This window comes from Electrophorus electricus, chromosome 5, assembly GCF_041902795.1.
Source record: "Electrophorus electricus isolate QZ-2024a chromosome 5, ASM4190279v1, whole genome shotgun sequence".
NCBI classification, from domain to species: Eukaryota; Metazoa; Chordata; class Actinopteri; order Gymnotiformes; family Gymnotidae; genus Electrophorus; species Electrophorus electricus.
In genome coordinates this window covers 26187364-26433063 of record NC_137501.1, presented here as the reverse complement: position 1 = coordinate 26433063, position 245700 = coordinate 26187364, and the positions used below count along the sequence as shown (strand labels likewise).

Below are 245700 nucleotides of genomic sequence, written 5' to 3'. Positions count from 1 at the left end.
TGGACTAAAGCTGAGCCTGTCTTCATGGGCTTCCCTGCATCTGTGTTTTTGAAACTTTTTGGCAGTGCTTTGTGTGACTAATATCCTGCCTTTTTATCCCTCACTCATGTCTTGCTCAGGTATCAACATGTCACACAACTAAATTAGTGATCTATTATTTTCTTAGTTTGTACAAGAAGTACAAATATGTAGCTACCTAAGATTTATAATGTGTATTGTTTCTTATTTTGTTAACATTAAAATGTAAAACCAGGTTAAAACATTTAAATGTAAAAACAGGTTTGACACTGCTTTGGATCTAGTGAAAATCCTAGAAGCTGTCAACACCATCACCTGAGCAGACTGCATTTAACACAGAGAGAGACAGATACGATGTACCAGACAACAACCAAAGGTATTCAGATCTTAAGGGAATCCTTTTACTTAGTGTTCAATTATGCACTTCATAGATGTCATGAGGGACAGCCTCGCAAGAAAGGAGGCCTGGTGCATGGCATGCAGTGGTGCCTATCATGTGAACACAGAGACAGAAACAAGGTAGCAGACAACAACCAAAGGTGTTCAACTGCTGTCAGGTCTTTCTCAGTAAACTGCAGAGATTGAAGTACAGGGCAAGCACTTGAACATGCACATGTTCTTACCTGGATACAGACACTTTGCCTGAAAGACAGTTGCCTCACAGGTTTGTTCCAAAATGACTTCCCTTATCCCTTATTCCCTTATGCAACAGGAATCAAAAAAGGTGTGAGCAAGTACACCCTCCACTGACAAGCTCCTGTTGTTTAAGTGTAAATGGATTCTGTGACTTGAACAAGTCTGCTCCTTCTCTCATCCAATATAGAAACTGCTCAACGAACTACAATAAGTGAACAAGGTGTAATGAACTTGCTGTGAGAATGATCTCAGTAACTCAAAAAGGATAGGCTCAGAAGTGTTGATTTTTTTTTAAAGTAGGAAGGATTTTGATATTTCAACCTTGCCAGGAGAACTAGCTAGCCTAACCTGGGATAACAGCCCATGCACAGCATCACAGCTGAGGGAAACGGATGTGAAATGTCAGTTTAATCGGAAAGGCTCAAGGCCACAGGGTCCTGTCCCTTGACTTAGGTTGATCTAGAGATATTTCAAGAAACTTCTCAAGCACAATTTAGTGGCAAAGAACAATATTTTCACTTGAACAGGGACCTCAGATTAAAAGTCTGATGCTCTACTGACTGAGTTATTGAGGATAGAAGCAATATCAGAAACATTACAAGTGCAATGTACATGTATGCAAAGAAAATTGAGTTCATGTGTACCGCATTAAGATGTCAATCTGCCTGTGGAACATAACACCTCTTAAGAGGCTCAATTTTTGCTCTCAAGCTGCGATGGTTTTGTCATGTTGTCTACGAGAACAGGCTTTGGTCGGTGGAGTGAGTCTTTGATAACTAAGATTGTAACTAAGATTGAAACTGCTCACCACACTACAACGAGTACACAAGGTGTAATGAACTTGCTATGAGAATGATCTCAGTAAGTAACTCAAAAATGATAGGCTCATCATGATGCATTAGCTAACAGTTGGCACTCATACACAAGTGTGAATGTTCAACTTTCATTCAAGCATCTCAAGGTCACAGTCTGTAGTGTGTACAAAAGGAATCTAAAGGAAAGGTGTGAGCAAGTACATCCTCCACTGATAAGAGATATAACTTTAGACTCCAATTGTAACATTAGAAAAAAGATGTACAGTTCTAACAATTTATTTAAGATGCCACACCTTAAACATTTAAAGTTATTGTTATTTACAATAAATTTATTATAATGCAAAATAATTTAAAAATGTTATTACAATGACCTCATGATCTATTACACAATTATTTTACAAGGGACAGACTGAATGACTAAATTTAAAATTAAGAAAAGCATAAACAAATTTAAAACAACACAGAAACTTTACATATAGAATAAAAAAAGTTAATAACAACAATCACAATAATAATAATAATCACAACAACAATAATATAGATATTTATAGAACAAGAATAATAGTAATAATACAAACAAGGATGACAATAACAATCACAATAATAATAATAAAGTCAGTGTCTTCGGCTTTTCTTCTTAGGCTGTTCAGGCATGGGTTCTCCACTCATGTCCACTTCAAAGTGCAGCACAAAGCTGTTGAAAACTGGAGTAGAGAAGCTCTCAGTCACGTGGAACTGTCCATCAGGCTTCACTTCCTCTCGCAGAGTTGGACAGTAGAGCGCCTCCCACAGGCGCTGCTTGATCCTGCGGCCCAGTTCCAGGCTGTAGGGCTTGGCCTGGCCGGAGGGACTCCTGAGTATAGGATCTACCACAGAGTTGTAAATTTTCTGGTAGTCCTGCTCTCTGTGACCGTGGATCACCAGGAGGTCGTCCTTGCTTAGCTGCCCGCTGAAGCAGCCAGACAAGCCTCTTAGAGACAGGCTCAGGGCCGACCTTCATCTGAGGAGTTTTCAGGGACTTGGAGGTGCAGCTGTAAGTGTGGTCCAGTCTGGAGCTAAGCACCTGTACTGAGAACTCTGTGGAAACAAGTTGTCAGGTTCTGGTCCGCACCCAACCAGGAACGCGCACACAGACACGTACACACATATCCGCACAAATCACCTACCACGACCACTGCTCGGTTCACAATCACACACTTATCAACCATCACGATCACCTGCTTCTAATGAACTCTCTCCCTATTTAAACCCCTCACGTACCATCCTCCAGTGTTTCCCATTTAGCATACTGTGGACTAAAGCTGAGCCTGTCTTCATGGGCTTCCCTGCATCTGTGTTTTTGAAACTTTTTGGCAGTGCTTTGTGTGACTAATATCCTGCCTTTTTATCCCTCACTCATGTCTTGCTCAGGTGTCAATATGTCACACAACTAAATTAGTGTTCTATTATTTTCTTAGTGTAGCTACCTAAGAGTTATAATGTGTATTGTTTCTTATTTTGATAACATTAAAATGTAAAACCAGGTTAAAACATTTAAATGTAAAAACAGGTTTGACACTGCTTTGGATCTAGTGAAAATCCTAGAAGCTGTCAACACCATCACCTGAGCAGACTGCATTTAACACAGAGAGAGACAGAGACGATGTACCAGACAACAAGCAAAGGTATTCAGATCTTAAGGGAATCCTTTTACTTAGTGTTCAATTATGCACTCCATAGATGTCATGAGGTACAGCCTGATGATCTACTGACTGAGCTATTCAGGATAAAAGCAAAGTTTCCTAGCTACTTCAGGAAGGATTCAGGACACGAAAAATATGTCTCAAGTTTTGATATGGTATCTGTGTGCCTGTCTTCTCAAGCGACACAAAGGCCCAAATGGTCTGGTTTGGTCATCCTCCCCAATCCAGGACATCGTAACTGACATGACATGTTAAGAGCTTTCCAACAGTGAACTCCTTCAGTGAACGGGGAATGATGACACATTTATCAGCTAACTCCTTTGGCAGTGTAGTGTTTAAGCATGCTAAGTATCATGTGAGATCCAGTCAATTTGCATATAATGAATGTTCTTCCTCTCCTCTTAAGCTCTGATGGCAACATCCTATTACAAAGGCACACTTTATCTGGTGGTCTGCCTGATCAGGACAAGTGGGAGATGCTAAAACATTTCTAAAATATCACATTGGCAGCAGGCTGTTGTGTTACATCCAGCCATATATATATATATATATATAAATGTGTGTGTGTGTGTGTGTGTGTGTGTGTGTGTGTGTGTGTGTGTGTGTGTGTGTGTGTCTGTATGTATAATGGAATGCCATCCCCACCCTTTTGAAATTCTGAAGTTATCATGCCAACACCACCTAACCTGTTCATTCAAGCATCTCAAGGTCACAGTCTGTAGTGTGTACAAAAGGAATCTAAAGGAAAGGTGTGAGCAAGTACATCCTCCACTGATAAGAGATATAACTTTAGACTCCAATTGTAACATTAGAAAAAAGATGTACAGATGGACAGCAGAGTCCCTTGCAGTCTTTAAATGCAGACTGAAGACCCATCTATTTGTGGAATATTTAAATGACCACTGATCCTGCACTTATGTCGAGTAAAGTATGCCGAGTAACTCTAGTACTTATTGAAGGGTATTGTTTACATTTACATTTAAATTTACGGCATTTAGCAGACGCTCTTATCCAGAGAGACTTACAAAAGTGCTTTGTCATTTACTCATAGATTAGTTTTTATTGCACTTTTCATTGTCTGTGGGTGCGCTTATATGTTTTGCACTTCTAGGCATCGGCATTGATCCCTGTATTTCAACGGCATTCTAAGTTAATGGTATCTGGAACTTTGTCCTACTGTACTGTCTAGAATACATTCTATGAGTAAATGACAAAGCACGTTTGTATGTCACTCTGGAAAAGACTGTCTGCCAAATACTGTAAATATAAATAATTATCCATCTATATGAATAATATATTTTTATCTTATAACACTTTATTCAATGAAGTAAAGGATTTTTCAGCAAAAGTGGAAGGTTTGTCAGCCAAAAGCAAAAAGTTGAATATGTTCCTAGATTTAGCTCCTTAGTTCAGTCTTTCATGAGTGAATCCTGGTGTGTTAGAATTGGAAATACACTCAACTGTATTGTGCCAGGGCTCACTATATGTATTGTTTAACACCAAAATATAAACACTATATATTTAAAAAAAATCCCGCACTCGCCATTTAGGCAGACTTTTTCCATTAAGCTTGTGTCCTCTCCCAGAGACCTGGGTACTTGAGGCTTTTGCGTAGGATCTTAGCTGTTCCCAGGACTGCACTGGAATGAGATGCTGGAGCCACTCTCCCAGTTTGGAGATCACAGCCCCTAGTGTAGATCATTTCAATAAATGATTGTCTCGTTTGTCTGCTATGCGCTACCATAGCTGAAAGTGTTCTGTGCCTAAACCAATCAGAGTGCAGTTATAAGAGTCCAGTTATAAGAGGAATTGCTAAGATGAGAATGGTTATACTTACTCATTTCTCAAGACTGTTAATTAAATTAAGTCAACGGTTCATTTTGAGTCTGCATTGGTCATTTGACGCAATGAACAAGACCCTACACTTAGTGCTCCAATTACCACAAGAACCTTCACCTAACACATCTTTTCTTAGCTCTACTTTCAGGCCTTGGTACTGCTCAAGTATTTTTCCTGTTCCTTGTTCCTGATACTGCTTAATAAATAAATATTTTATATATATATACACAGAAAGCAAACTTATTCAAACATGCAATACATTCTTAGTTTCCTTCTATCCACAGTTTCTCTTCTCAGTATCTACATGTCTTATCTGTCCTTACAAATGTGAAGCGAGAACATCTGTTACATGAAGGTTTGTGTAGATGTCCATCACTGCCTTGCTGAAGTGGTGCTCCCTATGTCTATGTCTTTCTCTTTTTTGTCTTAGAGGTTTATACATTTGCGGTTGATCAGTGTGGCTTTTCTCTGTTCTGTAGGCTGCAACAGAATAGAAAGCACAGAGTCAGGCAACAGTAAGTTATCTTTTGATGAAAATTTGTATAATGAACTAGGATAGTTCTGCTTAGGACAGAACAAGTTCTAGGCCCAATATGATTTGCAGGTGCAATGAACCATGTTTTTATTATTTTAAATTTTTAAGGCAAAAGTAATTTACTTCTGACTGCAGTGAGATGCTTGCTAGTTTATGTGTTGAGAGGTCTGTGCTTTTTTGTCCTCAGTAAACAATCCATTCACCTATTTATTGAACGACTGACATACATATGTGCATTTTTGACTTTGACACACAGCTGCCAAACTAAATCTAATTAAAACTTCTTAAGTGTTATTTCTTTAATGGACATTAACAGTATTAGTAGTAGAGTATTTATTATTATTATTATTATTATTATTATTATTATTATTATTATTATTATTATTATTATTATTATTATAGCTGAGATAGGCCTTGGCAAATTTTCCTGACATTGAGCTAGGGTAGACTGTGGCAAATACTTCTGTTCTTGGTGCATTTTTTCCTGTTACATGTTACTAGTGTATATGCGTGGAGGAAGGCCAAGAAGTTAAAGAGGATTACGTCTCCACATGTGTTGTGGTTGCTGGCGGTACTGGTCAGCGCAGGGGACGTGTGTCAATGCCGGACACACTCCTGTCCAGCGATCTACCAATGCAAAACAGATTCAGCTGCAACAGAGTTCCAGAGTTTTAACAAGAATTTTGAATTATTGACAACTCGCATATAAGAACAAACTGAAAGATTTAGTGTCATGCTTTTATGTTTCCAGGAGATTAACTCACCTGCCTTTCAGAGACGTGCAGAGCGGAACTTTCAAAAAGCTTATCAACGTGACGAGAATGTGAGGTTTGGGTTCATATATAGTGTTACAGTAACAATGTGAAATATGGATATTGAGGTTAGCACCACTTAAGATTGTATATGTGTGAAACATCCTCGTCGCCGTAAATGTTGTGTTTCTACATAAATAAGTATTTCATGCAGTTACATTTACTTGATTTATTAGCAACCTGTGTCCACTGTCTATTTTTATTTTAATTTCCTCCATGTTGTTTATAATAGGCCTACAGTAAGAACTACTTTTAAAGGTGATCGCCATTTCTCCCACTGTACACTGCTGAAGCATACAAGTTTTTATTCAGTGAGAGATATGTCATTTATGGGGATTAGGTACAGCGTGTTTTGTTCAGGACATTTGCGGCGATACATGTGCTAAATGGGATTGTAAAATAACTAGCTAGCTAGCCAGTATTTAGACAGAGCCTGAATTGTGCTACATGGGGATTTTTATCCAATGTTTTAAGGCTGCGTTATGTACAGCCTAGCATAAATAAATACGCAAGAATGCAGAGCACGAACAGTTCACGCTTTCATTCTGTATCACATATCTACCCGTGATAAAACTGTGGTAACCGAAAAACTTGCTTTTCACTTGGTTTTCGTTGCTTGCAATCACTAGACAATTACTAGCAACTACATTTGCTAATCATTTTTCTCTTTAAAGTTGGTGTAAATGTAAAACTATTGCAGACGTGACGTGTGATGTCATAATGCAGCCGCATCAATTATGCGATTATGATGTAGTCAAAGAACAGATTTTTCAAATGAGCAATTTCTGTGAACCATTTTTAGTCAACAGATCACATTTATGTTTTACCCAAACGATCTCTTCTGTTATCAAGTAGGGACAGTTACAGATGTAAGGATTTGTTCCAGGACACCGTAATTTATGCAGGTCTAATTCCATCTTTTATTCACGTACTAGGCCAAACTCTATAGGCTAATATTTATAAAATCGAGATAACCATAGAAACGTTTTCATCTGTGCTTGATACTTTCACGGAAAAACGGAACTGCTGCTTGTCAAGCTTGTTTCATCAGGTTTTATATCATCGCCATGACGTGTTTGAATTGATCCCAGGCATATGCAGTCCTCATCAAAATTTATTCATATTCTAGGCTGTGAGTAAGGTAGCTAGCTATGTTCTCTCTCTGGTCACAGTTGGCAAATAAATTATGCATATAGATTGTGTGGAAAACACTTTAGCACGTGTTCTCCAAAGAAGTGTCTTAATATGAGCTATCTAGCTAGTTCTAATGTCAACATGTTAGCGATATTGCAGTAGTGTGAATTTGATGATACGTGATGATGGGTGACAGCGAATAAAAATCCAAACATTTTTTTTTCGTTCGGGTCTTTTTAACTGTCATAACCGACACATATTTATCTAACAAAAAAATCAGGTTCCACTAAATGTGTGGAAGAACTGCTGTGTATATTTTTGTTTCCAGTGGCCTGAGTACCTAAAATATGTGTCACTATTTTAGGAAGAAGGAAAGCAAGGCTGCTTACAAACATGACATTAATAAATTATATTTGGGATATTTTCATTTATGATTTTCCCCTTTTTGTTGTTTGTTTGCTTTTTTACTTTTTTTTTTTTTTGTAGGAACTGTGATATATATTTTGTGATTTGAATGTACATTATAGCTTTGGGGCTCCCACAGACACTTGTCTATATAAACATATTAGGGGAGATTTTTTTCATTGGTTTGTAAATGTTTGTGAAGGAATACACATAGTTCTCATGTTTGAGCCACTTTAAAGATATTTTTTGACTTGTATCAGAAAGGGATACAAGCTTTTATTCATATCAACATTTTTCTTGCAGAGTCATTTCAAAGAAGATGCAACAGAATAGTTTTGCTTTCCTATTCTGTACTTTGTTTATTGACAAGTAATTCCACCCTGTTATTCATCAACTTAGGTACCATGATTTACTGGGGTAGGTCAAATTAAAAGATAATTGCTTGCTTGTATTATGTAAGGAAGGTTTTTTATGTCATAGTTGTCACTTATTATGATTGGGACAATATATCTTTTACGTGAGGATGGATTTTATATGGATCTGTATGCCATGCATAGGACCCTTTTGCTTTATTTAGTTCACTAAATACAAGCAGTTCATTTTTGTTTTAAATGTTGATGTTCCACCTGCTCCATCAGACCCTCTGCTTTGGCACTATGTCCATCTGGTGTACAACAGTAAGCACAGTCTATAACAATGTATGTCTTAACCACTTGTAATCTACTAACCATTAACTTTCTCAACATTTTTATGACAATGTTAGTCTTTATGGTTTCCATCACTAGGTGCTTAACTGAAATCAGCTCCAGTGTTTCATGTTGATGTCTTTGATTTTTCATACATAGTCATGTATATATTTGTGACATGCTACATTTGTTATTGTTGTCACTTGAACAAGGAAAATCATACTCAAAACAGATATATAAGTGGACAGTCAAGGTGAAATAAGTAACATTCTCCTAATGTTATATTTTTAAAAATATTAAAGGTCTTAAGTATGTCAGTGTTTTAGTTAGTCTTTTGGCCAATGTTTTTTTAAAAAGAAGGAGATACCAGAACAAAATAGAAAAGCAAATAATAGAGGAAGATGGCATGGGATGGAGGGATGATAAAAAACAGGGGTAGTAACGGATAATTTATTCTATTCTCTCAGCTATTCTCTTTAACTAATTCTGAAGTCTGCATTTTTATTTTCTATTTGAATGTTAACTTTACGACTAGCTGATTGGGGATTTAGGAACGACACTAGTGTTGATTTTGATTCTAGCCACAGTTCTAGTAATATGCAGAGTTACAACTCTGCATGCAAAGTCACTGAACTTTTGACTGTTAATTCTGTAGTAAGCATAATGCAAAAAATGCAACAACATATTGCTGTGATTGAAAAAATTACATGTCCTAAATGCATGCGTCCTAAATACATTGACATTGTTATTTTTAATTAATTTCTAACATTCAGAGGTATTCGGGGTGCTTCTATTAGACCCAGAATCAGCTAGGTCCCCACTCTCTAATTACTCAATGAAACTCAATGGTCTCCCAATCACATCTTCTCTAACAGTTAAAGATCTTGGAGTTATGGATCCCAGTCTCTCGTTCGAAGCTCACGTAAATAAATAATGTTTTTAGGACCGTCTTTCTCCACCTTAGAAACATTTCAAAGATTAGGAACATGCTCTCTTCACATGATGCAGAAAAGATAGTCCATGCATTTATTATTTCAATATTGGACTACTGTAATCCCTTACTATCTGGCTGTGCTATTAAGTGCCTAAACAGCTAGCTAGAAAAAAATCTGTACAGGCCGGCATTTTATTAGCTACTTCCCATCTTAGGGTGTTATTTCATCTAAATGCCACTGACAAATATATGCAAATGTGTACATCTAATAATAAATTGTCTAGTCTAACTTGGAGCTTGTGTTAGACAGTGATAATTGTCATCTTGATAAGTGATTACAAGATATCACTTATGTAGTTTTGATGAGAGGAGGCTAAGCAGGATGCGGGGACAAGTCGCAGGAAACAGAATGATACGTTTATTTGCGTAAAAAAAAAAAGCAGAGAATGTAGCACTCAGGCAAACGTAAGGTTAAACACTGACAACATTCCCAATTAAACAAGAAACTTATATACACGCACAATAACAATACAAAACGAGGAGCAGGTGTGCAACATGGGGAGGGCGTGGCCATACAGATGAACACACACACACACACACACACACACAGGTGTGGGAGGAGGGGCCATACCTTGACAGTAGTTGTGTTTTAGATACTCCAGGATATGAATCAAATGTGATAAAAATGTGATGAAAATTCATTCTTACCATTAATGTCCTGGTCATATCTAACGCCAGATTATAAACTTTGATAACACTGGAATTTGCTCTCTCTATATATATATACATGTATATATATATGACTTGCTTGCACTCACATCCTGCTTCCTTTTCACCATGTCGTTAGAAAGGACGATGCTAAAGGACACCTTGTATTTGTCACGGAACGCCAAATTTGGACATAGGGAAGATCTGATAGTAAATATTCTGGCAGGGACAGGCCATGACGGCTTAGGAAAGTTTATAATGAAGGTTAATTACACAATTCCATAAAATATAGATTCAGTTAAAATGATCAAACTTTTAAGTCATTCACTTTTATTTTTATGTAGTTAACCCTTTCTTACCGACTTAGTACAATGACAGGAGTTCATCAGAAACGCTCTCAGTGGCATTTCTGCTTGAATTGGCTTGACTGAGAAATGGTTGGCTAGAAAATTCCTGCCATGAGATCACTTTGGACACAGGGAAGATCTGATAGTAAATATTATGACAGGGTGAGGTCATGACTGCTTAGAAAAGTTTATAATGAAGGTCATGAAAGGTCAGTTTTGACTAATTGAAAAAAACGCCATTTAAACTCTCTCTCATCAATGTAACTACCAGGAGACAAAGTTGTGGATGCAAGCGTAGAGTTCATATAGCAAGATCACTATCCAAAGCCAGAAAACAAGAGTCCAAAATCATCCAAGTCATGATTATGCATAATCCCACTGAGGCTGTATGAAAATCTAAATAAATAATTCCATAATCATTCCATAATCTGTGCAACAGCAACACAAGAGAAAATAACAGGACAAAACAACCATTATAAACATGTCACAAATGAATATTATCAAAAACAATTCTTAAGAAGCAACTTGTTAACTCCATAAAATTGTTTCAAAGTTATTAATGACCGAAATTAAAACGTGACCCCGGAGAACAGAATAATTTCAGGTGATCGTGTTTTCTGTGGGTCGGTTTCAGTGTGAATCCACATTAGAATGGGAAAGTCAAGTGGTCTGTTCGAGTGTCGTTGCTGTCTGAGGCAAACAGAACGGAAAAGCTCCAGTGGGCAGAAGAGCAGAAAACTAAACAGTGGAACATCATCTTGTCAGATTAACCCAAAATTCTGTTGCACTATGATGACGGGAGGGTAAGAATTTGGCACAAGCAGCATGAATTAACGAGTCCTTCCTGTCAGGTGTCAACAGTTCAAGCTGGTAGAGGTGGCATAAAGGAGTGAGGAATGTTTTCATGGCACACCCTGGGTCCTCTGAAATCAGTAGATGTTTGAACAGTAGGGCTTACCTATGTATTGTCACCAAGTGCATCCCTTCATGGCAGCTGCTTAAACTCTGGCAGAAGGACACTTTAAGCAAGACAAAAAACCCTGCCGCAAGGGTTGTATAATCACGGATTTGTTCCAGTATCAAGGCAGCAAATTTTCAATGTTTCCCTGGCCTTCACAGTCCCCAGATATTAATCCTATAGAACATCCCTGGGTAAAGGTATAACAGGCAGTTTAGAACATGTCAGTCCCTCCATGTAAGTTGAGAGATGCTATCCTATCAAGATTGGACCAAGATTCCTGCAGAGTATTTTCAGCACATAGTGGAAACTATGCCAGAAAGAATTGCTGCAGTTCTGGAGGCCAAAGTAGGTCCAACATACTATTAAATGGGTGTACTTAAGCCAGATACACTGTGTCCTATAATAGCATCTGATTCTAATTAGACTTGACTTGTACTGCATTATAATACTCGTGATTGTATGTCTCTTCATATATTCTATTCTCTATTTTAGTCTGCTATAATACTATAATTTAGAAATGTAGAAGGTGTCTCTTGATGTTTGACACCTGCACCAAGAGAAATTCATGGTGCATGTGATACTTGTATATCAAAATAACGATACTAATTCTGAAACAGTATTCCCTTTTGTTTTGTTTTCTCTGACGGCATAAACCCTGTTATGCAGATTAATTAATAACTTTTGTAAACTGAAAGAATTAAGTCCATGTCGTCGCCGGCTTGATTTAATTGATATATATAGAATAATGAATTTTATAATGTGAATCAGATTATAAAAAGTGGCTGTACAAAATTGTTTGACGTTCCACAACGTATTAGCCACTAGGTGGCAGTAGCAAATTGACCGCAGCCACATTTTAGCGCTCCAATACAGCAGGCGGCAGTCTAATTAATTTCCCTCAGCTTTTCAACACGTAAAGCAGGGTATCCTCACATGGGTCAATATCTGTTACGCTCTGATCTTAAATCTTTCTCTTTAAACTACAAAGCTTTTCGTATAATTGTGACAAAGGGCTTAATTCCACTCATTTCTTTCGGTTAACTCTCTGACTGCTATCTGTATGAAGTCGTGACATTTTTTTTATTAGATAGCTTACCAGCTAATTTACTCAGGAGCGTAACGTCTTGACAGATATTATTTCACTTTAGTTAACTTCTCTGGGTTCGGCTGAAAAAAATAGACGGAATGTAATGAGGGATTTCCGCCGCGGTTAAAAATGAAGAAACGAAGTGGAGGCTACATAGATCAACGCCTCAGACAGAGAGTCGAACAGGTCAGCTGAAGCTTGTTCACACCTACTCCGGGAATAAGATGTGTAAATAAGGTTAAACTTATTTTATCCAGGTTAAAAGGTTAACACTTTATTTTACGAGACGCCGTGTTTTTCACAGCCAAATCAGCTCTCTAACGAGCACACATGAGGACAATTGTATGTACTAACTGTTGTAACTTTAGTACCTGAAGTCCAGGCGCAGCCAGTATGTGGATGTTGCTGGAATGGCCGCAGAGTTGCAGCAGCAGTACAGGTGGGCTGTGATCCTTTCCCCCATCCGAGTGAGTTTGCCCTATTACATGGGGTCGAGTTATGATGTGAATGTTTAATTACACAGGATGGATTATGGGCGACGGAACCGAACCGCCTTCAGGATTCAAGTAGAGAAAGGTGAAACTTCTCCAGCCTTTGAGTTAATCACAGGACTATTGCGTAGCAATTGGGGATAACAGAACAACTTTTTTTTTTTGGTGGGGTGCCCTTTAACAAAGTAGTCACAATTCAAATTTCCCATATTCCATTGTTTACAAGGCATTATACATGTGGTTTACCTATAGTGCACGGAGTAATATGCAGCGAGTCTGGTCTGTCTGCTTTGGAAGAAAAACATTTGGCCAAAAGAGCAAGACACAGCCAGGAGGATGATTGGTAAGAGCAGATCATAATATGCACCTTAAAGCTGTGCTCTACACCTAGGTTCCGTTCCATGACTACATATATAAATTTACAACTGACATTGCTAGTTGTGTCTGGCCATTTACAGTGCACTCTTGCTAAATGCAGCACTTGAAACTGATTTTCCATTGCGTAGTTATTATGTTCAAGAGATGTTTGTTCCCGGTCAGGGTGACACACTTTAGTGAGGGCAGCAGTATCCTAGAGAACACCACAGACAGTGACGGAGACATCTCAGAGCCCGAGGTGAGAGGTTGAGTTTTTTGTTACTCTCTCTACGACATATTGTTCATGCCACGTACTATTGTCCAGTTCAGCCCAATTTAATTTACTGCCTTGTATTATCATATATAAATTGCTGAACATCTTATCACTCAGTTTCAAACGTCCCCTCATCTGTTTTAAGCCATTTCGGTTATTCAGAAGTACTGCTAAATGGAGATTAAGCAGAATTCTTTCTAACTGGAGCACAGATAACCAGGTGGAACCGAGCCAAATAAAGCAAAGCACGGGACTTTTCCCAGCCTGCTGAGTAACACCGGCATGGATGATCTTTGTCCTCCTCGACAGAACTCCAATCACATGAACAACTCCTTGATGTCCCTGTACCGCAAGGGGAACCCGGAGGATGAGACTCCATCCAGGGAGGGGTCAACAAGCAGACCCCATCCAGCCTCACAGATGGGCTCTGCGATGGCCGAGCACGCAGAAGCCGGCTCCGCCCGTCGTCGGCCCGCTACCGCGGTGTCTGCGGGCGGCTGGTTCATCGACAAGGCTGGAAGCAGAGATGAGGAAAGCATCCTCATTGATTTGTGCGAGGAGGAGTCGGGCCGGCCTGCGATAAATGTGGCTTTGGATCGTGCCTCTCCTGTGGGTCACCAAACTGCACCGTACCAAAATCGCAGTGATGAGCTAAACACACAATACCAGAATGTAATTTTTGAATGGGTATTTATAGGGGTCATTACAGAGAGGCACTAATGAAAATAACTGGTTTAACATTGAGGAGAGCGGTTTGTAAAATTAGCATTTGTAAATGAAACTTTACTGTTTTCAGTAAACTAATTTATACTGTAGTCAGTATAATGGTGTCTGCTGTGGATGCTGCGTTTATGTTTCAAGTTCAAGAGATTTTATTGTCATTTCAGCTATTTACAAGTACACAACAAAAGCGAGACAATGTTCCTCCAGGACCATGGTGCAACATAAAAACAACAGTGCAACAGACATGCTACACAAGTGCAAACAGTCCAATATAGTGCAAAATGTCATTAAATAAACAATAATAAATACAGGACAGGACAAAAACAAAATGAGTAGACAGTCCAATTTAGTACAGTACATAGTACTGGGCATATGTAAAGCGAGTTGTGCATAGCAATCAGTGACATGCTACCCTGAACATAGCAGTCACTGGTAGCAGCCAGAACAGTTCAGAGTACAGTGCTGGTTTAGTACAGTACTCTAGCAGCAAGTAGGATAATGTGCAAGACTGCAACAGGAGTGCATAGTTTATTTGTGTGAGGTTTGACTTCAGCACTAGTCCGATGCAAAACAATTATTTGCATGATGCTTTTATCCAAAGTGTCTTAGAACTATGACTGAATACAAATCATGTAATTGAGAGTTAAGAACCTTGCTCAGGGGCCCAACATTGGCAGCTTAGCAGTGGAGGGGCTTGAACCAGTAACCTTCCAATTACTAGTCATGTACTTGAACCTCTGAGTTACCACATTTATGCTGTTATAGAATGATAAACCAAAGAAGAGTGTGAAGAAAGGAAAAAGTAAAGCGAAACGAGAAGTCAGAAATGTTGATGTGGACATTGAGGCAAGCATAATGGCAAAAAAAGGTGGGTGACTGCTTATATGTGATATACATATTAAGGCCGTTTCTCTAGTTATCAGAAAGTGAATCGTGAACAAGTGGCTTGGGTGTGATGCACAATTGCTTGCATTCTTTTAAGCACGGACCAAGGGACCTGACCTTCAGCACTCTACAGTGAAGTTCGATGACATTGGTGGGAACGAAGAAACTCTGACGGTATGATATGAGCGACTGTGTGCTCTCACACGACCACGCGAATGCATTACAGTGCACGCTAGTCGGTGTCATGGCGGTAAATCCAGATGGCGTGCGTCTCTGTTTTTTAGGAGCTGTGTAAACTGCTGATCCATATGCGCCACCCGGAAGTGTACCAGCAGCTGGGGGTGGTGCCCCCACGCGGGTTCCTCCTCCATGGGCCGCCAGGCTGTGGGAAGACCCTTCTTGCCCAGGCGGTTGCTGGGGTGAGGGGGCTTTGGTGTTTTGCCCAAGCGGATTAATAGTGTGGATTAGGATTAAAGGAACACTTCTGCCAAGTATGCTAATGTGACAATGCATTTGGTCAGTGTTCCTGAAAAAAGTTCTTTGGCTTGCAAAGGAACCTCTATTTGTTGTCTAGTAATACTGATGCCATCTGTATTCCACTACAGGAATACATATGATCATTTTAAGTGTTTGGACTAGTTTGCCGCCACTGTTTTGTGATCAGAGGGGTGAATTCTGGGTTATTGTAGGAAATGGAGTTACCCATGTTAAAGGTCTCTGCTCCTGAGCTGGTGTCAGGCGTCTCGGGGGAGTCTGAACAGAAGCTACGTGAGCTGTTTGAGCATGCCGTGGTAAGAGCGCTTCCAAGGAAGAGACACGTGACTGAGCTCAAAAGAATGTACCTATAAATCTCTGGTATATAATTGGAACATATGTTTGTTTTTCTGTGCCACGGTCCCACCGCAGAGCAATGCTCCCTGCATCCTATTCATCGACGAGATTGATGCCATCACCCCGAAGAGGGAGGTAGCGTCCAAGGACATGGAGAGAAGGATCGTCGCTCAGCTGCTCACCTGCATGGATGGTGAGTGGCTTTCTAAGATACCTCCTTACTGAAAGAAATAGTTGGCTCATGGGTTGCTCCCTGACTCGCGTGTGTTCTCTCTTGCTCTCTTCCCTTGGCGCTCACTTGCTCTCGCTCTAGACCTGAATTCCTTATCCGTGCCAGCACAGGTCTTGGTTATCGGGGCCACCAACCGGCCAGACTCTCTCGATCCGGCTCTGCGAAGGGCGGGCCGCTTCGACCGAGAGATCTGCCTGGGAATCCCTGATGAAGACACGCGCCTAACGTGAGTGCCTCTCCCACACCAGCATCTACACTGCCCACTGGTTACCTCTCAAGTAGTTCAAGTTCAAGTTTGGTTTATTCGTCATATACATAGTCATACACAGTATAACTCGCAGTGAAATGGTGGAGAGTGCTCTGTCCAAACTGAGGAAAAGAAAACGGGTGCATAGAGAAAGAATATATATATTTATCTTGCATATATATATATTTTATGTATGTACGAAATATATTAACAATGTATGTACAATATATGTATATTATGATTATATACACAATGTATATGGTTGGGTATATATGTACACAATCTACAGAATGTACAGATCCATTTTGTATAATAACCTATCTACAGTTGTTGTGTAACAAGGTAATTGAGTATAAATCTATATATACAGATGTACAGATATACAGTTATGTTACATGGTGGTGGTGGTCCCCACAGTTTATCAGTTTCCCTGATTCAGGGCCCGAATGGCCTGTGGGAAGATGTAATTGGTGGGCTGTCATCTAACATGGAACAAAGTTATCAGAACTTGAACATATGTGGAATTCAGGTGGATTGTTTGTTGCTTTGTTGCTGTCGGAATTTGTCCTTGTTACAGTAATCTCATAAATGGATAATTCAGTAAATCCTTCAGTTTTCTCTTTTCTGTTCTCTTGGCCACATTATGAGCTTGGTTATATTGATGACCTTTTGCCCAGTTCAGTGGGGGAGGTTTTCCGTTGCGCGAAAGTACAGTGCTTTCAGGAAAACCAGACCCGTATCTTTTCCTAGAATCCTTCATTCATCTCCAACTTTGCCCTATATTGCGCTCGCTCTCTCTCTCTCTCTCTCTCCAGGATTCTTAAAACTCTTTGCCGGAAGCTCAAGCTGCCGGCGGACTTCGACTTCCGCAGGCTGGCACGGCTCACTCCTGGTTACGTGGGGGCGGACCTGATGGCCCTGTGCCGTGAGGCGGCCATGAGTGCTGTCAACCGGGTGCTGCGGCTGGCGGCCGGTGCCTGCCCCTCCACCCGTCCTCCTGTGCCTGAGACCGAACAAGGGGCTAAGGAGGAATCGAACCAGGCTGCGGACTGCCAGGACACGGGCATCGCTAGTGATGCACAGGAGGGATCGAGTGCGCCAGCTTCTGAGGTCATGGCAACAGAAGTAAGTGCACTTGTGTCAGTGCATTAAAAGGCAACTGGATCCTGTGATGCGTTGTATTATAGGAAGGCCTCTGAAATGGGGGGGGGGGGGGGATCTCCAGTTATTACCTGGAAACGGTAGTGTTCTTAAATTGTCATACAATAGGATAGTATCCTATCAGACACAATTCAAATGCAGGTTTCATGTAACTTGTGTGTGGATTGTATCCTCGTGATGTATGTTATGTGGGAATGACGGCTGCTTGGAAAATTGAGTTTATTTGATGTTTTTCATTTTCCTGTAGACAAATCTGCTTATGTTCTGCTTTGTAATGGACTCTGGATGGTCTATTGGGAGGAGTTTTATCAAATGTGGCTTAGAGTATAACTTCTGGCTAAAGTGTCTCAGACCAACTACTAAAATAAATTACATTTTAAATGTCTTGGGTGCATTTTTATATGAATAATCCCTATACAGATAATAATTCTTATAGTCAAGATGTATAAAATTAGGTCAGTTTTTTGCCCAAATGATTTTGATTTGATTTCACAAATGATATTTTTCTAGAGGAAAACAAATGGAGAAAATTAAATGGTTCATTGTAATTACTGGTAGATTTCAGTTGAATTGTTCACTTTATCGAACAGATCAAAGCAAACGTGCTGGCTTCAGTATTCCCCTCCGTATTCCCCCCCCTCGCTGATGCGATTGTTCCTCTCACCTGCAGGGGGAGCTGCCGCAGCTGCTGGCTCTGCTGAAGAACAGCGAGTCGCTGAGCGAGGAGCAGCTGGCCAGCCTCTGCATCATCATGGACGACTTCAGGGCCTCGCTGACCAGCGTCCAGCCATCGGCCAAGCGTGAGGGTTTCGCCACGGTGCCCGACGTCACCTGGGATGACGTAGGTGCTCTGCAGGATATTCGTGAGGAGCTCACAATGGCCATCCTGGTAGGATTTCCATACTGTTGGCCCTGTTGCATCCTGGGCGTTGACATGGTTCTAAAACAAACAAATAATTAAAACTGAAAGATTATAAGTCAATACATGATTGGCTAGTAACTGATATTGCTGCAATATAATGATCTGTGTGTGTGTGCGTGCACGCTTGTGCATGCGGTGTACTCAGGCCCCTGTCCGTAACCCGGAGCAGTTCAGGGCTCTGGGGCTTAGCGCGCCTGCTGGGGTACTGCTTGCTGGGCCTCCAGGCTGTGGGAAGACCCTGCTGGCTAAGGTATACCTCCATTCATTAGCATCTTCTCTGCTCTCTCTAGTCCTGTCAACATCTCTGTGTATTTAAATAGATTTTCATTGCTGATTTTTTTTATTTATTTATTTTTTAATTTTTACAAAAAATTTTTCCCCCAGTCGGTTGAAGCCAATAAGTGTATATTAGTTATGCTAATGAGGATTTGTTTTTTAATATGCGGTAGTGTGGAGTTGTGTGAATGGTTTCGCAGCATTCATATGTTTACTAAGATTCTGTGCTATTACAGGCAGTTGCGAATGAGTCTGGCTTAAACTTTATATCAGTCAAGGGCCCGGAGTTACTGAACATGGTGAGTAACTTCCCTGCCACATGCTACTTTTGTTTCATGCTGAGATTAGGGGAAGAAATGGCATTAATGGTCTCAGATCTATGGCATCTGACCTGGAAAAAAGTTTATCTCAATAGAACTTTAGAAGCATGGTTGAAGGATGAAGGTAGTATATTTCCACAAATAAATACATTTATGCCTCCAAGATGCCGCCTAAGGCAGCAAGCCTGCAGTAAGACGAGCCTTATCCTACTTTGTTGTTGGTGTGTGGAGCGCCCTGGCGATTCGGTTACCACACTGTGAGGAATATTTCAGTATCCTGCTTTAAGGGCAGATCACAGTACACACCAATTCATCCAATGTCAGCACTAGTGCCTTTGCAAAGCGCTTCAAACTCTTGGCAATGCATCTGGACCTGTTTACCTTTTGATTGTGCATCACCGTATTACGGTGGGTATGCAGTGTGGTTTCCTAGCAGGCCTTTATTGAAACGAGCAGCCTGAGGGGACTGATCGTCTGCGATTGCTGTCAAGCCGGATTTTCAAAATAAACCGCTGTTCCGCAGTACGTCGGTGAGAGCGAGCGGGCCGTCCGCCAGGTCTTCCAGAGAGGACGCAACTCAGCCCCGTGTGTCATCTTCTTTGACGAGATCGACGCACTTTGCCCACGACGTTCTGGCCATGAGGTGACAATTCAGAATCGCAACATCCTCTGGCAGCCATTAAAACAAAAGGGAGTGTTCAATACATGAGTCAGAAAGTGGGTGTGGGATAAAAGATTCTACTGTCCCCAAACACATCCCCCAATATACAGGTTAGATCTGCAGTGTGGAAGATTTAGAGGAAGATGCCTAATGAGACCAATTCTCATTTAAGTTAGATCCTGGATGGTTATATTGTGTGATGCGATGCGATGCATCGGGTGGTTTTGGTTGTGAAAAGTGACTTGGGTAGACAGATTGCACTTGACAGCAGTTACACTTCTTCTATAACCATGATCAAATATAAATGTGTCTTGGGTATATTGACACCTGCAGTTTTTTGTGGATAATACTTGCTGTTGTAAAGCTGATACTGAAGCTGCAAGACATGAGCACATGTGAACCAGATCAAAAGAGCTGGCAGTGACGTCATGATCGGTATCAGAAGGTGGTCTGTTCAAATGCTTGTTGCTGCATTCATCCATGCCAATAGTAACAAATATTTGAATTCCTGGAATAATTTATCTTGCACTAAACTTTAGCGTATAACTAAAGGTCTGTCTCCATTTTAAATAACTACATCGAGTATTACAAAAACAAGTGTAAAGGGAGTGTTAAAATATTAAACAAATACAAGGGATCAGATTGCCAACATGCAAAGTCGGTGCTTCATCCACTTGCCTTTGAAATAAAGCTGTCATTCAAGTGCTCCAGTCTTGCAGATGCAGTTTAGTTCACAACATTATCCATCCCACTGCATCCAGTTAACATGGGTGTTCAAGCAGCCTGCACTGGAGTTGGACACCTGTGAATGTGGGAGAACTTTCCTTTACTACATATTAGTTTAAGCAAGGTTTGGTTTTGTGTAATGATATTGAATAATCGCAATGTTCCTGTCGTGAAGATAGCTTTAGGATTATCTTTTTATTTTTATTTTAAAGGAATAAAAACATTTGGAGAGCATAGCTGACCCACAATGCTAGTCTTGTAATAAATCGAACCTCCAGTGCCAATTCCTTTCTTAGTGTGGGCTTAGGCTGTGCAGTGATAACTCAGTAGGTCAGGGTTTAAGATCTCAGCTAAAATGCTTTAGTTAGTAAACATGTAACCCCATGCACTGTTGTGTTCTGGTCAGTCCGGGTCCAGCGTCCGGGTTGTCAACCAGCTGCTTACGGAGATGGACGGCCTGGAGGCCAGGCGCCAGGTCTTCATCATGGCCGCCACGAATCGGCCAGGTAAGAAATTTAGGAGCATGTTTTAATGACGTTGCATTTCTCTTGTTCTCATGGGTGACTAAAAGCCCATTTGATTGCACGCAGACATTATCGACCCTGCTGTACTCAGGCCAGGCCGCCTGGACAAGACCCTGTATGTGGGCTTGCCTCCATCAGTGGACAGACATGCCATCCTGCTCACAATCACCAAGGTGAATGTTTCATTTAACAAGACCCTTGGAAATACAGAAACGTGGTGGTATTTGACTGATGTTGATTGCAAGGTGAGCAAATGGTCAATGAATTGTGGAATTGCCACAGGGAGGTACCAAACCTCATCTGGAATCTGACGTCAGTTTGGAGGAAATTGCCAGTGATGAACGCTGTGACTATTTTACGTGAGTATTTTGATACCTAATTGCTCTACTTCTATGAGCATGCTTGACCGAATCATGGTAAATTGATGCATTGCTATAAATAAAACTTTCTATATTGGGTTGAAACCATGTAAGGTACAACTTTTATTTGTCATCTTAAGAGATATTGGTGGCATTTTAAAATTTTTATTTATTTTTTTTAAAGCACTAAAGTTTTATTGCTAAAGATGACCGCATTTATGGTTTTGTGGTTATTTACTGATTTAACATTCCTGTTTGAGCAGTGGACCTCAGTATACTTGCACACAAAGGTATATAAACATGATATGTGTGTGTAGTGGGGCTGACCTGTCTGCACTGGTAAGAGAGGCCTCCGTTAATGCTTTAAGAGCCCACCTCTGTGCTCGAACTTCTCTTGCAAATCCAGGTAACGCTAACTTTTTTTTTTTTTTTTGTAATATTTTATGCCATACAAATGTCAGATTATGACGAGGGTAACTGTGGTTAACTTTTGATTTTTTTTAATCTCTAACATAGAGCACACCTTCTCCTGTGGCCCTGCTGAAGAGTTAAGGGTTAGCAAGCAGAACTTTGAAGAAGCATTTAAAAAGGTCCGGCCATCTGTGTCTAAAAAGGTGAGAGCCATTCACATGATTGAGGAATTTAAACAGTATAATGGAAAAAAGTTCACTTTGAAGTAGCTGATTTTGAGGCACGTGGATAAATATATTGAAGGATGCTTAATGATATCTATTGTCCTGCTTAAGAAAAAAAAACAAAAAAACATCTGTTTAGAAGTGTCATCACTGACTAGTCCAAAAGAACTAGAAGAACTTTGAAACAGGTCTCAGATTTGTGGGGAGGTTTAGAGTGGAGGCAGGTCGTGCATTTTTGTTACGTGCACAAGTTTATATTTGCTTAGCTGTGCTCCCATACCATCATGAGAACTCATCCCTAAAGCCAAAGGTTCCTGTGAGAGAGAACCAGCCATCAAAGGTGCACCCTTGGACCTGTTTTGCAAAACCTGATGCTTGTTAAATGTTCCGTGATCCAGTCTGTCTAGTCCTGGGGAGCTTGGGTTGCTAGGAGTTTCCCCTCAGTCATAGTTGCCACACTGATTTAGGTCCTAGAGGAGTTATCTCCAGAGGTTAATATGTCTAACAGCTTTTTGTATTCGTTGCTTTATCAAGGCGTAGTCTCGTCCGCTCGGGCTATTCTCTTAAACCGCTGCTTTGTTTCTATTTTTATTGTTCTCTCTGCTTTTTATCTCCACGGCGAGCTAAGGTGATGTTCTTAGGAATCGTGTTTTGTTCCCGAGTCTCTGTTGGAAAAGTAGAGCCACTAAGCCTGGCCCTCTGGTGCGTCAGATGACGGAGAAGAGCTGGCCATTCTTTCATTTGTTTTTAGTAGCCTTCAGGGCAGTCGAACATAAAGGTGAAGAGCTGACATTCTTTGTATTTTGCTTTGTTCCATGCAGGACCAGCTAATGTATGAGAAACTGCGGGAATCGCTCACCAGATAGACATTAAACTCACTGCTTGCAGCAAGACCTTGGATACCAACTTTTCTCAATTATTTGTACTTTAATGCAACAAGTGATGTAATATATTGACCTCAGGGCATGAGGCCATGTTGAAATAACAAATGGGGGTGAAGTGCCTTTTGTAGTTCCTGATACTTTTAATAAATACCTTTTGAATGTTACATCTTTCTTCTGCTGCACATACAAGATCCTGGAATCATCACAGCCAATTAGACTGTAGACTGAATAGTCTACCACCATTAGTTCAGTTTTATCCAAACCAATATTACTTCCCTTTAAATCATTTGATGGCACGAATGACATTTAGTGTAGTTGGAAGTGGTTTAATAAAATGCATAAAGACAGAACAGGAATGGAACTGTTTAAATATAGCCAAAACATTAATCCAACAGCCAAATATTAGGATGCTTAAAAGGACTGAAGGTCTAATACTGATAAAGGAAAGGTTCCACAACCTATTCACACTCCAGGGATGGTGAATTTACATACAGTTTACTTTTTGGGTCAATTAGCCTTTTGTCAGATGCATTTCAGATATTACCTTAATCTGATGTTTTGAAGGGTTACTAGAGGTAAATCAGGATTAGTTTTGGTCATTTTGCAAATGGTAAGGACACAAAGTTCCAGTGCTTAGGAATTTATACACATCGTATCAAGAGACAAAATTTCAGAACCCGAGCCATTATCAACAATAGTTACACAGAACAGGAGGGTAATTTGGCATTTAAGTTTTCTTTTTGGAACAGGAGCTGGAAGCTTGGACATAGCATATGGTAACTTAATAAACCATATTTGTTTACAAACTGAAGATCTACAGGGGATATTAATACAAAACATCAGTTTCTCTTGTTCTAGACACCATCTTAAATGCAGACCACCTGACATTCAATGCTACTTTTGGTCAAAACTAAACAATTGTATTTGCTACAGCAGAACAGGATTATGCTACTGATCTTAATGTTAAGGTGCTTAAAACTGCATCCAGTCAGCAAATTATTTTGTAGCACAATATGCTACAATATTTAATATGCTGCCACCAAACAGTCATATCCACTGGCTGTGCAACAATGGCTTCTTGTAATCATTAAAGCCTAAACATGTCTGAATCCACATGCCATGTTGGTATAGAATTAAAACTCCCACAAATTCAACATGCAATAAATGTTATATCCAGGCAATAGCAAATGTATAATCTAATTTATTGGTAGAATTAAGTTTTAAATAAGCAAGAGTTTTAAACCAGGGAACAAGCTAGCATGACATGAGCAGTAACATTTGTCCAATCACTTTACTCATGACAAACTAAGGAGGATGAACAAAAGTAGGAATGCCTCTTGTCTATTTTCAAGTGAACATCTTAAATGGGTTTCTAGACATGGATAAAACCGGTCCAAACTTTACCAGACTGTACTACCAATTAATTGTGAATCACCTAGTAGACTCTATTTAGCCTCATCTTAGGCTTAATCTGAATCTAACAAACTGGCCCAAAGTGTTATGGTGCAACCCCCTCCCTGCCTTTCCACACAAGCACAGACTTGTCTTAACTTACAGGCTGCTCTCCCAGGCATGCCTACACATTTACTAATTAACTGTGTTGATATTGAAGCAAAATGGTGGCCCAAAATGTGTTGCCTAAAATAACAGAGTAACACTATTCAACAAGAACGATGAACTTGAAGTGTACAGCCCTCCTGTGCATACATACCATGTGTTAGACCAAACAAAAAAAAACAAAACAAAAGCACCCTAAAATACACATATCTACTGCTGAGCACTTGTATGTGGAACATAACACTTGCTGGGTAGAAGTCAGTCAGATAGTTCAGGATGGATGAGTCAAGTTAGAGCAGCTATATACAAGCTATATTAAACAGGTGTTTCAGGGCTAGGTGCTTATCCATGTAGCAATTCTATAGAATTATATGGGCTTTTTCCATTTAAGAAAACTTGAAAATTATTTAGGTGAATAGACCATACAAAAAAGGTGCCCGTTTCAAAATTCAGAATTAAAATGTCCATTAAAATACTGAAATACCTTAGAAAATTTTCTAAAAATTCAAAAAGGTAAATGGAATTGTGGATTATATTACTGATGCCAAGGATTCAACCGGCAAATGTATAAGGACTAGTAATTTCATTTTCTTTCTGCAAACAATAAATGAATTGGCTCTTGACTAAAATTCTGTCTCTCTCATTCATACGCACACGCACGTGCACGCTTCATTTACACAAGTAGGTGCGCAGCAACACAACTATTCTCAAGCGGTTAACGATGTGGCATCTGGGGGCGTGTAGGGGCCAGTCTCCAGTGTTGGTCGACGTAGCTGTTTGTGATGACAGCAGCTCGGCTCACTCCAGCTTGACATCTCCCTTCAGCTTCCTCTTCACGCGCGAGTAAGGGCTCAGCTCATCGTCCATGATAAAATCATACAAGACCCTCACCCACGACATGTAGCAGGGCAAGTCGTCGTAGTACTCCGCAGCTATCTTTTTCACCTGTTTGTAAATATAAGTGAGTTCAGTATGGAGCTGACTTAAAAACACTTCTTTGACAGGGGCCTTGTCATCGTGACTTGGTTTTCTAAACAGTTTCAATTAATCTGCTCTCTACCTGAGAAAGACATTCCTCCACTGTCACTGCCATAATAGTTCATGTTAAAAGTGAAATGGTTAAGACTGTTTGATTCACTGCTACCTAATCTAAAATACTGTTTAAAAAGACACCCAAGTCTAACGTTTACAGTAAGTCATTACAACATTTCTAATAGAAGGGTTGACTCATTTTTAATTTCAAATGTTGTCCCCAAATTTCCATTATATAATTAAATATACATCCGCCCCAAAGTTATATGTTATGATTATATAAACCCATTCAAGTTTTTTGTTTTCTGAAAGGAAAAATAATTACTTAAAAAAACTAAAACCCCCCCCCCCCCCCCCCACACAACATTTCAAAGCCACCTATTCAGAATGTTTACTGTTTTCCTATGGTGATGGGTTCAGTTTTGGTAAAAATTTAGATGCAAATGTCATATTTGAGGTTATATATAAATTAAAATTAAATGTAGGTTCAGAAGAGGCACTGAATATTAAACAGGGGCAAATGTAATTTTTTACATTTAAACAAAAATCACCCCAACCCACCCTCCTGGCCAAATGTCTTACCAAAGGCAGCCTTCTTCCTGGGATGCTGGGGAAATCATGGTGCTCGTTGTGGTAGCCCACATTGAATGTGAGCAGGTTAAGAGACCCATAGTATGAATAGGTCTCATGGCCCTTCAGGAACATGTAATGCTCAGCTATGAAATGTCCCGAGATGGGATGAAGTCCCATACCTAACATTGAACCTGCCAGCATGTAGACAACAGGCTTCACCCCCCACAACCAATAGAGGAGAGCGTTGAATGTGAACTGGATGACCACGTTGGCCAGCTCCAGCTGGCTGATGGGTTTTGGGTTGATGCAGAGAGGTCGTATGGCATAGAATAATGGCTGCAGTATGATCCAGATGAACTTACGGAAGCGGGTACAGAAGAACCAGCCCTCAAAGTTGGTAGGGATGTCCACGTCCACGCCATCACCACCCAGGTAACGGTGGTGGTCGAGATGGTAGCGCTTAAAAGAGGCAGAGTACGGCAAGCCAACTGGAAGGTTGGCAAAGATGGCGAACCAACGGTTTAATTTGGCATGGTTGTTTCCAAATGCCGTGTTGTGGGAAATCTCATGAATGGCTAGCGTCATTGAGTGATTTAGGCAACTTCCAAACACGTATGTCCAAAACAACAGCCATTTCCATTCCATGTCCTTAACTAGGTAGAAGGCCAGAATCTGGATGGTGACCATCATACAGACAATCCACTTCAGCCTGGGATCTGGTCCCATCAATTCCTTTATCTCTGGATATTTTGCTAACAAGACAAACAGAACATTAGATTAGTCACATTTTTAACTTTAAAATATAGGACACTAGATAACGGTTTAAATTAAAGAAGAAAAATTAAATAAATAAATTCTGAGGACTGAGAACACTTGTTCTCAGCTTACTCTTTTTAAGGCCTTGGGGCTTATTGGTTTCAAATAGTATGTAAATATAAAACAGCCACACAGATTAAACTTATTACATACTTCATACTATTAGTCTTTTGTATTTGCAGATAGCAAAAACACAGGCCAAGCCTCAAGCTGAGGCTTGGCCTGTGTTCAGTTCAGCTATGATCTCAAAAACGAATTTGAGAGAGTGAAAAAAACAAAACAAAAAACCCTGTAGCTGCTATTCAAGAAGCTCTTGACCATACCAGCCTGGACCTTCCTCTGTATACACTGGTAGCAGGAAGATTTTAGTGGTTATTGGCATTTTCCACTGATTCAAGGTCAGTTTGTTTTTCAAATGTTTTTGAATTATAATGCATAGCTGGCCATGTAAAGATACAGACATGACTTCATAGGGGTTATAATTTGAGCAGAAACAAGCCACATAAAACGCAGTACTGATCGGACTAGTAGGGCATTAAATACAAACTGAGTTTTCAGTAAACATGAACATTTATGCAACAAATTGTATACAATACCTCAGAAAGGAAAGCGTGTGGTGTTTGATATTACCCCTATGAAACTGCTTTCACCTTAAAAGTACCAGTGTCAACATATTAGAATGTTAAACATTTGTAAGTGTTGATAGAAATACACTGTAGCCTACATAAACTGTCAAGGAGAAGTAAAACAAGTTCTAGGTCCTTTCTGTATTATATACTCTAATAAAAGGCTTTAAAGAGTAAACAACAGCGCATGTGTAAATTTATGCAGATTTATTGATTTTATCCACCTAAAAGATCAAGTTGGCACCTAGGTTTTAATACATCACTCTACAGATATAAGATATGACTTTACAAAAGACTTTACACTGCAGGCCAGCCACAGAACTATGAAAAGCACACACTGTATAATCTAAGGGCATGTCGCAGCAGAGATTAGTAATTTCCTGTAAATTAGTTGCTTGACATGGGCCAAATTTAAACTGAAAACCCACTATGCATAATGTCGCCACGTGCCCAGGCAAATACACAAGCTTGAGCCACAAGGTATTTTTTTGCATTTTCAATCTATTGGGCCTTATTTTCTTGAAATGCACCAAAATTTTCAAATCACATTCTTGGTGTCTGCAAATTGCTCATCACAAAAGTCATTAAAATGTCTTGCTGAATGACTCAGAAGCAATATTTTGAGTGTGGTGGTGTTTACATTTACAAAATGGATTTACATTTTTTATAGCTGTATAAATTACATCACTGTATAATAGTAACAACTAGTGATTTATCCATTTCTGATTTAATAATACAACAATTCCATATTTAACATTGTGAAAAACTAGGTTCACACCCCTAAGCGTAAATTACCTTAAGTGCACATTATTAAAGCATGACATTTTAGTTCCCAACCAGACAAGTTCTTTTAGGAAATTATGCAATTAATACCATGATACTTGGGATCTGATGATATTGGATTTTGATTAAACCCAACAAAGCATTAAACATTCAGTAGCAATGAGAACATGAAGCACATGCATTTTTCTGGTGCTTGCTACAGCACTCAGTTTAAATAACCCAGATGTCTGTCTCTCTGTTGTTTAAGCTTTGCCCCAACCATGCTGGACTTCAGACCCCCTCCTGAAACTAATATTTTATCGCAAGAATTAATTACTTTCAGTGGAAATTACTAAGCAATCATATTTCGTCTAAAATGTGTGACATGATGTTTCTCTCCTTTGTCAGTCCCCAAAGTAAATACGAGAGCAATAAACATGTCATAAAACGATTACAATTGTCAGTAGACGACCTTTCCATCACATGCAAACGATTAGTCGACTGTTCTTAAATGTGCTGCTTCAAGAATTGCTGAACGGGCAAAGATTTGCCCAGACACGCCACCTTGGCATAATTTAGTGCAAGATAAAGGGGTTTTCATAAATTCACATAAACACAATCGAAACCGAATCATCCAGTGCAAGTTCACAACATAAAACATTGATCGGTCCTAAAGTCCTAAATCTATCGATATAGCTATATTAATCCATCAGAAGGTTATCGTGCAGTAAGCCCTTCTCTCACGCAAAGGTTCTGGGCTTGAGAAACTTTGCCAAATTACTTCCACAGAACGACTGTTGGCAATCAGGTGCATCTAGCCAACTTAGTGCACCGTGTGTTATATTGCACCAACCTTTAGCCTATTTGATAGCTATAATATGACTTTAGTGGAGACATTTATGCAAGACGAGGCAAAAAGTTTAATCAAACTATGAAGACACGCCTATGTGAGTTGCTGATCATGCGAAACGCAAACGTTTGTCGTACCAAAACTACGGCAAACAGTGAAGTTGGGGCTGGATTTTGCTTCTGGGAGCACTGTGTACACGTTACAAAGACCAAGCAAAAAAAAAAACAAACAAAAAAAACAAACTAAACAAATACAAGAGATTTACGAAGCAAGACGAGATTTTATTCAAAATCACTACTCAGAGGGTGGCCATCCAAGGAAGATCCATGCTATCTTGCACTGAACGTGTTCATCTGAAGTTTAAACAGCTGGTCTCCTGATACCTTCCCTCCACGCCCATAAACCGAGTTACACACATCGGCTACTTGCTCTCAAAAACCTCCATATTATCTTTCAACGTTTGCATCACTGCAATATCAGCTTGCCAGAGTGTCACTAGTAGATGTGCCACAGTAAGTCTATACCCTTTGCTCGTTTTATCAGTGTCTCAAGCAAGGAGATATTCAAACCTTTAGTGTGACAAAAAAGGATACGGCACAAAAACGCCTCACAACTCAAGCCAGCTATTCGCCAACATTGGTGGTACACAACTAACAGTAGAAGATTCAATTAACTAACTTAGCTAACTAACTGGGGTGGCTATCTATCCGTCAAGCAGGAAGCTAGCTAGCCAACTAGCCAACAAATTGCTATAGCAGTAACAGCTAAAATAGCCAACATCTGACAAGTCAGAGTAAAATATGTCAGTCTGTGGTGAACGCAATTTACAGGGAGTGGCGCTTCTGCCAACACCAGGACGCGAGTTAGCCTCGCTAGCTAACTAGATAGCCATCTTGCCATAACTGTCATGAAACGTAACGTTTCATTACATCACGCTGTGACTTCAGCTAAACCGAATGAAAACTCGTAACTACTGACGGACACTTTATTGTGCAAGTGGCAACAAAGTTAGCTAGCTATCTTAATAAAATCATAAGCACTATAAGTTATATAACGCTCAATTGTTGAAATTAATTTGCGTATTAGCACTAGCTGGTAAACTAAGATAGCTAGCCATCAACGTTTTCGTACAAGAAAAAGGCCGGCACGTCATCAGCATGCAGTTAAGATAGCTATAGCTAACTAGTAACATTTCGCTGTAAATAACACGGTTTAGCTTTAACTGCATAATGTGACCGTTTTGTAACGGAAATGTCTCAGATTCATTCGGCTAAAAACAATTTGTCCCTCAAGACAGGTCAGGGGAAAAACCGCTCACCCAAAATTTGTTTCCTCCGGTCTGCATGTGGCTGGTCTGTATAAACCCATTCGTAATCCTCTCGGGCAACTCTGTTCCCCATTTTACGCGACTTTGTTCGTAATGGTTTCCTTAACACGACTTTAACCGTTTCTTCGACAGAAGAAGAGAGCTGTGTCGTCTAGTGCAGGCGACTCTGAATAGTTCGGCTCATCTAGCTCGTCAGGTCAGCTAACACCGCCTCACAGTCTTGAGTGAGAACAGTTAACTTGCTGTTCCCCATCAATTTGTCCTGAAAGCCAGCGCTGACGTCGATGCGGGAGGAGCCACGGGCCACGAAACAGGACGCTCTCATATAAGTCAACTTTGTATTTATAACAAGGAACCTGAGATTCACAGAACATCGTATGTGCAAATTTTATGTAGATCTATTTATCTAATCTGTCCAAAAGAGATCAAGTTGGCACCTAGGTTTTTTAATGCATCAACTCTAGCTCCAGATATAAGATATAACTTTACAGAAGATTGTACACAGCAGGGCTGCCGCAGAACTATGAAAATCACACACCGTACAATCTAAGGGAATGTAACAGCAGAGATTAGTAATTTCCTGTAAATTAGTTACTTGACACAGGCGAAATTTAAACACATCTATGTGTAATCTAAAGACTTGCTTGTCGAACATGACAGTGAGCGTTATGTCAAGTGGGCACTACACGACTTTCAAAATCTCTGAAATCTCAAAATCTCATTTATCGCCTGTGACTGTTATTAATGATGTACAAGTGTACACACTACTCGCGTCTTACACTCCTGTGAAACTCAAGACGCTCAAGTCACGAGTAACTTAAGCACGAGTAAAATATGTAAAACAATAATAGTAAAAGTGTTTTTATTCCCTGCTCGCTCCATCAACTGTTCTCCAGTAGGGAGATTCACCCCTACTCACCTTGGATTGGTGTTTTAAATTAAGTGAAATGAATGATGTCTGCTCTGCCTTAATGAGAGATGCACACATGACCCAACCTAACACATCATGGGTAGTGTGAGCAGGAATTACTGGGGGACCAACTACGAATATGGAGAGATAGATATGCACATTGGCAAGTAAGGAATGGTTTTACAAGCCTACTTCTCTGGTTACAGATGTAATGTTGAGAGTGGAAGATGTGATATCAACTTTGCTACCCACAAACAAATAAACAAATCAACAAAACCCCTGCAACTCCTCTCGAACGGTTAAGGACATTCTGAGAGGGAGATGAGAGAACTGAATTAACCTTCACTATTGTTCTCACCATTGATGTAAACAAACACATTTTATCGATTGGAACGTCCTGCAGGAAGGAGTATCATAATGAATGGTGTGATTTATGTTATGTTTGGAGCAGTAATCCTTTTCTTCTTTCCACTTTCCATAAATATCATCAGTTAGCTCGTAGAATATACATGTGAAGAAACAAATAATTGAAATATTCCAATATGAATAACTATTTTTTCACCAGTAATTTCTGCAACATGCTTCTATTTCATGCATGTGTGAAACCTAACACCTGTGCTACACCACAGATGTTAAAAATGATGACAAAGCATTCACTTTGTTATCCCAGTGGTGTGGCTGATGCAATGCAATCAAACCTTTTCAGTTGTACGAAAAGGGTACCAGCCTTATGAAACAAACATACACTTGTCACGGGTGACAATGGGTACAATTTGGACAGTGAGTGAAATGACAAAGGGAAATGAGCAACTCAAGAGTCTAGCTTAGTAATGATCTTAAAAGCATGTCTTCCAAAATAGCTATAAAGCTAGTGGCCTACCACTGTTTTATTTCACTGCAAGTAGCAACCATTTGGGGTGATGCATGTGCACAAGGGTGCCCTGGAGGACCAGGATCTAGCAGTGTGGCGAGTTCCCTGCTTCAGTGCACCTACTAAACCTTTGTAGTAACCAAGGCGCACTTAAGAGGAAAAAAAAAAATCCTCTTAAACTATGTAAATATACAAACCACATGGCTATGCCTTAATGTTGTTTAATATGATTCATTTGTATATTTGTAACAATAATATGTGCAACAAACCATTTTTTTTTTCTATGCCCAATACAGGGCAATTTACAAGATTACTTTTTTCCTATTACATACATGAAATAATCCACAGTCTTGACTCAGTACATAATGTTTACAGTACAGTCTTTTCTAAACTGAGACACAGTCTCGCATTAAGCCACAAGTTTTAACAAATTTGTGTGTGACCTACTTGAAAAGTTCAACGCACATGCGATTCCGAAGCAAGCCCTCAAAAGAAGCTTGGTGATGACTGCTACTGCAGGACTTGGTTTTAGGGTTAAGATCAGCTAAAGGGGACAGGAAATCGGATCCTAACACCAGTGCTACATGAATGAATTCTTAATGGATTCAGGCCGCAGCGTCACAGACATGCCGTGTGTGGGTTAGCCTGAGCCAGGGCCCCCGCGGCAGTTCAGGTTCACCGCCAGCACTACGATGACAGCTTTCAGGAAAGATGGGGAAGCTTGTTGAAAACTGATCCCGAACAAATGCCACATACCATAGAACAGGGTTTCAAAGGGAATCACAGAAATGTCTGCACAAAGGTGGACGTTAGTTGACTTAAAAAGGTAAAGAAAAAAAAACAACAAAAAAAACAAAACAAAAAACAAGTTAATGCATGAACAGGCAAGACTCGTTTTCATTTATCGGTAACCCCATTGTCCTGATTTAAACAACACTTAGCAAAGGGGGGGATCTGTTTGATGAAAGCACAATCAGGCTCTCTTGCCAGGCTTCTCTGGCATCTTATGACAGGAAGATGTGTAGCAACTACGCAGGCACACCCCTGGCTGCCCGACTTCAAATAGTTCTGTCTTCCTTATTCTGAAACACCTTGGTGGTTTCACACGGTGAAAGCAGTATGGGCTAGCATGTCAATCAGGTTTTGCACCATTACCAGTTAAATTTTGAAGAAGAAATTCCAGAGATGCTCTTAGCTGCATTACGTCCTTTGAAAGGCAGCCAGTCATGCGACGTCCATTAACATTTAGGGCAAGCATTTCCCTGTAATGCATTACTGCTTTCACCTGAGGGGGAATGTGATTAGCGTTATACACAGCACTGTACAAGCTGTCTCCAGGCCTCAGGTCACAGTGAATGGGTCACATGACCAAGACTAGGTTCAACCCAGATTTTAAAATTTTTAAAAACATTTTCCCCCTGATGTGTCTTCTTCAATTTGATAAATCTAACACTTGCAATACATCTTGCAAGTGAAAGCAAGATTTTCCTGCATTATCTATTGTGGTGCGAGCATCTGCAACTGTGTAAACGAGGACAAAGGGACCAGTTCAGCACTACCAAGCGAGAAGTGAACGAGCCGAATGTTGCCAGTTCACTCATCACGCAAACTGGCAACACTGGTTCCCTTCACTGCTACCACTGTTTAGCTGAACTGGTCCTTTAAGAGAACTCGACTGACAGAAATAGTGCCTTGTCTGCTTTGGCTAAATGAAAGCAGAAAGATTGGCAAATGCACAAAAAGGTAGCAAGACAGGTGTTCAGTGGTAGAGTTGTTCTTCACAAGCAAAAGTGAAAACTGAACATTAATAATTTACTTCTCTAATAACGAGGCTTTTGACATCTCAGACAACTCTTATTGCACTGACAGTTCTATTTAGCAAGCAATTGTACAACCAGTGGCAGCTACAATGTGGCACTGCAACTTACTGCACAATACACAACCTTCAGCCACCCATGACTGGGTAAATATCACTGGACAAACACTATAATCAGAGTCACAGTGGCAGTAGCTGGGATCATTCTTTCCATTTTAGTTTTGATGTGCTTTCCAAATTCAAAACATTAACATTGAAGTCAAGATCTTTACTGAAGTTGATATTTATGATCATATCATATGACAAAATAAATTGTTCGGCAGGAGACCAAACTTCTTGGCATTCTCCATTTTAAGCACACCATCTATTAGAAATATTCACGAACACATGCTAAACATGATTTAGCCTTAATATGGCCAAAGCTGTTATTGGAGCAACAAGCTACATGTTAATGTTGCAGTCATTATATAATATAAACACACACACACACACACACACACACACACACACAGACACACATGTATGCGTGCTGTGCTCCACCTCTGGCTGTAGGGAAGGGAAGCTCATGCACTTGTACTTGGTTGTACAGTGGGTGTTTAACTACCTTCTCCATTCATGCCATCAGCACGGCCTTCAGGTCCTTTCCTCAAGTTCAACACCTAACGACATCAACGCCAAAGGTGGCTGCTCCCCGAAACCATGTGTCAGGATCCTCGGGGCATCTTAGTGTGACATGAAGGGTAACGTAGTGGTTGCTAAAACCTTTAAAAACGAACAACAGATACCCGTCACTTTCTGTATTGTCCATGTCCTGAGCCATCGTCGAACATGGGTGCAAAGGAGGAAACCAAAACCAAACAGACAAAAAAAAAAAAAAAACTGACTGGAAAAAGCAAAAGTAACCCTCCAAAAGAAAAGGAAATAGGGGAAAAAAAGGAGTAGCCCAGTAAAAAGGGAGGAGAGACAAAGATGTTCCTCTACTTCTTGCTCCGCAGACGCTTGGACTGACGTGGCAGGTCCAGACACTTGCGGGGCCGTTTGAGAGACAGGCTGTTCTCGCCTGCCGAAGCCATCGTCGCTGGACCCGCCGAGCTCCCAGCCGCCGCCGAGGTGGATGCCATCGGCATGGCGGCAGTTGAGGAAGTGGGTGGGGCAGGCTCAGCAGAGGTGGGGCCAGCTCGGGCAGGGGCGGCAGCGGCGCCCACCGCACGGTCCATCAGCTCGCGCAGCTTGTGCTCGAGCTCGGCCAGGCGGGCGTTCTGCTCGCCAATCACTTGCGTCTGCTCCAGAAGCTTCTGCTCCTGGTCCTGCAGCTGCTTCTGCTGTTCCAGCTGCTTCACGCGCACCTCCTGCATCTCACGCCGCAGCGCCGTCATGGACGCGCCATTCACCTTCACTTGCTGCTGCACCTTGGTCATCTCTGAGCGCGACGGCGTGTTCTTGGCTAACAGGGTCATGGTGGTCAGCGATGTCGACGGCCCAGCCACTGTAAGGACGGGGACGAGGGGTTTTCAGAAAAGCAGCAGACTACATGATAATGCTCATGAATACTTAAAAAGTTTGAATATCTCCCACTGTACTACAAATACAGTGCCATGCAGATACAGAGAAAACAGGTGTAGGTCTGTATGCCCTAATGTGCATCATAGGTATAACAGGGGAACACTATATATTTATGATTCATTTGTCATCACAAAGGTGTGCAGGGCTGTAACAATGACCTCTTAAAACAGAACTGAATTTTATGTAAATATTTTCTCTATGATCATAAGAACAAACACACACCTTATGTGAATATTAACAACCAACAGCACCAGCAGTTGTTAACAACCAACAGCAAAGTTTATGGGTCTTACCAGGGGCAGATCCTATGAGACGCCCAGAGAGGTCAGCGCCAGGAAGCTTCTTCTTAAGAATGGGGACAATCTTCTCGTCAAAGTATTCCATTGCCATGGACGAGATGTCTCTGAGCTCCTGCAGGACCTCATGAGCCCGCTGTGGTGCACGGGTAGAGTTTACGTAGCGTAGCACTCTGTATATTTCATCTATCACCTGAGAGAAGTAAACAAAAGTATAGTTAAATTATCAAAAGCTATGGTTATCAAGTAATTTTCTAATTCAAGATCATTTCACACATAACAGAACCCAAAGCCTTTGTCAAATATTCTGAAAAATATAACTGTTTTCTACCACAATATATAGTAAGCTGTTAGCTGTCATATGTAGCGAATACATTATTCAGTGCTGGAATAGACATGCCCTCCAGTGGCCAAGTACATACATGGCAGACAGAGGCTATATTAATCAACCCTGCCCTCCAGTGACCACAAAGTAAACAGCATTTCTTTAACTAGTGCAAACACTGGGCAGACACAAACTACTCACACAAACATTAGATCATTGGTTAATCTTTATATAGAATAACTATAGAAGAAGCATTTTGTGTCAGTTACCCATTTTTACATTTATCGCACTTAGCTGATGTTTTTATCCTGAATATGTTCAAGCAATTGCGGTTTAAAGGGCTCAGCAATTGCTTAGGGGCCCAACAGTGGCAACTTGGTGGTGGGGCTCAAACCAGCAACCTCCTGATTACTAGTGCAATACCTTAACCACTGAGCTATAGCTGCCTTATTTTTGTATTTGCATCATCCTTGGTAGCAGAAATGATTGTTGTCCAAGTCAAAGCTACAAACCCATGTCACACCACATCAAACATTATAAATTATCCAAGACATTCATCAGGTCTTTCCTGTCAGAAAGCAAATGGTAGAAGGTACCTTTCCAGGTATGAAGCAGCAGAGATTGGAGTCCACGTATTTCATGAAGGTCATGTTGAGCAGCGAGAGGCGCGTTTCCACTGCAGCCAGGATGTCTGCGTGTCGGGCCAGAGAGTGGTTCCTCCTCTCTGACTCCCGCCTGACACAACAAAATAGACATGGACACAAATTTAGCTACATGCTTCTTAAATATTTGTGATTACTGTGCAAATCATACAAGTAAACTGTTCGTAAAGCAGAGTAGTGTTTACTTTGTTAATATTCAAAATTACAATCAATCAAACCCATGTTATTGATATATTTCTCTATGTGCACACCAACACACCTTGCATTGCATTAAATATTGAAATATTTTCAAATAAGAAAGGCACTGACTACAGTATATTCCCAATGCTGAACCAGTGTTTAGAAATAGGGTGTTTCATGCAATAGTGTCAGGATTTAGTGTTAATCGCAGTCCATTTGAAATAAACCCGTGTCAGTCAGCTATTAAGAAAGTCACTACGAAACACAGTGATTAATTTATGCTGGCCTCACCAATTTATGTATTGACAACAACCTCTTCTTTAAAAATTCAGCCATGCCTTTTCTAACATGTCAGCCCACTGCTACATTCCCTCTCTCAAATAATTACACACACTGAAATGAGCCAACTCCCCGGAGGCTGGACACAGGAGAGCAGTTCACACCACACGGTGAGGCTGAGCCGCTGATTCGGTTACACATAACTGTGGCACTCTACAACATTAATTAAATCTTTTAGAAGTTTAGAATGACATTCGATACATTTTTAATGCCCCATTAAAAACCAGTACCTTAGTACTGTGAGAAAGATCGTTCTACTTGTGCTCGAGAAACAGATAAGACAATAATTTCAGTTTATAATCTTGCCTGCCAGCTACTGGTGTACACTGCTGGAAAGGTTTTATTAAGTATTACTTGCATTTTAGCAAAACACCTTACCTTGGCAGCTGGGCTTTGACCTGTTTCTGACAGAGGCTGTGATAGCGCTCCACTCTGAGGAAGCCCTGATTGAGCATGCGCTGGCAAATCATGTCCATGCGCTTGCACACCTAGAGAAAAAAATGCACTAAAGTTTGTTGCTGCAATTGACATGCACAGGTAAATATTAAGTGACCATATTAGCATGCAACATTCATGAAAAAGTACTACAGCCCAAGCTCTACAAATGCTCGTTAAACTAAGCAAAAAATGTACATTTCTTGGGAGACACTGGGTTGCGCTAGATACATTAGGATTTTTTTTTTCACATCATTTACTAAGACAGGGTCCAATGCAAACGCCGTATGACTTATCTGATAACAAATAAACCATTTAGAGCCAACTAAACCACATCCCAACTACACGTTGTACGAGACAATGACAAAAAGCTAGCTAGTGACCGTGGTTCTCCATTATTTCTTCTACATTACGGACAACAGCAACGATACTTCCAGTGACTACCGCTCTGATGCAGCATGCACCAAACCACATAGACAGCTAGGCGGCTAGCAAACAGGCTAGTCTCGAAATTCCGTCTGAGGAACTTAAAATGCACGCAGAGATTTCAAATGTTTTTCACAATCTGAACAGTCCACGCGCTCGTGCAAATATATGGACGAAGGCAGATGCTCAGGATCATACGTTACAGCATTTTAAACGGCAAGTTGCAAGCTAGATACCTGGTTACCTAGTGTTTATAGCTAAGACACCGAGGGCTCGCTGCATAAGCAGCACTTAACTGGTGCCAGCAAGCTAGCTAGACAGCTAGCATCACTAAGTTCAAGACGTCTTCAGCGAAGACAAATTACGTTCATATAATTTCAACTCCTTAAAAACGTTTGAGGGAGTTTCAAAATAAAATACTGCATACAGTAAGCCTTGTATTTTTGGCTCCGAGCTAAACCTGGTATCCTAGCCAGCTAGTCCTGCCGCACTTGCTAGGGCTTTGTTTTTGTTCAGCTCTCTCACCAGGCGCAGCAGACTGATTTCATCGTAAGACAAAAAATTGAGAATGGTCTCGATCGCCACAATGGGGAGTCCTAAAAGTGGGTTGTTTTGATGAGGCTGATCCGGCGCTGGAGAGGGCAATCTTGGGGAAACCGATTCAGTATCGACGGCTCCACCAGCTCCCTCAACTCTCTCTACGATAGCCGCCATCTTCTCTAGCTCCGGATTAAAGGAAGTGACGTCCACCAAAAAGAACCGATTCGGCGGAAATGAGAAGGTACGAATGTTTGCAGTCGTGGGACACTTTTGGAACTTTAACTCTAGGTAGCTAAATTTTCATCGTTTTGACACAGCTCGACACATGTTTGAATATGTTAAATTATTTCCTGTTAACATACGTCTGTCTCTAATGTAGTGCAAATACGTTCGTACTTTGCTATCGAAGAAAAGGCTCTGATCGAATATTTGAATGCACCATGCTTACAGATGATTGCGATTTACAAGCAAAGAGACCGAGACTAGCTTTTACTCCGCTAGCCTCTGGACAAGAGATCCTGAGAGTGTGAAGTATTCAGAATCATTGCAGGGCCTACGATAGATTTTAAAATGTTTAAATCTGGGGATGTACCACTAATATACACAATGCCCTTAACACCAAATGTTGCACAGTTATATTACACATCCAAGACACGATTTGCAAAGTTGCACCAGTGGTTGCCATGCGGCTCCCCGGGTGCCGTAAACCAACAGACCACCTGTAGGCCTTATATTAGCACTCTGGTCTGATCTTGTACCACGTGATGGGGGAAAAAAAAAAAATCCAAGGCCACTAAACTTACTGGACATTGGTGTCAGGGAAGCGGTTCAGATCAACTCTCTCACACTGTAGATGCTCATGGGAGAGGTTGAAGCAGTTTCTGGGAGTTCAGTTGGTCCTTTACTGATGATGCAGGCATCACATCAGTGAACATAACACCCAGCCTAGTAGACATGCTTCCTTTGCCACCTCAGAATCTCAGATGTTGTGGTATGCTCTGCCCAGGCAGGTCTATATGGCCTGTATACATGTACAGAGGTCGGAATGCTGTGCCGCACTCCCTAAAGGACCAGCGCTGCCGTCTCACTTGGCTGAGGATTCTGTCATGCACAGCTAGTGGCACACATTCATAACTGGTCGCTAGGTTACAGCAGACAAACACTATGGACACCATCACTGCTAGCTGCAGATTTGCTTCCTGTGTTCTCTGCAGATATGTGGTGTCAGTAGTGTAGGAATCTGCTGTACACTGTTTCGCTCACTGCTTAGTGTCACCAGATTTTTCTGATTCGTGGTCTCTTGTCTCCAGCTGGTCACGGGATGTGCAGGCCTGTTCAGCATTGACATGCAGGCACCAGACCAGACGCTGGATGACAATCTGGTAGGCCTGCAATGCACCTTTGGCTTTGTGGTCCAGTTCAACAGCATGGCTAAGTTCAACAGCATGGCGTGGGAGTCTGTGTGGCACATAAATACTATAGGCTACAACAGGGGCTCCTAGTGTATAAAAAATTAGTTGCACTTGGGACTTTGGCCAGGAGCTTGCTTAGCCTCGGAAGAACACACATTTGGCTGGATCTTGCTGTAATGAACATTTCATGCAACTTTGCGAAGGCTCATTTTGAGTCAGATGCCTGCACTGGCAGGTAATCCAGATACAGTCTTTCAGCAAACACCTGTCCATCAGCCACTCCAAGGTGATAAGAGCTTGTCCAGATCCTTAACATCATGACACTGAACTACCACAGGCATTGCACCAAGACCATATTCTCCTCTGCCTTCTGATGCAAATACCAGCTGCCAGTAGTCAATAGTTGGAGAATCTTTGGGATGTCAAGTGGATCAGGCCTAGATCAGTGGACTAGGTCAGAATTAGTCTAGTTTTTGGAAATCTTTTGATGTTGTTCAAGCTGAAGCATGGTCACCAGCATATTTTGGCTAACTTCTCTGCTCAAACGCTACCATACCTATAATTCAGCAGTTTTTAGCTGTTGCTTGTTTCCGGATCATTTTTTACTGCTATGTCAAAGAAATGCGTGGGGCTCAGGTTGGGTGACTGACACATCCTCTCCAGAGACTTAATTAGAAAACAATCATTTATAAATATGTAGTTATTGCATCTGTTGCTATGTACATTTGTTCTTGGCCTGCAACTCATCATCAGTGGTCAGCTTCTGATCATGGGACCTTTGCTGATTGGATATTTTAGGGTAGCGGATCCCTCTCAAGCCAGCAGTGAGACTGAGATGGGTAAACATGCTTGACCCCAGAGCAACACCCACTCTTAATGCCCCTACTGTATTCAGAATGATAGTCACCCACAGAAGGTCCGGTCAGCTGCAGTCTTCATCACTGGTGATGAGCCCGATACTCAGTCCTTTCTCACCGAGGACTGGCATTTACCACATGGAGTCTTTACACAATGGCCGATCAGTTAAACTAGTTATTTTGTGGTTTTGCGAAAAAATCACTGGATTTATGTTGGGTTCAAGAATTGTGTATCGGTTGACTGGAGGATGGTTGACAAATTGTGCGATGCAACACTGATAGTATACGTATAAAATGCAGCTACAAAATGGGCGTATCAAAGTGTTCAGTGAGTGCCTTCTTGCACAAGTTGATCTCACCGTCCCTGATATTTTGGTTATATCTCTGATTGCTTTATTCTGATTTTGCAGCCACATGATTTACTGCTTTTGTCTCCATTGAAACCTCTGATCTCCTTACCACAGCGACAGACTCCAGGGACAAATGTACATCTAGACTAACTTTTGATAACTCTTGTGCATGAACTAATAATTTAGTGACACACAGCTAATCAGATAGCTGAGCAACAAAGTATCTAATTACGTTTTGTACCTTAAGCTCTCCTGAAGGTACATGAAAATAAATGTCCTCAAAATAAAATTGTCAGTTTGTACATCATTAGTATTACATTTTGAATCTCATATTCTGAAGTGTAAAACCAGAACAAAAACGGTCATTTTTCAGTTACTTGTATAATCTAAAATTGCACATTACTTCCTCCTATATTTATCAGTCAAACAAATAATATGAAATAAACTGGTTTCTCTATTATTTGTATTACTAAGCACAGTACATATTTTTCCTAACCTGTTATCCTTATGAATTACATACAATGGAGTTAATGGCATATTAATCCCACAATACAATACTTTTAGTAGTTCCAGACATGGTCTATGGCTTATGTCATTAATAGGTACCTCGTGGTAGCCAGTTAGCATTTTCACATGTAAAAAAAAATTATATGACAATTAAGATTATGTCTCTTATACTATTTTTTTAAAATGTGTTTCCCATGTATACAACACACTCCAGATAAAAACATGCAAGGAGGTTATTCTTTTCCAAATGGCAGTAAGGCTAGGAGGTTGTTACTCTTACACCATTTTTCCACTTTTTTTTCTCATCTAGGTTATGAACACTCTTTTCAGATGTACTAACTGACTTCTACTTCTACTGAAGATGTTGCAGTACCCTATAGTCTGTACTGTCATTTCCTTTATTATGGATCTTATTTGTTGCCTGCATATTAAACCTATTAAAATGAACAAGACCAGCCTTGTGCTATAAGAACACTATAGACACTTATTTTGTAAAGCTGGCCTAGTGTATTTTCAGATACAAAATTCTAAAGACAAATATATTTTATGTTAGTTATTATTTTATGTTACAATTTTATCAAGGTGATTTGAGCAACTGCTCAATATTACACATTACAATAGTTAGTTAATTAAATAATCAGGTATTTATATTTTAACTGATAATTTATTTTGGTAGGTTACACTTAGAAATTAAGTAAATGTAGATTAGAACTTGGTAATAAATTCATGTTTAAAAAAATAAATGCTACTAGAGACAGTCAATGAAAACTTATTTCCTCCATTTGATATTTTATAAAATATCCAGTGACTAGTTGATACAGAAAGGTTCAATGAGAAAATTGCCTATTTATTATTAAAACTGACTAATCATTCACTGAATATTTAACAATATAGAATATTGTCATTTTTGAGGTGTATTGGTTAATACATAAGCGAATGAAAACGATTATTTTCTTCCCCACTACGTTAGGTGGCAGTCTCCGTTTGCAAACAGGGCGCTAAAAAATATTACGCGTTCGCCATTGTTAGCGCCCTCTAGCGTCAGAAAACACGCACTGCAGATGATTCGCTGATGGACAGGGTCAGGGAAGTACAGTCTGCCTACTGCTAATCCTAGGAGGAGGGCTGTGGACAGCATTTCTCACGGGACATAATTGAGCCACTGACTGAAATTACAGACCCTTCAAATTATGTGCTGGCTTTTCGACGATAAGGTAATTCTTAAACATTTCGCAAAAAAAACCAAAAACCAAAAAACCGTTAGGTTCCTATACCGATGTGCCTGGGACGTAGGGTGGGCGTGAATGTTTGCTTTAGTTTGAGCTGTAGCTGCAAACACGGCCTAGTTAACGCTAGCTAAGCTAGCTATCTGCCTAGCAACGTAGTTTTACTGTCTGTTTGCAAAGTAATGGGCAACAGCATCACATCTCGTACGAATTCAGACTCGTGTCCTTAAAGCGAGTTTGATTTGATCGGTTATATACTCACAACTGATTTAAACAGTTAAAACGAGCGGTTGCGATTATAAACCGGACTTGACTTCTGAGCACATTACTAGCTAGCTACAAATATGGCCTATATCTGGTTCGTTAACTAGCTAGGTATTTATAAACTTTTAAGTAAGTCCCTGTTATCTTGCAGGACTTTGACACTTAACTAGACTTAGTGGTTTCATAGCAAGGTAGTTTTTACTAAGTAATGTGAGTGTTTGTTTTTTTAAGTTACCACTTGGTTAGCCAGGCCTGCAATAACATGCTAGCTGTAGTCAATGGTGTGTTGTGATCCAGTTAGTAAGGGCGGCCATCCTCGTTAACCTAGCCAAAATAGCATTTATCGCCAAACCCACATGCTTGTTTCATAGGTAATAACGGTCATTAACGTCTATAGAATGCTTTAATCTGCTTTGGTAGCTAGCTATATTGATTTTTCTTTAAAACCTTAGCGAGCCTGCTAACGCTAGGTAGCTACCGTGCCTTAAAAAGTAACTAGCTAACTTTACACTTTTAACTCAAACCGACCGACATGTGATGCTGTGAGTTGACAAGATAACAGGAGTAGAGTATGTAAACTCTCTGATCTAATGGCAAACATGTTAATACACGATTTCCATAAACGTTATAACCTCCTACTCAGCTCGCTAGTTAGCATTAACTTTATTGATTATGCTGTGTTTACAAACAAGTTAAAATGAGGTTCCGTGCGGCGTATGCTGCTGCTTCTTTTAATACTACTCAACTTATCATCTGTGAATTATCCTTAATTCTCCAGTCTAAAAGTGATTTAATCCATATGAAGTCAGGAGTGCTTTGATTTGGTGTAATGATTTAATGTTCTGTAACTTGGTTTGGGAGGCTTTTGTTTCAGTTCTTTATCCCTGTATAGATTTGCAACGGTTAAGAAAATCGCTGTAGGAAACCAGAGGGGACTGAGTGAAGCAGATCACCATGTGGAGCAAAGTAGGATATACATACTGTAAACACACCATATGTAGGCCAGTGGCATTGATAGTGTTTCCTGTTGTAGTTTGACAAGTGTCTGTTTACCAGTCTTTTAAAATACACTGTAAATAATTGAGAATCTGACCCAATAAGTTAGTTTTATCTTAACATTTGGGGATTTGCCTGGGGTGTTTTTGAATTCCTCCACAGGTGTGTAACTCAGTCGAATAATGTGCTGCTTCATCATGACTCTGGTTTCTTATTTAGCATGTTTTGGAAGAAACATTTGTCCAGTGTTGCAAGAGTTATGGGTAGTCCAGTAGTAGGGTTCTAAGTAGCGCAGGTAGCTGCCAAATCAATGAGTGTTTAAAAACAAAGAAAAAATTAAAACCTGCAAGTTTCAGCATTGTGATCAATGTAATAAACAGCATAATTGTTGATTTGTATCAGCATTTTCCCTTATAGTGAGTATATACTTTGCCATTTGTGTTGTTTAGGTCCTAACTGACCCAAATTAAGTATGACAGCGTTTGAAGGACCCGTATGTTGCTAATTATCTTACACTGCATGACAAAATGAAGAATCCTATATAGTAGAAAGCTTGATAAGTTGGTCAGGTTATCTGGCAAGACTTTGGCTAATGTAAATTAATTCAATTAAAGCATATTTTCCCACATCTCTTCTTCCAGAGCAACCATAACAGCAGAAGCATTCATGGATATAGTTGGCACTTTTAACCATTTGATTCCCAGTGACCAGTTGGAAGACTCCCTACTCCTTGGACAGAACTTGGAGTGTGAAGCAAGTGATGAGTTTGCGTCTGGTCACAACATACTAGAAGACTCACTCAAGAACATGCTCAGCGACAAGGATCCTATGTTCGGATCTGCTAGCGCCCAGTTTCATCTCTTGGAAAATGATGATGCAAATTATCAGATGCCCAACTCAACAGGTGGGAAGAAACATTTTACTGAGGCACAACAGTTAATATGTGGACTATACATTTCTCATCTAACCACAGTTACAAGTAACAGACTATCACCACCATGATTTGCCTGGTCCCCATGCCTCCACCCCCAACACCAGTTAACACATAATTAGCATTATCACTGTTGGTACACTTCTCCATTAAATTATTGCCCTTTGTTTCATTAGTCATGAATTAAGCCTGGCTTTAACACAGGAAGAAAATAAGCAAAATCTTCTGACTTTCTTGAATTTTTTTTCTGTGTTTTTCAGTTCCTGGCAATGACATGAACACTCCAGGCATTAGCCAGACTTCAGCTCCCGCGGACGCGAGTCAGTCCAGGTTTCCCCGGGGTAGGAGGAAAGGTGCCGCTCCACTGCAGAAGAAACCCACAGGTACATGAGCATGACAGCTTGTGTGTAAGTTTGACTAGCTGTATGGTAACATATAGGCTCTTTGGGAGTGGGGGTTTGGCATAAGCTCAAAACTGGGGTGTGGTGGGTGTATTATCCCCTCTTCCCAGTGTATACCACTGAAGCATCAGAGACTAGACCATGCATCTGGTAAAACTGACTGTATACACCCCAAATTTTGGCTTCAGTGGTGAAGTGTCTTTTCTATTTTCTTTTCTCAGTGGGCAGAGGTAGGGGCAGGGGGAGAGGTGGACACACCAGGTGTCCAGGTCCGTTGAGAGGAGTATCTGCAGAGACACCTGGGAGAACCCTTGGCAGGAGAATTGTGGCAAAGCCTAGTCAAGAGCTACCGTCGAGCAGCAAGTCATTGGCTGACAGTTGTGCAGAGAAAAGGGAGGCCTTGCTCAGCCGTCGCTTTAACGTTCATGAGGTTGACCCTTCGATGAATCCTGTGGTTGTATTGAGACGACTGACCGTCACTGTCGGGGGTTACAAAATCGAACTGTTGCCCGGGCCTTCTCAAACCTCTGGATCATTTAATACAGGAACTCTCCAGGCTCTGAGTTTTCAGAACAATTCAGTGACCACTGACAGCATTAGGTTTGACCAGGCTTTCACTGAGGAGCAAGCACCGGGGGCTATGGGAGAGCTCAATGCCGGCCAGCACGGAGCCAACAACGTGCCTATGGAATTTGGACCGTATGTGAATCCGAACGACGTGCAAGATGCCAACGGTGCATTGTCCCTCAAGGCCAGCACGACAGAGGCAACTGCGGACACCAAAGTCAGTGACCAAAACGCCACCACTAAGGTAGGTCTCTACAAGTCGCAGAACAAAAATGGCCCGGTGGAAAAGCCCGTCACCAAAAAGCTACTGAAACCTAAGCAGCCACTGTCTATAACCAAAAATAAGCGTGCACACCTCACCAGACCGGGCGTTCTGTTGAAAGGGTCCAAACATCTCAAACTGCAAGACAAAAAGGTCTGTAAAGCTACAGCAGAAAATCTCCAACATGTCAAAGGCAAACTGGTTGGTGGGGGCCTGAAGCGACATGCTGCGTTGCTCACACCAAAACCAGCCTCAAAATCACCACAGGTGCAAGTTGGTCATCCTGAGAAATCAAATGCCAACTCTTCCATCGGGCACTCTGCCCCGACCAGCAGAAAGGCGTCTTCCGACTCCAGTCTTGGTGCTAAGGCGGGCTTGAATAAACCTGCTCATGCTCTGAAGAAGCCACAAAATCTGCCTACGGCAGTGCTCAAACCGAATCAATCCGCCAAGGATGGCCCAACACAGGAGGAGCCAGAGAAGGCCAAGATCAAGAAGCCAGAGAAGATCTTGCAGAGGCAGAAGAGCCGGAACTCCAGGAGCGTTTCTCTGGACGAGCCCGAGCTGTTCATCCCTGACAATGCCCCTGTGGCAAAGAAGGGACCTGCAGAGGGGGAGCCCCCACCAGCCCCCGAAAATGAGACCGCATGGGATTCCAGCAAACAATGTGGATTATGCATGAAGCCTCATAGTAATAGGTATGTTATGTTTCAGTTATGGTTTGTAATGAAAATTTTAAAAGGTTATAATGACCACCCCCTCCCCAAGATTCGAAAAGCATTTTGTGGCTATTTTTAAAAAGTCATTTCTTTGAATTTTGCTCCGAAAATTGCACCCTCTAATTCAGTGACCCTTTATTGGGAAGGAGTAAGAACTGCGTATCAGGGCCTTTACCCTTTTAATACTGCTTCCATTTAGTCAACATCAGTGCCATGTACGTTGAATCATTCGCCAGAAGGACACAACAGATTGAATATAACGATGGGTACATTCCAGGTTCATGGTGGGCTGCGGACGCTGTGATGACTGGTTCCATGGTGACTGTGTGGGGCTGGACCTTGCTAAAGTGCAACAGATGGAGAAGGATGACCAAGAGTATGTATGTCTGAAGTGCTGCGCCAATGAAGGCGGGAAAGCGGAGGCGCAGACTACGGCCCACTCAGACAGCAAGTCCCCTGCCCGACCAAAACATGGGGCTGAACCGTCCGTCACGTCAGGTGGAATACGTCCCTTTCGGAAAGTAAGCAAGTCTCTAGTGTCCCTTGACAACCCGTTGCTTGCAGGTTGTCACCCAGAATACTTGTCTGTAAAAGTGATTTGCCAACTGTTTGAAAAGGGCATTGATGGGTGCTGTCTAGCCTCAGTAGAAAAAAATTAAATAAAATTATGGGGACATCCAGTTTGGTCCAACTAGATCTAGCCTGCATCTGTTTTTACTGAATTTTACCAGTTTTGCTCTCCGCTTCTGGTAGCCACCTGTTTTCTTGTATATTTCTAAGTACACATGTACAAACACAAAATCTCCATCACAGATCCATGTGGGTGTTGAAGCATTCATGTGTTCTTGTTCATTAAAGGTCACTTGTTCATTAGAAAATGTTTTTGTATTGACCACATTTGTATGCATGCCACAGGTTTTCACTCTGTTGGTTAGTGCAATATGAGCTTTTATGTGTTGTGGCAGGCAACAGTGTAATTGTTCTCTCAATTTGATCCAGGACTCGGGGGATAGAAGACCATCAGTGGATTCGGTGACGAAAAGTGGTACGAATCTTATTTGGTTTTCATATAATAAAGCCTTATGGGCTCTGAAGTTCATTGAATACTGGCCAATTATGTTTTTCCCAGGCATAAATGTAAAACAAGAGGTCAAAAAGGCAAAAGTGTCTCCTGCAAGCCTGAAGAAACCGTCCACTGGACAAATCAGAAGGAGCGTTCGGGATTCGCTAGAGGAGATTCTTGTGAAACGGTATGGAATGCAAGCGGAACACATTTGCTATTCACTGTTGTAGGATTTTGAAGTGCAAATGGAGGTGGTGGTAGTAGTCCAGACTGCCTATTGAGAGTTGGAGTAAAAACTGACATCAGAGGAAAACGCTTTGATGTACGTGAACTTAACGCAGTGGTTTAGCAAAAAAAAAAAACAAAAAAAAAAAAAAAACTAATTTAACCAATCTTCCAGTTATACCAAGATATGGTTGGTGTGTGAGGCTTCTGTAAATACATGGCAAAATGTTAATGTTGGCCTTATACTTTCATTCACTTCAGATGTAATGTCACACACTTCATGATGTGGGTTATTACACAGTATGACTTGCTGCCCTCTATAAAAATAAGCACCCCCACAATGTTACCATCCTGGAAGCTGTCTTACATAACTGGACAAATTTTCATGGTTTAAAATCAAAACTGAAATATTGGAATTTTAGAAGTTATACAGATGATAACAGTTCCACTTTAAACTGTAGTCTGAATGTACAAATTTATTTTCCAAAACTTTAAATGTAGCTTAAAGATGTCATTCAAAGTAAGAGAAGCTTTGGGCATGCATTTAAGAGGTTTGGATGGAATATACTTGTACTTGCTCGCTACATTAATATTGTAGCTCCAGTCCAAAACACTACATCAAACATGTCTGGATTGATCTATTAATTTTGGGGTAGGTGAAAAATTGTATAAAATCAGATGTTTTTGAAACCCTACAATAAGCAATGACAAATGGCACTTTGGTGAACAGTGATTTGCAAAAGTAGGAGATGTCCATCTGTATAGACACTAACTGCAATATTGCTGATGGTGCAGACAGCTTCGAAACCGTCATTAATGTTGAATGTGCTACTAGGCTATGGGTGAGTCATATCAAATGTTTATGGACCTGCTGCATAGTAGATGAAGAGAAATTGTGATCTTAGTTGCAAATATAGCACTGTTATTGTAATTGGTGAAATGTTTATCTCCTACAAATACTGCTCTGAAATATTAGAACTTTACATTACATTGGTCGGTAGCTTTAATCAAAGTTTAAACATTTTCTGTTAAGGTTGTTTTGGCTACTAAGTACTTGAGGTATATTTCATTGTTGACTCTCATTTCATTAACCACTTGCTTAAAGGCTGAAGGAATCAGACATGAAGGTTTCATCAGAGAAACCAGCTGAGCTGGCAAAGAGGACAGAAAAAGAGCTTTTTGCCCTCTTCCAAGGTGTCGATAGCAAGTACAAGAACAAATACCGAAGCTTAACATTCAATCTCAAAGATACAAAGAATAATGTAAGTATTCTGCAATAATTTATTGGAATAGTAAAGAATAGTTAGAAGGCACTTAAACAGTTTTACCTGCTTGTGTATGAACTAAATATTATTGAAACTTTTTTACCAAACGCTACACAAAAAATAAACAAAAATGCATGAAATCTTTCAGGTGTTATTCAAGCGTGTTCTCAAGGGTGAAATTTCACCTAGAGATTTAGTTCGTATGAGTGCAGAAGAACTAGCCTCCAAAGAACTGGCTGCTTGGAGGCAAAGGGAAAACAGACATGTAAGAAACTCGCTGAAAAGCTCGGTCTCGCACAGATATATGGACCATGGCCTGATATTTCAAAGACATTAAAAGTGAATGTTGCTGTCATGCAGCTCACTAACCATTCTATTTTCAGACAATTGAAATGATAGAGAAAGAACAGAGAGAAGCTGAGAGACGGCCAGTTACCAAAATCACACACAAAGGGGAAATTGAAATTGAGAATGAGGAACCTGCAAAAGCCCCTGAAGCCATAGAGGCCATGGTAAGATGGAAGCCATTTGGTTCTTGTCCTGTGTCAAATAACCCAAGAAAAAGCTTTGCAACTCTAATTAAATTAGACTTGTCTGATCTATCCCCAGTCTGATCCGGTTCCTAAAACTGTTGAGGTATCAGAAGAAAAACCACCAGACTTGAAGGCAGAGAGCCCCAAGAAAGTTAAAGATACTACAAGTTTGCACAAGTCTCATCTCTTTGACCTCCACTGCAAGATATGCACAGGTAACGCATGTCTCCAAAATGAATTTTTACTACCGATCTTGGACCTAACCATAAAACATGTTGATTATATATTTTAATTTGAACTTACTTTTTTTTTTTTTTTTTTAAACCAGGTCGAATGGCTCCACCAGTGGAGGAGGCCACTACTAAAGTTGTGAAAGTTGCAACGACAGTACTTAGGAGGCAGTCCATGGCCACAGAAGGAGACAACCAGCAGACCACACCTATATCTTCACCTGCAGCTTCAGCAGCATTGGTGGATGACTTGTCTCTGAGAGCCATGGAAGAAGGTCTTCTCAACTCCAGCATTTTTCCAGCTTATGAGTCAAGGTAAAACAGAAGAGTGCTCTGGTATAACCAGTTCATCTTATGAATGTACTTGTAACTAAATATGTAAGCTAAAGGTTCTAGCTTTTGTTCCCACCATACATAGGAGTCAAATGACTTAACCAATTAAGTAAATTGTCAACCTCCAAGACTAGTTGAAACAGGAACTGAATTGAATGACTAGGTTTTGTTGATATTTGGGGTTGAAGATTAAAATTATTGCTAGTTGTGCTAATCTTGTTCAAGCAAACTTGTTTTTCACAAAGGAATGTCTATTGAGGTATGATGAAGCATTTATCATTGGCACAGAACACTAGGGTAATCATCTTCCCTGTTAGGAATTTTGCAAATGTAAAATGTGCCATTTTCTTACAGGTCAGAAAGTGCAAGTAATAAAGAAGATACTGTTACATTCCTAGCCAATTTAGAGAGCTTATGGAATGGATATGTAGTCATGCCAGCTGTAGCCCGGTTCCTTACAAAGGCTTACCCAGTCTCTGGAATACTGGATCATCTCACTGAGGCAAGTATCTCTGATTCCTTAAAGGTGTCACTTAGGGATGGGTGTTTCACTTGTTACACTTGAATTTGTAAGCCAGTATTTAAATATCCCCCCCCCCCCCCCAGTGAGTTTCTTACATATCACCACTAAGGATCCCTCCAAAAAGACAAATTGCAACATCCAAAAAAGTATCACTCAAAATATTGCTATATTAAATGGAGATACAGTCTACAACAATCTAGAGTAGGTTGTGTGAAATTTGCACTGAGAGGTGAGTCAATCAAAAATCTTTAAGATAAACGGTTAAATGCATGTTAGTGAGTTTAGAGTTAGTTACCAAACGTGATATTTTGATGAAATGATCACATTTGTTTCATTAAATGGATTGGAGTATAAAACAAGCTTGATGTTTTATCTCCACGTTTCTGCAACGCCATGTGCAAAAGCCCAGCTGTGCTACATGGAGTGGGGCTTCTCAGCCAGTGTAAGGTAACCTTTAGTTGGCAGTGGGGGAAGTCTATTTCTGGGGGTGAAGTCCTGCACAGTTTGGTGACTTTCCTGCTCAAAAACACTGGATATAACTCATCACTTCGTTGCTTGGTCTCTTTAGTGCATTGTAGCACCAAACTGTGCTGTTTTCAGTTTTCCCACCCATTTTAAGGTGGCTGTGTTTTTTTTTGTTTGTTTTTTTTTTCACTAGATTAAAATGTAATGTGCTGGCTCCACACTGCCTTCTGGTAGCACATCGATATTCGTATGTTGCACAGTTCTCTTATGAAAATGTACTTATTCAGAATTAATTTACTATTCAGTTAAAAAATGACTTTAAAAACTTCAAACATTTTAACCCATCCCTAGTATTACTTTGACATTGAATGAAAAGCATTTAATTTTCTACATGGCTGTGTTGCAGGATCTGCCAGATAGCATCCAGGTTGGTGGAAGAATCTCACCCCAAATTGTCTGGGACTACGTAGAGAAAATACGTGCCTCTGGTACAAAGGTGATGATTGATTACTGATTTATTGCTCATGTCAATCCATGTTCCATCCAAGTGTCACCATGTTCTGCATTTTTTTAAAAAGCAATTGTCCCTTTCATTTCTCAGGAAATATGTGTCGTCCGCTTCACCCCTGACACAGAAGAAGATGAAATATCATACACCTTGCTGTATGCCTATTTTAGTAGCCGCAGGCGATACGGGGTTGTTGCCAACAACCGCAAACAAGTTAAAGACATGTATCTCATCCCCCTCAGCACCACTGAAAAAATCCCACACCAGATTGTTCCATTTGATGGTCCAGGTAAGAGTCATTGTTTTTGTAATGGTGTGTCAAACTTCCATGAATACCGATATGTTTTCATCTGCTTTTATAGTAAGCATTAACATTCTGTGGTCATGTAGTATGAGGGACTCTAGGTCAGAAAAGCTTGATAGTCTAGTCCTGGCTTTGTTTGTTACCAAATTAATATTCTTTAATGTAAATTATGGTAAAACATTGCCTACATGGGTGTTTTTATAGAGGGAAGTCTGGCTTGGATTGCACCTATGTTTGTGTTTGGCCTCTATGTTAGTTATGAGTTCAAAAGCAGAAACCCATCTATCCATGGAATATTTAAATGACCACTGACCCTGCTCCTATGTTGACTAACTGATACTAATACCTATTGTGAGGTATTGGTTATTGCACTGATGTTGACTAAAACTCTTTATTACTGTTTTATGTTTTTGCATCAGCATTGATCCCTGTATTTCTACAGTATTCTAGTTCATTGGTATATTGGACTCTAACCTACTCTACTGGCTAGATTGTATTCTATAAGTAAATGACAAAGTACTTTTGTAAGTAAATGCCATAAATGTAAACTAGTTTTTAATATTTTACCTGAAAACAGGGTTGGAGACAAACCGTCCAAACCTTCTCCTGGGACTAATAATTCGCCAGAGACCCAAAAGGGACTTTGGGGTCATCCTATCAAGTGATGTTAGTGAAGCTCCAAGTTTCTTGCCAGAGAACAAACCTCAGGTAGACCCTGCCCAGAAAACTGTGGTGGGTCGAGATGAAGAAAGAAACTTTATCAGCACTCTTGGACGGATACACAAAAAGGACGCCGTGGCCGTAATCAAGTCGACCACTGATGAAACTCTGTTGGAGATGGAGGATGATGAAAATGTCTCCCTGCGTTTCCTCCCTGGCGTACTAACACAGCCCACAGCTGGGAAAAATCCACTTGCAGGTGATGATGGAAAGAGCACAAGCAGCAGTGCAGTCAGTCATTCGTCTACTGCAGACGGTTCCACCTTGGGAAGCGTCACCGCCAGAACGCCCACCGCCCCCAGACTGGATCGTTTCATCATCAAGAAGAAAGAGTCCAAACCTGTCAAAACGGAGCATGAGCCAACCGGCTCAAGTAAAGAAACGGGCTTGCAAGGGAAGGAGAAAGAGAGTGGAGTTGTGTTCTCGCTGAAGAATAAGCCAGGAGACGTCTCAACCGAGATGTTCCTCTCCAGTCTTTCCACCACTCAGCCAAAGACCGAGTCCATCAATGACGAAACAAAAGGTGACGCCAATGCGCACCCCAGTCAAGAAACAAATGTACTTCCTGGAGCTAGTTCAGCTTTATCAGAAGACTCTGCTAATAGCAGCACTAGGGCTGATGCTAAGATTGAAACTATGGCAAGCCCTACCAAGACTCAAAAACCACTTGCATCTGGCATTTTGAAAAAGACCAGTTTATCAGAAGCTGGCGACAGCACGCAGCTGGCATCAGAGACAGATGTACCCCAGCTAAAAGTCAGCCAACCAGCAACTTCACAGCCATTAGCACTGTGTTCACCTGTACCGTCATCACCAGTGACGCCGTCAGCACCTGCAAAGCCACTATCAGAGTTTAAGGCTGTGGAAGATATTCAGACCATCAGCACAATCTCCTATACTGGAAAAAACGAAGGCCAAAAGCAGTCAAGGCCACGTCTTGTAAGCCCCACTCCATTCAATACTGGGGGCCATGGACCTCCACCATCCCCAATTCCTCCATATCATACTGGGGCACCTGACCATGTGTACTCACCTGGACCATTGCCCACCTACGCACCCCAGTCCGGCCCAGGACCTTTTAGACCCCTGGCTCCTCCACCGTTCAGTTACCATCCTGGTCCACCTCCTCCAATGATTTTCCCCCAGCCTGACCCTCAAAATCAATTGCATGCTCCACCTTGGACTCAGCCAGCCCCTTCCCAGGGTTGCTTTCCCCAACCTGTCCCAGAGGTGGTTGCTGGACCTCCGCTGTCCTACACGACACGGAGGTTCCCAGATTCCACTTTGCCGACCCCGCCGCCCTCGAGCAAGGGTGAGAAGGGCCCAGAGCTGAACTACGAGGAGCTGTGGGATAGACAGCCCAAACGGTCGGAGGAACCCTTCAAGAAGGATGAGCGGGACCACTACGGGAGACACCGGCACAAGAGTCGGCACCAAGAGGTGGAGAAGCACCGTGCCCGCAGCCGGAGCTGGACCAAAAGCAGGAGCCGAAGCAAGAGCCGGAGCAAGAGCCACAGCCGGAGCCGGAGCCGGAGCCGGAGCAGGAGCAGGAGCAGGAGCAGGAGCAGGCATAGCCACAAGAGCAGACACTCGCGAGAGGAGAGGCACAGCGAGAGGAGAAAAGAACGGCATCACAGTAGTCATCACAAAGACAAACGCAGATCACGAGATCAGGAGAAACACAGGAGAGACTCAAGGGACAGACACTCGTGATCTCTGTACTTGGCCTGGCTACATTTGTTCAACGCTGTCCAGCCTTTTTTTAATTTTTTTTTTTAATATTTTAGTACATTGTAGAAGAACGTTATTTATAACATTCAAAAGCAGCTTTTTTTTTTTTAAATAATTTTAGGTTTTAGTTGGTTGTTCTGAATTCAGAATGCAAGATCATTTTCCTTGTGTTAAAGAATAAATTGCAACCCAAGGTCATAGACAGAAGCAGGTTTTCCTATATTATTATTGATTACAAGACATTTTGACTTTCAACTACTGTTTTTTAAAAGGACAAAAGTAACAGCGAAATGTATGTCTTGAAAATACTTGTCCTCTGCCTTCTCATCTGTTTTTAAATAGCTTCTTAAATATTTTCTATTTGTGTGAAATGACAGATATGGTCTTTGTACATTTTTGTTTGTCATACATTAGAGAGAAAGTGTGCGGTCTGCACATTTGTTTATGTACAGTTCATAAAATCTTTTTATTGTTGAGAAAAAGATAATAAACTTTGTTAATGAAAGACAGTGGTACAATATTAATTAACTAAGCATGGGGACAAAAAGAATTCTGCACAAATTAATCAGACATGAGTTAAATGAAGAGGATCTGTTTTATTTTTACATGTATAGGTTATGTATTACAAATGTAGGACTATAGAAGGGGAAAAAAAAGAACAGCCAATGAATGTATAAATTTAACATGCCGGTAGCATCCAGAATTGACAAAGCATTTAATTTGTAAAGTCTGCTACAATGATTTGTTTAGTGACAGATCATCTGCAGAACGTTCACTAAAATGACCATTGTGTAAACAATGTCTCAAAATCCTGAGATTTTAAGCACAGCCAATCCAAATGTTAAAGAAAGGCTGGCAAAATTTCCCCTTGCAGTTTCATTTACATAGCTTTATTACAAGAGGTAGGCACTGTATTTAGAATGTAATGTTTTCACAATTTATGAAGGGATCTGACTGGTGTAAGGAGACCTTTTTACTTTCTTTTTTTGTTGATACAAATTTGGTAATGTCCGACACTAAACCGCTTTCAGGACTGCTGGTTGTTGGTTAGTGTTACTCTGCACTAATTCTGATTGTTTAAAATTAAATTGCAAACTCAAGTGACTCTGTCTTCATATGTTTTCATGGTGTTGAGACATCTGTGAGATTATTCTCAAAAGGACCAAGTTAAACAAACATTGCAGTTTCATTTATAATGGGGGTAACCGGATATAAAGATTTGAATGACAAGTCAGTATTGACGGCACAGTAAGTACAGCTGTGTGTTTCTCCCCCAGGACTAGGGGCCCCATGAAGATCACATTTTGCTTTCCCTAGATCTGCCTCCAACTTCAGTGAACCACTTTGCCATGTGTTGGATGTTTGGTGGAGTGGAATGGTTTGAGGGGGATGGGGGTGTTCTTCAGCTTTACTCATGGCCTAGTGTTTTGAAATCTGTCCAAAGTACAGGGAGGTCAGAGCACAGATGTTTAGCAGTTTAGATTTAGAGAGCAAACCTATCAAAGCTTGGCATGCATGGATCAAAAAATAACCGCTATTTCATATGGAAGATACCATTCCTGACTGTTCTAGCCATTATACACACATATAGCCTGAACTAAAGAAGTAAAAGTAATTGAAGAACAAATAAGTAGATTCTACTTTATATTAAAACAAATATCAAGAAAAGGTATTATACTAGCTGGAAAAATGCTTAAGCCCATCTAATGAGCCAGACATTTCTGGCTATCTTCAATAAAATTTATTTCTGATGTTTATCCAATAAATCCATATGTACTAATGCTCTCCTGGATAATCATTAAAGCCCTTATACACTGGAAGAAACGGCAGTGTTCCTGCATCCTGAGCCAGAAGAATATCTTTGATACTTCCTACTAACCCTGCCGTGAAGAGGCCAGATGTCACAGAAGCCACATCTCTGTTCAACTCAAAACCTCCAAAATAATATACACCCCTATGATTAATGGCAATGTAGCACTCAAAAGGGTCAACATCTTCAAAAAGAACTCTTTGGCCATTCACAAAAGCCTGGATGAGTGTGCAGTTGTGGATGATGGATATGTAATTCCACTTCACAGCACAGGGTTGCATTTCGGGAGATGACAGGAAGCGCTATCTTTTCTCCAAGGTTGATAACAATTTTGAGATAGCCACCCTGAAGCCCCACAGCAAGATAATCATCATTCTTGCTCTCCATTGGCTCCATCCACAGAATCAGTCCATCTCCTGAGCTCGCAGAGAGATTGAACGATACTTGTGTGTACATCAGATTTCCCAAGTTGTACTTGGAATCCTGATACTTGAAATAATAGTTCCCAACAAAGCAAGCAATCTTGATGGACACCTGCAGGTCACAATACACCCCATCCCACCCGAGGAAGCATGCACAGGAGTATGTGGCCATTGCAACGTGAGGAATGCAGACCGCACCGTGTTGACACAGGTTGAACGGGCTGGTCGCAGCGGGCGCCTGTCCAGGCTGTGCGGCAAACGCACGTGAAGGACATGAGGCTGACAGGGTGGCACGATCCGCCGTTCCTACACACCTTGTACCCGCATGTTGTGTCGTCCCAGTCGGCCACGTTGGCGCCACCCAGCGCCCCTGCTTCCGTGAGCTCTAGGTCGTGGCCATTGACGACGACTTCGAGAATGCCGCCACGGAAGCCCACCTGTTACTCCAGGAGTAACACCCCGCCGACGTAAATATCCGCAGCTGTGTCAAGAGCGGTCATGCCCCCTGAAGCGTTCTGCATCACCCTCTGGCTGTCCAGAACCAGGTAGCCTTGGTTCCCCTCTCGGCCCGCCTGCACCATGTCCTACCTGTCTGGTCCACTCTGTTCTAAGACTGTAACGAAATTGCATGAATCCACCAGACAGAGCTGATGAAGTCATCTTGAGGTAAGACACACATATCAGAGGCCATTTATTCTATATGTCTAATCATATTAGAGACTTTTGTGTTTGTAACTTAATATAAAATCTTTGCATACTGATGTTCAAAAACAAAATGAACAATATTTTACATTTGTCGTTTCTTCCCTCATCGTCCCATTTTTCTCTTTAAAATAAGTGGTTTTATGGACAGGCACCTTCCATGCAAATGTTTTCCTGGATATTTTCCCTCCAGGGCTGGAGAGTCACAGCGCTGTGCATTTGAATATTTTTTTTCTCTGGCCTATTTCCTGGGTATAACAATGCTGTGTAAGTAATTAAGGAAGTAAACATTTATTTTAATAGAAGCTTCTGAAGCAACAAGGCGCTAAACAATTGACAAAAATAAATAAAATACATTAAAAAACACAATAAAACAAAGCCATACCAAAGACACACATCATAACACAACATTGTCTATTTCCTAGCCTCAATGGCTAAGGCAAACAAGAGTTTTCAGTCTTTTTTGGAACAAATCTTTGGGTTCAGTGAGTCTAGTTTCCAAGGGCAGGCTGTTCTGGAGTGTAGGAGCACGTAAAGGAAAAGTCTCCCTGCAAAAGCAGTCTACCTTCTGCTTAGTCCTTGGGACTGCCCGGATGTCCATCCCCAGAGGACCTCGGAGTCCTAGCGTTTGGGACTAACAAATCCGAGATGCATTTTGGTGCTGCATCATGCAATGCCTGATACATCAGAGCCAAGATTTTAAAATTTAAAAGCAGTGTGGAGTAATATGTTCCCTTTTTCTGGTCCTTGTAAGTATACAAGTCACTGCATTTTGGATTAAGCTCTTTGACTATGGCACATAAATAAATATGCCTATATAGTCAAATAACACAAATGTGCATAATTCTCTCTTTTTTTGGAATTAAGGTTGTTGTCTGACTTTAGCTATGTTTCTCAGTTCGAAGTAATAGGCACATCTATTTTCTCTTCATTCAGATTAAGGAAATTACATCCACGCATACTACAATACTTTCAGTTAGATTTTCTACTGAAATCATTTTGCTCGACAGAGACAAAGATGAGGATCAGCAGCATAAAAATGATAAGATATATTAAAACAACAAATCAAATTGTCCAGAGGAAGCATGTATAATGAAAACAAAACATGGACGACATGAGACATCCCATCCCCAACAGACACTAAAAACTATGATAAATATGATGAACACCATTTTAAGGTTGTCCCCGATATGCCAACCCACTGAATCACCTGATTCAACAAAACACCATGATCACTAGTATCAAAAGCTGCACTGATATCAAGTATGACCGAAATACACACCTCAACAGGATCAGCATTCGTTTGCTCAATTAACATTCTCAGAAGTGCTGTTTCTGTCAAAACCAGAGCGGAAGAGCTGTTTGGAACCACTTTCTGAAGAATTTCTGAGATAAAAGGCAGGTTTAAAACGATCCCGATTGAGGCCACGTTTCTTAAGGGTAGGCTGCGTGACAGTGTAGGACTGGAGTGGGAGAGCCCTACTGTAAATTCGTCAAAAATAAATAAGCAGAATGTAGTGCATTAATTTTTATTTTAAGAGAAGAGAGAAATCGGACACATTAAGAGCTGGATCAGGCGCCATGTGCCATACCGACATGGCCACTCGGCTAGTTGTCTCCCTCTGGTGACAACGTCTGGAACTGCAGCTGAAAATGTGTTCTGTGTCTCATGCAGATTGGGGGACAGGCCGTCCAGGAGGACTGGTTGGCGCTGAAGACGACGTCGATGATGGACAGAACTGCGGGTGGGTGGAGAGGGCTGCATCATTTCAAGTTATTTATCATTAGTGTCTCATTGCTTTCCTGAACAGCGTTACATTTGAAACCAAAAGCACCAAAGTGCATCATTACAAATTCAAGGGACATTTTTTTCACTGGAAGGCAGCTAACAGGGAATGGAGGCTAATGGACTATCAGGACTGCAAATGTCCTTTCAGTCATATTTAGCATAGTTTACCTTTTTATGTAGTAATATTCAATAATAATAATAATAATAATAATAATAATAATAATTGACACAAACAAAAAATAGTATGGAGAATAGTGCTAAAGCTCTTGCAGAACCACCAGTATTTGGTCAGTATTATGATTAATAACAACAATAACAACGACAACAACATTTATTTATATAGCACCTTTCATGCACAACAATGCTGCTCAAAGCACTTTAAACACAGGATAGAGGTTAGCAGCAGTCTAACCTTGTTGGCAGAACAGCCCAGAGGTGCCCAGGGGGCACTGGCAGCTGCAGCTTTCTGGGAGTGGAACACACGTGGCACCGCGGGTGCAGGAGAGAGGAGGGACATGCCCCTCATTGCAGAAAGACACCCTCTCAGAGCAGAGGGTACCTTTCCATCCGGATACGCACTGGCAGCTAGACAGACGGGGGGGGGGGGGGACAGCATGTGGAAGGGGAGAGTGCATTTTATAGGCTTCAGGTGTAACTGACTCGATAGTCCCATATCCCCATGTTATGCAACAGAACCTGAGAGGCAGTGAATCCAATACAAGTCAAACGTACTCAGACTCCCACAAACAAGACATGATACGACCTGCACTCTGTGATGCATCATGGCAAATGGCGCACACACGCAAACAAGCGCACCTTGGCAAAGCTCTGTGGGAACGTGCTTTGATGTGGGGTCAGTGAGGACTTACTAGACAGAGGAGCTCGATTCCACACAGGTGCCTCCGTTCTGGCAGTGCAGCAGCGCGCAGGGGCTGACTCTACACCGGCCACGCTGCGGCCCGTCAGGGGGTGGACCCTCTGGATCCCCCGGAACGCAGAACCTCCCATAGGGGGTGGTCTGGAACTGCACGTCGAAGATGCAACCTTTTTTTTTTTTCACCCCCGTGAATGCACATGTCCGTCCACACACACATGCACAAAGCATTAATATTTGAATTATTATGCATTGATGATATATGCGAAATCAAACACTTTGTGCTGAACTGCTCGCTAGACTAGAAAAAGCATTTTCACCGACGGACCAACCTCCCCACCTCCACTTCAATTTGGAATAGATGCTGAGACAAAAGGCAGGTTAAGCAATGTGTTTCCTTATTTTGAAACGTTATTGTAATAATTGTACTGGCCATAGTTACCTCGATGGTTTTTGTTGTTTACTTGAATGTGAACACATAAATGTGTGTTCTGCATTTAGTTATATATATATATATATATATATATATATATATATATATATATATATATATATATATATATATATATATATATACTTGGCCAAATGTATGTGGAGACTTGACCACAGCAGCTATATGAGCTTGTTGGACAGCCCATTCCATAACCATGTGCATTAATATTCCCTCACCCCCTGACGCTCCGGAGGCAACAGCCTCCGCTCTTCTGAGAAGGCTTTCCAGAACATTGGGGGCGTATATGTCCATTGATGTTGGACGTAATCTGTCTTGTAATCAACAACTCCAATTTGGATCGTAATTTACGATTCCACTTCGTCTTGTAATCTACAATTCTAATTCAGGAAAGGCCCATACTTTGACATCAAATTTGGAAGCATATAATTTGTATACCATTATGTCTCCCCTACCAAACGTCACTATTGGGCGACTCTGGGAGTGGCATGAATACCATCAGACTCCCAGATAGTGATGTGTGATACATCACTCCAGAGAATGTTTCCACTAGAGTCCAGTAGCAGTGTGCTTTACGTTTCTCCAGTGGACAACAGGTGTTGCACGGTGACCTCAGGCTTGTTTGCAGCTGCTCAATCATGAAACTCATTCCATTAAGCTTGTGACACACTGTTCTTGTACTGATGTTTCTTCCAGAGGCAGTTTGGAACCCTTCACTGAGTGAGGCAACAGAGCACAGGCAAATTTTTCACAGTGCCACCCAGTTGCCCCCTCTGTGAGTCTGCATGGTCTACCACTTTGTGTCTGAGCTGCTGTTGTTTCTAGATGCTTCTGTTTCTAGTGCTTAAAAAAGCACTTACAATTGACCAGGGTAGATCCAGCAGGGCAGAATTGTAAAAAACTGACTCCACAAAAGCAGACTATTGACTACCAAGCTCTTCAGTAACACCCGTTCTTCTGCCAGTGTTCATGGAGACTGGCCATGGTAGCAATGGGTGTGGTTAGGCATCTGAACTTATAGCCTATGGTATAATTAGCTATTAGTCATCTTATTTTCTCAAGCTTAATGTGAGGGTCTTTTTATGTCATCGGATGTTATATGAGCTCCCTGTTGCTGAAATGATTTTTAATCATAACTGATAGCCGTGGGGATAATTGTGACATGTAAAATGGACTAATATTTGACACTCCACACAACGGGATAGCTGTCAAGACTGTGCTCCTGGGAGTGAGGCATTTTCCTCAGAAGAACGCTCTGAAGACCACTCAAATTCGGTTCAGTTACCTTCTGAGATTTCCAAGCATGTCAGGCACTGTATTCTTCACACTTGGGTGAAAGATACTGTGATGCAAAAGGTTACACTTGAGTTACACTATGCCTGTCGAGATGACTTACTGTATTTGTGTTCATCGTCAAATATTACGTTAACCCCATTATAAAACTATTACGCCACACAGACCACTAGAACTACATAGGTCAATCTTTTTGGTTAAGCTGCTGACCAAAAAGACTACAATTAACACTACAAAGATTGAATAAAGACTACAATTAACACTACAAAGATTGGGCTATCCATCCATTATCCATACAGTGCATCATATTGTTATATTAATGCCTACTTGGCACAGAAAGGTTCTCCACTACAGAGGTGTATTATGGTGCATGAACTGCCTTGCAGTAATATTGCACTTATATGTTTATATGTTTACTACAGGTCTGTTATTTGATTTGCATTTTTAGTATACGAACAGAACGTAAAGTCAAAAAAAAAAAAAAAAAATTCAGAAGTCCATCTTTCATCATGTGAAATTGGAGCCTGAGCGCTATTCATCAACAGCAAACTTTTTAAACTTTAACTCTGCAACTCTACACTTGTCTTATTGTGATTTTACAACTCTATGACCAAAAGATATTCTAAGCCCAAATTAATTGGAGACAGGAAATATGCTCTCTGGAAGGGAAAAAAAAAAAAGTTCTATTTAGGAAAGTAGTGAATATATGCTCAGGGATCTCAGAAGCTCTTGGTCATTAGTAAGCTTATTAGAAGTGCCTCCAGTCAGAGCCCCTCCCCCGCCTGCTGAATTAGTCATTCCCCTGCTCAGGAAGTGGAGAAAACGCCGGGTTCATTCATGAATATTCATGGATGGATGCCGTCTACACCCTGAGCTCAGCTCTCTCCAGTGACTGTGGCAAACCAGCAAATATATTTTCTGTTGACAAAGAGAGGCAGATGGTTTAAGTGGGTGATTGTTTTAGTGTCAGCTGGGGAGAGACAATAGAATAGGATATGGAGAGAGAGAGAGAGAGAGAGAGAGAGAGAGAGCACACTAGGCTTGGAACCTGAAAGTATTCTTTTTTCCCCTCTCAACTAAGAAAAACACTGACTGTAAAATTTGGTTTATTTACCAGTGATGTGATTTGGTTTATGTGCCACTTTGACAGAGAGGTTTGCTGTAGTTACCGGTACTGTCCACATAAACAGCCTCCTGATCAGACACGTAATGCAGGAGACCCTGATGATCATTTTCACTTCATCTTCCTTACGGATCCTGCTGCGTTCGGCTCACCAGTTGCCGGGTCTAAAGCAGGTAATTGTGTGTGCGAATTCCAACCAGGATGAGGCAAAACGCGCCAAGGCAACAGACGGAGACGCGGTGCAGAGAAATCGCTGTGGCGTCGGGTTTGTTGACACGGCTCCTCTGAGACCACAGCTCACTGGTAACAGCCCATAGAGTACATTAGCCTTGTATTGACCACCAGCAATCGCAATTAAGAGGTGTGGGAGACAGGCGGGTGCAGGCTACCTCGTCTGGAGACAGGGCACTAGTTGTCGAGGAGAACTTGAGATGTCCCTCTTCCGTACCCACCCATGTACCATTAAGCTAGTAGAGCTGAATGCACAGGCTGGCACTGTAGTGAAACATGTAGAAGCAAGCAAATGAAAGCCATTTTACGGGGAGGAACGGTCAGACTTTACACGCAGCAGTGTGTCACAGTAAACAACTAATGATTGCTAGAAATTAGGTTTGATGGTTACGGGTGGGGGGGGGTTATGACAATAAATGATAACAGTAGATATTGCTGCAACAACCTCGCACTGGGGCAAAAAAGACATCACAATCATTACTGGAACAACATGAACAGGCCTCTTATTTATCTAACACGTTGAGCACTATTTATAATAACAGCTAGAAATAACTTTTATTTCATCTGCTTTCAACAGTTCATCCCTGATGTGGTAGAAGTGTCAAAGTCTCCCTAGATGAATATATTAAGAAAGGGGGCTCCAATTAAAGACAGAAAGAGACGCAAAGCCGCTAATGATGCCATGTCATTAGGTTTCCACAACGATTTTATTTAGGTGCCATGAATTGAATTCAGCCCCTTGAGCTGCTATGTGTAACCCCAAATGGAATCCTTCGCCGTGGCGGCAAACAGCATTAAAGGCGGCGTCACGACGTGACACGCGCACATAAGCTAAGCAAACAGATGGCAGGAATTCAATTAGGTAGACAAGGCAGAGGCCACTGAGCTTATTATCTCACCTTAAAAGCCGTCGTCAAACCCGGAGCCAGCGGGCGGAGCCTTGAGGCCACAGCCACCCACGTAGAGCTGGCTGAAGGCGTTCAGGCCCGACAGGCGGCCGGGGCTCACGCCTGTCTTGTTCCTCTGGCTGTCAACGTGAGCAGAGACAGCTAATAGGTTATCAGGTGCTTCAGTGACATTGGATGTCGATATCCATGGTGGCAGGGTGCGTTTGTGTATGTGTGTGCGTGCGTGCATCAGTCTGGCTCACTTGAAACTACCCTGTGCCGGTTTTGAAGACCCAATCCAGCCATGACCCATTTTCATTTGAGGCAAAAGCCCCACTATCCAGACAGTGCTATGTGAGAGGTGTTCCTGGGCTGAGTCATTTGTTGAATCAGTCGTATGGACTTCAAACATTTAAAGCCTGCCGCTGGGCTCAGTTGCACTGGCTTAAAGCAGATGGAGAGCAACTCAAAAAAGGCCTGTCAAGCAGAGATGGCATGGACTCCGGTTCCAGTGCAGTGTTACGGCACAGTACTTCCAATCTGACAGGAACAGGTGGTGATCCTTGAAAACAGGTTCTCTTTGTGTGTGTGTGTGTGTGTGTTTTAAAATTCTATACAGCAAAAGCGAGGACCCCTAAAGAATTTTAAATCTGAATCAATTATTAAAAAGCAAAGCTTCTGGTGCTACACTTGCTGGACTATTTTAATGACAGAGATGATTTGAAACAATAGCATGATTACCAAGGGCTGCATTGCTGTGATCTGGCTCAGTGGGACAGTGGCGTGGTCTGAGGCATGCAGCACGTTGCCGGTTTGAGGCAGATTGTACCTTCAGCCACCCATTCCTGAGGTACCGTCCAAAGTGCACGGTGTGTATTCTGATCCTTTGGTTCAGCTGCTCGCTGATGATGGTAGCAACCCCGGAGCCGAGGTTGTACTTATGGATGATCCGTCCGTTCCTCACCCCCAAGGCAAAGAAGTCATCTCTGTCGGTGCCTATGGACATGCAAGAGATGCGCGCGCAACCACACATACACACACACACACACACTCACACACACACACACACACACACAGTCACTTCTTTCATGAATTCTCACACATCAGAAAGCCCTTTCAAGTCTAAACATTGTGTGCAAGTGACAAATCAAATGTGTCAATTCATCAGACCATGTGAACCATGGCATACTCATCCCTGATCTCTCTCCACCTCTCACTTCTGGGGATTCCACCCCTCCATCCTCTACTGTAGTGTGCCATTCCCCTGACAATTGCTTCATTATTCATACCCCTGTCTTCCTCTCCTGTTCCCTCGATGAATCACCCTAAACTGTAATCCCAGGAGAGGCCTGCCGAACTGCGCAAGATTCACGAGCCCCTCGCGCTCTTACGCGCCTGTCTGTCGTTGATTAAATGGCCCCCGCGAGGTGACATGTCACTCAGCAACCCCCCCCCCCCCCCCCGGGGGGGCAATCATAGGAAATGGAATGATGGTTGCGTGACGGACCCTGTCGCATCCCCACGAATGTGGACCGGCCTAATTAGTGGAAACGGAGGCGCGGGCTTCGTATTGATGCAAGGCTTGCAGTGGACTTTGCCAGGTGTTGGTCTCAGAGAAAGTCATTTTTACGTAAAAGAAAAAAGAAAGAAGATAAAAAAAAAATCTCGATTAGTTTTGAAAGAAAAATCTTCAGTCATGTTGCCCTTTGTCTAAATTTCAGCATGGGATCATGTGGAACAGTCCCCGTGCACATCACATACATGACAGGAAGCGATTTCGAAACGCCCTTTGACGTTACCAAGATATTTCCCTTGGGTCGCTTTAATAACCTCCCCACCCCGGTCCACTCAATGTGGTCTCACTCCCATCTCATCTCACCTTGACCTTTCTGGCCAGAGAAGAGAATAAGTTTGTCCTTCAGTGCGGAAGCGTCACCGGTGAACATCAACTTCAGACAGAACTCGTAGGAGTGGTACATGCTGGGGATGGGATGGGTGCATACACCATGTAGGACATGTACCCGAACTTGTCCCGCCCACTGAATCGCGGACGGGTCAGGGCGATGGCTGTCGAGGTGGAAAACACACTTAAACCACATCAAAACAAACAACAACTCATGTATTTCTGTTGAAGCATCTGGAGTCATCTAGTTACCTAGGATACCGTCTAACAATGATATGCGAGGGATGCAGCATAATATTGAAACAGTATGACTAGAACGTTGACGTTACGGGAAATCTGGTGCAATCTCAAAAATGGCCACTAGATGGCGATATTGATCCACGCAATGTACTTTTAACAGCGCATTTGTCTTTTATCCCATGTCATGGAGGGATGGCTTTTGGTTAAAGATTGCCTTGCTTTTCCCCCCAAATTTGGGCTTTTCACATTTACAGTCGGCTGCATTTTGTTTCATTGAGAAGCATCGCAAGCATTTTTTAAAATCTACAATGGTGGCAGGAGAAGACAGAACTCAGTCTGTTATAATTCTACTGCCTTTTAAAACGCATGCTCGCAGGCACAGTCTTTGCGTTAACGAAAAGCACCGGAGCTTCGGACTATCAGCCCTCGTCTGGCGTTCTTCTCTGAGCTTCTTCGCACAGGCGGGGAGTGTGTGCATCTTCCCAAATAATGAGCATTTTCTCCTGGTCGGCTCAACGCTCCCCTCTGCACCCCTGCACCCCCGGAGTCTCCGGCTAAATACAGTGTGAAGAGCACTCTCTCTCTCACCCCAAACCCACTCCTGCTGTGTCTGTGTGCAGGCGTTGTTTTCCTTCTGAATTATTGACGCTTGTGAAAACTGTGCAGATATAGGATCGTCGCCTTGTGTTTGCACAGTGCCTAATGAAGGAGTGTGACTCTGGTCAGCGGAGGGCGAGGGGGGCCGCGATCTTTAACCCATACACACACCGTCTCTCAACGCGCACGAAGGCGCACACACAGGACGAGAAAAGCAAAAACAAAAACAACAAAAAAACATCCGATCCGGATGAGAATCCTCGACCGTCTCCGCAGATCTTCAGATGTTTATAAAAACATCGCCGGGATGTGGTGGCGCGCCGAGCCGCGCAAGGCCGCAGACACGAAGGTTCCGGCGCCTTTAGAGGTTTGATCTTTCCCCACACGGGGAAACGTGAGTGCGCGGCCCCTTTAAGGGCTGGGAAAGTACTGGTGTCAAAACTGTGGCCTGATTTAAAACAGAAAAATCCAGTCTCCGGGACAGCGTCGGGACCCGCTTCACGCACCGTCAGCAATTAGTATCAAAAGGAAACAGCGTTAAGAGTAGCAAATGTGTGATTTGGAGTCATGAAATACATTAACGGGGAATTAAGATCCCCTATCGAGGTGACGGTTACTGTTTATATGTTAGCGGGTTTTTTATGACTGACCACAATGATGACTCACAAAACCACACAAAAGATTACCTTTTCATGCAGAGCTTTTCTGACCTTTTCCATTTCATACCCGTTTCTCTACATGTTTGTGACCCCTCGTTTAAGAACAGACACATCCAAACAGTAATGAAAGCTTAGATTTAAGTTTTTATTTTTTCAATAAAGGTAAATGCAGCATGGAGTAGTGTTTATTTTTACTCTTCGGAGTATTGTAGAAAGGAATATCCCTTTCTCCTGTGACAATATTTGTTTAGTCTAAACAGATTTTTAGAGCAGCTATTACTCTCCGGGGAATTGATTTTGCCCTGAATTGCGTCACGGTACAGTTTTTTTTTTTAATTTATTGTGGCAATACACAAACTAAAAGGTATCGTTGGTTAAATTCCATGCAATTAAAGCTTTAAAACCGTTCTGCATGCATATAGTCGGAGGTATTTTGCGCAGATAATTATCCGCCGGTTACGGCATCAGTTGGTATGGCGATGAGTTGTAGGCGATGGCGCCGCACTGCACTTGTGTTTCTCCTCACAGGGCTGCCGGGATCAAGTGGGAGTGACTGGGCTTGGCATGCAAGTAGGAGCCCATTACAATTCATAGCGAGGTCTTAAAAAGCGACACATCGCCAGTTTATTCCCCTTTGAAAAAGGTGGTGGTCTCCGCGCCAATCGGTACCTAGCAAGTTTCCCCTGCCGTCGGAAAGGATTCATCATGGGGTCTTATATTTGTTGTTGTTGTTTTGAGTGACTCTGTAGTGTGCTAAAATGCTACATTAGCAGGACTAAGGAAGACACGTGCCGTGTTATATTTTATTTTAATTTTTAATCCCCCTCCCCAGGTTCTCTGCGCACCTGCGATTAGGTTGTGAGTAAAGTGGCGACTTCAGCTGTGCTTGGCTCTAGTTCTTGACAACACCTCCCCTCTCCATCCAACCCGTCAGACACCCCCCGCTGTAAACCCGCTCAACTCAGAAACGTCTTCTTGGAGTACCAGGGGGAGCTTGGGCTAAGACGTAACTGTTCTGTTCCGTGGTAACTTGGCCCATGAGAAATGTAGCCACACAAGTCGATAATGTCACCCTGGCGCTGCTAAATAACTTATGTGTGTATTGAACTATACACCTGATGTTCTGGCGTCAAAACATTTGACGAATACGCCTGATTAGGCTCATTATCTTCACATCTCTTGACCTGCTGGGCATATAATGAAATCTTTTACACAGCTGAATATACACAAGCCAAAATAACGTTGTCGTTCAGCGTCATGGCTTTAATGATAAATCTCGGAAAAAAGCCTGATGCAGTATTTTAAGAGCTCTAACCTCGGCGTGGGTGGGGCGTATGAAGTCATAGAGATCAAACAAACCAGAAGATTGAAATTGTTTCATGATAACTGGCGAAGCTAGCAGGCTAACCCCAAGGCTAACCTTAATGATGCTATCAAAGCGACAGCACTCCAGTATGGATTAGGTAGAATAGCTGACAATTTTCATCGCAAAATGAGAGACGGCTGCACAAACTTAATCATGCAGGCATCACCTTAAGCTGAAGTGATGGTTGGCTGGAATATGGTTACAATTGTCATGCTAACCTGTTTTTCCATTACTGTCCAATCTGACTGTCAGGAAACTGAATGATAAATGCTAATATGACCAATACTGTTTTTGTCATTTTTTTTTCTTTTCAGCAAAAAAGGACTGACAGATTGACGGATACTCTGAGCACTAAAGTTAGCTTTTAGCAGCCCTGAGAAACATTTTACATTACATTTCCATTGTTACAGTGTAATCCTACTATTAGTGTAATATACCAAGTAACAGTGAGCAACGCATTGATAGTCTGTATGTACATGATACAAACAGTATGAGCATGGAGTATTAAACTTACATCTTATTCAGTATACTAAACTGTAATGAATGGTGTAATTAAGCAGGAACATGTAATTTGTCGCTACATAAATTGTTACCTTGCTCTGGTATATAAAGTGCCATCCATCACAGTGAGCAGGGAGCACTATTAATGCAGACCAGAAAATAGTTTAACACACTTTACCTGGCCTCACATAAGTGACTGCTTTGTGAACCAATGGCAAGCCAAGCCAGTCCAGCTCAGAGCCCCGGCACCCAGCAAGGACCACAGCGACGTTGAGCGATCACTCTGGTTTAAACTGATAACACCCAACTTTAAAATATCAACCGCATGCCATTTAGCGTCAGTTTTTTTAACATCATACCACCCAATTTGATTTCGGTGCAGTAAGGGGGTTTTGTCCTTCGTGAATGAGATCCAGCAACTGCGGATCAAGACACGAAGGACGTGCTGTAGAAATAAAAGCATTGCGTCACGTTAGCGTGCGGAGCAGCGTACCCTGGGGCCTTCAATTCTCATCTTAGGAATGTTTTGGCTGTTCTTCAGGGGTCTGCTTGCTACATTTAATACAGAAGCTGACAGAGTGGACCCAGAGAGGTTTGGATTAAAGAAACCATTGGGCAATCAATGCCAGAACCTACTCTTTTAATTGACCGGACGGCAGCTTGTCTGGTGCCAGAACAAAAGGCGGATTCAGAGGGCACAAGGAAGCCCAGGCTGTGAACTGGTGTAATTGCTAACAATTAGCTTGAGTGATAACGCAGTAGGGTAACATTATGAAGAAGACGTTGGCGTAGGGCAGATAACGCAGCAGTACTGACTAAGACTATTACACGGGCTTGCCAGCCAAATCACTCTGGCCGCAGAGCTGGTGGTGTGAACCGATTATGGCTCCTCAAGAGTGAGAACGCTTTGACTGATGCAGCAAACTCCCTGGTGCCCTGTGGCTGTGTGGCGGCTCATAGGGTGAGCTTTAGAATGAAGCCAAGAAGACAAAAAGCCCCAAGTGTGCACAGGGTTTAGAAGACGGATGGGCAAATTCATACAGATGTAATCTCTCATCTTACCCAGTCTCAAGCTGTTCTTTGCACGAGTAAAAACTCAGTGAGGCTGCAGAAGCTGTTCTAGCTACTCACTGTTATATCTATAACGCAAGACTCCATAATGTCAAACTAGCACAATGGCTAAAAACACAAAACCTAACATAATGGATCTATTTCAAAAGATGACTAACCCTAAATTATGACAGCCTTCAGGGCGCTTTCTGTGGGAACGCGCAACTGGCTCCTCGGCAGCCTGACGCCAGTGCCTGGCTCCCTCCGCCCTTAAAATGATCACACGCAGGCATTCACGTGGCGGGAGACCTACCCTCGGCACACAGGAGGCCCAGCATGCCATGCGGGCACAGACATACCACCTCCAACGGGGGACTGGAGACACAGGTGGCGTCGCAGGCGCATGGGTTGTGGTCGCAGGGGGTGGACTGGAGCAGGCCGGTCGAGTGGGGTGGGGTGCACGCGGACGGCCGGCTCTGGGCATCGCTGCGCACATCAGGACCGGGGGAATGGAGGGGAAAGAAACGAAGAGATCATTAGGAATGAAATGTAGGAATGAAATGAAATGTAGTCCTGCTGCATCATTAATTCTGTTCAGTGGAGCTTACGTTGAAAACATGGTGGGGAAAGACAGAGAGAGGCAGGGAGAATACAAATGGAATTTTGGCAACAACCACAGCCCAACACTGTGGTCCTGCTTGACAGTCAGTGGACGAGATCTGGCACATGCTTTTGATGATATCTGCGAACTCTCATTGAATTTGCCACTATACATCTGTCCAAAGATTTACTCTGATGGACTGATTAGGGAATGTGACACAGATCCCACTGATCGACTTAGGCCAGCCAGTGCCGTCTTGTGCCAGGGCGCCGGATAATTTCAACTCTGGGGTCTTGTGTATCCTTTCGCTCAAAGCTGCTTTTGCTCAATCTGGATTTCCCCCAACGGTGAGAAAAGCCATCTGAAATGTTTAAACTAGCAGCGGGGTGGCGAGGAGGAGGAGGAAGAGGCAGAGGAAGGGCCTGACAGACCTTCATCTCTGGGCAACAAGTGGAGGGTGGGCCAGCACGATAAGCAATACACAGACAGGGGACTTCATATGCGATTCAGAAAGAGCGCGCCGCTCTTTCCAAAGTGTAATATCAGTTACAGGAAGCATTCGAGGGATTTCAAATCTATAAATTAATAATGGGCTTTGAGCAGAGTTGCAGCGGCGTGCGTTTTTTTGATGCACCGAAGCTGGAATTCGAGAAATAAAATATTTACATTCTGTCACCAGAATTTAGAACTGCTGAAAGTGACTGCCTTAATATAAAGAAAGGAGAGAGAAAAAAAAAATCACACACATACGTAAATACAAATATACATGCACACACATACTCACGCACATCCCCTGCTCCAGCAGAATGTCTAGTTTAAATGTTATAGTCCTGCGGCACCTGCTTATATGTAAACTCTTACAGCACATCGCAAATGGTGTTTCAACCTCTAAACCTCACAGACCTGAGTTCTGTCCAGGAAAGGACTTGCCAAATGTGATTTGCATGCAAGCACATGCATCAAATTACCACAGTGTATCAAAATACCATTCATGCATGATGATTTACAGTGATTTTGCCATCAACAGCCATAATTTCCCCCTGTCGTTGGCAAGTTGTTGGGTGCCCTGCTTTTGCGCCAGCTTCTGCATGAGAGCTCTTTAGGCTTTTCCTGGAGGGGGACAGCAGGCGGTTTGTCACTGCCGTACATGTACGGGGTGGAAGGGAACACCACAGCAGGCTGTGAGATTAGAGCCCTGCATTATAGGTGACACACAAACACATCCGTTTGGGTGACTGATCGCCCTTCAGCGAGCACTTGGCTGAAACTGACGCGAACACAATTGGGGGTGGGGTGGAGGACAGTTTAGAAGGCCCAGGTGTACGGAATGGGAATGGGGCGGGATTCCTGGAAGATGCGACAGGAATAGAGCGGATCCCTAGTAGATGGTGGGGTGGGAGGGGGCTCAGAATATGATATTGCACTAATGGAAAACCAACTGAGTGCAGCACTCTTTAGATTTAACAAAAGTTACTTAGTACTCTATGACCCCAAATCCCCTGGAAAGAAAAAAGCAATATAGCAGCCTTAGATCAATAACAGTTTGCCACTTTTTGCAATACTGACCACTGTCTTTAGCTTCCTGTTATTGGACAGTCCCACACACTGCTGTGGAGACGTTTTGGTTCATTCCCATGGAACTCTGACATGGGTGTGTTCAAAGTTTTCACTTCATCCATAGATTAGTGAACATTTCTGCAGGTACTTTCCAAATTCCTGATTCCAACTGTCTGCCACGACACCAAAAAGCTATACAATTCAGTGTGAAAGATATCTACGCTGAAACCAGTGATTTTTAACAGTACTGCATACTTTTGAGCTCCAAAACAAGTGTCATTGGGATACACTGCCTGGCCAAAAAAAAAAGGTCGCACACTGTAATATTTCGTTGGACTACCTTTAGTTTTGATTACGGAACACATTCGCTGTGGCATCGTTTCCACAAGCTTCTGCAATGTCACAACATTTATTTCTGTCCAGAGTTGCATTCATTTTTCCCCAAGATCTTGTATTGATGATGGGAGATTTGGACCACTGTGCAAAGTTTTCTCCAGCACATCCCAAAGATTCTCAATGGGGTTCAGGTCTGGACTCTGTGGTAGCCAAGCCATGTGTAAAAATGATGTCTCATGCTCCCTGAACCACTTTTTCACAATTAGAGCCCGATGAATCCTAGCATTGTCATCTTGGAATATGCCTGTGCCATCAGGGAAGAAAAATCCATTGATGGAATAACCTGGTTGTTCAATATATTCAGGTAGTCATCTGACCTCATTCTTTGGGCACATAATCATGCTGAACCTAGACCTGACCAACTGCAGCAACCCCAGATCATAGCACTGCCCCCACAGGCTTGTACGGTAGGCACTAGGCATGATGATCACTTCAGCCGCCTCTGTTCTTACCCTGATGCGCCCATCACTCTGGAATAGGGTAAATCTGGACTCATCAGACCACATGACCTTCTTTATGCAATCTTTACGCTCCCTAGCAAATTGAAGCCGTTTTTGCCGGTTAGCCTCACTGACAAGTAGTTTTCTTAAGGCTACACAGCTGTTTAGTCCCAATCCCTTGAGTTCCCTTTGCATTGTGTGTGTGGAAATGCTCTTAATTTCACTATTAAATGTATCCTTGAGTTCTACTGTTGTTTTTCTATGATTTGATTTCACCACGTTTAAGTGATCGCCGATCACGATCATTCAAGATTTTTTTCTGACCACATTCCTTCCTCGAAGATGATGTTTCCCCACTGTCCTTCCACATTTTATTAATGTGTTGGACAGTTCTTAACCCGATTTTAGTAGTTTCAGCTCCTTCGATGTTTTCTCTGCTTGATGCATGTCAATAATTTGACCCTTCTGAAACAGATTAACATCTTTTCCACGACCTCAGGATGTGTCTTTCGACATGCTTGTTTAACAAATGAGAAGCTACTCACTGCATCAGTTAGGGTTAAATAACTTGTTGCCAGCTGAAACAATCACCCATGCAGTAATTATCCAATGGGAGGCTCTTACCTATTTGCTTAGTTAAATCCAGGTGGTGACCTTTTTTTTGGCCAGGCAGTGTATTAATTAAAGGCATCTAATCAATTGGTGTGATACTGTATTTTATTAATTACAAGTCTATTATGCTTAGGCCACATGTGACCATTTTCATAGCTGATCACCAAATAATGCGCTCCTATTTCCATTTACTTGTCTACTAACTACTGTCTATCAGGTTTTCACATCCACTGTGCCATATACTCATGAAGATACAGACGAAGATGACCTTGATGACTGCAAAGACATCCCTGAGGGAGTAGAGAGATACAGATTAAAATTGCACAAGAAATAAGACAGGCAGTGAGGAGGCAGTGTTTTGCTTCAACATCCAGGCCTCATGCTCAGACCTTTCTTAATCTTTCTGGCAACTTGGAAGCAGTGTCAGAAGTCAGCACTTAATCGGGCCAAATGCTTTTTCAACATGTACTTTTTCCAGGTGAAATAATGGTCTGCCATAACTAATAGCTATACCTCCAGTGGTGGGTGTAGGGGGTGTAGGGGGTGGGGTGGGGAATACTACTTGAGGCTAAATCTGCATGAATAATTCAACCAGGAAAGAGTTTGACATGCTGGATCAAATGAGCGGGGATCTCCTAGAAGAAGGCTGACAAAAAAAAACAACAAAAAAAACTACACGTCTCTAAAGGCAAACCCTTCATCTGTGTTGCACTGGCAAAACCTGCACTGGCTTGTTCTTGGTAGTATTCATATAAATGACCTGTTTGAACATTGGGCCTCAGGCTGTATCCGGAGCACGTGTAGATATCCGAAACATGGCTTTCATTTAAACTCTGTGGTCAGTCTTTATGACATCTCTATAATAACACAATGGGATATTTTAGATATTCTTTGTAAAGTGTCATTCTTATGATGGTATATTTTAATTACCTGTACATAAAACGTACATAGCCATTTTTATGAGCAATTTGTAGTTAAAAGTGACTACATTTGCCAAGCCCATAATACAGCCAGCAGTTTTAACGCCTCAGTATAAAGTAGGAAACTAGGCAGACGTAGACTACATCTAACTACAAATACATATAATTGCTTAACAAAATTGGAGAGAGAAAACATCTTACAGCAAGTACTGCTACATCATTAAGCCTTTGACACAAACTGTGACAAATATATTAGAAAGTGGTTTCTGCACCATACGGCCACAAATATGTGATTTTGGAACGTTTGCAAATGAACATTCTGACATTCCAGCCGGCATATTGGGGGTCGGAATGGCACGGCGCTTCCATGAGTGTCCTTGCTATTATCCATGTAAAGTGTCAAAACCAATTCTCTCCAACAGATCTTTTTTGTAGGTTTGAGCTCTAGTGCTATAAACGGAACTGCCTCCGGACTAAAGAGGCTCGCATCAGTCAAGATGAGCGCAGTGCTACGTGTCGTTCGTTTAGTTTCGCTTTTGCATAATTCTCGGGTGGGGAATTACATAGTGAATGCACTCAGCAAAGCACATTATTATTGTAGTCGGTTTATTCCCCCCGGACTGATGAGCATTTCTCAGTCAGTCTGGTAGCACGAAGCAGCCAAATGGCTCAGAGCGTGGTCACGTCTCGAAACAAAAACTGCATAGGTCGTTTTTCGACACACCGTGTCAGGGGGTACCTCACGAGGCGAGATAATTGGTCAGCACAAATATAGACAAACACATTTGGCAATATTTGCCCAGAGATGTTACTGAAAGAAATTGGACATGGCCTATTAATTCTGCGAATAACTGTTTATATGAACAAGACATTTCCTGCAGAAAGGGAAAAGCTGAAATTGTTCCCATATAAAGGAATTTGACAGAAAAAATACAGCTCAACTCTTTAATTAGCCACAAGAATAGAAACGTACTGTGGCAATTATGCCTCAGTAGCTGAACAGGACGAACACCAGTCATGATGTACAAACTGAGAGGAGGGTACACAGGGTATCAATATGCCTCTAGCCCACTAATTACCACAACTACCTCTCATTAGCAAGTGCTGTAGTCTGCGATAGTCTGCCTGAAAGTCAATGAACGACTGAATGAGTGACTAAAATGAATGAGTTCTTACAGAAGCCAAACACAACTCTAACTTGGCAGAATTATCAAACCATGCCCCTTCACCCCACTTATGACCAAACATGGTGGAAAAAACATTGGTAAAATCTTGTGAAGGAAATGAGCCCACACCGGCAACGCTAAATTCAGCAGCAGTAGGTCCCTGTGCGTCACCACACCGTGGCTGTACAGGAGAACCCGAGGTTGACGAGCGAGGCGGGAAAGCGTGACGCCGCCGTCCTGAATGTCCTGGACGTCCTGGATGTCCTGTCTGGACGGTTGGGGGCTGCAGCTGTAGGGGAGCTGCAGTGTTTCTTCCTTCGTCCTCACTCCTAACTCGGACATGCATCCTGCCACCAGCAGGCGAAATGGGGGCCATCTCCACGGGTGGGCAATGCGGCTGGGAGATGGGGAGGGAAGGATTTAGGGCTCAGGCACCACTATAAACATGTCACAACTCAGTGGTACTGCTGGAAAACCGAGGGATGGGGGGGAGATGAGAAAAAAAAAAGCGCGGGAAAGGAGATAGAGAGATAGAGAGAGAGATTAAAAAAAGAGGGTGGAAAATATTTGAGAACCATCTGTTGCAAAATGCCAGGCCTGCTAGCATCAGCTGTGGGCTAGAAGGGGGAGGATTGGGCGGGGGGGAGTAGGACCCACTCTCTGGCAGCTCAGAGCTGTTTGGGATTACAGTCAGGACAACAGGATGCTAAGGCCCCAGTTGGGGGGAGTTATCTGCTCTCAGAAAGGAGCTGCGTGACTAGATTCCCTGCTTGAAAGGCCTGCGCGAGGAAGGCCGCCGTAACGCAGTGCCAGAGCACCCGCGAGTAATGATGGATGAACGAGCCAGCAGGAACAGGCCTGATGCTACTAGCCGTACACTCTGACCACGGGCGCAGGAAACTCGGCTGCTGTGCCACAGAAGTGAGGGGAGTACAGAGAACCGGGGGAGGCAAATATGATGGGAGCGAGGCGATTGAATTGCAAACGCAAGAAGCTAGATTCACTATCCTTAATTAACCTGTGCTTTTAAAATTCAGTTTAGTCCAGTTTGAAGTCCAGAGCTGTTGCTGATCCAAAACTAAAACCTACTTCATACTTAAAAGAACTTTTGTGCATCAACAAAACCCCGTTAACGCGTTTATCAATAGAGGCCGCTTTCTTTTACAAAAGTAAAGGACATCATAAGTATTCACAACTGAGAACATGCCACAATCAAATGATTGCTAGAGGTTCCCACAGTCACCCATGCATGCTTTTGTTAGCACACATCAGTAATGCAATCAGGCCTGTGATTACAGCTATTTAAAACTCAAGCATCTCCCTGGTAATATCTACCCAGTATTTTGCAATATTTATCAACTCTTTCCACAAATAACAATGAAGCCTATCTAAAATTGTGGCAATGGACACAAAACATAGAAGCAGATGTGCTATACAGAATTAGGACATTTTTGTTAAAAAGCATGGGACTTCACAAGTACTGCATTTATAGTATTTATGCCTAAATTTATGCGAAATTAAAATGACTAGAAATGTCAATGCTGATTTAACATAATTTTGCCAGTGCAAATATTTTTGTGCAGCTAACGCTGACATGTCTGACCTTTCAAGGAAAAAACAGTGTGGATGTTTGTAATTTGTTCAAATTAAAATAGTTTTGGAGGTGGTGTGGCATCTAATGTGTTCCGACATTGACAGTGACATCTGTAACACCGTGTCCTACACCAAGGATAAAAGAACCACAGGGCTCTGACTGAGTCCAAGGCATCGGAAATCCTACAAGTCAACGATAAAACCTGCAAGGAAAAAAAGCCTGCGAGGAAGTGAAAAAGCCTGCCAGGCAAAGAAAGACGCCTTTCGTGTTTGCTTAACATACCCAACAAACACATTCCTGATAGAGCACACAGAAGTTTTCGGCAGCGCACGGTGTAAGGATTATCCCCAGGAATAGCTGGTCCACAGCAGGCTGCACACTTCTGTTAAAGGAGCTGGTGCGTTTCCACTCTGAGCCACCTCAGAGTGAGCCATCTGAGCGAGGGGTGACATCACAGGGGGGCCACGTGCGTTGGAGCGATGATGTCACTTTCGCTTACAGGTGGCGCTGTCTTGCATTACTGACTGCGCTGTTGGCCTTCAAAAGTTGTAGAAGACGAAAAGTGAAGGGGAGGCGAGAGATGCAAAGCGGAGAGTTAAACCAGTTTGGGCTAGCTCCGCTTCCCCTCTAAGCCCAACGGGGGAGCAGCTTTCCCTACAGCTCCTTTAGTTAGGGGCCTATGATGTGTGCCTGCATGTGCCATGGATTATTAATGAAGCATGAAGGTCCTTGTTCTGATGAAACATAAAACTTTCTCAACCCCCCCCAGAGGAAAAGCTGGTACAAGTTCGTCTCAGCCGTGCTGAGCCAGTAGCTACCACTGGGTCTCGAAGCTCAAACCCAGCTGTACCATATGTCAGCCTATGACTGGGGGTCCTCAAGAACATAAGCGGTTATGTTCTGACTGGGTGGGAGAGGTGGCAGGGTCCTGCATGTCCTACGTGGCCGGGCTCCTGTTCCCACTGCTCGGGCGACTGTGGGACTGAGCGGTACGACAGAGCGCAGGGTGTTCAACACAGGGATCTGGCTGGCAGCACCCGCTAGCTTTACATGAGTCTGGGGAGGCATGGCGCCTTCTGAGACAGGTTCAAACGTTGTGTCAGGAAGATCAAATATAGTGGAGTGTTTATTACAGAGCACAAGGAGCTAAAGCTATATAATATAAGGCAAAAGTACCACATTACTCTTCCAAAAAGAAAAAAAAGACAAACAAAAATACTTTCAGAGCATCTTAATGTAAAGGTTCCCGTCCAGTTACTCCGAGGTCACAGCTGGGTGAGGCCAGACAGGGGCGGGGGCAGGCAGAAGCAGGGGCAGGGCAGGAGCAGGGAAGCTTCCTACCTGGTGCAGGTTGTACTGTTGCGGCACGGCTGGCGCCGGCACGCCGGAGTATCGCAGCTGCCGAAGTTCCGGCCTCCGACCGTCTCGCTCACTAGGCAGATCTCTCTGGAATTGACCTTCAGCTCCCGCAAGCATCCCGTCAAACCCGAGATGTTCCCCGCATCCACATGCACCTCGGAGGCAGTCGGCACACTGCCCAGGAAAGTGGGCCTGAACTTGACCTGAGTTTGACAGGTTTGGCCCTCATTACATGCTACACAGCAAGAACTGTGTAAATCTATTACTTGGAACATAAAAACTCACAGCATCACAATTTGTCACCAAATCATGTTAAGGATTGTAGCTCAGTACCATATAGCGTCATTACTCAGGTTTTCCACAAGCCTGTATTTCCATAAACTTTTATAAAGAAAAGGAATCTGTACATTACTAAGTACCTTTTTCTTACCAGAATATAAAACATTTTAGAATAAAACATCCCCCGACAACATATTATAATTTCATGAACAGATGTGACAAAGAATCAAGATCAAAAACATTGTTCATTTAGAGCATTTTTCCTTATGTCTCCATTACTTATTTAGCAGGTTTCATTGTATAAATGGTATTCAGGGCCACCACGCTTTGCTGCCTCCTGCGTCTGCCCGTCACTCTCAAACGTCCTCTGTTCACTCTCTCAGACAATTTATATAGAAGATAATGCTATTATTGTATTAACAATGCACATACAAATACAACTAAAGTACATTTCATGGTAACAATACTTTATACATACAGAACACATGGGCAGGGAGGTTTTAACAGACTGACGCTAATCAAAGTTAAAAGACCAATCCACCCCACTCTCGCTCTCTCTCTCTCTCTCTCTCTCTCTCTCTCTCTCTCTCTATCGCCTGTCTCTTTTTCACTGTTGCTCTCATTTACCTATGCCATTGAGTCAATGTTCTCAACATTAAAACATTGACTTTTCTATTTGGTTTTAGTCATATTCACTCGATTAAAGATTTGATGGTATAAAAGAGGTCTGATGAGCAATTTGCTAGATGGGATTTTTCAAAATCTGTGCCCAAACAGGTGCCTCGAATGTGAACACCTCTCACAGCAGAGTCACGCTTGCCTGTGCACTTTTATGTTTTTTTTTTTTTTGTTTGTTTTTTCCAGAACATGCTTGGAATAACAGGAGACAGATCTCTGCATCTGCTTTTTGCCACAGTACATCCCAACCATTTGTAAACTTCAGCACAAATAAAGTCATTGATGGTTAACAGAAAGCATAGCCGTGACTACCCAGCCTGCCACCACAACCGCTGAACATCTTAAGACACACTTGACTAGTGTGAGTTTTCCTGTTTTCGAAAGAGAGCTTTAGAAGGTTTTTCTAAGGTGTATATGACTGTCCCACTGGCTTGTGCCTGAGCCTAGTGAGAGCATTCACAGGTCAGAGTGGAGGCAACCTTCATAATGTTCCAACTATCACCCAGGATGAGCTTCCTGTGATCACTTGAAGATGGGAAACTGCAAGAACCATTGGATGGGGGGCGATGGGGGGGCGATGGGGGGCTGGGGGGCTGGGGGGCCGGGGGGGGGGTTGGATCTATACTCGGTTGAAAAGCAGTGCTCACGCTAAATGAAAGCAATATACAGTGCAGTATCCATGTTTAACTGACACAGTAGCAAGATACAGCACCTTGACCTGAAGGAAAAGACCCCATCACCATAGCACTGATTGTTTATTCAACTCCCAATTAAAGGACCAAATGAACTTCATGGCATTTTAATAATCCAGAGGAGCCCAGTGAGGTTCTTGGTACAGTGTGAGCTGTTACATTCTGACATGTTACAGTCTGATAGTAAGTGACAAAATGCTACAGAATATTTGTGCCTGCAAAAATATGCCAGTATCTCCATTAAAAACAAAAACAAAAACATAGCCTTCCAGCAGACTTTGGCATATGTGTAAGATATGAGTGTACAACATGCATAATCATTTCACATCATAAAAAAAACATGTCAGTATGCAGTGCATTTGTGGGGCTGTTACTTGCATAACCGTCATGCTGATACTGTACAAAGTGAGTGGTCAGACAACAAATGATACACAACAGCATCTCAGACTGTACCAAGAACTGAGCTCCTCTACATTAGATAAAAATGCAGCCTTGTTCATTTGGTTCTTTAATTGGTGGTTGAATACACAAATATCAGCGTCATGGTGATGGCATCTTTTTTTCTTTTTCTTTTTTTTATGGTCAGCATGCTGACATCATGGAACTTACAAAATGATTGGCGAGTTGTAATTCATAGCTAATAAGGTACAACACTAGAGGCTTTGGTATATCGGGACTCTGAAGTCAGTCTGAACCCAATCCCAAGTGATACTGGACTGTCTTCAGTAGTTTCCCCACCTTAAACATCTTGGTGGTTAAGCATGTTCCTATTAATTCTCTAATATTCTAGTTAAAAGTTTCAGATTGTATCTGGTTTGGCATTTATGCACACCCTGTTAATGTGGATCACCATGGCTAACCAATTCCCCCCCCCAGAGAGCACAATTGAATATTATGCTTGATTTCAATCTAACATCAGTGAGATGCCGACGTCTTTATACAACTTATGCAAGAATCTCCTTGGCATGGAAACATACCAAACCTAGTTCACTTGCTTTCAGTGGTCATATTGGATTTACCACCGACATGGGTTTGGATACAGATTTCTGCCGTCGACTTGCGGTTCCATTAGCTGCAGCTATTTCAATCATGCATAACCCTCTGTTTTCGCTGATGGCCAACTGATACCAGAGAGAGAGAGAGAGAGAGAGAGAGAGAGAGAGAGAGAGAGAGAGAGAGAGAGAGAGAGAGAGAGAGAGAGAGAGAGAGAGAGAGAATATACAGTGAATAAAGAGAAGGAATACATGAGTGAGGGGAGCACCAGAGGCTGAGGGGGGATAGAGAGGGGCTAAAAGGGAGAGCAATCTTATTAGAACACGCAGCATTCACAATAAATCCATTTAAGCATGAAAACGATACAGACATGGCTAGAGGAATGCAGGTCCAGTAAAGGAGCTGGCCAGCCTGTGGACTCTCGCCATTTCAACAACAACAAAGACAACAACAACAACAACAAAAACAACAATCCCACACCCCTCGCCGTGACACCACACCGCCTCCACACTGGACAGAGTCAAAACCATTCTCAGTTCCCCTCCACCTCCCGACCTCCACTACACAGCATGGCTGGAGGCAACTTCATTGATTTATTTACAGTTCAAAAATAAATAAATAAAATGAAATAAATAAATAAATTGCAGTTAGCTGGCCACCATTAAAAAAGTCTCCCACTGGCAAGAGCAGAAAGGCAGCCGTTTGGAGATAAAAACTTGCAATTTGGAGCCAGAAGGTATGGATAGCTCAAGGTGTGATCTGACGATTTAAAAAAAAAAAGCCTGATGAAATGACTGATGAAAAAAACAAACAAAAAAAACACATATCGCTCAACATGCAGATTAAGGGATCACCTCAAAGAAACATTCGCTTTGTTCTTTAATGGATGACCGTTGAAGCAGAATACTTGGGAATCATGCCATCCGAACAAGTCCGCAGATCTGGATGTCACATGTGCAAGCATGTAATGAGCACCATGTGCTGTCCACGGTCCAGAGCTACGCTTGACCAGTGCATTGTAATGTTGTTATTTGATCATGCCAAAAGTTCAGTTTATTAGGTTGAAGGACGCTGATCTCCTGGTTTTGAAGGTAAGAGAAAATATGACTGACTTTGGTATAATAAGGAAAAAAAGTGTTAAATCAAATCATGAATTAATTCTTCAGTGAATCATTTTTGTTTATATTAAAGAAGATAATGTCAAATCAAATAATTTCAGAATGAATTAGGTTTAAATAGACATCCCTTAAAATTAAACAGACAAAATGGATGTCTATTAGAAAAGATTAAAAAAAAAATCATCTGTAATATGATCCCAACACAGAGATTTAGCGCACTGACTACACTTTTTAACAAGTCCTAGTGAGACAACAGAACACCCTTAATCCAACCATAAAAATGCAAATCAGGTTGAGCAGGTATAGCGAGGTGCTAGCAACACCAAGGTCATGGGTTCAATTCCCAGGCAGCACATGCACTCTCATGCTGAGAAATATGTAGGTCGCTCTGGATAAGAGCATCTGCCGAATGCAGAAAATGTAATCCAGACTTCTACCACGCAAAGCTAATCAACAGTATTTTGCTCCCCTATAATTAAGACAGCATGCCGTTAAAAAAGACCTCAAATCTAACACTCATTGGTATGTTTTAGCCACATTACCTAAGACTGCTATTAAATGAATATATTCAACTGTCCTGCTGTGTGCTGACAAAATGCTGCTCTCTCCTGCAGCCAAAAGCAAAAACAAAGTGTTGATGACAATCAGACAACAGCAGACAGTATGATCAACAGTATGATCAACACCTCCCCAGAGACGTAACTGGGTCAGTAGATGAACTGAGTAAATGGCCCTTGGACCAACAAGCCTGAGTGACCGCCTTGGCCAAAATGACCCCACTGCTGGCTCAGAGCTGCCGTCACGTTTCGACAACTGTGGTTCAGTTGCCTTGGCAATATCAAATAGGAAAGGAAAACAATCACTTTCCTTCCAAATTGCTCCGCACACAGCTCCATTCAGGTTTCTCATTGTTTCTCCCTGGGTGTGCTTAAAGATTATGCCAACAGATACAGCCATGTATTATTTACTTATATGTCTCCAGACAGTTTCTTTCTTCGGTTAACGAGGACTGCAACAGAGCAGATGCCTGCCTGAAAAGGCAGTCTTATGATAGTTAAAATGCCAAATACTGTTGAATGTGGTTTCCTCTCATCACATTAAAAAAACAAAAAGAACAAGTGCAAGGTTACAAGACCGAAAAAAAAAAACGAAACCCCCCCCCCCCAAAAAAAACCCCCCACAGGTCTTGGAAGGTTCCAAAGGAGTGTTCGACTTCTCTCACACAATGTTGCAAACATTCTTCACCAGAAACAGGTTGTTTGCTCACCTTTCTTTTGGGGATGGGGGTTGCAGGAGTGGAGTGAGGAATAAAATCACCTCTTTTTAATGACCAGATGTGAGCCCGATTACCCTTATACTAGCTCCAGCCAGCCTTCCGGGATGCCAACCCAAAGCAATCAAAGCCCTAAGACTTTAGGTAGGGCTAATTACAGGGCTGGGAACTTGTGAAACCCACTCCACATACAGATTGTCCAATCAACACTCGGGAAGGAGAGCGAGCTGGAAACGCAAGGTGACAGGCTGCACGGTGCACCTGGATCACTCGGGAGACTAGTGCAGGCACTTCTGCTGACATGATTGTTTATGAAAACTCTAATAAAGATTCCAATGCTTGAATATTAGCACAGCGGTGATCTATAATTAAGTGGTAATTAGCTTAATTGTGGAATGTTAATCACTTTTATGGATAATGTACAGCTGTTTATTTTTAAGAAGCTAGGCACAAGATGGGATGAGGAAAGACATCAGCCTCTCAAGGTTTCAAATTCAATTTTTTTTAATGAAATCTAGGAAGCATAAAAGCATAAAAAGTTGATAAAGGTGGATTATTCCACCCTGGAGCTGCTCTCCATCTACATGTTCGGTTTGGTTCAACGAGCCTGTGGAGACTAGTGAGCTGACAGAGCCGTGAGCCACCCTCCATATCACAAGAGATGCAGCAGTTGTGAACACACTCCCTACTGCCCCTCTGCCTTTTACTACATGCTGTACTTACACACACTCCAAATCTATAGTTACAGAAGAAAGAGTGAGAAAGAGTGACCGTGTGAGAGAGAAAGATAGGGGGCGAGAGGGAGCAAGAGAGCACCTAAATAAAATGCCGCTGAAGATTCACCAGCCCAAAGAATGTACGGTGGCCCTACAGCTACAGCGCTGTCGAAGTCTGAAAATGTCTGACACATAACGCTGTCCAAAAGCCCAGCTGTGGCTGTCATGTGGAGTTACTGTTTCCATATGGACCGTTGGTCCCCCGTTGGCCGACATCACGATCGTGCCGTTAAACACCTTTTTCAATATTTCATCCCTTGAAAATAAACACACAAACAAATAAATATGCAAGTAAATGTGCCTTTTGCTGGGCTGTTCTCAACTGCGACATATTCATGGCTTCATCCGCAATCAGAAGAGACTTTTTGAGTTCAGTGGAATGAACCGGTGCTTAAATTATTCAGCTTTTGGTGTCGTGCACACCCCCCCCAATCCACTTTCACTGCCGATCCATTAGTGTAATAAGCCCCGAGTCAGTGAGTCAGACCCATCCGATCGGCTGAAAACTCCTTCCCCGACATCTTGTCCAAGGCGTTTGAAGCTGCAGTGTCACTGAGGCTTTAGATGTTAGATCTTACATTAGGGAAGCCCGTCTCGTCTCCCATGCCCAGTCCTCAGGGTCCAGGGAGACGACTCGTTCACAGGCACGCGAGCTGTGCTGAGCTCAGTTCAGGTCTGACGCAAGACTATGACAGCGTTGCACGCAGCTGCCTATGCAAGGGCAAACAGGCTCCTGTGCAAGTCAGCGTTCGCCACGGCTGCATGCGACCTGGCAAGCCCAATTAAAGAGCCATGCCGGATCAGAAATCTAATGCAGGGGGCCAACTGCTCAAAACTGTGGAGAGTGTGTGAAGAGCTGGCAACAGATGGCAGTAAAACATTATCCTGTGGAGAGCTTCATAGTAACACACATGGACGGGCGCACGCACGCACACAGACACACGCCTCTGTGGTAGGTGTAAAGGGGAAGAACAAAAAACTCAGACAAACTGAAAATAAGAGAGGGAATTTGTGTTGCATCGTATTCCAGAGTCCTGCAGGACATGTACAATGTCAGCAACACACTCTTCCTCTGATGCTTCTCCTGGAAGACGCTACATTCTGAATACCCATGGATACTGTCGTGGTAAGAACCCGTTCATGTCTCCCTGACTATAAAGGACATCTAAATAGGTCAACCATTTTAGACACATCCACTGAAGTTTTAACCCCCCCAGCTGAATATCGAGAAATTTGGGAAAGACGAAACCCACACCGGTGCATCTATACTAGCTGTTACTGTTATTTAACTGATCATAATGCATTTCTTGGTGCAACCAGTCTCGATCACAGCCCACCTATAACGTGGGTGAATAGAGAGCTTCCTCTGCGAACATCCTGCAGTGTCTGTGTGCGTGTGTGGGCTACATCACACCAAAGTGACAGAACAAGCTGGTTCTATCCCCACACATCACATCCACTGGGATGTGGGGTGGTTATCAGGCCACTCTCTAGCTCACTTCAGTGTGGGCAGCTCGCCAGCTTAACAGCAGTAGTGATCCACTGCTTAATAGGTGCAGGCTTGGTTATATTGGGGGAGTCCAAGCACCTCTCGGGCCCACAAGCCATCCCACATGGGCGAAACCACGCGGATGCCCCAACCACTGCCTGCTCACGTCGCTGCGCTGCCGAGGGCTAGAACGTGGGCGAGGTGCGTTTATGCGGCCATGTTTCTTCTGCTCACAGCTGTGGTATGTAAACGCTACAATAACAAGTACCGTGCCTAGAACAAAAGGCACGGCGCTGTAGTTCTATACGGATTTTAGGTATGACAGTCACAATGCTGTTAACCATGCCGGTAACTCACACAGGCGAGAGACCGCGAGCTAATGGTGAGTCGGTTGGTCTCCCTCGTGTAAAACTGGAGAAAACCCGAGCAACAGCTCAGCGGGAAGGCGACGGGGAGCGGGGGAGTGGATATTTAATCATATCCACCAGGGACTTGAAAGTTCATCTGTAATAAAGGAGAGAAAGCCATGATGTGAAATGCAGTCTCCCATGCTTGTTGACCTTTGCCACAGTGTGAATGAAAATTACTCTCTCTTTCACACACACACACACACACACACACACACACACACACACACACAACAGGCTGGAAGAAAGCAGGTACGCTTCACAACACGCCATTCCCAGCTCACTGTTAACCTGTGCCAGATGTGGCTCTACAGCTGCACACAACGTTCACAACAACAACTGGTAATCCTGCCGGGTGCAGCAAGCCAGTGCCACTTTGTTCTGACTGTCTGTTGCGGACGTCTCCCTCCTTTACAGACATCTCTTTCCTTCACAGATGTCTCTCTCAGCTACCGTAAGAGGTGTGCGCTGCGTAGGATGATGCTCTGTTTGCTCTGCTTACATGTGGCCCAGTCAAGTCTTTGGGTGCTTTTAAAACGTATGCAAAATTTTTCTTATTTATTTCTATTTTGCGTGGGGGGTGTGACTGCAATGACTAATTAAACACTGACATTACTGATGCCAAAAAGTGATCAAGAAGTTGTTGTTTTTTTTTCATAAATGGCACATCATTCAATTAAAAATGCTTAATGCCCTTTAAGCTAAATTACAGCTTTGAGAGTGCTTGACTTGAATGAGTAATTGATGTAATTTATGAAACAGCTACCTAAAAATGACAAGACCGCCAGGCTTTGAAATAATCGGCATGGTGATGAAACCTCATTCCGACAGAGAGATCTACCACACCCATGTTCAAACCTTTGTTATGTTTAACAGGGTTGTGATTGGTGTGACTGTAATTTTTTAGCACCCTTCGGACCCCTGGCTGGGGTGGAGGTCTAGTATATGCTAGTATATGCTTTTCACTGGTGCCAAGTCCAGTTTATTTCTTATTCTATATCTGAGTTACAACTTTGAGATGATTTTTGGCCTCCTGAATTGTGCGTAATATTGTATTGTCCTCAAAAGTATTTTATTCACAATTTTGCATTTTTTCCTTGGCAGGAATTATGCCAAATTATGATTGCTTTTTTTCTGGATCTTATTGTTTTCTTTAATCTTAGTCAGTCCTTGGCTGGCCCCTCATGCATGAAAAAGGAAATACATTGGACTTGGTGTTATCTAATGGTTTAACCATTACTATTAGTGAAATCAGAAATATTTGGTTTCTGGATTATTTTCAATTTTTCCATTTTTATTTACCATGACTATAACGCATTTTAGGGATAAAATTAATAATACATGTAGTATGAAATTACTCCATTAACAGCGGAATACTGGTTTTAGGGAAGTGATTCTGGAAGAGCACCTCGTTTGAGTGTAGAAGAGCTTTTTACCCAGTCTGACTCTATCTGTATCAATATTTTAGGCTCTGTTACTCCATTCCGAAAAAAACAAAACAAAACTGCATTAAATCAGTAAAAGAGCCTTGATTAAACAATACTACCTATGCTCTTAAAAGAACTTGCAGACGAGATGAGAGGAAATGGAAATAAAGATCGGCTTCATGTCGCCCTATGTTTTCTACGAGAGTGTCAGAAAGCTGCGAAAGTTGCCAAGTCCCAGTATATTTCTAACCTTGTCCCTAGTAACTCTTTTAGGCCACGTCTTATTATTAATGTTGTTAATTCAATTATACATCCTAGGGATATTGCTGCTAACACTCCATTTTTTCTTGATAAAATTGATACAATTAGTTCCTCTATATACATTCTGCCCATGACCCTCTGCCCCTCCTATGTGTATGGAAGCGCTTGAGCTTTATGAACCCGTTTCAAATTCAGCATTGGCCAAGGTCATCCCATTTATTTCAAGTGCTTTTTGATGCTGTAGGGACTAACATTCTTTCCTTGATAAATACATTGCTCATCGCTGGCTGTGTTCCGGCTACTTTTAAACATGCTGTAGTACATCGTCTTATTCAAATGAAATCTTTGGACCCCTCAGTTCTTTCTAACTACGGACCGATCTCCAAGTTACCTTTCCTTTCCAAGGTCTTTGAGAAAGCTGTATTTATTCAACTACAAGCATTCAAATCTGAACACAGAATTTATGAAATGTTTCAATTGGGTATAAAACCATTTCACAGCACTGAAACTGCCATTTTAAGAGTTTTTGTTGACTTATTGTTAACTGTTTTTTGGGGGTTTCTGCTCTATTGGTGTTTATTGGATATCATGGCAGCTTTTGATACAGTTGATCATGTGATCCTTCTATCTCATCTTGAGCAATGTGTAGGGATCACGAGCACTGCCCTCAGCTGGTTTAGATCCTACCTGGCTGTTTTATATATATATCTTGGTGGGGCTTCTTCATCCACTGGCCCACTCACTTGTGGAGTTCCCCCAGGATCTATCTTGGGTCCAATTCTTTTTTTCATTTGATATGCTGCAGTTAGGGTCTATTTTAATAAATATAAGATCTAATTTCATTGTTATGCTGACAACACACAAATATATCTTACTTTAAAAACTAAATCTGCCTGCTCATTACAGTGCTGGCTTCAATGCTTGTGTGATATAAAACATGGATGAATCTAAACTCTCTCAGTTTGAAAGAAGACAAAAATGAGATATGTTCGGACAACCTGATATTTTGGACAAGCACACTACATCTCTTGAGCCATTATCTCAATACAATAGATCCTTTGCCATTCTACCAGTGCTGTTTGATAGCTCTTTTAAAGGTTGATGAGTAGATGAGATCTCATATAAAAAATAGTTTCTTTCAGTTAAGAGGTTTAGCCAAGATAAAGGCTTATTTTTCTTTTAATGATTTTGAAAAGGCAATTCACGCTTTTATCTCTTCTCGGACAGATTATTGTAATTCACTATATGTGGGTGAAGATCAGCTGTCTCCGTCATTTGCAACTTGTTCAAAATGCTGCAGCCTGTCTTAACTTGGAGAAGGAAGCATGATTCGATACTTCCTGTCCTGGTGTCCTCTCACTGGCTTTCAGTGAAATTCAGGATAGATTTTAAAATTGTTGGTTTTTAAAGCCCTGAATGGAATGGCACCATCATGCCTTGCAGAGATTTTGCAGGTTCATAATCTGTCGAAAGATCAGGTGTGCCAACCCAGTGCTTTTAGAAATACTCAGGTCTAAGCTCGAGAGCAGAGGTGATCGGGCCTTCGCAGTAGCTCACCAACTCGTATAATTTGCCTTTGCATATCAGGACTGCTCAGTCTTCAATGCTAATAACACATCTCTTTAACTCTGAGCTGATGCACCGATTGTAACCATTTCACTTAGTCTTATATGTTTATTTGCTTCTACTGTTATGATTGTTATACTAGCCCGAACCCTAATTTAATATTAAGCCTTAAGAGAGCTTTCATTTACCATGGTTGTAATAGATGCTATTTAAATAAATTTTGCCTTGCCTTTCATTATCTGCACTGAACTAATACAAACATCGTATTGTAGCGAGATAGTGACACAGCACAGCACTAGTTTATTATCACCACATCTGCTCTCTATGCATGTAATATCCTGTCGTCCAACTCATTCGATCAGAATATACTGCACTATTTCATGAATGAACAGCAAACTGAATAGAGCGACTGCAGTCTTCGGTTTCTTAGTAACGAGCTGTTACACGACTCCCATCATCATTTAAATGTCTGTTTCCAGGGACCATTCAGGGGCTACCGTGGTGGTGACAACACCTGTGGAGTGCTTATTTCATACAAATGCCATTTCTAAAATAGGAAAAACAAAAACTTGAAAAAGCCAAATTTTGCTTTTTGTCAGTGATATGGTAAAGTTTAAAATTTATTTCTGAATAACTGGTTCACATAATCATCCAAGATTGACTAATGCAATAATGAAAAACTAACCAAAAAATAAATAAAATAAAATAAAGAACCCACACTTGGTATGAATTGCACTTGCATATTATTCTTAATATAATTAAGATTCTTAATATACTTTAACATGTTTTCTATGGCACGTCTCCCCGTTACCTAGATGATGTCTCATGAATAACAATTAACTGGCATGAAATCCATGAGAATGTGTCAATGTGCTTTGATGCTTCACAGTTTATGCACAAGCAAGAATTCTCCAGTGTAAGACTGTCAGTCATCAATAAAAAGGAGAATTTCAGAAGACACCATGATAAAAATGAACTATGCAAATGTAACACATTGAATGCTAGGCAATTATTATGTGAGCTTAATGCAAGCGATCTAGACTATAATTTGGACAATCACACTGTCACCTTGCATACAGTAGTGATGATGCAGTCAGTAACGGTCTGCAGACAAAGTATTTGGCGATCTTCATTTCAGTCTCACAGTGCCTGCAATAATTCTAATGATCTCATTTATGACCTCTGACACCTGAAGCACCAGGGGCTGTTGCATTTTGTGGGGTCCAGATAATTATCTACATTAGGGGAATTATCGAATCGCATTACAGTGCTGAGTCTGTCAGCAATGGCTCATTTTTACACTGATATTTCATCTGAGAGCATGGCAAATGCAGGAAGCCAAGATCTCACAATACATTGTTTCTTAATCATTACTGCAACTTCTACAAGATAGACATGACAAGACTATTATACACAACTTAATGAGCCCCCCAGACCAATCATGTTATAATGTGTGCTAATAGCCTCCTGACCAATCTCAGATGCTTCACATTAAGCATTCCGTTCAGTGTTTTGATAAATCACGGCTTTCACATAATCCAATAAATTAATTTTTTTTTTTTTTTCAAAATATTTCATGCCAATCTTAAACCATGTCACACACACACACACACACACACGGGTATGGCAACAGCACACAGATGCTGCGAATGCCTTCACAATGTACGCACACAGAAATTACTTAAATGAGTTCACATCCACAGTGGCAAATACTCTCCCTTGCACTCACCCACCAATTCCCTGCCCCAAGCTGATGCTCACACCCCTGCTCTCCTGCGCTCAGGTCAGGGGTCGAAGGAACGAATCTTAACGATCCCCGTCGCCCTTCAGCCAGCCGCTGCGCCGCCCTGCACTCGATTCCATTGGATCTCAGCTGGACTCGGGGAGGTGACCTCTATGGGCAGAATCAAGTGGCAGAATTATGGATATATGCAGAGTTTATTCCAGCTACCTGAACAGAAGAGGAGATTAGTGGCACTTCGTCACAGTAAATTTGTGTGGACCAGGGTGGCTAATTAGCTGGTGAGACATGTTAAATCCTGGTGGTAAAGCGATGGCATGAAAATGCCTTTAACTCTCAGTGCTGGCTGCTAATTTCTTGATTAAATATTCACAGGGTTCAGTGCCATGGACTGCCCCCCCCTCAACCGTACACATGGTTAGTGGCAGAGAACTCATGAGGCTGTTAAACACTTATGTGACTAAAGAGTCCATAGGATACCTTTTTAAACATGTACGATAGAGCGCCAATTGAGCACTCTGAGAATGGAGGATTTATACAACCTCCCACCCCTTTACTTCCCCCCGCCAGGAACCTGAGCGGTCTGTCCCTACATGGAAGTGGACTAATGGGACTCCATCACAAAACTCTAAGCATAATCATTCTTGGTATTGAAGTACTAACAATTACATCAAAAATAGAGAAGCTAAATGGAAATCAGACAAATGGCTCAGTTTAAGATCATGTTTCTCAGAACAACACTGCAGATTGGGAAGATGCTTCCAACTACACTTAGTGTATTACCACTCAGACAAACAAAACTCGGAGTAATGTGCTGAGTAAGCAGTAGCATCTTAAAAAGATCTGGGTTTCAAAAAAAAAAAGTAAAACTGAGACTTCTGTTCCCCATAAATCGTCTGAATTTCAAGTTGCATGGCCTCTTCTGATGATTTTCTTTGACCCTGGTGTTTTTAAATGTGGCCAATGTAAAAATATATATATTTAAAGTTTCACTGAGGGTGGGGTACACAACACAACTCAGCAGAAATTCATTAAAAGATCATGTCTGCAGGTACTGCGACATTTCATGTGGTGAAACATGTAGTGGAATCAGATGGTGCCAGTTCAAGGTTGAAACACACATGCATTTTTTTCTTGGTGCCATTCCATGATAAGAATCATGTCACACCTTTCTCTCAACAAAGATAAATTAGCATCACAGTACTGTGCATTATGGCACAACGCCACCAAAGAAATTGCATTTATCAGGGCAGCAGGTGCTATATGCACACATGAAGCAAACAAACAAAACAGGGTGCCAATCTCATGTTGTTCTAGCCATCCAAGAAGACATCAGGAAATTTGTGAAAACAAGTGTTTTTTATTTTTATTTTGATTGTATTAATGTACATTTGCATTCATGTTTATTTGTAATAGAATTTGATACATAGTGTTTTAACATGCAAACAAACAGTTTCTGTGCAAATAAATGAGGTACCATTTCACACTGTCCAATATCTTCACAACTCTGACAACTATCTGCTCACTTTTTAAATGTGTTGGATGGCTACATGCATTAGGCATATTGTTAACAACAATGGTAGCATCCTGTTACACTCTGCTATGTCAGCGTTCTCTCTCGCCATCTTTTACACGCACTTTAAAATTCTTTCCAGCTTGCCTCTGTAATACCGGTCACCCCTGCAAGATTCATTTGTATGCATTTACAGACATTTGTTGAAATTGTTGAGCTTTTGTTACAGATTTGTTCAACTGCTGCCCGTTTTGGTCAGTCCGTATTATGATTTCATATACAGAGAAATGCTTCTTTTTTTTTTTTTTTTTTTTTGGTAGCTGGCTTAATGAAACTTTTGCCTACATCACGATCTTGAACTGGCATTATATGTAAAACAGCTGCTGATGAACCTTAGTGTCATGCTTTATAGTTTACTGGAGAGTTCTTAGACAGCGTCTGGCTAAGAGCAGCTCAGGCGTTTTGAGTCATCCATTATGGCTCTGGTGTCCAATTGTATGGATATTTTTGTTCACAAAGAGTAAATCAGCAAGAAGGTAGTGAGAGGAGCTGCTCACCAATCATGGATATACTCACGTCTGGTCGAGACGAAGTCAAGCTGAGAGACGGCAAACATCCAGGAGAGAAATACCCATATGCTCAAGCCACAACAATTTAGCACCTCTGCACAGATCTAATGTAATTAGGCCAATTTTCTAATTTTCTGTTATCAGAGGGAGTGTAAATTTACAATCTAATTTAATAAATTTAGCTAATCAGTTACATCAAAGTGAGTCATTTATTTGACTTTTTAAATGGATCTTGTGAAAACTCCCATGGATACAGTTATTCTCTAAATAAGTGTTCTGTAAGAAGTGATATAGAACTACAGGCAATTTAATGTGCTAATAGTCTCATTCTCATGCAACAGTCTAAAACCCCTTCGTCCATTTAGAAGATAACCGACTTAAAAGATTTCTCTGCAACGTCACATCTTGTGAAAGAAAATTCTTTGCCTTTTCAACTTTTTTTAAACATCTGTGCATTGACTTGGTATGAACCAATTAAAATTAGTATATTGATATACCAAGAGCATAAATCTTTTTTTTCTTAAACATCACTATAGCTTACATGGGCACAGTCTGAACAACCAAATCCAGCCCTTCTCTGTGAATCAGTATTAAAAGGGTGGTTTTCAGAAGAAGGAGATTTTGCATTTGACCTCTGTCTCTTTCAAACCATCCAGCATCCTGGCATAACAAGAAAATATGTGTTTGACCTGTTAACCTACTACCGACAGGGGCTTATGATTTACCCAGGCAATGACCCAGCCGTTATCCCTCCACAAGACCTCAAGACAGTGCAAGACTATATTGCATTTAAAGTTCTTTCTTTCTGACAATATTCCTGACCATGGAATTCTGTGGGTCTAAAATGTCACCATCATTTACAGTAGTCAAATATATTCATTTAGCAAAGCATTGAGAACAATCTACCCCGCCTTAGACGGAGTAAATCAGCTAAAAGTCTGTTGCCAGGCAACCTCTGCTATTTCTGTGTGGAGGGTCACATTAAGGTCATTTAAACATATTAAGCAATATGACCGTGATTATGATAATGAAATAAATTTGTTCTAAGAGAATAAGCCAGAAAAAATGCTAATTGATTATTACTGCCAACCTACTGAAAAATTGTCATAATTAGAAACATTCGCCATGCAAAACTAAACTTTGAAAACGTGGCAACAGGTGCTCCAAACCTTTTTTCCATCCCAATTCTAAACTGTTCATCTTTACTAAAAAAGGAGTGTTTTTTTTTTTTTTTTGTTAATGTCACGTATGAACACATATTTTAAAGCAAATTCAATACCAAAATTAAATTAGGGATGGCGCAACTGAATGAAGGAACTCGGCAAAGATGACAAGATTTTTGGGAGCTTGGCATTGCTCCAATGGCATGTGCACATCAAATGTCTTCAGAGTCCCAAGAAATCCAAGACCAAGGGTTAAATTCACATACATGCATATTCTTGGGCATATGTTAAAGCCACACCAATAAAAGATAGAAATACATTAAAACACAACAAATCACTGGTAAAAAAACAGCTGGGAGAACATCGTAATTTCAGCTGATTCTGCTCAAATGGGTGCTTTCTGTGAACCTCATACCTAGGGAAGTGCACTAAAACTGTTTATGGCTCACTGTGTTGACAAACCGTTGATTGAGGATTACTATGCTTCGCAGGCAGGCAGGAATAATGTCCTTCCAACCAATCATAAAGGCCTAAATATATGTGCATATACCAGTGACAAACAATTTAGAACTGCTATTTCTACCAAACAAACAAGTAAACCTACATGCAACACAGACTGGAATTTCATATGTTAAAATGCATGTCGAGGTAAAATGGATCTGCACGTCTTTAGCTGACTGCTAATGCTTCTGCAATGATCTGATGAGGTTTTGGCCATGGTTCTAAGAACTGACTGAAGGCCACCAGCCCAAATGTTATTCTCTTCCAGTGCACGTGGCTGCGTTCCTCAAGCACAAGCCTGTACGCAAAATCGAGAAGCCCATACACAACACGTCCCCCCGGCACGTTCTGCAACGGGTGTCTGTTAACACTACTAAACTATGAACAGATAGGGAAACCAAACTGCAGCCTTTAGCCGACCCATGCAAGATGACCCTGTGACTTGGGACCTTTCCGGTGACCTGGGGTGTTTCCCCATGACCTGGGGCGATTCCACTTGTCTTTTCCTGTCCGTTCTGAAAAAGAAGCGGTCTGTAGAACACAAGTACAGCGAACCCATTTAGGACCAGGGTGATCTATGCTGCAGGATGCGTTCCTGCCTGGTTGTAGGTGCAGCGCATGGATGATGCTTTCTGCAGGAGAAAGAGCAGCTTAAGTTGCACTAAGCATTCACCTCATCCACAGGAGTAGCTGCTGAGGTCCCCTTAACATTAAGCCATGACACACTATGAGTATCTCAGGTTCAAAATAACCTGAATTTTATGAATTAGGCCAAATCACTGCTTACAACTTGGCCTAATTCATTCACATTAGAAATAGGAACTAACAAACGTGGGTGTTTTGGTGATAAACCTGCCACCTATATGCATGCCAATTCCATTAAAAAAAAGCACCTGATCTTAATAAAACTTGAAAATGGAAATGTAATTTAGTTATTGAAGTGCTTCCTTTCTTTGTTTTAAAGACAATTCAATAGCATGTAGCTAGACTAGCCATTGTGGCCTTTACTTCATGTTCCAGATTACTATTTCAGCATTAATTCAAACACACACCGGAAGGGTGCTTCTGGAAAACAGGACCCATATAGGCTGCATTTCTGATTCCTTGATTTCATGCCCCTACGCTTGCATTTTATGTTAACAAAAGGAGAGAGAGTGAGGCAGGGGTTTCAGGCAGTGCAGTGCTGCTGCAGCCTGTCTGGGGAGGGGCACAGAGACAATCAATGAGATCGTGACAAACGTGCGGCGGAGCCTGTTTACCCGCGACTCGGCCTTGCCTTCCAGGGGGTGGCTTCGCCTCGCCTCGGCGGGCCCCGCCGAAGCGAGGCAGGTCCCTTCCTTTCCAATGGCATGAGAGCACTTCTAAATGAACAGACGCTCGTTCCTGTGGCCTTCCAGAGTGATGCAGGGCCGAGACTCGGGGACCCGCTGTTTTCCCGCCACTGAAACTAATCAGAAATCCAAAGCTATCTCTCTACTTCCTGATCCCTCTGTCCTGGGATACGAAGTCGGAGGGTTTGCTCCCTCGTTGGGACAGCTGGTAGGTTTTAAGCATGTTAGAAATACATTTCTAACATTAACATCTTGTTTATAAATACTTCACAAATGTGATGCATGAAAAACGAACCAACAAAAAACCCCAATGTATTATTTTCTGATGTTCATATCATAAATATTCAGATAATAGGTATTCATATATATTGGATAAAATAATAATTTTAAATAAATAAAAAAAATGCAGCTCACCTCACTGTTATCGGAACCACTGTGTTATATTTAATGTTCTCCCTGGCAAAGGCATTCAAGACGTAGATGGCACTGCAGCCCAATCTGGCAACTGGTCGGCACCTCGGAGGAACACGTGGAGAAACGGATCGCCGGAGTTCTGCTCCCGGGCTGAACGCACAGAGGAAATGTGAAAGGTTAAAGCGTGCCTGACTTACCATCAGCCCACAGGCATGACTTTAAAATGTTCAGTGTGATGCTCCTTGTAGCCAAAACAGCAGCTCAAAACTCAAGGTGTGAAGTGATGTTTGTCCCAACTAGGACCTCAAAACAAATACAAATGATACAAAAACTGCAAACCATGTGGACAAACCTATAGCCACCATTCAAGATTTAGAAAAGCTTATATATCACTTTTTTCTGTCTCCTTTTTAAAATCTTGAATGGTTGCTATATATATATATATATATATATATATATATATATATATATATATATATATATATATATATATATATATATATATATATATATATATATAAACCCTCCTCAAAGGGTTAAAGAACGGGATAACTGAGGATAACTACCAATGAATGAAAGCTAGTAGCCATGAATATTTCTCCCATAATTGTGGTAACAGTGGCTACATGCTTTGTTCCCATGTTTGGAAATGCACTGAATCTTTGACAGCTTTGATTAAAACCAGTCCCCCCTGCTAAAATGAGTGGCCCGAGAATCACTGAGCAGGTCGGTCTCTGTTCGCTTCCAATGGATGTCTAGTGCGGTTCATTTGAAGCATGAGTACAGCACAGGCCAAAAGCACCCAAACAAACCATATACAGCATGTGATGTCACAAGATGCAGAGAAATTCCTGCTACTGTTTTGGCTATTTTCTGTATTTTTCAACTGGCAAAAATGCCACCAGATGTACATAAACCCCAGTTTTTTAAAAGTGTAGTTTTGAAACCTCAGTTGGCATTATGGTCTTGTCGCAAAATTTACATCCTAAAAAATTTACATCCGATCTATGTGTCTGTATCCATATAACGTTTGTTTATATCTTTTAGGTCAATGGTAAATGCGTCAGTATGAACACTAATTGAACCAGGACAAAAATTCAGCAATGTTTCATTTTGTGCTTTGGTCCAGGACCAAGACAATCAACTACAAATATAAAACACACCCTAAATAAACCCTCCCCTCAACCCCAAAGCTGAATGCCTTATCGTACGCAAATACATTTGGAGAAACTGAAAACCAGCAATGTACTTGGAGTGTTTGACAGAAGTTTCTAACTGTAAATACACACATCCATCAAAGTAAAAGGTCAGTGTTTGAGGCCAGTCTGCCTGTGGCATGTGAGAGCGAGCTAAAACCAAGGCTGCAGCAGCTTCAAGGCCAAAAAGCCCTCGGCGCTCAATCGGCCCGGCCTGCATGCGCCTACGCAGCTATGCGAAGGCAGAGCGGTCGTCCACGGCTGACTGCGTGCGCGGCTCTTACAGTTCTGGCATTTTCAGTTACGATAATGCTGCTTGGCGCTGTGGTTGCGCACATGAACTTGCAGGAAGTCCCTGAGCCGGCCTTGCGCCCCCATCTCCCCACTGAAGTTTAAAGCTATGCGAGCATTTTTCGCACGGATGCGATGGAGCCGATACGCCGGGCACCTGCTCGCTAGCTCAATTGTGGCAGCTCTCTGGTTGAGCGGGGATAGGGTTCATAGCGAGGGCATACTAAAGACCCAGCAGAGTCCCGGTTCTTCTATTCTCTTTTGATATCTTGATGTCGTGAGGAAGAGCAGGTAGCTTTCTGGAGTAAGCTGCTGACTATCAACTGGAGAGCTCAAGGGGTTTGACACTGTGCCAGTGCAAAAGATGCTTATGACTCCAGCTCTGAGGTGGGTGCTTTGGTTTTTCTGTTTTTTTTTTTTTTTGGCGGGGGGGGGGGTGACACACATCATTGTCTCTCCAACTAACCGAGCTCTCCCCCGACCTACCGAAGCAGAGACGTCAAACTCGGGACCCTGGAGGGCCACATCACAGCAGATTTATACCGTTCACCTTGGTCTAACCGATCCACATCAATTAAATCAGCCGCTGCTAATTTCCTGCTGAGTGGAGTCAAGTGTAATAAATCGGGGACAGTGCCCAACTCTCTAGTGCTGTGATCTGCAGGACTGTGAACCTTGGGACTCGGTCTTGAAAGATCAGTGCACGAGTCAGGCTGCATCATGAAAACATACCTCCTGTGGAATGACTCATTAGATGTTTTCTCCTCCAATTGTGGCAAGCTAATTATACAGGGCCCACATTGATACTCATCGACCATTACCAAGGGATCCAGTTTGATATTCATTAACCATTAATAAAACATCAAGCAGACATATTTAAAATTTAGGACTATGGTTAGGGATATGCTTTGGTTTACCGAAAAGTGCTCAGAACCGCCCGGGAATCAAATCGGGGGGTAGAGGCTAGATCCTGGCCGAATCCGTTGCCTTCCCCGTAGTGGTGGCACATTCTGGAAACAATTACATGTCCTCGAGGACAGCTGCTCTCTGCGACTCCACTTTTGGTCCTGCCCCATCCGTCCTGCCTCCCCCCTGCGTGCAGGGCGAGGAAATGACGAATGACTCCTCACCGTCCCAGCGGCGCTGTTTCCCTGTGCGGGGCCTAACGGAGCGTTCGTCCTTTTTGTCGATGCTCGTCAACTGCCCCACTCCCCACCCCCCCCATATGCCGCCTCTTAACAGCACCTCCCTCTCTGTGCCCATTGCTTCAGTGCCATGCTTCCCCACCTCCCAGCTGACAGACGCAGCCCTGTGGGAGGCCAGTGCTGAGCTCCGGTGGGGAGGGCGAATGCGAGAGGGGAAGGGGGAGGATGCGGCTTGCTTGCAGTTTTGCCTTGCGTTCTGATTCTGATGCACATCTTAGGTTTGGCTACTGATTAACTCTGCTCTCACGAGTCCCCCCAACCATACTGCTCCCGAAGGCCTAAGGTTAAGAGAGAGAGAGAGAGAGAGAGAGAGAGAGAGAGAGAGAGGGAAGGAAAGGGACACATTCATCCAGAAACAACCCTGTTTTTGTTTTTGTTTTTTTTTAATACAAGTTGGCATAGCTTGTGTGATCCTCATGATCCGTCCTGGCCGGTTGGACAAAACGCATTTGAATGCACACGGTAGGAGAACGTTCTACAGCAAGTTCTACTAAACAACTTGCTCGATAATGGTGCCAATTATTTTTCTCTTACTTCTCTCAGCCACCCAGAGCTGGTCCCTTCAGGTCAAGATTGATAATAGCCTACCATCTGAAAAACTACCCCTCAAAATATCAAGTTACTTTGATATTTATTAATATTAATACCGAGGCGTATACTGACAACAACATTCATTCATTTGTTCATTCATCCAGTTAACTCATTGGATGTAACTGCAAATTTGTGTTTAACTCAAGCGTTTCAGTACAAAATGAAATTCAAATCCAACAATGAAAGCAAAGAGCAAAAGTAAAGGCTAAAGATAGGAAAATAATGACAAGACAAGCAGAGCAAACCCACCCCCCCCCTTGACCCACCCCCAGACCACTAATCTATAAAGAGAATTCATGAGGTTTCTGACAGCCAGTGACACGAGATAAACACTGTCAGATAGCCAATGGCAGGTGAGGTGTGCTCACACAGCTAATCTGACAGGGCGGAGGTAAAAAATGACTTTGCGAACTTGACATCAAGAGCAATCTCACTCTGATAACATGGGTCAAAAAACATCCCATCTGCCATCTATGTCTGCAAAATGTAGATGTAACTCATCTCCTTAAGGAGTTATATCAGAGGGTACCGGGAGCGGTTATTACTGTGGTCGGTGTGTAATGTAATTTATGGCAAAATATCTATTGTGAGCATGTATACAGCACACTACTTAAAGTGATATTCTTCAGAAGAGATGGCGCTGATGTACTTTGGTTGGTAAAGCATGTAACGTTGGCCAGCAGGGCGCGGAGCAGGAAGCATAGACTCCCTTGACGGTGTGGAACATTTATTGACATGAACCCCAAATGACAACGGGGGCATTCACAGAAAAGAACAACAGTGAACGTGAACACACAAATGGGTTTAAAACAACGTGAACATTAACACAGACTACATAAACATCGACGATGGCTAACGCTAACATATAGCGACGCTAACAATGACCAACAATGAGGCACGCACTGACGGGGGGGGGGGGGGTTAAATAGACAGACAAACAATCGACGTTAAACCCCGTGCAGGTGCGTGCCATCACGGAGGGCGTGGCTACATACAAGGGTGAACATTCCCTGCACGCGGCAGGCCGTACAACGTGACTTGGGGGGGGGGGGGGGGAGGTGTCCCGTGACAGAACAGACCTTGGGCCCACTGTTTCATATAAAGAGGACTTCATTTTAAAGCCTATGAAGTCACAGGGGGGAAAACAAAACCTAAAGTAATTTTGTTACAGCTTTCTAGCATGGTAGCACATTTGTTTCTGAGGAAACGTCCTTTCAGATACACCTTTTCAAATGCTTAGTGCAAATTCTTCACCTCCCTCAACAACTATCTAATTAAAATCTAACTAACATCTAATTAAATTGCTTGCTTGACTATGATTGAATAAACACAATTCCAATGTCAAAACATTTGAGATACAGAATAGTAATTACACTAATTATAACTGCTAATCTTGCTATGTGTGCTGTGTCTGAATTTGAGGTAATACATTTATTATTATTATTATTATTATTATTATTATTATTATTATTAGTAGTAGTAGTATTAACATCATCATCATCAACAACAACAATAGAGATTCACAATATTTCATCTTTATCATGATAATGATGTTGCAGTATGGTTTTCTGAGCCTATCCTATATAATCAAGACTTTTCAAATTGCCAAACTGCATGTTTCATAACAAAGAGACACTGAGACCAAATTCAAAGAGCCCATAAACAACAACCAGTGTACAGTAACTGAATAAACTGTACATAGAGTTTGTAAACAGCTGGCGTCCAGTAACTGCATAAACTGCACAGAGAGCCTGTAAGCAATCAATGTATAGTAACTGCATGCACTGCACAGAGTCTGTAAACAACAACCGGTGTGCAGCAACTGCATAGAGAGCCTGTAAAAAACTGAAGCACTGTTGCATAAACTGCAGAGAGAGCCTGTAAACAGCAGCCAGTGTATTATAACTCCCAGGCCTCATGCAGTCCTCTCCCTATACATACCCCCTCTCTCATCTCCTCCTTCTGTTTCCTGGTTCTTACATTTGATCACACTCCTGTGTTGCTGAAATGACTGCCTGGGGTTATACCAGTACCGTTCTTTCTGGCTAAGACAAAACTGATCCTGATTCTCCATGCATGCAAATAAACAGTGTGCATCTGACTCTTCATTGCTGCCTTTCTAACAGTTTTGCATAACCAGCACAGAGAGCCTGTAAACAACCGGCGTAAAGTAACTGTGTAAACTGCTCAGAGAGCCTGTAAACAACTGCCGTAAAGTAACTGCGTAAAGTGCACAGAGAACCTGTAAACAACCGGCATTAAGTAATTGCGTAAACTGCACAGAGAGCCTGTAAACAACTGGCAAAAAGTAACTGCATAAACTGAACAGAGCCTGTAAACAACCGGGGTAAAGTAACTGCGTAAACTGCACAGAGAACCTGTAAACAACTGGCGTAAAGTAACTGTGTAAACTGCACAGTAACAGGCAGCACACTATGCCATCGTTTTATTTTTAATTTTTGTACTAGTTGTTCATCTTTAAAGAGTTTACAACATTAATATTAATTAAACTGTTCTAATTAGTTTAAGACATGAAAATGTCTTCAAACGTTGCAATACTTCTTCCCATGTTGCTCACTGATAAAAATGAGTTTGTACTGCAAGTTATATTAGAATTCCAGAGAGAACCAAATACCACAGTCATGACTTTGTTGCTCTAATATTACAGCATGCACCTTTAAAAACAATGTGCTACTGTTTTGGTTTCCTTCACTTCTTCTATACAGTATTTTCTACTGAAGTGATTACAAATGAATCATACGCATATTAATAATTCATTCATCATTTGACCACACACACACACACACACACACACACACACACACACACACACACACACACAACACACACACAAGCACCTTTAGACATTTATCTCATGTTACAAATAAAGGCAAAACAAACCATTAGGAAATCTCTTCACAATATGGTTTATGCAAGCCAAAGGGCCTCATCTGATGCCTGCACCATAATTGAGAAGCCTCATTTAAAGAGACTTGCCAATTAGCTAACAGGATCTTCCATCAGATTAAATCTAAGCCACATCAGATATCCTTGTTTGGTGTGATTGATTGCACTGAGAGACATTCTGTGGGTCATTAACATGTCCAGAGTGACTTCCTTCCTAATCAGATAAGCTGTAGAAAGTGCATCTGTGTAAATCAGTACAGAGGATAGCTGTCAGATGTACGGCATCATAACTTAGTGGTTGGTTTGTGCGTTCGCGTGAGTGTGCCCGCATACGTTGGAAAAGGCACTGTGCAGTAGGCTGTGTCATTCATGTAAAACGCGTAGCATAATTACTCGCGCAGCTCGTATTTGCAATTTGCCACGGCATCGTTTTTGCATGCCATGAACTAAATCGTGTAATTGTTTTCTCATTTATCACCAATCTTCTCTAACGTTAGTTGCGGCTAATTCTCACCTGCTTTTGATTTCTATGTCTCCTGTCAAGCTACAGGCTGCTTCTGCATAATGTGTGTACCCCATCAGGGTGTTTTTCCAAGGTGCCACTCATGTTATAAGCTAACGGATGGTGCTTGGGGTGGTTGCGGTGCCGGGGTAGGGGGGCATGTTAATTGCTCAGTGCTGTACATGTACCCAGCCCGTTACTGTCTAGCAACGATCCACTATAACAAGTGGAGCGAGAGAGGCCGCCATGCTAGCTATGCTCTTCAACAATGTTTCAGAGGTCTAAGACAGTCTCTCTCTCTATTTTTTTATGCTATCACCACTCAGGTGACCATAGAAACATATAGTTCATTATGAATATGTCAGTGCCGTGAACTAAGAGTTCTGCACAAAATGAATACGCTTAATGAATGTCATATCTGTTGACCTTCTCAGCCTCGCATTTTTAGGATCTCCGAGAGGTTTCTATAGTAAAATTAGATCAGGCTGAAGCCTTAAGAGTTTGTGTGTGTGTATGAGTGTGTGTGTGTGTGTGTGTGTGTGTGTGTGTGTGAGAGAGAGAGAAAGAGAGAAAGAGAGAGAAAGAGAGAGAGAGAGAGAGAGAGAGAGCCGGGAGGGGGGTGGAGGGTTCTGGAAGTAATGCAGCCTGAAATGACAAAGATGATTGTAGATCACTGACACTGACAAATAGTCCCAAAATACTTCACAGATGGAGCTTAAGAACAAAAAACTAATGGTGCAAACTGGCTTTGTTATTGTGACACTCACTGCAAAGTATGGTTCCATGGGCTGGCTCTGTTTTCATCGTTAGGTAAATGTTTACTGCTCCTCTGCCAGACGATATCTGGAAGCTTGCATCCATGGATGTAAGGGGCTGCAGCTTCAGGTAAGAAGTACTGCTGAAGAAAGGGAAATAAATGACTGAGAAAAGCAGGAGAAAGGGAGAGCTCAGACAGGAACCACAAAACAAACGCACATGAGACGTTTACACGTCTCATCATGTCTCATCACAGTCCTAGCTGCTACGGCTGAGTTGGCAAAAAAGCCGTTTTGGAATTTGATGTTGACATCGCGAAAATTAAGTAATGAGTACACAGCTAGCATGCAAGCAAGTGCACATGTAAGCGTGAGCACACACACACACACACAGTATGCAGGCCTGTCCCATTATCCAGGGCGCCTGGTACTGGTGAGCAGGTCACGGGCGGCTGTGGGCCACACCCGGGTGAAGGAGGCAGGGAGAGGTGTCCTCCCTGTGTGGGCGAGGTTCCAATACGGCAGGAAGGACCCGTGAGCTTTTGCACAAAGAAGCAATGAATGACGAGGCTCGGCGAGCCGGGCTGGATGATGTCCCAGGACTGAAGCTGGGCTGCTTCTGCTTAATGGGATGCAAGGAGGCACAACCACCTATAACCCCACCCCCAGCACTGCCCCCCCACAACCCCACCCCCAACAAACCGCAGCACCACCATAACCCTGACCCTGGCAACCCAAGGGGCAGAAATGGGATTTTTTTTTTTTTTTGCAGTCTTTTACTAAAAATCTCACTAAGCCCAAGTTTAAAAGAGCAAAGATAGAAGGACAGAAATATCTGCATAATGCACAAGGTACTGCTTTGCGATGGAGACATCTGAAAATCCTGGCACAACACCTGCTGGGCTGAAGGGCCTTTTTGGGTCACTTAGCTGAGTGGGAAGGTGTTCTTGCGCATAGCCCTCATGACAGTGACATTATTTCTGGTAACAAATTGTTTATCCCCTGAAAATATGACCGTGTATGGGAGGTGTGCACTACTGGTAAAACCCCCTTACACAATGAATAGGGGTGCCGGGAAGCAGCTGAATGAAAATGGCATGATGGATATGATTGGGGGGAGGGGGCTGAAGCAAGACCTCCCTGCTTGTTATGGATGGTGGTTAGACAATGTTCTGACCGCAAACAATCCATCACCTTGCAAATAACGAGATCGAAAGTAGCACGTCCTTTCTAATTTCCCGAGGAGAGAACACGACGCCTCGGTGACCCTTTGCCCTTCAGGACCTCCATCAATATGATACAGCAGATGAGGGTACTCGGTCCCACATACTGTGATTAAGGCACTGATGGCAGCAGCATTGATCAATAAAGCATTAGTCCTGATAATGCATCGTTGCCATTGGATGGCCAAAGTAAACAATTTAAAGTATTTCTACCTTTCTGTAAAAAAAAAAGTGTACATTAGCATTAAATGTATTTTACCATTTCATTAACTGAGTAAAACAATTGTGTCCCAAAGTAAGTTCAAAAGCATTTAATTGATTAATTAAATGCAAAATGGAAACAGAAATAACATTTAATTCCTGCAGTTTCATTCTCTGTATGCTGTGGGGCTTTGCTGGTGTTTTTGTCAAGCCCACAGAGCAGAGAGCCCGCCCAGATTCATTGATCCGGGAGGAAGAATTCTCTGTGCTCCCACTGCAGGGCCAACAATTCGAGATCATGCATTAATCCATCAACAAAAAATGACCATTTAATGCTTTTGTTTAGAACTTCCCCTGGTGTCATTCATAGCAGGCTGAAGTGATGAATGTGTGCTTTTTCAGTTATAAAAGAAAATGGTGTGCAAGTTCTTATTTTTTCAGCAGACTACATCTTGACTGCTGAAGCTAAAATGGCTCTCTGCTCTCTGTTAGGGTAGTAAAAACCATTAGCTTAAATCCAATGTAATCGCATTTTACAGCGAGTGAGCAGCCATTCCAGATTCAGGCCTAGACCTTTCCCACAATACTTTGCAGCACTCGAGTAGCCCCTTCTTTTCTGTGGCCATGGGGGACCACGGTGCAAAAGAGACGTTATAAGAGGTCATGATCAAGACGAGAAAGAGCGAGGATAGATGAAGTCCCACTGTGCTTGCCCCCAATTCAGTTGCTCCTTCCTTCCGCTTGGGGTATTTGCACACTTTGGTGATGTATATATGCATATTGATAGACCTGTCACATACAGTGTGCAAGGCACTGATCTATAATGAAGAGCCTTAGAGAAAGGTCTTTACTATAGGTCAGTCGTGCACGTGCATAAATAGTGCCTAAATGAGTGGTAATTATTTAAATTACTGGGAGGCACATGTTGACCTCATCTAACCATCACACTGTTGGTTGCAAAGATCACTCTTTCAGAGAAAATGCTGTGAACTGTTTTAGCAGAACTTGGAGAACTGTGATGCAACTGGCAAAAATGTTGTGGGTTTGTTTCCTAGTGGTCTTAATGTTTTTAGCATTTTTCTGAAACTAAGTATTTGTCTGCATTTCGCTTCTCTTTTTGCATGTAATAACTATGTAGTTCATTGAAAACGGAAATGTTCTGTATTGGGTGACAGTAGGACGTCAAAAGCTAAATTATATCAGCATCAATAATAATGATGTGCTTCTCTTTTCAATCACATGATTCACAGAGTGAAAATACAGACAGCAGAGGCTACAGTACAATGTTGTTTATAACCCCTAAATGGTGATGGATTACTGACAGAGCCACTGGGGCCAATGCTCAGGTTCCTCTGACTGCCAGGGGTCTCATGGGGCCTCAGACCACAGGGCCCGAGGCCGCTCAAAAACCTTGCAAGCACTTTTGCAGGCGTAAAAAATAGAGCCCTAAATTATGTGGAAATCACTAAATCAATGAAAGTGAGAATTATATGGTTTAAATATATGATTTGGTTTTTTTATGCTTGAATATTAGCTCATTATCTGAATAGAGTGGACATGGAGCAAGTTGTCTATTTTAGTTGTGTATTTAAATGTTTAATAATGGAATCACTGCATCATTTCAAATGTTCCATCATCGACTCTTGGAACACTGTCGGTAACTTTCCCGTAGAATATTTTGGACAACGTGTGATTATGGCATTAGTGTTCCTTTGTGTAGAGCAGCTCTTTGACCTTTTTTGTACATTTTGTGTCATTTTACACAAAATGTGTGTGCGTGTGAGAGATGCTTGTGTCCAGTGGTCTTGCAAAGCCATGATCAGTTCCTGCCCCGAATGCAGAAAAAAAGGGAAACGGTTTTCTGTTTTCTTTTATCTGTAGGATTCTCCTGTAAGATGTGTAAAATGCAGCTCACTCGCGTGGTGCCATGCGTGTCAGAGAAAACACACACGCTAGCATGCAACAGAGCATCCAGAAACTCAGCATGGCAAGATACTAAAAGTCTAATCACGAGTCCAAAATGTGTGTCATTGATTTTCAGATAACTCTTTTTTAGTTTAGCAAACAGAATAACCACTGTTGACTGAAGGTGTAAGCTACATTGCTAAGATATCTGTGCCTGGTTAATTCATGTTCAGGGTCTGGCTGTAAAATCAAATTTTAATTATATGGTATTACCGAACTTAGAAAAGCTTATCATTATAAAAGCACTAATTTGAAAATCAATGCAAAGCTCTTATAGAACCAGCATACCTACATGCTTTAACTGCAGTTGAAGCGTCACTCATGGGACAGATTTTCTTTATTTTTTCCGGAACTTTTAAACCAAGTACAGAGTAAAAGAATGTCTGAGAGCAAGTCAGGCCTGCTGTTAAGCTCTTGATAAATATGTTCTATATTTATTTTTGCAAATATAAATAAGAACACAGTAGGTGTTCCACATTAAAATGGAGGGATAATCCTTGTATTTTTAATTTGATTTAAACTGTGTATAATGCGAAACATTTAATTATTGCCAGACTACAGTTTTTCATTTCCCGATTAATCACTTCACTGAAACAAAACTGTACCAATTAAATGATTATGGAAATGACTGCTTGTTGCAACCTTAGTCAAAAATTTTTAGGAAACGAGAAAGGAAAATGTGAAGGAGTTCTTCAGCAATCCTGTTGCTTCTTTGTTCACAGGTGCTAAGGCCAGCGCTCAAGCAAATGTGTCAGGCTCAATCTACTTTTGCTGAGGCCTCCACATCCTAATAATATTGCTAGTTTTGAGGGAACAGCTGCCAATGCTCCATCAACATAAACCAACATCTGTGGCGCAAATCGTTCAAGCCATCATCATAATTACAAATGGGTTTCACGTGCAAGTTGCTTCTGCAAAACTCTGTTTTCACGTGACGATTTATCACGACAGCAACACCAATAGTGTGCAGTGTGCATTCAGTGATTAGTTAAAAAAGCCCAGTGAATGCACAGATAGCTATTTGCAACACATAGCATAGCATGCAACGATATTGGATTTCCATCATAATGCACTAATGCTACAGAAAAGCATGAATAAAATATTAAATTATAACTATATGTGGATTAGTGCAATCATCTTTCACAGAAATGTTAATGTTTGCCCCTTAAAACAACAATACTAAATGTTCACCTGGTGATGTATTTTTGGTGATGCAGGCAAATATAGTCCACAAGTCCTGTGTGCACATTAAGTGCACATTAAATGATAGTGCTTTGGCTTAGTAGACAAAGTTGGAGCCACTTGCAAATTGACACACTGTGAAGTGTGTGAATGTCCAAGTGTGTACGTGTGGATCAAGTGTACATACAGGGCCAAACCATTGACATGTTTTACAAGGTGTTGGTTAATGGGGAAAAAAATAGCAGTAAACAGAGGACATTAGATGAGACTCCTTAGCTAGGGCTAATTAGCATTAACACACAACACCCCCCCCCCCCCCCCCACTCAAACTGAGGCAGGGCTGTGGGCGTCAGGAACGGGGGGTGGGGGGTGGCTGCCATCGTTCAGCTGGCTTGCATCTAGACCCACAGATCCTTTCAAGAGGGCGTGATTTTCTGTGGCTCAGCAAGGGGGAGGGGGCGGGGGGGCTACACACTCCCAGTGCCGGGGGTGGGGGGTGGCAGAGCGTGAGATAAGCACGGATAAGATCTGTCAGATACACACAGGAGAGGCAAAGTAAACATCATGCTAGGAAGAGGCGCGGCACCTCCGGGCCGGGCGATTAAAGGGCACGATCGGGAATGGGAGCCAGCGGCAGCCCGGCGCTCGGAACCGTGCAAGCACGCTCCCTGATTTGCGCCAGCGTCTCCACCCATCGGCCGCTGGTGGTGAATCGAGTCTCCCTCTACAAAAGCAGGCGTCTTAAAACGCCAAGTCCACGCCATCTAATACCTTAATCGCCATGTCCCAAGTTCGTGGCGTAATTACCCGCTTGCTTGTTCTGGCACCGGCTCCACTGAAGCAAAGACCTCTCGCAAACGGAGGCTAATGGATTTCGCTAATTAGGCCGAGTTTGGCGAAGGGAGCTTTGCGAGGAGGCGCTGGCGAGGGCCCGGGCCCAATTAGACCACCCGTGAGTCGCCCGGAGGATTTCTCCATCGTCGCTGCCCATCCTGCAGCTTGTTAATACGGGTCGTGTTATCCCTGCGATGTGCAAACGCCAACATCTGTGAGGAGGTAGTGGAGGATCGGCGAACGCAACATGTGTGGCGATGCAGCGAAAAGGAATTAAAAATTAAATCAACAAATAATTTAAATAAATAAATAAAAACAGATGCATGGTAATGTGATATTTCCCGTGGGGGATGACAAATGAGGCAGACCCCAAATATAGCACCCCTGCTGCCTTGTACGCTGCCCAGAGAGACAAATAGCATTTCAGTGAATTACTTAATTATCTACAAATTAGCGCTTTGAGAATAAATAGCAGAGGTGCTGGGGAAAGGGCGCGAGAGCACGAGCGGAGAGTAGCCTGCGCGTTATCGAGGGGAAAAGGGAGGCACGGTTTGCCCTCTAGTCCTGTTGATGAAGCACCGACTACATCTCCACATTTGGAGAAATGTAGCGGATGAATACGTTGGTGTAGGTATTGCAGGATGCCACAGAACAGTGCATTAAAGACGGCCGGTGGTCAAATTTTCTGTTCTTCTTTTGCTAAAGGTTTTAAAATGTTTAAAGCATTAGCATTCACTTATGGATATGCAGCAGCAACTAGTCAACCTAGCATATCAGCAGCTTCCCCGGGGTAAATGTAAAACACGTTCACAGATGATGGAAATAAGGATGACTGTAGACACGGACGAACTGCACAGTTGGGAGCCCTTTCACCTACGTGGGCACTGGAGATTCACTGAAATCCAGCCGGGCAGCACCTCTCTGAGGAAAACCGGATTATGTGTTTTACTAATAACCCTGACACACGGCTCAGCTCGTGGTATTAGTCTTAAAGCGAACGACACGTCCTCGCCTCCACGCTTCCCCAAGGAGGCCGAGATCCGACCAAGCTACAGAAAATTCCACAAGGAGCCGAAACGGAGCGGCGTGACGTTGGGCGCGCTGCTGACACGGAACTTTCCGGCGCGCTCTCCGTGTTTCGCGCGCGCCAAATCAGCCGGAAAAACAAATGGAGGCGAGAGAACGAGCGCCGACAGGAATCCCCGCTGTTTGTTTATCCAGGCTCACCGAGTGCACCCGTCCGCTTCCATGCAGGGATCTAATGCTCCATGCCTCACTTCCCACTTTTACGTGTTCAGTGATCGATGCGGCCACTCAAATTCTACGAGCCATCTTGGAATAAACTACGACTAAGGATAAATCCTTATCATAATTACAAAGTATATATGACTGGGAAGGATTTCTAAAATGCAATGTGCAATGTATCGTGATTTAAATCGCAGCCCTAATATGGGACTTGAAATTACACATATTAAGACTAATCTGAACTCAAACATTTACGAAGGGGTATAGCGAGAATTAGTGCCGTCACATATCTAGTCTTAAATGCTTGAATTAACGTGGTCAGATTTTCTTTTTTTTTTTTTTTTTACCCCTCATCTACTCAACCCAAACTGCTCAATCGAAGCAGGTCCGTAAAAAACAAACATGCTCGTCCGTCTTTGTGCATGTGAGTAAAAAGCTTGCTTGCTCTATCGACAGTTCGCCTGGTCTCCCGCGGTATATGCGCGGCCGTAAAGCATAAAACCCTTTAATGCTCCGCGAAGCAAGAGTGTTTGGAAAAAGACATGAAATAATGGGTTCGACTGCGGGAAGGCATATGCTAGCAGAATGAATCAGACATAATGCTTCCGCCCTCTGACAGAAAAGCATGCGTCCCTGCTCCTTAACTGCAGAGTTATTCTGCTTGAAGACCCGGTTGCGTGGAAATGAGCTGCATGTCGTCTTCAATGAGCGTCAGAGATGCAATACAATTTATTGTGCGCGTGCGCACGTGTGTGTGTGCGTGTGTGTAAGAAAATCTCAGACCTGCTCACTGGTCTGTGGTGTATGGCATATGGCACGCTGTTATAGCTGCCCTAATTCAGTCAGCTCACGCTGGTAACATCATTCCCGGCCTGCCCGAGTGACGGCAAGCCTCCTCCTCATACTGGGGGCAGAAACGTGGGCGCACGTGCGACCCGCCACATCCGGCGCGTTAACGGCTTGCGAGGAAAGGGCGGGCTGACGCAAAGCGCCGCCGGGTCCAGATGGCGCGCCAGGCCCGGACGACACGGAGGTTACGCCGTAGGACCCTGCGCTCACTTGCCGTTCTCTGCCACCCGGGGGACCCTCGAGGTGCGGAGTTGGGGTGGGTGCAGGTGGCTACGTCGCGAGGGCTGGGGCAACTATAGAAGGCGGTGTGTTCAGCATCGGCTTACAGATGTAGCCTGACCCATTTCCAGCCACGTGCACCAGCGCCATGATTGTGGCACTAATATTTGTGCTATGTGGCGCTACTGACTGACGGGACGATTAATTATTTGTGACTTAACGTCCGAGCTGAAATGCCATAACGCATCAACGGAAAGCTCTCGGCCAAAGCGCTCCCTCGTGCCCCTCCACGTCCGCTTGCTCGGGGCAGGCTGGCGGATTTTGCACGCAGACGGAGGCTGCGTTAAGCCAAGAGCAGGGCGCGAGTCGGCGAGCTCTTCCGGGAGACGCTGCCTTCTGAGGGGCAGCAGCAATGTCGGTGTGTGGCGCGTGGAAGGTGTCCTGGCCTGCTCCCCCGGCGGAGCACCAAGAACCAGATTCGTCGAACCAAAAGCGCAGCCCACCCGCCAACACACGCGTATGAACAGGTATCTCATTAGAGCCATTTGTTCCTGAATCACTCCACCCGCGACACAATCACACAAAGCCAAAACGCGGCATTTCATTCATATTACTGGTCCATACACAGGGATCCATATATATATAAATTTAGGAAGCAAATTTAGTATTATTCAATTAAATTGAAGGCACTAAAGAACATGTAATTTTAACAGAGTCGAAAAAATTAAACATGTTTACGTTGCTTGCAAACTATTGTGGTGCTCAGGGGATATTATAGCCATGTTCAGGAATATGGGGGGGGGGGGGTACTGTGGAGAAAACGTAAACACATTTCCAGCTATGTATCAAACCGGCCTTAATAATTCATTGACGCAGCCTACTAACAGTACAAAGCCCAAACAAAAATAGAACCCACACACTGGTAGAGGGGATTAGAGATTTTTAATTAATTTGTAACCAGTTACTGTTCATTGCCAGAAGATGTGAACATTCCATCCATGGAAGCGAATGAAGATGGGACTCAGCAAATTAGCTCTGTACCTGGGCATTGGCTTATCGACGTGGACGCAAAACCGGCGAGTCAGCAGGAGAACTGGGGAGGGGCGGAATGAGAGCGCAGTCCGCATTACAGAGGGACGTGTTGGCCGCGAGCACGGGTGAGAAAAGAAAAGCTACCCTCAGGGCCTGGATGCGCAAGCCACGTCGCTTGATAGGGGGGCAACAGTAGTTCGGTGGGTAAGGTGTCGAGCACTCTCGACACGCTCTTGGCTTGCAAATGGTCTTCGGCCTGATTAACGGACGTTGTGACGAGCAAAGTGGTATAAAATATCAATAAATAACGTGGTAAGCGATGTGTGTTTCAAGCTGTTTTTCTGATGACATTCATCAGCCAACTTAGCAAACGCTGTATGTCTAATTCTTAGTGTAATCGAGCAAAGTCAGTATCTCATCATGATACCATGGGGGCTCCGTGATGCGAAGCGTCGAGGTTAGCATTGGCGGCCGATGGACAAAGCCGATTGGCTGATAAATTGAGCCCAGTTATTCTCTCTGGTACAGCAGAGTTTTAATCAGATCTTTGTGTATGAAAAATGCATTCACTGCAAGTCCAGTAATTGCCTGCCAAATCACATCTGTAGTTTCTCTATGTATCCGAGTCACTAAAAGTTCGCATAGTCTGGATGATTTCACAAAAGCCAGCCCTTGCAGAACACTAATATCCAAAGCCCGTGTGACTGCATCATCATTAAAAATGCCATTACAGAACTGCGCTATGTCTGGTCCAATGATTGGTATTGGTAGAGAGACAATTTGCAAAATATCTCCATTTGCAAAAAGTTCTGACATTTTCTAGTGGGCGAGTAGAAGGGGGAGCATGAGACGAAGACTGCAGCGAGGGGGAGAGAGCAGACAGGTGCTTCTCAGATCTCATCTCACTAACCTGGATTTCATTAGCACTTTCCACTGCGAGCGCAGGCATTGTCTTCAAAACTCCTTAACGAATCTCTACACCATCTCGTGGCCCCGCTAGCTTCTCTGAGCGCACCGTGCAGTGGCCGTCTTTTGTGGACTAGCTTTGATGCGCCCTATCTAGAGATCAGGGGATTAAGGTTATGATGTCAAGTTGGATTACCTCGGTGCCAAAGCCTGCATTGGAGCATAAAACCGCCATTGTTCCCATCCCCCTTCGGGTCCACTGACCGTGAAGGGAGTGCGTGGAGAGGGGGGTGGGCCTACCTTTGTCACACAGGCGCCACGTGAAATGGAGCGGGCAGTCGCAGAGGTAAGCAGCGGCGCCGCTGGGCAGAGGGAGCGGCTGGCAGGTGCCGACCCCCCCCCCCCCCCCCCTCCGTCGAGGCAGGGGCCTTTCGGAGCAGGGCGCAAGGGTGGCGGCCACGGGGCCGCCGCCGCCGCGGGTGACCTCAGCTTGGTCGGATGCAGGCGCAGGAGGCGGGGAGACTGCTGGCTGGTGCCGGAGCCAGGGAGACCTGGAAAACGCACGAGACTGTCACGGAAAAATAGTCCCGGAGAAAAGAGAGAGAGGGAGAGAGAGAGAGAGAGAGAGAGAGAGAGAGAGAGAGAGTCAGACTGTGTGAGTGGTGAAACGACACAGCAGAATTCAGAGTTTAATGTAGTGTTTCATCAGAGGAGCTGTGGGTGTATGGGGTAACCCCTCTGTATCCAGCAGTACTGTAATTAACTTCATCCAGCATCTCACACACACACACCCACACACACACATGCCCAATTTGTAAAATTAAAATCATAAACCAAATGCAGCATCAACATCTCAGCAGTCCTGTAACTGAGCGTCGACTGGGACAGAAGCGCATCAGTCTGGAACCGCTCTGGCCGTGAGGAAAAGGTGCATTAACAGCAAGACGAAGAACTCTGTATCGATCGCTGTGGTGATCAAAGCATGAGGACACCAGGGTGTTTCTCGTCCTTGACCACTATGGCAATATATCAGAGCACAGTTAAACCTTATGCACAGCCTACAGCTCCATCGCACACATTCCCTCCCCGACCTGCTCATGCTAGAAAGGCCAGAGTCATCACTCCCTACGAGTGAGCAGATAAATAGCGGAGGTCAAAAGGTTGGTCAACGCTGCCATTCTGCAGAATTTTTTTTAAAAACAAACACCGCTGTGAGCCAGTGAGCAAAAACAAATGGAGGATTGGTCTGGGTGTATTCCAATCGTGTTCTGTCCACCACTGAACGGGCTAAACAACTTATAGTTGAGGAATCGACGCCGCTGGTGGAGCTCCGTTACTGGTGTGGTTCCAGTAGCTACCCTTTGGATCAGTTTGGGCTCGTGTATGCAGAGGTTGAAATGGGAAAAAGCACACTGATAATATTATCAGGTTACAAACGCTGTTTTTATATTTTCATTATCAGTGCTCGAAAATTGGAAAAAAGAAAGAACAGTGAGCTAAGCAGAAGAACCCTACACAGGGTCCATTTCCTTTTCCAGGGTGCCCTTTCACCAAAGCTTTTCAGCCGTTCAATAACCACATCCACATTATTCAATATGAGAGGACACTTACATCTATTCAAGGCTTGATATACCCACCTCAGGCTTCCTGAAAATGTTTGAGGCCGCATAAAGAAAAATAAGTCAACCAAGTGATCTTTTTACCGTTTTCATAAATATTTAGAGATATGAATTGGGCAGAACCGCATTTTTTAAGAAGCACTGGCTTGTCGGAGATAACCTTGGCCCCTGTGCAACATGCACAGAATTAGCAATAACAAAACATACTACTTCAGGACAAGAGCTCGACGAACAATTAAAGATTTACAATGCCTGTCAGAAGTGTTTTCTTTTATTAAATGCTTTTTTCTTCCAAATAACATTTGATTTCCACTGAGAAAAAAAATGTACTGGCAAATGTTTGTTTTTATGGAAAAAGTCTATATAGAGTGCGCAGAAAGACTATGTAGAGCACGCATCAATTTCAAAAGAAACTCTAAAAAGCTATAGTGTAATATTTGTGATTACATGTAATATTTGGGCATATTTATAATATTTGTGAATGTGATTAAACAGTATGTTTAATCACAATTATTTGCACATTTTATTCAATATAAACATGGCTTGTCTCAAATATGTTGATACCGCAAACTCACAAAGAGACTTGCTTCATCGCTTTTTGACGGCCGGCGCATGTGTAAAGCATAACGTCCGGGTGTAATGACGAGATAGTTTCCACTGCTATGGCAGTATGAAGTGCAAACACAGCACTTGTGATACTGCACAAAAGATCTTGCTGTATGGTGTTGGATGAAAACCTCCCTTGTGTCTCTAAAGGATAAGCCCAGTCAGAGTATTTGAAAGGAAAAACAAAAAAAACCCCCAAAAAACTACACATGCTACATTTCAGGTCAAGACATGGTATGTATTGGTCAACTGCTGAACACTACTTTACAAAACAGATCAGACAGAATTACTGCCACATAAACTACAATTAGTAAATGGTAAAGAAATAAAATCTATCAGACTGCATGGCTTAGACTGAACTACCTGTCCACTTACTGTGCGATGCCATTATCTCTATCAAATCAAACACTGCAAGTGTAGCTGAGAAGGGGCCCGAGGACAGTGGCCTCGTTTGACCTAGCACTCTCGGATCAGCCACTCACCAAACAGGACCACAATTGAGGTTGTGACCCAAGTTCATCTGGAAAACAATCCTTCTCTCTTTAGTGAACATTCCCACCGGACTAGTTGGTTCCGAGTTACTGTCACTTTGCCCCTACCCAAGCAGAAGTAATTAGCCACCTGCAAACACTAGCACTTACCTTCTAAACTTATCATTCAACTCTTATGCTAACACTCGCCACCTGGCCATTAGCGTATGGCAAGGATTTGACATCTGTCGACACCAGAGGCGCAAGCATGGGAGACCTCATCCAATTCGTTTCCATAGCACCCGGTTCACTTAAATGGCACCCTGATGGGCATGAGCTGAGAGAAAAAGCATAGAAGAACTGACAGAAAGAAATCCAAATGTCTAAGGAAGAGAGTGCAAGAGTGAGGAAAAGCTAATAAATACATGCAAAATTTTATGAAACAACACTACCAGAATAAAATTTCCTTACCTGCAGTTGAGAACACCGCTCCCAGTAATGGCACTGTAAGCAGGAAATCCTCGGAGCTTATTAATTTCAATTACTTCTATACAGCCTGTGTAGTTGTAGAACGGCTCGGCTCCCTAAGGGAAGAGAAGGGAAGAGAAGAGAAGGTCTGGGGCTGTTTTTCTGGAAAGAAGAAAGCAACGAAACAACTGGCGCCCGTGGGTGGGAATGGAATACCGCACAAAGCAAAACGCTATTTCGCAGTGCAAAAGTCTAAAAGTTAAGCCAAGTCTCACGTGCCTCATGTGGTATGATCACTGAAATGTGCAGAAGTCATGCCCATATTTTTCAATTATTCAGCAACGTGTATGTAGTTTTTAAACATTGGCTCCATGTGCTTTTAAACAGTCCCGCACGAGACACAAAGGATCAAGGCGCTAGACGAAAACCAGATACCACACATCCAGATAGTTGTCACTTTCTGTCGGTAAAAGGTATCTCAATAAGCAAGTCAGAGAGTCATTCAAAACAAATAAAACCACATTTACTTGCTATATGTCTACAGTTCCTGTGAAAGATTAGCACAGCACTTGCAGCAAATGCAGCAGAAATCATTACCACATGTTTAAAGATGTGAAGAGGCCATGACCTAAAATTGCCTTTTCCAAGCAAACAAACAAAAAACACTTATACAGAAACAAGAATAACCTAACCTTATATGGAAGATGAGCGAACGGCAAACCGTCTATGAAGATGTGTCCTGTCTGTCAGACAGCCAGCACCGACGAGTGATTGGTCGGATGACTTCGGTCTCCGGGAGAGTCAGACACAGTCACCTCGGCCTCGCATGGAGCCAGATACTGTCTGTGGGGGGGCCCGGTTATGAACGACAGGGGAGAAGAACATCATTAAGGTGGACATTTATACACCATTACTGCATGCATCATAATTGCACGTTTAAAGCTCTTGCGCCATGCTTATCTCTTTACTCAATGCCGTAATTACACTAAAGCAATGATGTTTAACATAAATACCACCAAAGAAGTTTAACGCCCTCCAATTTATGTTAATAAGATAAATTTTTCCTTGCCTCCGGAATGCACAATTACTCTGAAAACTAAGCCCTGGTAATTCCCATATTATATTTTTTAACCTCCTTTTAAATATTCAGACCAAAAAACTGGTTGTGGGTAATAAATGCAGTGTTTCCATGGATACAGGAGAGAAGGGAGAGCATTAAGAGCAGAGCAGGATACACAATGATTTCATTATTCTCTGTAAAACAAAGCTGGTCAGATTTTAGCAAGGAGTTATGACTTTCAAGTCCTGTTTTTTTTAACCACTGGGCTTCACCCACTCTTCCACGTTTCACAGCCTCAAATGTTGTAAATAAGGAGGAAAATATGCATAAGGGAGAAAAAAAAAGTGACTTCCCTCTATGCCTTAAAATAATTTTTCACAGACAAGCCATGACCTGTGGCTTCAGGGGAGCCATGTAGCACACACACACCAGTGATCATGGACCTGAAAGATTCAAATTCAACTCCATTATTTTTATTGCCCCTGTTCAAGCACAATCGAACTGGGCTGTACAAGTGAAATAAGCTCCAGGTGGGAGGAAAGACCGTCTTGGTGTGCCAGGTGGGCTTGGGGGTTTGGGGGATGTGTTATCCAGGTGGCAGCTCCAGGCTGTGTCAGCACAGGAGTTCAGCGCTATTGACTGCTTTTGTTCTGGGGGAGGAGTTTGCTTGTGAGCCCAGCTGGGAGGGCAGCTGTGGCCCTGTGATGTTTGCCAGACAGCACATGCAACGTTCGGGTGATTCCAAGGGCCCTCCAGAAGTGACCTGGTATGCAGGATGGTCTCGGCTACTTCTAGCAGGGCTTTCCAATTGCTTTTGTAGCAGCTGGCATCCCACACTGTTGTATGGCAGGTCAGGGTGCTTCAGGTGCACCGCTAGCTATGCACAAGATGCTGATGTGGCTGAAAGGTTCTCTAGTTTCTAGTCACTATCATGCCTATTCATTATCTGGATGTAGGTGTTGAGAGACCAAGAAGACCCTCGGCGGTAGAGATACAGAGGAATTCCACCTCATCTCCCTTGATGTGGGTGGGCAGTAGTCTCTGCTTTTATATTTGTAGAGCTATGCGACGAGTTCCTTTGCTTTCCTAGTGCTGAGAACCAGGCTGATGGCAGAATGCACGCGTCGTAGGTACTGCGCCTCTTCTCTGTAGACATACTTGTCATAACGAGAAATCAGCCTCATAATAGTGGCGTCATCTGGAAACTTAGCGATGCCACTGAAGTTACAGGAGATGAGTGAATAGAGGTCCCAGTACTTAGCCTTGTGGTACTCCACTGCAGAATGGGGGTGGAGTGGGTGCCTCACCTGAGAGTCTAGCCTGTTGGTAAGGAAGTTCAAAATCCAGTCTGGATCCAATTGTTTGGGAATAATTACCGAATGCTTATCTGAAACTTAACAAAAAGGCCCAATGAATATATCCTGACACTACAGATATGAAAGTTTACTGTGGTCAGCACTAGAGACAGTAAAACTAAAGCAACTCAATATATCACCTGAGTGTTAATTAATCTGATTTCTAAAAAGACCTCAAAGTGAATAGAAAATAATTCTGGTTTGTATGCATTGTTCTTTGTACTTGGGCATTTCAGTAGATTCAAAAATACTGGACTTCATTTCCCCAACCAACTAATAACACTGCAATATATACCCAAATGTGAAACATTTTGTATGAAATATCCTGTAAATCTGGAAACTGCAATTTTAGCTCTCTTTCTATATATGAGAGGGATTCAAAAATGTAGTGAAGATTGACATTTACCTGACACTTTTAGCCAAAGCTACTTACAATTATGACTGAGTACAACTTGTGTAATTGAGGGTTAAGGGCCTTGTGCAGGGGCCCAACAGTAGCACCTTGGTAGTGGTGGGACTTGAAACAGCAACCTTCTGAATTCAAGTCAAGTACCTTAACCACTGAGCTATCACTGCCCTGTTCAAAAAAATAGGAGGAGGAAAAAGTTCATAATAGAAAAAGTGGCTGTTTAAATCATAACATTCATTTCATGGGGCTCTAAAGTTCTAAGAGTGTAGATATTTTTCTCTGGAGTTTAAAAACTTCATTGCTGCCATAGCAACAACCGGCAATGCGCACAGATGTGTCATTAATGCAATGTCCATTAGTATTAAAATGCCTCACCACTGAAAACAACAAATTCTTATTATGACAGTCCGAAGGAGTTCAACACAATGATTAGCAAACCTTCTCTCATGAAGCTGTTTATATCTCTTGCCAAATGTGTTAAATTTATATGCAACACATCTAGAGCACTTGCAGGTTGTACCACCGGAGTTATTATCTGAATGGTTACTTCTCACCCTTGATGAGCACACACACACACACACACACACACACACACGCACACACACAGAGTGAGAGAAAGAATAGTACTTATAATAGTATCAATAGTATTTATTTTTTTTTAAAAAAGAGCGAAACAAATGGCACCACAGATTTGTTGTTTGAGGGCATCCGTCCCCTTGAGCTCTCTTGCCCCTCATTCTCCGCCTTAAAAGACAACGTGCGTGTCTTGGACACACTGTTCTTGAACTGGATCCTGAGACTGGGAAGATTTCCAAAGCTAATTATGCGCCTCCAAACAACAGGGGACGAAAGATAATTACCTTAGTGCGGATTCTGGGCTAACGATGTGCAGCTCGAGGCTTAAGACCCTCGTCTCGTGATGGAGAAGGGAAAAAAAAAAAAAAAAAAACGATTCAAGAGGGAAGGTTGGGGTAAGGGGACACAGGCCGTTTGGCTCAGCCCGTAAGGCGGCGGAATGCCACGCCTCCTCTCAGCTCGGCGCACGAGGCCACAGGCCCAGCCGCTCCCGGAGTTGGTCCGGAGAGGCGGTTAATTTAGGGGCGCTCTGGCAGAGTGGCCTGGCTCCTCGCCAGAGGGCAGCCAGCCCTGGGAGGGTCCGGGCCCACCATTCCCCACAGAGCTCTATTACACATATAGAGAATTGCTCCTGACGGAGAGATCTATTAAACAGGCCGGCAACACCGAGGCCCGGGCATCAGCGACTCCTGCACCGGATAGGATAAATCTTCAGGGATGGATGTGTAATTCGAACTTTTTTTTTTCCCCTTTGAAAAACCACTGCCTTCCCTCTTTTCACCTCTGCCATGACAGTTGTTTTTCATGTCTTTAAATAAGATAAATGATTTGTGAGGCTGTTTGGATTTGAGGTGACGGTGAAAAATGGACGTGGCAGATTAACACCCTTAAAATGAAGAGCAGGTCGGGAATCAAGGCACTGCAGCCTTAAGTGACTAACGCGGAAGCGACACTGCTATTTTCTCTATACTTTTGAAGGTCTAATCATTATTTTCAAAAAATTTTATGGTCAAACATTTCATGGTCTGTCATGACTATTGAAAAATGGATCTACTGATTTTGTTTTGGAAAATTGGGACATGACATAAATCGTAAAATATCAACAATATATCAACAACATATCAACATATCAACTTTTTTTCATCATTTTGTTTATTATTTGTTCTCTTTTCCCTCTTTTCAAGTTAATTAAGCTAATTAAATAAACACAAACAAACACAAATAAACACAAACAAACACAAATAAACACAAACATATCTTAAAGTTGGGACTTTCCTCAAAGGAAGGCAGCGTTTCGAACTCACATTCACACACAATAAAAAATAAATAAAAATATGCGTGTGATGTGCCCCATGAGTCATCATTCAAAAAAAAATTGTAACACAGTGTTTAAAAATCTTCATTAAGTCCCAGCTAAGTCCTTTTTTAAGCTTCTGCCTTAGAAGTTAACGTTATGCCATAATTGTACCTCAGTAAATGGTCTGAACACGTTCTAAAATCAGCAAATGTAGAATACAGGCTCGGTTAGCAAAACGTGTGGACCTATTGCATCAGGCAATGTTCAAGTCATATTAGAATATCAAAACAGAAACGAACCTGTTTTTGCAACACACGCTGAGGACCTGCTACTATAAATGTATGACCGTCATGTGCGATTGTCATGTTTTGTGCAGGATGATCAAAACAATACTGGCATTACCAATACATTTGTAATACATTGTGCATTAGTAATTACACACCATATACTCATTGTACAGTGCAAATACGATATGTGCTAGACCATACTTTGAATGCTGTCAGGTGAAATCTGTTACCTCACATTCAACAGATACTCATTGCCATCATTGACCCGCATTCTGGTATTAATCCTCTGAATCCCCTTGTCTTGGGTGCAGGAAAACTCATACTGCAAAAGGAAGACCACTGCGTGAACACGGAAATAAACCAAGATATTAATTTGCAGAATAACCTGAGTTATAGTTAAGTAGAATTGAGGGAAGCTACACCGCGGAATAGACAGATTCCCACTGAACTAGTTTTTAAAAACATGTGCACGCATGATGCTGCTCATCCTTCTAATTTTGTCATCCCACAGCATTTGCTAGAGCTTTGCTAGAGACAGCCTTTATGACCTCCCCACAAAAGGTTCCTATATATCTTTACCTGTACGATTCCATTTTGAAGGTAGAGTTTGATGAAAAAGAGAGCTCCGGGCATGGGCCCCTGGTCTGCGTACAGGAGGGTTCCATTCCAGGAGTCAGTCTGAAAGCGCACTGTGATATTGCTCACTGCACTCAGGTCAGTACCCTCAAACTCTAGGAAGGAATCTCCGAAATATCTTCCATAGATGAAACCTAGGAGGAAGCCACACACAGGATGTCTTTATATCTGCGAAAGGATCGGACCGCTTTGTGAGTGATTGCACAAAATATAGACACCTTTTTCTTTCTTATAGAAAAGAAAAAGGGTAGAGGTGTTGCGGTAACAAATTTAAAACTGCAATGATATTAGATACGCTACATATGGCAAGTAAATTGCTATATTTGACAAGACTGAAAACAATGCATTTCGGCATGAAACAAAGTGATCAGTGAGACAGGACATTTGCAAATACTTGCATGGAGTGTTGAAACATGCCCCTATGTTTTTGCCTCATAGCGATAAATGGGCATAATTTGTTAAAGCAATATAACAAACAGAAGCCAAAGATCAATAAGGACCTGTGCACTGTTATCATAAAATCACATCATGCGGCAACAGCAAAGCATGGCATATAGAACATGACTCGTAAAGCTATGATGTAACCAGCTTTCTGCTTATGACTGCGTTGGTGACTTAAATAGACTTTTTTTTTTTTTTAACCACACTCCTTCCGTTCATCTTTCTGTCAGAATATCAGAGAGCCCGGAACGCAAATGGCTTCCATTCTCAAAGACTTCCATCATCATTACGGCTGGTACAGTAGCTTGCGCTTTCACACCCGAGCATGATCAAAGACAAGGCAGTGGAACTGAAAGTGTTCCATTACCTGGCATGACTTAATACTTTTTATAAGCGTTTTTTTCCCACTCTGCTTTAATTAGATGTAGACCAGGTCTTTGGTAGAACTTGTTTCATTCCAATTAGCAAAGGTTACAGAATAAGTTGGTCGCCTCACGCCGGCGGCTTAAATGTTCCTCTCTGAGCCTTCGATGCCCACGTCAGCAGGACGCAGCTGGAGAAATCCGCCTGTTACATTCCAGCGTGAGTAACACGGAGGGCATCCAAATCCCGATGAAGGGAGATTGATTACATATTCGAGGCACGGTTTCAACGCAATCAGTCGCTTGTATTCTCGATCAATCAAAGCGCCAACACACTGTGTTTTAAAGAATGCACGTGGGGCAGTAATGTGTTAGCGTGCTCTTCGCCGAGATCTCTGAGAAAGACTTTCTGCTGCACCAATTTAAGTAAACATTCTGAATAAAAAGCCTTGCGTCCCATCCCCCACACACCCACCATGCAGTAGATTAATATTAATCAATGGAATGTTTGCATAAGTGTGTTAATAACTGCATGTATCTACGTTTTGAAAACCTGAAATATCATAAGCTTATTGCAAATGACACCAAACCCCTGGGAGTCTTGGTTCTGAAAGAGGCTTGGTTAAATGGAAAGTCTTTAATGCAATACAGTTCTAAAATTATAATGCAACGATAAATGGTGATTAACAGTGCCATTATCGGGCAGCGTGTGAGCGTTCACACCACAACACGTGTTCGTTTGCCGCCGGCGACATCTGTATTTGTGCTTAACCTTTGTTAACTGCATTCTTTTCTACATCTGTCACAACAGTCAGCAATTGCTGGGCTGTTTTTCAGGAAGACATCTGACATCATCAAATTGACCGACAAACGCGACTTCATCGACTAGATTAGTGCGGCGGTGGTGGTGAGGGGTCCCTCTGGTTTGATGCACCTCCAATTTGCCTTATTCGCCACTTTCTTCGTCATTTTTTTTCTGGAGGCAACTTTAGGGCCTCTCAAGACAGAAACGCGCTCTGCTGTCCGTGCCTACTTCCTGGTGAGGCGTTTATCAGCACATTAGCGGGTGGACGTCGGGCACGGAGCAGTCGAGTGGCTCACGAGGCGACGCCAGGTTAGCAGTCACCGTGCTACAGAGCGCAGGAGCGGCAGCGGCCCCGGGAACAACCCCCGCTTACAAAAAGTGCCAGGGAATCTTAGGAACAGAGAGGCTGTGATCTCGGGATTATTCAGGGTGAACGCGGGGTGATGGTGATAGTCGGGGGGGGGGGGGGGCAACTCGCTCCCCTGGATTTCCAGCCGATTTCAGCAGCAGCGATGATGGGAAATTGGCCCTCTGGGGCCGAGCCAGTCACTAATTTGAGATCCTTGTTTGGATTGATGTAAGGCTTTGATGCGGTCGCTGGCAGCATGGGTATGCCTCATTAGCGCTTAGTGCCAGCTCCCATTGCCTATACTCCACTTTAGACATGTTGTGTTCAGAGACTCAGGTTAGCTGTTTTTTTTTTGTTTTTGTTTTTTTTTTTTGGGGGGGGGGGGGGGGGGGGGTGAGCGGGGGGTTTGGGGGGGACGACTGTGGTTGAAGTGGCCATCTCTGAACCCTTCCCTGAATAATTTGGAAAAAATGGTCACTGTGGGCCATACCTTCATGTGTGTGTGGGTGTGGGTGTGTGTTTGTGTGTGTGTGAGGGGGGGGGGGGGCTTCAACAGGGGGGGACTGAGCTGCCAAAAGACCTGAAGGGAAAGCCGGGGGCAGGGAGTGTCTGAAAAACAGACACAAACAAAGCAGGAAAAACACAGATGGGAAAAACAAACCTGATACACCGCCCATCATCTGGCTTGCCAGGTTACAATCTATATACGTGGATGTGAGTGCAGAACAAAACAAAATGAGAAACGGCTTGAGAAGTGTAGTTAACTAAGCCATCAGCGACATCCCACGGCAAACGGAACGTTGACATAAAGCTTGAGAGTGCTGAGAATTCTGGAAAATAACATTCAGCATCCTTGTTAAAACAGAAAGAATCAGTATATACTTCCCGGATTAGTAGTATCTGTTAGTATTGCTGCTACCTTTATTTTGATAGCTTGACACTTACTTGAAAACATGCATTCCTGCTAAACCTTGCAGTGCATGTCCTAGTATATTTTCCTTTATATAAACCTACATCCAAAACTACATTTCACTCTTTCGGAGGCTTGAAAGTCTTAAAACAACAGGCCCTAAACTTCAGTATACACATAAACACCAACTAGCCAAAACTGAATTTAAATATAGGCAGGTATTAGACAACTAAAGTGATCTCCCAATGAGAGAAAAGCAGACAAGGGGGTCCTGGAACAAGTGAAGCCCATTATCCTTCCAGAGGTCAAGTGTGGTACACGCTGTAACAACTGACTTCAGAGCAGCAGGAGAAGTCAAACATGGTCTTCAAAGAATTTAAGAGATCTTTGTGGCTATACAGCAAGCACACAGAATTGTTTATTTATTTACTTGCTATTAGTACACTTCAATTACCTCAACGAACTAGCACTCTATCAACTGCTTGGGGTGACCAACTCCAGGGTGCAAAAACACCGACCACAGCACTAAATATTCAAGTCACTGTAAACGCTGTAAAGGTAAACGCGGCAAACACATACCGAGGGACTTGCACTACAGAAGTTTGTTTGCTATACTTGCACCAATGGTACACTGTGACATACATTAGGTCCATTTGACCTACGCATCTTAAACACACGCGCATCCAGTCTGTTAGTAGATTGCTGTTGGACAACACTCGTAGGCCAGAAACAAACAGCATAGGGGAGCCTGAATAAATAACTCCCTGCTTCAAGATGAAGTTTGCGCTGCTTCTGCAAACCACAGCTAATGTTGCGCCATGCACAGAACATCATGGGTCTCTGGTCTCGGCGGTGTTCATCATTCCGAATAATAGATTTTTTTTTCTTTCTCTCTATAAGATGTTACTGCTAATATTACCATTAGTCAGTGTGAGCTATTGTATTCTAATGCTCAATCAATTACCGGTCTTTTTTTTTTTTTTTTAAACGCTTGTCCGACTACGTTTTCTTTCATTTAACCTTCCAATCTCCAGTGAATGTCACACTACATTTTCATCAGACAAGAGCATAAACGAAGTATGAAATGAATGTGATGGGGTGGCATTAGGCATTTCTGTGTGCACACATGCACCCCCCCCCCCCCCAACACACACACACACACACACACACACACACACACACACACTCGCACAAAATCACACACACACACCAAACTGGTAGAGTGAGCAGATTGAGAGTTTGATTGACAATTTACCAGAGGAAGTTTAACTGCCATCATGATGTTCATTTGTAATGAACATAAGCTTCTATACAATTGGGTGGTGCCAATTATTTTCACAGGCAAAACAAAGACTGTTAAACAAAATGATGGCTGATGAGTTTGTCCAAGATACGAAGATATGCGCAGCGTAATATGTTCTGCAATTGTATTGTCATATGAAAGCATGTACGCATACATGCATACATGCGCGTACATACGCAGTCTTCCTCTCTTTGGGGGCTTTCATACATGACTCAGCAACATCTCATCAACAAACAAAAGGTGTGCCATTGCATTCATTTTAACTTTGAAAGTCACATAATTCACAAGACCGAGACAATGAGATACAGGAGAAATTTACAATCCCAACTGCAATTATGCCATTAAAATAAGGGGCCTGTAAAAACAACTGTTGCCTGATTCGTGTGCAGTCACTTAATACTCGCATTAGTTTTGTGTGCCACATTGTTCATTAGTTATAGACATACATCTAAGGTTAGAACAGAGCTTGGTGTGGGTTCGCTGAGAACAGCTCCAGCAATAGACTTGAATGCTGTGCATCTAACATTTTTTAGCGTGACATGTCCCAGTTCTGCTTCATGTTTAACTATACATATTTACATACTTATTATTCTGTTATTAATATGCATTATTCTAATTTAAATATTTGATGCATTGTAAATCCTTTCTGGGACTATTGTGATGCTGGTATTACAATGCCGTCTCACTGAAATGAAACATTAACGGCATTAATGGAACATCTTCATAAAGGCGACAGGCCCGACACACAGCTGGGATGCCACACCAGGGAGGCGGGTGTGCAGCCAAGCTGCAGTTCATGAATACCGCTCATGAATATGCATCTGCTCCGGTGACATTAGTGACACCCCCTTGTTTCATAAGACTAGAGCCGCAGAACACAACGCCTCCGAGCTGTTACAAATGGCGGACAATTAGGAGGCAGGCAGCGCGGAGGTGAACCTTCCGCCAACCTTGTTTATTGTAGGGTGCAGCCTCGTTTTGATCATGAGCACAGGGATAAAAGGAAAAATAGCTAAAATAAATTAATAAGGCAAAGTAAGGAAGCTTAACTGATCAATCCTCTAACAAGCGGCTTTGTGATTTAACATGCGGCGAGCGATGCGCTACCGCGGAAGGGATTTGTGCAGGTGCAGACTGGCCTGGAGGTCCTCTTTGTCCCGCTCCCCAACAAGCTGATTTCAAGGGGCACAGCTTGGGCCTTTTCATCTGCCCAGGCTGCTGGCGACCGCACGGCCCTGCACGACGGCGATGGCTTCAGGAGAGCGCTTTGGCATCACCACTAGTCTCTGCTGAGCTCTCTCCCATCTGGGCCTGACAGATTTCCCTCACCCTCCAACGTGCAGGACTCCAGGCCGTAGTACATCCTGTAAGGGCTGCCACCAACTCGCTCAGAGTTATTTTTCTTAACACAGGCCTTGCAGAGGGGTTTCTCCAGGCTCCAAACGGGCCCCTCCCGTTCGGTGACGGCAGCCACTATTGGCTTCGTGTCTACGGAGCAGGTGGCATGAGCTGAACCGCCGTCTTTCCACCGCTGTGTGAAACGGGCTCGCCCGCACGGAGCAGGCGGAGGACGTGACAGAGGACGTGATGGAGCACGCTTGTGAGACTGTTCTCCGCTGCACCAAGGGCGCTGGACAGCGAGCTAGACAGACCTCGTTAGGTGCTCGGCGAAAGCGTCTGTGCTCCATGCAGTCATCAATTACGGCACCACGGCTGACGAGAGGCCAGGATTAAACACACAGAGAGCAGGCTGATGGGGCGGCTAACGAACCGAAATGAACAGCGGCGTGGCGGTGTGCACGTAGGGCTGGATGGCCCAAAGTCCCATGTCCGCTCGTTAGTGATGGGGACGATATCCCGTTCGGGGCCAGTCTGCGACACGGGTAACACAGGTGGTCGCCACTGGCACAAAGCGGGTGAGTGGTGGTGTGATTCATATTCCAAACCCATAAAAACGTTGGTGTCCTACCCTCAACATCTTTCACTACATTGACCAACCTGAAGAAAAACCTCAACACCAAAGAAAGCAAACAGCGCCCCACACCCTCTCTAATCTGTCAGGCAGATAGCAGGATTTAGAAAGGATTAATTAAGTGTCGTGAGCATTGCATAGGGCTTTTTATTTTTAACCAGTCTGTCACAGATTCTGAAGTGAAAAAGATCACAGATCATGAAAAGAAATAAATCGGTGTCAGCGACACAATATTGAAAACAACAACAAAAGAGGAGAAAAAAGAGAATACAGAAGTTAGTGTTGATATTGTTTTATTTTTTATTACAACTTTAAATGTCTTATTTCAAAAGGTAATGCTAGGTACCAGTAGTGTCAGGCTACACCTAGTGCTGGCAAAGTGCCCTTTGCTACAGGTTAACGTTAGCTAATAATATACAATTAACAAGATAACAGCAGTTAATGTCAGCTTTAACCAGTTCACTTCTATATAAATTCATAGATATTTTATTACGTATATATATGTAATATACATATTATTACATATACATAATATTACATATGATATTTTATTACATATATGTGTGCACGCACGCGTGTATATATATATATATATATATATATATATATATATATATATGTATAAAAAACTTTTAGATTTTATGTCATTCATAAGAACCCCAAGAGTCTGCTGTGTGTCAATCTCATCCAAGAGTCAGAAGACGAGGCGAGGATGAGATACAGAGAGACTATTTTATGGTTATGCTTTTAATCATTAACTATTGTAGGATCTTTTTGATTTGTTTCCAACAGAGTTAACAGGTATTGTGTGTGTGCGCACGTGCGTGCGTGTGTGTGTAAGAGAGAAAGACTGCAAACAGAAATGTGAGCAGATAAGTATATGCATACTTGCATGTGTGTGGCCTTTTTTGTTTTGTTTAAAGTTTGACCTGTTTCATACTCCCCCGTTTCCTTATAATTACAATATAGTCGGTAGTTTGTTTGTAAAGAAAGAGCGTGGGGGGGGGGGGGGGCCACAGTGTGGCGTGTAGCAGGTACAACCAATATGTTTGTCTTTCACACTTTTGATTCAAGCGCTGGATGGGGATGAACCTATTTGTTTGTTTGCTTTCTGCAGTTACTGCACTCTGCTGGTCTTGGATTAGATGCTCACATTGTATGCCAGGACCACGGTTAGCTTTATATGGGAAAGCAATGCTCTTTCTACAGTTCCCAGGGCACTGACACTATTTCAATACCTTTCTATTTTACTTTGATTTCGAAGTGCCAACCTATTCAACCACTTGTAAGGGGGAAGCATTTTGTATGCATGCATGCATGGGAGTATATACGTACGCATTCGGTTATTTATTTATTTGCTATGTTTTTCATGTGCTTCAGTTGCTGCTGGTCTGCTGGTTGAAAGTTCTAGAGCTTGCACACATGCGCACACCACCGCACACATACACAGCATGCCAGAATGGTGCTGAAATACATACTGGAATGGGATGTCAGATGTCATTCCAAGCCCTATTGATTTTTGCTTCTCCTTAAATAACTTGCAAAAATCTTCGATGTGCTTGCAGCAGCATAAGAGCCCATCGGTTCAGCACATGGCTTGCCACAGCAGTGAGTGACATTTTTAACCCACATAAATCAATATGGATATTTTCATATTCCTTTGGAAAGACTCATTCGGATGTTTCAAAAACACTGGGTTCCCCCAGATACACGCTCATTCATTCATTCTCTCATTCATTCATTAATTCATTCATTTATTAATCATATTTTACAGGCATGTCATATGGGAAATGCCTGTACAGTTGACGCACTGCTATCCTGCAGTTTTTGAAATGCCAATTTCTGTTTATGGATTATACGTTTTAGCACAGATAGACTTGACACAGACGAACTATTATGCAAAGAGCATATATAAATAAAGTGGCTTCAGAACCAAATTCAGATCAATCTGCCCGATCTGAATTGGAATCACGTCCTTTCAAGCGTAATGTGACTGACGCATTTACTCGCACATTATTGACTGATTATCCTTTCAGCTCCAACGCACCGCTAGCTTTTTGAGAAAGCGGGTTCGATGCAAACTTTAAACGGAAGCGTGGGCCATGTGCCAAAGCTTTGGGCGGGGGGGGGGGGGGGGGGGGGGATGCAGGGACAAATTAATGAAAACAATTAAAGGATTAAAGTTCTCACGGCAGAGAAGTCGTCCCCGGAAACCCGACGCGCGAATGCGCTGCGTGGGCGAGCAACGCGTGACTGGAGCGACGCCGCTTTCTCTCCAAAGGACCACTTTATGATGGCTTGTGTTGGCGGCGGGGGGAATAATTCCTTTTGCTCGGTGAAGATACAAAGCTCTTGATTCATGGGAGACCTCAGGCACGGGCCGCAACGGTGGGGTGGGCTGGAGACGGGCTGAAACGAGGTAAGCAAAGGGACGGCGACGCGATTATGCCGTCGGGCTTTGAACGCTAAATTGGAACACGCCGCACAACACTGGCTAAAATACAATTACCTTCCCGTTATTGTGCAAGTTGTGAATGCCAACTGTAATTCAGTTGCGGTGGGCAGCTAGAACATGAAGAGGGGCAGAGATGGTCCAATTTAAAATTAAAGGGGTAACGCGCATGACACGTCATGTCTACAAGCCGCTCCATCCCTGACTGTCAATCACCATGCCCACACCAATCAGCCTCGCCTGAATATTAGCCCTACCCACCTATTCCCCCACTGATTATTTCCTGTATAATTTCCTGAGTTTTCCTTTTTGTCATTTCTAAGTATTGTTTGCCTTTTAGTAAAATCCTGATTTCTTTTTGATCGTTTCTTCCTTCGGTTTATGACCCTATCCTGTTCTCATGGTTTTTAGCTTTTGCATATTGTTTTTGGCCCTGTTTGTTCTTCAGGACTCCTTTAGGCCTGGTGCATGGACCCCTCCCTGCCAATGTATTCATTACACATGTAGTTAGGATCAGGGTAAATTTGATTACTACTTTACTAGTCATGCTGGTAGTTGATGTTGTGTTACATGTATAGCATTTGGCAGATGCTGGTTTCCAGAGTGACTCGCAAGGATCAGTATGAGCATATTTACTTGGGAATTAAGCACATGAACTTGGGTGACTCACTACAACAGGTAAGCTACTGGGGAGGACATAGGATTTATGTTAGAAACTACATTTTAAATGTTAGATTCTGTAAGTTTGATGCTATTTGAATCATGCGTGTTGACGGTATATCGCATCTTCACCGCCTTGCTGCGTCCTGGCTCGCTCGCTACAACACCACATGACACCTGCTCATACTTCGCATAAACCACACTTCCTTCGGCTGCCTCGCACCTTCGGTTGCCGGAGGCATGGCCTAACGCCTCTTGCAGCAAGCTTGTACAGCACTCGGTCTCAGTGGCAAGGTCATTCGGACTGGAAGTGTCAGCCAAATGGACAAACGTAAAACGGTCGTTTACTGGGAGTCTCACGAGATGGCGGCGTCCGAGATGGCCTCTAAGGAGGACAGGTGGTGATGTCCTCACCGTGACTCCAATATCTATATAGTGGTATATGTGTGTGTGTGTGTGTGTGTGTGTGTGTGTGTGTGTGTATGAGTGACAGAGAGTGAGTGAATGAGAGAACCTTTGGGTACCTGCTGACCTCTGGGCCTCCAGCACATCATCCACGTGCGATGTGGTGAATTGTGCAGCGGGCGTGGTGGGGTCTGGGGACCCTGGACTGAGGCCGAGGGCGGGTACAGGCGTGGCGGTTTCTGCCCTGTCAGGAAGGAGACGCGAGGACGGGTGAGACACAGGACGCAGGGTCAGACGCTCTCGTTTGTATGAAGACACAGAACGAGGGAAGGAAAGACTGACGTGACACAATGCGAAGAACACAAGGCACTCGTCTAGGTTTTCCAGGACCTTGGAATTCTGCCTTTCAGCTAAACAAGGGTGCAAATTAGGGCTTTGTGTTGGCGGGTGGGCGTGTGAGTCGCGGAGCTCGGTGTGTCAGTGCGGCTGCGTCTGGGACAAAGAAACGCACGCCCGCCTGGTTGCTGGAGGTGGGGAGGACGAAGAACGGGGGAAAAAAAAAACAAAACTATGAACTCGCGTCTGAGAGGCTGACAAAACAGGGCGACTGCAGCGGAGGTGGGGAAGCACGTCTGCCTGCGGCCTGGGTCGTTGGGTGCGCACGGTCCCTGGTCGCACAGCTGCGGCAGGCACTCATTAATGTGTTCCTCACAGTGAAGGCCTGTCCAACCTGCCAGGAACAAGAAATATATGGGGTTTTTTTTAATAAATAAATAAATTTGAAAGAGAGAGAGAGAGAGAGAGAGAGAGAGAGAGAGAGAGAGAGAGAGAGGAAAGAAAACAGAATGGCATGAGGAGACCATGCCAGTCAACTTTTTTCCCTTTTCGCTCACTTTTTCTTGTTTTTTTTTTAAACCAGAGTGAATGTCAGTCACTGCATTGATTTGCTTTAGCTCTTCACGTGTATGTACACCTGTGCACAAAGAAGCTGAGGAGGGTGGAATGCAGTCTGATCATCTCGCAGGGCTGGGTCCGGGCTGCGTCACAGCGCCTAAAACACAGCCTAACTACGGTCCTTCGGCACGGCTGAACGGTCGCCGGGGCGTGGGGCTCACCTGGTCGGCAGTGGCACCGGTAACCGTCGGCAAAGTCGCTGCATATGCCGCCGTGGCGACATGGCTCTGAGCGGCACTCTGTGAAACCCGCCTGGCATCTGGGTACAGCCAAGGAGGGAAATGCATCAGCCGTCCAAAAAAAAAAAAAAACCCACCCAAACAAACAAAAAAACCCATCCCTTTTAAAAAATGAGTGGTTAAGATATGCCGTGCTGTAGCCTTAAGCTTGCCAGAGTACGGGGAACATTTGAAAGAAAAGAACAGGGGAAGAGGAAGGGAAAATAAACCCAATACACCCCACCCCACCCCCCAAAAAATGAAACGTAGACATATGGTCATGTAAGCTTGTGGAAATGGTACCTCGCAGATGGCGCATGAGCTGAAAAACACCTCATTAGTGAAATGTTTGTCAGAGATTGTGAGCGAATGTTAAAATATCTCATGAAATTATTAACATCGGTTTCAATTATCTAACTGTGAGTGGAAAAACACATCGGTGCATCTTGGTTGATGCATTCGCATATGGTGGCCATACTGCTTGCCATCAAGTTGTTTGTGCTTGGTGATGTCAAAATTAGGGACCTCAGATTATTATGGCACTACTGCAGAAATTATGGCATATACTTACTCTGGCACTGCACTGTGAAGAGCTGTGACTCCACAATTACATTAACGACCAACTGACCTCTGTCAGTGCATTTCATTTCAGAATCTGAATTATTGGCCAAGTATGTTAACACACACAATTGTTTGGTTCCAGGAATTTGGTTCCAGCTGTTGAAGACTCTCAAGCAATAGGTACATATACTCAATATACACATGATACAAAAAGACAAATGCACATAAAGTGCGATTGTGGCAGAGCTAACGAACCCATTGAGGAGAAGCGGCACACTCATTTCGTTAGGCAAGGAGATACGTTATTGGCCAGGAAAACAGAGAGCGCAGGTCGACACTCCAGCTGTCGGAGTGTCACTAGTGCACCAGCACGTTTCCCCTCATCCTTGTCTCTGCCATGTCTCACAAGAGGAGACCAAGAGCACCTGTTCCTCCAACAAAGATCTCCAACAAACTGTGAAAGGTTTGTGAAAGCTGGTGTTAAGCAGTTCCTCTCTACTGAAAATAATCAGGTTTGAGCGACTGAACATGCACAAACAAAAAGTACCGAAGTGCTGTACTGGGGTGGAGATCCATGGTGATCCATCTTGAATAAAATCATAGTCAGGCATATATAACAGAAGGTGGCTATATGGGTCTCTGCTAATATATGATAGTAACTTGATAGCTTGGCTACACTGCATAGCTTTTAAAGTTGTAGCAGATTAGAAAAAGGCCATGGTTGTCTCCCTTTCTAACTGACTATTAATGGTGTGTGAATAAATGTCAATCACACACTGAACGACTAGGGATAGCACATCACATCATCTTTGGCACGGACAGCATGGCCTGTATAGAGCCACAGAGGGAGCTGGAGTAGCGTAACACGTATTGGAAGCTGCCCTACATACATATTTAAGGTTCAATGCACCTGCACTTGCAGCTCAGCTTTTCTCCTTATCCGCACGGCTGCGGCCGTTCTTTGAACTCACGCTGTAAAGGCACTCGTGCTACAGCCACAGCTTAATTATCCCTTCCTCCGTTGTAGAGGTCTGCATGAAAACACTGCTGGTTTTCTTTGTCCACTTTCCGTGTTTACTTTTCCGCACTCGGAACAGCTCTCATTCACTGTTGACGGGGGTGGTGACCAATACTAGATTACTGCTAGGTCGAGTCGAAGAAATCAAATGTATATTTGAAACTCGATTGGGAGGCAAAAAAAAAAAACTCGCACACTGCCGTTTTCTCTCCAGATATCCATTCTGACTGACAACAGAATCTGCAGAGTAAAGCTACTGAGCACAGACTCAGTTTACACAGTGTTTAAGTAGTTTATGAGTTACGTAGTGTAACTCTGGCTTAAGGTGACTTAACACCTAAACAGGGCAGATAAACTTCAACCACTGTCGAGTTTAACGTACAACAAGTAAAACAAAACAAAAGCAAAACAAAATCAAACCGCTGCATTTATGACGTGACTGCATTTTTACTCACAGACGATGTTCTTGCTCTATTAACTATTATTTGTCTGCACTTCCCCCCCCAAACAATTCCAATTTCTTTTTGGGTAAAAAGCAGGGAACGTCAGTAAAGCAGTCAATGAGTGTGAGCATCAGTGAAGCAGTGTGTGCGTGTGTGTGTGTGTGTGTGTGTGTGTGTGTGTGTATTTTCAACTTAGCCTGCATGGATCAGTACCTTTAGCAGCTTTCAAACACAGATGCTCAGAAGGGGTCCGGTACTACACAGGCCGTGCCAATTCGGACGTGATGTGCCATACCACAGAGAACAGGAACGCTAGGCAGGCTGCTAACACCGAGGAAATGAAAGACGCTCCTCTGACCTGGCTCCCCCTGCGCTGCGGCGCACCCCTGCTAGGTGCCTTTCTTACAGTCGTGCCTAGAGAAAGGCAGACAGCCAGGGCGAGAGGCATAATGCGAGCTGTTACGCCCCGGGCCATCTCAAATGAAAGTAAACACTACGAGCGATGGGAACATTTGTTTTCCATTTGAGGGAAATCAATCCAATGAGCTCTCATTTGGACAGACAAGGCTTCCCCCCGGTCCGCAGATGTTGGTTGGTCGGAGCATCTGCCGGCCCCGTGACTCTGGGAATGGCAAATAGCATTAGATCTTGGTTAATTCATAGGTCTGGACAATTGGGGTTGGGGGGGGGGGTTGGATTTCCATCCCCTAATGATGATTTATTATGTTTAAAATGAGGGAGTGGCGGGCAAGTTTGGCTAAAAGGAATCGTGGCACACCCCCACAGCGGAGTTTTACTCAAATACACTCAAATGGCCACGCACCACCAGCTGCTTCATAATCATCACTCTGGCAACCCAGCAGAACCTTAATTGGGGGAGCAAGTGATGGTGAGGGGGGAAAAGGGATGAGGATAAACACTTGCACTAGAGGGTCAGAGTAAAAATGAAGCATACAAACCCGTTATTAAATCTGACTGTGGCAAAGGCCAGATGGTTGCAGACAGAGGGGTGGGATGGTAGTGGGTAGGAGGGCAATTTTTTTTGGGGGGGGGGCGGGGCTGCCATGGGCTCACCTGCATGTGAAATTGAAGCCCAGTCCAGCCACACAGGTGCCGGCGTTCAGACAGAGTGTGGAGTTGGCCGGCTCCTGCATGCAGGCGTCGAGGTTGAGCTCGGTAGCCCTCAGTGCACAGGCAGGTGTGCTTCTCCAACAGGCCCACGCAAGATCCGCCGTTCTGACACGGCAGCGACACACACGTGCCGTTCGTTTGCACCTGAGGGCAGACGAAAGGTGGGCGGTAACGCAAGTTCCCTCTTTGCCAGATAACTTAAGCACAGAGTCAGGACTGCCCAATTAGGTGAGAGCTATGGGACAAGCCTCATTTTGGCCTTAACCTTTTAGAAATCTCAAATAATCTCAATTCATCTCAATGTATCTTAAAAGTTACAGGCTACTCACAGTGCGGCTCAGCAACAGCTCACTTGGCATCGCGTGAGCAGAAAACTTTTCCCAAACAATTCCGCATTCATGGCAGCCTGATTAAATTGAACCCCTTAGTTAAATGACTCCCACAGAACAACTGACAATTAATAGGGAGCGTTAAGTGAGCATCCAAGGCTTAGGGAGCGAGTATCCTACAGAACGAGTCATTAAGGGGCAGGAGGCGGCCGCTAATGATTTATATCATCCCGTGTTCCTGGGGCCCCTCACGGTTAGCCTATTGTTTCAACTCAAGGGTGCATTTCAAGGCTGCTGCTAGTTTCAAATCAATGGTGTGTTTTATAATCAATTAGGGCATCAGTATGAGTACTCGCTTTCTAATCAGGCGTCTGTCCACGTCCACGACACTTTAGTCGGCGTATACGTGTTTTATAGGTACATCGATAGGGTCCCAACACGACGGCGCGCCGAACACGGTGTCTCATTCAAGAGTGCGGACGCAGCCGCATTGTGGCGCGTCGTCTGCAAGGTGCGTGTTGACACTGGGTGATGAAGTTTAATTGAATTGCGTGATTATGAAGCGAAAGAGGGCCTTTGAGTGGAAATGCAGAACAGTTCAGCAAAAAGGCAACTATTATTAGCTTCATAACAGGTTTTATACAAAGGTTTTTCCAAAAGAAAATGCAGACGCAACAGCCATTACTGTTAGCTATCTTTTATGTACCAGATCCCAGCTCCTGCAAAATGACATCTCATACAAAGGGGTAAGAGCTGATTTATTTATTTATTTTTACCTCTTTTCAAGAGATTATGACATTCAATTTCCTTTTAAGGAAGTTCAAACAAGCTTGCGCTAAGGTCGACCTTCTTACCATCTCATCTCGTCTCACCGAGACGTCACGTTTCAACGGGTCAGTTAAAATGAATCGTGATTCTCCTCACTCACTCTCCCTCTCTTTCAATGTCAGTGATTTTTATACCCTTAAGCAGACTGAGAGAACCTCATCATAGGCGATCATCTTGATTCTATGAGTTGGACAGTAATTTCTCAACTGTTCCCCTCGAGCAGCTTGAGCAATACTCTGCGTAAAATTTGATCGCGTTGCAAAGGGGACGAGGAAGTCTTTGTGGTGACTTTATATGGATTTCTGTCGGCTGACTGATCTCTGGTAACAGCTGTCAGGAAGCCGGAATCGAATGGAGCCCGGTCCGATTGGTCATGGAGGGCATTTTAGCGACTGCCCTGCATTTATGCTCACCCAATGGTTTGGGCCCAGATATGCGTGATCTCACGAACACAATAGCTTTGATAGCAGACGGGGTTTCAGGAAACAAAACTAGTCAGGCTAGTCGAAGTCTTCCCAAGAACCCCCCATAGACAATTCTCTCTTAGCATGACAGGGAAAAGTAATTGAACAATCTCACACACACACGTTTATATCAGCACGTTATCCAGGGGCTGGAAAACAAACCTTCAGGTGTGGGTACTTACGCCGATGTTGGTCTCGCATCTATGACCCATCCGTTCTCGCACTGGCAGTCAAATGCGCCGATCCCCTCCGTGAAGCTGGCGTGAAGAAAGCACCGTTTAATGCGCCCCAAAAACCGCGAGCTCCGTCTTTATGAACGATTATTAGAGGGGATCGCGCAGGCAAGGCCGCCGGTCAGCAGCGCAACGCTTGCGTATCAGCTGCTCCCAGACCGAGGCGAGATTTCATACACCTGGACTTGCATGAATTTCCAAACCGTTCAATTTAGGGGAATGTTGAAAAAAATAAACATTTCTCGTGTGATTGTAAACAATGTGCATATACACAGAATTAAGCAAGTTAGACACGGCTGAACTAGTGTTCACTTAAATATATATTGTATGGACTAAATATATGCAGGTGTTATAAAATATGATACATATTATATCAATATGTATATGTACAAGATATGTACAATGCAATGTACTGCATTCTGAAATATTAAACATATCAGCCATCTGAAAACATGAACTTATTTCATACCCAGGCCAAGTTAGACACAAACTGACACTGAATTCAATACAAGTGATATTAATATGCATCCAATGCACCAGACACTACACTTACTGGTGCCTGTGGTTTTAATGCTCAACACAGGCAAGAAAGAAAATGGGTTTCATCTAAAACTCAACAGTAATGTGAAACGCCAGACTAGGGTAGTTTCGAGGACAGGGACAGGTGGCATTGGCTCATTTGTGGCATGGCGGAACCGGCTAATTGAGAACAAGCCGGCAGTCCAGGGGCTCCTTAATTGATGCTGACAAGCTCGCGGGGCTCCACCCAGCACTCCTGCGGCAGCCAATTGTAGAGCACTGCCCCTCTGGCATGTGGGGCGCAACTGCTGGATGGGAGTCACACACCTCCCGTGCAGGCAGGGGCTCGAGGTGCATTCGTCCGCGTCGATGGCGCAGTCGGGGCCCGCGAAGCCAGCGGGGCAGAGGCAGCGGTCACCTCGGATGCCTGCCACGCACCGCCCACCGTTTGGACAAGGGGCCGATGCACACTCATCCACATTCATCTCACACAGCAGGCCTAGTGTGGCAGAAGAGGGCCAGCCAATCAATCGATAATTAACCAATTAACCACTCATTCATGCAATCAAGCAGTCAGTCAGTCATTGGATAGACGGTTTTGTTCATTCATTTTCCCCTTATTAGTCTCCTGAATCTGATGTGCGTTTTATTCGCACTGTGGCAGTGAAATGCTCCGACACCTTTGACACGACGGGATGAGCTGGTTCAGAGCACCATCGTGATGGCTTTGCGTGTTCACGCTGAAATTTGTGTCAGCAAAAAGAGCCCCTTATTAATCCACCAAACTGTGCAGAATTTTAAAAATCATACAACAAACTCTCAATTGTTCCATTACTGTGAGAAAAACGCTGCGCATCATGGAATGTTGTGCTGCTGTATCTCATGATACCAAAATGATAAACGGCCGTCCTATCTTGTGACTACCCAAACGCAGCAGGTATACCTCACAAGGCCACACAAGACCCAAACGCTGGCCGGAACTGACATTTTTTTAAAATGCCATCATTCCCCCTCAGAGTTTGCAGCAAAACAATCTGGAATTGAAGAGTGCTAATTCAGCCTTAGTGGAAGAAGGAAGCCCTGTCTGAGGCCAGTGCAAATCAACGTAGTCATCCGTGGTTTGAGGTATACGCTAGCAGCAAATTAAAACAGCCTTTCAATTATTTCTGGCTAACCACAGGATGACTAAGGAAATTTGTCCCGAGGAATGCTAGAGAAGGGGGTAATTGAAGGGTGCCCCCCCGCCCCGGCAACACATATATGTTCCCGTGTACCCGTGTCCTTCCCAGGCTGTGCTTGTCCAGAGAAGATAAACAAAAATAGCTATGAAAATAACACTGACAGAGATTTTATAATTAAAATGTTTCTCCTGATTGCTTGTACACAGGAGCTGTTGATTGCCCCATATTGGTGTGGCAGTTAGTCTGTTAATGCATTTATTTCTGCTAGCTTAGCTACCTATGCGCATAAAGGGAGAGAGACACGTAAATCTTGAAATCAACTCCTGGAAGCAGGTAAATTGATTTTGACGTTTTATTGATATGGCTGTAGTTTTGTTTTTTTGTTTGTTTTTTTCTTTTGTTTTGCTCAGAGCTTGATGAGGTAAACGATTGTCACAAATTACTGGTTTCTTTGTCAGGAAAAACAAACATGTTAAAAAGAGTTCTAGTGGAAGCACAGTGCAACGTCTAAAGGGGACCTCATTCACGCAGATATGACTCAATATTCTTAATAAGATTATACAGAGCCTCCCTAAAATTGACCTTTTTTTTGGGGGGGGACGGAATCTTGATGGAAGCAAGAGGCTTTGGGGGGGGGCAGTTGGGGGGGGGGGGGATTATAAAACAGTTTTGTTTAATACAAATGTTTGCTTTCTTGGGGGATTCACCTGAAAAAAGAAGGAGAAATCATATAATCTCTCCCCAGTCTCGATTACTGCTCTCTGCAGGAACACCCTAAATCCACTCTGCATTATCAGATTCGCTGTCCCATGGATTGTGTGTGTGTGTGTGAGTGAGTGAGTGAATGTCAAGGAGAATAGTGCAGTTATACTGTTAACGGGAAAGAAGCATTTCCTTTGGTTTAAAGTCTTCCAGCAGATGTACCATATAATCCGAATGAACAAAACTACCCCGGCTCTGCTAAAATCAGGTTATTTCAACACATGAAACAGTTAGACTGCCATGGAGGTTACTTCAAATTACAGCGAGAAGAAAGAGACAGGCATTTTGTTGCTGGCTTCAGAAAAAGGAAACCGGTCCATTGCGAGGAAGTCATTCTCTCGTTTGCCGTTTTCTATGGCTTTTCTGACAGATACCGTCTAAGGTGCTGTTTTAGTGTTTAATATAAAAAGATAAAATGATAAGATAACCCAAATCTCATGGTCTCGCCGCACCTATGCGCGGACTCCCAGCTGCAGCTGACGGGAATGAGGGACACTTATACCCGCTCCCCCCTGGCATCATGGATAGCACTATTTACCCCGGAACAAGGAGCCGATCTCCACCACAGTCCAGGCCTGCGGCAGCCCGGGTGACGAGCGGGGACGAGGAGTTTCGCGTCTTTTTTTTTTTTTGTGCTCCCTCTTTGCCTTCTGAAAAGTTGCGGCCCCGCTGTATGTCTTATTAGGGGCGAATATTTCCTGCGAGCTCCGGTCGGGTGAGCCAATCCAAAACATCTCCTCTGGCCCGGCTCTCCGGGGACACGTCTCCCTCAGATGAGCTGAAAGCGCAGGGAAAAGTAATGACTCGTACGCCGTCGAGCAGGGGCCTAATAATAAAAGGGCCTTCTTTGGGAATTGGGCCTCGTGTGTCAGGTTCAGCTCTCTCAGGAGTGTGCATACCTAGGAGATTCTTTTTTCCCCCTTTTTCCTCCTCTACCTCCTCCCGGAAAAGGATAAATTGATGATACGGAGAGCAAGACAAACTAAATTAATCTTCAGCTGAAGCTGACGGGGGTGGAGACTGGCCGATCTTAACTACGGAGAGCGTCGATATCGGTCCGTGGTTAGGGAAATAAATTAATCGATTGATTAAAGGGACGAGTTGAAGAATGGCGATCGGATAAAGGCGTGGACGTGAGGAAAGGGGTTAACTAAACAGTGAGTTTACTCAAGTGTGCACGCGCCTGGGGTTTTTGTGTGTGTGCGTGTGTGTGTGTAAGATGTGGAAGAGGAGCCTAACTGGGGTGGTTTGCCTAACATCTGCCGTTTGTGTGCTCTTACCATTAGGCATCTGTCTGGGAAGTGAGAACACTGTCTACAGAGCAAATGAGCCTCTGCCATTGATTCCGTGTCACTTGGGGGAGGTGGAGAGGATTGTACCGTTGAAACCAGCCGGGCATACGCATTTGAAACTTTGCACTCGTTCACATCAAGATCGCACAAGGCCCCAAAGTGTCCGGCCAAGCAGGAACATCGGAAGCTAGACGTTAGGGAAAAACCAAACAAAACGGCTGCAAGACGCGTTTAGCAGAACCACTTTTGTGCTCAACATGAACCCCCACAATCCATTAGCATTAAACCAACACGACCATACAGTTCGGTCATTTAACAAATGCAAAACATATTAACTTATTTGCCTAGAGCTCCGGGCAATCCTAGCATCATCCCTCCCTAAAAGCCGTGTGTACCAAACTGCATAGATGATCAAAGTACTGCTGTTATCTTTTATGTCCCCCTGCCCCACCCTATATCTTTTTAAATAATAATATTTAGAACCTGGTAGAAGGTTCCGGTTTTCTACACACAGACCGATACATGAACTCGCATGCCCCATGCGATTCAGGGAGACAGAGGTGGGGTGATTCAGAGGTGGACTGGCCAGGAGCGGGCAGATACGCGGGAGCCTTCCCGCGACAGGAGCCAAAGCGAAGACAAACCATTTAGGACTTAAATTGGCCCTGGGACTCCACTGCCCATCTGTCCAACGGAGCTGCGGGAAGCCCCGAGGTGCCTATTAAACCTTGTGAGGAGAAACTCCGACGGAGGAAAGCCAATCTGCGGCCATGATGTCTTCCCGGCGAGTCTGCTCCTCTCTTGTCTGTACCCAGGCAGCGTGTATATGTGTCAAGGGGAGAGAAAGGCCTTTTAACGCGGGCGGTGCTGCCGAGGAGAATAACGGTCTTCTCATGAGACTCCTTTCTCACGGAAAGGCGGGGGTGAGGGTTTTTCCCCCTCCCCCCCATTCCCTCCGCTAAAAAACAAACAGCTCCTGATCGGTGATGTCGCGCTCGGTTTGGGGAGGCAGAGCGCGAGCTACATCTGGCTCCTGTGCGTACTTGTTGACGAGGTCTTGGCAGACACCTCCGTTTCGGCAGGGGTGGGAGGCGCAGTTGTCAATGTCTTCTTCGCAGTGGCACGCAGTAACAGCCTCAAAAGGGGCGTAACGGGGCCGTCAGGACAGTGCTGCTTACCTTTGCCCTGAAAACTCATCAGAACATCATAAACTCCAGTGGATAATATTCTTTAGGAATTAAGACTAGGGCACAGTAGATTGCGATTTAATAGCAAATACCATCAACGGCACCAACAGGAACAAGCGATTAAGCTATGCGGACATCTTCAGGTAAATATTCAATCTGACCCTACGATTCACCACAAGACTTTTTCAAGAAGAAAAAATGAAAAGACCTGAACAAACGTTCAATAATACCTCCCTCCAAATCAAATCTTCTCTATAGATAAAATGTGACAAGAAATAAATATATAAATCTAAAGGGGAAAAAAAGATTGCATCCAGTCCTCACTAGTAAGTGTCGACCCCATCCACACAAAGGCCCTGGTTCTGGCAGGGATTGGAGCGGCACTTGTCGGTGTCGATTTCACAGCGAAGTCCTTCGAACCCTGAAAGATAGATGAGATGGCCACGGATCAGTGAGCCTGGCTCGCCCTCAACGTGGCCGGATCAATGCTAACAAAGGCCCCGCGACGAATACTCTCTTAATGGAAACGGCCCACCGTGGCATTGCTCATCCGCCGGGGCAAGTCTCCCTCAGGGGCCCTCGGGGGATGGGTGGGGGGAAGTGTTGGGGTTGCAGAATGCGGTAGGAGTTGGGGTAAGGGGCGGAGTGGGGGTCGCGGAGATGATGACAGGAAGATCCGGGAGTTAGTTTGGGGTGGGGACGGGGGTGGTCGCAGTTAAACCAAAGCTTCCGGCTGCCGAGGGTGGAGGAGCGAAGGGAGGCGCAGCGGGAAGTACAGATGCGCGGTGCGGGCTCTCCCATGGTGCTGGATCCAGGAGCCAAGCCATGGGGCGGCCCATCACACACCTGGTGTCTTCCTCTTCTCTCCTTGCCTCTTCCGTCCTTTGCTAAACGTGTGGAGGAATTTCTCAAGCTCTCTGCGCCATTAGCTCCTAGTTTAATTAACCCACTATAGAGAACAGGTGCGTGGCAGACAGCACGACAACAATTAAAAGGAGAAGCCTCCTACAGATCTTTTCTCTGTGCAATCTTCACATCTGTTTGACAAACCAAGGTTCACTCGGTGTGGCTCTCTTTGTGTTTGCTCATGGTTATTGTGGACAGGGTTCACATCTGACCCGCTGTGCCCACTGTGAAGCTAAATGCATTAAGCAATAAATATCTAACTGAACAGCACCTCCCTGCCGTCTGCATGACATCTAATAAATTTACTGGTGGTATGCTTGTGATGTGTGACATATTCATACATATTCTATTTCAATATGGGCACATTATTCACTCGGTAAGCATGTTTATCATGCAAAAAGTGCAGGCTTAAGGACAAGGAATGTATTTACTTGGGATCACACAGAAGATTACTGACCTAAGATGTTTGTTACTAGGTGCACCTGAGGTATGAATTTTACACGTTTGAACAAGGAATAAATATTGATCACACATCCAGCTTCTACCTTACAGATAGCAGAAAGGATTTTATAATGTTCTGAATGATAAGCTCATCCAAGCACTTTAAGTGGAAATCAAATCTTGGATCATTTATTTGGACTAAATGGGGCTAACCCACAGCTGCCTTGGTATCTCAATGCAGGGCTCTGCCTGAAACCCATCAATACCTTTCAGTGAAGATCTCTCTGGACTCTCCTCTGGAATGGAATTCATCTGCCACATTTAACTAATTCCCTCAATTGAAAATTGTATTGACCCCAGGCCTGATCCCCTGACTAACCCCAAAGCCCTGAATTTCCTTGGCAGGACAGCCATGTTAAAAGGCCCCACACCGCTGCCTTACCGCATTAAACGAGGCGGAAATGTCTGGCAAATGATGCTGGGCGGAGGAACAACCCGTCCGGGGCCGCCAGCCATGACACGACACAGTCCCGCCCACCCTGGGAAGGTCCGGACCGTCAGCAGTGACGCATCCAATGCCAGGAAATCACAGCAGCGGGGAAAGGCGCAGCTGGGGCAGCAACCCCCCGGCCCGCCAACACCCGGCCCTTCCATTACCGAGTTCCAGCTACCCACCGTGTGCCAACATCTCCCTGGGCTGCGTCCAATAAACGGGGTGCCCGCGAGTAAATGCGGCTCAGTTGGGTGGTGTGTATGGCAGTGCCCAGCCTGTTTGGCCTTGGTTAGCTGCAGTACGTCTCTCACAGGGAGACAGGTGGACACTACAGCTGTGGGCAAGTGAGGTCAACAGTTACAACTGATGAGAAAAGAAAAAATGAGCTTTAAATATTAATTGATTTTTTTTTTAATCTAATGGCTTTACTCTAGCATTGTGGGAAATCATTTAATTTAGGCCCAGTGTGAATTCAGTCTCAATAGTTTTTACTTTTTCAACTCCTAGAATGATTTAATACAGTACGCAGTGCTAATTGAGTGAATACCCACAATTTACACACAAATGGAGCTTGACTCTCCTGCCCAAATGTCAACATTTGTTCCATGCTGAGCTGCTGAACTTTGGGGCTTTATGAGACTATGACGTGTTCGGTTTCACGACCCTCAAGCACCCTGCGCACCCTTCTCTCATACTTTCTAACAAACACAATCTAGCTAAATCACAAATAGTGTGCTTTACGTTCTGATTCCCTGGTTCCATAACAAAAAGGGGCCAGGATCGGTTCTTCAACCACTGCGGGTGCACTGGTACCCTGGACCAGGCTCGGAGGGAGTCTGACCTCATGCAGAGGCAGATTCTATACGCTTCACGCCGAAAGGGTCGTTACCTGGGCCGACAGATTTATCAAGGTGAAGTGCAGTCCTCCCCATTATTAACAATCTTTAAAAATAACCAAGATTTATGCATGCGGTCCTTAAGCAACACCATGCTGGTAATTAGCCTCACCCCATAATCATTAATCTGACTGACAGTACAGGAGGGGAGAGGAAAAGCTAAGCTTTTGTGACGGCCAGAGAATTTGGACTGCAGAGAAGGGGAAAAAAAACCAAAAAACCAAAAAAACAAACCCATACTAGAGGGTGATAAACATGAAATGGAGCATGTATTGTAGGTTATGGCTATCTGTGACAAAGTCCTAAATACGTCTCGCACTTTGAAAAGAAAAACAAAAAACAAAACCAGTGCTCAAAGCTCCTTTTGTATCAGGAGATGCAACACTAAGCAAATATCTGCCAGCCTGGAGGGTTTTGTACAAGACACATGCAATGAGAAATAATATACAGAGCAGTGAGGTATGAGTCACCTGATCAGGAAGTGTAGCATGGCAAATCGATTAATTAAATTCCCTTATACGGATAATCTAGTCCTAGCCTCCGCCTGAGATCCGCGTTCCCTAGCTGGGGATACCCTCCCTTCATGCCTCCTCCTTCCCGGAGGGCTTCTCTCGCTCCCTGTCGATTCCAGTTCTATTTGAAGTCAAGCCTGCATTTCAGAACGGAACGCGGTTGGCGGGGGGGTGGGGGGTGTGTGACTCTGAGCCAGGGCCTCGACAGGCTCAGGATTGATGGAGGCCTCGCCACATGCCGGTCAGAGGCGAGGCCGTCTCGGGTAACCTTGAGCCATTCCGGAGCCGGAGGAGTGTGAAGCTCCCTCTGAAACGGGCCGGACGGCGAAGTTTTTCCACCGAGGACTCTGAGAATTTGTATGTAAAGCGTAGAGGCTGGCGTTACAAATCGAATTTGAAGCGAGGCGTTACCCTTCTCTGACTTGACCTTTACATTTACAAATGAATGAACATCCCAGGCCGCCAAATTGGAACAGTAAATTCAGCTCCATTTAGAAACGTTCACCCCCTGAAAGAGGAAGAGAAGAAAACAACTGCTGTATAATTATGTTCTTTTGGAAGTAATATTTTACATGCACCCACATGCAACAGGGAGAAATTATCCTCCTCATGCCCCAGTTTTACAGTGACACCCGGGTGTCTACAAAAAATGTAATCTTGTACAGAAGACGCACAACAGTTGTACTGTATGGAATGAGAACAAGCCTCCATATAGCAAACCCAGAACTCAAAAATATAGAGCAAACCTAAGTGGAATATGCTTGCCCAAGATCCTTTCAAAACTGTCAAGTTAGCCAATGTGCCAGAATGCTTCTCTTCAGTCCAGCACATTTCTGATAGGAGCAACACATTACCTTCAAAATCATGCCACTTTGTAATCGCAGGGGGAAAAAGGATGGAAAAAAGATGGAAAAAAAAGCAAGCTTGCAGGAAGACCAATGCCTCACACATGCACACCTGAGCGTACCTGTGCTCTGAGAAGCTGTACAATAACACGAGGCGAGAACCAATCAGGTGCCAGAGTCGAGCGTGGATGCACAGGAAGACCACTTTACCTAAATGGTGTGAACGGGATAGTAGCAGTCTGCATCGAGGAGGAGGAAAACAGGAAATAAAAAATAAAAAATTTTTCAAAGGAGAGAAAGAAAATTGCATTTTCCCCCATCACCTCCGAAAGGCCTTGGGGGGGGGGGGGGGGGGGGGGTTCAAATGTGAGGTACGTTACCGGCGATGACAACCTACCCCCCTCCCCCCTGCATGCAAACAGAAGGAATGGGGTACGTTTCACAATGATCGCTTGGCACTTTGGAAAATCTCATCCCCTTATTGGTCCCTGGTGAACCGTTTTGGAAGACGCACTCCACACGGTTCGCAGTAAATAGCTCTCTGCACTGTGCCGAGTGGCAGTTAATGTGTGCCCAGGCTTTGACTTAATTACCATAACGAGCAAAACATTGACAAGCTAAAGATATTTGCATAAGGCATCTCCCAGCACGGAACGGTGACGCTTGGCATGGCTGATGATGGAAGCATTTCAGCCCCTTTAAATACCTGTGGCATGTCCATGAATTAGAAAAGGTTTCTATTATCCAAAAAGAAAATCCTATTGAAATGAAACATTTCTTATTAAAAGAGGAAGAAAGAAAGAACATTCAATTGTTAAGATTACAAACAATAATAGAAAAGGGGGGCTCGGCTCTATCCATATAAGAAACCTGGTGCCCTCAAAAATTTGTAAGCGTGTACCAGAATAATCATATCATTTTACAAATCAACTGGAATTATTCTGATGCTTTAAAGAAAAAAACTTACTGTCCAGAAAACACATTATGTAAAACAATGTATTTCTAATTAAACATAATAAAAAATTATAGCAAAACTTTTGCCTGTATTTCACACAACCATGCAGGAATATTTAGTTGACCAACTGGAGTTAAGCAGTTTCTAAATGTTCTTTAAGGCACAAACCCGAGTTTAAATCCCACTGAAAGTCTGTTGGGAATAATCACTGTCCAAAAACCGACTGTGCTGTAGGTGTTCCTCCTAAATCACATACATGCGATTTGCTCAGAAATGTTTACCCTGGGCTTGCTCCATTTTCTGAAAGCGGGGCATGGGGGGTTAAGGGACGACAGCTCGGCCCCCATGGCTAGATAGATGTTACCCCACCGGGTGCTAAAGTGCCGTCATATCCAATATATAAGTGCATATGCTGCTGAGGAAGCAGGGCTGACGTTAGCATAGCCATCGGTTAATCACGATTAAGTATGCCGTGGAGAGGGCCGAATTTGGCCCTCGCGTGCAAAAAAGCTGCTGGGTTTCACATCCTTCTGCTGTCTCCATACTTTTAAAATGTGTGTGACCAGGGAAATTAGTGATTGGTTTGGTTGATAAAGGGTAACAGTACAGGTGCTAAAAGATATAGGAAGAAAAAAATAAATCATCAGCCTGTGGAGATATGGAAAGACATCTATGCTCACATGGACCTGAAGCTAGTCGATACAAAGACGGAGGTGGTCTGTCACTGGTCAACTGCAGTTTACAATATAGGACAGGATATTGGTCATATCTGTCCAGCACTAACAAAGATCTATAACAAATAAGAGCAACAGATATGATGTAGCATTTCTACAAGAAACACACAATTCTTCAGAGGAGTTGGAAAAGCTTTGTAGGGGATGGATTGGATGTGTGCTTTTCAGTGAGAGTTCTAATACAAGCAAGAGGGTTGTTATATTGATTAGCACACATTTGCAATGGAAATGTCTCAAGCAAATTAAAGATAACTTGGTTAGTTATTATTGAGTGGGATGAAATACAGAGACAATAACTTATTCTGGCTAATATCTATGCACATAATAGGAATAATAATACATTCTTTGTAAATCTTGAAGGGAAGTTACAAGCTACTGGGATCCATGACTGTTTTCTGGGAGGATTTTAGTCTGTTAATGAACTAGGTTCTTGACTATTGTGGTGCTGCAGTGTGTAGGACTTCTAGGGTCTCCTGAACACTGTAGAGGGTCTATGAGAATCTGGGATTAGCAGACATTCAGAGCATCCAGAACCCATCAGGGAGGGACTATACTTTTTTCTTGTCAGTAGACAAGATTTATTCTAGGAAAGATTTTTTTTTTTAATGTCCAAATTGCTTATTCCCTATAAAACATCTCAGAATTTCCGTGCCTGGCTGCTCTTAGCCCTGTTGACTCAACGTGAAAGAAGATGTTCTTGTCGATAAAGTCTTAATTACTCTCTTACAGGAACCAGCAAATATGGAGTGGTTAAAGACAGAGCTAAAAGATTAATTAGAGACATTGGTCCGCCAATATAACACTACATTATACCAGAAGGTCGAATTTAATTTATTCTGGGCAAGACAAACTTATTTCACAGAAGCTATGTGCCAGATACATATGAAAACAGGTCGGCTACGATTCCCACTGTTAGCTCCTTGACTGGTGGTGTCTTTACTGCAATTTTATAATGATCTTTATAACTTGATGTCTTCCTCTACTGATGAGGAAATTCGCACTTTTTAGAGCCATTAGGGTTACCAACAAAAGAGCAAAAAAGACCTGACTTAGACAAAACTAAAGAAGAACTTAGAGGTAATTAACGCCTTTCCTGTATGTAAGGTGCCAGGCCCTGATGGCTTCAATGCTGAATTTTTCAAGAGCTTTGCATTAGAATTAGCCCTATCTCTGTTAGAAGGGTGTACAGGGGCATTAGCTAGGGGTGTACTGCTGTCAATTATGAAGCAGTCACTGTTTAGTCTTGTGCCTAAGGATAAAGACCCTTGTGATGGAAGTTACTGGCAAAATACTTTAATTCAAATGTTAAAAATTTCTGGAGTCCTGCAAAGCTGTTACATCTCAAGTCCACTAACCAGGTGGGGTACATTCATGATTGTAGCTCTTCATATAATACGTATCATCATATAAAGACATTCATGTCTGGTTGATAGCTGAGGTCCAATCCTGCTATTTCTGTGGATATCAAAAAGGCATTTGATAATGATTTAATGAAACTATTTATTCAAAATTCTGAGAGAATGGAGTGGGTAACACCATTGTAAAGTGGATTACATAAGGAGTGCAAACCATGGGCTCTTTTCTAAATACTCTGTACTTAAGAAGTGGTCAAGGTTCCAAAAGGAGGCACACCGATTTCCCAGGTTTCTTTGCAGGAGGTTCAGTGTATAAACCCATGCTTTCTGCAGATGATATTGTTTTTCTCCAACCCTGACAGATCAATATCTTGTCTCCTTAGGATCATTAGTTCTTTTTTCAAGATTTTCAGGTTATAGACTGAACTGGTCCAAATCAGAAGCACTCCCTCCAACAGCTCTTTTCTCTTCTACAGACTCCTAATCAGGAGCATTTCACTGGCACAAGCGAGGTCTAAGAGACCTGGGCATCCTATTACCCCCTCGGGTGAAAGACCTGGTTAATTCTGATCCGCTATTACATATAATCTGATGGTAATAAATGGGCAGTACTTAATTTGTCTATGACTGGGAAGGTTAATGTTATAAAAATGAATTGCATTCCCAAGCTCAATCACCTCATCCATTCTCTTCCACTAGAATATTCCCTTTCGTATTTCAGATGGCTTGACAGGAGGCATTTATTTGGAATGGTAAATGTCCCTGATTACACCTTAGCAAATTACAAAAATCAGCTCATGCAGAAGGTTTGGGACTACCCAAGTTGTTTTACTACTATGCTTTTAATCTAAAGCATCCAGCCTACAGGCAATGTCCTCCTGGGAGGGTCCCTGGTATTGTATTGAGCAATCTCTTCTTGCCCCATTGTCAACTTCGCAAAATCTATCAAACTGACTAGAGAAGCAAAAGCACATCCAATAATTGCTCACCTACAACTAATGTGGACTAAAGATGCCAGGTGTTTAATTTGGATCTGTGTCTTCGAGTATTTGGCTGAATCCAAAGTTATGCATGGATAAATGTGTTTTTGTTGGAAGGACTGAATGGAAAAGGGCAATGTTACACTGGGTGCTCTCTATCATAATCCTATCTTGAAATTCCAAATTCTTTCTACAGATATCTGCATTTTCATCATTTGCTAGTGGAGGTTTTTGAATATGTTACACCAGCTGCCAAAGCTGTTATTAGATAAGGTACTAATGAGCTATGGGAAAGGTCATGAGGCATCTGTATATAATTCCACAATGTTTCAGAGCCTGGGTAATGGGGCCTTATCATTCTCAAGAAAATATGGGAAAGGGATCTGAATCTGACATTGGAGTGTGAGAGTGTTTTAAGAGATTTAAAACAATGTGAAGAGATGAGATGGTATGCCTTGTCCAATTTCTGATTACGAATCTCTTCTACTGGACTCCCTTGAGATTGTTTATACTTGGGTTAAGAGACATGCCAGCCCGCTCGTAGTGCAAGTCTGAACAAGTTTACCTAACACAGGTTTTATGGTCCTGTCACACACGTCCCAGAATTGAGCCATGATGCATTATGGGCCAAGATGTATGATGACCACTGTGAGATTTTAACTCAGCCCCAGATTGTTTGTTTTTGTTGATGGATCAGTTTTAATGAGAGGGGACAAGCATATCAGGCGTTGGGTCCAAACTAGTAACGTGATGGGCAAAAAGGTTCTTGTCAAAGAGCAGAAGCCTAAGGGAGTGCCTTCTGTCCTAGAGTGGGCTGCCAAGATGGCAAGAGTGGCAGAATTTGGCCGTTCTTGAAAAGATGTCAAACAACGGTTTAGATGGATGGATGTCTATATGAGGAAATGGGGTAAATGCTCAACCTTTTTGGAGGTCTCCTGAGATTCTGCCCATGTTCTGTGTGTAGTCCACGTTCTGTATTTATTATCTTAAATTATGCATGGACAAAAATGTACTTGTTTCATATTTCCTTGTCTTTTTGCTGGTCTATTTGTAGAGTTTCATTTTGTTCTAACTAAATGCACTTGACTGAGGGTACAACCAAAACCAATTTTGAGTGTGGTGACGAGTTGTGGAGTTTAAGGTTAAGGGTTTTGTATGTATATTTTTTGCTGCACATTCAACTCAAACGAAAAAGAAACTCCTGGTCTGAAATGAGCTGGAATAGTGTAATTTAATCAGGTTTTGCATAACCCGTGAAGTGCGAGACCTTTTCTTTGGCTTACGAAGCAAGCATACATCATCACGTCATGTTCGGAGAGCAGTACTGAGGGTTGCATAATAACATAACATACGCCGACATTCGCCAAGACGCCACTGCACTGGAGGTTTGAAAAGCGGATCTTGAAATGCTAGCCGTTGCGTTGACCACTGAGGTGGGAGGGGTTGCTGGGGGCAGCTGTGGCAACCCGTGCACAGCCCAGAAGCAGTACTGCTCGCTCTGAGCCAATTTCCCTTTCCTCTCGCCCAGAAAAGGCATTCTAAAGGGATTTATTTATATCCTCATTCATTACATTTCCTTGCTCGTGCGGCCACTGGTTAGGCTGGGGTGTAAATATAGAAGCACTCCTGCAGGGAGGTGCCATCAGCTGCAGGCCACACTCTCGGTCTTGGGCCATCCTCAATCTGCCCTGGGCCCCAGAAACTGCCACAGCTGGTCAAGCCCCGAGCTCAGGCCCAGCTGTTGAGATGCCACCGGCAACGGGCGTGTTTGGAACACACGCATCTTCTGTGCCATTGCATGACAGGCCACTGAGTCAAAGAGCCTGAATTTTCTGCTGGGAGCTTGCGGGTGGCTCTCTGCCCCCAGAAGGCAGCCAGACCTGGGGGTTGGATCCTGCCAGAAAATGAGGTGTTAGGGGTCAGTGCACTGACCACCTCTCACATGATAAGATCCAACACCCCCCTTCCCCCTCAGAACCCCAGAAAGTCAGTCCAAAGGCTGGTGTTTCCTCTACTGTTCTTTTTTTTCAGATCTGGAGTGTGCTGAGCAAGTAGACACCCGCAGCCCTGACTTAATGAAAGCGGTGTGATTCACCGTGTGGTTGAAATGGCAGGGTGTTATCCCTTTCTGCAGAGCGTGTGCAAAAACAGAATTCACAGCCGGGTACAGAAAGGCGGGAAACATAGCTGGAAGTTCACCTCCACGCGGGTCAGGCTCACCTCTCGTCAACTGCGTTACAATGTTTGCAATGCTACAGGATTATAGTGTTAGTCTTGTGGTTATTATACTTGATGATTGGGGCGCGGGGGCGTGTATACTTCCGCATTTTGCATATTACCCCTGTTCTAATGATGTCTGACTCGGCTTGTCAAGAGCTTCATAATTACCTGATGAGCTGAAACACGAGCGCAGGATAAAAGTGGAAATCTGCATTTACAGGGACTGTGCCAAGAACTGCTGCGATATGGAAATCATTCTGCAATTCCGATCCGGTTAACTCTGCCCCCCACAGGTCTTTGTTGCTTGTCAGTCACTAAAACATTTGAGGGTGATGTAGCACTTTAAATCTTTTGTAGGCAAACAGAGCAGAGGAGGCAGTGTGCTCATAACCAGACAACAGATGTCTATGTTAAACTGCATTAGGAAGTACACATATAAGATTAGAAAGTATCACAAAAGGCCTCATTTTCTGGACTGCTATGATCTGTAATACACATATAACTCCTGTAAATGGCCCCAAAAATGTATAAATATTTAACACTTTTGCTTTATACCAGATTAACTGTATTTCGTGGTAACTTGATTACAAGCAGTAAACAACAAAGACTGCACACGGAACACGTTAGTCAGTGCAGTCGGGTACAGTTTAGCTAGAAATGCTTACCTGCCTAGCAATCAGCAGTAATGCATCCATTTAATATTCTCTCAATGATACTATAGCAGGAAAACAACCAAACCCACTTGGAATACTGAACAGGGCTGGTCAAAGCAGTTCACAGTGGGGGGGGGGGGGGGGGGGTTTGTTGGGGTCAGGCGAGGACGCGAGGGTCACCACGCATGAGGGCACCGCCCTTGACCGTGCACACAGACGACACCTGGTGGGGGCCCCACCTCACCTGTGAGGCAGAGGCACACGGCCGTACAGTCGAGCCGTGGGACGCAGGTGGCGTGGTGCAGGCAGGGATCATGAGTAGGGTCACAAAGGTCGTAGGGCAGCTGGCAGTGGGGACCAGCAAAGAAGGGTGGCCAGGTGCAGGAGAGCTCCCTAGGGACAGGTGATTCGACGCAGAGAGCACCATTGGAGCAGGGTGAGGATGTGCGCTCATCGACGTCCCACAGAAAGACCCCATCCAGCCAGGGGGACACGTGCACCTAGGAACACAGTGGGGGATGATGGGAGATCACGCTGAGGACAAGCCTGTTATTTTGCATGTGTCTGCAACACGTTGCTAGGCATAAAGCTTCATAACTGTCTGTGTAGGTTTATTTGAAAACTAAAAAAGAAAAAGAAATCTAAAGCGTGTGGTACTTCATGAACTATTTAAAGCTGGTTGTGTGAGAATCCCCTCTGTACAATTTAAACTATTTAAAGCTGGTTGTTAAAATCCCCTCTGTACGATTTTTGAGCATTTTTTGAGGTCATTGACCACTGATCACACTGATCACCTTATCAGCAACATCACTTCCCACAGCACCAAAACAGCTTCCATCATCTCAAACACACACTTTATTTGTAAAAGGTTCCAGTTTTATTGAATATGCATTTGTTATCTATAGCACTATTTGCTACTGTGATCAGTCATTATCAGTACAAATTTGCTAATACACCATTAGTCTGCAATGGCCTGTAAAAATTTGCAGATGACACTGAATGGGGGAAATGGAATGGAAACACATTGAGGTAATCCTATTTCTCATCCGCAGTTCCGTGAAACTTGAAATGCTGCATTTTGCCTGTTTTTTTTTTTTTTCCCTTAGGGGGTGGGGTGGGGTAAGCAGTTTAAGTGTCCAGCTCAATCAGAACTGAGTCCCTGTCAAAAGCCCTTCACATATGAGGAGGATTTCTAAACAGCTAAGGGGATTAACAGGTTAATTGCACCACTGGACTGTGGAGTATTAAACTCCAGACAGCTGGAAGTAGGACGAGGGGAGGTGAAAGCACTGAGCTAGGATTATATTTACCAAAAAGCAGGCGCGTGTGTGTGTGTGTGTGTGAGTGTGAGAGAGGGAGAGAGAGAGAGAGAAAGAGTGTGAGAGAGAGAAAGAAAGAATACACTAGAGCAATGTGTACTCCACTTGGTGGCAGTGAGCTCACAGCCCTGGCATCAACTTCTAATCTCTTCCCCTCCCCCCCTACGTCTCCCTTCTGTGAGTGTGTGTGTGTGTGTGTGTGTGTGTGTGTGTGTGTGTGTGTGTGTGTGTGTGTGTGTGTGTGTGTGTGTGTGTGTCACAGTTCCAAAACCCTCTCCCTGCTGAGTGTCACTGATTGATTCATTTGTTTTACCTGCCATCTGCCATTCATTATCTTGGCCATTTGCGAATGCTAATCTCAGAGCTCAGGGCTCCTCTAGCAAGACAGCCTCAGAAGGTTGCCAGATCCCCTCCCCCTCCCCCATCCTGTTGGTCAGCGCCAGACCTACATGTAGGCGTTGAGAAAGTCGGTGCAGGTACCACCGTTTTTGCAGGGGTTTGAAGAACACTTGTCCGTCTGGCTCTCACACAGTTCACCCTCCCAGGCCGGCCGGGAGACGCACCGGTAACTCTGAGGAAAAAAAACAAACAAACCAAAAAACCAGGGTCAACAGTGCATCACCTTGGTCAGAAAATGACTCTTTCTTCTTTGTGCCCTTTCTTCACATGGCACCTTCAAAAAAAACAGTGTACAGACGAACAGCCTGAAACAGATGGGTCCAAGTCGGCTGAACTTCAGGCAATGGACTGATCCGCTTGGATGGCAAGATGACATATGGGAGACTGCTACACAGCTGTAGAGCGTAGAGCAAAACAGTTGTGTTTTTTGGAAAATATCAAGCTGCTTCCTGACCCATCATAAAAGGAGAAAGGAAAAGCCTTCAGTTGGCATGGAGGACGCGGTTCTGGAGGTCGACTGTGAGGTGCCAGCACTGTCGTACGGATACATGCCAGACACCTCTGATGTTCAGGCACGGTACACGAGACCCACAACGCGTGGGTCTGAAACAGGACGTGGACCAGATCAAATACCTTCCAGCACCCATAACATGCCTGTTGTCCACTGTTGGCCTTATGTCTATGTTTTTTTTTGCCACACTGGGGAGGGAGGCATGTGGGGGGTGCAGTTTGCTCATTTTGTTTTTTTGAAGCATGGTGGAAAATTTCGAGGGAGCCAGCAGTTTAAAGGCAACCTTCACACTGTATTTAGTTGTAGAACGCAAGAGCTTAACTGGCAAAATGTTTTTTTAGAATGAACTCGCAAGTGTGGTGATAGGTACAGTTGTTGGCTGTGTGTTTTTAAGACACATGTGTAATCAATGGGTCCTCTGCATGCGTAACTCGCTGGGGGGGAATGCACTGTGGGAGGCTTCCCTGTCCGAACATGATCCTAAATCGTTCTTTAATGCCTCTCTCCAGCTAGTATCAGCTCCGGCAGGATATTTTTAAACTCGAAAAGAAACTGCCCCCAGCGCCCCCAAAAAACCTTAAAACAAACAAAAAAAACCTGGGAGTGGCAATATGGGAGTGCCATTTAAAAACTAAACTTTTATTTGAATTTTAAAGCAAAACAAACAAACAAAAAAAAACTTCCACTGTCTAAAGCAAACAGGGAATTTTCCAAATTTGAATTCTGAATAATTCATGTTGGTAGTGAAGGTAGTGAAAGTCTTTCCATGACAACACTTTAGAATGCTGTCATGGAAACCAGTAGACGTATGACTTATATTTTAGGTCGTGCTTATAGGGCGAGATACATGACTTGCTTAACTAGTTTGCTAAATGAATAGAAGACGCACATGGCATTATGCTGCCATCATGCCAGTTACCATAAAGTAAGAAGCGTTACTGTATGACACCCCAGTCTTCATTTGCAGTCGTTTCAAAAAGACACCCATCTCGGGATGTATGGAAGGGACCCTGCATGCTGATTGCACTCACTCACTGATTAACACTCACTCACTGATTAACACACACATACAGCAAGTGGTAAGAAAGCCACTGCAAATAAATCTATGCGGTACACAGTGGCACAGTCTTTAGGGGGGCGACGTGTGGTGAGTCCCTTTAAACATCCGCTGGTTTACAGTTTTCAATAAAAACGCGCTCGTAAAAACCGAGCAGTGGCAAAAGGCATCTGCGGTATATAAACCACCGTCAGACCGGTTAAAACGGTGGTGCCGAGACTGGAAGTTTAAGTAGCAGGGCGAAGAACAGGCACGCAGCTTCCTCCGTCCCATTCTCCTCTACGGCAGCATTGCGATGGCAGGTGTTTTCCCTCCAGCAGTTGTGTGCGGCGGGTTAGCAAGTTCCAGGAGAGAGCAAAACATTCCTGGCGGCAGAGAGGCGCTGGATCCCAGCGAGGAGAACACCGCCGGGCTCAGTGGTGGCCCGTCGAGCTGCCTTCGGGGGCTCGGGGCCCAATTCTGTCTCGCCAGAGAATGCCTCAGGACTTCCACTGTGATGTACAAAACACGGCTGGGGCTCACAATAAAGCCTGCTTTACAGCTCTTAGCTCAAGCAGTTTACCTTTAAAAAATAACTAACAGCAAATTAAAAAATAAGATTAAAAACTGCGGCTGGGCGTCATGGAGACTTTAGTGAGTAGTTCATCACTGCCTCCCTCTGCTCTCTTGCTAGACTTTGTTTAGATGTTTCCTGTGTGGACCCTGAATAGAACTACTTAGTGCTGTTCACAGATTAATCTGAATACTGCTAATGACTACACAGTATTCTACTAATGATTCTCTGTCCATCGTTGTAGACTGCATTAGTCATTTCTTAACTCACTATTCTTTTGAAATATAAAATCACAAAAGGCAACTTCATTCATTCTGTGTTACTAGTGTGCCATTCAATTTCGACCAGAGGAGTGCGGGTTGCCTTCCGAGTGTGGGTTCCTCTCAATATTCCTTCTTCTGGCTCTCCGGCAGGTTTTCCTTGCCTCGGTCACCTTTGGCTTGCTCGTTAGGGGCCTGGGCCCAGATTCTCCGTAAAGCTGATTTCTGTAAAGCCGCTTTTGTGACGACACCTGCTATACAAACAAATTTGAATTTCAAAAAACAAAACCATCACAGCGGAAACATCATTTGTGAGAAAGGAACGTTTCTCCTCAAAGGGATGGAAACTTCATCCCCTGCAGCTATCCCCAATCCCAAACGGCAGCCGAGCATGAGCCAGGACCCCGGGGGGGGGTGGGTGGGTGGCTTGCTTGCTTTCTCCAGTCTGATGAGCTGGCCCCAGGAGTCGGGCCGTTAGCCCCCTCGTCCTGGGTGCCCCGGGTGAGAGGCTGCCGCGGATTCTCTTGCTCGATGCATGGATCCAAAGGTCAATCGCCTCTGCCGACTACACGAGAAGCAACGTGGGATGTGTGCCATTTACTACAATGGCCTTCTTCTGGTTTTTTCCGTTACTTTTTTTTTTAAACATAGCTAGTTCGCATGCAGTCATAATCGCCATGGGGAAGTGAAGTGGAGGTATACTGTTAAAGCGCTCAATTACATGCTGGGCAGCCCATTTCGTGGTCAGTGATTTCATACCTATGGGATTATAACAATCTCTTAAACCACTCATGCAATGATCTGACCATTGAGCATATAGAGTGCTCATAATGTGCTCATGCTACTGCAAATCCATACCACAGGTCATAAAAGTGTCGCATAATGTGCTCGCAGTACATGCGGCCTTATTAAGCACTTTGTTTACGTGCATATTAGATTCAATATTTGTCTTCCTTTCACCAGCGTTCCCAAGTGAAAGTGTGCAGTACTTAGCGTAACACTTTTCAGAACAGACTGCATCAGGATTAAACGGTGCCTAAAGTACAGTGCCTGATGGATTCTTTTAGGAATAATCTATCACAGATTATGTAACCTTTACCTCGACTAGAGCAATAACAATCTGGACCTTCTTAATGAAACGACAACAATTAGATACAAGTCAGAATCTTAGGAATTTGGAGCTGCTATATGCAATTACATCATCAGGTGATTTCGACAATCCTTTTAGAGTAATAAATACTGTGTGTTAAATATAAGCACATTCGGTCTTTACTTGTCAAGTCTACAGGCTACCTAAATCCATAAGAGATGTGGACTAAATGTATACCCAGTAAGCCAGCATTCATCACCCAGCATGGAACTGGAGCAAATTAGCAGACATGCAGCAACTCTCTGATCTTTCCATTTTGAAGAGCTGCCACTAATAGCCAGAGAAACGGACGTCCTCGCTCCAGGAAAGGAAAGCAGCAGAAAAAAGGCAGGGACCAGAGGCCTGCATTATTCAACAGGAATAAATGATCTGCTATTTTCCCCCTACCGTCGGGCACCGGAGAACAAGCGCATGAGTCCTAACGGCTTGTTTATAATTTAGTGGGAGGAGGGTTCGCGCCGCATACAAGGGGGCGATGAGGAGCCGGGAGAGAGCGGAGGGGAAAAGACAAGCGAACAAAGCTGTGGTGGGGTGGAGGGGGGTGAAGTGGGGATGTTGGAGGGGGGGGGGGGGGCGAACAAAAATAGAAAAAGTAGAGAGAGAAAGTGCATCAGGATGGATGGCTGGACTAAAGAGGGAGAGCGAGTCGGAGGAGGAACCTAAAGGAGGTCTGTATCTCTCTCTCTCTCTCGCTCTCTCTCTCTCTCTCTCTCTCTCTCTCTCTCTCTCTCTCTCTCTCTCTCTCTCTATATATATATATATATATATATATATATATATATATATATATATATATATATATATATATATATATTAGTTTAGGCAGGCCCAGGGAGGGTGTCGCGCCGAACAGTGCTTTGGCAAGGGGGTGAGGCGGACGCAGAGCAGCATGGGGCAGTCTGCGTTACAGCCGTGGAGACCGTATGGCCTCGCTCGCTGCCGCTGGGGTGTACGAGCCAAATGTTTTAATTAAGCCACTGGTGTGAGATGCCTGAGGTAACGAAGACGTAATGATCACAGAGGAATGCTGTGGATACGAAGCTGGCTCAGTGTCACTGGAAGCGAATATAAACTAGGCGAGGCCTTAAGGTGGAGTGTGGTAGCAGGGGTTAGGCCTTCTGAGTCATCATCTAGCTTGTCTATCTGACCGCTTTGCCAGCCTAGACCCTAAAAGGGCTCCATATAATATAGTTCATGAGTTTGCCAAGTTTGTGTTGGGTCATATTCGGCTGTTGTTTCCTCTTGCGTTCGGTTGCACTCACCAGACGGAGGTCGACGCAGGTGGAGTTGTTCTCGCACGCGTCGCTGATGCAGTCGTCGGCGTCCTGTTCGCACGTCGCGCCGGCGTAGCCCGGGTTGCGCAGACAGTAGAAGTTGTCCACGACTGGGGTAGAAAAGGGGTGGGGGTGGTTTGGGGGGAGAGCAGTAACAGCCGGCAGAGTAGCTGGACCACCTCTTTATCCCCCACCCTCCACGCGTCTCTCAGGCGAACGGAACGAGTCCAGGCCGAATAAACGCAGAAATGGTCTGCTTCATAAATTGCTCTCGGTACACCACCACCTACGTGGCCACTCAAGAAGGAATGACTCTCAAGATACCCTGTGTGTGTGTGTGTGTGTGTGTGTGTGTGTGTGTGTGTGTGTGTGTGTGTCCATACTTTCACATAATCACGCTGGCCAAGGTGCTATGCATGAGCCACTACAGGAGTCACCAGCTGCGACTTAGGGAAAAGTGGCACAGCCCTTTATTAAAATTTTTCGCCCGTGAATCAGGACAGCACTGCGGAAATCACAACTTTCTAACTGCAAAATGGACTTCCAGGCACTGCAGGGCACTGCATGCTTTTGTGGTCTTCTGAGGATTAAGGCTATTGGTTCACCGCCTTTTTCTGTCTCGGCCGTGGTCTTTGCTATGGAAACTGCACCTTCCTGTCCACCACGCATCCAGCTGCAAAACGCAAGACGCCATGGCAGTGGGAACTCATGACCTGTTTGCTTTTGTTGGGATTTTTCGTTTTAGCCTGTTGGCTTCCCTGCGTCTCCCGGGTTGCGCCGGTGGCTAATAACCCAGTTGTGGCCTTAATCGCCATCGGTGCTGACGGATGGGGTGCAGGCAGCCTGACTGTGGGCCCGGCTCCTGCGCCGCGCCTGTGGTTTCAGCATGTAATCTGTGCCGTCACTCAGCTCGGCGAGTCGAGCCGTACGTGCTCTCGTTAACCGCACGGGATAGTGGGTGGCAGCCACATTAGTCATGCCAGCTGCCGCGGAGACGCACCCTGTCCTCCTAGTGCACGCGCAGGTGTTCTGGGTGCATTGTGAGAAAGTATGGATTTGTGCGCGCGCGCGCACGCACACATGCACGCACACGCACGCACACACACTTTCTACCAGTGAATCCAAAGCACACACGTGCACACAACTCCTGCAGTGATTCGAGTTCGAGTCTGATTTGGAGAGCACTGTCGTGCATGCGCTTCGGTGGGAGTGGCCTGTATGCAGGGGGAAAAGGAGCTAGTGATAATTAGCAAATCATTCTATGCTGATTTCTTTTGCTCATCTTGATTTTAGCTCCTCAATAAATCAAAAGGAGCATGTCAAAGCCAAGAAATCTGTGGATTTGATTACAGGGTAAATCTTTGTGCGTTTGTTGGGTTGAAATGTCTGGCAGCCGGAGTCTGGCGTATGCTTTTAAGAAAGGCAGGGTACTTTGAAAACCACTCTAGCTTAGAAGCACGTAACATCCGTCACTTACGAAGAGCCATGCCAAACAGGCGTCTCAGGGGTTAAATACATAAAAACCTTTACATACAAGTAAAACACTTTACAAAATTGACACTTAGTTATGGGGCGGTTGGTAAGTAATTGGATAGTGACAGTTTTTTGTTAAAGGGTCAATAGCACTAAAGCAGGCAACTGAGGTTGAAAATCACAAATCCATCAGTAACACTGGGAAAACATACATTGTTAAACAAGAACACACTGCTTCTCTTTGGTTCATCCAATATAGCAGATCATCACCATCTCATTTCACGTGTAATGTCCAGAGTCAAAACAACAAAACCCATACCACAATTACTTTGAAACTTGCCCTGTGAAGAGCTGACGAATGATGAACGGTTATAAACGTACCACTGCTGGTATAGGTTACGTTGAGTTTCATCAGTTAACTGAAAACATCAACACACATATTTATAGGCCTGGATTTGTTCTATGGTGAGAAAGTCCAAGTCATGGTATGTAAACTGAAGTGGCATACTTGTCTGTTTAAGATCCAGCAATCATATTACAACGTCACCTCCCATATGCAAGCTCGTCTGTATGTAGAAAACCTTTGTTAGGAGAAATAGACAAATCTGTGTTTACCACAATATGACTAAAACATACAACAAATAAAGAATGCAAGTTTAGTTGTAAGCATGAGAGCTGTCACCGGCACTGTCGCATCAGTTACGATTCACCATCAAGAAATACACAAATAAATAGGAGTATTTTCTTGCAGGGCAGAGTGAATTATTTAGTGCGTTGCGGTGTGCAATCTTTGACCTACAGCATCCTTTTGATCCATTGCATCCTTAATGATTTATGCTGGAGACAAAACGTACAGGGAGAAAAAAAGATTATCGGATCGCAGAAGGCAGAGCCAAAAAAAACCCATGTTGCCTTGGGCTTTGATTGCATTAACTCTCATTTATCATCCATTATTCAAATTACAGTACAATACTTATGTCTAATTGATCTGCTCTCACGGTTGAGCTAGCATGCTTGGTAAGTGTGTGCTTGCCCCACACTGGAAGGGCTGACGATATTTTCATAAATGTTCTTTATTGACCAGAGCTGTGACGTAATGGTGTCAGTGGGGTCGCACAGCAAGGGCACTACCCTCGCTAACCAGGCGCAGAGGCGTGGCTAGAAGAAGGAGGAGCAAGACGTGGGAGGGGCTTACCATCATAGCAGAAGCCTTGGCGGCAGGGGTTGGAGAGGCACTCGTCGGCGTCGAGCTCGCAGCGCAGGCCGGCAGAGCCGGCAGGGATCCGCCCTTTCCGGTTTTCTTCCTCGCACTCGGCACTGTTCTCACACGGGTTGCTCGCACCTGGAGAGACAGCCAATGTTTTAGGAGGAAAGTAAACCTCATTCGCCCGTGAAATTAATTAAGAGATTTGATGGGTCAGGCCTTATAGGTAGAAGGAAATTAGCAGTGTGATAAACCCGAGTGGAAGGAATTCCAGATTGGGGGAGGGGAGCATAATCCCCTTCTAGCTCTTAGTGACGCCGAGTCGATGTTGTTTCACTGTAGTGCAGTGTACTGTCTGAAGCTGTGCTTTATTACAGGTAGGTGGGGAAACATAACTATGGAGGATGCTGGTATGATGTACGACAACATAAAACAGACCAATTCTTTCAGTGCTAATGGCGCCAAGACCACAACCCTCTGGGCTGACAACAGTGATAAAACATCCACAAAGCAGCACCTTTTTTGAAACCAAAATACCTTGCTAAAGGTAAATGCTTAATTCATACTCATTTATATTCACATGTATATACAATACAGAATTATTTAGCTATTAACCTGCTGCGCCCCTCATTCTACTAATTTTTAAGAGGTTCAAACTTATTTAACATTTCTTAGGTCTCTGCTGACCTTTCTTTTCCTTTTTCATTGTCTTGACCAAGATGCCATTCCAATTTCAGGAATCAGTGAAACATGTTTTGTAAGTACATAATATGCATGTGCTCGTCAAAATGTCATTTACATGCATTAGCATGCCTGTGCTCATCACAACAGTATTCCCAGGAAAAAATATCGAAATGAGCACTAACCACAAGGCACAGTGGCCGTATTCATATGGCCTACATGCCAAACTGCACTGGCTAGAGAGCAGGCATGATGCAAATTGCTCATTTCAATAATGCATGAATATGTACAATAGGGAGAGTGGTCAGTATGGAAGTGTGATTGCGCAACACGACCGATATGTTTGCGCAATTAAAAATGCATAGAGATCGCACTGGCCTGTGTAATTATCCACTGCATTGCCAGGTTAATGGCTGTCGTAAACATGCGCGTTGGAGTGTGGTCAATTAACCAATGTGAACTGCATAGTCTGCCCCTTAAAATTAATGACCCGCGAACGATGCCATACATTGGGGCAGGGCCTTAAAGATAGACTACATGCTACCGCTGGCAGACCGCTGAAACCTGCACGCAACACATACACAGTGACGGCAATTACTGGGGCAGTCGATAAGCTTTATACTGGCATGTATTACTAGTGCCTAATATTTTGTGTGTGTGTGTGTGTGTGTGTGTGTGTGTGTGTGTGTGTCAACGTGTGTGTGAGAGAAAATGAGAACAAATCATTAAATGTAAGCAGCTTCTCTTCAAAAATCAAGCAGTAATAAAAATCTGTGCAACAAGAAAAAGTCAAAGCTTATTAATCTTTTAAAAGAAAAAAAAAACTGAACTCCTCTATTAGAGAAAATGTGTTTATCTAGTGGCACTGTCAGCCATAACGTCAAACTAAGAGACTGCAAGATGCAACAGTGACAGTGATTTGACTCTGGTCCTCACACAGAAGCATCGGTGAGCATGTTGCTAGGGAACGGCACAGCGGTACAACAAACCAGGCGTGAGCGCCACTCCAGCAGACGGATGCCGCGCCCCACGCGAGAAGTTCAACTTTCATCCGAAATGAAAGCCGGGCGACCAACTCCAATGCGAGATAACAGCTCAGCGCTCAGTGGGAATCTGCAAACGTGTGGGTCAATTCCCAGCTCCACTGTTAGTAGTTATGGATCATCCTTTCTTGCCAACGAATCATAAACTGAGTATGTAATGTGCATGCATCTGTGTGAGAGAGTGAGAGTGCTAGAGAGAGAGTATGAACCACATAAAACTGTTCATGAAGAGGGTTTAGTCAAAACACTTTTTTCTTTTAAAGTAAGCAGAACCATTTTATTATTATTTTAGAAAAGGTCTGGGGCTTGCACAAACCACACACACACACACACACACACACACACACACACACACACATACACACACACACACACACATGCACGCACGGGGGGGGGGGGGGGGGCTTCCTTGCTTCAAAGTGTCTCCAAACTCAGTTTATAAACATGCTTTTAAAAGCAATTGAACAGGGTACGCTAGCAAATCAAATCGGCAGCCTTGTAAACTCAGCTGGGTTTGTGATCTTCTAAGTCACGTGTAGTCACTAAGAGCAGCGTGCCATCAGTCCTTCCATAGGATTTCTGTACAAAACGCGGCGGGGTTTAGGCATTTATGGACATCATATGTAGAAGTCTACCACTGAACTAAAGTTCTAGAGCGAAGACATGTTGCATTAGAAACACAATTCAAATTTGTGACTGTTGCTGCATTAGCATCCACATTTTCCACTAGATTTATATGTCATCCAAATGAGCTAATAGGAAATTAATTTAGCAAGAACCTGATTCTAGCAGATCAAGTATCAAGTTAAGGAGCTTGGAAGGAAACGGATAAATAGTCAACTCCTCCAACGTGAGCACAAAGCAGGGAGCGCTTCCCTCTGACCCCTGCAATCAGCCCGATAATGATGCCAATCAGTCCGAGTGGCACTTTATATCCACACCTGATTCTGGACCCACCTTAGAGGCAATTATTAGTTCACCGCACACCCTTGGAAGCCCGCCTCTTCAAATGGGTCATTGAGTTTCCTGTCGCCTGCTGGTTTTTGCCGTGGCACAACACGACAGGGCCACAGGGCCTGCTGAAATTAGATCGCGGCATCTGTGATTTGGGCTGCTACTTCCTGATATTTGTTCCCCCACCCCCCTTTTGAAGACATAACAGTGTGGCAAAGCCAGCAGGATGGGCTCAGACAGGTGAGGGAAATGCTTTTTCAAGTTAATTAACTTTGCTTTTGTTTTTGAGGGTTTTTCCCCTCTTCCCCTTCCCCAGATCTCACTGCAATTATTACCTTTAAATGGATTGGCACATTGGCAGAAGTAATTACCAGGCCAGTCAATGCAAGTAGCCCCATTCTTGCAGGCGGAAGAGGTGCACTCATCAATGTCCTGTTCGCATCGAGGCCCTTTGAGAGAGAGAGTGAGAGAGAGAGACATGGATGGGAAGAGGGTACGTGTAAAGTCAGGCACAGACACTCGAGTGGGGTCATCCAACACCTGGTGCTGTTAATGACGATCCATCACGCAACATATGAGCTATCCCACAAAGACATGCAGGGCGAAAGGAAGTTCTGTAGAACGCTGCTCCTAACCGCAAGCAGACTGCCCTACAAACGGACTTCACTTTAATTTCAAGTGTTGCACCATGATCACCAAAATGATTTCAAGTATTAAAAAAAAGAAAAGAAAAAAACCTCACTGGCTTGGCGCTGTAATTGACCCATATATAAAACATATTTTAGATGGGCCCCTGCATGAGAATAATGAAAGCAAAATGCTGTGCGGTCATCCACGCGGGGACAAATATAGAGTTCCCATCATTCACCATAAGCACATACCACTGAAAGCCTGAGGGCAGACACACTCAAAGGCGCTGTGGAGGTCCAGGCACGTTCCGCTGTTCAGACATGGACTCGACTGGCATTTGTCAATGTCCACCTCACACAAGCTGCCTGAACTCGGGGGGAGAGAGAGAGAGAGAGAGAGAGAGAGAGAGAGAGAGAGAGAGAGAGAGAACAGCAAAAAGAGTGGTGAAAAACTAGGAGTGGGCTTCATCAAAATTCCCATGCCAACCAATTATAATCAAAAAAGTTCCTAGAGTATGTAAATGGGCAAGACAGAGAGTGTTGCAATCTAAAACCCTCTTTAAGGGTTGCAAGTTCCTTCTGGATTTAACTAAATTTAGATGATTCACATGTTCTGCTGGGCAGGAGGTTGCTGAAATATGCCAGCCTGGACTAAATGATCTTGCCTCTTTATCAATTTGCATCAATATGACATAATTATTTGGAGAGGGGCAATCGATATAGAATGTTAATCTGGCTGAATATGAACTGTGAAAGTCTGTGGTGATTTACAAGGTAAGGAAACAACCACATCTAGTGCACTATATGATGCAGAGTGGTTCTGATTGATTATTTAGGGTAAATTAAGCAGTCTAAAGCAGAATAAGATGAGAACAGGATGGTGCTTTATATCTTTGTTTACAGTTTTTATTAAGCTTGGATCTTACAATAATTACAATAATACAAAAATGTTCTTACAATAGTTGTAATAGTTGTGTTGTATCAATTTAAAAGAAGGTCTTATGATTAGCTGGTGGGAACTTGACAGTGTTGAAAATCAGAAAGTATTGTAAAGTTGATCAGACTGCTCCAAGTTACCCCATTCTGACCCAATCCCTGTTTTGCAGTTTCTTTGAAGGTTATAGTCACGATGAGTTAGGATTGAGTGAAATGCAAACATCACCAGATAGGTGTCCCCCCCCACCCCCACCAAAAAAAAAAAACCCCAAACAAACAAAAAAAAACATACGGTGTGGTTCAGTCCGAACAGAAGCATCTGAAGGAGGCAAGCTCGTCGGGGCGGATCTGACACGGCTGACTTAGGCAGTCGTTTACTGCAATCTCGCGGTTATTACCTGACACATGGTTGTGTCATTAAAGATCTCAGAGAGCCCCGGAAACCCGCTTTTGATTTTATGAATTCTTTTGCTTAATCATGTGGGAAGGAATAAATAAAATACACAAAAAGCAAATAAATAAAAAATAAATACCCCAGATGTGCCTCTCAGTCGAAGGGATGTTAAAGCATGCAGTTGTTATAGTGAGGAGGAGCCTACGAAGGTGGTTCTGTTTGAAAAGCTGAAGGTTTTGCAGCGGCTTACAGTGGTTGGCTGCGCTTGAGGCAAGAGACCTTTGAAGCTCTAGGCCAATGAGGGGAGATGAGACCATTAGAATGAGAGGACTAAAGGAGGTCAGCTCTGAAGAGCTTCTAGTCTTTAAAGGAATACACTAGCGTTTTCTTAACCTATGACCTAGCTTACACACATGTAGCGTATGTCGATAACTGTAGACAGTGCTTTGAAGAGAACAGAAAAACCCACCGACTTGAACCGCACATCAAATGGAAGCGCAAGGCCATATGTTGCAAGGATTCCACAATAACTACCCTCAGGCAAGTGTGTGATGCCTCAACAGGTTTCTTTAATAAATACAGGTAGGAAATACTGGCCATTCTAATCAACCGTACGCATATACAGACATGGCTCAGCAATGCTGGAATATCCCTTCAAGGTACCGATGAATCTAGTTGCGCAGAAACACCCGTACGTGTCATCAGCGGCCTGGGCAGGCCCATTAAGCCTAGTGGAAGAGTGGAAGGGTTACGGGAGGTTAGCGCGCTCTGCGTGTGGTTACCTGACCACCCCGCGTGAGGGGTGAAGGGTGAGGACACGCTGGCTTTAATGGGGAGGTTAAAGATCCTGTCCAACCCCTTTGTGTTCTACAGTAAACTGCAATTTATCAAAGTCGGAATGAAACAGTCACTAAATGAGTAGCAGAGGGTCCCACCGTTATGAGGTGCGTGTCTCACCGTTATGAGCATAGCGTGTGTTTAGTTACCACGAGCTGCCAACCCGCTGATGCCCTTACAACTCCCAGTTTTAAAGTAACCCGTCGCAAAGACTTTCGGACGACTGTGTGGATGGATGCGTGTTGGTGTATAGAAAGTAACAAAAGTATAAAATAACACTTCTCGTGGCAGATGCACTTACTGGGTGAGCATTTGCACTCAAACCCCTGGGGAAAAGCCCATGCACTTTGAACCCGAAAGACATGGTCTCTCCATGCAGCTCCGTCAGACTGATGCGAAGGCTTATCGGCTTGCGTCCGCTTAGCCACATTAGTGATCGGGAACGCCGGCATTTACCTGCCCGGAACTGAATGCGGCAGAGGTGAAGCTGTGGAGAAGTCAGGTGGCCAAACGGCAGCAGGAGGGAAACCTGCCATATTTGTTCTTGAGCAAATGCTCCCCATTACACTTCGCTGTGTTTCTAAAATGAGCTTTTCGGCTCTCTTTTAACGGGCACGCTAAACGATCGATAGACGTCTGGTGTGTCTCCGTGGGCTAAACAATCGAGATTAAGAAAGACTAAGTAGAGTGGGGCAACGGAACAGCAGGGAGCCAATGTGCATGAAGACAAAAAAAAAAAAAAAACACAATACAAAAACATTCCAATGATTGCCTACAAGATGAGAGCGATTACCATCAACCCCTACGTCTTCTGATTTCTAAACATAACATTAAAGGCTGCAATTTGCCTCCAACAGTCGGAGCGACCTTGAGTTATGACATTCAGGTAAACAGCAAGGCAAAAAGGTTAAATGACCCTAATTAATTTTGCGCCAGGATGCTAATCCTTGGATTATTACCTGGTGGGGCACATGCAGTGGCCGAGCAGGGTCATTCTGACACGCCTTATCCAGGGGAGTGCAGGCGGCCACGGCTGCTGTGCAGGTTTTATCTGATGGAAATGGGAAAGCTCAAATAACCGCTGCCAAAAAATCCACCATGCCAAGGACAAAGTCTAGCTGTCAAACCGGCACTCTATCAATCACCTACAACATAACCGGCGGTACTAATCTGACACTGCTTACCTCCCTGAATTCAGTTCAACATTTGTGAAACAGAATGGAACTCAGAAGAATAAATCGTAGACAATCTTGCCAACACTTCAGTTTAAGGTTGCTATTTATGAACTTCACAGTTCCAGGTGGTTTTATCGTAAAACTGTCTCATTTCTGAATGAGGCCCAATAACGCAGTTGAGAGCATGTTAAGGAGGTTTAAAAGTTGTTGAGAAAAGTTCTCTGCATATATTTGCAAGCAGATTTATTATAAGCTACATGTCATAATCAGGTCTGCCTTACATTCGCTTGCCCTTATTGCCGGCATCAACGAGTGTGGGGTGTAGATAGCAGGACTGGAGCTTTCAGAGTGGTGCACTGTACCTCCTGGTTTTCAAACAGCTGGGAGGATCAAGTGTTGAACTCGACAAATTATGCATGAAAATTAAAACGCACAGTGCACCCTACTAAAATGACAACAGCAGTCCATTTATGGTTTCCTCGTCTTGCAAAGGCAGACCCACAAAGGAACTTTTGATTTAAGTAAATGTGCAAACGACTATGTCTCATCACTAAAATCTGTTCCTAGTATAAGTTCCTGTTCATGCAAAGGGTAAACCATAAATGCTCCACTACACGAAAAATCAAAACCATGAACCTACTCAGCACTTTTCAAATGACACCAGAGGATCGAGCTTCAGTAGTAAATAAGACCAACATGCCATTAGCACGAGTAATAGTAAGAGCCCCGCAATATGTTAGCAAATGCAAAATACGTTTACTACTAGAACCATTGATTTTTTTGGTCTGTACTTCTCCTTCAAGCAATTTAGAACATGATACATAGCTTAAACACAAAAATACATTTAAAAAAATCAAAACCTCCATATACATCTCCCAAGGAACACACGGGTGAACGTGACCGATGAAGATGCATACAGGATAGGGTGCCGTTCGGATGGGAATAGTAAAATACACAACTCTGCATGTGTGTTCTTGCCCCTGGGGGGTCTGATATTTATGTTTTGTGAAACTCGATTATTGGTGTGTTTAAATGGTGAATTACCTCTACATCCTCCTGAGACTTCCACACTCACAGGTCTCTCTTCCGTCCCATATATCCATTCCCGCTATTGTCGGCGTGAATTTGGTCATTGCTATGCACGAACCCCTTGCACGCCGGCAAGTGGTTCGATAGACGTTATGTAAGGGGGAAAATCGGGCTAATCAGAGGCTGATTGCGTCAGACACTTACGGCCCAATTCCTCAGGGCAGGAGCACACATTACCCCCTAACAGGTCAATGCGGTTGGAGTTATTACCGCAGAAACCGTGGTCACAGTAGTCACGCTTCTCTTCGCAGTGGTCGCCCTCTGAACCTGTCGACAATATAGTGCAACCTGCCAGCTGAAGAAAAAAAAAAAAAATGAAAAAGAAAAACAGTGCAAAAACAGGCAAAAATAAATAAATAAATCTCTCAAAGTGAACGTTCTGAAATGGTTCCTCAGGGCTGCCAACGTAACACCCAGAGTCAGATGCTGTGGACAGGACAAGTCCTACACCATTCTTCGGGGCTATTCTTCACAGGTGCTGCTTTCTACGGTTTTGCGAGACTTGGCTGACTGTGCTTGGAATGTTCTACCTTTTCACAGAGAATTCCGAGGGGGAAGGGGAGAAAGGGAAAGGAGGAGCGGTTAACAGCATGAAATGAAAGAGAGTGCGGGACTCCAAATTTTCTGACATTTAATGCTCCCATAAACGTATTCCAGCGCATGGCGATGCTACAAAATGACTATCATTAGCTCGGTCACAGGCTGCAGCAGCGTCCGGAGGACCGTGACTAATGCCGGGCTATCAGCGGCATCGGCGCGGGGGCAAATTCTCATCATTCCTCAAACTGACCATGGAACCAATTTCCATCTCTCCCCATGTCATAAAATTTGACAATTATCCCGAGTTCATTAATAATGCATAACAGTCCTCGTCCGCAATCAAGGTTTAATCAGTGGCATGTCTCGCAGGTAGGGGCATCGGCCGGGCTCAGAAATTATAGGCAAATTGTGAGGATTTATTTTCCTCCTTCAGTTTAATGATGTAAATGACTTGGAGTAATTTACAGCGTGTGTGTGCGCGTCTCTGCACGCACGCACGTGTGTGTGTGTGTGCTTGTGTGTGTGTGTGTGTGTGTGTGTGTGTGTGTGTGTGTGTGTGTGTGTGTGTGTGTGTGTGTGTGTGTGTGTGTGTGTGTGTGTGTGTGTGTGAGCGGGTTGACGAGCAAGGCGGCTTTAGCAGAGCCAAGCGAGAGACGTCGTCAGCGTGTGTGGATGAGGGATACCGCTGTGGTCACGTTGTCTTCAATCGACTCGTTGGAGCTGTTGGTTTTAAAAATGCATCGCGGTAACAAACGCTTGGGGAGATTCGTTCCAGCTCACCCAAAGCGGACGGGGTTGCTCAGGACGGGACCGGCACTGGGGTCTCTTTGAATCCCACAGCCAATTAGGATTTGTAAGACTTTTGTTTTACACACAAAATCAGCTTGGCATAGCCGATATTGATTGGTGGAGCTTGGTGGGCGCGTGTGGCCACGGCCCACTGGATCGTTTAATCACGCTTAATAAGAGCCAGTCATCCCTGATCTGATTTATGACTTTAAAAATGCCCATGACAAATCTAGCCACAGCCGAGATCAAAGCAAAGCATCACGTTTAGACTGCCACACGTGTAGACACACGGATCAGTTTTGCTTGGACTCCTAGATTAACGAGGAGCACATGTGAAGGGCTGTAAACTGATCCTTGATCAGCACAAACTGGACCTTCACACTGCCATCACTAGGCACAAAATTGGACCCTAAATCACAGTTATACAGTTACAATGGGCACTGCTTTCTCAGGAGAGTCTCAGCAGTTAAGCACAGATAAGTGAGCTGACTTCGGGTTTAACTCGGCCTTAAACGCTTAGTCGCCAAACAACGGATAAAAAGGTAGCAGACACCAATTAGCCAAATGGTGGCAACCGTTCTCCATTCAATATTAGCAGTGTTGTGGCATGTTCCCTCAAGACAGACGCAAGATGAAAAAGTGCCAGTGTTGCTCCAAGTTTTACGCTCACCTCAACTCAAGGTTAACTTATGTTGAGCCCTAAATTAGCCTACAAGCCCATGAATACAGTCTCATGGTATTCCCCTCTGGAGGCCCCAGTGAAGTTGGCTGAGAAGACTTTGTCAGTTCCTCCTGAAGTTACATCATTACCGAGTCCCCACAAGCCCATGCGCCTACCACAGCTGACAGCAGCACAGTGCATAAGCCGGCAACTGTAGTACAAGTCAGTAAGGTATTAGGAGATTGACTGACCCCAGTAAGGTAACCTGAAGGGGCAGCTTGATGTCATTTGACACGTTCCTTAAAAAAAATGTTTAAAAAAGACTGAGAAGCAGCAGGGCTGCGAGGCATGGTAAGGTCAGAGGTCTTACACCAGCGCTAGAGGGACCACCATGCTTCTTAGCATAGGCCTCCTTTAAATAATTTCATCTTTCAGCCAACAACAGGCCTCACTGCTTTGATACTGCAGTAACTCGGGGTGATGAGATATCTCAGAACTACTGACTAGCTTTATTCAAATTAAAATTATAGGGATGAGCACCAAGGGGAATTCCTTATAAATAATGCTATTCCACCTCTACATACATTAAAAGCTGTTTATTTCTGCTGCATGCCAAAAACAAACAAACAAAACATTGTGATATTCTGGCCACAAAAAGGTGGCTTATTGTTTGCGATCCGGCCTTGGGAAAGTGTGCAGTTAAGTGAGGCTCAGTGTGGGTAGACTTCATTTACATAATCACGGCCAATCTCTCATTTTGACGCACGTCAAAAAATAAGCGTGAATTTTCGGTTATTGATATGGCAGCGTGAACCACCGCAAAGCGATTTTTCAGCCGCGAATGGTATTTTACACTTGCCGAGATGCTGCGCAGAATAATGACACGGGACGGTCAGTTCCCTTCACCCTTTTTGCTCATTGGAAATGCACACAGTGCCTTCATCATTTTAACCCGGTTTCTTAAAGTAGGCTTTAAATATTGTCTTGTTAAAAAAAAAGAAACAGATCAGTCCTGGCGCAAGGAGGAGTAAAACGTGAAAAGGACCACGAAAAGACAAAAAGGAATATTGCCTCAGACGAGAGGCTAAGCATGAACCAGGATGAGGTCTCAGAAGCCTGAGGAAGACTGGAAGATTTTCATTTTTGTTGCTGGCTTGCCCATTTGTTTAAGGACTGGAACGTTACAGTGTGTGGACATAACTGCCAGCAAACTCCAGCCACTGATAAGTCCCCGCGAGTTCAATATCAAATCAAGACAACCAACTGGTGCGCAGCCCAATTTTGTGGGGGCAATCAGTACACTTGACTCGGTCACCATTGTATTCAAATACACCCTCAAACAGGCAACCCACACTAACACAGAGGAGATACTGATAGTTGTAACAGTTGTAGAAAATAGTTGGGATGCCAAATACATCAATCCCCAATTGAATTTGTTTCTGCAACACTGACAGAAGATCAGATGGGCTGTGAGGTTTCAGGGGTAGACGGATTTAACGCGAGAAGAGACAGGTAATCATTGCAAAGTTAGAAAGAACGGGGATAGTGTGTATACACCCATGCATTGTACTGTGTGTTTCAGACACAAAGCTGGCTGCCATACATCTGTGCTGGGTGAAGCTGTACCCCTACATGGTGTCCCAGAACAAGCACGAGCATGACTGGCCTGCAGAACTGCGTTCGTCAACCTGGTTAGGGCCACAGTTAGAAAAAGGAAACCAAATCACCCACCTATACACACATGCATGCATGCACACACACCCATACACACATGCGCACGCAATCACATGTATGCACGCGCACACACGCGCATGTACGCACACACACACACACACCTCTCCCTAATGCAGCTTTTATTTGAACAAATTCCTTGGGCCTCGTTATGCTGAGGCATTAAAGGAGAGCACGCATTTCCTGATTCCGATGCCGCTTCTGGCCGTTTTATGTTGAACCGGGCGAAGGCGGCCTTTTGGCCTGCAGATTTATGAGGCCATCGATTCTTCCTCTAGCGGACCTACCTGCTGCCAGTCAGAGGCCCGCTGCGGCTGACCCGATCCATATCAGCCAGGCAACGGTGCCGCGCGCCAGCCCCTGATGGATGAGCCCGTCGATAGCCTTTGTTATAAATAAAACACCGTCACCCGCGGTAACTAATATTCGCTCAATGTCTGCGGTAAATAAGCCTGGCCCGGCGCGTGTTTTGCTCAATAATTGACCAGATTACAACCTTAATAAATGCCCCTGGATATCAGCGTGGATGGTGCACAACGGGAAAGGGGAATTCATAGTCTTCTCATGTAGCTTTTGGCCAATCCTCAGCGAGGGGATAAAGGGGGATGGGGCAAAGAGGCTAATCTAGGTCCAGCTCTGGCCATACCAATCCTATCCACGGAAACGCCACATCCGCGTTCGCCGCCAAGCATAAAAAGGCACGTCACCATCCCCGCAAAAGACGGCCCCCTTGCCAAGCCGCCGCGCTCATGCAGATCATCCTCGCGGCCTAATTCTGCTTGCAGCGTCTCTTCCTCCATCATGTATAATGCATGAGCCATTAACGGACAGCAAGGCTCTTCCACCAAATCGTGGGAGCAGTATTTAATAACCAATTGCGCGTGCAATTCACTGGGAGCTTAATGTTGCGTGAAGGAATGTCATACTTAACGTGCGGCCCAGTCCTAATGGGACTCGCTGACCCGGCCCGCAGTCAGGAGTTCCTTTCATTAGCCCGGAGCGCTGCGCACGGTCCGAACAATGCCGACGCAACCCTGAGCTGGGCTGGCCGGCCCACGGCCCGCCTCCTCAGCCAGCCTCGGGACGCTGTGGTGTCCGGGTTCACCCAGGACTTCAAGTAGTAAAATAAAACTGTTAAATAAAAGAAATGTAATCTTTTTGTGTAGCAGGACTCAGAATGCAGTATAATCTTTCTGTTGATTCCTCTCCTGCACTGTGTTTACATTATAGGGTATATTTAATAATCTGCCCTTTGTTTAGCAAATGTAGGCTCTACGGGCTGATTCTCCATCTTCAGGGATTAGTAACCCTCTCATTCCACTGCTCATTGTCGTGAAGACCTCAGGCAATGGGACGGCTCAACCCATCAATGCCTGAGCCGAGGCCAAATGAACGCTGATGTCACGCTAAACGGGAGGCGCTAGCCTTCATTCTTAGTTAGCCACACCAGCAGTGGTTGGGTGAGCCATGTGTACAACCCCAAGCTCCTTGAGGCAAATGAACGTTCCATTAAGTCATGTCTCCTTCCTGTCTCGGGCATTTTAAAAAAAGAATGATGGCCTTCTTCCAGTTAAACTGAGGACGTTAAGTTGGGAACCGCATTTTGCCACTGTTTGTTGTGATCCGCAGACAGACCATGGAATTAAAAGTAGTTAGACTATTTTCACCTTGCGTTAACACGTATCCAGACTGTATTTGGATTTACTGTGGCCACATTCCATTTACGCTCATCACTAAAAGGCGCTAAAAGTGTGACCAGATGAGATCGGAGTTTACTTTCCCCTGCACATCGTTTCCGTTTTACTTCCTTCAACGTCATGGGCTATTACCATTTTATTAGACACTGTCAAATATGGGCAGAAACCATGTGCAGTAGACAAGGCAGTGCCTTCTTCTGCACAGGAGAAGGATTTGTATGCGAGCTGTAATTTCTGTGGGTCAGCCAGCAGATACATTTCATGCTTCCGTGATTGTACGCAGATATAGAAGTCACCCTGTTTGTAATTAAACGTGGTGAAAACCCATCTCAGATCACCTCTGAAAGTGGTCCGAGTGATCTCATCGCAACGCGTCTCACGCGTGTTTACATCTGGCTTTTCACGCGGGTCAAGGGAAAACCAAACCTGATCCGAACACCGAAAAGCCACGCTGACGCAAAGCGTAAAGAGTATCGGTGATTTTGGAGGAGGCTCAAACGTATGGTGTGACTAAACTAGCAATAAGGCAACACTAAACAGCAAAGTGTTTAGGCAGGGCAATATTCTGACGTTCATAGATGGTGGGGAATTCAACCTACATTTGATGAAGTACATCTAAAAAAATAATTTGATGCACAGTTCCATATATCCTCCCACCCCAAAGACACTAAAGGCAGGCAAATAAACAAGCATGTAAATGTTCCATACCTTGCACAGAAAAGGGCAGAAAAATATCAATATGAAAACATGAATATTCAGAGAACCCAATGTCGTATGATTAAATAATTCATGTAGTTTGCCACCTTGAGTGTTCTTTTTTAAAAAAAAAAAAAGGAAAAAAAAAAAGCTTTCATGGTTAATACTCAATTAGCATAGTAATAAATTCTCATGATAACATTTTAGAATTCAGTCCTGATTATATACAGCAAAGTATAACAAAATTATATTGTGATAAGCACGTTCTTAAAATGTTCCAAATATCATACTGATTACACAATGAATCCACAATGAATCCACAATGAATCAAAGGCCTGGACCTTTGACACACGCACACACATGCGCACACACACGCGCACACACACTACTCCTTTTACCTGCGGATTCGTAAATGTAAAATCTCGCAGATATTCCCAATCTAACATATGATACTCAGCTCCTTCTGTGGCCTCTACAGGTGATGACTGAAAACCACCAACCTCTTGGCAAGCTGTCACATGGCATTTAGTTTAACAATGATTTTGAGACTGTGACACTTCTCTGCGATTTTTTTGAAAGGGCTATATTGTACAGCCATGTCCAAAAACTACAAAAACTCCAGTGCCATTTGTCAGCCCGTTTTTGCCAGGGAGCTCCATCTTTGCCAAGAAATAAACTAATATCCTCAACCATCCCAAGTTGACTCGGTTAAGGGGTTCTAAAGAAGGCTGTGAGTAGGAGTTCTTTTTAAGGAATTTCACTTGGTTCATTTATTACCTCTACAGATGCTAATCACATGTTGATTAACTAACTGAAGTTCCAAGAAGCCAAAAAAGACTAGGTGCCTAAAATCGCGCCAGCCACGGAACCGAACGTGACAGCATGCCCGGCTGGTTTCTTTTAGCCTCAGGTTTAGAAGTGCATTTAACAAGCGCTGGAAAATGTACACTGATGCGGTGATGCATCTTCCAGGACTGGAGTAGGTGGAAATAGCATCATGTTTGGGATATGGAGAGCATGTTTCTTGGAAGGAGCAAATTTATATGCATTTATATCCTTTTTATACAATATATTTAATATACAAATTTATGTCCACAAATAGATACTGTGGGACAATTACCAACACGGAGAGGCAGAACTGGATCCCATTGTCATTTTTCAAAATTAAAGCCTCCTCTCAGGCTCTGTTAATTAGGGGAGCTGCTCGTAGGTCAGCATGGCTGTGTATACATGAGCTTAAAAGCTCATAATAGGTCTGGCAGGAGGGCGTGGCAGACTGTACTTACCCAACAGACAGATACAAGCATAGCTGTCAATCAGTTCCACACAACAGCCCCTGTTGAGACACAGCATTGACCAGCAGTCGTCGGAGTTCTCTGAACACATAGGACCTATAGGTAGTCGAATTTGTAAGACCACCAACACCCCCCCCCCCCCACCCAAAAATGGCAACATGGCTTACAAGAAATAAAAGCTATTTAGCACAACACTAGCTACCTTGCCCCACTAACAATTTATTGGGCTTTAATGATCAATTTAACTTGGATTAATTTTGATTTATTATTTATTGGGATTTATTAGCATCAGCAAGTGGGTAAGGAAAACTCATGTTCTTCATTAGCATTCTCATTTGCAAAGCATTGTGGCAGAAATGCTTCATTATTTTGCACCCAGTGTAATACTAAATTAACTGCACCCCCTGACAGGTAAACAACTGCAGTGCCCCAAAAGATTACTCAAGTAGCATGTGCATTTTCTGGGTGGGATACTCCTTTAAAAACTGTTTTCTACGCAGACGTTTCTAAGCTTTCAAGGCACATGCCGCACTTCTCACTAAGGGAAAAGCTCGCCAAAACATTTAATAATAAAATGTCCACATTTGCATCCACATCTTTTTATGTTTTGCTCTCACTAAAGATGTGCATTTGTTGCCTCTGGCTCGCAAAGTAGAACCAAATGACTCCGCCCTCAGTGATGCACAATTAACAGCGTATTTGCATATTCTTTTTACACAAGCCTATTTGCGACGCATTCATTCCCCCTTATTTGTTGGAAAACGGCAATTTGTTTATTAGTTTGTTGCTGTCATAATTAGGTTTATTAGCTTACTGCTGTCATAATTATGGCTGCCATAATGCATCATTACTGTCATTTTAGTCACTTTTTCTGTTATCCCATTGCTGGTTTAACCCAAGGCAAGTGCCAGCAGACAGTGAACTTCGGACTGCCTCGAACTTTGGGTGGCAGCATACATGACTGTTCTTTGGGCCAGACTCAGGATGAGTAGGTGACCCGTTTCATGTGTAGGCTACAGTTGCAGGCTCCTCCTGCATCATTATGACTGGCGGTAGACAGTCCCATACGGTGGGTATTTACAACTGAACACATTTTCCCCAAAGGCTTTTGAAAATGGTACAACATCCCGCCGGCGCCACAAGCCCACTGCGTGTGTGGCCGATACCTTCAAAGCCGGGGGCACAGAGGCACCGGTAGCCAGTGACGCCGTCCACGCAGGTGGCACCATTGGCGCACGGGCCGCTCCTGCGTTCATCCAGCTCGGTCTCGCGCAGTGTGCCCTCGTACCCCGGGAGGCAGTAGCAGGTGTGGCCCTGGTTCAAGCCCAGGCACGCACTGTGCTCTGAGCACCGGTGTCCGGGGCAGTGGTCGTCGATGAGCTTGCAGTGAACCCCGGAGTATGCATCGACGCACCGGCAGCTGCCGACACAAATAAGCTGTGGTTTGTTTGGCTCAGGATGCAGACTGATGTGTTTAGACAGAACGGATCTGTTCACATAGATAAAGAACCTTGAAAACCTGACAAGAACATAATTCACATAATTCTTATTAACATCACAGCAGAATATTGTTGGGTCAGCTCTTTGATGAGCTTCAATGACAAGTTTAAATCAATCGGAAGCTCTTGGTGATGTGCTCTGCCAACTGGTTCCATCCACAATCATGGTTCCGTTTGGGGAATAAGCTTACGTTGGTTGGTCCTTTGCAGGTGGCTCTGTGGTCCAAAAATATAGCGTTGTGTGTTTGTCTGTGTATTCTTAAAACACGCACTCACCTGTACCCGCTGACTTGATCAATGCAAGTGGCTCATTCTGACACCGGTGCTGTGTACACTCATTGATATTGACCATGCAGTTTGGATCCTCCCAGCCAGGTGTGCACACGCAGCTGGGACCAGTGCCGGTGTCGAGGAAGCAATGGCTCCCGTTGGCACACGGCTGTCGAAATCACAGGAAACTATAAATATTCAATTACCCATGGTCATATACCAAATGCCTCGCATAAATAGTCACGTATGCAGATTCGATTTGGTGACAACACAGGCGCTTTCATTAGATGACACTGAATATTCAGACAAGTCTGATGTTTTTAATTGTTATCGTAATTGGCAGGGGTTACTGACGCGAATAAAATTCCCTCGGCGAATCCCACCCTCTTCAAAGTCACGCCGTGCAAAAGTTACCCTCGGGAGTCTGGAATTATTAAGTAATAAAATCCAGGGTGCAAACTAGCATGTGCCTTGCACTGCTTAAAGCAGATGTTTTTCAAGAGCTTCTGTGTTGAGTTAAAGTGGCATGGCATCCCTGAAAATCTGTTAATGGCCTCCATTTGCATAAGAAACATCTAGCCTGATTAACGGCGCTGGCTGCAGCCGGTTTTAAACTGGCGATTACCATGGTAGCGATAGGCATGTCAGTGCTCCACCCATTACACTTACAGGGTTAGCCCCGCCCTCGTCAGCCAGGGGGCGGGAGACGTGGGATGCAAGCGGACCCACCTGTATGGAGCTTGTGCAAGGCCTGCAGCACACATAGTCTAGCCCCTCGGCCATATCCAGGCAACGGGTCCCTGTGGGGCAGATGACATTCAGTAGCGAGCAGGCGTCCACGTCCATCGCATAGCTCCACCCGACGAAACCTGTCAAGTGGTGCGGAGGAAAACTAAAAAATTAAGCAACTGCCGCTGTGTCTGAGAGCAACCAGCCCGATAAGGATCACACAATTGATCATCACAGCCGACAAACAAATAAGCAAGCAGTGGGGGGGGGGGCTAAAAAATGTGTGCGAAAGGCTGAGAAGGAAAAGCAGTCTGCCTAATTGCCTTTTTAAATTTATACATCCCTTCTGCTCCAATCAATGTGAAAGTCAATCAATAGACAAGAAATGGGTCTTGAAATCGCAGCAGACGCGATGCGGGATAAAATGAACCCGGCGCAAACTAGGCCGCGCCTCATCAAAGGCCGAACCATGCGCTGAAGGGCCGAGGAGCATGGGAGCTAACGCCTCTGGCAGATCCTGGGCCTCCCCACCTGGTAGGAGCACAGTCAGCCTGGGAGGATACTGCAGAGACCTGGCAGACGTGCTACAGCTGGTTGTAAGACTTGCAGTGAAAGGTTCATTTCTCAGTTGCATAATCCCACGCTAGCTGATGCAAAAGAGGGGGGGGGGGGGTGTTGGGTTACAAAGGCATTTGATCATCATAGTGGCATGGAACACATGCAGCAGCTGTCACAGCTAAAGCTAAAGTGGCGAAGAGCAAGTTACGGAAAACCCGATTTTATGGGAGAAATATGATTTGTGGGTTCTAAAATGTTCATTTTAAATGATGGCTGCTTCAGAAAGTGTTTTACAAGCCATTGTTTCTTGGCGTCTGTCGGCATGGTTGGCACATTCATACACAGCAGCTTGAAGTTTGGGGGAGGGTAGAAACCCTTGATCTTCCACCAAAAGTATTTTTGGACTCCCAACTGAACTTCATTCTTATTTTTTGAGAGGCTGCCCATCATCTATTACGTTATCACTTTGATTACGAAGCAGAACAGGTGTTTCCCACATTAAGTCCTACAGCAATAAATCAAACTTGCTGATGCATTAAAAGGAAAAAAAAAAGGTTAAATTCTTGAGAGAGTCAGTAAAAGCCGTTCACATGATCCTCTGTGTGAGTGGATGTGTGTGGGGTGAGTGGGTAGATGGGGCAGCCCGGGCCCTGTGCCTGCCTTAAACTCCGAGCCTGCTGCGGTTCCGCTCGTGGGTCAACTGGGAGCGGCAGCGTTGGTGAGCCCTGCTAGGGGCGCCACCAGTCCCTGGGGCGGGCCCCCGGCTCGTCCTGCTGCACACGAACAAAGGCCTGGAGGCGGCTACCGGGTGCCGGGGCAGAGGTGGAGGACGCAGAGGGTGGAGCCAGGTGTACCTGTGGGGCAGCAGCACATGTAGTACAGCACGTGGTCTGCGGCAGGGTCTGGAGTCGCATTCGTTTATCTCCGTCTCGCAGTGGCTGCCTGGGGGGTGGAAGGACAGAGAGAGAGAAAAATTGACTGAGCTAATGATGAATAAAAGTTCAGTAGAATAAAAGGAACGATTAGCATGATCTCATTTGCATAAGGCTAGCATTTTGGGGGACAGAGGTGTCACAGTCCATATACTGCAGCTCCTCTCATACTGATATACTGAAACAACTGATATTTTTCACAGATTTTTGAAAAGGTGCTGAAAAGGTGGTATGAGGGGTGTGATTTGGCAAATTACCGCACAAACTTTACAAAAAGCTCAGTTATACGGCACTAAAGAATTCGAAGAGTGCCACGGGACAACGGTACGAGGGGGCCAGCTGAGACGCGCGGGGAGGAAGTAGCTGGCTTGCTGTAGCCTTCAGCTGTGATGTGGCTGATAACGGAGGAGGAGCAGTGGGGTACCCGGGTGCCAGGGAAGCGGTTTCCTAGCGTTAAGTGAAGAAAGCCAATAAAGACAGATGAAATTGGAACCAGAAGACAAGGGAAGGGGAATAAAAATTAAAAAATAAAAAACCCGAGCATGAAGAGAAGACTCAGGCAATCCATTGCCAGGTGGGACAGGACTTCTCTTTCACAAAACACACTGCATACACAGGATAAAAGAATGTATCTGGACGGGGGAGGGGGGGAGACCCTGCAGAAAAAAGAGGGGAAAAAAGAAGGGGGGATTGTGTCGTGGGGAAGGACTAAAGACACATGATGTACCGCAGACGTTTGATTTACGGTTTTCATTAAAAAAACCGCATGAGATGGGTTGTGTGGCACATCCAAATGCATTCGCTGGCGGTCTGGCCATAACGTGCCCCCCCCCCCCCCCCCCGCCCCGCCAAGGGGAGGCTTTGCCAGTCAGAAATTGGTTTATCTGTGCAGTCCAAGGGTGCAGATCCAAGACCACATCGGCTGCGGCATGCGAGCTCGGCCAAAGCGCGGATGTGGCACCAGCTTCCCCGTCCTCGCCGACCGGTGGCCCCCTCTCTCCGGACATGGCCGCTGTTCCGGATTTTACAGCGCCACATTCATTCCCTTTTGTTTCCGGACGCACAGCCAGTTGCTGCCATCAGGCCTTGGTCAAGGGAGCGGGGTGTGTGCGCACATGGGTGTGTGTGTGTGTGTGTGTTTGCATGCTGCTGCTCACATCACAACCAGCTAGAGATGTACAAAACCAATGAATTACATTTCAATAGACAATGAAAAACATACGACCATTTATTTAGAAATGTTTGTTTGAATTAACCATCGTAGCATGCTCATCAGCATTAGAATTCCTAAGGCTGTTATTAAGCTTCACATTCAATGTGTAAGAGTCAATCAGCAGTAAATTGATTTTAACATGCACTTTGCTTTTAAAATTGTGAACACAGCCTGCAAATGTGTGTGGAACCACAAATCAAGCACAAATCCAAACACTTTTCCTGCCTAGCAACAAAGCCTGTTCTTCCTGATTCCAGCCAAATATTTAGAGAGCATTTCGGTTTGTGAGTGGGTTTTAAATTCTAAAAAAAAGGACAGATAATACACATCAAGAGACGCAAGGCTTCATCTTGAGACGATCGATCTTTCCTGCCCTTTTGCGCTCTTCTAAGCACAGGCATGTCATCCGAGATTTCCGGCCCAGTCGGAGTCAAAAGAACGCAGCATTTTACACAGTCACTCCGGAGACACGCGAACATCAAGAGGATCTGACATAACTGAGGGCCTTGATAAAAGATCTCTTAATCTCCCCCCTCTAAATAAAAACAAGGAGCCTTGAACTGCAGGACCTCACCAGCAAAGAATACTCTCATTATACATTTTGCCGAACAGCCCAAACAGAAGAGGCGCGAAGCCGACAAGAACGAAAATTTATATGCTATCCCTCAGATGGTCCACAGCTCGGCCAAGAGGATCCTGGAGATGCCAGGAAGTAATGAATTCCATCAGTCGGATAAATCTCCTGAAACGGGAGATGTTAGTAGAGATTTGAGGCATGAAAATAATAAAGAATTTGTTTCTTTTTTAAAAGGCGACAGCTAATGAACAGCAGCGGAGCTAGCTTGTGTCGGCGAGCAGAGGCAGCTTCCTGTGATGATCCCTTGCATTTACCGTGTCCAGCAAGAAAGAAGCACGCTCATAACCAAGGTTCACCGCAGAAAAGCCATTTAGGTTTGGTTACAAAAGGAACGGAGCTGGTGCGTTTGTCTGCTGCATGCCTGCATGCGCATGAGTTGCACGCACGCAAGTTCTCCTGCCAGTACCGCCAGGACTCAGAAGCAATTATTTCAACAGAAGCGTCCATGTTGCCCCCACTGAAAGCATCTGAAAAGCAACTGCATGCTTCCTGACTTGTGTCAATTTCACTTCTGATTAAAGGGACATTGTTGCCCATGTTTTGGGCATTTTCCAACCAGATCCATCAGCACTTTGGGGCGTAATCTCTGCCACGAATAATCCGTGTTTAATCATCCGCGGGCAGTTCTGCGCCACAAGTACTTGGACCACTGCATTGTGGGTCAGCCAGCGTCGGCTGGGATCGTCTCAAGAGGCCGCAAATCACTCCGGATGCAATTTCGTGGGCCTTTTCAGGAGCTGAAGGACTTCGTCAGGGCATGCAAAGCCCGCATGGGATCAGGCAAAAACATTCGGGTGCCGGAGTCCTGCTGCGATATGCCCGTTCCCCGTTCATTTTGCGTTCGCCGCGTGCAAACGATTCCCCGCGCCGGTCAGGGTTTGTTTACCTTGTTAGATTCGCCGATGAAATGCTCTCCAACCTCCATGCGCCCTTCACCCCACTGCCCCCCCTCCCCCACGCACACCCCACCCCCGACACGATGAAGTGAATTACTGAGTAATCAGCTTAGGCGAGGCAATGTGCAAAGATGACTAACGGGAAAGGCATGGCTTGAGGCAACCGGGCTCATTTGAGCAGAACAGAGGCCCTGGCTTCAACACTCGCAACAGATGGCATGGCCAGGGAAATGGAAATGCAATAAAATTTAAATGTATGGTAGGTAGACAGCAGATTTAACTGTCTACTGCAGGGTACAGGAGCATCGACATGATTCTTCTGTACAATGCTTCTGCCAGCGCTGCTTTTCAAGGGTATAGCATGATCCCTAGAGGAAAGTAAAAAGAAAAAGCACTTTTTTTTCTTAACACCCCCCCCCCCCACTTCTGCTTCGATTCTACTAGGGTCTAAACTTGTATGCCAATAGAAATGACCAATCAGGTCCATGGATGAGAGGGTGATTTATATGATTGACAGGCATGCCTCTCCTGGGCATAAAAGGCCACTGTCAAAAGTGTCTGACTAACACATTCAAGCAAGGTCACAATTTCCAGCACATCCCATCCCATTAAAGAAGCATCTCACTCATGCGTCTGACTGCTGACAAATGTGTCTCAAGTCTCCCCTTTAGATGTAGTCAGATTCACTTACAGTTAGCCAGTCAAGGACGAAGAAGACAGAGTGCGGTTCTATATCAGCTACCGCAGGAAGGCAAACATGAATGCACAAGGGGTTTCCAAACTCGCACCGTGGATATAATCGAATGGGATTGGCCGCACGATGTTAACCTTTACATTTACAAAAAAAGTGACAGTGTCGTTTTTACCCGTGTGTCCAGGCAAACACGTGCAAGTGTAACATGCAGCGCCGGTCGGCTGGCCCGTGGTCACACACGTCGCTCCGTTCAGGCACTTGTTCGGGAAGATCGAGCAGGTATCATCCACAGCCTGACAGCGCTCCCCTCTTCAACCCGGCGAGCACAGGCTCTGTCGAAAACAGAGCATTGGTGTTAGTCAAACTTCCAATTTCCCCTGCAGTGAAAATAGCGGCGTTTCAGAATTGCTCTGCAATCACTTATGCGCTAATCTTGGTTTCGGCAAGTTCCAGATAGAACCCAGCTCACTTTCGCTCACCGAATGGGAAAATTTCTGATGCAGGTGATGAAGAGCGGTTTCGACCCCAGCTCCTTTACTCAAAAAGTCTTTTCATTTAGGACGACTGCCCGTGAGATGCTGGGCTCAAATGAACCTCCCTCACCCGCGCTGATGCATCTGCACCGAAACGGCGGCCGTGGTTTGAACCGACCGGACAAATTAGCTCATTTTTTGTCTGAGGTTGGGGATGAAGAGAGAGTGGTCGCGCGGTTTGCCTGCATTGGCCTGTATCAGTAGATTTTGATTATGGGCTGCTTTAATTGGGAGACAATCCAACAGCAGTCTACAGCCTTTCACTGATTCAGATCAAGCACAGTGTTTAAATACATCACAGAATTTAAAAGAAAGATAAAGTTTAATTAAATGAACGAAATTACAGAAGGAGTAAAAATCACTTAATATTTTAAGGAAAAGGCTGGTGTGTCTATGACTTCAAGGTCATTTTTTGCAGGTTGAAGCAATCGCTTCTCCAAGTGGAGAACTCATGCTGGACTTGCAGAAACTCTCAGGAACTTGATATAGTAGCGGGACTCATACTAAAACTCATACTAAAGACAACCTATATTTGGGATTATGGATTCCCACACTCAAAACAAAACATGGAATTGTGGATAATTCACAATGCACTTCCAATAAAATTCCATTGTTCCCAGGAGCGTAACTTGACCACTGTTTGTTCTCCCCCGCTACCCCATGTCAGCGCAAAAACCTTGAAGCAGATCCTACGGTCATGAATAATTCTGAGAAGTTCAGTCAGTCATCACAGGCTCTTTACCAACGCCTTTCTATGGCTTTTGCATTGCACATAACAGCGAGCGTAGCGAGGCGTAGCCAGCCAAGTGCATTCCCATAGCTCTTTAAAAGCGAAGAGCGATGCATTTATGTCCATGTACACAGTCGTTCATCAACCGGCGTTATGGCTTCGGACGTCGCTTACATTACCCGACGAGATAAGGCCCGGCGGACGCCATTCGCGAGAAGCAAGGGGCATAGAGCAGCCATTTCGATCCGATCTGTAATGGAGAAGGGTACAGCCATCTGTCGCCCGCGTGGGGGGGTCACGGCATGTCGTCAGGAAGAGACGGTCGAGTAGGGACAGTGGGGAAATATTAAAATTGAGGAGCACGACCAGGCGTCTAGCATGTGCGCATCAAGAATCACGCGCGCCAGTCACTTACGGGACGACGGCAAAACTGATATGGCCCGAATTGTTCGAAAGGAACATTTTGCAATAAGTTTCAGGGCGCCGAGGCTTAGTGGGCTGATCGGCGGGGCGGGGAGGATTCTGGGTGGGCCGAGGGAGGCAGCTAAGCGACGAGCTCTCCTGCGGAAGGAGGTCGCCCGTTTCAGCACGTTTCAAATTCGCTGAGATGATTAGCGACTGCAGCCTCGGGGGTGCTGGCGTCCCTGGGGCACCGTAGCATGAAGGTCGCTGTAAGCTCCAGCGCTTCCCCCCCCGCAAGCGGAGCTCGGCACGCCAAATTAGATCCTTGGCTGTGTGTTATAAACAAGAACCAACTCCTGTTGTATATCAACTGCCGGTGTTCTGACATCGTTAAAACAGGGCCATGACATTATTAAGCTTACCAAAGGACCTGGAGTAATGAGGCACTAACATCTAGTTCACTACCCCCACACCCCACCCCACCCCCATGCCCTCTCCACCCAAAGCATTTCTATGCTGAAAGACCAGCGGTAAATGAAGGATTGCTCCCTCTCTGCGGAAACAGGTCTTCCGCATTAAAGCCTCCCTACGTGGTGTCTGATGCTGAGAGTGCCCGGTATGATTGTTGGCTCTGTTTCTTGGCCAGTATTTCATTAGTTAGCGCCCATATTAGGTTACTTACATTATATCCGCCAATTAGGGCGAGGCACCATCCCTCATTCAAGCAGTTAACGGAGAGCAGCCTGCAGTGGTCAATTACGTCCTCGCAGTTCTTCCTGGAAAAGGCTGCATCGCAACTGCGCAGAGGGAGGGAGTCAGCCAGGGGCCGTGGCTGGGTTCAGGCCTGCCTGCGTGGCTCGTGCTACCGCAATGACATGGGGTGGGGGTGGGGGTGGGGGTGGGGGTGGTGGGGGGGGGGTCGTGTGGGGTAGTGGTTGGTAATGAGGGGTGGAGGTTGGTTGGGGGAGGTGGTGCTGCTTTAAAAGCACCAGAAGCAACGACTTATGATTGGAGTATAAGGAGTGTCTTTGGGTGCTGCCACCCCATCTTCTGTACAAAATGTAGGGTGGTTTTTTGACCCCTTGTAACTTCTGAACTACAGTCAGCTAATACTGGAACAATTAACTGAAACTCTCAGTGGGCTCTGGTGTAACCACTGAAATATGCACACAGTTGCGCACATTTATATACATGGTATTCGTATAGTAAACTACAGCTGTTTTAGACTGCATCTTAATTTTGTTCTTTTGTAAACACAAAAAAAAGGTACAGCTATGCGTCATCAGCACACAAACGGATTTTAAAGAGCAATCTTTTTTGTTAACCAGTATAGAACCCAATAGGATTATCAGATTATTATGAAAAGCCTCACACTTCTATAGATTAAAATCTTCTTTTGTTCTCGCCCAATCGCATCTTATGCTTCATCTCTGCTCACCCGCACTCTCAAACTCTCATTAATCCCCAAGTTTTTTCTTCCGTCACTTAGAGTTTTTAATTTGGGTTTGTTTTGGGTTTTTTTGCCCCCACTCCATCTCCTCTTCCAATTGTCATTTACTCTGAGAGGCTGTTTGAATTTATGGACTAGAGTTATCTATGCCATTACGGCCTACAGAGATGTACTGTGGCAGATTAGTGAGGCAATAGCTCCAATAAGGCCCCTCAGAATTGGGAGTCAGGGAGAACTAATAAAAGCGCCATTCTCTGTCATTTCGCTCCTCGTTATCAGTAAAAAGCAATTTAGACCCAGCCATGTGACGGGGACTTCCCTCTTCTGACCTGCAGCAATATTAAACTGTAGTTATACATTTCTTTAGGTTGATGATGGGCCTGTGGGAAATAAAATAACGCAACGACTTCCAGATAAGATGTTATTACTGCTAAGGTGTGCATCATAATCTATTGAATTGTAATACATTTGCTCAACTAAAACAGGAACTTATTTGTAAAACTCCCATGAAAAAAAAAAAGGGGGGGGGGGGGATACAAAAAAGCAACTAAATCCAAAGCAAATGGCAATGAATTTGAGTCAGCGGAACGCTGCCTGCAGTAATACACATCTCCTCTTGCCAAACATGTGCCAAACAGGCAGCACGGCCTGCCGCGCTCCGGACGCAACTCGCCGAGTTCTGCGCACAAGTGGGGAGGGTTAAATAGGGCACTCGTGACACCAGCTAATCACGCATCTGTAGGGCCAACACTTGGAGGCGAGCTAGATGAGCCCGAAGACCCGCAATACCACGGACAGCCGAGCGCGGCGCGGGCCAGTAGGAGTCAGGAGATAAAGCGGTCTCTAATCCTAAAGATGCTAGTCTTGAGCAACATCTAAAAGAACGCGTGTTAGCGGGATCGGTACTTCTCGACGGTAACAGTCCTAATGACGCTCATTTACTGTTAGCGGCGCTAGCGTTCTTTGGCTATCCATGTCTAGCGACAGGCAGAGCTGGCAAGTGGCGAAGCTAGAGAGGTAGCGCACAGGACATGGGAAGGGACAGAAAGAAGAGCCATTAGCTCGCTCTACTCTCCAAAGTCCGACTAACTGATGTTGACATCAATACTATTTCCAGGATCGGCCATCCAACGATGAGTAATACAGTGGGACCAAGCTGCCGGGCGAGAGGAATACGGAGCTGCCTGCTTCTATTGGACTTAGCACAGGGCCGAGATGGGCAAAGGATTATTTCATTTTCATACAGATGAGCTTCTTTATGAGCCGCCTCAGACAGACCTAATCAATGTAAAACAGATCAATTTAGAGTGTGTATGTGTGTGTGAGAGAGAAAGAGATAGAGAAAAAAAGGAGACCATGAGATAAGCAGTCAAGTTTTACTGTCTAGGCTTTCAAATGACTGAGGAACCTCCTGGGATTCATGACTGGGCTCATGTGGCAAATATAATGAAGACATTGAAGGTCACCAAAGACAATTAGTCTGTTTTTGTCCCGTTTTCCTTTCATTCATTTCCACTCATAATGGGGAAAAAACTACCACCCACTTAAAGTTTCATGAATATGGGCTGGTGTAACGGTGCCAATTTCAGAAAATGGCTCCAATTGAAATACGCAGATCTGTATGATTTTCCCATTACACTAATTCCTTACTGGTGCCAGAATATGCAACAGATCAGCGCCACGCCATCAGCAAAAAGGAGGGGGCAAAAAAAGAAATCACAACCCTGTTACAAATGCCACCTCATTTCCCCATCAATACACAGTTATTAACTGTTGTTGTAACCTTTGAAACCACAGAAGTTGATCCTTGAAAAAGGTGCCTCGTCTATTTGCATGTGGCATTTTCTATTAATCATCTTCTCCAGCTCAAAAAAGCAAGTAAAAACTGGGAAGATAACTGGGAACCAAAATGGGGGTGGTTTGCTCTCGCCTGTCTGCCCCAGCTTGCTGCTGTTGGTGCAGTCGAGCTCCACGCCACAGTCTTACCCGCCGGAGCCAGCTGCACCTGCGCAGACTTGTGATTCGCCACTCCCGTCGTGTTTGCCTCAGTTGTTGCACGGGTTCGAATCGCACGGGGCCTTCTCCGCACAGAACGCACCTGTGAACAGATACATAAATAAATTTAAAAAACGCCAAGACGCAGCTTTCAACTTGAAAAAAAAGCACAAAGGAGCAAAATGAAAAAGGGCTTTTTTTATCTGCAAAGGACCGGGCAAGATTTATAGGTCTAGCATTTTTATGATGAATGCTACCACAATGCACCAATCCAATACTTTCAGGCACGGCGTTACAGGTAATGAATGCCTCTTTTAGTAGAAAGCGTCTGTTTTGGGTTTGAGAGGTTACAGTGAAAGACAGATCTAGTGGGTCATCAAAAGCAATGACTTTCAAGTAAATGCTCCCTGAAAAATAAAGTATAACCCAAATCAAAAGGAGCTGCTTCACACCTGGTGCTTTGCATTTGTATTCGCAGCAATTAAATAAAATAATTTCTCATTAGGAAATGCCCTGCACATGTCAAGCTCTCGCGAGAAAACATGAGCGTGTAGAACTGGCCATGTCATCACACCCCCCCAACACCCACCAGCAACGGTAACTACTCGGATACAAAAGTCCTCTTTGGTCAGCCACCTGTTGCCAAGGCTCCTATTCGCCAGCGTCATTTGGTCGTACGTTTACCTCATGGGAATCCTTTGGATAAATACTGGCAACTCTCGGTCCTAAAATCGTTCCGTCTAGGAGATAATGGCCCGGCTGGAACTACGAGTGTCATCACATTCTCGGACCTCTGTGGCGGAAGCTAAAATGGACACAAGAGAGAACTCTCTGAAGAAAGCAAGCCAACGAAATGCTGCCGCATTTGTTTTCTCGGCCAAGCTCTTTGCCACGTTTTTGTTTTTTTTTAAATGTACGTACTGCTTCCAACAATTGGGCAGAAAAAAAGCAAAGTTCTTTTCATGCATACTAATGCCACAGTTGCACTGGCCACAGTAAGAACTGCTGCAGATTCTGATCAATAACTGAGCTCAAGTTTAAAGACAACCTTGGGAGTCTTGCCTGCAAAGCCACTCTGTAGAGGACCATGCTTTCTTGAATGAAAATGAGCGGTCAAACTTCAGAGCAGAACTGATGGCGCAAACCCCCGCTTCAGAGTGCGAGATGAACTCAGATACCCACGTCGTCGTCCCAAAGTCCTCCTTTCGCCTTGTGAAAAATTAAGACGGAGAAATCACCGTCCTTTCGCCCTAGCGCTGCGCCATAAGATGCCGCTGCTGCTTGTGTGGATGTCGAAACGCACGTGGTCTTTCAAAGTCATACAGTGCACAAGAATGCCAGCATGCATAACTGTGAATGAAATCTAGTGGGGACTAATTAGCTGGGTCTAATTTGCTAGACCCGATCGGCTTTTCACTTATTATACGGAAGGTCGGACCTTTTAAGCCCCGTCGCCATGGGACCTCAAAGGCGAGCAATACGTCCTGACACGGAAGAATCGGATCCGGCCTGAGACCGCCATAATCCTTGCCGATACAAAGCGCATCCGTCACTAAAAAGGAAGAAACCCCCCCCACACACACTAAAATCTGGCTTTTGCACTCTGTGGGTTAAATTTAGATGCGGCTGAGCGGAGCCAAAAGGTTCAAGGTGAGCGCGATATGATTTTATTCCCTGGCGGTGCGTTGGGTTTGCTGCGTTCTTCAGACGATGCCTGCTCATTTATCTTCTTGCTTGTATGGTTCTCTCTCCACCCATCCTTAGTGTATCCCCCGCATGCTACACCCGGGGAGCTGCGAAGCGTGTTAGCACTGGCCTACGTCTTGCGTAGTGCCGTTATGCCAGGGAACCGGCGGCAGGACGTCAAACCCCTTCAAAGTTTAAAGCCACTTGACATTTGCATCATTTGGGGCTGCTTGGGCCCCTCTGCGCTCCAAACGAACAGGCCTGGATGTCACACGGTGACGTTGTTACCCATAGTGGGTTTTTAAGAAGCTAAACTGTGACACAGCACAGCGGTCAAATCGCAGTGGTGTTCAAAGATTTGCACGCCCTGCATGTTTAATTAATCCCCTCCTCCTCCCCCCACCCGAGTCGGGTTAGCAACTCGGCCTGGCAAAAACCACTACATTGTTTGTAAATGACATTAAAAAAAAAACCAACCAACAAAACAGAGAAGGGGTAGGAAATATCGCAAAACAATTAACATCGTATCCCCACGGGATCTCCCTGGGGAGCCGGCGTATTAATACTCTAATTCTTTGACATCATCGACCCTGGCAACAGTGCAGGAGCACACAAGAGAGTGCCGAATCAAAGGAAAATCTGGTCTGACGTCCCGCAAGCAGGGCCTCATTATTATGGGCAGGCCAGCTGGGGGCTGCGAAGGCCGCCACTAACTTTGTGATGATTAATGGGATGACAGGCAGAGCAAAGTCAGGGAACTATGAGCCTCACCCTGGGGGGGGGAATCGGAACAGAAACCAAGGACCGGCACTTCCCGAAACGCCCTACAACATGCTGCAGCAGGCGGGTGAGTGGCAGAGGCCGACGGGAAGCGCACGGTGGCTGCACAGACGTCGCAGTGCCTGGACGACTTCTCAACAGGGAATTGTCAGCGTCTACGGACTCTCGACCAGACGTCATGAGAAACGTAGTGTCCAGGGGCGAATCGCTTGGGACTTGCACGTTTTTCCGAAAGCTGTGAGGTTCTTGGGACAGTGAAGAATGCCTGGATGATAATATGCCTGGACACCTGTTGCAAATGTAACAACCGTCCCCGTCATCCCTGAACATCACAAAAAATGCCCCCAAAACAACATCCACATCACACATTAGTGGCTATGATCAAAGTTCAAAGTACATAATAAGAACATAGGCATGTAATAAGCACATAAACAACAGAAAATGTTACTTAGAAGACCAACATCAGTACAAAGAATGAAATTAAAAGTGCTGAGCATAACTGGCTGCTTACAGGCTCAGAATGCAAAATGAAGTGTATGCACACACACACACACACACACACACACAAACACACACACACACACGTCATACCTTCTCTGCCTTACACCTGCTGTCTACTCAGTCTGCCCTGTAGTGTTCGTCCAGATTATATAAATCAAGCTCTAGTGAACTCCTGAAATGGATTCAGTGAGCTCACCCACTCTTTAAAACGCATACCGATCAATATCACTATGAGTGGAAATATAAATGTTTGATACGCTTGACCGAAATCTCAGGCCGAGTCGGCAGAGGCCTGTATAAATTATGTTTCAGTAAACACCTCTGATCATGCGATCAATAGCCTTGTGCTGCCCCTTCTGCTCATGACACTATTATTATTGTTTTTTTCTTTTTTTTTCCCGCACCATGCTGAGAAATAACCAAGGAAAGGCAGTAACAGCACTTAAGGTATCAATAAAAAAAATAAGACTGATTTTATAGCATATGCTATAGCTCTTCTCCTGCTGTGGTTATTTTACAGGCACTGGTCTGAAATTTCGATACGAAATACTCGAAAACACTCACAGGTTGGCCAGCCTCCTGATCGACGGCCTTAATCGACGGGCCGCAACCGTGAGCGGCATATGGAACAGCTGGAAACATGCGCTAGTGTTAATGACATGACAATGTTGTGCTCTTTTTTTAAAATTACTTTCTTGGAAACAAACAAAAATTCAAACGCAGACATAAATAAATTCGAATATCAAACGGCTCTCGTAAACCCTCACGACATCCTCGTCCATCCTGTTACACCGGCGGCAACGTTGGAAGGGTGTACACGGCTTACTTATAGGCATCCCTGCGAGTTCCCAGGATTATAGAGGACGTCCAGTCTGCCATGTTAAACCTGGACAGAACATGTAGTTGGGATGTTGCGGGCCTCAGCGTGGAAGCGCTACAAGCCAGCGAGGGGGGGGGGGGGTGGGTTTGGAGACAGAACGGACCTCGGGTAAACTCCGCCAGCGCTGACGCGAGCATGTTGCTGCTGCAGAAGTCCGAGATGCTAACGCGACACTGGGAAGCGCTGCTTAGTCCGACAAATTGCCGGTGCGAGCGGAGCGATTAATCACAAGGAGCGGCCACCTGGATTTCGGACCCCGGAGTCCATCATGACATCATTATCTGGGACGCCCAGGGGAGCGGGACGCTGCCGTCACACCTTTGTGGGCGAGACGCTCATTAGCCCAAATGGGACTTTATTATTCATTACTTTCCTGAAGGGGCGACAAGGCGCCGTCTCGTAAACTGACTGCGAGATTCATAACGCCGGTTATTATTATTTGTTTACCGCTTGCTTTCTTTCTTTTTTTTTTTGTTTTTTTACAGCGTGGGCCGAATTCAAAGCTCGCGTCTGCCCACATGAGCCCGCTTCGTCGCCTCGGCCGTGTGAGCCGCTCTGGAAGCGCGGCGACGTGTGCTTAAGGCCCTCGACTTGAACCTTCCACGTGTGGCTTTGTATACGCGCGTTACCACGGCGACCAGCAAGGAGATCGCCATTAAGCTCTCTGGGCACATAGTTTTGCATAAGCGAAATCTTTTTTTCCTCCCACTGGGCTTTGCATAATCCACCTGCAAAAAGAACATTTCACGGGCCTTCATAGAGATGACAGTTTCGATTGTTGGAACTCTTCTTCTGAGAGCTCACTGCTTCGACTTAATTTGACTATCTGTTTGGATGGACAGCAGGGGGGGGGGGGGGGGCCGCGAGAAAACTTTGGTCAGATGCGAGTTCTGCATAATTGCATTGCCATTGTGAAAGCCACCAAAATGACCCCTCATTAATCATATGCCTCATTAGCGAAACATAATGAGTCAAACGACACCAAGCACTATCTGAATGAAGAGTTAAACACCCATTAGCAGACCCAAAGAAAGGCTCTCTTTTGTGAAGACCAGAATTCATCACAGCTTTCTTTTGACTGTTTTAAGAAATTAATTTCACCAAAGAAAAGAACAGTGCACAGTCCTGATGACTGCTACTTGCCTGTGTAACCAGTGAAAACACTGGCACTGGTACGTTTGGCGCCACTTCAAGTTTCAAGTTTGGTTTATTTGTCACATACATAGTCATACACAGTATAACTCGCAGTGAAATGGTTGAGAGTGCTCTGTCCAAACTGAGGAAAAAGAAAACAGGGAATATATATTCTATATATGTACAAAATATATTAATAATGTATGTACAATATATGTATATTATGTTTATATACACAATGTACAATGTATATGGTTGTGTATGTATGTATGTACACAATGTACAGAATGTACAGATCCATTTGTAAATGGATCTTGGACACACATCCCGTTCCTGCAATCCTTTGTGCAGTTCCTTTTGCCAAAGATTTCTGAGCCGTTAGTTCCTGTGAAGTTGACAAAACATGGAAATATTATAACATTTTAAATTTAATTAATACATATTAAAAACACCAAATTTACATATAATAAGCATATGTATGTCATCAGGAATGGGCCAGTAATTTAAAATGGGGATAGTACTGGGCTACAAATAATAATCACAGAATAAAAATGACCAATTCTAACATTTGAGCTGATCTTAATTATTAATTTTACCTATAAACACATGCCAAACAGAACTAGATCAAAATGCTGTTCTCGCTGATATTTGTGTGTTTGACTATGAAAAACTCACTGGTTTAAAGCGCAACATATAATTTGCATGTAACGCATTTTGGAAGGAGAATAATCGCACTGCATTTATTTGTATCATGCCCATCTGACTCGATACAAATGCGTGTGGTGCATGGCCTAAACGAGGTTGGCTCACTTAAAGGCTCTGGACTGACTGGGCCTGCAGGCACCAAGCGGCCCAGACCTCTTAAAGTCTTTTCCAACTTTAGTTTACACCACCGAACGACATATTTGGCATTTTGGTCAGCAGTTCTACAGAAAATGATTCCACTCTGGTGGGGCGCTCGTCCAGCGGAGAGTGGAATGCTTCCACTGTTGCTCACAGCTACGCAGAATTCAGCGGCAGCCTCGATGAAGCGCGATGGCCAAGCGATCTGTCGTGATCTTACAGGACTTTTCTTTTTAAAAATGTCCCAGTCGTTTTGGATGCGCGTTCATGTTTAACGTGCATTTGGAGTCTGCTTTTGTGTGGACGCGAGGAAACATTTAAAGCTCAATGAAATGGTGGGAGGAGGAAAGCAAACGTATGGAGTGATTAAGAATTGCTTTCGAGAGAGAGAGAGAGAGAGAGAGAGAGAGAGAGAGAGAGAGAGAGAGAGAAAGGGAGAGGGAGGGAGACTTCCTGGAATATGCTGCTTGAACAGCTCATGGGGACCTGTATTGACATGAAATAATTGCACTGAGCTAAATGGGGAGAACTAGCAATTATGACTGATAAATAATAAATAAGTAACAGGGAAAAAGCAGTGGCTCTCTCCAGGTGGGGGATCTGGGTCGAAAAAAGGCTCAACCGTTAACCCTTTTGTGACTGTGATTCTTAGAGAGAGTCCGAACATGCAATCTGAATTCCATCAAAAGCATTCTATAGTGTGGTTGGACTTAGCTGCTATATATATTTTTTTTACTATAATGCATGGACACAGTGGACAGTAAACAAGAAGTGGATAAAAAAATTACTAAAAACTCACAAGGCGCTTTGTTGCATATGCTGTAATTTTCACCTACTGTACCTGAAGGTGTGATGTGGTCTAAAAATAAATTATACTGAGTTTTTTCTCAACAGTGTGAGCTGTGGCAGCAACAAACTCTGGTGAAGTAACACCAGAGGTCCTCACCTGTAAAAGGGGACAGGCATAGGCATTCATATGGAGGATGGCTCGACATAGCCGACCTGCCACTCACGCAAGTTGCGCCGTTGAAGCACGACTTAGCGGTAGGCGAGCCGTCCGGCTTCGGCCCGGCACACGCCGTTGCCCGAGCATGGGCGGAGGGTAGGAAAACTCTGGCAGAGCTGCTGCTTGACCACGACCTTGACACGCAGGCCGAGCCGGCATAACTGGTCGCTGCCTCCGCCAGCGGCAGCAGAGTAACGGACGCCAGGAGGAAGCCACTTCAGGTGCAGCTGCGTGCTGACGTCGATGCCACCAGCAAAGAGGGAACGCTCGTTCTCCAGCGAGCAGCGGTCAAACGCCTCCTCGGACATGCCGACTGGGTTTACGCCGTAGCGCTGTAGTGTCCGGTCATAAAGGGCAAAAACGCCATCTTCTGCTTGGACCTCTAGGGGGCAGAGTTGAGGGAAGGCGTGCGACTGACACATCCAGCGCCGTGGCAGAGGCTCGTCTTCTGGGATACTGTGCCAGTCTTGATTCCCGATGGCGCAGGTGATCTCCGACAGACTCCACCGGAGGGTGATGTTCCTCGGATGAGGGTGCCAATCATGATACGGGGGTCTGCTGCAGATTGGCTGACTTGAGACGGAGTCATCCATGAAATGGCTGAGGAGAAGGAGCAGTCTGAGGCTCAAAGTGCTTGGTGTTCCCACTGGCGGGCCTCTCATCTTTGCTCCCCAAGGCCTGTCTGCAGTGAGACACAGATGAGGCAGCATTCAGTGCAGGGCCCTCGTATGTATGACTGAGAATGGGGATAAATACATATCCGAATGAGGTGGCTGATACAACAGTAGTCATTTTGAAGTAACAGCATATTATTCTGAGGTCCTTTATAGTGACAATTGCTGACTAACTGTATAATGAAGTAATACATGAGCAACTGCCTGTAAGAATTTGTATTTCATCATAGCACTTTAAGAAAAAAACTGAAATTTAACAACCGTGCATTTGTTTCAGAGAAGGTTGATTTAAATTGATGTCTTATTTAGCAAAGCAATAGGTGAAGGAGTCAGAGACTCAAACACAGGTGCAGGGCCCTCAGCACCACAGACAGCTCCCCCAGGCTCAGATCTCAGAAAAACAGCTTCAGCACCTCGGCCAGCTCCCTCTCCACACTCTGGCTCAGAGACACACTAATGAGCAGCCTCATACAAAGAGGCCACGCGCCCCCCTCTCGGGCTCTCTGGCTGGAAGGAAGCTCTCTCACAAAAACAGGGGGAACATCTGCAGCGAGGTGGACAGTCTCGGCGCGCCCTCCTGCAGCACTTCTGATGCTAGCCTTCAGCACAGAGAATCCTAGCACCAAGATGGGCTCCACCTGCACATTCCCCCTTTCTAAAAGCCGAATCTAAATACGTTCAGTGAAATGTCTGTCTGGAAAAGGAAGGGGGGGAAATAATTAACTATCCTTGTTTGAACCTTGTCTGTGTCTTTTCCCTTTGGTTCCTTTGATCATTCACCAAGAGATCTTATAACACTAACCATCTACCTGCCAGATGGTAAAAAGTCAAACGTGCTCTAAAAGGTTTCAAGTGGTAGCTTGAAATTTTCTAAAAGTGTAAAAAAAAAAGAAATGCCCATTTTAAGCTGCCACCAAATACTTCAATTTCTACTCCTGCAGCATTGAGAAAAAAAGTCATACTTGTTCACAATGAATTTATATGAACTATCATTAGTGTCCATCAATCAGTTTATTACATTTGTTACACTTCAATGCCTATAAATGACTCAAACCAAACAGGACAGAATAAAGACGTCTTAAAATGTTAGAATCAAACTCGTTAGAATCAAGTTATGACCCAAATACATATACATAATTTTGCATAAATTACCTTAAGTCTTTTTAAAAAATGATTTGCTCACATTCCTGCATTCATCCATTTGTGATTCATGTGTTCTTAATATGGGTTTAACTTGCGCATAGATCTTGTTTTGCCATCAGCAAAAACTGAGGCAGCACTTCCTCCAAGGTGTTGCTTTCCCCCACCTCTCTGACAGTCAACCAAAACTCTCCACTCATTTCAAACCAATGAAATATGATGCTAACCCCTATTGCCAAGATTCTATTTTTCACTTTTGCATCAAGAAATCACGGAGACACCGTGTGAAAGTAAGGCAGAGGGTAAGGACCGAAGCTTATTTTTGACAGTGTCTCCAAGGCATGTGGTGCAGCCGGTTGCTGCATTTCACTGATAAAGGGAGCTAGCTCACTTGTGACACTGCTGCAGCTTGCCATTTGTCCTTCTTTTAGATTGTAATTTTAGTACAGACGTTAGCCGTCAGACTCGAGTTAAATGCTAGCTTAGTTGGTCAGCTGTTGAAAACAACCAGCATGCCCACTTCAGAAATTATCTCCTTATCTGGACATCTTGGCTAGTCAAAGAGGCTGCCTTCAAGGCCGCTAAGAGAGTACCTTCCAGTCATCAAGGCTAGCGATCGGTTCCTTCCAGCCTGATAAGTATTAATTGATGTCTGCCAGACAGATTCTTAATTGTGAACCCCTTGAAGAAGCTAGTTAGCTGCTTACTATGCTGTTAAGTAATGATAACTTAATTAGCGCTGCGATTTTGCTCCAAGGCAGCCAGGTCACATGCTGTTAGCGGTACGCAGCTAACGTATTTGCAGTGATGTCTATGATGCCCTTAATAAGCCTCGTGACATGGAGGTCAGACTTGTACTCTGTGGTCTGACGCTGCAGTCGTTGTGCCTCCGTGGTTGATAACAGGTGCAGATCTACCAGGCTGACCAGTAGCATGCATGCTTGGCAGGCTTCTTCTTTACAGGCAGATAGAAACAGCATGCCTCCAAGACCGAAAGCAGTCTACCAAGCTCAGAGAAACCACCGATCAACTCTGCGTGCCGGCAATGGAGGAGCTGCTTGGAAAATACTGACATTATATGGCTTTGCTTTTTCTATGTTATGTATGCTTCCTTTCAGTCCAACTCATCTCACGGTTGGTCACACTGCATGGTTCCCAATGTAAACTGCACTCAGTGACAGTGAACATGAGACAGGACATTTCTGACACAAAATGAAATTAATAAGTTAAATCGTTCTGTGTAACATTCAGTTTCTGTGTGTTAATGTTCAAAACTCATGAACAAATGCATTTATCAGAAGGTTTTATTGCACTTTCCTGTGTATTTTTGTGCTGCTCAGTGGCAACACTGAACATCATGATATACATGCACATCAAGCATCCAAACCAGCCCATGGCGAGCTATGAAAGCTTGGGTTTTTGGTGGTCTTTTAAATCATTTTAAAACAAAACACACACATAAGATCACAGGTAAAACCAAGAGCTGTAATAAAAAAAACAAACAAACAAAATATTTTCTACATGGTAGCATTACAGCCTTAGAGAAGACACGATCAGCAAATAACCACTCCAGGTGCTAATAAAAGTATCAGGCTGCCAAGGCCCATTTGATTCTAAACTTTTCTTTGCATCAGCCTTAAAGGCATACCAACAACGGAATCTGACCGCGAAGCATCAGCCTGGAATAGCGCATATTACTCACTTACTCAGACTGCTACATAGCTTTGGCCTGGTACCAGCCTTGAAGGCATGCTGCTTATCTGCTTATGAATTAAGTGGAGAAAGATCACACTAATAATTAGGCCAACATTTCTTAAGAGTCTGGCAGCTTTTGTTAGGCTTTCAGAGTTATGCAACAGTCTAGGAGGTACAAATGACCTGCCTCGTAAGGAATTTGTAGCCTTGCAGGGACTAAGCTCTACTAATTGTCTGGTTAGGTGTATATCTACCTAACCTAGATTAACTATGGTTTTAGAGAGACATGCTTGGCATAGGTGTTCCAACCTGAAACACAGCAAATTTGTCCTGAATGCTCTGAGATGTATGTAAATGTTGGGAAATTTTCCTCAGGTCACTCACAAACGTACCTAGCGAAGCTGAGAAATAAGAGTTAATCAGGACAGAGCATGTTGGATGTTTAACATTCAGCATTCTAGTTGTTCTTTCTTTTGCCATGGTAATTTATTACACCACTTATGCTGTAAAAGGGACCTTGAGATCGGAAAAAGGTCCATATACATTTAACATTAGTATAATCTGAAACATAGTACTAGTACTTGTACCTGATGGCTAGCTACCCAACACGTTTTATTAAAAGGAGTATATGTAATGTACATATAAATAAATATGTGACACATATATGTTACGTATATGCCTTAGATGCATTCTCAGCATGTAATGCGGGACAGACATATGAAGATTACTCTCATTTGAGTGGGGCGAAGGAGGAAATGAGTGGAGTCGCAACTTGCAGATGGGTGGCTTAGATAATGCAGCCCTGCCTTGGAGGAAACACTGATTCAGCGCTCCCTTGAGGCAAATAGGAGTCACGTGCATTTGCGCTCCAGCGGCGCTGCGGGTGAATCCATACAGGCGTAACCGCGTTGTGGTTACAGCGGGCAAAAAGAAAGGAAAAAGAAAACGGAAAACAAAGCATTCTGCTTACTGACGCCACACTACCGGTCTCCTTCAATCTCGCCTCGATTCTTTCCGGCTCTTCTCCGTCGGTTCAGAAGGCCCTGACCATCTTTCCTCATTTGCGATGACAAAACGCAGAATCGGTCCGTGAGCCCCAGGTTAAGCTGATCAAACGCTATAAATGCCGAAGCCCCTCCAGCTTGAGATCTACCTCTTCTAATCCGCCGCCTTCTAACAACCTGCCGACACAATTCTCCCAACCAGCTGTGTCCTTGGGGCCTCAGCTTCCAGCAGTCTCCAGCAGCGAGTGGCAGTGTCGGATAAAATATTCTTCCTCGGAGGTACAACGGACGATCACACACCCTCCACCCACCCACCCACATACCCACCTGGCATGTCTTCAACTTGCACTCAAGATAAAAAAAAAAAAAGCTCTGCAGATATATTTGAGCTTGCACTATTGCCTTGTCTTGATTTGGGAACAATGACTGATCTGAATGATACCTTGGCAATAAACAGCACTGCATATGAATACATAGTAGCTGGGTAAATGGAGGGAGGGGGTGGTAAAAACCCAGGCACTTGCAGGGATAAGCACAGACAGAGGCAGACACTCACTGAAGTGTCACAGTGGTCTTGCACAGATGGCAAAGAAACAGATGTTAAACCTATTAGGAACAATCCTTTGTTTATTTATTTGTTGTTTTCGAACTAAAACGCAGCAACAAATTCAATGTCACCACTACCATTATGTGTCCCGAAACTACTACTTAATTGGGGCTTGGTCACCTGAACACTGGGCACATTGTGACATGGTAAATATATTTATAAACTTACGAGGGGGTTACAAGTGACAAAAGAAGTGATATCACAGACCTTACAGGAAATAACACCCAACATGCTGTTGACCACGCAGATGAATCTGGCCACCGGTTCAACCTCCAATTCTCCAGATGCCCAAGACTGGCTCCTGCCAAGCTTTTGACCTTTAGTTCTTTCCAGATCAGCCAAGACATTGCACACCTCCTCAGCGGAACCAGCCCTGTCCTAGACTCCTGTGATCAAGGGGGTGTGGGATGACAGATGGAAAAGGGGGACTGAGAGACTTCCAGAGCTTAAGGCAGGACGAGACCGCCCCATCCACTGGCAGATGGATGTCACGGAGATGACGGAGGCAGAGTCGCTTGGGCTCCGAGCAAGAAAAAAAAACATACTAAAGAAGGCCGACTGAGGACGAGAACAGGAAGGGGAGAGGATGAATGGCACCTTGCCGCTTCACTATGGTGATATGAATGTGCATCATTATTGTCACTGTGGCACAACGATCGCAATGTCCAAAACGCCATTGTAATCACACGTTTCACGGCCCTGTGGAACGTTTTACAGTGCATCAGGAACAGCTTTTGCAGCGTGATGTAATTATGCAAATAGCCCGTCCTCTCTGAAAGTATGTGACTTTAATTAGAGTGAAGAGTCTTTGACTAGAGGATGAACGCACTCCTTGGACACATCTCTAAGCTATTTGGACATAATGTCTCATTGTACAAAAAGGGTCTTTTTCACCGACGTTGGAGGTGCGGATGTTAATCAAACTGTAATCAGAGGCTAATTATTTCTGCTCCAGAGGAAAGGCAGATCGAACAGCGGGCATATTTGTCTGCCAAAGCACCACAGTTTGCACAAATGGAGAAAGTTAAAGCACAATATTTAAACACTTCTTGCTGAGGAAGGCCAGAAGGCCAATAATGGAATCATTCACCAATAAATAAATAAATACATAAATAAATGCTGACATGCTTAGTAGTGCTAGCTTGTTAAGGCGAGCTAGCGCAACTTCATGTGGTTAACTGACAGTACTTTTCATGTATTACTACCAACATTAACACTTTTAGGTAATTATTTTCTTAATACATACATTTCAAATTGTCCAAGAAACTAGCATGTTCCCAGCAGTGGCGTAGTCACACTGCACTGCACCATTAAATCTGTTTAGGACTGGAGGTCAGTGTTGAAAGTAACCATATGTGTGCGTCTGGCTGCTGTGAGTCATCTTCGAGAACGGCCTGGGTGTCGCTGGCTCTCTGGGAGAGAGAGAATGAAATGTTGACAGCAAAGACCGGACTGTAGCAAACAAAGTTGCAGACAAAGTGCATAGGGGGTAGGAGGGTGTTAGCTATGGCTAGAAAAAGGAGCCACATGTGCAGAAAGGGTCTCTAATAGCACCACACAACTACCTGTGGCCAGAACTGCCAATTCCAGATCTCCAGATGTGGGTTCAGCTCAATTTAAGGAGCACCTGCACATACTTGGCAGACCCTGGATTGATAGGATCTTCTGAGCTTTCATCAATGACCCCCCGACAACTAGTTTATTCTAAGAAAACATTATGCTTAAAAGAGGCCAGTTTACAGAGACAGAGGAAAGGGAATGTGCGATGTGCCACATTATACTGTAACTTCAAACAACAAAGACAAACCAAGAGTTAGTTGGATGATAATTGGCTATTTAGTTGACCAAGATTTATGCAGTTGTTGTGCTTCCCTGATAAATGATGTGGGTGTGTAATGTGATGACTTGTAGTATGTATAACCTTATACACTCACACATGTCCGTGGGTCAGATATATTAAGGCATACGGTTAGACATAAAACATGGGCGGGACATACAGCACTGAAGAAAAGCAGTACATATGTGATCAAAATAAGATACAAAGTTGTTCAATTCATTTGTTAGTTTAACTAGTTCAGAAAAGTTGTCGGGAACCATGAGGTGGCAATCAGATAAGCCAGCCTCAGTTAACTCACTGGGTCAGAAAATGGCCTCTTTGCTCAACAGACAGCATTGGTTTTAAAAAATGCAAGATCCAGCTATACAAGTGCTGTGAGGTCCAGCTGCTCACTGGCACAATTTCTCCCCATTTTTGCCCTTAGAAATGTAAGCTATGCTCACAGTAGAAGCCAATTAAGAGTAAATGACATCAGTTCTGAAGATAGATAAATAATTAAAAACAAAAATAAAAACATGAATTTGGCCATACTGCGCTTCTCCCCAGCAAAAGAGCAACGGGATTAAACCTAAGTATCAAAATCTAATTATATCCACGGTACTGAGCAATCTGGATTTGATCAACGTAAATGATGACATAAACTGCGACATTGTTGAAGAGCATTCCCCTCAGAGCTCCGATGAGGGATCGCAGTTTTTTGAAGGGCACAGAAACAGAGGCTTTCAAAGAATAGCCACTCCGCTAATGCGCCCACTAATTGGTGCCATATGTACGTGTACTGGGGTCAGACAAGCATGTCAGCTGACAGCTGGCCAAAAAGGAGGTGAGGCGGGTATCTCACAGTCTTGACTAATTTCTGATTGGGGTTTTAGAAATTGCATATTCTCTCCTGTGCACTGTATATCAACACAATTAGGTCCTGCTCCTGAGGGAGCATTTATCAGTAATTTAAAGGGAAAAAAATATCAAAAAATTGTGCTCTTTTTTTAGGTCTATAAAGTACTGTGGCAAAGGATAACTAATTATTGAGGTGAGCCTTGTAATTGTAGGTGTTCTTATTTAAATGAAAAACTGGGGGAGATGCTCTGCATATTAAGTGACGGTGAAAATGGAGTGACGAGATCAGCGGTCCCTAAAGAGATGCAATTTAGACACAACAAAGGGTATGTACAAATGCATAAACAACTTCGACAACAAAATGGCTGCCAAGCGAAACAATTAGCCTTAATCATTTGCCTACAATACTGGAATAAAGAGAGTGCTAAACATCTTAATGTTTTGAGGGCAATTTCTATCCTGCTTGCTGCTAATGCTCCGTTTCAATGAAGCCGGAGTTCCGCAGTATTTATAATGCATGCCTTGGATTAAAGAAAGAAACGACACAGCTATAAAGTGTGGCTAAAAACTGCAGGTAACCAACAAATGCACGTGGAGCGTACTGCAAGTAAGACAACGGAGACCCCTTTATTTTTGGCTTTAATGGCTTGTGCTCTTATAGCGTGTATATTTACCCTGCACCAAAGTAATTGGTTTCAGTAAAAGCCTCCCGGTGCTTAGTAAGCACTACTAAACAATCACAGCTGAAACAAGAACGCCAGCTAACAGGGCAGCGTGTCCAGCAGTGTGCTGCAAAATATGGCCATGCCCCAAGTTTTATAGGCCGGGTCAAGAAACGGCACAGTCGGAGAGGTTTAGACACCTCCTCAACCGAGACAGATTACAGGCTAAAACGGTGCTGCGCGGAAGATGATGGTCGTTCGTATAATCACACTATCAACTTTTTTTTTTTTAGATCAATCCAATTACTTAAAATGCTTTTACATATGGTTAATCATTTCTCATAACACTCAGATTCGCAGATGTATTGCTGGTGTCTGTGCACTGTCCCTGCAGGGCAGGAGAGAGAACAGGTATGCATGTGTTGTTGCGGTCCAGTCCAGTCCAGTCCAGTCCAGTCGGGGTCGTGCATGGGCTATTAATGCACGGTGGCTAAAAAGCGCGGCCTCTTGACAAGCTTCTGCACTGGCTTTGAAAGGTTTAATGGCAGCAAGCACGCAACTTAATGGACTATTGACTGACCGTTTAGCCGGCCTTAAAAATCGTTTGCCATGAGCCGCCACCACTGGACAGGATGACTGATTTAGCTTAAATGTATGATGCTGTTAGTAATACCTTTCTACTCAGGTTTTTCGCCAAGACCACAAAAGCAAAAGGTGAGGTCAGTGGGGGGGGGTAACATCCCCTTAAAGGTTAGAAATGACTCAGGCTGGATATAAATGTAATAGCCATTCGCTTATGTCGGTTCAAGAGCGTCTCTCTATTGCTCCAGAGGACAGCAGCACATCGTCTAATGAGGATACATGAACTTGTTCTGAATGGAAGAGGAAGAACATCTCCATGCTGCCTTGGGACTAGCTCGCCTCACGTGTGGCAGCAGCTGTATGGACAAACAAAAACAAACGCAAAACAAACAAACACATAGAAACAAAAACTTACTATTGGAAGTTTGATTCCAGGCTTGGAGTACCAGATTGCGTGTCGCATTGATCGATGTTCACGGACTGAAAGAAATCAGTGCTCTCTCATTTGTCAGCTTTCTCGGGCATCTCCCTCCCGCTTTGGGGTGAGTTTATCTGCCTAATCTTACCCCAAATGCCGCCATCTGCTCTTGACATATCCTTGGGCTGGCACACACTGCTCACTTCTGGCTGTACTATGCGATTACCTTTAAATTACTCGACCCAAATTAAACAAATTTAAGATGAAATATAGCCTGCATACAGACAGGTTAGATAAGCTCATTTAAATGCACATGATTGCCTATAGCATTAGCACAGACTAGTAGGATACATTGTGTGTGTGTGTGTGGGGGGGGGGGGGGTAGACAACAACCTGAGTGCGCCTTATCCGCTTCCTCGAGAGTAAACCTGTTGCTACGGTAACCACATGCAATGCACCTGTACATAATAAGGGTAGTGGAAGGGGGTTCTTAAAGCTGAGCTTTTATAATAATATTATTTATAATAACAACATTGAGAATAACTTGATATCTATTATACATATTTTTCTTTGTTACTTGTTGATTTCAAGTATGCACAAAACACAAACGTATTTAACCTTCGTTTGTTGTACTAATAACACAATGCGCAGGTGAGGACTCAGGTGAACCTTTTAAAATTATTTATGTGGCACCATAGCTAAAGCTGTACTTTCACATGAAAGGCAACAATACAAAAGGTACCCCAAATGGAAAAAAAAAAAAAAAGGAAAAAGCTCCACGTAATGACAAGCCATGCATCATGGACTTTCCCCACTGGAAGAGGGGAGTGGGAGCGTTGTTCCTTTTCAGCAGAACATACTTTCAGGGTTTGCTGCAGCTGCGAGCTGGCTCAAGGTAACATGACTGCCACGGGAGCTGAATTCAATTTGCCACGTTTTCTGTCAGGAAGGACAGAGCTGAAACAAAAGGCGCAATCCACTGCTCGGTAGAAATGGCAAAATTCATGAACGACTGTAACCCAATGTGGTCGCAAAGGTCACATCTGTTGATTTGTCAAAACCAATCATGCTTCTCTCCTCAGCCGGCTCCGAGCGCTCTGCAGGGCACTGAGGCTGTGCCTTATGGCACATTGAGATCATCCGTGAGGAAAATAAAGTGCTTCACTATTGTACCTGTGCCCAAAACATGTTTTTCTCTTCTTTTATATCACTGGGGTGGGATGGGGGGCGTTCAAATAATAAAATTTCAACTTATACATTACTTTTATTTTGTCTGCATTTCCATACAAATGCATTTTACTACCCCCATTCAATATACATCAATATTAAGGATTTTTTAGAGCAGCTACAGAGCAGCTGTGTGACATTATCTATTGTAAAAGTGCTGTACGAATGAAACTGACATTAGTGCCGGATGCTCCCAAAGGGCTATATGTTCCATTAAACACTCCCCTTCGTTCTCTTTCTAGCCTTAAGATGGCTGCATAAAACAATTATCCATTAGAAATGACTTTGTCCTCGTAAACCAATTTGCCAATGACTGCCAGGTTTCCTCGTGTGCCCTCACTACAGACTGGCTAGTGTATTTAAATCTGAAACCTCTGTATTCTTGTTTTTGCTTAGTTTTGTTTGGTCTTTGGTTATGCAACTTCCATTCATGTTACAACTGTACTGTGCATGAGGCACTGGCATGCACGTCATGCTATTTTTGAACAACCTACGAAAATGGACATGATGTATCACTCTGGGAAGTGCCATAGAATGAAAATGCTAACACTTAATTAAAACTAGTGAGGAACAGCTAGCATCAGCTAACCTGTAACATGTTCCTTCCTTTACCACTTTACATTATTGAAAAAAGTACTTCTTAATCTATTCGAAAGCATGGGAGACCAGGAAACCTACTGTTATAATATGTAGTGCATCTGTATCTCCTGGGCCTCTGTATTTTACATAAACGGTAAGTTTTCAGTCCACTTTATAGCCCTGCTTTAGTTTTGTGATTACAGGCCAAAACTGTGGAAAACCATGATGCTTCTCTCTTCACCTAAAAGAAAACGTTGGTTATGAGATGGTTCTACATTTTACATCATCGTAAATATGTAATACTTTTTTCCTCTGCCATATATTTTAGTTTAGTTACAGTACAGAATGGGTACATTAATGCACTACTGTAAAACATTACAACAGATTAGCATATTATGAGATTGCATCTGACTTCTATCGTTTTAAGATGTGTTTAAAATGTTCTTCCTCTATAATTTAGACATTCGTATTGTCCATATATTTGCGCTTTCATCGTGTTTCTACTTTTCACGGTACTTTAAAAGCAACGTGGTAAAGACCTCGTATAAATAGTATTGACTTGCTTGTGCCAAAAAAATGTCATTTAGAACCTCATAATTCTAACTAAGGTCACACATATCATGTCCTAATTATACGTATACAATCCCTGTGTTATGGAGTTAGATGAGCCCATCAAAAAGCTTGCTTTATCTTAGCTGTAAAATTCCAGAACATTCCAGAGAGAGAGAAAAAAAGAGAGCAAAAGACACATTTGGCCAGCTAGATTTCACCAGCCATTAACACTGCTGACAGGCATCAATTTTTTACTCAGTGTGACTTCGAGTCATTTCACATTCTTAGGTACTATGAAAACGACATAATATATTTTCAAAACATGTTTGTGTGCTTCGCATGGATGAAAGAAGCAGATAAATGGTGTTCACTACTGACAATTCATTTCGTCATCCTTCCGGCCATTAATTCAAGTTTGGTTTATTTCCTCTGCCATATATACGGCAAACAGTGAAATTTCTCATGTGAGGACATTTTGCAGAAAGTCGTTTACGTATTTGTTTTTGCTAGGAAAAAACAACAGAGAATTCAATCGCAGTATTTTACATTTCCGAAGCGTTATTTCCAGGCCGACGCTCGGATCCACCAAAACCGCTTCCCTTCCTTGTTAGAGCAGATTAACGAGTTGCCCTTTTGCGACTAACATCACCCATATTTCTAATCCCCTCGCCACGATGGAATCTTCATTAGGAAGGCCAACTCTGACCTTCGCGTGTCTTTATGAGAATGTATAACGCACTAAAGTAAACATTTATCCATATGACTCCTCAAACCATCGCGATCATTCGGTATCTTAAAACGCTCCTTAGCGCTTCTTCCATCACTCACCGTTCCGGACGGTCAACGCAGAAGCCGCCTGGAAAGGTGCACACGCTAAATGTCACGACGAGAAGGATGCGGTCGGCCTGGCGTTTTCACGCTGCACCGACGGTCGTGTAAAACAAGCCCGGTGAGCAAGTGGGGAACGCTGGGCCATACCGATCTCGGCAAAGACGCAAAAAGTTCCTCAAGATGACAAAATAACTTTAAAAAGCGAACAAATGATAATAATAGTAAAGCAACATTGCTTGCTCGTTGTGTTCATGAAAATGGAAATTAAAAAGTGAAAAAAAAACAACATAATTTTATCTCCAATATGTTTGAGGTATGAAGTGACTAGATGAACTGTAGGGAGCAGTTAATAAACTGAGTGTAAAACGTGCTCGTAATATTCTGCAGCACTAATCCTAAATTCTGAATAACTAATTAAAAGAGGCTTCACAGGTTAAAAAAAAATGCAATAGAACAAACTTGCGTCGTTTCCTACATTCAGGAGGTTCAAAGGTTGCCTTTGAATAGCCAAAAAAGATTGCTGGAATCACGTCTTATTTTTTACCAAGTCAGCTAGCGGTTGGCAGGCTGCATTTGGCCATCTTCTCTACGGTGCAGAGTGCGCCATTTAACAGAGCACATGAGGTGAATTCCTGCAGCTATTACTGCGAGATACTCCCTAATACAGTGATAGTCGTGCATGAAGGGGTGTGTTAACATGTTAACGTGGTTCTCAATGAGGGAAGTTGGTGGCTCCATCAATCAGAAAATGCGCGTATCACCGAATGCAGATGAGCACAGTAGCGCAGTGCGTCCGACAAGCGAAGAAACTCTTTTAAATCTTCATTTTTGGTTAGTCTCCGATAGTCTGGAGCGTCATCACAGAGGTGCGTGGAATATTATGTATTACATGTTCACAGTCTTTTAGCAGATGCTTCAGATGCTGATGTCCATAACAAGTTCCAAAAAAGTATGTAGGTTTAGTACCAGTATTCAGTGTTATATTGCACTGACACAGAACTATTTAGATGTCCTGCAAGGTCTAACTCAAGATCTGTTAATCATCGGGAAATAAAGCAAGAGCATACTGATGCATTTTCAGCATTTAGCACACACTCTTATCTCGAGCATCTTACATATTGTTTTGTGTGAACACAGGTGTGCTCCTGTCCCTTTAACCCATGACCTTGACATTACAATACCATGCACCACCTTCTCTACCAGATGAGCTAAGTCAATACAGTTATACAAATCAGTCAATCAATCAATCAATCAATCAATCAATCAATTATCCATCCATCCATCCATCCAATATTACACTTTGTAACTGATTTGGCACATTTCAGTTCCCCAGAATTGTCCTGCTCCTCATCATATTATATTTGTTTATTTTCTTTTTCTGCATATCCAGAAGCATATGTTTGTGTTCTTTATATGGGATCCACCTGATCACATACAAATGTAAAGAACACAAAATCCTCTTCTTTGATCACTGAGTGTACATGTGCATTGATTTTTAAATATTTATTTAAGCGCTATTGCCAGTCCATGGCTTGGTAAATAGCTTAGTGTCATGAAGGGAATAAAGGCACTCCACTTTAGTGCTTTTTATATAAATATCTTCCTGAGAGCTCTACTGTGTTCATAACCTTAGAATAATGACATTTCAAATAACATTGGCGGCCCAGCGCTGAAATAACCACCTTCTAAGAATCAAAGAATATGGCAAAAACGAAAAGCATGATGCCAGAACAGGACATAATCTATTTCCATCTCAAAGAAGATGCTTTCTTCCCTTTCTACCCTAATGTAAAGGCAAACTACATTACATACTTAAGTGCCAGTATTTATAGCAAAACCTCACTCAGAAAATAATCATGGAATTAAAGATAATTGTTATTGGACATAAAATAAGTTATTTTCATAATGCCATCTGGCTCACTGTAATTGTTGTTCATCATTAAGCAAACGAAGACTTTGGAGATGAGTTCTCCCTTTAAAATCACTATTAATGATATAATCATCACGAGGTCTTTTAGTGTGATCAGTCTGCTGTGAACATGCACTATATATTTTGACCACTACAAAGCAATAGGCAGAACTAATGGGGTCACCTTAATGACATTTTAGTACCTGCCTAATTTACCATGGTCCACATGTATCTGTTGGTAACTACCTTTTTACTCCAGAGAATTGTATCTCTCCTAGACTAATCTAAATGTAGGGTAGAATGACATACTTTATAGCTTGCTACCGACTGTTTCCACATTAAGTGCTGTGGACATTTCAGTTATGAAAGGAATTTTTACCAGATACTGCAGGCACATTGAACCTGAGGTCAGTGATTGTATGTAAGTCATAATTGTTACCAAGCTATGTTCTGTATTGTGTCGTCAATGCACATAATGTTTAATTAGCCAAAGGGTAAACATAATTAGATTTGTCTTTATTGTAATAATGCTAATGCAATTACTTAGCAGTTGCACGTAAAGCTTCTGTAGAAGCAGAATGATGTCACCTAAAAGACCCACTATGAGTTCCAGTCACATTTAAGTTACTAGAATGAAACTGGACATGAAGAAAAAAAACAATGACAATATCCTAACTTGCATGTAGTACCATTATATACGTTACTTAAATACAGTCACTGTGTATATTGTTATACATAATATATTATTATGGTTATCATGTATGTATGTGTGTATGTGTATATAAAAATAAATATATATATATATATATATATATATATATATATATATATATATATATATATATATATATATATATATATATATATATATATATATATATATATATATATATATATATATATATATATATATATATATATATATACACACACACACACACACACACACACACACACACACACACACACACACACACACACACACACACACACACTGTTGTCTCCAAAAAATAAAAAAAATAAAAAATGTACATTTGGTCCTGTTCATTTTTATGTGTTTAATTATAGCCTGAGATTTTATGCTAATAATACATTTTTCATTTGATAATACATATGTATGTTATGGAAGGACAAGAGAATATATTGTAGAAGAGGACAGAGAAAGTCTGAATGCAGAATGTACAGCATAGCACAACATCAATGCAGTGCATTCTCAATGCTCCGGTTCTGTCACAGGGGGACTTGGCTGTGTGTGTGTGTGTGTGTGTGTGTGTGTGTGTGTGTGTATGGGAGGGACGGTGTACCCTTGGGTAAAGATGTTGTGAAATATTTATCAAGCACAACCTGGCTGTGTGGTGTTCCATCTGCAACAATGGAACCGATGAAGATGTGATGTCCTCTGGCCTGAAAGCGGAAGGCGGCCTGGCCCGAATAGGCATCACTATGTGGCAGGCGGCATTCTAGCACTTGCGCTCGCGCAACCCAGAGCTGGCTGTATCTGAACCGACAGCCCTGGCTTGCGCCGGGCCTGTCGGCGTAAAGCGCATCATCGAGCGCTGCGTCTGCCGCACCACGCCAGCGGTTCCTCTGATGCCTTACCATCTCCTTCCCCATAGACAAATATAGCTGTTTGCGCTCTGTCTCCAGAAACAACAGCACACTGGCAGCAAACTCAGGAGGGAATAGAAAAAATTAATAAAATAGGAAGATGGGGGAAAGAACAGCAATGTTAATAATAACAGGTTGTATACGCACTGTGATGAACTCTCCTGAGGAAAACATGAACTGCATGTCAAATTCTCATGAATGCATGATGTGAAAAGGGGTAGAAATGTTATGTCAGGTGTCTGCACAATCAACCTCAAGGTCGGGTTAATTGCTGGATGGTCCTTTCTGGGGTAACTGGCCTAACCAGACTTGTTATTTTGAGCCTGAATTTTTGTTTTCAAGTATGATTCATCGCTGATATTCTTCTGAAGATCGGCTGTCTGTAGTAGCTGCATTTGCTGATCAAACAGGTTTTTAATGAAAATTATGGTAGAAAACTCAACTGCCTGTGAACCCTTAGAGAAATACACTGATCACCCTTATGTACAGAAATAATTAAATTGTTTATGATCTCACACTCCAGATGTAATGAGCTCAATCATATTTGTTCGTTGAACACATACTGCATCGCTGTGGTATGAACGTTTTTGATGTTTTGCTCGTATCATTGGCCACCGTAATGATCAGCTATTGCAATGGCTGTAGCCTTAGGGCAAAAAAGCTGGTGTTGATTCATCTCTCATTTTTCCTTTTTTTAAAACCAGTTCTTTCTGCACAGGGTCAGCGGCACTCTGCCCGATCTTTTTCCCTAGAGCAAGTTTCTAGAGATCCAGGCTGGCACACAGAGCTGGTGGTCGACTCCGACCTATTTACATAGCTCAACATCGGGTCAGTGGCGTTGAACGGTTGGCTGTCCATCGCCATATCATCACTTCCCTACATCTCCTTCGTTTCGAGAGCCAGACAAGCAGAATGTGAGGAAGAAAAGCTTTTCTTTTTTTTTCCAGGCCAGCCTGAGAGCGGGTTAAGTGTAAGTGTGGAGCTGCAGGGGTTAAAGGGCAGATGCTGGGCACGCTGGTATCAGGCCAGGTTGGCACCCACACTGGCATCAAATCTGCTGTCCAAGTCTCGGCCAGGCTCTAGCTCCTGGTGTAGTGCCAGTGCAAGCTACACGTTCTCTGTATAATGTGAGCTAACTTGTTACTGTACTTGATTTTTATGGTAATAACTTGTCCATAACCCAGTTAACCAAGAGTTGATTGGTTGAAACACAAACCACATTTTTTTTTACACCATCAGTAATAGTTAACTGAATTGCGTATTGCTGCTGAGCTGTAATGTTCGCTAGACTTCATATTTTGGACTTTTTTGGGGGGACTATCCATAGATAAAATGCTATCAGCTCGCAATTTTTGAAATGTTAATGCGCTACATCTAAAAGCAAAGACAACTAAAATGCCTTTATGACAAATCATCCAGAGACATAAAATCAGACATGCACTTAATTAACTTCTCAAAGTAAAGTTTCTGTACCATGTTGCCAGAAGTGGCAGGATTGTTACTTACACTTTGATTAATTATACTTCATAACTATTCTGCTAGCTATAAACTCTGCAGATAGACATAAATCAGTGGCTAACGGAAACGTTTCATCAACATTTACCAGCTTTATTGCTCCCCCCAGTTATTTGACCTTTTATTGTCTGTAAATCTGCACATTATTTAGCACTCAGGCAATATGTACTCCAAGAAGTCACAATGTGCAATAAATTCCAATGAATAGCACAGTGTCATAGTCATTACAAAATCCTGTACTGCCATTATGGTTCTGTTTGACAAACATGTTACGCATGTGAAATGTGCTTGTCACTTTTAGCATGCCGTAGTTATTCATTCAGAATGGCCTGACACGCCTTTCTTCCCTGTGGTTTCCCCTGGCCTACTTTTAGCAAACACCACGCAAGCATACACCCACCAACACACACACACACACACACACACACACACATACACACACAGAGAGAAAGTACTGTTGGGGTTCTTCCTAGAGTTGTAGGCTATTTCCACAGTAAAGGCAAAAAAAAAAAGCTCACTGTATATGCAGGAGGTTCGATGCAATTGGGATCTGGGCAGGACAACACAGCTTGGCGAGTACTTACCAGGGGGGGGGGGGGGGAGTGAGTTCGCAGCAAGGACACCCATCGCCCCTTTCCTGCATACCTCTGGGACTTTGATATTAAACATGAATTATGGCAGATGATTATCCCCATCACCTTGCCTTAAGCAATGATGTTCCATTTTTACAGAGCCATCAGAAACCTGCTGTGTCAGAGATTAGCATGATTTCAGGTTACTGTCAAGCACAAGAGAGTTTGGGAGCCAGATTTATGCTTGGTTTGAGAGAGACGCGTGGACACAGGGTTGGCAGGCTTAAACATGCGATTGTTCAGCTAATGTCAAGCATGAGAATTTAATGTCCTGGTAATGGTTCACGCTATTATTTACAGTTGTGTTTCCCAAGGCCAGGTCAGTTTGACTGATGTGTAGTCCGACATTGTGACACGTCTTCTTTTGGAAAGAATAGGAGAAAGGCAGCTGTTTACTCTTCTGAGCTTAGACTGCTTGCCAACTGCTGATTTGTTGTTGTTGTTGTTGTTGTTGTTGTTGTTGTTGTTATTGTTGGGATTTTAAAGAAAGGGAATAAAACACAAAAATACCACACCAACAAGGTCTGCCCTCTGGGCAGTTTTGCAGACACTGTCCAATGCATGGAGCAGCATTGTCAGCCAAGCTGTCTATTTGTCAACACCATGACTGCGAGGTTTTAAAAGGACTTCAACATGGTTAATAAATGTAATTGTTTAAGTACCATTGCCATGGTTTTTGGCTCAGCTAGGATTGTGGGAAATTAATTTTTAGGAGGGTTTCCAAGGAAAATGTAAGCCTTTGGTATAACAGAGTCCTTAATTGTTAAGCTTTTGCCCATATCGTCATACCTTCTTTTCACTCCCTCCCAGTCCCACCAAGCCCCACCAATCCCCACCAAACCTCACCAAACCCCACCAAACCTCACCAAACCCCACCAATATCCACCAAACCCCACCATACCCCACCAATCTTCACCAAACCTCACCAAACCCCAACAAACCTCACCAAACCCCACCAATATCCACCAAACCCCACAAAACCCTTATGTGCACATGCAAGGTAAACATAAGTCACTCTCAGATTAAATATCAGCACTTTCCATAGGTCTGAGCGAGCCAAATGTACATTGCTCATACCAACATCCTGTAGCAGTTTCAGTTGGCAGCTCACATGAGATAAGAGAATCAGAGGAGCTACCTTCACTGGACCTTCCAGTCCATGAAACAAAGGAGTCCACCGACAGCCCCTTGATCTAATTATAGAAGTATTTCAGTTCAGTACATTGACCTCCTCATGAAGTAATTTAATCAATTAGTGCTATCGCCCTTTTTTTTTTCCTTTTATCAAGATCTTTACTTGAGGTTTTGGAGTACCATTTTTGTGCAGAGATACTCCATGGTTAAAACTTTGTGACCCAATTGCTTAGGAAATTGCAGATACCTTCCAAAAATGTTTTCATCAGTCTGACTGCTGATTATGGTTCTTCATCATGATTAGGGAACCCAATCATGGAGTAATTTTGTCCAAAAGGCCCATTAGTTCATTGACTGGTTCCTCAGAGCAACACAACCAGTAGAGGGTGCTACACGCCAGCAGAGAGGATTATAGGTAGTGTGACTTAATGGATCTTTAGCAATGAGGGTGCTTTAAAGACAGCCCAGTACTGACTGCCCTGGACTGTGGAGATCAATGAAGTATTGAGTGTCATTACAAAAAAAAAAAAAAAAAAAAAGAACAGTTGGTCATTAAGTGCCTCAAATTAAGAAAGCTGCTTTAGGATCAGCAATGTCTCATTCATACATTTGGAATAATTAAAACGTAAAGGCCAAACAAAGGTCCCAGGCCAGCACTCTATAAAAGCCAGAGACACATCAATAATAATACAGCATTTCCCAGTCCTGGCTTGCCGGTTTTAATGTTTTCCCATGCTTCCAGCACACCAAACATCAGTTAATTAAACAATCCTTTCATCTGTTTAAAATGGGTGTGTTATAAGAACACACACCCATTTAATACTACAAGGTGTTGTGCAGGAGTACTTCAGTTCCAGGATTAAGAAAATTTGCTCAGGTAGATATATTCTTGGGTTATAAGAGTGCAAGATACTGATTCTAATCAAAAAAGACACAAAGCCTACTCATATAAAGCAACATGCTTATATATATATATATATATATATATATATATATATATATATATATATATATATATGTGTGTGTGTGTGTGTGTAATTTTTATACACACACACACACACACACACACACACACTTACACACACATCAGAAGCACTTTGCTTGCACAGCTGTTGAAGGATCTCTGTCTCTGGTGGAGGACCCGAGCTTGAAGGAAAAAGATAGCCCCAGGAAGGGTGAGTGGGGAGATATAAAAATTCCCCACTCGCTCTCCTCCTGCACACACACACACACACACACACACACACACACACACACACACACTTGACTGACACCATCTTACTCCCTTGGTTTTTCTGCATGTCTCCTAACTAAGGTCTGTTGTCAGAATACTATATTTAACATAATATGGAATCTCACACTCTCTTGCACCTTTTCACATTTCTTCATGTCTGCTGCTAGAATAGAATACTTAACAAATATTGCATTCAGTTGAACAAATATTGTGAACAATTGTCCTCTTCTGAAAATAAATGCTCTAAATAATGTTTTCTATTTGTAATTTAAGATAAATGTTGTCAGTAGTTTATAAAATAAAACATAACAAAAATAAAACAGTATAGTTACTGTATACACTATATGCAACAAAGAGGAGAAATTGACAGTGTCTGGAAATATTTCACTTTTATCTTTACAATTTTTTTTAAATGCAAACATTTTATGCCCATCATTGTGTAATCTCAATGCACCATGGCCTTGTTACCCTTGGCTACCACCATCTATGATGTGTGATGACCCTTAAGCATTTTTGGGCCTTTATAGAAGCTGTCCCCCATCCATCTTTTCTCAAGATGCACAACACAATGGGACTTGTGCAATGTACATGTTTTCTAATGGCAATGTCTAATCATAATAGCCTTTTGTTTACCCCAAGTCATAGTGTTTCCTAATTGTGCACATAAAAGGTTTTCCTTTTCTGCCTACTATAAAACATAATTAACAAAAAGAAAGAAAAAACTCTCTCTACCCCCCCCCCCCCACACACACACACACATACACACACCTGCCTTTTAGAATATAACAGTTGTTTTGTCAGCAAAAACTTTGCTATACTGTTTCAAGTGTGGAAGGCAAGACAAACTTTGAATTCCAGTGAGTCATCTTTTCTTTGGCTGTTTGTTGGAATAACATTTACATAATTATCAGTAGGGTGTAGTATCAAATTTGGCAAACTTAACAGCCACAGAATTTTAACAGCATTTCCTAATCTAGCTCACCGGCTATGATTCAAATACTAGGCGGCATTAACCTCTTGAGTATCGCAGAAAACGTAACCTTTGCTTTCTGACCGTAGCCAACTCTGTCAATCACCAGAAAATACTTGTCCAGACACTGCAGTCTTCCGTGTCCTTAACGCAGTTCAAAGGTCATCTCTGACTCATTGTCCAACCTTGAGGACTTCGTTAGCAGGTCTTCACACATGACCCTGCAGCCTGTCACTAATGCGATTTACGAACATTAAACGTGCCCCCCACCGCACAAGCTTTATTGATTTATATACAGCACTTACAGCGGTGTCTCTATACAACCACCTCTTGATTGCTGCATTTAGGGGTTTCATATATACTAGAAAATGGATTCATGGCAGGAAATGGACCAAAAGCAGCAGTGCCCCTTTCTGGCGTATCCTCAAATCAAATCAGAACAGAGATACTTTCAAACATGGCACATATTCCCTTATATTCCTTTATATTACTTATGAAAGGCGAGAACATGCCTTGATATGCTGGGAACATATCCTTTTATTCAATTTGCCTGTTTTCCAGGCACATCAAGATTGCAAACAGCGGTGTCAGAATGGAAGAAGGCAGGCCCAGTACATGCAGTGCGGCTTTCTTATAAAGGGTGAATGTACAGCCTGGTCTGGCTGATGGAAATGGAACTGAATGGAATAAACATACTTACAGATTGGAAGTCCTCAAAGGCCGAGATGGCGACCAATGTAAGCAACAGTGACGTGCAGCATTTTCACATGGCACACGATGCACATCAGGCGATGTCAAATCTGAGTGTTGTCCACGCATACCTTACTATTTATATTGTATGGTGTGAATAAACAAACGATAAATACATTTGTAGATAAAATTGCCTTTTTATGCTTAATGCAACATAAACTACTTGATTACTCATGACTTTTAAGGCATGCTCTTTTGATTCCCACTGATTAAATAATGTCGGGCAGATTACGTGTGATTTATATGAGGTACTCTCTGTCCTCTCCATAGATTCTGACAGGGCTAAATGTAATTACACATGCGCGCACGCACACGCAGGCAGACACACACACACACACACACACACACACACACACACATAAAACCCCCATTTTTCAGCAAGGCTACGCTAATCCTGTAACCATCACTAGTCAAGGGAAAAAACGGAGCAAAAATTCCAGATAATTGATAGAACGTCATTAAAATGTCGTGAAATGTAATACTTCAAATTTCTCGTCCATTTCGCGCACCCTTTATAATGACTCACAGCCACCAACAATCAAACTGATCTCAGTTGGCATTTTAATCTTGATAGGAAAATGAAGCCAGAGCAGGTCTTCATTGTTAGCACATAATGAAAATCTCTGTAAATTCCCTTGGTAGGACAAAATGAACACAAGCAAAGAGATAAGACAATTATGGCCCATTGATGAGCCTGGATTGCACAGGTAGCCAGTTTTTGACAGAACATTCAATTAGATGGTGTCAAAAGGTATGGAAATTGCATCAAAGATATGCTTTCAACCACCAAGGACCATTTTCCAAGAATGAATTTTCTAAGCGCATTAGAACAAAATTTATAGCTTTCAAATTTAAACATTACCATATATTATTTATTGTTTATTAACAACATTTGGCATTACAAAACAAGAGAAAAAAATATCTCTGACATTGCAAAGCAATAAAAATAGTTTACCCTCATTAAATATTAAATATTCTAAGTGACAGGTTTACCTATACTGAGCTGTTTAAACTGAAATATGCACTATTGTTCATTACTATTTTATTTGTGTTTTGGCAGTCCAGATCACCCATAGCCTCTAACTAGCTGCTCTTCTCCCAGTTATTCAAAGATTATTATTATTATTATTATTATTTGTGCCTTCTTCTTTTCTTAGTTATCAACAAACAGAAGAACAGCCATTTAACGTCAATGACAACATGCCATGAATCTTGGTCTTTCTCATGCTGTGGCTTAGAATGCCATGGTAAAGGTAGCAGTCTTGCTTTTGCTAGCACACTAGTTTGCGCTTCAAATGTGTAAAGTGGCATGTAGGATGTGTATGAAAAAAAACTCTGAAATATTCTTCTTCTGTAGTGTCAATTTTATCACATGCACTTTACTGGGTGGGACAGCCTTCGCATGGATCTGCCACTTATTGTTCCTGATTTGCCTTCTCACTGAGCGAGCAGCGTTATCGCTTTTGCGGCGGCCGATGTTTGCAGGCTTCTGAGAGCGGGAGAGGGCCTATCAGAGGAGGCCGTTGCCGAGATAGGTGTACGAAGGGCTGTGCGCTCGGCTCCGCCCTTCTATAGAGTGCATGACCCAGATGCGTTCCTCCGCCCGCGTCTCACTGAGCCCTTGCAGGAGCAGGAGCTCCTGCTCGTCCGCTGCACTCAAGGAGGGAGGGTCTTTTTTTGTGACCCAGTTATCAGCGGCACCACTCTCGGACCCCCCCAACCTCGGCCCCGTTCCTTGTCACGGGCTGCAGCTCTCCAGGCCAGCTACACCGGCAACCCGATCAATCAAACCCACTCGCCGCACCACAGCAGGAAGTAGAACACCTTGCATCCAAGCTGGGACCCTCTCCCCCCGACATGGTAGTAACTGCACCGGGAGCAGAACGGTGTCTGCCCGGATGGCGCGTGAAACAGCACCCCTCGCATTTTAGGACTTTGGGAGTCCTCGGCCAATCCCAACCATGCCATTTGTTGCTCTCGCTCTCTCCCTCGCCTCTGGCTTTCCTCAACATTAAAATCCCTCCCTTGGGGTGATGATAGATGGCTAGCTAACGTTCTATCCCTGTCTGTCAGCGAGGAGGCAGAGTAGCTGGAATCGAACCCCGCCAATAGCCACGGGAGATCCAGAGCCCCGGCCCGTTCAGCAAATCACCGATGCCCTACGTGACCTGCACCGGAACGGAGGGAATCCCACGGCTCACCGTGCTTCCTGATTCCTTCAAATATGAGCATGACGTGCAGAGTAGGGAACTCTTAAAAGCGGAGGCGGAGGCAACCAGCTATGGCAGACAAGTGGGGTGTGGTAATTATTTTCTTACTTTGAAAAAAGCAAAAAAAAAAAAAAGCAAATGAATTACGGCAGGAAATTAGGAGCAGTTGCTGCTCAATACTGCATGACGTCTCCATTAAAAATGATACGAGGAGTTCTTAAATTACAGAGAATGAGAAAAACGAGAGGAGAATCATAAAAGGGCATTGGCTGCCGGGTGGGGGAGAGGGGTAAATGATATTATCCAGTGCAGGCAGCTATTTGGGGGCAGGGGGGAGCTGTTACAGACCCTAATAGCCGTGGGGTAAAGGCCATCCACACAGGCTAATCTTACATTGTAGGCCTCAGGGAAACACATTTCCAAGTCAGTAGGACATGCAGTTTGCATTGGAATTTCATTACATGAACATGAATGTTCGGTGAAGTTCAGGTATTGACACATTTAATAGCTTCTCTGAACTGGACTGAGAGATAAATAGACCAAAACAGCTAAACAGCTGATTGCTCTCCATCCCTCACACTCTGTCAGCTAATATGTGGGGAATGTTTTCAATGAATCATGTTTGTTATTTTCAGTAAACCCTGTATATTATCATCACGCTGTTAATGCGATCGTGTTTGTGTCACGGTGCACCAGGCACCACGCCCAAGGGACACGCCCAGTCCAGTCTCTTTTCTTAATAGCATAACATGAACGTAGATGTGTAATGATAGGTAGACGGAGTATTATTAAATTATAGGGTGGTATGATCATCAAATACATTGTTTACAGATCAGGCCTTACGGTGGGCAGGACAACGTTGCTGGATGGGAATCCTGCCTTCCCTCAGGAGCCACGTGTTGGTCGACCTTTAATAGCGATGCGGTCAAATTGTTGTGATTGACAGTTTGAATTATGTTGTTTCAGCGATAGTTAGAAAAAGAAATCACACACAGATCAACCCATGGACAGACCGGCGACTGCAAATATTGCTCGGCAACTGACTGTTTAATAATCAAAGACTTTTCATCACGAGAAACAGAATGCAGCATCTACTTGCACAGAATATTCCAGCCGATCCCGTGTGTCATCCGGAGGGTCATTACAGAGCGGATTCAGCTTCCCCAAGCCCCTCCTCCGCGCCAGCAAACAATCATAAACAAACAAGTCACGCCTTCTTCCCATCCTGAAGAGGGTGTTTATTTCTATATATTGACAAGTCCTCCAACCTTAGACACTCTATGAAGCACCTGCTGTACTGTACATATGAGGCCAATAACATGTCAGCACCTTTAAATTAATTAGAACATATACATGAACATATATATGAATATGATATGACCAGATCCTTTTTTTTGTTTTGTTATAGCCATATGACAATTTACCCTTTCCATCCAATTCAATATCAATATATTTTGAAATATACATGAAGACTTGACAGCTAGACTATAGTAATCAGGGCCAGAGGGAATAAATGTTCGAGACAAATCCAGAGGGAAACCTCACCATCTAAAACGCATTCATTCAATTAAACCCCTTTTTTATTTAATAAAGAAACTCTTTTAAGAGAGCGTCGCACCATGTGATGGTTTCGACCGCCAATTAAACACCACATTTATCCCCCAGAGCCTCAGCGGTGGGTTAAGTGTAGTGTGCCGTGTCGTGTATTTATTTTCAGCCCCCCTGCTGCTTTCTCCGATCGTTCTGGCTTGTTTGGGCGCGTACCGAAAGACACCGCAGGCCTCTTCGCTCAAGAGAGTCGCCGACGCCCTCCACGATCAATATCGACTCTCTGGCCCGATCTGTTTTACGGTCACTCATGCTGCAAACAGCGGATCAACGATTAGAAGGTTGGGTCAACGCTTCTCTGTCTACAGCAAGGTGTCCGACTCCCTAAATTATGTCTCGGCCTTTAGTAGAGACTTAGAAGAGCTCAACCGTTGTTTCTGTGCAGAACATGACCAAGCCCGAGCGAGTATGATGCCTGCTAAAAAGAAAAGGCTCTGCTTTTTTCCGCGATATACAGAAAGCACGACGTATATCCTGAGAAGATTAACTGGCTCCTTAGTGAATGATAAGAGACTACTATTAGATGGCGGTTAGAGTGGAGAAAAATTGGTTGGGAAAAGCCTTTCCTACACAGGCTCCCGACAGGTCAATGAAGCTGAATGATTCTTCTCAAACGCTGCTGGATCAAGGTAAATGTTTCGCTTGCAAACATCAATCCTGTTTATCGCACGGAAGCTGGGCATGGTTGTGCGACGCTGTTTAAACTCCCCCCCCGTACGTCTAAGTGAGAGCCTTAAAACAGGGAAATGTTGTCGTGACTTCCGCACCAGCGCGTAGCCAAGAGCTCGTTCATCAGAGATTGACGCATGACCGTAGCTCCACCGAATGTGTTATACCACAATTTCAGAAATTCAGACAGCCAAAACATGGCCTTCTTCGTTTACTGAAGTGTTTGGTTCCTCCAATCATTTGAAAAGCAATGGTAATGGCAGGGAAAATTGTAAGCCTTTTTTTCTCGGGCGATCTTAAACAACACACTGTCTTTTCACAAATGTTCTATTAAAAACAGCTAATGACTCGTTAAAGCTAATTGAATACTCCACCAAGCTTAAATGAAAACAGTCTCCCTAATATATTTTGTTGTGCCTTAAGCCAAATAAGTAAGATGGATTTCTAGTTATTTATTTATTTATTTATTTATTTATTTATTTATTTATTTATTTATTTATTTATTTGTTTGTTTATTTATTTGGTGCTATACAAGAAATTAAAAAGATTAATAATTATATATTTTAATGTATTATGGCGCTCCCCACATCTGCTACATAAAAAAAAAAAAACTTTAAAAAAAGTTTTACTTTGTGCTTTTATTATGTGACGTGTTAGGGTTCAGGTTGTGTGCATGCTTTTGTTTGTCCAGAACAAACAGTTCCGCCTTAATTGCCACGATGAGTGACTTCTTCTAGGCTGCCATTCGGGTTGATATAAGGTCATTACACTAATAGGTCATTAAAAGGCTTGGTTATACTACACCTGCTGGTGCATGAAAAGAAGATATTTCTTTTCTGCCAGTGTTCGGCAGGCCTAATACTGTCCTTGAGCCTGCTACTATAACAACGACACTGTCATATGTTTGCGATGATAGATGTATTAGCCTGAACAACAGAATGTAAGCTAAGGTAATGGATGTCACCGTTACGGTCAGTGATTGAATGTGGTATACCGTGCCTTGCTATTAAAGAAATAGATCGAGCACAGATGCTAATGACCAACAGCAATCGGAAGCATGCAGCCCCCCAAAGCATAGTGCTATACAGTACAATGTGTTGAGTGCATTTCTCCCCTGCAATTTCATTCATTTATCAATAGTATACATGCTAATAGAAACGTTTGTCAGGTATTGATGTAATCACAACAGTGTTTTTTTTTTTAAATTCCTGATGAGTGCCCATCATAATCTCAAGGTTTGGGATAACTCTAACTGCCCATTTTTGGGTCCAGTGGGACGTGAACATAGTCTGCGGGGGATAACCTAGCACTCAGCGTTATGCCGTGTGGTGCCGAAGCCTTCCCCGAAAACCACAAAAGCACGACGGCAGGTCTTGGCGTAAAAAATGTCCCACAAGAGTACTTGACTAACAGTGTCTGATACAAGCACTGGTCTTCATCTACTCTGTAAGCGTTCTGAGAACACCACGTGGCTTTATTCCAGACAGTTCTAATTTTTCTTGCTGAACACTCACACACCCCATTGGAGCCTCTGGAAAAAAAAAGAAAAGAAAAGAAAAAAAATGTCACGAAAAATTGTATGAGTGGCTCAAAACTGCGGTGCATTGCTGTGGCTTTTTACACCTTCAAAAGTGAATTTAGAAACATGATGGGACTTTGGGACAGCAGCGGAGATGAATATGTCTATGAATAATAATGAAGGGAAATCCTCACATGCTCCGGAACTGTAGCGTCATAGCTGTTGTAAAACAGTGCAGGTACCGCTGCCGGGAATGCTCGTCTCTCAAAGCGTCATTACCCAGTAATGGTTTTGGAGAGGACCAGGTGCAAGGAAGTTTTGCTAAACACAACTTGGGCCATAGTCTGTAACCTTCTGTCGTTTGCTGTGCTAGGATGGCGAGGCGCCTCTCATTATGGGATGCCGTGGCCCAGCTGCTGGTAGGCTGTGTCCACGGGGATTATTCTTCTCTGCTTGTCCAGCAGAATTTGGTGTGGCTACCCCCCGCACCCACCCCAGCACACCCGCACGCACATCGTGGAAGCACTGTGAAGAGCAAAGCACTTGGCGAGGACAAGAAGCTTAAGCAGCATAAGAATATCCTCAAGAATGTTGTTTTATTTTCTCTTGCTTCAGAAGTTACATTTGGCTTTTTTTGGGGGGTGGGGGGGGGAGGTTTATTTTGAAGGGCCATCTTATGAACAGAGGAATTTATAATGCTGGGTATTTGCAATGTATAAACTGGAAAGCCTTATGGAGAAATACTAGGAAAAAGGCCAGTGCGTGTTGGGAAAACATTCAATCGTTCTTCTCCACAAAGCGTTGGTGTGTCTGCATGGTTATCATTCTGAACAAGCCAGAGCACTCCTGGAACAACTAACCAGTTGGTTGCTGCACAACCTTTGTGAATAAGATTTCTAACATAGCTTTGATTATGTCACGATTAAATGTTGTTATAACAAGACCATTGCCAAACTACTACTAAATATTGTACAACAATAATGCAATGAAATCATGCCCAACAAATATTTCCATGAAAAATATACAATTACCTGAAGGTAATTACAATCATGCATCCTGTAATTGCATTATAAAAGCTTGGAATGTGATTTAAAAAAAGAATGAGACCCACTAAGTATATCATGGTCCCTGGTCTTGAAACAAAGACGGACTATCTCACTTATGAGCTAACCTGTTGTGAAACCATAAGTTTCTGCACACGTAGTGCACTCCTGACTCGCTGCCACCCTCCATAATGCCTAACTTGTTTACTAGTGCGGCCTGTCCAGCTGTGCGCTAATCTTAAGAGACAACTTCTCCCCATCCCTGCCGATGCAATAAGCAGTATATACAGGGAGTCTGTAAGAATACGAGGCCTGTCTACCAAAGCCAAACAACTCATCAAATTTCTCATTTCCTACTTTTCACTAACAACCAGACTGGTTCAATCTGGACCTTTGCTCAACCAGAGAGAGAGAGAGAAAAAATTGGTGGGGAAAAATAAAAATCTCTCAGAAAGGCTTTCTTCAACTTATATTGGTTCTGTGACAGCTTCCAAGAAAGCTAAAGCCCCGTTCAAAAGTTAAGAGATCTGGAAAAAAGAAAAAAGAAAAAAAACAGTAATAGCTCTCTAAGCTTGTAGCTCAGTGATTATGCCAGTCCATTATAGTGCTGTTGTCAATGAGAGAACATGTCCAGACTCTAACATATGGTTTGTGAAGGAAGAAGGTTTTTGCCGATGTGGATGAATGCCCCCCTGATGGTGATGGATGGCAGGACCTGGTGCTTGGAGGACCCAGTGGGCCCCAGCAGTGACAGTTGGATGTCCGGCAATATGCCTGTCTTCTCATAGATAATCCTCTGGCGCTGCTCGGGAAATGTCTAATTGATGGCTGTTTGCAAATGGTAGTGAGGCCTCTCCTTTGCAATTTGCCTGAAAATGAAAAGCAAAGAGAAGACTAATGATTAAATTTCCGGTATCTGCATTTGACCGTAAGTAATCATTTTGCCTGAAGAAATATTAACATGTACTATAAATAGTGTAAGAATCATATATGTAACTGGATGCCTAGTTCCCAATGGGTTGACCTTTAGGAAAAAATGGATAGCATCCCCATATTTTCACAGAATAAGACAACTTGGTACTATCTTAAGATTTCTCATGATTTGTGATGCAACCGATCACCAACAGCTGTCAGAAGAGAGTGACTGAAAAAAAAATATCACTAAACTCAAACGAGTCGAAAAAACCTCTGACTAATAGGTAGGTGTTACTAAGGGGAGATTCAGATCTCCTTTGGAGTGGGAGCCAGTCTAATACGAAATAATACATGCCCTCAAGGAAAGATAGATCACCTTAGTGGCGAAATTTTCCAATAAGTGGGCAAGATATTTGCCACATCCCCACTGAACCAGTGGACAGTCTTTAGGGCGGCGTTCCATTATCCTGGCTAGAATTGTCAGTATAATGAATTCATCAGGGAGGGGAAAAAAGATGAATGGCTCAACAAGAAATAGACAGGGCTATCTGATGCGAGGAAATGGTCTTTTTTATACATATATCATTATATTAGTGGGAGTGGAAGCGGCTTGAGCTATATGAACATCTTTTTCAATTTAGAGTGTTTCAAATATTAATGGCAACATGATTCGACCTATTCGTGCCTCGCAACGAGAGAGCCGGCTCATTTAGCGAGACGATACCTTTGGCCTCACTGTGGCTCTCCATATGCTGGGAAAGCAACGATGTCGGTAAAAAAAAAAAGAAAAAAAAATCCACCTCATGCATTTTAAATCTCTTCTCTCACTGCTTGACTCCTACCATTCATTGCAGTCTAAAACCTTTTTTTCTTTCTATAGGATATGTTTCTCGGACCGCGCCATTCAATTGTCATTCAGCCATTTTCCCCTTTAGCCTAGGTCTTTACGTTTTGGGATAGACTGTAGGAGGAGGACCAGGGCCTGCACAAATAAGTTTTGTGGTGGCTGTAATAAACGCCGTTTGCCCGTTTTTGAAAAAGGACTTGTTACCTAATAACGGACGTTGCCATTTGCACTTGCTTTTTAGATTAGCCCATCGCTTTGATTTGCCCATGATACAAACTCATTAAAATATTGCTGAAATTTAATGCATACAGCCATCTGTAGGTACATAGTCACATGGAGGCATATCAGACAATGATCTATCAATGGAATTCCATTCCTGTTACATATGGCACATATTATATTATTCCACGTGTATAAAGAATAACATGTATTTTGTTGTAAGTCCATATAAAATGCTGAACTCTGTCATCCTAAGGGGAAGCAAGAATTCATTGATGTCAGAATGTGGTTTTGTCTCTGTAATTGCAAATGATATGGTGTATTTTTCAAATTAAAAGTGGTAAAGTTTAACAACTGCCTTATTTATGTTCCCCTCTTTGTTTTCTGGCATTCAGGCCATCTGTGGCTGTGTATAAAACCACCATCGAGATAAGCTAAACCAAAAAAGCACAGAACATTTCTTGTACAGGAAAAGAAATATGCTGTATTAAACTTCCATTAAAATGGAACAGTCTGGACATAAAGGACAATACTATAAATTATGAAACAGCCAAGCAAACAAACAAAAGCAAAACAGAAGAAGAAAAAGAAACTCCTGTAAGGAAAAATAAAGGAGCACCTGGATCCTACATCATGATATGTGGAGATATTTTACTGGGCCAACATTTTTCTTTACTGAGACTATTTTCACACTTTGAGATGAGCAAGTTATTTAAAAAAAAAAAAATCACTGTATGATGGCATTTGGCCACTGTAGCTCCACCTTCAGAGGCCGGGGGGCTCGTGTCTCTGTACCCACCAGACCTCTCCACCCATTGGACCATTCTGTTCTCTGCTTTCATCCGGAGGTTCTGAGCCACGTTCTCTTTAGGTCAATTACCTGGCTATGTAGGCTGCAATGGTGTCGGGGCGAACATGGGACTAATTACCAGAGACAGCACACCCCCGCCAAATCGGACCGGGCCCCTAGTGAAGCCCTGGCCCGAAACCTAGCCATTAATTCTGCTCTTATTCCTCTTGCTTATGGAATGTCCCAGCTACTCGCGCTTCTCCTCGTCCAGTGGATCAGGGCTCATCGAATGCCTGGCGCAGTCTGACGGGACTCCGGTTCATGGCGTGGCACTGGAGCTTAAGGGCAGACAAGTGCTCGTAGCTGAAAATGAAGGCACCCTTCAGCACGGGGATGCCGGCACCGGCTCCGGAACGACCTCCCTAACCATGATTACAGAGTGAGTGTAGAGTGCAGGTTGTGTTTAATTGTTATCCCTGGGATCTATAAGGCTGCTAATTACATGGATTTATCAATGGCATTTACATGACCCAAAGGTCACGCGTGAATCATTTTTCAAAAGCAATTTTCTTTGCCGTTATTTAGTGGGATTATGAGGAAACGCGGGACTTGGGAGAAAGAAAGGATACTTTTTGGGGGCGCAAGAGCGAGCCGGTGCAATCGTTCAGGGCCCAGTAGAAAGACCCACAGTGCTAGCCATGAGTTCATCGGTGCATTAGAATGTTAGGCAAGCTGAATCCTGAGTTATATATAGAGTAAACATTGAACGCTGAGCAAAGCAATCACGTGTGTAGAGGACAAACTGCATAATGACTAAATGTGATAATTAGTATGAGGGGAACTGTAAAATATCTGCTCTAATGGGCTTTGAACAGATGGGCAGGCCGGACTCCTGCTAAATGCAGATGTGTTCAAGACAGCAGCACTACCGTATTGCCCCTGTTTATCAACACACCTGCTTCGCCCTGTTTCAGAGGCTTTGCATGACTCGTCGGGCCAGAGTCTGGCTTTTCCTGGACCACTTGATTTGCTCGCGCTTGCCTGGAAGCACAATCTTAATTTCAAAAGGCAGACAGCTTGAGTAAATAAATGACAAGCAATTAAAGTCTGAAATTCTGAAGGAATGGCTCCACCGCACCACGCTTGTCCCGAGACCATGAATACGGTCTAATGCTGGACGTTAGCACAAAGGCACGTTTGTCATCATTTCTGTTTTCTCTAACCTTTACTGTCAGGGAAATGATAACGAAAAATTACTATTGCTTCCACAAACTAGCATGCTAATGCTGCTACCTTATGCTAATTCTCAAGTGTTGTTTATTCCCTTGTAATTAAGCAGATTTCTACTGTGATACCAGATCTTTTATTCTGAGAGTCAAAGAATGCAAATTTGAGAAAATGGGTGCTGGCAAAATTTGAGGAAATGTCGGCTGCACCTCGGCGCGGTATAACGAAGCTCATTCCCTGAGAAGGCAGAGAGGCTGAACCTTTCTCACTGTCAAATCAGAAACTGAGCACATAACAGCCTATTTGGAAAATTACTGCAACAGCTGATGCTGGATGGGAACAGGGGGTGGAGGGGGAGGGGATGGGGGGTTTTGGGGGGATTGGAGAAGTGGGAGAGCATTTTCCCTTATGCTGGACACATCACTATTCTCCATTAGCCCAATTCAGGAAGAAACCGTATGACGAGGGTATTTGTGTGGTTTTTTTGGAGCTGTCTGCCAGTGGCTAGTCGAGCATGTGTCGCTACACTACAGAACATTTTCCTTTCTGGCTTCCGTGCTTGGCACTGCGATTAAGAGGACATTTGTCTTCATGTTAAAGCAAACACTCCAAATGATGATTTTGCATGGGGTACCTCGACGGCATCCAGGGAAGTTGGCATGCTCCAAGCACGTCAGTGCCAGAGGAGGTTGCCCAGGGTGGTGGCTTGCCTCCATAGAACAGGAATGTGTCGATGTTCATTAGGAAAGTTGCTCTACGGTTCTTCTATTAAGACATCAATTCCTTTGTCCGCTGTGTTAGACTGATTCATCTCAAGGGAAATTTGAATTAAACAAATGTGTTCTTTGATCATTTCAGATCTGATATGAAACTGCTTGGGATACATTAGTCTCTGCAGTAATATTGGTCCATTATATCATTGCATCTGATTTATTTAATGATATAATAATGCAAATCATCCATGATTAATCAACCAGTCAACCAATGAGCTTAAGAGGGTTAAAGTAGCTACTGCAGAGGACACACACAGAACAGTGAGAGGCAGTTTATCAAATCAAATCTAAGGCCAGCACCACAGTGTTTATTCATGATATTATTACCCTTCATCTATAGTATAAACACTCAAACTCAAAAAATTATTATGCCAATTGATTACACAGACTGTGTTGCTGTTATTAGTTGCCTTAAATTGTAGACCATTCAGGGTTTCCTGATTAGACACTTTGACCACCAGCCATCGAAGAGGTTAAGACATTAATTAAACATATTTCAGAAACAGGTTTCTGCCTTCACAGACTCATATATCTCATATATATGTGAAGAAGAGTTAATGTTCTAGTGGCTGGTGGCTTGGTAGGCCTTGGAAGCTGGAGGCTCCGGTCAGAGAGCAGGACTCAGAGAGATAGTTAACCAGCCGTAGGTTTATTGATCGATTTAGCATTTAACTACAGGCCGTCAAAGGAGTACCAACTCGAGGCATTTCTCACGCGAAATACAATTTCTATAAGCTCCGTTACTAAACACAATCACCGATGAACTTACTTGAATCAGACTGACATACACAAATCCAGGCTGGTTATAGAAATCCACAGAGCATGGTGATATGCTCCATTAGATAGCTTAGATGTCTTAGACTCATGCTGGGCATGCGCAATCTACTGGCCAACTATGGTGTGACAATATGAGAAGATGGTTCCATGATGGAGCTGACTGAAGAGTTTACAGGTAAGCAGGTCTGGATGAAGTACTGCCAAACAAGAAGAATATATCATTTGATTTGCATGATATGGAGAACAATATTGGATTGCTACATATTATGATTTTAATATGCTTTGAGATATAGTTAAAAAAAAAAACCAGTGTTGATCCCTTGATGTGATGTAATTAAAAAGAAAATGATTCACAAAAATAGCCAGAGAACACTCATCCACACAGCACGCAAGAAGAACTGCTGTGTGTTACAGAGCTCATTTGCATATTGCAGGCTTCTACCTTATCAGCACAGTAGAGACCAATATCGCAATATCGATTAACAAACGATATATCGTGCTGTTCTACATACATTTAGCTGTTGTCATGATTTGCCCCACCTTGTCATGATTTGCCCCACCTTGTTGTTGTTTCTATCTTTGTTTCACCTGTGTCTGCTTCGTTTCCCCTCCCATGTCTAATTTGCCTCAGGTATCTCTACTCAGTGTATGCACAATCTTGTGTGTGCCTCAGTCTATTGCCCTGCATTGTTTATTGTTTACTTTGCGGTCTGTGCTCCGTTTTCCTCTGTTTGAGTTTTTTTCCTCCGTTTTTTCTTCTACTTTCAGTGCTGTTGACTCCTAGTTCAGTTCTGTCATTTTTTTGGTCTTAGCTCTCTCTTTTATGCTTCCACCACAGACCTCAGTAAAAGCACCCTGCATTTGCATTCTGCTTCACCCTCGTCTGTCCACACGTTACAGCCGAACTCTGCCTGCCTTGCTGGTCTTCCTGGTTCCTTGTATTGACCTAGTTAGTCTGTTACTAAGATTCCATGGATTTTCCTAGGGTTACGCTGCCAGCTTATTTTCTGAAACATTCTGTGCACGCATTTAATAAAACCACTGCATACATGCATCCTGCCTAAACATCACTATAATGCAAAAATATGCAACACAATATGTAATAAAATCAATAGAATTTTGCTTATATGTATCTAGGCTTTGTGCTGTCAAATGTTATGGTGCAATGCGGCCAGTGCAGGTTTGTTTTAAAATGGATGACATAACAATGTCATGTGGGAAATCGCCAAATGAAATAATTAACCCTGAGAACTCAATCTCACTGGAGGAGGAGGAAGATGAGACCATGCTTCATCAATCCTCCAAATTACAGGCTACATTAATATGCGGTGGAAATTGAGAGGAAGACGTTCATTCTTCTGGGAGATTTCAAAGGGGTCGGTTAAGAAGGACCTGAGAATGATGCAGTGTCATCTTATTTATTTTAGGTTGTGAACTAGTAGAGAGCAAAATTTTTCTTTGGTTCTTTTGCACTGAGACACAGAATCATGTCGCATGATGTAATATGTTACAATAGAACACCAATATCAGTTTAAAAATAATTGTTTAACTCCATAAATATAAACATAGACTGCATAATCCCTTATGGCCATGACAAATGGCAAAGAATTTTTTTTAAAAAGGAGGTCGCCATCTGAAACCCAGACAGTGCAGTAGCTTGGAGGTGATGCCTATCATGGCTGCTCACTAACCCGTGAGAAAGAAAGAGGCTCAGGCATAGAAACAGAGGCAGGGTTGGAGTGTGTGTGTGTGTGTGTGTGTGTGTGTGTGTGTGTGTGTGTGTGTGTGTGTGTGCGTGTGCGTGGAGGGGTGTTGCAAAAGAGAAGCTCTGACCCTTCAGACCCCTTCACACACATTGTCAAATTTTGATTAATCACCACTTGCCATCATTTATAGATGAGTCGGTTTACATTAAGATTCAGGCTCCCTCACGGCCCGAGTAGGGTCTCAGTCACTAACCTTGGTTCAGGTAGCTGGCTGCTCTGTGGCCTGAGGGAGAGGCTTCGGGCCAGCTGGAAGCTGTCCACTGTCCTAGATCCTGGGAGCGAGCCACTGCACCTGCTGCGATTCACCTCCTGTCCTTGGGTTTCAGAACCTCCAGGCCACGCCGTCCTGCTGGCACATATGCAAGACACCTAAATGCTCATTGTTTAGTGCAACAATGGGTAGACGTGTGACTGTTTAGAGATGGCCAACCACAAACTTAACTTCAGAGTTGTCAGTTAGAAAGAATGACAATCCCCCCCAAAAAAGGATGTTTTTAAAAAGATTTTTTTTTTTTAATGGTTCGACTTGCTTAAGATGATAATTCACTATCAGGCCTGTGGGATGCAGGAACCTTTGAGACAATGCAGGCTAGGATTCTGCTGCAAATTCACCTTTAAAATGATGCAATTCCCTGTCTTCACAAAATAACGTGCACAGAATGCACGTCTTTCCATTCCCCCTCTGAGCTTACACAAGAGAGAAAACGAAAATGTAAGGGTTCTCATTCACTGCCTTGCTATTTTTCAACTTATTAGAATAGTGGTTTTGCGTCATTTAAAGGCATGCATAGCAACAAATTGTTAATCATTTTAACATTTACAAACAGACAAAATTATAGAACATTACCATGAGTGTCTTTAGATGTTTTAGCAAAAAAAGATCCATCCTTGGCTTTGTTACATTGACACTCAAAAGTCGGAACTACTCAGATGTGATATTACTGATATCCAAAGTTGTTTGTGTAAGAAGTTTTATTTCAAAAAGGAAATTCAGCAGGGTTTTTGAAAACTTTTTTGAAAAAAAACAAAACAAAACAAAACTTGAAAATCAGTGTCCCAATTGGCTGAGCTTAAGCTCAATGAAATGTTTTTTAGAATTACAGTCATTATTGTGCTATGCATGATAAATGCATGATAAATGAAGGGAAACTACTGTAATGAGGTCCAGGCTCTAAAACAATAAAGAAATTGCTATGTTTTAACACTATTACTGGCACAGTGTAACCTTGGAAACAGCTAAAGGTCTAAAAAAAAAAACTTTTATTCACGAACAGCTGCACTGGTGATCAACAGTAAACTCCTCACAAAAGGACAGTGACTTGGCAACAGATTAAGACAACAGAATTGCATGGCCTAAACTTCACACATCATAGTGGAATTACATCATAGTGGAACCGGCCTTTCCATATTAACATGATGTGGACATTTGGGCATAGTGCTATCAGGCACTTTCCGTCCATGTGCGACTCCCTGAAGCACTTGGATATCTTTCTGTTCAGTGCCACAGTGACACTGCACCAGGGCGAGTCATCTGTGACAGCTGGATTACTGAACATTAGTCATCTTTAAGTTATTGCCAGTGGCTTACACATTATACAGCATGAAATCCAAGAGACTGTGTGTTTTGCACAAGTATTAATGGCCGCGCTCAGGTGTACATACCATTTTACCAGTCAGGGAATAAGAAACCTTACCCCCTTGCCCTCCCTGCTGGATATACCCATAATCCACTGTGGGTTAAACTGTGGGTTCTACAGAATTTAGACTGAACGGCTGAAACAGCATCGATCTGTCGTGGACATTCGGATCAGTGCGGCAGTGCCTCCTCTGTCTCTGCCAACATATCGATGAGTCATCAGAATAGAATTAGCCGCATACAGCGTGTGCCCACAACCTGTCAAGACCGGTGCGAGATGCCTGCACAGAACGTGGTGCCCGACGCCTGTGACTCAGGCGTTGTAGGGACCACACAGGCTGCGAGCGCACTAAACGGTCGTTCAGTTGGTCCTGTGTATCTTCCCCAAGCCATTTCGCTTGCTCACTGAGTCAGAGAAGCAACACTACACACCAACATAATGAAATGCTTAACCAACGCGGAGGATTGATCATGCTCCAGAAAATAACAGAGCATCTGGTGCTTCCAAGTTGCAGGCTCCGAATGGTGCAAAGAAGCAGCGATTTTTAAAAAAAGAAGAAAAAAAAAGTGTGTGTGTGTGTGTGTGTGTGTGTGTGGGTGTATAAAACTCAATAGTGCTTAAACTTTGAGTCTTTTGATCAACTCTTATAATATGCATCTAAAATACACCGACAAACTTTTTATTGACTATTTTAAAAGTTTTTTTCACGTTCGAAGGTGACGGCATAGAGACAAGGACACTATAAGAAACTGTGAGAGTAGGAATTGGCTGGAGTTGTCACCTGAGGGTCTGTAAGAGTCACTGATTTGTCAGGGAAGGTCTCACTTACAGCAGCATCTCCCAGCCAGGCTTGTCAAATTCCTGGTAAATCTACAGGAACAAATGAAGAAACAGACAGGTTATGGTTTTGACATCTTGTATGCACCAATGAACTCACTTTCCTGCACATGACACTATATGGCACACCACAGACACATCTACACAGGCCTTGGACACTTTAATATATGTACATACATATATAGATACATACATACATACATACCTCGTGTGTGCACTTTTTGTGTGCACTTGTATATTTTATATGCTCTTGGACTTGTTCTTGTTTTGGTTACCCCTCACCCTGTACCTATTGTTATGTCACCATTGTCCATTGTTATATTGTCTGAATTGTCTATTTATTGTGTTTTTCTATGCATGGGCTTAGGGGTTGTTGCATTTAATTTCACTGCACCTTTGAACCTGCTCAGAATGCACATGCGACAAATAAAATTTGATTTGATTTGTGGAAAACCTTCCTAACCTTAACAGCTAAAAGCTTTGCTTTGTCATCGATTTGGCAGGGCAGATAAAGGCCCAGTGCTGCCCTTAGCTTTTTTTTTTAGCCCCTCTCCTGTTTTACTGATTATTTAAGGCTGATTTACATTTTAGAGATATGGTGTCATGATGACACATTCATTTAAATACAGTGAATTAAATCTAATCATTTAGATACAGTGACGACTGCACCATCTAAACAAAAACAGACTATGTGGATTTACAAATAGTTCAGTAGCAACTAATAATAAAAGATAAACCATCAGATAATTAAAATCCAATATTTTAGTCTTAAAAACACCTAGAAATTTGGCATTTCTGATATTCTCGGGAAACTATTCCAGAATTTAGGATCTATATAAAAAATGTATTTTAGTAGGCCTGCATTGGTTGAGAGAAGTGTTTCAGATGGTTTATAGCACTTTGAGATCGACCAGATTTGTTGCTGCTTGCTGATAAAAGATTAAACAGAAGAAGTAATGTCTGACATTATAGGAAATCAGTGTGAACTGAATAAGACTGAAGTAATATGTGCCATTTTCCTTTTACTAAAGGTGATGGACTGCCGTATAATGAACTAGCTGAGGATTGGTTAAAAAGACAGTAGAGCATATAACTTCTAAATTAGAAGTTAAGAAAGCATGCACTAGTTTTTCTATATGGTCAGCATATATTTTATATCAGATATGTTTGTAGAATCAGAGATAGCATGCAGCATTAGAGATGTTACCTACATGAAGCCCAAATAATGAGAAAAAAACATCATGATAAAATCAGCATCAATTCTTAAGACTAATACAACATTTTGAATTAGGACATTTCTGGTCTTTCAGGCTTTTAACTCTTTTACTTTTCCTTTATGCTATATTGCTTTCAGAAGCCAGCCTGAGATATTTCATGATTGTTACTCGTAGCTCCACATGCTCCGAGCAGGTGGGCAACCACTTTCTCGGAAATATTAGAGAAAAAAAAGTGCAACGGAAATAAGATCACAGTAAGATCACAGCAGTCTATGATTTTTTTTTTTTTTTTTTTAGAAAGTAATACCAGGACATCGTTTTTTCTTACAAACTTTGATGCCATTTTAAAGAACAAGTCAATATGAACAGAAATTTCCAGATGGATAACCACTGTACAGGAGCACTGAAACAGATTTTGTGAAGGAAGCGCAACACGGGCCTACGAGTGTCCTTGAAAAACAAGAAATGAAAGCCTGTCCGTTGTGCTTTCTTTTGCCATATACAATACTTCATTTCAAATTAATCTCGCTCTGTGTTTGCGTGTATGTGCCACTCATGTTCAGTTGCCTCTGTTCGTCCAGATGTCCATATCAGAGACAATCGGCATGACACGGAGAAAGAACCGCTGCGAGAATTTCAAATAAATGATCTAGCAAACAAGTGCCCCCCGCCCTCCCAAACTTGGTGTCGAAAACGAAATTAGAAAGGCAACAAATGAGTGACAGGTGGGCGTATGGATTTCAATTCTCTTCGCTCAAATTCAATATGTATCTCCCCACATCAAGTGATATTCATTACATTTAATATTCATGAACGGCTTGATTGTAGTCGGAGACAAGCGATAGGACAGCTGTTGCTATTGCAGCCGTGAATAGCAATAGGATGTGCGTGTGTGCTAACATCTGGGAAATCATAATTTAACAGTGCCGCAATGAGCAAATTCCGCTCACTGCCCCCTTAGTGTGTGGGATAAATTGTTATAAATAAAGAGATGAACCGTTCGCACCTAAAAGACATTATGTCATTGCACACCATAATAGAGCCAGGGGACTCTCGAGATTTCTCTGGTTGCCGGTGATATTCTTGAATTCTCCCTGCACGCATTGAGCTTTCCTCGCTCTTCAGCACCTGTTTTAAAGACACGGGTGGCTAGCTGTGGAGGTCAGGCGATCCGGGAGACGTGGACGCTGAAACCGTGGAGCCCGAGGGTTGTCGGAGGGCCAGGCTCGTTTGCTGTGCATAAAACTGGCCTCTGGAAGCTGACTTTCAACTTTCAGCAGGAAAAGAGGAGGTGCAGCCAGTGGGACTTTAGAATTTCGTGTAGTGCGCAGGAAAATAAACAACAGCTAATCATTTCTGCCTGCATCGAAACCGCTGGGAACAAGGCACCGAAACGCACAGAGCTCTGATCTAAACGAGCAGCGAGTTTGCATGCAGATGAAAACAACCCGCGTTAGATGTGCTTGTCCAAATATTGCTAGTTTACAAGGCCAGTAAATAGAAAGTCACTATATAATACAAAAACAACATTGCGGGGAGGAGTCGTGGATGGTTACTAATCAGTCACTAAACGCCCGAAGCCCTTTTTAAGCAATCCCTTCTTTGTTTAATTTGAGTTTCTCTTAACCGGAGACATCTTCCTTTGGAAAAGGTTTCTACACTATTGCACGGCAGTGCAGCCAGCCTCTGGGGGAAATGCTGACAGCACAGCAACATTAAGGGCGAATTCGCATCATCGTTAATCACCTCAGCATACTAGGAGAGCCAACTCTCCCAGCTTCCAGCTCTGTTATGTGTCTAAACAGACATCCTGTTTGTTTTTATGCTTTTGGCCCATGTAGACTGGGCCATACCCCGCCACCCAGTTGTGTGTGTTTTTTTAAGTGCAAACTGTCACCCAAGGCACGTGGCACAGCTGGGGCACGAACATGAATCCCGTTGGGAAGACTCTTCCCTGCTATGTATGCAGTAAAAAAAAAAAATTGGATGCTTTGTGCATGTTTTTAGATGCTGGACTGATTTTAGAGGAATGGGAAGAATTTTCAGTTCTTTCCTGAACTCGGTCACCACAACATTTTTGCCGCGGTAACAAGGACACAGTGTCATTGATGAGACGCACCACTTTGACTCCGCCACCTTGTGGAGAATTTCCTGTTTGCTAACTGTGAGTGAGTGAGTGAGTGAGTGAGTGAGTGAGTGACTGACTGACTGACTGACTGACTGACTGACTGACTGACTGACTTACTTACTTACTTACGATCCAGTTCCATGAGGTGTTTCGGATATAAAAAGTAAAAAAGGACCATGAATGATTTAAGGAGATTATTGGTCCAAGATATGTGGGTTTACCAAATTATTTATCTATCCATCTAACAAAGGATTCAGTTTTATTAGACACCATACATTTGAAAGAAGGTCATAATGTCATTTAAGGAGAAAGTTCCTTCACCTGAAGCAATTATAGAATTTACAGTGTAATTTCTTACCTAATTTAGTTTCTGTTTTTTTATGTCCTCCTGCCTACTTTATATATTATGTCTGCAGTCGACAGGCATAATTCTGGCAGGATAAAGAGCTAAGCACATTGCTGATGAGACCTCCACGCTATAGTACGGCACAATGTCTCATGTGACAGCATCACAAGCAATCTGTTATTTCAGAAATTAACACTTCACTGTCAGTGACGGTGTTCGGCGCGCGCCCGGCGTGACCCCGCCTTCAGCTGTCCACAATCACGAAGCCTCCTGAGGTTTGTAAACGATCTATGTGTAGCACAGACAGGTGTGTGTTTTTGTAAAATGTAGCACTTCCAAAATAGCTGCAGAGGCGAGGAGAGGGAGGCTGAGACTATGCATGTTTTTTTGTTTTTTTGTTTTTATGAGGGGGGGATTGAGTACACCATTTACTATGAATGGGGCCAACTGATTTGTCTCAGAGATGTGCTAACCCTCAGAGCAGGCAATGCTCCAAACATGGCCGGCAATCACTCTTTGTTTGCATCCAGAAGGCAGTAGCGCTAGCATCTTTGTGCCGTGACAGAGGGGCAGCTGACAGATGCGTGCCGTTGTGTATTCTATTAATTAAATGGAGATGACTGTTCGAAAGCACTCGGAGGGTTTACGACACGATTGCGTATGTGTGTAGGCAGTCACGGCCATGGAGATGTGTGGAAGATAAAAGCACAGTCCTAAAACTTTCTCATTTACTTTGGCTGTTCTGCTCTCTGTTCTGGCACCAGTTTATTCCTTCACATCGTAGTAAAAATGAGCAGTCATTGTATTCTAATATTCTTACGCAGGCATCTGCATTGTCGCTGATTAGAGCACTGCTCGGTCTTTCATGTAACGAATGATGATTATTGGTGTTTAAACTGGTTTATAATCTCAGAGGCATGTTCACGATTGTATTCAGTGCCTGCACTTAGTTATTAATACGGTTGTCTATGGCTAGAAGGGCTTCTAGAAGATGTAGTCACCATTACATTCTGCGTTTATGGCACCACTGACACCGGTGCTGCCTATCTTGTTGCTGACAACTCATGCTCTAGGGCACTTTTCACCAAAGATGTGTCCCATATATCCTTTCACAAAAGCGTTCTACTTCCAGAAAGTACACCTACTTACATCCCAACACCTTTGCTCTATAGGCGAAGAAAAAGGTAAAGTATAGCCTTCCATTCTAACCTTCCAGGCTTTAAAGGAGCATTCCGTACACACAATTTATATGACCATGAAAACACCTTCTGGAGGAGTTATAACCACGTTTTATCATGTCCTCTGGACAAGGCATGTCGTGAATGGGTGGTCATATGACTAGGTAACTGTAAAGAGTGCTGTCACAGGAAAATGGAGGTTGAAACTAAAGTTGAACTATACTTGCTTTAAATGAACGGCAGAGTGCAGCCTGGGAGGTACTGAATTGTGTCTATTTTTGCAACTTGGGCTCTGCACCTCAGCCTATTGGATGAAGGGAAAAAAAGTCTCGCAAGAACACGAGCTTGGACTCTAGGGTATTGAACATCCACGGACATGTCACGGTTCTTTTTCTTGGACAGAGTCCAGTCAAGCATATTTTAGGGGGCCATACATTGTTGGAGAAATTGAGATTAAGAAATCTTTAAGAAATGTTTGCACTTCATGAGTGTGAGAAACCTGCGCTTTGCAGACTGAAGTGATTCTGGGGATAAATGGACCTCTCCAGATACACAGTTATTCTCTGCACTGTAGTGTAGCCACGCTCAGTCCCGGCTCTCATCAGGGACTCTGCCTGCAGTCTTGTCTTAAGTAAGTGAAATGCATGCTCAATGCATTTCATGTCGGGGGACTGACGTCACTGTGAAGCAGAGATGCCTTCTGGCTGGATCTGAGCACCACGCTGCTGTGCACATCATTCATTCTTCAGAATTCAGAACGCTGCTGTTCTCTTAACCTCCCAATATTTTGCTCCTCCAGTGTTTTTCTAGGCTTTTAAGAAAGTACTAAAATATAATCGCAGTAAACGCTCCGCGGTCATGCCGGTGAATTCATCTTGTTTTTGTGGTTGATTACATGCCTACGCCTTGGGGAATGTTCTTGATCTCTTCACCGTTGCTCATGACTGAAAGTATTCATCATCCACTCGTGAACCAAAGAGGTAAGCCACACAGCTAGGAATGTGTAAGTCACAGCATTCTTTAATTTATAAACAAAGAGCAAAGAGCTGATTTAAGTACACATTCATTCAAATAGATAAAGGAGAACCGAGGAAAGCAGACAAGCAATGTTCTGTTTGCTACAATTACAGTGCACTGCTACTGTTTGCTCCAGCTTCAGCTCCAGAAGTATATGCATCAAATACAAGAACTTGTGAATGAATGTGGTTGATCAAGGAGCCATTCAGCACCCAGTGGCCTAGGGGCACAGAGGGAGAGGTGGTCACCTGCAGGGGGATCTACCATCATGCTATGCGCCACTGCCATGAGCTCTTGGGTGACAATGCAAACAGAGTACAGTGTGATACAAAGAAAGAAGAGCCCCAGAGGTGGCTGGTCATCATGGTGCATGAAAATGAGAAAGAACGGCGCTCTCAAATGGTGGTACCCAAGCCAAGGTGATAATTGTTATGCAATCAGTAGTCACTGGCTCTAAAATAAATGTAATTTACTTAGTGTGTTTAGGTTGGATTGCTTTGTTTAATCGGGTTTGTTTTTACATCAGATTCCCTTCTGGCGTCGTGCATTCACATTTGTTGTTATTTTTCCATTCATATTGGTTTTGCCTTTCATGTTTGTGGCTTTCGTTTGTTTTGTTTTATTGCATTGCTTAGGGCATTGATTGCTGCTTAATTTGGTAATCATATTTATGCATAAGATGATTGTAGTCTTGCACTGGTGGCCAATGGCTTGATTTAGTCTGGCTCCCCATCTGTCCATGTAGACCAAGCCCAGCCACATAGTCACCAGTCCTGCAGAATCTTCGAGGATTAACACAACTGGCAAGCTGTGTACATGCTGCAGAAAAACATCAGTGGTACCAATAAATTTCCAACAAGCAGAGAAGATGAAGGAAATTTCCACATGGACGCATCAGGGGGAGTAAAATTCATGACCTATACCAGGTCATACTAACCCCCATTAAAATGATAGCACTTGAAGAGGCCTAAAAAAACAAACAAATGAAAACTACATGGTGAGGAGCTTTTCTGCAAGCATACTGGCTAAAACTGAAGAGGCGATGACTCACCTCTGCTGAGTTGTGTTGAC

The 245700-nt window shown here is 43.4% G+C and overlaps 5 protein-coding genes across 10 annotated transcripts; 2 read left to right on the top strand and 3 right to left on the bottom strand.

Annotated features, from left to right (window-relative positions):
• The first annotated feature begins 12420 nt into the window (after nt 1–12420).
• Nucleotides 12421–23271, top strand: nvl (nuclear VCP like). 2 transcript variants are annotated; one of them, XM_027022989.2, is made up of 23 exons: nt 12421–12785; nt 12968–13038; nt 13123–13175; nt 13343–13433; nt 13631–13706; nt 14031–14330; nt 15210–15312; nt 15427–15503; nt 15614–15748; nt 16019–16120; nt 16236–16353; nt 16474–16618; nt 17455–17764; nt 18471–18689; nt 18868–18972; nt 19235–19297; nt 19842–19961; nt 21112–21211; nt 21296–21402; nt 21512–21588; nt 21906–21994; nt 22105–22202; nt 23045–23271. In XM_027022989.2, exons 1-23 carry the CDS (start codon nt 12729–12731, stop codon nt 23087–23089), a joined length of 2661 nt encoding a protein of 886 aa, XP_026878790.2. In that variant the 5' UTR covers nt 12421–12728; the 3' UTR covers nt 23090–23271. The 2 variants fall into 2 exon arrangements, with proteins under 2 accessions (XP_026878790.2, XP_026878789.2); XM_027022988.2 differs by having other exon boundaries at nt 14031–14393.
• Nucleotides 23272–23412: 141 nt separating this feature from the next.
• degs1 (delta(4)-desaturase, sphingolipid 1) lies at nt 23413–30912 on the bottom strand. Its single transcript, XM_027022990.3, has 3 exons — nt 30642–30912; nt 26279–27021; nt 23413–25609 (listed from the first exon to the last, which is right to left on the bottom strand). Exons 1-3 carry the CDS (start codon nt 30721–30723, stop codon nt 25463–25465), a joined length of 972 nt encoding a protein of 323 aa, XP_026878791.1. The 5' UTR covers nt 30724–30912; the 3' UTR covers nt 23413–25462.
• Nucleotides 30913–32636: 1724 nt separating this feature from the next.
• On the bottom strand, nt 32637–39199 carry fbxo28 (F-box protein 28). Its single transcript, XM_027023000.3, has 5 exons — nt 38999–39199; nt 37991–38100; nt 37028–37166; nt 36104–36299; nt 32637–35733 (listed from the first exon to the last, which is right to left on the bottom strand). The coding sequence occupies exons 1-5, from the start codon at nt 39185–39187 to the stop codon at nt 35225–35227; spliced, it is 1143 nt and encodes a 380-aa protein (XP_026878801.2). The 5' UTR covers nt 39188–39199; the 3' UTR covers nt 32637–35224.
• A 46-nt stretch (nt 39200–39245) lies between these two features.
• Nucleotides 39246–56509, top strand: phf3 (PHD finger protein 3). Of its 5 annotated transcripts, none has more exons than XM_027022991.3 (17): nt 39246–39301; nt 40324–40395; nt 45330–45529; nt 45817–45939; nt 46179–47484; nt 47783–48026; nt 48505–48550; nt 48635–48755; nt 49899–50055; nt 50207–50323; nt 50442–50570; nt 50668–50806; nt 50920–51136; nt 51509–51656; nt 52549–52638; nt 52744–52939; nt 53532–56509. In XM_027022991.3, the coding sequence occupies exons 1-17, from the start codon at nt 39261–39263 to the stop codon at nt 55385–55387; spliced, it is 5202 nt and encodes a 1733-aa protein (XP_026878792.2). In that variant the 5' UTR covers nt 39246–39260; the 3' UTR covers nt 55388–56509. The 5 variants fall into 5 exon arrangements, with proteins under 5 accessions (XP_026878792.2, XP_026878797.2, XP_026878793.2 ...); XM_027022992.3 differs by lacking the exons at nt 39246–39301; nt 40324–40395 and adding exons at nt 43139–43353; nt 44522–44595 and having other exon boundaries at nt 45267–45529; XM_027022993.3 differs by lacking the exons at nt 39246–39301; nt 40324–40395 and adding exons at nt 43139–43353; nt 44491–44595 and having other exon boundaries at nt 45267–45529.
• Nucleotides 56510–57089: 580 nt separating this feature from the next.
• Nucleotides 57090–204960, bottom strand: eys (EGF-like photoreceptor maintenance factor). The gene is given in 60 exon segments (XM_081714325.1): nt 57090–57476; nt 57478–57852; nt 57854–58216; nt 58218–58250; nt 59949–60078; nt 60541–60713; nt 60998–61172; nt 65000–65135; nt 65817–65983; nt 66867–66981; nt 66984–67054; nt 71617–71789; nt 79931–80151; nt 82617–82718; nt 96302–96308; nt 98140–98239; nt 98242–98289; nt 105599–105751; nt 109818–109823; nt 115543–115793; nt 117950–118062; nt 118151–118274; nt 118409–118521; nt 119098–119248; nt 123620–123711; nt 123969–124159; nt 133804–133981; nt 134119–134414; nt 134800–134897; nt 137953–138054; nt 138056–138193; nt 139813–139887; nt 140710–140881; nt 143578–143804; nt 144661–144752; nt 144966–144984; nt 145129–145225; nt 156039–156257; nt 156260–156294; nt 157563–157684; nt 162306–162427; nt 164986–165132; nt 167996–168121; nt 168554–168672; nt 169530–169635; nt 172877–172999; nt 180133–180237; nt 181308–181561; nt 181917–181950; nt 181953–182079; nt 182640–182779; nt 183081–183201; nt 183865–184139; nt 187742–187901; nt 189917–190031; nt 191279–191363; nt 192690–192782; nt 199450–199547; nt 199549–200191; nt 204837–204960. Coding segments are annotated over 59 exon segments (8721 nt in total). The 5' UTR covers nt 200172–200191; nt 204837–204960; the 3' UTR covers nt 57090–57181.
• Nucleotides 204961–245700: the final 40740 nt, after the last annotated feature.

Coding starts and splice junctions, on each gene's coding strand:
- phf3 (XM_027022991.3), top strand. CDS start 39,261: ATGTTTGCAGTCGTGGGACACTTTTGGAACTTTAACTCTAG. Junction 51,137..51,508: donor TTTCCAGCTTATGAGTCAAG/GTAAAACAGAAG, acceptor ATTTTCTTACAG/GTCAGAAAGTGCAAGTAATA. Junction 52,639..52,743: donor TACGTGCCTCTGGTACAAAG/GTGATGATTGAT, acceptor TTCATTTCTCAG/GAAATATGTGTCGTCCGCTT.
- nvl (XM_027022988.2), top strand. CDS start 12,729: ATGAAGAAACGAAGTGGAGGCTACATAGATCAACGCCTCAGACAGAGA. Junction 15,504..15,613: donor GGAACGAAGAAACTCTGACG/GTATGATATGAG, acceptor TCTGTTTTTTAG/GAGCTGTGTAAACTGCTGAT. Junction 16,121..16,235: donor AGCTGTTTGAGCATGCCGTG/GTAAGAGCGCTT, acceptor GTCCCACCGCAG/AGCAATGCTCCCTGCATCCT.
- degs1 (XM_027022990.3), bottom strand. CDS start 30,723: ATGGGGAACAGAGTTGCCCGAGAGGATTACGAATGGGTTTATACAGAC. Junction 27,022..30,641: donor CCGGAGGAAACAAATTTTGG/GTGAGCGGTTTT, acceptor TTGTCTTGTTAG/CAAAATATCCAGAGATAAAG. Junction 25,610..26,278: donor CAGGAAGAAGGCTGCCTTTG/GTAAGACATTTG, acceptor ATTTACAAACAG/GTGAAAAAGATAGCTGCGGA.
- fbxo28 (XM_027023000.3), bottom strand. CDS start 39,187: ATGGCGGCTATCGTAGAGAGAGTTGAGGGAGCTGGTGGAGCCGTCGAT. Junction 38,101..38,998: donor AAATCAGTCTGCTGCGCCTG/GTGAGAGAGCTG, acceptor TTTTTTCTCTAG/GTGTGCAAGCGCATGGACAT. Junction 37,167..37,990: donor GTCAAAGCCCAGCTGCCAAG/GTAAGGTGTTTT, acceptor TTGTTGTGTCAG/GCGGGAGTCAGAGAGGAGGA.